This window comes from Pongo pygmaeus, chromosome 8, assembly GCF_028885625.2.
Source record: "Pongo pygmaeus isolate AG05252 chromosome 8, NHGRI_mPonPyg2-v2.0_pri, whole genome shotgun sequence".
Taxonomy (NCBI): Eukaryota; Metazoa; Chordata; class Mammalia; order Primates; family Hominidae; genus Pongo; species Pongo pygmaeus.
In genome coordinates, this window is record NC_072381.2 from 103096422 (window position 1) to 103384779 (window position 288358).

General features: G+C 47.8%; 2 protein-coding genes and 1 long non-coding RNA gene across 4 annotated transcripts; 1 reads left to right on the forward strand and 2 right to left on the reverse strand.

Moving 5' to 3' along the window:
- Positions 1 to 42285: 42285 nt before the first annotated feature.
- LOC129006298 (uncharacterized) lies at positions 42286 to 61951 on the reverse strand. The gene is made up of 3 exons (XR_008491966.2): positions 61773 to 61951; positions 43472 to 43602; positions 42286 to 42518 (listed from the first exon to the last, which is right to left on the reverse strand). It is a non-coding gene; the product is annotated as an uncharacterized LOC129006298 (long non-coding RNA).
- Positions 61952 to 76895: 14944 nt separating this feature from the next.
- Positions 76896 to 241677, reverse strand: CRTAC1 (cartilage acidic protein 1). Of its 2 annotated transcripts, none has more exons than XM_054435846.1 (15): positions 241505 to 241677; positions 221935 to 222134; positions 148173 to 148369; positions 135146 to 135282; positions 129388 to 129544; positions 119872 to 120006; positions 116534 to 116679; positions 113366 to 113502; positions 109135 to 109217; positions 108109 to 108209; positions 107469 to 107637; positions 96505 to 96650; positions 95084 to 95126; positions 92555 to 92698; positions 76896 to 77867 (listed from the first exon to the last, which is right to left on the reverse strand). In XM_054435846.1, the coding sequence occupies exons 1-15, from the start codon at positions 241526 to 241528 to the stop codon at positions 77701 to 77703; spliced, it is 1986 nt and encodes a 661-aa protein (XP_054291821.1). In that variant the 5' UTR covers positions 241529 to 241677; the 3' UTR covers positions 76896 to 77700. The 2 variants fall into 2 exon arrangements, with proteins under 2 accessions (XP_054291821.1, XP_054291822.1); XM_054435847.1 differs by lacking the exon at positions 76896 to 77867 and adding an exon at positions 91424 to 92096.
- Positions 77859 to 82710, forward strand: LOC129006297 (uncharacterized). The gene has a single exon (XM_054435849.2). It carries the CDS (start codon positions 81360 to 81362, stop codon positions 82131 to 82133), a length of 774 nt encoding a protein of 257 aa, XP_054291824.1. The 5' UTR covers positions 77859 to 81359; the 3' UTR covers positions 82134 to 82710.
- Positions 241678 to 288358: the final 46681 nt, after the last annotated feature.

Genomic DNA, 288358 nt, shown 5'->3' on the forward strand with positions numbered 1-288358 from the left:
CTGCTTCTCCCATGTGTAATCTTGGTTGAGTCCCTCAACCTCTGGCACCTCAGTTTCTCTATCTGTACAATGGGCATGATAATAGTGTTTAACTTGTCATTTTTGGGAAGTTTTGCTAGAAAGATAAATGTAAAGTGCTTAGCTCGATTCCTGGCAGATGGCAAGTGCCCAGTAAATGTTGAGTTCTTACTTCTTTCCCGGCCAGGTCCGTAGGGCCTGGACCCTTGTTACAGCAGATTCTCTGTGACCACAGCTGTGGAGGAGATGGGGCAGCTCAGCCTCAAAGCAACTGCTGGCCCAAGGATGCTGATTATAAAGTGTGTTAGTTATAGCTTTGTACTTAAAATGATCAACATTTATTATCTCACAATGCAACAAATGATTACAATAAATAATTCAGTGGCTCAGGAATTCAGGAGCATCTGAGCTGGGTGGTTCTGACTCAGGGTCTCTCTCACGAGATTGCCATCAAGATATTGTCTAGGGGCCAGGCACAGTGGCTTACACCTGTCATCCCAGCACTTTGGGAGGCTGAGCTGGGAGGGTCGCCTGAACCCAGGAGTTTGAGACCAGCCTGGGTAGACAGGGAAACTCTGTCTTTATAAAAAATTAACAAAAAAAATTAGCTGGGCATTGTGGCATGTGTGGGATCCCAGCTACTCAGGAGGCTGAGGCAAGAGGATCACTTGAGCCCGGGAGTTCGAGGCTGCAGTGAGCCATGATTACACCACTGCACTTCAGCCTGGGTGACAGAGTGAGACTGTCTCCCCTGCCTCTGCCAAAAAAAAAAAAAAAGATATTGGCCAAGGCTGCAGCCACCAGGAGGCTTGGGAGGGGCTGGAGGATCTGACCCCAAGTCCGCTTGTGTGGCTGTTGGCCAGAGGCCACGTGGGCAGCTTGAGTGTCCTCATGACATGGGAGCTGGCTTCCCCAGGGCAAGTGACCTAAGGAAGCCAGGTGGGGGGAAGCACAGTGCCTCTCATTACTTGGTCTCTGAAATTGCCTGCCATCAATTCTGCTTACTGTGTTCATTGGAGACAAGTCACTACCTCCAGCTCACACCCAAGGGAAGGGGGGAGTATCAGAATTTGTGGACCTCTTTTAAAGCCACCACAAACATTAACAGCTATTCTATGCCCAGATGCTCTGTGGTGGGAACTGGACACACATTATCTCTAATTCCCACAAAGGCTTTCCAAGTTAGGAATGAAGTTTCTTCTATGGGTGAGAATATAGTGATTCAAAGGGTTGAAGCAATTTGCCCAAGGCCACCAGCCAGGGGATGTCCACAGTGCTGTCTGGTCCCAGAGCCTGGCCTTTCCCACCACACCAGGACACTCCCCACCCCAGATACAACCCAGTTTCAGCCACACCCAATCCAGCCTTGGCTTTGAAACCACATAGGACTGGCTACGGTAAGGAGACCTCCTTGGTTGTAGGATTAAAAGTAATGTATGAGGCACAGGGCATGAGAAAGGTAGGGAATTTCAGAGCCACACTGACCTGGGTTTTGGTTCTGACTTTGCTTCGTGCCTCAGTTTTCTCATCTGTATGGTAGGAGCAATCATGTCCATGGGGCAGGACAGCTGCAAGGATTAGATGAGGTGTGTACGCAGCAGGTGTGCAGCGCTGGCTGTTATTATCATGGGATGGGGCCAGGTAGCCCTGAGGCTGGGCCGAGAGAGGGCTGCCCTCCCTGGGAGTAGTGTGTTCTCATGGTGGAAGCAATGTCCCCCCTTCGTGGTCTGGGGACTCCCATCCAGGTTGTGCTCAGCAAAGACAGGGAATCCAAGTGATGGTGCTGCTTTGCCAGCCCTGTAAGTAGGGCTGAGGCCAGGCCCCCATGCCTGAGGGCCAGACTCGGCCAGGCTACCGACTTCCCCTAACCTCCCCGCCCTGCCTCTTCCTAGGCTCAGGGAGTCCAGGCTGGGAGCTCCCTGGAGCCCTCCCCTCCTGCCTTCCCAGTGTCTCCCATGTCTCCGGCAAGTAGGGATCTGCATGCACTTGTCTGCTTCCGCCAGCAGAGGGAGCAGGTGCTGTGTCTGGGAACCAGGGAGGCTCTGGGTGAGGTGGCTGCCTGGCAGGGGGTCCTCTTGTCCTGGAAGCCCCTCAGCCCAGTGGGTGACTTGGTGATTTGGAGCAGAGCTGGCAAGGGTGGGGGCTGCATCCTAGAGCTCCTCCGAAAAGACCAGTCTCAGCTCTCTAGAGCCCAGGAAATGGGGCCATGTGCAAGGAAGGGAAGGGTTGGGGTTTCCTGGGCCTGAGATCTCAGATCTCGGCCCCTGCCTCCCTTGCAATCCAGGGAGGCAAAGAAGTCATTGCTGCACTCCATAGTCTGTCCAGCTAATTTCATACAGTGCCAACTGTATGCCAGGCACTGTGGTAGCCCTGGGAGTGCATGGCAGATGTGGCCTTTCACAGGGCTGACATTCTAAAGGGAAGCTGGGCAAAGACAAGATGTATGAATGGAGTAATGGCAGACATGCAGTAAAGGAAATAAACAGGAGGCTGGGAGAGGCAGCAGCTGGGGACCCATGTCTACACTGCTCACCTAGATGGCCAGGTGGAATTGAGGTGGAGCAAGTCCGTGAGTCTGTGGGTGGGAACTGCCTCTTCCACCATGCCCCTCTCAGCCATGAGCTCCTATTGTCACCAGAAATCACCACAGGTCATCATAAGGACCTGGGCATGACAGCAGAGAGGACGTTTAGTTCACTAGTCACCTGCAGGATTATCCATGGAACTAACTCACTGGAGCACCTGGAGTCACACAGGCCTGGCTTCTGGCCTGGCTCAGTCACTTATCACCTGTGTGACCTTGGCTAAGACGCTTAAATTCTCTGTTTTGGCATCTGCAAAGCAGTAATAAAGATTCCTACATAGTGCGAGGACTGTGGTGTGTTCATCCTCTTGCAGCGCCACCTCTTGCCAGCTGACGCCTTGCGCTCACATGCATTTGTTTTTTATTGCTGCTGAAACAAATTACAAATGTGTGTTGCTTTAGCATTTAAAGCAATGCACATTTATTAGCGCACAGTTTCTGTGGGTTGGGAGTCCAGGCATGGGTTACCTGGGTCCTCTGCTCAGGGTCTCACAAAGCTGCAGTCAAAGTGTCAGCCAGGTCCAGGCATGGTGGCTCATGCCTGTAATCCCAGCAGTTTGGAAGGCCAAGGTGGGTGGATCACTTGAGGTCAGGAGTTTGACACCAGCCTGGCCAATATGGTGAAACCTCATCTGTACTAAAAATACAAAAGTTAGCCAGGTGTAGTGGCATGCACCTTTAGTCCCAGCTACTCGGGAGACAGGCAGGAGAATTGCTTAAACCCAGGAGGCAGAGGTTGCAGTGAGATGAAATCGTACCACTGCACTCCAACCTGGGTAACAGAGTGAGATTCCATCTCAAACAAAACAAAACCCAACATGTCAGCCAGGGTAGGGTCATTTGAGACTTGGGAGCATCTTCCAAACTTCCTAGGTTTTGGCAGAATTAATTTCCTTGCAGATGTAGAACTGCTTCCTGCCTCCCTTCCTCCCTCCCTTCCTTCCTCCCTTCCTTCTTCCCCTTTTTTCCTCTCTTCCTTCTTCCCTTTCTTCCTCCCATCTTTCCTTCCCTTTCTTTTATTTCATATAAAGATGAGGTCTCGAACTCCTGAGCTCAAGCAATCCTCCTGCCTTGGCCTCCCAAAGTGCTGGGATTACAGGTGTGAGCCACCAGGCCCAGCCCAACCTCTTTAAGATCCTTCCTTCCTCTCTTCCTTTCCTTCCTTCCTTCCTTCCTCTCTCTTTATCTTTTTCTTTTTCTTTATTTCTTCTTCCTCTTCTTCTTCTTCTTCTTTTTTTTTTTAAGAGATGAGGTCTTGCTATGTTGCCCAGGCTGTTCTTGAACTCCTGGGCTCAAGCGATCCTCCCACCTTGGCCTCCCACAATGCTGGGATCACAGGCTTGAGCCACTGCACCAAGGCCTGCATCTTCTTCTTGAAGACTGTGTCTTCAAAGCCAGCTAGAGAGCTCTCTCTGAGGTGTCACCATCTTTAAAAAGGCTCACCTGATTAGGTCAGGCCTACCCAGGATCATCTCACTTTCTGTTAACTTAAAGTCAACTGCTTATAACATTCCGTATCTGCTGGCCCCACCCAGACTAAGGAAGAAGAGATCGTACAGGCCATGCATAGTCAGGGCAGGAATCCTGGAGGCTGTTTTAGAATTATCAGTATGACAAAAATAATTTTCACTAATAACCATGTCATAATCAGTACTAATTATTTTTTTAAACAACTTGTTCTTTCGTTTTGAAACAAATAAACACAAAGAAAATGTCAACTTTAAACATACTGTTCAAATTCAGTAAAATGTTTTGTGTATAAACAAATGTTGTAGTTACCAGACAAAAGCATTCATACTTAGCATCATGGTTATCCATTTTCAACACGAAACAAACCTCCGTACAGTGGTGCCATAGAATGACAGAATTGAAGAAACTCAAATTCTGTTTTTTTCATACTCAATAGACTATAATTTTTTATTTTGAATAAAATAAAATAAAATAAAAATAATAAAAAATGAACTAAATAAATAAAATACCCTTTAAATGCAGGAATGTGTAGTACTGTAGGATTTGGGGACACAAATTGCACTTGAAGCCAGCTGGAATGATTCTTTTTTTTTTTTTTTTTGAGATGGAGTCTCCCTCCGTCACCCAGGCTGGAGTGCAGTGGCGCGATCTCCGCTCAATGCAACCTCCGCCTCCCAGGTTCAAGCGATTCTCCTGCCTCACCCTCCCTGAGTAGCTGGGACTACAGGTGTAGTCTGTAGTCTGTAGACCATGCCTGGCTAATTTTTTTTGTATTTTTAGTAGAGATGGGGTTTCGCCATGTTGGCCAGGCTGGTCTCGAACTCTTTACTTCAGGTGATCTGCTCGCCTCAGCCTCCCATAGTGCTCGGATTACAGGCGTACCACGCCCGGCCCAGCTTGAATGATTCTCAACTGTTAGGAACTTACCCTAGAAATACACAGGTGGGAAACAAGCAAGGTGCCCTTCAATAAGTAAATGGTAAATTGTGGTACATCCATGCAATGGAATGTTATTCAGTGAGCAAAAGAGATAAGATACGCTGTCAAGCTATGAAAAGATACTGACGAACCTGAAATGCATGGTACTAAGGGGAAAAGCCCATCTGAAAAGGCCATATGCTGTGTGGTTCCAACTACAGTGCATGACATTCTGGAAAAGGCAAAACTATGGAGACAGCAAAAAGATCAGTGGTTGCCAGGAGCTGGGGGAGGGAGGGATGAATAGGTGGATGGCAGAGGATTTTTAGGACCGTGGAACTATTCTGTGTAATACTATAATGACGAGTAATATCATTACATGGTCAAAACCCATAGAATATACAAAGCTTTTGCTGGTCATTAGTGAACTCTAATGTAAACTATGGATTTTCATTAACAGCAATGTATCAGTATTGGTTCACCAATTGTGACAAATATACACCGTAGTGTAAGATGTTAATATTAAGGGAAACTACCTGCACTCAATTTTTCTGTAAATCTAAAACTGCTCTAAAAATGAAGTTTACTAATTAAAAATATATCACAAGCATAGCTAAGTCAGCGTGTGTCTAAGGCTGCCCGAATAACCGAGAGCTTTCTAAATAAACTGTCATGTAGAATATGATGCTTATGAAAGAATAAATCACGAAAATGTGCTAATTGGAAGTTAACACATATGAAAGCCCAGCAGTATAACCACATCACTTGTTTAGAACTTAGACCAATGAAGGATTTTTTAGGGAAGGCTATTTTATCACTAATATACCTTAAAGGAATTGCTCGGTGCGAATAGCATGTAGTTGGCCCCTTGGTTTCTTTTACTGATGTTTCCAATTTTCTACCAGCACACTCCCATATTGCCTGCACCTGGGATGGCCCACTCCCAGCGCCCTGCTCTCAGCGCCCCCTGCCAGCAATCCAGATGTTCTTTCCACACTCAGTGGGTCCCTGGATGCTGCATCCCATCTCACAGGACCTTGTTAACGGGCAGAAGAGAACTGTTTCTTTTCGCATGTCTCTTTTTAACTTTTTATTTTTAATAGACTTAATTTTTTTAGAGCAGTTTTCGGTTCACAGCAACATTGAGAGGAAGGTAGAGAGATTCCCCATATACCCGCTGCCCTCCCAACATGCACAGCCTCCCCCACTATCCATACCCCCCACCAGAGTGGTACATGTGTTACAACTGATGAGCTTACATGGGCACACCATCATCTCCCAAAGTCCATGGTTTTCATTATGGTTTGCTCTTGGTGTTGCACATTCTATGGGTTTGGATAAATGTCTAATGATACGTATCCACCATTGTAGTATCATACAGAATAGTTTCATTGTCTTAAAAATCCTCTGTGCTCCACCTATTCACCCCTCTCTCTCCACTAACCCCTGACAACACTGATCTTTTTACTGTCTTCACCATTTTTCCTTTTCCAGAATGTCATATAGTACATAGCCTTTTCAGACTGGCTTCTTTTACTTAGTAATACGCATTTAAGCTTCCTCTATGTCTTTTCTTTTCTTTTTTTTTTTTTTAAATTTATTTAGTAAGGCCATTTTTACTTTTTGCAGAAAGGGTACACTCGCCAGCAGTTTTGCCAGGAGAGTACACTGAACAAAGGAGACAGGGTCATTTATGACCTGATGCGTCTACCCCACTGCTGTGTCCGGTTTCCATTGGCTGGAACAGGACCTCGCATTTTGTGTTTGTTTTGATTGGCTAGTAACTTAGAACTTTTTAAATTTTATTTTATTTTATTTTTTTATTAAGTATTTATTGATCATTCTTGGGTGTTTCTTGGAGAGGGGGATATGGCAGGGTCATAGGATAATAGTGGAGAGAAGGTCAGCCGATAAACACATGAACAAAGGTCTCTGGTTTTCCTAGGCAGAGGTCCCTGCGGCCTTCTGCAGTGTTTGTGTCCCTGGGTACTTGAGATTAGGGAGTGGTGATGACTCTTAAAGAGCATGTTGCCTTCAAGCATCTGTTTAACAAAGCACATTTTGCACCGCCCTTAATCCATTTAACCCTGAGTTGACACAGCACATGTTTCAGAGAGCACGGGGCTGGGGGCAAGGCCATAGAACAACAGCATCCCAAGGCAGAAGAATTTCTCCTAGTACAGAACAAAATGGAGTCTCCTATGCCTACTTCTTTCTACACAGACGCAGTAACAATCTGATCTCTGTTTCTTTTCCCCACATTTCCCCCTTTTCTTTTCAACAAAACCGCCATCGTCCTCATGGCCCCTTCTCGATGGTTGCTGTCTCTTCGGAGCTGTTGGGTACACCTCCCAGATGGGGCGGCCGGGCAGAGGCGCTCCACACCTCCTAGTTGGGCCGCCGGACAGAGGTGCTCCTCACTTCCTCCCAGATGGGGTGGCAGCCAGGTAGAGGCGCTCCTCACCTCCCAGACAGGGCGGCTGGGCAGAGGCGCTCCTCACCTCCCAGACGGGGCGGCCGGGCAGAGGCGCTCCTCACTTCCCAGACGGGGCGGCCAGGTAGAGGTGCTCCTCACTTCCTCCCAGACGGGGCGGCCGGGCAGAGGCGCTCCTCACTTCCCATACGGGGTGGCGGCCGGGCAGAGGCGCTCCTCACTTCCCAGACGGGGCGGCCAGGTAGAGGCGCTCCTCACTTCCCAAACGGGGCGGCCAGGTAGAGGTGCTCCTCACTTCCCAGACGGGGCGGCCGGGCAGAGGCGCTCCTCACTTCCTCCCAGACGGGGTGGCGGCCGGGCAGAGGCGCTCCACACCTCCCAGACGGGACGGCCAGGTAGAGGTGCTCTTCACCTCCCAGACGGGGCGACCGGGCAGAGGCGCTCTTCACTTCCCAGACGGGGCGGCCGGGCAGAGGCGCTCCTCACTTCCCAGACGGGGCGGCCGGGCAGAGGCGCCCCTCACTTCCTAGACGGGGCGGCCGGGCAGAGGGGCTCCTCACATCCCAGACGATGGGCGGCCAGGCAGAGACGCTCCTCACTTCCTAGACGGGATGGCGGCAGGGCAGAGGCTGTAATCTTAGCACTTTGGGAGGCTAAGGCAGGCGGCTGGGAGGTGGAGGTTGTACTGAGCCGAGATCACGCCACTGCACTCCAGCCTGAGCAACATTGAGCATTGAGTGAGGGAGACTCCGTCTGCAATCCCAGCACCTCGGGAGGCGGGGGCGGGCAGATCACTTGGGGCCAGGAGCTGGAGACCAGCCCGGTCAACACGGCGAAACCCCGTCTCCACCAAAAATACAAAAACCAGTCAGGCGTGGCGGCGCGCGCTTGCAATCCCAGGCACTGGGCAGGCTGAGGCAGGAGAATCACAGGAGCCCGAGGCAGGGAGGTTGCAGCGAGCTGAGATCAGGGCAGTACAGTCCAGCTTCGGCAACAGAGGGAGACCAAAGAAAGAAGGAGAGGGAGACCGAAGGGAGAGGGGGAGGGGGAGGGGGAGGGAGCCCTCTATGTCTTTTCATGACTTCGTAGCTTTTGTTTTTTCTTGTTGAATAACAAGATTGCATGGATTGGCCACAGTTTACTTATCCTCTGTGTCTTTTTTTTTAAGAGCAAGAAAGCATTTCCTAGAAGTCTCCCCAGCTGACTTCCTGTCATGTCTCTTCAGACAGAATCAAGTCACATGCTCCTTCCTAAGCCAGTTGCTGGCAAGGGGAAAGACATTACCATGAGTGACCAAGTATCAGTCCCGGGACAAGGAAGAGTCCAGCCTTCTCTGAAGGTCTGACAACCTAATACATGAAAAAATTCTTGCAGGGGCTATTTAGTGAGGATGGAGTCAGGAAATGGCTGTTGGGTGGGTAACCAATAATGTTTGCTTCGGCAACCACATTTTTTTTTTTTTTTTTTTGAGACAGAATCTTCTTCCGTTGCCCAGGCTGGAGTGCAGTGGTGTGACGTAGCTCACTGCAACCTTGAACTCCTGGGCTCAAGTGATCCCCCTACCTCAGCCTCCCAAATAGCTGGGAGTACAGGCACACATCACCACGCCCAGATAATTTATTTATTTACTTTTGTGGAGACAGGGGTCTCATTGTGTTGTCCAGGCTGGTCTTAAACTCCTGGCCTCAAGCGATCCTCCTGCCTTGGCATCCCAAAGTGCTATGCTCAGCCTACATCTTTTTTAAAAATAAAATTTAATTTTTCTGCTTATAAAATGCATTTTAGAAAATCTGAAAACTACATAAAGTAAAATAAAACTCACCAATAATCCCAACTTCTGGTGATTATTATTGTTAGCACTGTGCAGTATCCGTCTCTTTCTCGATTTTTTTCTCTATTTACTTGCAGTGACACATAGAATGAGATATTAAGTCAGGACTCTTTCTCTTCCAGTATTGACTGAGGCATGAAGACAAAGGTGCCACATGCAGAAGGAGCTGTGGGCAGCACACTGTGGTTGAGAACTGGGGAGATGGCAAAATGGGGTCAGGATCTGGAGATTTGGGAGAAATTTGAGAGAATTTCTTTGTAGAAGGCTATGCTGTGAGTCCCAACCCCTTAGTGCCAACCCCTGAGGGAGGGAGGTTGGAAGAGTGGCAGGATTCCAACTGAGGGTCAGGGTGACTGGGCCACAGGAAATCAGAAACTCTGGGGACAAACAGTTAAGGGCACTTGAAACCTTCAGAGGCTCTTAGGATCTCTCTCAGATCTGAATTCTGTTCTCCCAGGCTTCCTCAGACCCCTCCCATAGATACCTCTTCACACCTTTCCCATCTGGTTTCCTATCCTGGTCCTTGCATGTACTCCTCTCTACTGCCCAAGGTAACAGAGTCCCAACCCCCATGCCCCTTCCTGTGTCTTACAAAACTCTGCCATCTCAGGCTTCAGCCAGATGCTAATGAGGTCTTCCTCTGCCCAGGCTTTTGCAGGTTGAAAATTAGGAAAGGGATTTGACAAAGAAGGAAAAGTTTAGGCTTTCTCTACCAGGGCTGTGACCAGTGTTCTACTTACTTAAGGAAAAAAACACCTCACTATCATCAAGGAACCCATAGGATAGAGTAAGGAATGCTCTGCTGTGTGTTTTTTTTTCTCTCCTGAGACTTCTCTTAAAAATGTGCTAAGTCTTCTAACTCTGTCTTCTAGGTCTCTTATAATTGCATCTATATTTTTCATCCTTAATCTCTCTGTGCTGCATTCTGGATAATTTCTTAAGACCTAATTTCTAGTTCACTAATTCTCTTTTCAGCTGTATGTAAACTGCTGTTAACCCCATTCTTTGAGATCCTATTTTTTTTTTTTCAGAGCTAGAATTTCTATTTGGTTCTTTTTCAGATTTGCTATGTCACTTTTTATAGTTACTTATTCCTTGCCAAAATTTTAAAACTTAGGCTTAAAAAAAACCCAGACATGTGTGAGAAGACTTTTATTTCTTTGAATACAGTAAGCATAGTTGGTTTTAGTTTCTGCCTGATAATACCCATATTTTATGTACTTTGGGACCTATTTCTGTTGTCCATTGTTTCTTTTATTCTTAGAAAAATAACTCTACCACCAGCTCAGTGCTACCCAGGCTGTGACCAGGCTGTGATCAATTGTAGCTCTGAAAAAAAAATTAGAATCTCAAAGAATGGGGTTAACAGCAGTTTAGATACAGCTGAAAAGATAATTAGTGAACTAGAAGTTAGGTCTTAAGAAACTATCTGGAATGCAGCAGAGAGATTAAAGATGAAAAATATAGATGCAAATGTAAGAGACATAGAAGATAGAGTGAGAAGACTTATCATACTTTTAAAAGAAGTCTCAGGAGAGAAGAAAAAACATGTGGCAGAGCATTCCTTAAGTGACTCATCCTATGGGTTCTTTGATGATAATGAGGTGTTTTTGCCTTTAAGTAAGTAGAACACTGGTCATAGCCCTGGTAGAGAAAGTCCACAAAGCAGCTTTGTAGCTGAGCTTAAGCAGCTTTAGCTGGGCTTATCTCTCAGGGTGGAGTTTTTGTCATGGAATTTGGTATAATATCTTGAAGCCTAGGATTCAAAATCCAGAGAGTATTATTTGCTTCAGCCAAATGCTTGGGGTTGTTATCATTTTGGGACCACCAAAATTCAATTTCAAGGCTTGATATTTCCTGGTAAGAAACCAGGGTGCAAGTCTGTGTGAAGGCTGGTTTACTTCAGGTTCCCTCCCTGCATGTTGTTGCACCCATCCTGGGTATATAGTCTCAGTTCTGTGCAGGGCATGGGTTTTCTGCATTCCCACCTTTGACAATCCCCGGGTTTTCACTTCTTTCCCTCCATCCCTGGGAGGGATACCCAGAGCACAGCCCTGCACCAGTATCTGTTTCTCCCAGGCAAGCAAATGTCCTTTGGACAAGAGCCACTTTGTGACAGGGCTTATCTCTCTGGATTCTTGTTTACTCCCAGATACTAGCCCAGCAGTTCCTCAGGGGTTTGTAATCTTTGATATTTTCAAGAAGATATTTTTCTAATTTTTTGGATCACCTTCCTTTCATTGTCCTCAGTGAAAACTGGCCTGAATTACCTTGTTACAGCAAGCAAGAGTTTAAATGAAGAATGAGTGATAGTGACCTTACTCTTAGAGAAATAGCAACCCTGGACCTGTTCTCCGAAGGAGGATTCGTTGCCTTCCTGGGATTGTTTTCATTACAAAGTGCCCCCATGTTGACCAAGAGCACGTCTGACTTGGTCACGCAGGATGGGTAGTGCCATCTTCATATAGTTATGTTCTTGGCCCCAATTTTTCTCTTGCCGCAAGCAGGAACAGCAATAGTCAAGGAGTTGAAGATTTGGTTCGGTGCTGGCTTTGCCACTTACTCCTTCCTTATCCTGGAAAAGGGAGTTACTTCCCCTTTTAGGCCTTTTTTTTTTTTTTTAATAGCTTATCTGCAACATGGAATTAAGAACCAGCTCTCCTAAAATAATGCCTGCGAACATCCCTAACATGCTGCTTGACACATTTTGACACTCAGAAAATGTTTGAGTAATATTAATCTGAACCAGTTACATGCTATATCAATTTAGTTGCAAATACTAGAAACTCTTTCAACAGAGAGTTTGTTTCTCACTCTCATGTAACTGACATCTGAAGGTACGTAGTCCAGGGCTGGGGCAGCGACTCCACTTTGTCGGGACTGCTGACACCAGCCACCTTGCTGCTCCTTCATCCTTAGTGCAGGGCCTTATGGCCCAAGATGCTACTCAAGCTGCATCTGCATTTTAGGTGTGGGAGGAGAAGGGCTGGAGAAAGGCACACCTTCCCATTTAAGGAGGCTTCTTGGCAGTCCTGCAGAATAAACCTCCTTAATCTCATGGGCTGGACCTTGCATACCACTCACATGAAGCTGCCAGGGAAGTTGGGAAATGGAAACTCTGAGCTGCGTAGCACTGGGCTGGTTGTGGGGTTTTTTTTCTAAGGAAGACAAGAAAAAGGGAAATTGGAAGGCAACTGGAAGTTTCTGCCACCGTAACTTTGACCGGATCACTTTTCCTCATTGGATTTCAGTTCTTCATCTATAACTGGGGAGAAGGCACTGTTGGCAGTGCCTTCTGTGTTGGGTGGCACAATTCTTCACTGTGCAGAACTGTCCTCTGCCATGTAGGACATTTAGCACTCCCAGGCCATGTCTGTTAAATGTCAGTAGCATACCTAGGCTCCGTTACCACCACAACAGCCCTGGTCTTTGCTACCTGCTTCTAGGGGACAGTGCTGCTCCCTATTGTGAACCCCTGGACAACATGGTTCTAAATTCCCCCTACCAGTGGCATTCTGTGGGAGCCTGTGGTTCTATGACGCTTGGGTCTCAGTAACTTCATCTGTCAAATGGGCAAAGGAAGGAGAGAGGAGGGGAATGCAAATCTGCTTCTTTAGTTCTCCCGGGCTTTAGAGGGAGGGAGAAAGGAGTCATGCAGCTAGAGTCAGGGTCATTGGTCTCCAAGGTCAGTGGTCAGAGAGGGATAAAGGACAGAGGGAAGGGAAGGAAGGGGCCAGGACAGAAGTTTCTAAGGAATGGGAGGGGTGGAGACAGGAACCCAGAACCTTGTCCCAGCAGGGGCCCGCTGTCCCTCCCCAGGCCTTCACTGTGCCCCTAGTGTGAGCCTCATCTCCTGAGAAGCTGGCACGCTGGCCTTCATCTGTCATGATGCCCTTATTAGTGGCTCCCACGTCCATTGGCAGGACCTCATAAGTGGGGCCTGCCTGACCTTTGGAGCAGCAGATGCTACATCTGGCAGGGCTGATCAAAGAACCCCAGGACCAGGAGGCCTTGGGACTGGGCCGGTGCCCAGGGGCTCTGCCTCCTCTCCTGCGGGCTCTCAGTTTCTGGTCCCTGCTGGGGTGTGGGAGGCAATTAGGTGGATCACACTGTACTCACCCCAGTGTGTTCTCATGGAGCCAGAGGGGAGGATGTGTGACTCTGAAGAGCTTTGCTGCCTAGATTCAAAGTTGGTTCTGACACTTATTTAATTGTGTGACTTTGGACAAGTTGCTTAACCTTTCTCTCTTGTTTGTTCCCTCATCTGCAAAATGGAGCTAATAATAGTTCATATAAATAAGTGGTAGTTGTTGCTATTCAGGGTGGAACTCTGCTCTCTTTGTTCCTGGCCCTGGAGATTCTGGTGCATATGATGCGGCTTACAGGATTTAAGCAGTTTGCCCCAGGTTCCACAGTCAGCCAATGTGGGCAAGGCCCTGCCTACCTCAAAGTGCAAGCTCTCCACCAACCCATGATGCAGAGAGGGGTTCCCCGGGAGGGAAGTGGCAGCCTTGGCGTTTGTTGTTCTGCCCAGAGGGGCTGGGATGTGTGGGGAGTGCAGGGGATGGAGGTGATGGAGGATCTGGGCCACACAGCTCCTGTGCAGAAAGCTTCAGAAGGCTTATCAAGGCTGGACCAAAACGGAGGCTGAGGGCTGTGAGTGTCCTTGGAGGAAAATGGGGTGGGACACAGTGGCGAGTGGACCAATAGCAGCCATGCAGCAAGCAGAGTCCATCTGGGCTCCACTCGGAGTGGACACCTGAGTCCCCAGCTGCCTCAGCTGTGCCCACTGTAGGTCTAGGAGCTCAGAGAGAGCCACCTCTCTGCCACCTGCCCCAGTTCAGACATAGATGCAGATGTAGGCTTGCATGCACTGTTCGATTTTTGTCTCCAGCTACTCCTCAGAATGTGTGCCGGGAGCCCGAGGGAGGAGCTGGCCCAACCCAGAGAAATATTCTTGAAAGCTGCCCAGGCCTTAAGGAGGGGCCCATGAACAGGCTCCCCTGAGCTAGCCAGCAGTGCAGAGTCCTGACCTGCCAGTGGAGGTTCCACAGAGTGCCATGGAGGTGCTGGGGAATGGAGGGGGGCAGGGATGGGCCCCAGAGGCACACAGCAAGGAGGCACAGAACCACTGCTGGGGCCCTTTTCACCCTCCTGCGGGGTCCACTGGGTGAGAAGAGGGAGGATGGGGCTGTGGCTGGGGAACAGTGGGGCGTTTGGCAGATGAGCTGGGTCTGAGGTCAGAAGATCCAAGCACTAGCCCTGGTTTTGGCATTTATGATCATTGAGTATAGTATTTAGGCTAATGTCATAATTATGGTGTCATCTTTATAGATGTCAATGAATAATGAACATTAATTAATATGGGGAACAACTATTTATGTACCACTTACCATGTGCCAGGCATTGTGCCAAGGGCATCTATGAACAGTCTCTTGTAATTCTCCCAGAATCTTATGAGGAAGGTGTTGTTTTCAGAGAGGAAACTGCCATGAAGGCCGGTGACTTGTCAAGGTCACTGCAGCAGGCAAAGGGTGGTGTCTGGGACTGCATCCCACTGTGTCTCCCCCACAGGTCACATGCTGCATCATGGACGAGCATGCCACTTGTTGGCTGTGAGCCACGCTACCTTTCCAAACTTCCTTTTGCTCATCAGCAAAATAGTTTTAAATACTTTTATCCTGATTACATCACAGGGAGCAGTTAGAATCAGTTGAATGAGGCATGTGACAAGTATTTGTAGGTTCATTTATTATTTAGTCAACGATGATTTATGGAGTCCCTGTTTTGTGCTGGCCACTCTTCTGGAGCCCAGTGAGACAGCAGTGAACAGAACAGGCAAGGTTCCTGCTTTCAGAGGACCTAAACTCTAGCATAAGGGTAGGGGGCCGGTCATGCAATCAACAATTTATGTATTTGTACGTACAACAATTATGCAATTGTACGTACAAAAAATACGATGTTCTTTCTCATAATGTTCAGTGCTTTAAATAAAAAAAGAGAGGGTGGTGGGACTCAGTCTATGTCAGATGGATTGGGAGTCAGAGGTGATGTGAGGAGGTGACGCTTGGAGTTGAAGGCAACTGACATAAGGGAGCCAGCCACGTAAGGAACCTTACTGGTGAAGGGATGGGAGGAGGGTCTGACCAGTGGCTGGAGCACAGTAAGTGGAGGGAGGGCAGCACGGGAGGACAGAGTCAGGCAGCGGCCAGGCTGCCGGAGTCTTGTGGGCACTGGCAGGGAGTTTGGATATTTTTTTTTTTGACAGTGCAGTGGTGTGATCACATCTCACTGCAGCCTCAACTTTGAAGACTCAAGTGATCCTTCCACTTCAGCCTCCCGTGTAGCTGGAACTACAGGCATGCACCACCATGCCTGTGAGATTTTTTAATTTTTTTTTTTTGTAGAGACGAAGTCTCACTATGTTGTCCAGGCTGGTCTTGAACTCCTGGCTCAAGCAATCCTCCTGCCGCAGCCTCCCAAGGTGCTGGGATTACAGGCGTGAGCCACTGTGCCCAGCCAAGTTTGGATTTTAGTCTCAGGGGAATGGGAGCTGGGTTGTGTAATTTAGAAATACACGTGTTGCAGAAAACTAAACCGACAGCGTCACAAACAAATGAAGTTTATTTTTCTCACTTGAAAAGGAGACTGGAGCTGGATGGCTGTTGGTGCTGGCTCACTGGCTTGGGGAGGTTGGGACTGGGATTGTGTCATTCCTGGGCTTTCCCCTCTGGTTGTGAGTGGCTGCAACAGTTCCAGGTATCACGGCTACATCCCAGGCAGAGTCTGCTGGCTTCTTAATCAGAACTGCTCTTAGCTTCAAGAGAGGCTGGAAAAGGGAGTCAAGTATAGGAATAAACTTTTCTGGCCCCCAGATGAAGGCAGGCAGGAGAGCTAGGGCTGGAGGTTGGGTGTGGGTGAGCCTTGGCCTCAGCTGCACTAGCTCTTGTTGAACTCTCAGGACATAGGATGCACGGGTCTGGGCTGGGGTCTGAGATTCTGTGTTTCAGACATGCTCTCAGGAGATGCTGATGGGGGTGGCCTATCGCCCAGACTTTGAAGAACATGGGTAAACACTACTGGAGAGTTTTAAGTAAGAAAGTGGTAAGCCGAGCATGGTGGCTCATGCCTGTAATCCCAGCACTTTGGGAGGCCGAAGCCAGCGGATCACTTGAGGTTGGGAGTTTGAGACCAGACTGCCATCATGATGAAACCCCATCTCTACTAAAAATACAAAAATTAGCCAGGCATGGTGGCAGATGCCTGTAATTCCAGCTATTCAGGAGGCTGAGGCAGGAGAATCACTTGAACCTGGGAGGTGGAGGTTGCAGTGAGCCGAGATTGCAATTGCACGACTGCACTCCAGCCTGGGTGATAGAACCAGACTCCTTCTAAAAAAAGAAAAAAAAAAAGAAAATAAAAGAAAGTGGTGACTTGAATTGTGTGGCTCTGTGGAGTCCAGTGTCAGGGACTAGAGGTGACACCAGGGGTCCAGTTAAGGGAACAGAAATCACGATCACTTGGGTTAGGGTGGTAGCAGGGCAGATGGTGCTGGTAGTTGGGTTAAAAATATTTTTTTATTTTTAATTTTCAAAATTGTAAAATATACATAACATAAACTTTATCATTTTCACTGCTTTTAAGTATATACATTTCTGTGGCATTTAAATACATTCACAATGTTGAACCCCATCACCACTGTCCATTTCCAGAGCTTTTTCATCACTTCAAACGGAAACTCTGTAACCATTCAGCAATAACTTTCCATTCTGTCTCCTATCAGTCTCTGGCAACCTCTGTTCCACTTTCCTTATCTATGAATTTGACTACTCTAGGTGCCTTATAGAAGCAGAATCACATAATATTTGTCCTTTTGGAACCGGCTTATTTCACTTCACATAACGTCCTCAAGGTTCATCCACAATAATGCTGCTGTGAACGTGGATGTGCAAGGATCTGAGTGAGTCCCGTGGTTGGTAGTGAGAGGTCTTTTGGAGTAGAGCCATCAGAACGCCCTGATCAGTGGAAACACAGGCTGGAGCAGAATGACTCGTGGGTTTCTGGCTTAGTGGCCGTGGTGGCTTATATTAAGTTGGGGAAGAACTTGTAAAGTGCTCTGCAAACACCAGATAGTATTTTATTCAGAATTGTTTTAAGGAGTTATCAGCCACGAAATTATCCTAATAAAGGCACGAAAACCTCCCTTTATTTATTTATTGAGACAGGGTTTCACTCTGTTACTCAGGCTGGAGTGCAGTTGGCGCGATCTCGACTCACTGCAACCTCTGCCTCTGGGGTTCAAGTAATTCTCCCACCTCAGCCTCCTGAGTAGCTGAGACTACAGGTGCATGCTACCACGCTTGGCTAATTTTTGTATTTTTAGTAGAGACAGGGTTTCACCATTTTGGCCAGGCTGGTCTCGAACTCCTGATGTCATGTGATCCACCGGCCTCAGTCTCGAGCTCCTGGCCTCAAGTGATCCGCCAACCTTGGCCTCCCAAAGTGCTGGGATTACAGGCATGAGCCACCGTGCCCAGCAAAAACCTCTCTTTAAAGAGTCATGCATCTGGGGCCTGGGCATGCAGGTTTCCATACCCCTCCCATAACTGCCTGATTGGAATGAGCAGTTGGCACACTATGGCCCACAGACCAAATCCGGCTCACCACCTGGTCTTATATGTCCTAGAGCTAAGAATGGTTTTCACATATCAAAATATAAAATGTGGGGGGAAAAAAAGACGATGTAGCCCTTTACCTAGAACAGTTGCTCAATTTTGCCTCTTGGCCCCACAGAACCTAAAACGTTGACTGTCAGGCTCTTTGTAGAAGTTTGCCGACCTCTGACCTATGTTTATCGGTTTGGCTCAGACAGGAGAAGAAGATAACACACTATCTTCTTCTGGAAATAAAACAAAAAACAAAAAACAAAACCCCTCCTCACCACTGCTGACCTACTTCTGTAGAGTTTTTTTTTTCTTCTGATGAGCACCTGCTGGTTATAGGCGACCGACCACAAGCCAGACCACCCACCCTGAAGGCCTCGCCCGTTAGCAGCCCCAGTCAGCTGAGCCGGTGAAATGGATTCATGCCAGCACAGTGCTGTTTACCAGAGCAAGTGATTTATTTAGCATCTAAATTTTAAAGGGTGCCTGTGCTTCCCAGGAAGCTGTCTGGTTTAGAAAATTGCCCATAACAAATGCATGTAATAAATCCATTATTTTGAACCTAAAGAAAGGTATTCAAGTTTTATAAGAGAAAAGCAGTTTCTCCTCATCCTCGCTAAATACATGTTGTGTAAATAATTACAAACAATGGTTTGAATGGGTGCTAAATTGTCAACTTGCCAAAATGCAATCATGGCTCTTATTATTCCAATTAATCATGCAAAAATCCACTGGCTGGTTTCTCCCTAGTGAGGCCTCTCCCATTCCTGAATAACCTAAGAATCCACGGTGCTTTGTGTCAGAAGACCTTGGAGAGAGCCACCCCTTCGCTCCGGGTTTTTAGCTGTCGGACCCAGTCCTGGGCACTTCTGGGCCTCCTCATCTGCTACTGCAGGGATTCCTTGGCCTGGTAGACTGTGAGGCTTATCCATTTTCACGTTCTTGAAATTCTAGTTATTTTAGTTCATGCTTACTTTGCTCCTGAGGGGCTGAGTCCTAAGAGGTAGTGAGCTTCGATCCCAAGCCATGCCCCTTCCCTGGAACTTCCAGGCCAGGGATGAGGCCTGGATCCATGATGCTATGTCCTGAAATGTGGATGTCACCACATCCGTCTTCGAGGGTGCTGGGCTTGGGCAGGGCATTCTTCCAGGAAACTTTTTGGTCTCCTGGAAATTTGCAAATTTACCCACCTGCTTCTCTGGAATTACTTCTGTGTACCAAGGGAGATTGGGTGTGGTGATCTTTGTCAGGCCATAGGAGGTCCTGGGCAATGAATGTCTACTTGCCTCACCTTTACATAACCAAGAGAGGTTCCCAAGAGTCTCTTCCTCCAGCTGAGAATATTGGTGGTGCATGGCGTGTTGCTGGTTCACCTAGTTGAAGTGGCCAGAAGCCTCTGTCCTGCAAAATTTATGCATTCAACAGTGTTGTTTTTTTTTGAGAGAGTCTCACTCTATTGCCCAGGCTGGAGTTCAGTGGTGTGATCTCAGCTCCCTGCAACCTCCACCTCCCGGGTTCAAGTGATTCTCGTGCCTCAGCCTCCCGAGTAGCTGGGACCACAGGCGCACACCACCACACCCAGCTAATTTTTGTTATTTTTAGTAGAGATGGGGTTTTGCCATGATGGCCAGGCTGGTCTCAAACTCCCGGCCTCAAGTGATCCGCCCACCTCGGCCTCCCAAAGTGCTGGGATTACAGGCGCAAGCCACCGCGCCTGGCCACATTCAACAAGTGTTTAGGCAGCACCTCTTGTGTGCTGGGCACTGTCCTGGGCAGTTGGGATATGCCAGTGACCAGTGTGCAAAACAAAGGTCCCTGCCCTCTGAGGCTACATGGTGGTGTATAAAGCTCTGTTCTTGAATACAGCGCAGTGCTGGGGGACCCAGATTGCTCTGTGTGTGTGTGTGTGTGTGTGTGTGTGTGTGTGTGTGTGTGTGTGTCCAGGACACTGGAAAGACTTCCCATAAGAGGAGGCATTTGATGGGGTTTTGAATGCTCAGCGGGATTCACCAAGGCACACAGAAGCAGAGCTGGGGAAGGACACCCGTGCCTGAAGGTCTGGAAGTGGGCGGGAGCTGGGCAAATTCAGGCTTGCAAGAGCCATGTGGCAGGAGCCAGGGATGCTCCGGGAGTGCGGTTTGCCCATAGAATTCCCAGTTTCTTGCAAATAAATTAGCTCCAGGAGAGGCCACTCAGAGGAAAAGGTGCCTGTAGGGTGGACTGGGGCCCAACTCTGAGGGGCTTTGAATGCTTTGCAAAAGGGTTTGATCTGTGTATTTGTAGCCTCATCCTCAGGGCCCCAGCAGTGGACAACTCTAGGGGGTGGCATCACAAAGATCTCAAGATGAGTGGCACCCCCTATGGTTGGGTCCTGCCCCCTTCCCAACCACAGGTTCCCGATCTCCCCCAGTATGCTCTCCAAGGGCTGGCTCTGTGGGTGCATGTTAGAGAGGAGCATCCTGACTCGCTGTCTCATCCCCACCTGTTCTAGAGATCACATTGAATAACTTTTCTCCTTCTTAGGTGCTGCATGCTGCACCTCCTGATTTAGGACCAGAATTCTTTAGCACCTGTTTTGGGCACCTCCAAAGGTGGGGACGATTCCCCTGGGTCTGTCTTCTTAGTTCAAAGCGGTTCTTTGTGTGCAATGTTCCTAACTGTGGGCTCGGCCCCCACATTTGAGTTTCTGAAACAGCAGCAGGTGGGAGTTGAGGGCAGAGGTCCTCAAGGTTGGTCCTTGGACCATGTGAACCTGCATCATCCTGTTGGAAATGCAGATCTCCAGTTCAGATCTGCCGAGTTTGAATCTCTAGGAAGGGGGCCTGGAGTCGGTTTTTGGAACATGTTTCCCAAGCGTTTCTTAATGTATGTCAAAGTTTGAAGACTACTATATATGACAGCAGCTCCTTAACATTTTGGGAGCTGGGGCTAGGTCTCCTTGATTGGATGCATGCATTTAGCCTTCAGAGATAATGGGATCTGGGCTCAGCTGGCCTCTGCCTGATGGTGTCTAGGTCACCAGAGTCACTACCTACGAGGCCATTGTTCACAGTGGAGAAAAGGTAACCTCTTCCTTCCTTCCTTCCTCTCCTTCCTTCCTTCCTTCTTCCTTCCTTCCTTCTTCCTTCCTTCCTTCCTCCCTTCCTCCCTTCCCTTCCCTTCCCTTCCCCTTTTCCTTCCTTCCTTCCTTCCTTCCTTCCTTCTTTCTTTCTTTCTTTTTTCTTTCTTGACAGAGTCGGGCTCTGTCACCCAGGCTGGAGTGCTATGGCATGATCTTGGCTCATTGCAACTTCTGCCTCCTAGGTTCAAGTGATTCTCCTGCCTCCGCCTCCTGAGTAGCTGAGATTACAGGCACATACCACCACGCCTGGCTAATTTTTATATTTTTTAGTAGAAGTGGGGTTTCACCATGTTGGCCAGGCTGGTCTTGAACTCCTGACCTCAAGCAATCCACCTGCCTCGGCCTCCTAAAGTGCTGGGATTACAGGCATGAGCCACCCACGCCCAGCCGGAATCTTTCTTTGTTTTTGAGACAGGGTCTCACTCTTGTCGCCCAGGCTGGAGTGCAGTGGCACAATCACAGCTGACTGCAGGCTCAACCTCTTGGTTCAGGTGATCCTCTCACCTTAGCCTCCCAGATAGCTGGGACCACAGTCATGCGCCACTGTCCCCGGCTAATTTATATATATATTTTTTGTAGAGATGGGGTTCGCCATGTTGGGCTCAAGTGATCTTCCTGCCTTATCCTCTAAAAGTGTTGGGATTATGGGCATGAGCCCCCATGCTTGGCTGAATCTTTCTTATTTGAAACTAAATCTCCTTCCCCGAGATTTCTACCCTGTGGTTCTGGTTCTGGTTCTGCCCACTGGAGTCAGACCAAGTAAACCCAGTGTGTCTTCCAGATGGCACCCCCGCAGACATCTGCAGGCTGCTGTCATATCAAGATCCCTGGATTTTTTGACCAGTTTTTATCTATTATGATCTCTAGACACTTTACTCTCCTGGGCACTCCCTTGAATGATGACTCTGTGCTATGTGCTTTCTATGTATTCTTATTTAACCCTCCCCACATCCCAATAAGGTTGGCTTTATTATCCCTATTTTATAGATGAGCAAAGGTAGGTCCAAAGAGGTGAAGAGACTTTCCTAAGGTTACATGACTAGTTTGTGCTGGAGCTAGGATTTAAACCTAAGGTCGGCTAGACACCAAAGCCAGAGTGCTATTATGACCCCCATTTTACAGACAGGGAAACTTAGAGAAGTCAAGGACCTACCTAAATCACACCACAGCAAGTGACAGAGCTGGGATATGACTCCAGAGCCTACATTACTTTTTTGGAGACAGGAATCTCACTGTCGCCCAGGTTGGAGTGCAGTGGCATGCTCATAGCTCACTGTAACCTAATCTCAACCTCCTGGACCCAAGGGATCCTCCTGCTTCAGCCTGCCAAGTACCTGGGGCTACAGGTGCATGCCACTATGCCTGGCTAAGTTTTTTTAAAAAAAATTTTGTAGAGACAGGGACTTGTTATATTTCCCAGGCAATATAACAATTCCTTGCCTCAAGTTTTCCTCCTGACTTAACCTCCCAAGTAACTGGGATTACAGGTGTGAGCCACTATGCTTGGCAGAACCTGCATTCTTAATCATGATGACAAATACTACCTTCCCACCTAGTAATCATGCCTGCATCAGGAGCTTCGCTGCTGAACACAAGGGCTGCTAAGCACATAGTTAGCAGCCAAAAGAAATATTGGATAATAGGATTATTGATATTATTCTTAGAGATTGACACTGTTCCCACCTAATATGACATATATATATATATATATATGGACAAATATACCTGTCTTATATCAAAGGGAATTTTTTTTTAACTTGACATACTGTAAGATGACCAAAATTGCTGTTGCTTGGGTGGGTGCAGGAAGATATTTCAAACCATCCTTGGAAGTGACTGGTACCATTCAATACCATCAGTAGTGTTTTTTTTAGCTTTTTAAATTGAAAAATATATATTTTTGTAGAGACAGGGTTTTGCTATGTTGCCCAAGCTGGTCTTGAACTCTTGAGCTCAAGCAATCCTTTCACCTCAGCCTCCCAAAGTGCTGGGATTATGGGGGTGAGCCACCATGCCCGGCCTACCAGAAGTGTTTACTGAGTACCTAGCACAGGCCCAGATGCACAGGGCCCCTGAATCAGATCCTTCCATTCACAGTCAAACCCCCTTCCTTGTAGACTGAATGAGATTTTGTTCTGGTATCAGGTAACTGTGTTTCATGACCCCTTCTCCAGCTCCAAAGGCCATATATTAATAAGCCCATACCATTTGTCTTTTCTCTGATTACACATATTTCCAGTCCTCTTGCTAGTGGTTGCCTTAGGTCTGGGCATGTGATAGGTATTCAGCGGTCTAGCAATTGGCCAATGAGTCATTAGGAGATGTGTGCATCAGGAGAGCACTGGGAAAATTGTAGTGGCTTTTAAGGCAAGGCGTACAAAGGCCTCTTCCTTTCTTTTGGATATTATTGTGTGAGAATGAGATGTTTGTCACTGTCACAGACCTCTATGACCAGGTTGGGTAAAGCCCAGAGAATGCCAGAAAAGGTGACCCAAAGCCTTGATTTTGTTGTGCCACTGAATTAACATAATCTGGATGTCCCCTGCCTCCAGGCTTCTTGTATGAGATTATAAGTGTCCTTATTACATAAGCTACTTTCAGCTGGGCATTCTGATACTTGCAGCCAAAAGCATAACCTAAATGCTTATGGTCCCTAAAGAGCTTACAGGGCTCCTGGGGAGATAAGGAACACACTCAGGTATCATTAGGTCACCATATGGCAGCAGGAGGTAACTCAGCACCAACCACACAGTGACAGGCACGACATTAGGAGAGAAGGGTGAGATCTGAGAAAAGGAAGAGGGGAGGTGAAGCGTGCGTGGGCTTGGGATTCAAAATGACTTAGACCTTGGGCTTTTTGTTGTTGTTGTTGAGATGGAGTCTCGCTCTGTGGCCCAGGCTGGAGTGCAGTGGCATGATCTGGGCTCACTACAACCTCTGTCTCCCAGGCTCAAGAGATTCTTCTGCCTCAGCCTCCTGAGTAGCTGGGACTACAAGTGCATGCCACCACACCTGGCTAATTTTTATATGTTTAATAGAGACGCGGTTTCACCAGGTTGGCCAGGCTGGTCTGAACTCCTGACCTCAAGTGATCTGCCCACCTTGGCCTCCCAAAGTGCTGGGATTACAGGTGTGAGCCACCACACCTGGCCTAGAACTTGGGCTTTGAAACCTGCCTCTACCGCTTACTGGCAGTGAAGCCTTGGGAAATGGACTTAACTCTCTTGGCCCCAGTTTCCTCATCTGTCAAGTGTGGATAATACTAGGGCCTAAATCATGGGGCTTTGTGAGGATTTGAAAAGCCATTGAGCATAGTGCTTGGTCCACGGCAAACTCTCAAATGAAAGCCATTGTGGTGATTACTCCGGAGACACGAACCACTGTGAGGACCCTGGCTGCAGCCTCAATCCTGCCACCTGTCCCGAAACAGCTGAAGCACTTTCCTCCCGCTGCAGGTGCAGGCTCAGGTGGGCATGAAGAAACTCTTTAGCAAAGATCTTCCTCCAGGGTGCTCCTATTTCTTCTTGCTTGTGCTATGCTTTTGTTCTATGTGGTTCTGGACTTCAGGGCTCAGCTCTGACCTGGTACCGAGACTTCAGGCTTCCTATTGATCCTAAATTGGTCCCCAGAATTGTGTCTTTTTTCTAGCCATGAATTTGGGCTCCCTGGTCTTGAAGATCTTCAGCTACCCTTTTTGACCTGCCCCAGTTTGATGCTCTGAGGGTGGAACCTCCTTGCTGATAAGTTGGCTCACAGGTGGCTGTGGATTGGTGCTTCTCCAGCTTCTGCCTGAGAGCACCCCGGGAGACAGAGGCGTGTGAACACCATTCAAGTCAGCTACAAGTGAGAAGGGTGTCTAAAGCCTTGTGTCTGATCTTTAATTCATGTGGATTTTGCAGCACTTCCTGACTTGAACAAGTCATTATAATACAAAAAGTTTAAGATGATTTACCATCAGGAAAGAATACAAAGAGTAGCTGCCCTATTCATTAATGCATGGGATGCAGCTGCAAAGAATCTAGCTATTTTTTTATATTGCGCTGAATAGAAAAGAGATCACATTGCCTCGCAGATTAGCTTTTCTCCTCTGTCCAAGGTTACAGTATGTTAAAAACCCAGATCCATGTAACTCTGTGGCTATAAAGGGCAACAGTTCTTTGTGTGGCAGCTTCAGGTAATCACCAATGAGAGACATCTGGAATACCATCAGAGCAGTGGGCCCATGTAGCATGTTCAGGCTTCTGCTGGCAGGCTGGATAGCCTGGGAAATGATGAGAATACTCTCCCTGACCTGGTGAAGCTGCAGAACTCTGTCTCTTGCCGCCCTCCAGGTCTTCAACCGGCCGGCCCCTGCTTCTTAAACCTGCTTTCATTCATGTGACTTGAATCCTGCAGCCTGTATCTGTCTGCCTCTGCCCTTTGAGTCAGATAGGATGCAGGTGACAGAAGACCCCATGGACAGTGGCTTAAATCACAATGACACTGAATTATCTTAGAAGTCTGATCCAGAGTTGATGAGCAGATAAAAAATGTTGAAAGGATCCACGTTCTTTCCGTCTCTCTGCTTAGTCATCCTCACTGTGTTTGCTTTTCTTCAGTTTGTTACTTTTTTTTTTTTTTTGAGATCGAGTTTCGCTCTTGTTACCCAGGCTGGAGTGCAATGGCGTGATGTCTGCTCACTGCAACCTCCACCTCCCAGGTTCAAGCGATTCTTCTACCTCAGCCTCCTGAGTAGCTGAGACCACAGACGTACACCACCACACCCAGCTAATTTTTATATTTTTGGTAGAGACGGGGTTTTGCCATGTTGGTCAGGCTGGTCTTGAACTTCTGAGCTCAGGTGATCCACCTGCCTCGGCCTCCCAAAGTGCTGGGATTACAGGCATGAGCCACAGTGCCTAGACAAGCTTGTCACTTTTTGATGACAAGATGGCTGCCACAGCTTCAGCCATCGTGCCCTCACTCAACCACATTCAAGGCCAGAAGGAGGAGAAAGGGACACTTTCTTCCATTAAATGTCTATCTCTTTTATCAGGAAGCAAGAAGCCCTCCCTCAGATTTGTCTTTATTTTTCATTGGCTGGAACTGTATCTTGACGGCAAGGGAAAATGGAAAAGTAAGAATCGGAGAAAAGCAAATGAGATTACTTTGTTTGTTTAGCCCAATCATGATTCATCTTCTGAGGCTGAAACAAATATCAGAGTCTGTAGCAGTAAAGAGAAGGCAGTGACTTTAGGGTAGGCACTAACGGTGCCCACTAGTCTTTCTAATTTCCCGTGTCACCCTCAACTTCTCAGGCCCACCCCGGCCTGCCTGAAGAGCCTCAGGAGAATGCCCCCCTTCTTTGTCAGACCCTCTTTGTAGCTATTGAGGCCCTCTTCATACTTTGTTTTGAAATCTGTCATAGGGAAGACATGTCCTCTTTCGTCAAATCTCATAGAATTGAGTTCTGTGCCAGTCTGTAGGTTACAAATGACTGAGATAGAGACAGCTCTCACCCCAGCACATCTCAAAGACTGCTGTCTCTGTGAACAGAGATTGTTCTGAAGAAAAGGCTGACCATTAGTCCCCCACCACAAAATTATTCTCCAAATCAAGTTTGGGTAAAATGACTATCCCTAGTAATTGGCCATTGTAATAGACAATTCCATGCATTTGCATTGCTTTCGAATGCAGGGTGGCCTAGGAGGGGCATGCTTTCTTCTGCAGGTAGAAGGAAGGGCACAGACTTGGGAGCCCAGGTTTGAGTCCTAGCACTGGCAGTGTGACCTGGGGCAAGTCCTTGAACTTCCCTGGGCCTCTATTTATGTCCCTCTGAATAGGAGACATGATTGCTGCTTCAGGGTTGCTATGAGGATGCTCTGCGGCTTTATGGGAGAAGGCTGGAGGACTCTAAATGTGGTGTTACCTCCTGCCTTCAAGGCTTCTACTGTGAGCAGATTTTCAGTTATGTATTTGCACTTGAACTTGGCCACCTGCTGGCTGGCTCACTTTGTTAGAAATCAGGACCGTGGCTTATTCGAGAGCAAGGTTCTTATACCTCATTGGCCTTTGTGCCTCTCTTTAAACTTCCCCAAGGAGCAGGCAAGCAGGTCTCCAGCTTCTTGGGTTTGTAGGTATATGTGGGGAGATTTTCTCTTCCTTTTGTCCATTGCTATTTTCTTTTCTTTTATTATTGAGGTAAAATTTACATACAGTAAAGTCCACAAATTCTTTTTTCTTTTTTTTCAGATGGAGTCTTTCTCTGTCACCTAGGCTGAAGTGCAGTGGTGCGATCTCAGCTCACTGCAACCTCCGCCTCCCAGGTTCAAGCAATTCTCCTGCCTCAGCCTCCCGAGTAGCAGGGATTACAGGCACGCGCCACCATGCCTGGCTAATTTCTGTATTTTTAGTAGAGATGGGGTTTCACCATGTTGGCCAGGCTGGTCTCAAACTCCTGACCTCAAATGATCCACCCACCTCAGCCTCCCAAAGTGCTGGGATTACAGGCATGAGCCACTGTGCCCGGCCAAGTCCACCAATCTTTACATGTGCTGTATAGTTGGTGTATTTTTTCTATATTTGTACATCAATGCAAGCACCACTCTAATCAGGATATGGATGGTTTCCATCACTCCAGAGGGTTCCCCATCCCCCCACCTGCTTCCCCCATCAACCCAGCTTGTGCTCACACCACGCAGCAGCTGCCGCTGAACTTCACATGGGGCGGGTATTATACACCATATGCTTTACATTGTACCCTCAGGACCTTCATGTCTTTTTCTGATCAGTTTTAAGTAGCCTCTCAGCCTTCTTCTGATGGGCTGGGCTCCTCCCTCCTGGCACATCACTGGTGACTGTCTACTGTCATCTCCTGAGATGGCAGAAGCCTCAGACGTGCCTCCCTTGGCAGGGTGTGTCCTGGGATATTCCTGTGGGCGCCGAGACCAGGCCTTTGCTCCCAGGGGCGGCTCTGTGGCTTTGTTGGCTCTTGCATTGCAGGGCTCGAAGGAGCTGGGAATGGGCCGGGGCCGGGGTGCCCTGGGCAAAGGTTTCTGAGAAGTGGCCTGAAGTCAGGCCAAGCTGGGGGGCTTTAGAGAGGGAGTGGAAAAAGCTACAGACCCAAGAGAGGTCTGCACAATGGGGGCTGCTCACAGAACACCCATAATGTTAGAAGTGGCGGTTAAGTATGGGGTGGTGAATTAGGCATTAGCTTGGCCCTCTACTGAGAGTGACGGAGGACAGACCCCATCCCTGCTAACAAGGCTGACCTTAGGTGTGGTATGGTGGGAAGTCGCCCTTCCCTACAAAAAGATCCCTTTCGCCTGCCTGCCAACACCATGTGTTCACTCACTTGTTCATGTCAGGGGTATTTCCTGGGACCCCGGGGATGCAGGCAATGTTCTAATGCCAACCGTGTGAGGATGCCCACAGGCAGGGCCTCTCATCCCGTGGGCCCACTTCCTAGACAGGCTGCTAACGGGTGGCCCACAGGCCAGATTGGGACCTTGGATGTGCTGGCTTTGGCTCCCATAGTTTAAAAACCTGGAAATTGCCTATAAAAACTAGATTCCTGACTTCTCTTGACAAATCAGGAGATCTGGCAACCCCAGCCTGCTACACAGCAGCAGGTAGGAGTGGGCACGGCATGCTTTCTCCAGTTTGCTACAGTACCTACCATCCCTCTGGCCTCATACCTGCTGGCCTAGGTATGTACATTTCTGCTACTATAGAAATGTAGATATCTCGCTAATTTGAATGGATGGGAAGAGTTGGTGAAGGCCTCACAGGGGAGGCAGTGAGGCTTGGTCACCAGTTGGAGGGTGCCTGTCCAAACCTACTCAGGCTCTTCCTCCTGAGGATGATGCTCTTCTCAGCAGATGCTCTCTGGAGAGGATGATAGTGTGGGGGAGGGGGAATGGGCAGGAGAGCAAGATGCTGAGATATTATCCCACCAAGGCCCAGGGTAGTGGTTCTCAAAGTATGGACTACCTGGATTAGGATCACCTGGGGGTGCTGGTTCAAAATGCAGCCCCACTGCAGCAGAGCCTGGAGGGAAGGTCCCCAGGTGATGCCCTGATCACTCAAGTATGAGAAGAGGAGGCCGGGGCTTAGCGAGCCATGGGTCTGACATAAACCGTGTTTTCTAGGGCAAGACTGGGGACCCAACTCCTCCTTCTAGTCCCCTGATGGAGCCTTGTTTCAGACACCCTGCTTCTGGGCACAGCTGGGGCCCCCACCAAGCTGAGGGCATGAGAATCATCTTCTCCAGCCTTCTGGCCCCTGCACCTGGAGGAAAGGTCATGCTTGGCTTTGCCAAGTCTTGTCATTTTCCAGAATCTTTGAACTGCCACCCAGGCAGTGGTCCAGCTCTGGGGAATGGGATGGTGGCTGGCTGTCTGGTAAGGCACACCTTGTCTCCTCTTCCCTTTGATGGGTGTGCTTGCCTCTTAGCCAGGTGGCCTGACAGTTGCTGGGCTCTGGCCAGGGGGCTGGAATCATGGCCCTTTGTAGGTAAAGAGGGGCAGGGGTAGGGAGGCACCCTCGGGGTGGCCAGGGCGTGCGTAAGGAGGCGCTTATGCTCAGGTTCTTGAAGTGGCCCAGCAAGGGAGCATTTCCTTAATAATGAGGTTCCTAGGGAGCAAAATATGGGAGACCCTCATTCTCAGGGTGGTGAAGGGCCCACTCCCCACCCACTCCTGCCAGAACTTGAGAATGCGGGCTCCCTAAATATCCCACTCACCCACACTTGTCTGGTCCTGCATCGTGGTTACTGCACTCAGGGAGCCCGAGGGATGTGCTGGGATTGCAGGCAAAGGAGAGGGTGGGACAGGCAGAGCGTTCAGGACCTCTCACACCAGACCATGGCTTCTCAACCCAGGCTGCACACAGGAAGCCCCCGGGAAGCTTTAACATTTCCTGATGCCAGGACCCCATCCCCAGAGATGTGGATTTAATGAATCTGGGGTGCAGCCGGTGTTGGGGTTTTTAAAACTCCCCGGGAGATTCTAATGTGCAGCAAAGTTTGAAAACCTCTGATCTGGATGGAGCAGGGAGGGTATTGTTTATGGGTTTTCCTTCCATCTGTTTTAGTTGTGAGCAATAGACTGACAAGCAGGACACAGACTTCTAAGGATAACACTGTTTTTTTTTTCCTTTGAGATGGTGTCTCACTCATTCCGATTGTACAGTGGCATAGTCTTGGCTCACTGCAACCTCCATCTCCCAGGTTCAAGTGTTTCTCCTGCCTCAGCCTCTCGAGTAGCTGGGATTACAGGCGCTCACCACCACGCCTGTCTAATTTTTGTATTTTTAGTAGAGACGGGGTTTCACCGTGTTGGCCAGGCTGGTCTCGAACTCCTGAGCTCAGATGATCTGCCCGCCTTGACCTCCCAAAATGCTGGGATTACAGGAGTGAGCCACCGTCCCCGGCCTGGGTAACACTTTTGCTGGTAACACCAATAGCTGTATGCTGTTGTCAACATTCAACAAGGTGAATGGAGTATGAGGAGGACGGAAAGAAGCCTAAGATTCAAGCTCCCAGTCTGTGCCACATGCATCATGTTTGCCACTTAACGGTCAGTCCTGGGAGTTTACAGATGAGGAGCTTGAGTCTTGGCCGGGCTAAGGACTTTGCCTGCGCCTCACAGCTGTGGAATAGTAGAGCCTTAAATGAAATTGATGTGTGACAAGGTGCTGGTAGGAATGAAAGTCCTTCCTGTTGCTTTCAGATTGATTTTCTAAACAAAGTATTTCTGGGGTCAGCTGGTGGAGGAGAGGGCTTGGGAAAGAACTGGGCCCCGACTCCTCTCTGTCTGCAAGATAGAGGGTGGGGAGGAGCTGAAGGCCATTTTAGGCCCCGTCCCCCAACAGATTCTGTCGGAATTTGGCCTCAGCCAGCTGCCCCAAGTGATTTTAAGGAAAAATACCTCTCCCTCTGCTTAAAGCCAAATAGATCCCTGAACCTAAAGTGAGTTGACTAGTGTGATAAAAATGGGGCCTCCTCCTTGCCTCCAAATTCACACACACACACACACACACATACATATGCACACATACACACACTCAGATTTACTGCAGTTCCACCAATTAGGTGATTAGATTTAGCCAGAAAATACTCATGGGGGGGTAAGTGGGGAGACAATTCCATCTGTTACAGCATATTATAGGTTACAGAGTACTTTTGTCAGGGGCCGATCCCACATTCTCAGCAGACCTATGCATCCTGCTAGACAGCAAACACCATGGGGAATTGTGCCACAGAGGCTTCTGAAGATGCAAAGAGAGAGCATCTAAGGTGAGGCTTGGAAGATGCTGAAAGTTGCTCTTTAATGGGTAACTTTATGCAAAAGAATTGTCCCACTGGCTTCCAAAGCAGTAACAATGCTGCGAGCAGCTTTTTGCTGTGGTGACAAAAGTTCCCTTTCTCCTACTGAGAGTGGTTTCTGCATTCTCAGTTGGTTCATGCAGGAGCAGTGGGCCAGGGAAGACAGCACCAGGGCTGGTTGGATTCCTGCCTGTCCACTTATGGGCTCCCTCACCTTGGGTGAGGGGATTAGCCTCTGAGTCCTGGTTTCTTCCTATGCATGTTGGGGACTTCTGCTTCTGGCCAAGACAGGGTAGCAGGGACTGGATTTGCACTCCTGCCTGCAACAATTTTTAAAAAGCAGACAGAACATATGAAATAATGGTTTTCAAGACACTAGACATCAGGCTACAAGATTCAGGGGTCCCAGAGGGCTCCATGGTTGTCTCTGCTTACTGCCTGGAGAGTGTTTTTGGCCACGACCCAGAGAGGGGGAACTCGGGCCAGGTGGGGAGAAATGGAAGTAAATTCTGTGAGGTTCTTCTACTCGATGTGAAGTGGCACAACATCACTTGAAGGTAAATTGTGAAAAGGTCAAGATGTGCACTATAAATACTAAAATAGCAGAGTTACAGCTGCTAAGCCAATAAAGAAGATAAAATGGAATCATCAAGAATAGTCCAAAAGAAGGCAGAAAAGGGGAAAAAAACAGATGGGACAGATAGAAAACAAATAGCAAAACAATAGACTGAGACCCAACTATATCAATAATCACATTAAATGTCAATGGTCTGAACACCATTTAGAGATTGTCAGATAAAAGAGCAAGAGTTAATTCCATGCTGCCTACAAGAAACCCACTGTAAATGTAAGGACACAAATATATTCAAAGTACAAAGATGGTTAGCGTATACCATGCTAACACTAATCAAAAGAAAGCCGGAATGGCTATGTTAATATAAGACAAAGTAGGTTTCAGAACAGACACTACCTGGTAGGTCTATATCTATATATTTATATCAAATCCATGTTTATAATATACAGAACAATGATCCTTGCTTCACTGGGTTTTGGTGAGAACCGAGTGAGGTAATACTTGGCAAAGTGTTCCACAGACTATAAGACATGATACAGGTGTAATTGGGCCTTAATGATTAGAAGCAGGACCATCTGAACACTTATAAAGAGTCAAGGAGCTGGGTTTGAACTGTTGGGTGCTTGAGAAAAAAAAAAAGAAATCCCAGATAGCAGCTCTGAGGAGGGCAGTGTAGGGCTGGCTGGAGGAGCTAGGGCCCAGAGATGTCAGTGCTGTGGTGCCTCGGCCAGTGCTTCTGAGGCCCGGCGAGTTTACCAGCATCCACCGTAGCAAGGGGGCTTCCCTGAGCAGCAGGAGGAGACATGAGACCAGAGCACACCTGAATCCCATAACCCCAGAAGCTTTGGTAATCCTAGCAGATGTTTGGCTAAAAAGAAAAGTAAGATGTTCAGGAATTATTGTGCTGAGTCTTTTCTGAGCATTTTCTCCTTCGTTGGTCTTATTTGGTTGGGACTGATACCATCATCTCCATTTGACAGATGGGGATATGGAAGCTGAGCATGACAGAGCCATTTAGCCATTGGGCCAGGATTTGGACCCATGCAGTCTAGACCAGAGCCCAAGCCCTAACCACTACCTTAACCATGCACGAGGTGAGGGATTGGGAGGCCTTGGGCAGCCAGAGGGTTACATCTAGATTTGGAAGCAGGGAGAGAGAGGTGTAGAGCTAGGGTAAGCTCCTTCACCCTCCAGCCCATGCAGTTCATCCCCGCCCCTCCCTCAGGCTCCCCCTTTCCCATCCCATGCGCCTCACCTGCCCTCCAGGGGCCAGCAGGTGAGGAGTGGACACCAGCTGGCTGGAAGGAGCTGTCGCTGGGCTGCAGGCCTGGGGCTATGCCAGGTTCCCCTGCCTCTCCTCCTTGGAGTCAGGAGGTCCCAGCCCTGCTTCCAAGCCACACTGAACCTTGGTTTTCTCATCTGAAGAATGGGATAGCAGTTCTGACCTCTCGGGGATATCCGAGGGTTCCTCGGGAGTGTGGTTCCTGGTGCAGGATGGCTGCTTCCCCTCTTCTGTCTGCCTCACCCAGCTCCTGCTTCTGCTCTCCTCTCCCCTCTCTTACTTGGGGGTGCTTTTCTCCCTTGGACTCCCCCTGCTTCTCCAAGGCCTTCTGGGAGCCAAGTGGCTCGTGGGCAGGTTGAAGGTTTTTCCTTCACGACCCTCGAAGGCCAGGTGGTCAGGGGTCGGGGGGCATGAAAGTTGAGTGAGACTAAGCTTTTTGTTTTGGTTTTTATTATTTTTAATGTTTCATTGTGTGTTTTTTTTTGTTTTTTTAAGATAAAATTCACATAACTTACAAGGAACCGTGTTAAAGTGTACAATTCAGTCTGGGTGTGGTGGTCCACACCTCTAATCCCAGCACTTTGGGAGGCCAAGGTGGGAGGATCACTTGAGTCTAGGAGTTTGAAACCAGCCTGGGCAGCGTGGGGAAACCCTGTCTCTACAAAAAGTAGAAGAATTAGCTGGGTGTGGTGGTGTGTGCCTGTGGTCCCAGCCACTCGGGAGGCTGAGATGGGAGGATGGCTTGAGCCTGGGAGGCAGAGGTTGCAGTGAGCCGAGATCACCCCACTGCACTCTGGTCTGGGCAACAGAGTGAGACCCTGTCTCAATAAATAAATAAATAAATAAATAAATAAATAAATAAAATTATACAATTCAGTGGCATTTAGTACATTCCCAATGTTGTACAACTACCAGTTTCCAAACCACTAGTTTCAAAATTTTTTGTCACTCCAGAAAAACACCCTATGTACATTAAGTAATCACTCCTCATTCTCTCCCTCCCCCCAGCCCCTGGCAACCACTCATCTGCTTTCTCCCTTTATGGATTTACCTATTGTGTTCATTTCATTTCAAAGGAATCATAGACTCTGTGGCCTTTTATGTCTGACTTCCTTCCCTTAGCGTAATGTTTTCAAGTTTCATCCATGTTATAGCAAGTGTCAGTACTTTATTTCTTTTTAATAGCTGAATAATATTCTATTGCGTGTGTATAACATGATTTGTTTATCCATTCAGCCGTTGATGGACATTGAGTTGTTTCTACCTTTCGGTTACTGTGGATAGTGCCGTGATGAACATTTGTGAACAAGGGGAGTCCCTGTTTTCAGTCCTCTAGAGCATATACAAAGGCGTGGAGTCACTGGGTCATACGGAAATTCTGTTTAACTTTTGCAGAAACTGCCAAACTGCTCTCCACAGTGGCTGTACCTCCTTTTAGTTTTCATATTATATTATTCTAAGTGCAAAGATAGGACAATGCCATAGAAAATTTGGAAATTATGCCTTGAGCAATTTTTTAAAAATGTTTTCATTTTAAAAAATCATAAAGTTTATATAAATCCATGCTTATTGTAACAATTCAAAGACATTTCTAGCAGCAAAAAGTCTATCTGCTCCTCCATCACTTTCCCCCTAGCTGATAAATGTTGACCTTTTAGTAAGTATCTTTCCAGACATTTTCCAGGCATTGATAGAATTTGGGGATTTTTCTTTTTACATGAACTTGTCATACTATCCATATTATTTGCTTTGAAATCTTTCTATACATTTCTTGTGAATTTCAAGTTGGAAAGACTGTCCCAGAGCCAGGCGGGTGGTCCCTGGAGGAGAGGCCCTCAGATCTGTGACCTGTCTTTGCTCTGTTAAAAAAAGTTTGGAAGTCTGGGCCACAGGTATGGACAAAGTTGTCCTTGAGTGGATGGATAAAGAATGTATTATAATTTTCTTTTTGTTATCTGCATATACAAATTCTTTGTAAAATGAGTATGAATTGCTTTTATAATAAGAAAAAAAGTAGGGAAGAATTGAGGGCCTGCAGGCTTGGTGCCCAGCTTGTACCTTAATTTAGCACTAACTTCATTCCTTCTCGTTGCATAATGAGTTGTTTATGTGTTTGCCTCCCTTGAGCGCGGACAGGCTTATTCATCTCCTTGCCCTCCCAACTCCTTCCCTGCTCAGGGCTGAGCCCCATGCCAGGCACACAGCAGGATTGCTGAACAAGCAAGTAGCCCCAGCAGGGTTGTGGTGGAGGCTGCAGAGGAGAGGGTGGGTCCCAAAGACCCCCATATGCCCTCAGCTCAGGCTCACAAAGGAGAGTGCATAGCCGGGGGAGTCCAGGCCCCCAGGACCGAGCTCCCAGTGGTCACACTCTCTGCAGGGGCACTGGGCCCAGCCTCTGTGGGAAGCTGGGTGTAAGCGCAGGTGCAGTTATTCATGGCAGCCCTGGCCAGGGTACCCATGGCAGGCGGTATCCAGCTGAGGAAGTAATTAGAGCACCGCCAGGAGCAGGAAAGGGGGGCGGGAGGCTTGGAGGCTTGGGCTCCCTTTCCAGAGAGATAGAAATAGCTGGGCTCCTGGCGGAGGCGGAGAGCAGTACACACAGGAATGGAGGTGCGAGCAGCCAGCGCTTGGGGCACGGGGTGGGGGCTGTCTTCTTGGTCTTGTCCCGTCATTCCTGTTTGGAGGGGGAAGGGGAAGGGGCATGTGGTCTGTGGCCTGGAGGGGGCCTGTCCGAGGCCCTTCCTCTCCTTCCTGGGGCCTCCCCATCTGTCCCCCAAGCCTGGCCTTCCAGGGCTCATGGGGGGCATCACAACAGCCCCATAGTCCTGGCCTCAGCTTCCTGCCTCTAGCTTTCCATGAGAAGCAGGCTATGAAGGGGTGGGGTGGGGTTCCAGAGCTCAGGATCATTCTAGCATTTCTAGGGGATAGTCCCTGGTGGTGCTGGGCAGCTCCATGCCTGACTCATCTGAAAACACTTTATAAATAACCTGGCAGAGGGACGTGGGCTCTCCACCCCCGTACCCGCCACACTCTGTGAGCAGGTGGCAGCACCAAGGTCCTCAGGGCTTTTGAGATGTCCAGGGCAGGGTTCTGGTCAGAAGCCAGGCCCAGGGGGATGCCGGGAGGGAGTGTGTCCACCTCTGGTGAATGGTGCTGCGGGGGTTCTGGGCGCCACGGAGTCCTCCTCTCAGCTGTGATGCTGTCAGCGCCACAACCTTCGATGGGAGCATCGGGGATTTCTGGCTGGGCAAACTGAGCCACTGTGGACTAGAGTTGCTGGGAAACCTGGGATGAGTCACTTCCCTTCTCTGGGAACCCTCATTGGTAAAATGAAAAGGTTGAACTAGGTGAGTACTAAGGTATATTTTTTATTCTCCTTGGTGGGTACAGGTTAGTGTTCCTAAATTAGATACCACAAATATTTACTGAGCCCTCATGTCCCTGCACTGTGCTAGGCAGCTCTATGCAATTATTTAACAAAGTTTTTTTTTTTAGAGATGGTCTTGCTCTGTTGCCAAGGCTGGAGTGCAGTGGTGCGATCTTGGCTCACTGCAGCCTCAACCTCCCAGGCTCAAGCAATCCTTCCATCTCAGCCCCCTGAGTAGCTGGGACTACAGGCACACACCACTACATCTGTCTAATTTTAAAAGTTTTTGTAGAGATGTGGTCTCCGTGTGTTGCCTAGGCTAGTCTCAAACTCCTGGCCTCAAGAAATTCTCCCTCCTCAGCCTCCCAAAGTGCTGGGATTATAGGTGAGAGCCACTGCACCTGGCCTTTTTTCTTTTCTTTTTTTTTTCTTGAGACAGAGTCTTGCTCTGTTGCCCAGGCTGGAGTGCAGTGGCACGATCTTGGCTCACTGCAACCTCTGCCTCCTGGGTTCAAGTGATTCTCCTGCCTCAGCCTCCCAAGTAGCTGGCATTACAGTCGCACACCACCACATCTGGCTAATTTTTGTATTTTTTTTTTTGTTTTTTTTTAGTAAAAATAGAGCTTTGCCATGTTGGCCATGCTGGTCTCGAATTCCTGACCTCAAGTAATGTGCCCACCTCGGCCTCCCAATGTGCTGGGATTACAGACGTGAGCCACCATGCCTGGCCTCAAATATTTTTTAATAAGGCTCATCTGCTGCTAGTTAGCGTATTGGGTAGGGGCCCATGCCGGTCAGGCCACATTGGGGTCTCAGGCCAGGGCAACAGCTGTATACGTGTCAGTCGTCTGAAGGATTAGCAAGGGAGTGTGGCCACGGCTCAGGCAAAGGGAGAAAACACCTGACACCGAGAGGGAAGGGCACGGTGGGCTCTGATGCTTGTCTGAATTTCCCTCAGCAGCCCCATTCACCAGATGGGCCCTGGGACTCGCTCAAGGTCCCATAGCTGGAAGTGATGGGGGTCCTGGGAGGACCCAGGTGTTCTGATTTCAAGCCCGATTTCTTGGGAGGAATGCTCATTGTTTCTGTATTCTGTATTTGGAAATATCTCAAGTAGACACGATGGCACCAGGAGCCAGAGGCCACTGCGCAGAGAAGGCAGGGTCCTGCATGTTCCTGATCAGGCCTGCTCTGGTCTCAGGCTGGGGAGGACACTGTGTCCTGGTGCTCGGCGGTGTCTGGCGCAGATGGGCGTGTGTGGGTGGGGCAGGAGGAGGAGCAGTTACCCACAAATGGAGCCTGTGTGCTGGACAAGGAGAGTCTCTCCCTTGTCAGGCCTAAGGGGACACCAGGAGCCTCCAGGGCAGGAACAGTATCTGGGAGGCCAGGGGTTGGGGACAGGACTGCAATAGGGTCTGATTTTGTTGCTGAGGAAGAAGAGACATTTGACTGGTCAGCCACAGAAGGCAGACGAGGATTCTGGACACAGATTTCAGCGTGGCACAGCCTGTGTACTCACTGCTGGGGCACTGCCACCTGTGAGGTGATGAGCTCCTGGTCCCCCGATGAGTGGCCTTCTGTGAGGGTGTGGAGGAGGGGACTCCATGAGGGAAGGGCTGGATTAGGCTGGTGGTCCCCAACATGGCAGCACATCAGAATCCCTGGAGGAGTTTGCTTATGGTACAGATCTCTGAGTCGCCCCCTGAGCCCCCACTGGATAGGACTCCCCAGGGGTGAGCTGTACAACCTCCATGTCAGGCCTCCAGAGGCTGGGGCTCCATTTATCCCAGCCTCCCTTACCCACCCCTGAGATACGCTGTTGAGGTTTCAAGCACAGTGCAGCTGCAGATGTAGTAGCAGTCCATAGACAGAGAACAAACAGCAACCTCAGGAGACTGCAGATTCAGAGCTTAGTCAGTGGATTTGGTGGCTGCACACAACCTGGACAATGGCTTCCCTGCAGGCCACTCAAAAGACTGAAGTCATGTGTCATGACTTTGGGGATTAAGATGCTGAAAGGGTTTTGATATCTTTCAAGGGAAACAGAGCTACAGGGCCTTCAACAAGCTGCTCTGCTCCTGCGGTCAGTCCAGTTCAACAGTAGTCTCTGGCTGGGTGCGGTGGCTCATGCCTGTAATCCCAACACTTTGGGAGGCCAAGGCTGGAGGATTGCTTGTGGCCAGGAGTTCAAGACCAGCCTGGCCAACATGGCAAAACCCCTTCTCTACTAAAAATACAAAAATTAGCAGGGCGTGGTGGCGCACACTTGTAATCTCAGCTACATGGGTGGCTGAGGAATGAGAATTGCTTGAACCCAAGAGGCAGAGACTGCAGTGAGCCTAGATTGTGCCACTGCATTCCAGCCTGCATGACAGAGCCAGAGTCCATCTGGAGAAAAAAGAAACAAAATACAAAAAACAAACGTGGCCCCTGATGAGGGGGAGCCTGGTGCAGTAGGAAGAGTGCGGCCAGGGGCAAGTCCAAAGCCTCCTCCTGTCTCGCTATGTGACTTTGAGCTAGTGTCTTACCCCCTCTGGGCCTCTCATTTGTAAAGTGAGGGAGTTGGACCTTCACATCCTCCCTGACCTGGCATGTTACAATACCTTGAGTGACCAGGATCTGGGGTGTTTGCCTAGTGGCTGGCATCAAATGTTGTTCTGACCTGCTCCTTGCTGTGGCATCTCCCCTCCTTAGTTACTTGTTTCCCACTGTCTGCTGGAAGTGTGGCTGTCCTGGCTAATCAGGCAGGAAGGCCTGGTAGCAATGGAGGCAGGGCAGTTGCTGGGCGGGAAGGAGTGAGCACGTGGACCTGCCAGGCAGTGGGGCCGGCCAGGGGCAGGGTTCCAGGGACCAGGGCAGGGGAAACTGCCAGGAAACTATAGGCCCTGCCTCAGAGAGAGGACTGGGGCCAGAAGTGGGGGATTCTGGCTTAGTACACCAGCCCTTGAGGTGCATGAGGCCTCCCGAGAGCACGGTGGACAAGTGTAATGTACAGGATACTCCTGGGGTTAGGGACGGGACAGGAAAGGAGACATTAATGCCACATCTTGAGGGCACATTCAGGGCCAGGCATTGCATTTGTACAATTTCCAGATTTCACAAAACTCATGGGAGTGGATATCACTTGCCTCATTTATAGACAAAGATAGGAAGGCCCATGTTAAGTGATTTGCTCATGGCCACACAGCCAGCGAGAGGCAGAACGGGACGTGAACTCAGGTCTGGCTGATTCTAAAATGCACAGGGCTCCCTCTGCATCGTGCACCTCCTCCTCTGTTACAAGCATCATTCTTCTAAAGCGCAATGGCACCCATCAGCCCAAGGCTCTGCGTGTATCTGTCCAAGGTCAGGGGTATGTGCACAGAAATGGACATACATGAAGGAAGTATGATTCAGAATTAAATTGCAACAAAGAAATTTAAAATCACCTAGGCCAACAGAGTATCAGCAGGATTTGAGCCTGAGACCTGTCAGGTTGCAAAACTGATTGCTGGGGAAACTGAGGTTGATGAGCTCCAGCCCCTGGCCATGCGCTCACATGGTATGTGGGAGGCCAGCTGCAATGCCTCATATTTCTGGGGAGGTGGCCATGAGCTGCTGTGCTGGAGGCAATCAGGGAGGAGTCCCCCAAAGGGGCAAAGTTTGAGTTGTCTCTCAAAAGATGGGTTGAAATTCACATGGCAGTTAGGTATGGGAGAAAAGAGTTCTAGGCAGCTGGAACAGCATATGAAAAAAAACAGAGGCCTGGAATGATGCGTCGAGTTGGGGAAACTGGGAGTAGCTCCCTGGGGTGGGAGGCTGGGTGCAGGTGAGAAGGGAGGTGTGGGAGATGAGGCTGGGCAGAGGAGCCAGAGCAGTGGGCTGGATTATGGAGAGGGTGTATCTGTGTGACCTTCTGACTTTGGCCAAGCCTCAGTTTCCTCAGCTATAAAATGGGAGAAATAAGGCCCTCTGTCTGTACAGGTTGTTGTGAGATGTAAACTAGATAGTAACAGTGAAGTGGGTGGCAGTGAGCCTGGTGCAGGGGCAGTAAATGGCTGTTCCTGCTGTAGTTGGTGATGGTGATGGTGATGGTGATGGTGACGGTGATAATAATAACTGGGCTTCCCAGTTTTCTTTCATCTGTTCTCAACACAGTAGCAAGAGTAGTTCTGTTAAGACATATGGCAGATAATATCCTTCCTTTGCTTACAAGCCTCCAGGGACTCCCCTTTCATGCAAGGGAAAAGCCACAATCCTTGTGACAGTCTTCAGGCCCTGCCTGACTTGATTTACCCCTTAGCATACTCCCTGTGTTCCCATGCTGCTCCCTTCCTGTCACTCTGCTCTAGCTGCTGGCCTCTTTGCCGTGCCTGGAACTTGCTAGAGTACTCCTGCCTCAGGGCCTTTGCACTTGCTGCTCCTGCACCTGGAATGCTCCTCCCCAGGTGTCCACATGGCTTGCCCTGTCTAGCCTCCTTCAGGTCTTCAATTGCATGTCACTTTTTTTTTTTTTCAGACAAGGTCCTGTTCTGTCACCCAGGCTGGAGTGCAATGGTGCAATAATGGCTCACTGCAGCCTCAACCTCCTGGGCTCAAGCGATCCTCCCGTGTTGGCTTCTTGAATAGCTGGGACCACAGGTATGTGCCACCATGCCCAGCTAGTCTTTTAAAATTTTTTGTAGACATAGAGTCTCACCATGTTGCCTAGGCTGGTTTCAAACTCCTGGGCTCAAGCAATCCTCCTGCCTTGTCCCCCCAAAATGTTGGGATTACTGGCGTGAACTACCAATGCCCGGCCACGTCACCTCTTTAGTGAGGTCTCTGGTTGTGCTGCCTAAAATTGCAAACTGCCCCCTGGCCTTTGCCAGCACCTCGCCCCCCTCCCCATCTTTCCTCCCTCCTCCCCATCTTTCCTCTTCCACTTACAGGAAAGTGTTGTATTTCTTCTGAGTGTTGATCGCCTTCTAGTTTATTAGGTATTTGTGTTGTATTGCTTGTCACTCCCATTAGAACATAATGAGAGCAGGGCCTTTTGCCTGTCTTTTGCCCCATGGTAGCTCCAGCGTCTAGCTCAGAATTGGTGCTCAGCAATATGTTATTATTTTTTATATGATCTCTGGAGGATAGATTGGGCCAGCACCCCCTGCTGGTGTGGCTGGGCCATGACCAGGGTCCTTTAAGCTTGCTGTGCTTCTTTGGAAAGGCGTTTCCTGCACCCCTCCTGTCTCTTCCACAGGAGCCCAGGAGCTGCAGGATTCCTGCTGACAGCCTTTCCCACCCGCAGGCATCCTACTGATTTCAAAATGCAGCCCCTCTGCTGGCACTGGGCTCCCTCCCTGCCAGAAGCTCAGTGAGCATCGCGGGAGGATGGCTGGCAGCCTGTGTGCCATCTTATTCCGGAGGAATTTCCCCAGTTCCCAAAGCAGTCCAGTGCCTGGGGGCCCTGGAGCCTGGGTGGCCTGATTTAGATCCTGGGAGCAGGGCCCCCCTTCAGTCTTCCCTAGCCAGCTGAAACTCCTTCTGCCAGAGAGGCCTTCTCTCTAAAGGCTCTCTGGCCTTGTGCATTTCTGCCCCAGGGAGCTGTTCTTTCTAGATCACTGGGCTGCACCCAAGTGTTGGAGTAAGGTACCGCAGTCACTCAGTCACTGCTGCACCAAGCTCCTCTTTATTTAGGCACACCTCCTGGAGCACCTGCAGGTGTCTCTCAGACCCCCTCCCCTCCCAATAGTCCCAGCCTCATCCCCTGTCAAACCTTGTTGGCCCATGTCCCGTTTGCTTATTGCCTGGCCTGTTGGAGTGACTGACAGTCCGATACCTTCTCCATTTATTGTGTCCCTCTGGGACCTTCAGGAGACAACAGTGCTTTCATTCAGAGGAGTGGCAGATGGAATTGCAGGCTGGCAGTGGTGGGATTTTGGAATAGGCTGGCCTCCAGTCTCTGGATTCCCACTAGAGGAGTGGAGACTCCCTGGAAAGAGGACAAGATCAGGTGTCAGATAGACCGGAGTTGGAATCCTGACTTTCCTACTTGGATGTGTCCTCTTGGGCAAGTTCCTTCCCCATCTGTAGAATGGGTGTAGCAGAGGTACCACTCCTCCCAGGATGGCTGGGGGGACTAAGTGAAATGATGGATATAAGGCCCTTGGCTTGGGGCCTGCCACAGAGTAAGGGTCAACAAATGGGAGTGGTTTCCTGCTGCACCAGGATGTGGGTCAGGTCTTCTTGCCGAGTGCTGAGCCATCAATGGTACCCAGCTATCCCAGGGCTATCTGAAGCAATGCAGGAGCCAGCTGGTCCCCTGGAACCTGCCCTAGGCATGGGCAAAGGCTCCTCCTTCTGGGATCCAGCATCTCTCTGGCTGTGGCTCTCCATGCAGAACCTGTTTCTCCCACCGTGCTCTTTCTGTCTGGGCAGTCAGGGCTGATGAAGCTGGCCACCCTGGAGCCATAGGGAAGTCTCTGCCTGTTGTGTTTGGTAGATCCTCTGACACTCGGTGACTTCAATTTCACAGACCTCTCGAGGATCCTGATTTCCTGCTCTGTTTGTAAAATGACTCAAATGACGGACAGAAACCCAGACACACATTAACAGCCGGAATGCAGGAGAATTTGCAAATCTCAGGGTGTCAGGCCTGGGAGAGCCCTGAGGGTCATGAGGCCCACCTGCCTCTGTCAATGATGGAGAGCCCGAGGTCCAGAGAGGGCCTGTTACCTGTCACAGGTCACACAGCTTGTAAAGGACTGAGCTAGGGTTCGAACCTGGATTTCCAGACTCCCCATCCAGTGCTCTCTCCACTGCACCCCACCAGCTTGAACAGTGTGCTGGGGACCCCACAGGGAGCCCCACTTTCATTTCCTGCCTCCATGTCTTGACCCACATCCCCATACCAGATCAGGTAGAAAGTCACAGGGAGCAACTCACAGCGTGGGGATTGGTGAGGATCAGGATGGTCTCTAATTCCAAATGGGCCGGTTACAAGAACTTGCTGACTGCCTCCTCTCCACGCCTCTGTCCATACTTTTTCTGTAGTCTGGACTGCTCTCCTCCCAACTCTGCTGGTCAAAATAGCCTTCTCACACCTCCCAGGTCCTATACCTCCCAGCTCCCATACCTCCCAGATCCCACCCCTCCCTGGTCCCACCCCTCCCAGGTCCCACACCTCCCGGATCCCACACCTCCCATGTCCCACCCCTCCCAGGTCCCACACCTCCCGGATCCCCCACCTCCCAGGTCCCACACCTCCCAGATCCCACACCTCCCAGGTCCCTCTCCTCCTGGATCCCACACCTCCCATGTCCCACCCCTCCCAGGTCCCACACCTCCTGGATCCCACCCCTCCCGGGTCCCACCCCTCCCAGGTCCCACACCTCCCGAGAAGCTTTGTGCAGAAAAGGAAGGACTGTGTACTGTTCCTTTGTGCCCCATATAGCACTTTGTTTATGCTGCTTTTATCACATGGTTTCTTATGTTTTCATTGTCGGCTGAAGGAAATGCCCCTTTCCTGCTTTCATTCTAAGACATTTGAGAGCCAAGTCAGTTTCAGAGGCTGCAAGACAGGGAGCCAGGAATCACCTGTGTCCCGACCAGAGCACTCAGGGGGAGGAGCTTCTCTGCTGCTGAGGCTTGGCTGGCCTGGCTTCCTCCCACCTGGCCAGACTCTCATCTTCCCTCAGTTTGTGGGAAGTGAGTCCATTCATCTCTGAAACACTCTTAACAGACACTTATAAACTAGACACCGGGTCCTTCTATAAACCTGTTCTGGCACAGATGCTTACAAAAAAACACTCATCTCTCCAGTAGGGTCCTGAGGCCATATGGCCTTGTGCCCACAGTGCCAGTAAAAGGCTGGAGTTTGGTTGGTTTCCCCTGCCTAGAAAATAAAGGAAAGGAAGATGTGGCACCTGCCTAACCAGCCTCTCCTGCTGAGGGTTTCCAGTTCTCAGAAATCTCACATTGTTATGAGCTATGATGTCTGAGCTGGGGCCTGCTATCACCTGCACCTCCCAGGCAGCTCCTGCAGGAAGTTGGACCTCAGAGCCAATCAAAGCCTTGGGATTCCAGGGATCTGCCTGTATCCTCCTTCTAGCATGGACCAGAGATCCTAGCAAAATCCAATGAGTGGCTCCATGCAGATTTTGTAGCTGACGCTTAATGCCTTCTTCCTGTATACCCGGCAGTGTGACACGAGCTTATATGTTATCACATTTAATCATCCCGATAGCCTTATAGCACAGGTAGTATTGTCACCATTTCATAGATGCAGAAATTGAGGCCCTGGGATGTTGAGCTGTGTGTCCAAGGTCACACATAGCTAGAAGGCTGCCAGCTGGGACTGGAATCCAGCTCTTGCTGACCAGAAAGGCTGTGCGAATGACCATTGCCCCACCCTGCCATCAGATCACCTCTGCCCCCTAACACCTGATCCCAGCTTTCTAGAATAAGGCCAGTGTACTTGTAGAGTCTCCAGGCTTGGCTTAACATGGGCTTAAATGCCATCAGGGTGGAACTCCACTCCTTCCATTAAGAAACTGCTGTCCAACCTCAGAGCTTTCGCTGGGAGAAAATGGTTCCTGCCACTAGGCCTAAAATTCCCAGGGATTCATCTCATGCCATTTTGCATAATTATACCCTCTCATGTTATCCCCAATACTTCCCCTCCCTCAAAGGCCTTCACACCCCTTGGAGCCTTGCATGCAATTATCCTATTTTGCTTAACTTGGCAAAGCCCAGAGTGTGGGTCTTTTCATCTGTTATAATTATTCCATTTCCCTTGTTCCTGCATTCTTTCAGATATTTCATCTCTGAACACCCTCCAATTGCAGGGTACCCTCTGGAACAGTGGTTGCCAGGAGCCCAGTGCTGCAGTTAGGAAAGATCTCATTAGGAGCAGATGGAGGGAGGGAACATCCCCACTGGGCAGGGGTTGCCCAAGCTGCCAGTAACAATGCCATCTGGAGGGTCTTACCTCCTCCCTTCCTGGGCTTCCAGGGCTGCCCAGATGCTAGTCTGAAGGCAGAAGGAGCTTACCAATTGCTCTCCTGGGCACGGAGGGTGTGGGTAGACCCCTCTCTGAGCAGGGACATGGGTCTGAGTCTGTCTACATGTCTCTCATCTCAGCCTTCTTTCACTACTCTAGTTCAGCTGTTCATTTATTTAACAAACATTTGTCAAAGACCTGCCATATGCCAGACCTAGAGCTGGGCAGTGGGGATGCCATGGTAAATAGAGGCATGCATTCCCTGCCCTCAGGGGACATATGTTCCAGTGCATGGGAAAGACAGTAAGCAAGCAAAGCAGCTGATGCATATGGACAGTTGAGGCACAAGGAGGGCAAATGGCAGAGTCCAGGGAAGGAGAGTAACAAGGGGTCTCGCTGAAGTGGGGTGGTCAAGAGGGTCCTCTGAGCAGGTGGCATTGAAGCTGAGACCTGAAGATGGGAGAGACCCTGCTAGGGAAAGATGTGGGAGGTCGGTTTCTGGAAGAGGTGACAGGATACGCAAAGCCTTGGGCAGGAGAGGTTTGGCTGAGTGGAAGGATGGATGGGAGGGCAGTGGGCACGAGCTGAGGCTGGAGGGCTGGCAGCCCAGACTGGGAAGAGGTTACATGTGATTGCAAGTACCCGCCTCTCCCACTCACTTGCTGTGTGGCATAAGCAAGTCACTAAACTTAGGTCTTCTCTTTGGTAAAATGGAGAAGGAAGGTCAGGCACGGTGGCTCATGCCTATAATCTCAGCAATTTGGGAGGCTGGGGCAGGAGGATCACTTGAGGCCAGGAGTTTAAGACTAGCCTGAGCAACATAGCAAGAACCTGTCTCTATGGAAAATAAAAAAAAAAATTAGCTGGGCGCAGTGATGTGAGCCTGTAGTCCAAGGTACTCAGCAGGCTGAAGTGGGAGGATCAGGGCTTGAGCCTGGGAGTTCCAGGGTGTAGTGAGCTATGATGCGCACTCCAGCCTGGGTGACAGTGTGAGACCCTACCTCTTAAAAATAAATGGAGATGGTAATTCCCCCTCCTAAACATGTCAGGAGGCTTCAATGGGAAGCCAGGCTGTTCCAGGCCCAGGGCAAGCCTGCATGCAGGGAGCAATTCTTTTCTTTTTTTCACCCCTAGTTCCTTAAGGAAAAACATCCTAATGTCTTGGCTGTCTCTCTCCATCCCACTCCTGTCCACCGTCCTTTCCCTCTCAAATGTGAGGTTCTCCCCATTCTAAGTGACACCCAGGCAGAACTGGCCAGACTTTAGCCATAACACGTCCAGTTGTCTCAACTCCATGTTGTCTGAGCTCTGCCGGTCCCAGATGGTGACACAAAAGGCAGGGCTTCTGCCCCCATGGTGGGCTCACAGGTGCACCTTCATCTCACTTGCATTCTCTCTCCTTTTTAATCTTCAAATTGTTTTAATTAGTTATTCAGTGGGTATGAAAGAATATTTCTGGCATCTTTGTAAAGTATAAAGAATGAGAACACAGCGAACACCTGTGTACCCACCGCTCAATTTAAGGAGAGTGTTTCTTTCCCATTTGGATTTCTGTGTCTGCGTCTCCCCAAGTTTGCCTAGAGCTAATCGCTTTCTTGAATTTTGTGTTTATCTTTTTATTTCTTTTCTTTATAGTTTTGCACTTATGTTTATATACCCAAGTAACATATTGTTTTAGTTTCTGCATGCTTTGGAACTTTATGTAAATATAAACGCAACCACACTGTATGTATCTTTCCTTTGCCTTTTTTGTTCAACCTGCTTTTTCTTTTTTTTTTTGGTAACTTTTTTGTTGTTGTAACTTTTTTGTTGTTGTTGTTGTTGAGATGGAGTTTCGCTCTTGTCCCCCAGGTTGGAGTGCAATGGCTCGATCTTGGCTCACTTGAATCTCCCTAGTTCAAGCAGTTCTCCTGCTTCAGCCTCCTGAGTAGCTGGGATTACACGCGCCTGCCACCATGCCCGGCTAATTTTTGTATTTTTAGTAGAGATGGGGTTTCACCAAGTTGGTCAGGCTTGTCTCAAAGTCCTGACCTCAAGTGATCTGCCCACCTCGGCCTCCCAAAGTGCTGGGATTACAGGCATGAGCCACTGCGCCCGGCCGGTTACTGTTACATAGTTATTCTATTATGGGAGTAGATAATGATTTAATTATTCATTTTCTGACCTAAGGCTGTTTGGGGTTGTTTTCAGGTTTTTTTCTTTCACAATGCTGCTGAGAACATTTCGGTTCTTAGCTGGACCCACAGATGCAATGGTGTCGATCTAGGAGTGGAATTGCTGGGTTATGGAGTAAGGCTAAATTGTTCTCCAAAGCGGCTGTACCTGCTGATACTCCCGTCGGCAGTATAGAAGTATTCCTGTTGATCCACAGCCTTCCCAGCCCATGCTTGGTGTCTTTTTAAGTTTTGTTGATTTAGAGGGTGGTATCTCATTGTGGTCCCCCTCAGTGTTCCAGTGCATTCTTCAAAGCAGCCACTTTTTGTCCTTGCCAAGGTTAAGGTTACTCTCTCCTCTTCAGAGTCTGTTTCCAGGCCCACCCTCTACCCTTCTTGATTATGGCAGAAAAGGATGCAGCCTTCCTTCTCTCTCAAGCCTGGGCTCTTTTCTCTCTAATGTAGAAGCCTACTTCTCCCCTTCATCCCCATCATCTCCAGTGTCCCCATATTTATGATTTCCAGATTTCATAAATGAGTAGTGTGGTAGGTAGTGTTGGTCACATATCCAATCTCTGGCTATGTTCAACCTCTTCTTCCTTGCCTTCCTCTTCCTACAGAGTCTGAAAATGCTGGATAGCTTCCTGGCTGCCCTTGCAACTAGACGTGGCCATGGGACCCAGTTCTGGTCAATACGATACAGAAGCATGTTTACTGGGAGGCTTCTGAGAAAGATTTATCTCCCTGAAAAAAGGAAGTAGGTTCTCCCTCCTTCTGCCTGCCATGGATGTTTATATATGAGAACATGATGTTTGGAGCTGCAGCAGCCACCTTGCAACTCTGGGCAGTAAGTCTGAGGACAAGAAGCCAATGTGCTCAGGATGTGGAGAAAGGATGAGAAAGGCCTGGATTCTTAGGGACACTGGGGGCCAGTGAGTTCATTCTGGAACTTCCACCCTATAGACTGCTTGTTATGTTAGTCAGATGTCTTTATTGCTCAAATGATGTTCATAGGATAATCTATTTGCAGCTCCAAAATCCTGACTTTGGCCTTTGTAGCGATTTCTCTGTCTTGCTTTTTCTGTCATCCTGTTCACTGACTCTTTTTGTACTCCAAATCGCACTCTCTAAAGACTCAGTAATGTAATTCCTGCCAATCCAGTTCCTCCTGAACTTTCTATAATACCTGACACTGTTCATCCACCTTCTGGAGGGCTTTTCCCTCCTGGGCTTCTGTGATGCTCCAGGGTCCAGGATCTCCAGCTGCCATCGTCTTTTTCTCCTTACACTGACTTCTTCTCTCCATGAGCTACTTTTGCTGAACACCTGCTACAGACCAGGAGCTGAACATGGTTCTTTCCAGAGGTCATTTTACTCCCTACAAAACTCCTGTGACTTCGGTATTATAATTTCCACTTCACAGATGTGGAGCCTAAGCTCAGAGATGGTAATTAACTCATCTACAGTGATGGAGTTAGTAAGTGACACAGCTGGGATTTGAACTGAGGTATCTTCAACTTCAATTACACCATCTTGCCCAAGGCTAGACAGCCAGTCTCTTCCTTTTTAACCCTCTCCTGAGGTCAAATGACACATTCTTATTGTATTAGGCCATTCTTGCATTGCTATAATAAAATACCTGAGACACGGCCTGGCACAGTGGCTTGTGCCTGTAATCTCAGTACTTTGGAAGGCCGAGGAGGGCAGATTGCCTGAGTCCAGTAGTTCAAGACCAGCCTGGGCAACATGGTGAAACCCTGTCTCTACAAAAAATACAAAAATTAGGCAGGTGTGGTGGCTTGTGTCTGTGGTCCCAGCTATTCAGGAGACTGAGGTGGGAGAATCATTTGTTCCTGGGAGGTTGAGGCTGCAATGAACCATGATAGCACCACTGCACTCTAGCCTGGGTGACAGAATGAGAACCTGTCTTAAAAAAATACCCGAGACTGGGTAATTTATAAAGAAAAGAGGTTTAATTGGCTCACAGTTCCTCAGGCTCTATAGGAAGCATGGTGCTTGCATCTGCTCGGCTTCTGGTGAAGCCTCAGGGAGCTTTCAATCATGGTGGAAGGCAAAAGGGGAACAGGAATGTCACATAGGTGCCATACACTTTTAGACAGACAGATCTTGCAAGAACTCACTCACTATTGTGAGGACAGCACCAAGAGGATGATGCCAAACCATTCATGGAAATCCACCCCCATGGTCGAGTCACCTCCCACCAGGCTGCACCTCCAATACTGGAGATTACAATTCAACATGAGATTTGGATGGGGACAAATATACAAACAATATCACTCATTGCATCAATTCTATAGAGCCCTCCCAAGTTTTTCCCACAGTCTTTTTTTTTTTTTTGAGATGGAGTCTCGCTCCGTGGCCCAGGCTGGAGTGCAGTGGCACGATCTTGGCTCACTGCAAGCTCTGCCTCCCGGGTTCACGCCATTCTCCTGCCTCAGCCTCCCGAGGAGCTGGGACTACAGGCCCCTGCCACCACACCTGGCTAATTTTTTCTATTTTTTAGTAGAGATGGGGTTTCACCCTGTTATCCAGGATGGTCTCGATCTCCTGACCTCGTGATCCACTCACCTTGGCCTCCCAAAGTGCTGGGATTACAGGCATGAGCCACCGCGCCTGGCCCCCACAGTCTTACATGATCCCTTCAGTCCTGAAAAACCACGAATGTTTCTCCTCTCCCCTTACATCTGCCATGTGTAATTCTCACCTGGTCTGCCTTTGTGGTTTCTGACCACAGCATCTTCCAGCCATGGAGATGGATGGGTTGTCCTTCATTCTTTGTCCACCCCTCCCTTCTCCATCTCATATACTCAGTCAGAAGCAGCAGCCCTGGGTGACCCCGCTGAAAATGTTTCTCGCATCCGTACCTTTGTCCTCACTCCTAGGCCATGCCCCATGCCCCACCACCTGGTCCTTCCCCTTCTTATCCACCCCCGAGACTGCTTCCAGATGGATGGTTCCAATACATTGCTTCCTGATGCCCTCACATGCTCCCATTGCATATATGGTCCAGTCCTGGCTTTCATGGCCCTTCATGATTTGGCTCCGGCATTGGTTCTTGACAGAGTAGTTCAAAACCACCAGCATGGGCTGCTGTTTCCAGACATACCTTCCACTTTCTTAACTTCCAGCTGCCCACTCTCCACCCCCACACTGTCTGGCATCTTCCTTCCCTAAGCATAAAACACCTCATCTTTCAATATCCACCTCTAGTCCTATGGGTGAGGGGAAGACTTCTGTTACTAGACTGCTGGGATCTCTCCCTGCTCAGCTTTCCTATAACTCTTGCTGTCTCTATAGGTCCCTGAGGCACCTGTTAGATGCTCACTGTGTCATGGTGTCTAAGCCAGATTTCCCAGACAAGACCATAAAGTTCTTTATGATTGGAACCATGCCTCTCCCTATCTCAACCTTGGGGAACTGAATGGAGATGTTCCATTTCCTGTAAGTCAACTCACCTGCCTGTATAAATATTAACTGAGCATCTACTATGTTCCAGGTTCTATTCTAGGCCCTGGGAATGCAGTTGAGGAGACAAAGTTCCTGCCTTCAGGAGTTTATGGTGTAATAGGGAAGACAAACAAATAAATTGTAGAAAGTATGACTTATTATGGGGAAAGTATAGGGTGCTCGTAATAGGGGTGCACATCACCAAGGCCAAAGTGACAGGAAAGCCTTCATCCCAAGGAAGGAAATTGTAAATCGAGACTAGAAGAGATTTAGTCAGATGAAGAGGCAGGTGAAGAGCAAGGAACGTTCCAGGTAGAGCACATGTGAAAGCTTGGAAGTGAGAGAGCACAGCACATTTGAGAGAGTGGAAAATCAGTCTACTCTGGCTGTGGCTGGCATGGAGTGTGTGTGGAAGAGAAGTGGTGAGAAGGGCTGGGGGTGGTGGTGTGTGGGGGCCAGATGGGCTGGACCCAGGAGAGAGAGGAGTCCTGGGTGTTGTGGTCTTGGTGAGGAGGGATGGCACTTTTTTTTTTTTTTTTTTGAGGTGGAGTCTGGCTTTTTCGCCCAGGCTGGAGTGCGGTGGCACGATCTCGGCTCACTGCAACCTCCCCCTCCTGGGTTCAAGCGATTCTCCTGCCTCAGCCTCCTGAGTAGCTGGGACTACACGTGCACACCACCACACCCGGCTACTTTTTGTATTTTTGATAGACATGGGGTTTCACCATGTTGGCCAGGCTAGTCTGGACCCCTAGCCTCAAGTGATCCATCTGCCTCGGCCTCCCAAAGTGCTGGGATTATAGGCGTGAGCCACCGTGCCTGACCCTAGCACTTTTTGGCCAGGATAGCTTTAGGTCCAGGGGAGTATCAGGAGCCCAGCAGGAGGAATAGATGACGTGGAGGCAGGGAATGGTGAAATGGCTGCTAGAACTCAGAAGACTATGGAAATGTTCCAATTGCCGGAACTTGCCCTGTGACCTGGGTAATGGTCAGGAATTCCAAAACCTCTAAGGAGTTTACCAGGCAAAACATGGTAAGATAGAAACCATGAGCGAGGTGTCTAGAAAGTCCTGTGTTTGGGAGTGGGATGGTTCAAGAAAGGCTTCCTGGCCCTGACGGACTTCAAGATGCGTCTGCAACGTGGGACTGATAGTGCTGGGCATCGGTGTGGTGAGAATGGTGTTCTCTCCTTCCCGCCAGTGCCCAGAACAGTACCTGGAACATAGGAGATGCTCAATCTTAGCCTGTGGCTAAGGGCTTCTGGCTCTGGGGCTTCTGGTGGCCCAGTTACCCCTGGGACCTCTGGTTCTCTTTTCCACAGCAGCAACTGACCTTGGAAGAGTGAGGTTGGCAAAGGCCATTTCCTCATCATTCATGTCCTTCCCAGTCTCTACCAAGCTAAGTAAATAGCTACTTTCTTTCCAAGGTAATTGGACCAATTTGTGCAAACATGGAAAGCCAATAAGTGGGTCTGAACTGAAGTCTTTATCTATTATGGCACCACCCCTATTGTCTAGAAATTTGTATCATCTACAAAATAAAATTTTCATTTATACACCCTCCCATAGAACAAATCAGATATAAAATGATTGATTCTAACAGTATCTCAAAGAAGCTCCCTTTCCAGAGAACTCTGCTTTAATCAATTCAACCAATATTTATTGAACCAGACATTATTCTAGGCATTTGGGATACATCAGTGAACATAGCAAAGATCCTTACCCAAGCTTGCAATTTAGCAGGCAAGACAAACAGAAGACATAATAAGTAAATTATACAGTTTGCTAGAAAAGGTAATGAGTGCTACAGAAAAGGATTAGAAGGGGGACTAAACAGAGAGTTCTCTTTTCCACAAGCCAACCTACCTGAGTGGGAAGGAGGATGGGAAGGACGGGAGGGAAGGAAGAGATAGGACACAACTTCTGTGTTTTACTGCCCGCATAAGCCTTTGTCCCTGGTTGGAATTTTAAACAAATTGCGTGTATTACTTTGATAAAAATTAAGTTTAAATAGTGACATAACTATATTGGGAGGGTAGGGCAGCGGTGTGACCCAAGTTCTCTTCTGTCACTGAAGAAAACAGGACAGTTTCTAAAGTGAATAAATCATAGAAGTACAGATATATAGGTCAGGCGCGGTGGCTCACACCTGTAATCACAGCGCTTTGGGAGGCCGAGGCAGGCGGATCACTTTAGGTCAGGAGTTCGAGACCAGCCTGGCCAACATGGTGAAACTCTGTCTCTAATAAAAATACACAAATTAGCCAGGCTTGGTGGCACACACCTGTAATCCCAGCTACTAGGGAGGCTGAGGCAGGGGAATCACTTGAACCCAGGAGGCGGAGGTTGCAGTGAGCCAAGATCACACCACCACACTCCAGCCTAGGTGACAGAGTGAGACTCTGTCTCAAAAACAAACAAACAAACAAACAAACAAACAGAAACCACGAAAAGAGTGAAAAGTCATTTCTTCTAGAGGAAAGAAGACAGAGTGGGAAGGCTCAGGACAGAGCTAGTGGGGGACTCTTGCCTTTTTAAAATAAGTCTTGTTGTATGTTTGGGTTTTTAAAATCATAGGCATGTGTTACTTTAATGATTAGAAGAAAATCTGCTGAGCCCTTGAGGGGCTCCATGGTGATGGGAGGTGCCTTTGGGACTTCTGCAGGGAGTGGAGGGTGGTAGAGCAAGCAAGTTCTGCCTCATTTCATCCAAATCCACTTTCTTTTATTTGTTTTATGTATCTGACTTTCATGCGAGACTTTGAACAAAGGGTTCTGCAACTAAAATTGGTTTGAACTCTGTGATCCCTTTTGGCTCTCGTAATTAATGATGCTTTATAAGCACCTGTTACCCTTTGTGCTCATGTCTATTTACTTCCTGAAATAATTTCCTTAATTTAGCCAGAAGCCTTGCAATCTGCCCCCAGTTGGCTATGGTTTGAAATGATTGGTGAGTTTGCTGCCAGTTTGCTTGGTGTAAAAGTGAGACCTTGCAGTCAGTCATTCCTGATTGCTACTTCAGAGGGCCTCTGGAGCCACTGTTAGAACAAAGGTCCAGTGGGCATTCTGTCTGGCCTCCAGCACAGTGGCTATTGTAACAACAGGTAAACATTTTGGCCAATAATTCCCCAATGTCATCTCAGTATCTGCAGTCTCTCCTGTGCAGCTGTGAATCTGCTTATAGAATCTACTTATAGAACCTTGCCTCCCACTCCACTTCCTGGAGATGGGGGAGAGAGAGAGAGAGACAGAGACAGAGAGAGAGAGAGAGAGACAGAGAGAGAGAGAGACTGTGAATGAAGTTAGGAAAGGGAGAGAGGGAGGCAACTCCCCTTTAGCTTAGTCACCTCCTAGTGACTCCACTTCCAAACATGTGTCATAGTCGGCCTGCCCTTGTTCTATTTTTAGGGCAGGTCCACTCCATTCATGTTTCTGGGGCCTCTGCAGTTGTTGCTGTGTCTACCTGGCAGCTGCTTTCTTGAATTTGAGGTTCCAGAGGTTCTGTGTTTCCAGGCACCTTTCATGCACCCTTGCCTTTGCACACTGTTTTTCATCTGGTGTCTGGGGATCTGACACTAATCCCTGAAGGCCAATCTCAAATGCCATGTAGTTAATAAAACCTTTCTGGGCCCCCAACTCTGGAGAATCTGTCTCCACCTTAGCACTTATCACAGACCCTGGCCATCACTTGATTACATTTTGGTGTCCTTGGGGGGTTGGAAACATCCCATGGTCATTTCTCTGAGGCATACAGTGGGTGCCTAATAACTACTTGCCGAGTGAAATGAAGCATGTTTGCCAATATCTCTTCTATGCTTTAGGAAATCCCACTGGGCCTGGAAGAAATGTCAGTGTGGGAAGATCTCTCTCAAGGTATCACCGTAAATCTTTTCCTGTTTTCCTCTTGAAAGACAAGATTTGGAAGAGTCAGGTAACATCTAGAGAAAGCCTCTAATATTTGGATGAATTCTATCTGGGGAGGGAGAATTATTGCCACCATTTTACAGATCAGCAATCAGAGGCTCAGAGAGATTGAGACTTGCTAATGATTACGTAGTAAATAGCAGAGCCAGAGGTTGAAACCTATGTCATCTGACTCCAGGGACGCCGTTTCCTACCACACACTTCCTAGTAGTCTCCGCAATGTGCTATGAGATGACATTGTTTAAGACTTTCCAGACCACAATTTCCCCCTCAAGCATTCATGCAACTGTTTTCCATCCAGACCCAAGTGCTGAGAATTTCCTTGTCTCCCCTGCTTTTTCTTCATCTCCCTGAGGTTTGCTAGCTCTTTCCCTGGCTTCTCTGCCGTCTGCAAGAGTTCGTTTTTCTCTCATCTCTTTCCAGATATTATGATTTCCAAATCTTTCAGTTGGTTTCTTTTTCCGGCTGTGGTCCTTTATTGGGAGGCTTTCCAATGCAGCCGCAGATTGGAGGATGATAACGCTGAATGTTAGTGGATCTTCTTTGATGTTATTTTGTGGGTGAACTCATTAATTTATGATAAAAAACATCAAAGAGCTAGGCTCTTGCATAGGACTGGATTGTCCCAAGGCAGCTGGATAATAATGATTAGTCAGATTAAATCTCAAAGAGCTCTCTGTCTCAAATATAGGAGTTAAAGTCCAGATGACTGCATTTGGGAACATCCCATCCTTTAGCATCTCATCACAGCCTTGAGTCAGCACAACATGGAATGCTGCCCACTCTGAATGTGGGTCTCTCTCTGTGGCTTCCACTTTGAGGCCTCTAAGACTTGAGGTCTGTCGAGATTGTTACAACCCTGGAGGCAATGTAGGGGAAATGGGGTGAGGCTGTGAAAGCCTCTTTCCCATCAGAGGAGCTAGATATTAAAAGGGATCATTTGTCCTTGCATGAGTGATCTCAAAGCTCTCTATAGACTCTAGTCCTGTGACATCAATGGGGAGAACTCTCTCTGGGCTACACGGGGAAGTGCCAGCTCCATGCTTGGCACGGAGCAAACTTTCTATAGGTACTGGTTGAAAGATGGACCAAGCTTTCTAGAGGTAATGGTTGAATGATGTGTGAAAAGCCGTTGGCTAGTTGAAGGGGAGCAGGAGTGGAGCTCAGATTTTTCTTTATGTGACAAAACCTCCTAACCAGCTCCCATCTGTGGCCGTTTACTGTGTTTCTTTTGCCTCTGTGGGAAATTGGCTGTGCTCCTCTCCCAAGCCATCCCCTCTCTGTTCGCCCTGCGTCCCATTCTCTGCTGGCCTGTTAAGGGCTTGTTCCTGCAATTAACCCTCTCTTTTCTGAACCATCAGTGTTTCCCTCTCTACTAGATGATTCCTGTCAGCAGACAAACATGCCTTAATGTCTTCCCTCTTGAAAGGAACCTCCCTTGCTTCCATGTCTCCCTCAGAACCCCATGCTAGTCTTTGCTTCCCTTTGCAGCAGAAAGAATTGTCTACACTCTCAGTACCTCTCCTTTCTCTCCTCCATGCTAACTCTCAAACCCACTTTAATCAGGATCTTATCCCTGCACCACTAAAATGGCTCTTGTCGAGGTCGCTGGCGAACCTTCTTGCTGCCAAGTCCAGTGGTCATTCCTCAGTCCTCATCTTATTCCACCTGTGAGCAGCATTCAACATGGCAGGCAAGGCTCTCTTTCCAGCCTTCTTTGCTTGGCTCCAGGACACCATCCTCTCTTGAGTCTCCTCCTACTTCACTGGCCCCTCTTCTCAGTCTTTTGTCTTCCAGCCTGTCAGTGACCAAGTGTCCTGAATCAGTTCTTGGACAGTTTTTCTAGCTATGCCTACTCCCTCGATGATGTCTCTAGTCCCATGGTTTTAAATGCTATCCACATACTGAAGGGTCCTGAAGTTATATCTCCAGCTCCTCCTCCTCCCTTATAATTTACTTATAACATGCACATCAAACTTCAAACCTAAGTGAACAAAACACAACCAAAATGCTGTGTTCCCCATCCCTTCAGGCCTGCTCAGTCCCTAGTCTTCCCCTCTCAGTAGATGGCCACTCCTTTCTTCTGATGGCTCGGATCTCAAGACTTAGACTCATCTTTGACTATCTCTTATTTATTTATTTATTTTGAGACAGAGTCTTTCTCTGTCTAGGCTGGAGTGCAGTGGCACAATCTCGGCTCACTGCAACCTCCACCTCCTGGGTTCAAGTGATTCTCCTCCCTCAGTCTCCTGAGTAGCTGGGTCTACAGGTGTGTGCCACCATGCCTGGCTAATTTTTGTATTTTTAGTAGAGTCAGGGTTTTGCCATGTTGGGTCAGGCTGGTCTTGAACACCTGATCTCAAGTGATCCACCCGCCTTGGCCTCCTAAAGTGCTGAGATTACAGGCATGAGCCACCATGCCCGGCCTGCCTTCTTTATACCACACATCCAATCCATCAGAAAATCCTCTCAGCATTACTTTCAAATTATATCTAGAATCTGGCCACTTCTTCCCATCTCTACTGCTACTACCAAATTCTAAGCCACCACCACATCTTCTAAGCCTGGGCTGCTCTAACAATCTCCTAATTGGTTTCGCAGCTTCTAGCCTTGCCTCCCCTCTGACATCCAGTGGAATCTTTCAAAAACTGTAATTAGATGATGTCACACCCCTATGCTAAACCTTCTTAAGCTTGCCATCTTACTTTATGAGTAGAATCTGAAGTCTTTATCAGGGCCTACAAGACCCTGGAAGACCTGATTCCTGCTACCTCTCTGAGCTCAACTCCCAACTCTCTTCCCCTTGCTCACCTCAGGTCTAGCTACACTGGTCTTCCAGATATTCTTTGTTTTTATTATTATTATTTTTGGGGACAGATTCTCACACTGTCGCCCAGGATGGAGCGCAGTGGTGTAATCTCGGCTCACTGCAACCTCCGCCTACCAGGTTCAAGTGATTTTCCAGCCTCACCCTCCCGAGTAGCTGGGATTACAGGCAGCCACCACCACACCTGGCTAATTTTTGTATTTTTAGTAGAGATGGGCTTTTGCCATTTTGGCCAGTCTGTTCTTGAACTCCTGTCCTCAAGTGATCCACCTGCCTTGGATTCCCAAAGTGCTGGGATACAGGTGTAAGCCACTGCGCCCAGCCTCCTGCTATTCTTTGAACATACCAAGCCCAGTCCTGTGTCAGGGCCCTTGGATTCTGTCCTCTCTGCCTTGTCACTCTTCCTCAAGGTATCTATATGTCTAGTTCTCTCTCTTCCTTCAGGGCTCTACCCAAATTTCACCTTATCAAAAAAAGTATTCCCTGACTATTCTTTCTAAAATAAGCCCTCTCTATCACTATCTCCTTACCATATCTTCTTCCTAGCAGTGGTCACACTTTTTTTCCTAGCAGTGATCAAAACTTGACATATTTTACACATATTTGCTTATGTCATGGATTGTTACCCCCATTACTATATAAGTTCAATAAGGACAGAGGCTTTGCATTTTTAGTCATGACTGTATCCCACGTTCCTAGAAGAGTGCCTGATACAGAGTAGGTGTTCAACAAATGGATGTTGAATGAATGGATTTGTGGAATGGCCTTATCCAGATATCTAATCATCAGGTGAAGAGAATGGTTTCTAGAAGGTTGTCTAATTGATGTGATAAAAATCAAGTGGGAGGAACTGTGAAATGTACATGGAGATCATCAGATTATGTGTTCTTTTATTACCAGTGACCACTGCAGGATTCATAGATATTCTGTTTGGTCCTTTATGCCAAATCCTATGCCAAACTATAAGGTAGAATGAGACACCTGCCTTTAACTTCTTTAGCATGTCACTTACACTCTGGGACTCAGTGTTTTCATCTGCAAAATAGGCAGCTGGAGATGTGGTCATTGCTCTGCTATTCTATGGTCTACCAGATGCTAGAGGGAGGCAATACAGTTAGGAGGATCAACCACACAGGCTCTGGAGCTTGACTGCCCATGTCTGAATCCTGTCTCCATTCCCCACAAACCTTATGACCTTGGGCAACTTACTCAGTTCCCTCATTTATAAAGTGGGAATAATAAAAAAATCACAAGAACACAACTCAAAGAGTAATTGTGAGGATTACGTAAGATCATACATGTAAAATGTGTAGCATATGGGCTGGCACATGGTAAGTGCTCACTAAGTGTTAGCTATTAAAAATGAAAAGTTCTGGGGGAATTTTTGAGGGGTCATCGCTATTAATGCGTTTTAGGGATGACAAACTGTTCTAGAATATTAGATGATATGGGAATTTTAAAAGCATGATAATTGGCTGGGTGCGGTGGCTCATGCCTGTAATCCTGGCATTTTGGGAGGCCAAGGTGGGTGGATCACCTGAGCTCAGGAGTTTGAGACCAGCTGGCCAACATGGCGAAGCCCTGTCTCTACTAAAAATACAAAAATTAGCTGGGTATGGTGGTGCACGCCTGTAGTCCCAGCTACTTGGGAGGCTGAAAATCACTTGAACCCAGGAGGCAGAGGTTGTAGTCAGCTGAGATGGCGCCATTGCATTCCAGCCTAGGTGATAGAGCAAGACCCTATCTCAATAAAATAAAATAAAATAAAATAAAATACAATAAAATAAAGCATGAGAATGGTGTTGTGCCTAGTTGGGATAATGCTTTTCTTCTTGGGAGATGCATGGTGAATTGAAGTACTTACAGATAAAATCTCATTGAAATACTTACAGATAAAACCTCACGATGTCTGTCACCTTATTATTATTATTATTATTATTATTTTTGAGATGGAGTCTCGCTCTGTCACCCAGGCTGGAGTGCAGTGGTGCAATCTTGGCTCACTGCAAGCTCCGCCTCCTGGGTTCACACCATTCTCCTGCCTCAGTCTCCGAAGTAGCTGGGACTACAGGTGCCCACCACCATGCCTGGTTAATTTTTCTGTATTTTTTAGTGGAGACAGGGTTTCACCGTATTAGCCAGGATGGTCTCGATCTCCTGACCTCATGATCCGCCCACCTTGGCCTCCCATAGTGCTGGGATTACAGGCGTGAGCCACTGCGCCTGGCCACGATGTCTGTCACCTTCTAATAATCTAGGCAAATATATCTCTGTTTTCATATCTATCAATAAAGCAAATGTGGCAAAAAGCAATTGTTGGAGCTAGGTAGATGGCATAGTTTATTGTACTATTCTTTCAACATTTCGGTATGTTTAAAAATTTCAAAATAAAAGGTTGGAGAAAAAACAAAAGGTCCTAGAAACAGTTTAGTGAAATCCAACACTAATATTTTACAGAAAGAGAACCATAAGCTCAGAAAACAAGACAGTTTCTCGAGGTTATACAGCTGGAAAAGCCTGGGCCAGAACCCAGGTCTCCTGGCTGCCAGGTTCTCCCTGTGTATGGGCTTCAGACTCTCAGGCAGCAGTGAGCTTCAGACTCTCAGGCAGCAGTGAGCTGCAGAGGAGCACACTCCACCACCCCTCAAAGAGACCAAGGGGTATTATGGGTGTGTAAAAAGGCACTTGTGTTGGTGTTTCCTTTTTTTATGTTTATTTTATTTATTTATTTTTTTTTTGAGACAGAGTTTCGCTCTTGTCGCCTAGGCTGGAGTGCAATGGTGTGATCTCAGCTCACTGTAACCTTTGCCTCCCGGGTTCAAGCAATTCTCCTTCTTCAGCCTCCTGAGTACCTGGGACTACAGGCGGGTGCCACCATGCCTGGCTAATTTTTTTTTGTATTTTTGGTAGAGATGGGGTTTCACCATGTTGGCCAGGCTGGTCTTGAACTCCTGACCTCAGGTGATCCACCTGCCTCGGCCTCCCAAAGTGCTGGGATTACGGGCATGAGCCACTGCACCCGGTCTTATTTTTAATTTTTTAAGAGACAGGCTCTTGCTCTATTGCCCAGGCTGGAGTACAGTGGCACAATCATGGCTAGCTGCAGCCTTGAACTCTTGGATTCAAGTGATTCTCCTGCCTTAACCTTCTGAGTAGCTGGGACTACAGGCACACATGACAACGCCCGGCTAATGTTTTCATTTTTTGTGCAGACAGGGTCTTGCCCAGGCTGGTCTTGAACTCCTGGGCTCAAACAATCTTCCCACCTCAGCCTCCCAAAGTGTTGGGATTACAGGTGTGAGCCACTGCGCCTGGTCTCCTTTTTATTAAACAAATAGATCATATAGTTGGAATTTATGATGTCAAAAGTGCGAAGGTGGCACCAGAGCCAGACCTGCCATCCTTGGAGAGTGAGCACACCGGTTTGGCACCATCTGCTTGTGGTTTTTGAGTGGTGGTGGTAATGGTGGTGCGTGTATGTAAACTCGGGTTGCAGAGGAGAGAGAGAAGAGTAAAGGGTGGGGACCAGGTCCAGGAAGAGCAGCAAGGAGAGACTTGCTTCAATTCTGGAGCTCCCTGAAAGAAGGGACCCCAGGCTATGGCTGTGAACGAAATGTGGGCACGTATTTAAAGAAAGGAAATGATTTCTCTGCGGTCGGCAGGATCTTTGTCTAGCTAGTGGGGTTCCAGGAAGTGCAAAGGAGAGGGGAAAAGAGGGGCCGTCCGTGCAAGCCTGGCTGTGTGTATATGGGGGGAGCACACAGAGAGGAAAAGGGAGAGAAAGAAAAGAAATTATTCTAAAGAGGAAGCTGGGGGCGGGGTGGGGGAGGGGTAGAGCCGGGGCACTGGGGGTGGCTGGAAAGGTAGAGAGGCCTCACCTGGGGGCCTGCGAGCGGCTCGGGAGCGGTCAGCCTTCCCAGGCTGAAGCGTCTTGCCCCGGAAAAATTCCTGCCCCACTCTCCTTCAGGCTGGATGTCCCGGGGGCCACGGCAGCGAGCGCAGAGCTCCGGGGCTCTCACGAGGGGGAGGGCAGGAAGGGGAGGCGGGGCCTCGCGCGGGGCGGTAGCCGAGCCTGTGGCCCGGGCGGGGCTCCTCTCCGGCGGCGCCGGAGTCTGGGGGCCGCGGCTTCCCCCTCCCGGCCAGCGGCGGCTCCTGGCCCCTCCTCCCCCGGCCGCCCCCATCCCCGCCGCCGCCGCCGCCGCCGCCAAAGCTAAACCCGGCCGTTGCCTGCAGGAGCCGCGGCAGCGGGCGATCGGGCCGTGAGGAGCCTCGGGCGCGGCCTCGCCTCCCGGGCCCGGCGCCTGCCTCAGCACCGCGGACAGCGCCGCGCCCCTTGCCTGGACCCAGCCGCCCGCCCGCCCCCGGCCCACCTGCGCCCGGGCCCGCGGAGCCCGCATCAGCACTGCGGACAGCGCCCCGGGCCCCAGCTCGCCGCCACCGCCCACCTGCTCCCGGGGTCAGCACCGCGGACAGCCCCCCTCGCCCGGCCCCGCGACAGCCTCCGAGCGCCCCCGGATCATGGCCACCGAGGTAGGGGTGAGCGCCCCACCCGCAGGCAGTGCCCGATTGCCGAGGGACCAAATGCCCTAGGGGCGGACTGGGCAGGAGGGGGAGGCGGGAGTTGGGGGTGGGATGGGGTGATTCCCCGGGTCAGGTCTGGAGGGAGGAGATAGGGTCTTAGTGAGGGCTCATCTCCCCCTTGCGTGTCAATCTTCCTCTCGCTCCACCTGAGCCCCCAAGCTGTCCGCGACACTTGTTGTCATTAGTGCCAGGGTTGCTTCAGGGCCCCAGGCTGGGATTTCCCCTTCCCTGGACTTCACAAGTCCTGAAACCGCTTTCCTAGAGGGTTGGAGACGCGTGTGTGCGCGTGTGTGAGGGGAGGGAAGGCGGCTGTCCGCTGTTGCTATGCAGTCAGCTTCTGAACCCAAAAGCTTGGCTAAGGGATGACAGACTTACCTCTACATCCGCATTTCCTTTGCGGGAGGGAGGGGACAAAGATCCTCAGGCAGAGAACCCAAACGGTTGGTCTCCACTTTTGCATATCACCCTTCTTGCTTTTTTTTTTACCCCATTCGAGCTTTTTTTTTTTTTTTTTTTGTCCCAGGGTGTCCAAATTTCCCCTCCATCTGGTGGGAGGTTCTGCCTTCTTCAAGGTGCACTGATAGGTGTGTCACCTTCAAGCACTTGAAGGCTGAACCAAGGGGCCTGTTAGCTAAGGGCAGAATCTTGGTATAATGCTCGAGGTCAGGGATCCCCCCCTCTACCCCTAGGGATTGCCCTTCTCCCCCCTCATTTCAGGAGGGAGATTGGGCTCTTTATGTTCCCACTTTATACATGATAAAGGTGAGGTGTGGAAAACGAAAGGACTAATTTGCTACTCCACACAGCATGTCAGCAGCAGAGCTGAAAGTTTTTGCCTTTGAATTTTTGGAGCAAAACTCAGGACATCAGGGTCTCCCCAGTTCTGATGTTGACTTCCTTTGTGGTGTCTCCCCATTTCCAATCCAGCTGGCATACCCTGGGGGAGCGCAGAGGCCTGTGAATTATTCAATGCAGTGCTTCTGGGCATCCTGGTGAGCAGTGTGACATTAATACCAAGTGTGGCTGCTGTTATTCCACTCAAGTTTCCACCACAGAACAAGGTGCTGTTGCTTGGCATTGCTTGGCGTTCTGACAAGGCACAAGGTTAGCTAGGCGGAGAGCTTGCCCCTCAGGACTCGGTGTGAGGGCAAGCCCTGGGCAGACCCTGGGAGCTTGGTTTCTAGAGTAGAGGAACACAGAGTACTCACAAAGCACCAAAGACATGGAGGACAGAAGGAAGAACAAAGGGAGAAACCAAGGAGTTGGTTACCTTCCAGATAGGGCTGCCAGACTGCAGCAGAGGATGCTGTGTTCGACAGAAAAGGGGAACTTCAGCTACATGGGCATGGCTGGGCCAGCAGCGTGGGCAGAGAAGGCAGCTGCCTCTGCGATGTGATCTGACAGGCCCATCTGTCCCAGCATGTCTGCCATGGCCCACAGATTCCAACCAGCAGGCTCCTATCTCTAGGTCAAGACAGCGTTTCCAGGAGGCTGCTGTGAGACATGCATGACTCTTCCCTGGGAGGGGCTCTGCTCATAACGCCTCTGAGAATATTGCGCTTTCCTGTGTACAAAGCACTATGGCATGAGTGATCTCTTTCAAGCCTCAGAGCAGCCCTATGAAGTGGGTAAGGATGGTGTTATTATGCCCAATTAACAGATGAGACAACTAAGGTTCAGAAACTTGCCTGGTCCCTGTGAAGGAGCCAAAGAAGGCATCATTATCCCATTTTACAGATCATGGAACTGAAGTGCTGAGACTTATTCAGGAAAATATGGCTAAAACGTGGCAGGGATGGGATAAGAACTTGAGTCTTCTGCCTCTTTGGCCAGCGCTTTTTTTCCCTGCATCCAATTAGCCTATTGTGTCACCTGATAGAGAGGAGGGCCCTCCAGGTCTTGATGTGAAGCTTTGGTGGAGAGAGGGATGCAAAGGAAGTCATGAGGGGCTGGAGTGTGGAGACTCAGGCCCCCTGCTTGGCCTGGCTGGGTTGGTTTGAGGGCAGAGGGACAGAGGAAAGTCCCGGAGTGATGGGGAGCTGAGGACAAACATTCCTCACTTCACAATTTGGCCTTGAGTGGACTCTGATGGCAGAAATGAGGCAGGAAGCCTTAGCTCTGCCAGGGCACAGGACATGCACGTATTCTGGGCTGTGGGGTGAGTCATTCTCCTGAGGCTGTTTTTACTATTAGAATTGAGTTGAGATTACCAGGATAAACTTGTTGGGAGAGGGAAAACATCGCTTTAAGTTCCCATGATTATTCTCTTAGGATTCTCAATAGGAACTCCTCAGCTCTAGGAGAAGCTGTATTGAGAGAAGGAGAGAGGGAGAGGAAGGGGGTGGGGAGAGGGACAGAGAGGGAGGGGTGAGGGACAGGGAAGAAATTCACGGGTGGAAACTGGGTCTTTTCTGTTCCCTAATTTCTGTTTAGGAGTTAGCATTAGGGGAGAGGTGTCTGTAAGGAACTCAGATGAGGGATGGAGCCTCCTGAGCGATACAGTGACCTCATTTGGAAAGCTGCAATGAGCCCATTTTCTGAGCAGCAAACCTCTACGAATGTGTGTCACTGGGAGCAGGGTCTGCCCTGGGAAATAGTCCAGATGGCCAAGGACAACTGAGAAGTGCCTGGCTGGGAGGGGCTTCTCCAAGTGGTGGGGTTTGGCCTCTAAGAGATTTTTAAATGCATCCAAGTAGCGTTATTCAAGCAGGGTGTTTGGAGGTTTGATCTTTGAGGCATGGAATTAATGACCAGTAGACATTGGGTCAGGCTTGAGCACTGGTACAATCTGAGAAGAAAGGCGGCCTTGTGGCTGGTGTTTTATCCTTAGGCCTGACCTGGCTGTCTGTGATTCATGTTCCTCACTCCTCCTTCACACCCCAGCCAGGAAGCAGAGTGCTGGCATCAGCGAAACCTCCTGATTCTCGATACCTCACATGCATCCTATGGAATGAGATGGTTTTTAATGAGGATGAAGATGGGGCCAGGGGGGCACTCCTGTTGGACTTGGGCAGACTGGACCAGGGGCTCATTTGCACTCTAGAGCTCGTTCCTCTGCACCCCAGCTAGTTGACTGTCAGGTGAACAGGAGCCAAATATGTGACCTGTGGTACCCACTCTCCAGGCAGCCTCCCCCTCCTTCTCACACTGCGGTTTGAAAATTGGTCCCATGGGTCTCACCACTGATTTTCTTCCTTATGAAATGCTTCTTGGCCCTGTCTTCACTCTGCTGCCAGTGAGCCAGGGGTGGCAATGGGAGAGAGGGGCAGGGTTGAGGAAGGTGAGAAGTGGAGAGAGGCTCAGGTCTCTGGGTCAGTTAAGAACCCCCTGGGAGATGCCCAGGGGAAACACAGAAACTGCAGCTTCAGAGAGAGGTGTGCACATATTTTGGTATCCTCTGGTAGGATTTCAGAGCATCATGGATCTCTGCTGAAAACCCCACCAGCTTGCTGAAAGCTTAGTAGCTGGCCAGTGGCCTGGAGCCTGGCTTAGCTCTTGCCCAAGGGGCCCCAGCCATGGGATTCTTCATTTAGAGGTCTTAAACTAGCAGCTGTAGAAATGAGTCTGGTCCATGGGTGTGCCTTACTTAGTCTGTTGAGTGCTTATACATTTTAAAAATGTATTGGAAATATTCAAAAATCAGGATATTTGATGTTAAAAAGATCTAGATTTCTGGCTTCTTTTGAGACACCAGAAGTGCTGGCAACCTGGGTATATATTCCCACGTGGCAATAGTCATCTGCCTCCTTGAGATGGGGCACCAGTTTTCTAATTAGCCCCAGGCCCCACCTGGCCCACTTATTGCTCAGCCCCTGTAAACATTTGCATTCATAATCCCTGATAAAACCTCTAGAATGTCAGAGCTGAAAGGGGCTTGAGCAATGATGTAGTTCCAGTTTCTTCATTTCCAGTTGAAGAAATGGAGGTCCAGAGAAGGGAAGACTTTCCCAGGGCCATGTGGCCCAGGGTCAGGTCTGCTGCTCCCAGGTCAGTGGGCCATCTTTCCACCAGGGCTTCCTGGCACTTCACACTCAAGCCACCATGAATGGAGAAAACCAGGAGGCCCTCCCTTGCCCTAAATCCTGCTCTTTACCAACTTCCGATGAGTCTGTAATATATGTACTCTATGTAGGTCTGGGAGACTAAGGCTCTGCCATATAAAATGTGTCTGATATCATCCTTTAGCAACTCCTCAAGAGTTGCTCCTCCACAAACACTCTCCAGGGAGAGAAGCAGATCTCTGGTCACCCAGAGCCTGGATAGTAGTCTAAGGCTCAGGATATTGTTGGTGCTGAAAAGGGTGTTGACCTATCCCACTCTGGCTACTTGAGAACCTGTGGATCAAAGCCAAGAGGAAATGGGAATTTATTATGTAAGGTAGCACCCCCAAATCTTAATGTATTAATAGCTTAATACAATAGAAGTTTGTATCCTGCTCAGTGAAGTTCCAGGTAAGTGTTCCCGATCCACAGGGATTCCAGGCAGTGATTCCAGGCAGTGATTCAGTGATTCAGGGACCGAGGCTCTTCCCAACTTGTGGTGTTGCTATCTTCAACACAGGGCTCCACCAGCCTCCATGAAAGGGGAAAGAGCAGGGAGGAATGGTATATCTTTATGAGTCAAGCCTACACATGGCATTCGTCACTTCCTCTCACATTCTACTCAGTCATAGGGACACACCTAACTGCAAGGGAGGCTGGGAATTAATACAGCTGTATGCCTAGGAGGAAGAAGAAATGGCTTGGGTCAGTAGCTAGCCAGTTGCTAGAGACACACGCCTTCAGGACAGCACACAAATATGTGTGTACACATGTGTGCATTCAGGCACAGATTTAACACAATCCCTATCAAATTAGCAACATCATTTTTCACAGTATTGGAAAAAACAATGCTAAAAAAAGAAAAAACAATGCTAAAGTTCACATGGAACAAAAAGGGAACCTGAATAGCCAAAGCAATCCTATGAAAAGAACAAATCCAGAGGCATCACATTGCCTGACATCAAATTATACTGAAAGGCTATGGTAACCAAAACAGCAGGTTTTGTATGGGTCAGAGGAGAGGAAGCTGAGTCCATATCAGAATGGTTTCTTCCCTTTATTTCCGTTCTCACCACTGCTTTTCTCACCACCTCTTTAGTTTTTTCCATGGACTATTAGAAAGAGAATCATCCCTCCAACTGGCCCCTCACCCCAGTCTTGTCCACTTCCCACAAAACTGCTAGAATGAGCCTTCTAGGGGTAGGGGAGTCCGTCCTCAGGATTGACTGACTTTTGTAAGTTGGTTTTAGAGGGGCAGAGGAAGGCCATAGACTTGTTCTTTACTCTTCAAAATACAACATTATAAAACCTTAACCAGAGCAGACACGTTAACAATTAACTTATTTATATTACCAAAGCATTCCTTATTTCTCTGAGTTATCGTAGGTTCCTAGTAGATATCAAGGGGATTTCCTCAATGAAAACCTTGATTAGAGGAATCAATTCATATAAGCCTAGAGGAGGGCTTATACATTATTTAATCCAGTCACAATACTTTGAGATCACATATTGTACATACAGCAAGGTCCACCTGGATTTAGGAAAGTCACATATAGTGTTTTTGGATTCCCACCTTTTCAGGACCTTGATCTACCAATTATCTGCTCCTTCTACTTTGTTGATAACCTTTCCTAGTTATTTATTATTTCCCAAGATTTTTGTTTGTTTTTAAATTTTATTTTATTTTAGATTCAGGGAGTACATGCGCATGTTTGTTACATGGGTATATTGCATATTGGTGGTGATTGGGCTTCTAGTGTACCCATCACCCAAGTAGTGAACATTGTACCTGATGGGTAATTTTTTAACCCTCACCCCCTTTCCTCTTTTGGAATCCCCAGTGTCTATTATTTTCATCTTCATATCCATGTGTACCCATTGTTTAGCTTAGACTTATAAGTGAGAAAGTGTGTTTTGTGGTATTTGATTTTCTGTTTCTAAGTTAGTTCACTAAGGATAATGGCCTCCAGCTCCACTCATGTTGCTGCAAAAGATATGACTTTATTATTTTGTATGGCTGTGTAGTATTCCATGGTGTATATATACCACATTTTCTTTATCCAGTCAAGTGTTGATGGTCGACACTCTGAAGTTGGTTCTATGACTTTGCTATTGTGAATAGTGCTGTGATGAACATATGAGTACAGGTGTCTTTTTAACATAATGATTTATTTTCCTTTGGGAGGATGCCCTGTAGTGGGATTGCTGGGTTGAATGGTAGTTCTCTTTTTAGTTATTTAAGAAATCTTCATACTGTTTTCCATAGAGGTTGAACTAATTTACATTTCCACCCACAGAGTATAAGTGTTCCCTGTTCTCTGCATCTATGCCAGCATCTGTTGTTTTTTTAATAATAGCCATTCTGATTGGTGTAGCATGATATCTCACTGTGGTTTTAATTTGCATTTCTCTGATGCTTATTGATGTTGATCATTTTTCATGTGTTTATTGGCAGCATGTATTTCTTCTTTTCAGAAATGTCTGTTCATGTCCTTTGCCCAGTTTTTAATGGGGTTGTTTGTTTTTTTTCTTGTTGAGTTGTTTGAGTTCCTCATAGATTTTGGATATTAGTCTTCTGTCAAAGGCATCATTTGCAAATATTTTCTCCCTTTCTGTAGGTTGTCTGTGTACTTTGTTGATTATTTCTTTTGCTGTGAAGAAACTTTTTAGTTTAATTAAGTCCCATTTGTCTATTTTTGTTTTTGTTCCATTTGCTTTTGGGGACTTCATCATAAATTATTTGCCTAGGCCAATATCCAGAAGAGTTTTTCCTAGGTTTTTGTCTAGAATTTTTACAGTTTCAGGTCTTAAATTTCAGTCTTTAATCCATGTTGAATTAATTTTTGTATATGGTGAGAAACAGGGGTCCAGTTTATTCTTCTGCACATGGTCAGCCAGTTTTCCCAGCACCATTCATTGAATAGGGAGTCCTTTCCCCATCCCATTTACAATAGCCAGACACACACACACACACACACACACACACACACACACACACGTACACACACACACATTTAGCCAAGGAAATGAAAGATCTCTGTGAGGAGAACTACAAAACACTGATGAAAGAAATTGTAGATAACACAAACAAATGGAAAGACATCCCATGCTAAAGGATTGGAAGAATCAACATCATTAAAATGACCATGAGGCCCGAAGCAATCTACAGATTTAACACAATCCCTATCAAATTAGCAACATCACTTTTCACAGAATTAGAAAAAACAATGCTAAAAAAAAGAAAAAACAATGCTAAAGTTTATATGGAACCAAAAGAGAACCTGAATAGCCAAAGCAATCCTATGCAAAGAACAAATCCAGAGGTATTACATTGCCTGACGTTAAATTATACTACGAGGCTACAATAACCAAAACAGCAGGTTTTGTATGGGTTACTGGTACAAAAATAGACACATAGACCAATGGAACAGAACACAGAACCCAGAAATAAAGCAATATACCTATAACCAACTGATCTTTAACACAGTCTCTCCCCAGTGTTTAAGCAAGTTTAAGTATATTTCCTCTTAAATCCTCCCCTTCAGCAGGAATCTTTCCTGCTCCTTGTGATCTGACCCTTGCCTCCTCTACAGTCTCATCTCCCACTGTTTCTTATCTAATCTGCAAAACACCTCCAGTCTTGCTGAAATCTGCCTCTAGTAGACCATGTGCTCTATCTTTGTCACTTTGCGCAAGCTTCTCTTTTTGCCTGGGTTGCCTTTTCCTCCCTCTCCACACTCCCTGCCTGTCCCCTACTACTGGTAACCCCTGGCCTTCCTTTATGACTCAACACAGGCTTCAGGAGGCCTTTTCTGAGTGAGCATTTCTGGGTAAGATGTTACTTCTCTGTGGCATTTGTCACTGTCTAATTCATTATATATTTACTTGTCTTCCTCCCTGGAGCTCACAGACTCTTTTGCTCAGCACCCCCAGAGCTTGGCGCTAGGAGAGACTCAATAAATGAGAGCTGAGTGACTGAATGGATCCAGCTTAATTACATGGGATGAACTGGCTGTTGTTCACTCTGCCTTTGGGGCTTGGTCTCCACGTGGTCTCAGTGTTGGGCATATTTCAACCAGTGGGATGCTTGTCTTGAATGTGGGTGATTGAGGCTGGAGAGATGGAAAAAGTGGGCTTGTTCTGTGGAATTGAGCCCATTCCCCTCAAACACTAGAGTCTGTGTCAATGTGAAGTCCACAGATGTGCACAAGGGACAGATATCTCCCCTCTCCTTCCTGCCAGGGAAGGCTATTTCTTCCATTTCTGGCCTCTGTCCATTTCATCTACACTGTTCTCTGGGGAAGTTTGGACATTCATGGGCCCTTTGTTTCCTGTGGTGAGAAGTGCTGGATGTGAAAAGCATCTGGGGTGCTCTCTGGCCGGGGCCATAAAACTTGGCCTGGACCCCAGTCTCTGAGTTCAGGAGTACATCAGGTATTCCTCTGTCCCACATGCTCCCTGCCTGCAACTCTGTTGTGAGCTCCACTTGGCAGGACTGGAGCACTGGTCTTGTTCAGTGCTGGGTTCCCCAGGCACAGGGTCGCACAAGTGAATGCTTGGTACTTGGTGAATGAATGAAAGTATGAAAGGTTCTTCTGTGTGTGTGTGTGTGTGTGCATGAGAGACAGAGAGAGAGAGAGAGAGAGAGAGAGAGAGAGAGAGAGAGAGACTCAACTTTGGCCCTGCTTTAGGCTTCTTAAAAAATTTTTTAGAGTCAGGGTCTTGCTCTGTCACCCAGGCTGGAGTGCAGTGGTGCAATCACAGCTTACTGCAGCCTTTAACTCCTGGACTCCAGCAATCCTCCCACCTCAGCCTCCCAAAGTGCTGGGATTACAGGCACGAGCCACTGCGCCCAGCCTTGCTTTAGGCTTTTAAAAGATCTTTCTGGGATAGCTCAGGTCAGCTTCTTGGGTAGACCCCACAGCCCTGCCTCCCTTGGCCTCCTGGAGCATCTGTAGTGTGCCCAGCTTGTCTCTGCATGCTGGGAACTTTCCTGGTGTTAGTGCTGGAAGACCCGCATTCTGGGAAACTCCTGCATTTGGAATACGCCGAGATGGATGGTCACTCTCAGCACATGCCGCCCACACGTCTCCTCAGGTCCACAATCTGCAGGAGCTCCGGCGAAGTGCCTCACTGGCCACCAAGGTCTTTATCCAGAGAGACTACAGCGATGGAACCATCTGTCAGTTCCAGACCAAATTCCCCCCAGAGCTGGACAGCCGGGTAAGGATGTCTTTTTCTGCACTTGGAACCCAGGGCTGTGATGGAACTGAGGTTCTTATTGGAATGTATTTTATCCAGGATCCTATGACACATAATATCATAGGACACAAAACCTGTTCGGCCACTTCAAAAGGATGAATTTTAAAAAATTAAAAGGATGATTCTTAATATTGTCTTACTGTCTCCTCATAGAAAGTTAGAGCTGAAGGGATCTCAGGGATTTTCTGGTCTGGCAGCTCTCAAGTTTCAGTTGCCTAAAAATGATATAGAGAGCTTATTAAACAAATGGAAATTCCTGAGTCCTACTGGATGATACAGGTGTTGTCCAGCAGTGCTGATTCAGTTGTTGGACTGTGGCTCAGGAGTCTCCATTTATTAGCAGCTGTTCTCAACCTTGGCTGTACAGTAGAGGTTCCTGGGGAGCTTAAAAAATCCTGATGCTCAGACTGCAGCCCAAACCAACTACATTAGACTCTCTAGGGGTGGGGCTCTGGAATCAGCATAGTTTTAAATCTTAATTTTAAAATGAATTTTAATCATGATTGTTTAAACTTTAGTATTTATTTATTTATTTATAATTTTGTGGGTACCTAGCAGGGGTACATGACATATTTTGATACAGGCATGCCATGTGTAATAATCACATCAGGGTAAATGGGGCATCCATTACTTCAGACATTTATCTTACGTGTTACAAACAAGCCAGTTATACTCTTTTAGTTATTTTAAAATGTACAATTAAATTATTATTGACTATAGTCACCCTGTTGTGCTATCAAATACTAGGTCTTTTTTTTTTTCCCCTTGATGGAAATCCAGGATGGAGTGCAGTAGTGTGATCACAGCTCCCTGCAGCCTCTGTCTCCCAGCTAAGGTGATCTTCCTGCCTCGGCCTCCCAGGTAGCTGGGGTTACAGGTTCATGCCACTATTCCTGGCTAATTTATTATAATTTTAGTAGAGATGGGGTTTTGCCATGTTGCCCAGGCTGGTCTCAAACTCCTGGGCTCAAGTGATCCGCCCTCCTCGGCCTCCCAAAGTGCTGGGATTACAGGTGTGAGCCACCATGCCCAGCCCAAATACTAAGTAAGTCTTAAGCCTTAATTTTTAATGAGGAATTCCCAGGTGAATCAGAATCAAGTAGTTCATAGATTACACTTGGAGTTGCTAGTCTTGTTCAGCTGGTCTTCTTCAGAAACAGTGCTGCTTCTCATCCTTGGCTACACCTTAGAGGCACCTGGGAACTTTGAAAAAGGAACCTTGCAGGCCATCAGCTTGGGTAGGGCAGGGCAGTGGTGATCTTTGCTGCTCTGACCTATCCTCCCCCTTCCCAGACCACTGACTCAGAATCTCCTGGTGGGGGAGACTTGGGCATCATAGAGTTTAAAGGCTGCTCAGATAATTTCAGTGTGCAGCTGGAGCTGAGAACCATTAAGTCCTTGTTACTAAAACTGTGACCTGTGGATCAACAACATCAACATTACCTGGGAGCTTGATAGAAATGCAGAATCTCGGGTCCCTCCCTGGATCTGCTGAATCTGAATCTAGGGTTTAATCTATTCCTTGGGTTATTCAGATATGCATGAAATTTTGAGAAGCTCCACACTAGTCCATCCCTCTCATTTAGCAGAGGAAACTGAGGGCCAGAAAGAAGTGACTTACGGGAGTTAGTAAGTACCAGACAGGCTTAAATGCCCTGCCTCTCTACTTTTTCACAGGACTCTTATTTTCTTGCTGACACAATTGCATCTTTTGTGGGTACAGATCAAACTAGATGCCTTCATGATCACAGTCTTGCAGGGAAAGCTTAGAGACTTAAAGGAAGAGCTGCAGGCTGCTTTTCCCTTCTCCTTGCCTCAGGCAAAGGGGAGAGCCGGATGCACCATCCCACAGTCTGCTGGGTGGCATAAAAGGCAGTCAGCCAAGGGCTCTGCCTACAGCCTCTGCCTCTAGACTCAGCTAGTTGGGTGACTCATGGACCTCAGGCTGCTGTGAGGCATCAGCTGCTGAGTTTTGCTTCTGCTCCAGGGGTGTCCTCAGTTTTCATCCTAGGCTGCCCTAGAGTGGGCCTGGGACTGGGGAAGCCAGAAGGCAGATCCTGAGCTTTCATTCAGCAGCCCAGGCAGATCTGAATGGGTTTGGGAAGTGGGGGCAGGGATGGTCTGTACTGATATGACCCTGAGCCAGCTTTCGGAGAGAATGTGGGTCTCTTTCTCATCTTAGCATGCTTGTCCTTTAGGGTGGGGTGACCCCCAGGGTGGAGCAGCAGGGCTTGTGGCATGGACTAGATGGGCAGGATTTTCATAGGATTTTCTCTGAGTTCTCCCCAGGTCTGTGTAGTGGGAACTCCTAAGCTTCTAACTATTCTTGGACAGAGGTTTTGTCCTAGAGAGGCAGGGAGGTCCCTAAACTGTGTGATGAGCAGTTCTGGTCCTGCTGCATGAATGGGGAAGAAGGTACTGTGAAGAATGTGAAAAATAGGGCTACTATTTTGACACTTTGACACCTGCTGAGTTTGGAATGTAACCTTCCCGGCTGTCTGGTGTTACACAGTGAAGAGCACAGACTGGGGTCAGAGCTGTAACCTTGGACAAGTTCACTTAGCAGTCACTAAGTATTTATTGAGTATGTATTAGTCTCTAGAGATATAGGAGTAAAATCATGGCATTTATTTTCTATTAGATGGTGTAGAAAATAAAAAAGCAAGCAAATACAGTTGACCCTTGCACAACACAGGGTTGGGGTGCCCATCCCCTGCACAGTCAAAAATCTGGATATAACCTTTGACTTTCTAAAAACTTAACTACTAGTAGCCTACTGTTGACTGGGAGCCTTCTGATAATACAAACAGTTTATTAACACACAGTTTGCATGTTATGTATATTATATACTGTATTCTTATAATAAAGTAAGCTAGAGAAAAGAAAATGTTAAGAAAATCGTAAGGAGAAGAAAATATATTTACTACTCATTGAGTGGAAGTGGATCATCATAAAGGTCTTCATCCTCATCATCTTCATTTTGGGTAGGCGGAGGAAGAGGATGAACAGGACACGTTGATCTTGCTGTCTCAGGGGTGGCAGAGGCAGAAGAAAATTCACATATACATGGACTCACACAGTTCAGACCCATGTTGTTCCAGGGTCAACTGTAAATATACCTCGCTCAGGAGGTAACAAATACTAGAAGAATAAGGGGAGGATGTCAGGGGGGTTGGGTGTGCTGGGGAGAGGTGAATGATCCTGGGCACAGGGGGAGGCTGTTGAATAAGGTGAGATCCAAGGGTGTTAAGGGTGTCATGGCAGCCTGCAGGGCAGTGTGGCAGCTAAGGAGACAGACACAAAGGGCCTGAGGAAATTTCAAGAAGCAGGGGTACTGAGTGAGGAGGAGAGGAGGAGACGGGCCAGGGGTGGCAGGGTTGGGCCGTAGAGGGCCTAGCGGGCATTGTAAGGACTTCTTGGATTTAACTTGCAGAGAGATGGGAAGACTGTGGGAGCTCTTGATCACGGCTGTGACATAATCTGACTTTAACAGGAAGTTAGGGCAGGAGCAGGGGCAGGGAGGCCAGTGAAGGGGCCAGAGACGGTGGCAGCTGGAACCACAGAGCAGTTCGTGGTCCGCGTGGTCTTAGGACCACAGAGCAGTCCTCATCTGTAAAATGGGCATGGCAGTAGTACTTTTCTGATAGAATTATTATGAGGGTTAAATGAAAGAGTGCATTTCCTGGCACATAGAAGGTGCTTAATACATATCAGCTATTCCTATTATGGATACGGGCAGGACAGCTTCTCAGGTGTCCAGACACACAGGGCGGTGGTGTTGTGGGTGACCTCTGAGCTAGAAGGAAATGCCCCTTCCTGGAGAGATGCCCCTGAGGTCTCACTGAAGCAGTCTCATGCAGTCCCATCCAAACATGGAGAGCCCCTATGAATCTAGTTCTGAGCTCTCTCACAACCAACAAGATGGGACGTGTCAAAGTCACCAGAATACTTGTTCTGATCTTCTGCAGAAAACATCTAGGATATCATGGGAGTTTCCTGTTTCCAAGGGAGGACAAGCAGCCATTCTTATTCCCATTTTATAGATGAGGAAACTGAAGTCTAGATGGTTAAGCTGCTAGTTCAAGGTCACGCAGCCAGTTAGTTGATGGCCAAGTCTGGATTGGCCCCCCAGTCTCCTGACTCCCAGGCCAGTGCTCTTTCTGCTCTGCCTGCAGCCTCTTTGGTCTTGCCTGTGTGCCAATGTCATCTTCCCCATCTACATGGCCCCACCATTGTCACTCCCAGCCCTACCTATGACTGTGCACACTCCAGGGAGGCTAACCACAGCCTGGCTCTGTCCCTTCTCCAGATCGAGCGGCAGCTCTTTGAAGAGACTGTGAAGACCCTCAACGGCTTTTATGCAGAGGCTGAGAAGATTGGGGGCAGCTCCTATCTTGAGGGCTGCCTGGCCTGCGCCACGGCCTACTTCATCTTCCTCTGCATGGAGACCCACTACGAGAAGGTGGCCCCTCCCGCCCCACCGTGCATCCCTTCCCTCAGGGCTGCCCTGCGGCACGCTCATCCTTGTCTGGCTCCTCTTTTTGCAGGTTCTTAAGAAGATTTCCCGCTACATCCAGGAGCAGAATGAGAAGATCTTTGCACCTCGAGGCCTCCTACTCACAGACCCCGTGGAGCGTGGGATGAGGGTTGTATCCTTCTGGGCATGTGTGAGGGCACAGGACTGCTAACCAGTAGAGATCCTGGTGAGGCTGCCAGGAAACGAGGCCACTTTAGGGGCCTCCACTCAGGTTTTCCCAGGATTCCCCACATCAGTGGTCCTCAGCCCTCCTCCACCACGCTAAGTTATTGGAGGCTTTGTGAATTTCAGGATTTGCACTTGTTGGGCTGCATGTAATCAGTGCTTAGAATATGCCAGCTATCATGTGAAGTGCTTTGAAAATATGAATTCATGTACTTCTCATAACAATCTTACCAGGTGGGTTGCTCTGATTATTCCCAGCAACCTGCTCAGAGTCGTGCAGCTGGTGAATGTGGGAGCCAGGAATTGTGCCCAGGCTCACCCTTAACTACAAAGACCCCTCCAGGAATATGCAAATCACCACATTCATTGACAGGTCCACAGTCTCATGCAGTCCTCATGGAATCTCCCGTGGCAGGTCCCATTGTCCTTCTTTCGCAGATGAGAGACATGAGGTCTAGGATGATGTGACTCCCCCAAGGTCTCAGTCCTGGTGAGAGGCTGGACAGGGGGTGGGGCGTGGTTCTGCTGACTCCACCTCCACTTGGAATAGTGTGATCTGGGTGTGCACAAATCCTTCCCCCCAGGCAGCAGCAACACGAGTAGAATTGCTAAAAAATAAGGTTGACTGGAAAACTGAGGGGAAACAGAGTCAAAAAACCACAAACACCCGGAATCACGTGTTGACAAAGCCCAGTGAGAGGCACTTGTTTTCATTGAGCCTTTACTATGTGCCAGGTTTTGTGCTAAGCGTCTTACATACATTTAATCTAATCTCCACACTAACCCCAAGATTCTATTCTTAATCCCCATTTTGCAGATGCGATAATGGATGGCTAACAAGTTAAGTGACTGCTGTAAGGTCACATAGCTTTGTGAGTGCCTGAGTCAGGATTTGAACTCAGGACACTAAAGTCCTCGTACTTCCTGTGCAGTAACACCACCTCCCTGGGCACATCTGTGTCCTAAGATATGGTCATTAGACCCACTGGAATGTAAGCGCCATCAGGGCAGCGACCCTGTCTGCTGTGATCACAGCTATGTGCCCAGCACAGGGCCCGGCCTTACGAGTCTACCTAATTGTTAGCTAAGTAATGTTCATGGTTGGGCTTGGGGAGGGTCTAGCTCCCAAGCCTCTACATCCCTACTGTCTAGGCAGCAGCACAAGCCCACTTTCCCACTCCCCTGCTGGAATCCATCCACTGGTTCATGTCCGACCCCTGCTCAGCAGCTGGGCTCGCAGCTCTCCTTAACCGCCGACTCCAGATTGAGATCTCCATCTACGAGGACCGGTGCAGCAGTGGCAGCTCCAGCAGTGGCAGCAGCAGCGGCAGTGGCAGCAGCAGCGGTGGGGGTGGTGGGGCGGGGGCCCGGTGACTGGCCGAGAGTCCCTGTAGGGAGGTGTATGGCCGGAGTGAGGGCCTCGCAGACCTGCGGCGGCTGCGCTACCAGAGCACCCGCTTCTGAGTCATTCTTTGGGCTCACCCTGCTGCCCGGGGTGGGAGGGAGGGTGACGGGCCTCATATTTCCTGTGGGCCATCAACCTATGCCCCCTGTCCCTCACCCCCGGCTGGATCAGTCCGTTTCCTGACCTGGGGGTTTTTCCTTCCCAATGGGCCTGGTCTGGGCCACACAGAGACAGATCTTCCTAGGAAGGCCGGGGTGGGGAGAATACAACCTAGACCTAGGCGGCCCCTCTCTTCCACAGCCCCTCTCCCAACCCTGTGAGGGGGGCCCAGGCCTGCCACATAGAGGACTCCTACACTGCATGACCCCTCATCCCAAACCCATATCCACCAGGACTCTCTCCCTTGGGCCCTGCGTCCCGTGGCTGTCTCCCAGTATCTGTTCCTTCTCATGCCCCTGCAGGGCCCCGGCCTGTCTATGATCCTGCCTCCACCAAATTCAAGGTGTGGGGAGACGGGTGCCGTGGTTGGGAGCTGTTCAGCCCACTCCTGACCTCTTCTAGACCTATGGCTTTCGTGTCCTGTAGCCAGAGCTAGAGGCCAGCTCGGCCTTGCCAGAAGCATCCAACTTTGAGACTTTGCAGGCTGCCAGGTGCTGGTTGGGGGGCACACAGCCTGGGGCTCTGGGAGGTAATATGGGGATCTGGAGAAACTCTGTGAAGAGACGTAGCCATGCGGGGCCTGAATCTCCTGAACTAGAGCCAGTTTCCTGAGATTAGAACCTGCGTGTATGCACATGTGAATGTATGTGTGAGTGCACATGTGTGTAAGTGCAGTGTGCATAAATGTGTGAGTCTGCGTGTGTTAGCATGCCTGTGTGTGAGCACATGTGTGTGCACCAGTGCACAAGTGTATGAATGTGGATGCATTTGTAAGCACACCTGTGTGTGTATGAGTACATGTGTGCACACGTGTGCACAAATGTGCATTTCTGTGAGTGTGAGTGCAAGCATGTGTGTATGAGTGTTCATTGTATGAGTGTGTGTGTATGCAGGTGAGTGCATGTGTGTGTGAGTGTGTTTGTGTGTTCCCCTTGGCTGCTAGGCCAACGACTGCTTCTCTGCATCCTGCTGTCTTCGCTACCTGAGGGTCTGTGACTTCTTCCCTGTGTGGGTCCAGCCTGGACCCCTGTAAGTAAATGTCCAAAAGCCCCTTGCCCCTCCCCTAGGGCTACCAGGGAACATACTCTACTGCATATGTTCTAGTGGAAGAGAAACCGGGGTTCTAGGAAAGAAGAGCCAAACTTTGGTGGCCTTTGGTGCCCCCTCTCAGCTCCCCATGACAAGACAACGGGGCTACAGACACTGTGTGTTCAGCCTGCCCAGGGGCTGGGGCTCTTTAAGGCTTTGTAGGTGAGGTTTCCATGGACCTTCAAAGGTGCCAGCAGCCTGCAGGGGAAAGGCAAACTCCCTCCTTGCAAGGAAAGGAGATGTCCAGCCAATGATGCCCGGCTTCTGAGGCCTGGAGGGACAGGCGGGATGGGAGCAGCCCCTGGGGCTGGTGTCCCAAAGATGAAATGAAGGGGGCTGCCTATCTCAGTTGGCGGGAGGTGTTAGAAGTGGATGTGCAAGACCAGCCACTGGAGGTAGCCCTCTGGAATCAAAGAGAGGCCTGCTTTTCTACCAGACATGGGAGCAGCATGTGGGAAACAAGGGCCTACCCAGAGAGCAGAGAGAGTCAGCTTAGTCCTTGCAGCCTCAGGAAGTCCTCGGCCCAAGTGAGTCCTGGTCCAGGGATCCCCCTGGAGAGCTGCAGTTCAGTGGGCTCCACCGCAGCCCCTGGCCACGGCCTATGCCCTCCCTGGGCCCCTGTGGGGCTGGGCATTGTGTCTGACCTGTGCATCTCCCATGGGAGGGCTGGGCATAGGCAGTGCTATGGCCTTTTATTTTTTCTTTTTCCAATAAAAGAACTTGCCCAGCATGAAGCTCTGTGATGCTTTCACTGCCCCATGACGATGGAGGGTCAGTTCTATGCCCCAGGACCACATGAGGGGATACTCGGCTGCCTGAACTGGACCTGATATGGGGAGCAGGATGAACTCTGTCTTCTTGGAGCTTGTAGTCTACTGGGGAGGCAGACACCTCAGCACCTCTAATCTGGAATCTTTGGGGCACTTGTAGCCTTGGAGGGGGGAACAGGTTGGACTGAAAGCCAGGCCAAAAGTAATCAATTAATGATATCAATAAATCCTCATTTCTTGAGCTCTTCCCCTGGGTTGGGTCCTGTTGGGAGTTGGATCACACAGGTCACTCAGTACTGAAGATGAGAAAGTAGCTGGATGATCACTTCTCGGCCTTTTGGCCAAGATCAAGTATGGAGAAAGTAGCTGGATGTTGGAACCTAGCAGAGTTGTGTCTTAAATTTTATAATTTACTGAGCACCTACTGTGTGCCAGATACTTTGCTAAAACCATATGTTACAGCTGGGAGGGGATTTAAAGATCACTTGAATCCTGTCACAGAGGTCCAGAGAGGGTGGGTGACTTGCCCCAGGCCACACAGTTTGTTGATGATAACAGGGCCCAAGCTTGGAACCCAGGTCTCCTGACTCAGTGCCCACTCTGTTACCACAGGGATGGCACCCAGATGGGAAGCTGCCTGAGGCTGCAGGGAGACTGGGGTCACACACTCAGTCCTGTTCCCAGAGAGGGGCTCATCAGACTGTGGGGACAACGGCTCCAGCCTCTTGGGTGGGGGCTGGGTAGTCCCCTCTGGGTGGTTCTCATGTTTGTTCTCACTGCCGCTAAGGGCAGCTTGGTGCTTGCCTGAGCTGTGTGCAGCCTATACTCACTCCCTCTGCTGGAACCTGGGCCGTGTGTGGGTTGCCACAAGTGAGGGTGTTTTCTAATATGAGGGCAGGTTCATTCTGTTTTGGGATAGGAAGTTTGTTCTACCCCGAGGCCAGATTTGAACCCAAACTCAGCTCTTCTAGAGAAGAGGTCCTGGGGAGGGGGTGAGGATTTACTAAATGGGTAAAACCAAATCCGGGTGCTTATCTGACTGAGAGGCATTCAACCCTTCCATTTTCAAACGGTAATCATAATAGTAATAGTAGCTGACGTTTACTTAGCACTTCCTATGTGCCAGGCACTAGGCTAAGACTCTATACATAGTCATTCGATTCTCACAGCAACCCTCCATGGCATGGATTCTTATTTCCCATTTTACATATGGGGAAACTGAGGCTCATGGAAGTTAAGTAACTGGGAAGTTGCAGATCTTGGCTTTGAATCTAAGCAATCTGACTCCAAACTGCAAGGAAGAAGACAGATCCAGCCTCAGAGGCCGCTTAGCCCCTTGAGGGCCTCAGCCGTCCTGGGATTAGGATCAGGCAGATTCCCAGGGAAGGACTTGGAGCTATGCCTGGGTTTTGAGGCCTGGCTGGCACCTCCACTTCCAGGGCATCACGGGAGTGTGCATGGGCTGTGCTCACAGGCATGCGGGACCCAGAGGCAGCCCGGTGAAGGGTAGTGGGGGACCTGACTCACTGTGGGCCTGGGGAGGTGTGGTTTCTCTCTGCCGGCTTACTTACAGGCAGTGGCCTGTCTCTCCGGGGTCTGGCTGTAGCCATGTCCCTGCAACCACCTTGCCAGCCAGGGACAGGCCCCGTCAAGACCCAGGAGCAGCTCCAGCCTCAGCCAGACTGTCCCCCAGGTCCCAAGTGAGGCCCCAGCCAGTCAGGCATGCCTCAGGAAGCTCCTGCTGCACATGCTTCTCTCCCTGCGCCAGCACCCTGCTGTCTGGCTTCCTTCCTTTGGCCACAGGCGGAGTGTGTGTGAAACCACAGGGTTTACAGAAGCTCGAGGTGCCACTGAGTGGCAGGATTATGCACTGCACTCGGGGAATCAAAGGTGGAGGCAGAAAGAACTATGGATGTTGTGACACGTCCCCCATGGCTCCCCAGCTGGCAGCCACTGCCACCCGCAGGGACTTTTCTATGGCTTCCAGAGGTGTGGGGCAAAGGTGGAGTCCAGTGACTTTCTCCCTAGGGCCAGCCCCTGGGCTGTCGAGCCTGGGAAACTCCACATCCCTCTCCACACCTCTAGAAGGACTCACAGTGAGAGGGGCCCAGGCAGGAGGCATCATTACCACCTGGTTTGGGCTTTACTATTCACCCAGGGATAAGGCAAGGCAAACACCACTCCACATCAGATCTGAATTTGAGCTCTGGCTTCATGACATTAACATATGAAGACTCTTGGAGCCTCAGCTTCCCCAGTTGTAAAATAGCGAGACTAATATCTCACAGAGTTGTTTAGACCCGAGGTGTTCAACCTTGGTGGCAATGGATGTCACCTGGGAGCATGAAAAATCACCAGTGCCTGAACCTATCCTCAGAGATTCTGATTTAATTGTTTTGGGGGACAGCTTGGGCATCAGGATTTTAAAGAGTTTCCCTGGTGATTCTAATGTGAAGGTAAGGCTGAGAATCCCTGATTTTGACAGTACCTATAGCCTATAAGCCTTTAATTCACCTCTGAAAATGCCTGAGACCTGAATAAGAAGTTTATGGTTCCACAGAAGCAGCCAGACACAAAAATGAGTATGCACCATGTGATTCCCCTTATACGAAACTGAAAGACAGGCCAAACTAGCCTTTGATTGGGAGTCAGGATCAAGATTACCCTGGGTCGAGGGTAGCGAATGGATGGGGACCTGGGGGGCTTCTGGGAGCTCAGGATGTTCTGTTTCTTGACCAGAGTGCCAGTTACACAGAGGTGCTCACTTCATGAGAATTCACTGAGCTATATACTTAGGAGCTATGTATTTGTCTGTACTGGTGATATATTTCAATAAAATTCACCAAAAAAGCCTGTTGGCTACAAAATAGGAAAAGAAAGGACAGACTTGAAATTAATGTTTTGTTAAATATCTGGAAATGTAACACATATGCCAAACAGACAACTGCAACTCTATGTTACGTGTGTGTGTGTGTGTGTGTGTGTGTGTGTGTGTGAGAGAGAGAGAGAGAGAGAGAGAGAGAAAATGTAATGTCTGCTCTGCTGTGGGTGGGGCCTCTAAAAGGGAAGGTCCCTGATGCCTAAGAAAATCTGAAAACAGCCCAGGTTCACACCAGGAGTTCTTAACCTCGACCCGACTGCATTCATGTGCATGTTATGTGCTGTTATCTGAGGAGAGCATCTACAGCTTTCAGCAGATTCTCAAAGGGGTATGCAACCCCCTAAAAAGGTTAAGAAGAATTGGTTTTGAGAAGTCAGTGAGAAACTGGCCATGAATGTGCTTGGCATGAAAGAGATGCTTGGTAATGTCGGTTTCTTTCCTTCCTTTCAGAGCCCAGCCTTCGGAGGTTTCCGCGTGACCCTTCTCGGGAGACTTCTAGGAGGATTTATTCTCCTGGCAGTGCCGAGGACAGCCTGCACCAAGCTCACAACTCTTCCTCCAAGAGGATGTTCAAAGGGCCTGTCATTTGAGCATCTGCTGGACAGCAGAACTTTGCGTGCAGGATCCTGGAGCTGTGTTGGGTTTTGAATCAGGGACAATGGAGGAAGTGTGAAAGTGTGAAGAGAGTCAGAGGGCTGTGCCAGCTGCCCCCCTTCCCACCCCCAGCAATTCACTTAACTTTCCTGAGTCTCAGCTTTGTCTTTATGAGAATGTGTATATTTATAAATAATCATCTGTTTCTCCAATGTAAGATATTATTGTTATTGCAGAAGTGATACTAGGACCTTATTATACGATGGCCTCATGATACAGATTTATAGCAGGCTTCAGATTCTGGCATAGAATAAACAGGTATTTATCCAAGGGTTCACTGATTCCCTAATAAATGCCAGGAACATTCATGTACATTATTGTTCCATTTAATTCTTGAAACTGGGGTGTTGAAATCTTATTTTACAGATGAGGAGACTGACATTCTAGGTGGTTAGGTAGCTTGACAAGGGCTAGTAAGTGTCAGAGCAAAGACTTGAACATGTCTCTGACTGCAAATCCCACTCTCACTCTGTCACAAGAGTGAGACGTGGCAGAAGAGAGACTGTTCTACCTGGATTGACTCATAAAGATAGAAGACAGATTCCAGACCAGAGAGAAACTCGTGGGCAAATGCATCCCCAGAAAAATTAGCTTTGCAGGGGCATGAAGGTACTAGTTATTTTGGAGTAATTCAAGTTATCGATTTCTGTAATGGAAAAGTGATTGGGAACCAGCTATCACCCGAGAACAGTGCTGAGTGAGGCCCCAAAAAGGGGGCAATGTTACACACAAGCTTACACACAGCTTACAAGACCTCAGAGATGGCGAGGGTCCTTTTCCCTGCTGCCCACAATTAATCAGTACACTTCTCAAGGGCAGGGAGCCTGTCTTACTCACTCCCCACCCCCACCCCACCTCACCCTGTCCTGAGTGCTTGTCCCAGGGCCTGGCCCTGGCCAGATGAATGGAAGATGCTGCCCATCTCAGGCTGGCAGGAAAAGGCAAGCCTATACAGATGTGTCATCTGCAGACCCCTAGGGCAATGCGCCACTGAAAAGCAGCTCAGAACCATGCAGACAGGCAGTGGTCACTGAAGGATACAATTCACCTGCAAGTGGTCACCTTATAACTCAGTTAAAGGGTGGATGCAGTGACCCCAGGCTACCCCCTGAGCTGGGCAGCAGCTCTCAGTGATGTTGCCCTGGCTGTGACATTGTGGCTGTGCTCATGACCTCTACCTATTCTGGGAGAGGACGGGAGGAAGCGTGCGTCCCACCCCAGTTGGCCCTGTCTGACACTCCCCAAACACCATTTTGAGGTGGGGAAAATCCTTCTGGTGCTGAATTCTTTGCCTGAGAGATCTGGGCCTCATGCCCTAGAGAGTGAATTACTGTGAGTGAATCACTGGCTGGATGGCTGGCTGGCTGGATAAGTGGATGGATACAGAGAAGATGGGTGTAGAGAGATGACTGATAGATCAGAGATGAGCGAGAGGCCTGCCTTGCTTGAGATGGATGCTCGCAGACCCTGGAGAGGCAGGTGAATGGATGGGTACCGATCGCCCCTGGGCTCCCCAGTGCAGATCTAAATATAGGGCTGGAGCTCTTCAAAGGGAAGATGCTGTGTTATCCCAGTCCCCAGATGAACTCCGCATTTGTAACTCTGAGTGATGGATGTGTCTTGTTGGGAAGAATCCTTATAGGTCTAATATTGCCCCAGTTAATGGCTTATGGATTGTTGTAAAGTCAGGCATTGCTGGAAGTGAAACCAGGAGGTTAAAGGTCCTGGTACAGATTTTATGACAACATCTGCATTTCATCAGTCAGGCACTGCAGCCAAGTACCTTATAGGCTCGATGAGGCCTCACAACAACTCTACGAGGATTTTATCACTGCTTCCATTTTGTGGATGAAGAAACTGAGGCTCAGAGATGAAATAACTTCTTAAGGCCACTTCCGAATGCCTGGGTGGAGGGTCTGGATTTCAAGTCTATTTGATCCCAGAGTTTCAGTGTGAAGGGAAAATTTTAAGGACAGGTGAAAGGAAGGGAGAGGGGAGGGCCATGGGATTTGTGCACAGCTCTAAGAACGAACATGGCATTTTGGCACATGTGAGACACCTTCTGCAGTGGGAGGAGGCACTGAGACTTTCCAATGACTGGGTGCCCCGAGGGCAGCCCCAGGCTTCCTTCTCCCTCTCTCTCCTCTGTGTCAGCCTTCAAGGGCTCTAAACCTTGAGTCTAGGGATCTGAACTGCAGAGAGGGTGTATGTTTGGCTCACTTTCCTTCCTTTAGCCTAAACTTGTCCTTCTGCCATGGTCTCCATAAGCAGTTGGGGAACAAGGATGTGCTTTTCTCCTATTCCAGGAGCTCTACAGCCAGGTCTGGGGTGGAGGGAGGGAAGTTAGTCCTTAGGTTTGTGGGGAGGGTGCATTAAATGACTCTAGGGGATGAGATCCTTCCTGGCTGCTCTGGGGCTGGCCATGAAGAAGGAGAACCAGCTACCTTTAGGGGAATTATTCTGGCCCCAGACTGCTTTGCTGCTGGCAGGCAGGCAGAGGGCATGAGGTTCTGGGCGGGACGTTCTGGGAATGGGTGATACAGATTCTCCATCTGCCGCACCCTTCTCCTGACCCTGCCTCCCTCCTCTCAGCTGAGCAGGCTCCTCTCTGCACTCAGGACCTCCATTCCGATCTGTATTTAATCCCAGCTGAGTTCTAAGGTCCAAGTGTGGTTCTTCTGTTACTTGATGGGCACGTATCCTGACTCAGTTTCCATGTCAGCAAAGCGGGAAGGATAAGCCCTGCCTGTCTTATTCCTGATCTTATTCATACACTTGGGCTTCTGGAATACCTGGAGCTTTCTGGAGAAGGGTGCTGGGAGCAGCCTGGAGCTGAGCTCTTTTGAGGAGCAGCCGGCAGACCAGGCAGCGAAAAGGACCAGACGGGGGCGCAGATGCCTTGGAAAAGTTGCAGCTCCTTTTTGGGCCTTGGTTTCCATGTCTGAAAAGGAGGGAACAGGACTAGATGACTTCTCAGGTGTTCCTGGATTTAAAGCTCTAGGATTCTGTGATTGTTGAGGGCCAAATTCCCAGGCCAGCTCACTAGCTCCTGGTGACCTCTGCTCTGTATGGCCCAGTCCATGCCATGCCCGCCTAGCTCAATTCACCTTGTTTTATGACTATTCTCTCTGGGAATGGCACCGCGTGAGAATTCAGCTGAACACAGCACAGCCCAGGCTCCAGAAAGGTTGGCTCTGCCCCTTATGGCCATTTGCCATCTTTTACTGGTGAATCTGTCAGTTCCCCAGAGATGGCCCCATCCTCCCCATCTCTCCCACCACAGGTGTCCTGGGTGGCAGCAGGGTGCACTGGGAAGCACAGGAGCTTTGGCACTGAATGGGCCTGGGGCTCCATCCTGAACATGGCTACTTAATAATAGTATCTCTAATTTGTTGGGGGCTTTCTATGTGCCAGACACCATGTCAAGTCTAACATAATAACTCTGTGAGGTATTATCCCCATCTTGCAGATGGGAAAACTGAGGTTCAAAGACACCTTACCTACTTTAAGTCTTTGTTCAATGCCTCTTTCTCAAGGAGCCCCCCTGCCCCCGCCGCTATTTAAAATGGCATTCCGCCTCTATCCTGGCCCTCCCAGATGGCCTTGATGTTACTCTTCTCCAGCCCTCCATAGCACGTATCATGCTCCAACATGCTACAGACTTTCCTTATTCTGGGTATTGTTTAGTGCCTGCCACGTCTTGCTAGGGCGGGGATCTTTGCGAATGTTGTTCACAGATGTATATCCCAAGCCACTAGAACAACACCCAGCACACAGTAGGCGTTCAGTCACTGTACATCACATGAACGACTGGTTAAATAACTTCCCCAGTGTCAGTTACGTAGAGATTGCACAGCATAAGGCTTAAGAACCCAGGCTTTGGAGCTAGTCATGAGGTTGAATTACAGCTCTTGCCACTTTAGCTAGCTATGTGACTTTGCGTAATTTACTGTTTCTGAGCCTCAGTTTCTCTGGTAATAAAATAGACTAATAACATTTATATTCTGGGACGGGTGTGAGGATTCATGGAGACATGGATGTAAAGTTCTTGGCATATGGCAGGCATTGCATAAATGTTAGCTGCTTTCCTGGAGGCTGCTTTTCTTCTCTTTTGCGTCTCATTTTCCCTCTGGTGGCCTGTTTTTTGACCACTTCACTGTCAACAGTAGTTCCTTAGAGGACAAGCCACCGTGGGAGAGGCTGGCGTCATCTGTGGTGTTAACCAGCCCATGTTCTCTTGCCTTCCTTCCAGGATGTGCCTGTTGCTACAGAGACACAACAGCAACTCCTGGCAGGTTCCTGGCCCCTGTGGCTGGGGTTCTGGCCTCAGAGAAGGCTGGCTCTGGGCACAGGGAGGCAGGGAGGGGCTTGATTTGCCTTCTGGGCTGGAAGTCTGGGTGGAGGTTCAGCCTGGAATCTGTTGGAAGAACTTGGCTGGCTCCCTGCAGAAATGAAGCGCTCATCCTCCTGTCTCCACGGGGCCCTTGGAGTCTGGAGCGGAGTTCCTGCTTGGGCCGAGGTCCAGTGGCACTGGTCTGGGTGTGATGCCCAGACCCTGGGAGGGGGCCATAGCAGCCAGAGTGACACATAATCAAACTCCTGGCCCTCAGAATGGCACCTTCCCAGAGTAGGGTTGGCAACCGTGTAGATGCTTGAAGAGGCCTGGTGGATGTTTTACCATTCTGCCTCAGTGAATGTTGGCTGAGTCCGCCTGGGGAGGGGACTCTCAACATGAGCAAGCACTGCCACCTCTTCTTGCAGACTTGAACGTGACCGTGGGGAGGACTATTTCAGATCACTGGGGCTCCGTTTTTCCCCTCCAAATCCTGCTCTTGATCCTGGGCAGCATGAGCGACTGTGGCTTTTGCTTAAACCAATTCACCATCCCAGATGAAGAAGGGAGTGGTAGTTGAGAGTGCCAGCTGACAGCCAGACTCCTGGGATCCAGTCCTGCCTTCATCTGTCCAGGCTGTATGACCCTGCACAAACCATTTAGCTTATCTGTAAACCTGGGATAATTACAGTACCTTCCTCTTGAGATTATTATGAGGATCAAACGAGTTGATTGTTGTGAAGAGTTTAGATTCAACCCAGACACGCCAAGCCCACTAAATGTAAGCTATTATTGTCATTTTAAGGGGTACATGCCTGTGAAGAGGGAGTATTCTTGAGCAGAATAAAAATGGTATTATTCTTATTATTTCTTTTTTCTTGAAAAATGGGGAGTTGTGGCAGCACTGGCCCACCTTCCTGCTGGAGTGAGTTGTGGCTGCCTGGTGCAGGCAGGTGGGGCACCAGCTCCTCCATTTGCATAATCCCTTCTGGGTCCATTTCATTACTTGACTGCCCCTAAAGGCATTTGCTATTTTTGTTACAAATTAAAGTGTAGCATAAGCCAACAAAGATGTCAGGAGCCTGGGTGGGGCTAAGGGACAGAGAAAAGACAGACTTATCTGTGCGCAGGAGGGGACGGAACGGTTTGGGCTCCCATGGGTCTCAGAGAAAGGGATTAGAAGAAAGAGGGGAATGGGAATGCTGAGCCTGGGTAGCTTGGGGGTGGCTTTGCACCCACAAATCTGTGGCTGGTATAGCACAGACCAGTAGATGCATTGAATTTGAGGCGCCTGCTCAAAAAGCCTGTACTGCTAGCTCAATGAGGAGGCTCTGTTTTTTTTTTTGGTGGGGTGGTAGGTAATGTTGAGTGAGTTCACTATCCACCCGTCCTCTGTATCTTTCAGCCTTGTATCTCTTGTAACACAAGCATCTTGGGGGCAGGGGACTTGTCCACCTCGTTAGAGGGTCCCTATCACATTCCTCATGGGAGGAACCTAGTGCTTGTCATACAGGATATTCTCAATAAATGCTTGCTGAATGAATATGTAAATGAATGAATGCAGAGAGCTTGCTTTCTGATATAGCAACCTGAGAATTCAGCTGAACTTTTTAGAAAGCCCCTTGGTGTCCCACTCCCATCCCATGCACTTGGCTCCTCTATCTGGCTGGAGGGAAGGCAGCGTAGGGGTGGCAACCACGTTACCTTCACTTACCATTATATACCTAGAGCCTAGCTCAGTACCTGGCACATAATAGGTGCTCAACAAATATTACTTTCACTTACCATTGTATGCCTAGAGCCTAGCTCAGTACCTGCACGTAGTAGGGGATCAACAAATATTACTTTCACTTACCATTGTATGCCTAGAGCCTAGCTCAGTACCAGGCACATAGTAGGGGCTCAACAAATATTGCTTTCACTTACCATTGTATGCCTAGAACCTAGCTCAGTACCGGGCACATAGTAGGGGATCAATAAATATTACTTTCACTTACCATTGTATGCCTAGAGCCTAGCTCAGTACCTGCACGTGGTAGTAGGGGATCAACAAATATTACTTTTACTTACCATTGTTACCTTCACTTACCATTGTATGCCTAGAGCCTAACCAAATATTTGGCACATTGTAGGTGCTCAGTCAGTATTTGTTGAACTCATGAATGAATCAAATGGAAGCCTTATCCTGGAGTCTGAGTGCTGCAGTCGTTCTCCTATCAGCTGTGGGAACTTACAACTCCTCTTTGCAAATCACTGGACCCCACTCACCCAACAGGGTCACATGACACAGATATACCCTGTTATATAAAACTCATTGTGAAGGCATTCATGATTATCACTTACAAGGCATCATCTGAAGTCTGCTGTCACCCTGAACCTCCTGATGTCCTTGGCAGGCTGTCTCTGTAGTTGTCTTGTCCCTTATTTCTTGTGCTGTTGTGTATGGACAGTCAATGGGCACGGTTATCTTGTCATTTACCACCGCATTTGGAACCATTCCTCCGTGGGTTTTGGGTTTTACTTATCTCACTATCTTAGATCCACTTTGTTCATTTTTTAAAAGGCAGCAGCTTCCAGAAGGACTAGGGAATAGTCTGAACAGTGACAGAGCTGCCTGTTACCCCTTTGACAAGATGGTGTGGTGGGAAAGGGCTCCAGCCCTGGCCTGGGGAGAAGTGGGCTCCATGACCTTGGGCACAGTGACCTTGAACACTTCAGCTCTCTGAGCCTCATCTCTGGAGCCCTTTCAGATCTTTAATTCTATGTCAATACACAGGAATGGGCTTTCTAGAAGTGGAATGATTTTTAAGTTGGTGTCTGTTTTTCAGGGAAATTGTAGCTGTTTTCATTTAAAAACTTTTCATTTACGCTTCTGTTCTGAGTGTAAAAACAGCACTAGCTACAAGGAATTCATATTTTGTGATTTATTAGGAGTATTACTATGATATCAGAAAATGGCAGGGTTTTTTTTTTTGTTTGTTTTGTTAAATGTGTTTTTAAAAGGGTTGCTGCATTCTGAAGTGTAATTTTATTATATCCTGGGATGACTTTTTTTCCCCATGAAGAATAGATCTACGTTTTATAACAAGCCTTCACTACTGAGGCTGGTCGTGAGCATATTCTATGGCATTACATCATTCCCAAAGGGTGTTCTGGCTACAAGAGCATTCTATTTTCCAAGCAGATTGCAGAGACCAAGGAGCAAGGTTCTTTCTAGAAATCAGAGTAACCTGAGATGAGCCAGGCCCATGTCCAGCCAGACATTGAGGAGTCTTAGAAAGGAAAGGCCCTTAGAGATATACCAGCCCAACTCTCTTGTCATCTACATTAGGGAAACTGAGGCCCAGCATGGAGAAATGACTTCTTGCAGGTAAAAGGCCTAGAGTACACACTCCATTTCTGCCCCTCACTCATCACACATCCTTCACTTGGCCCAAACCCTGGTCCCCCAAATGTGAACATTGTTGTACACAACCAAACCACTGCTGGTGCCTGAGGGTGATACCTGCTTTGTGTTATGATCTGCTTTCAAAGCATCTCTTGGTGGAAGGGCTGCTCCTAATTCAGCATTCCAATCAGTTCTACTTTCCCCAGACCCTTTTTATCATCAGATTGGCACTAACATCTAGTAGAGAGTTTATTGGCATAATTTCTTCAGAAAAGAGGCTGGAAGGCTTAGCAAGTTCAAATGGTAACATTTTTATCAAGTGTCCCAAAGGACCACCCTTTTCCCTCCCATCACCACCACCAACACCAATAAGGCTTTCTCTAGCACAGGAAGTCAGGGGCAAAAAGCAGAAACAGCACAGGCCAAACCAGCAGGCACATGGTACATTATCGGATCAACCAGCAAGCAACCACCTGGGAGCCATCTTTGTTAAGGGCAAAATAATGAGCTCACGAGACACTGGAGGATACAAGACTATCTTGATTCTTCTGAAGGAGTGAGGGAGACTGGATGGGGTACTGGGGAGACTTTCTTTTCTGTTTTCTCAGAAAACATGCAAAGAAAGGCTTTACAAACAACTAAGGTTGTGTCAGTATCGCCCAACCTTCCCTTTCCAAAAATGGCCACCCCTGTTGTCCATTCAGAGGGAGCACACAGCAGAATCTACTGGGCGTGGAGAGAGAGACAGGCAGCAGGAGAGAGATTTAGTTTTCCACAAAGGCTGTTAGTTTTGTTTTGTTTTTTCTTTATTGATGGGATTTAAAGTGCATATAACTGAAGGCAAAGTCCAAGGCCTAGAGAAAGATATGAGGCCCGAGAGAGAGGCTCAGAGATTCTAAAGGCGGCGGAAGAATACCCACCTAAAAAGGCCACTTGAGCTGCAAAAACGATGGGGCAGGGAGATAGAAAATGGGAAAAAGAGAAAGGGGTTGGGGACAGGGTGGGGACGGGGTGGGGGTAGAGGAAGGAGTTTGGGAAGAAGAAATTACCAGTTTAGAAATTCGGCCAAAGATGAGTAGTAGGAGTTAGTTTATATCCCAGCTATGAAAATACGGGCTGACCTCAAGGTAGGAACAGTTGTTTTAGGAAAGGTAAGAAGAATGATAGCCTCAGGCCAGGAAACAGCATCCCCTGGCCCTTCAGGTGATGGTAGAAGTGATGGGGCTTCTCCAAGCCTCTGTCATTGTCTTCCCTGGAGACCCAATGTGGGTCAAAGGAGACTCTATCCAGCCAGGAGAAGGAAGGGGCTGGGGACCTTGATCTGGGGCCTACCCAGAGCTCCCCAATGGAAAGCAACATCCCTTTGCTACTGGACTATGGCTGGGGCCCCACTCACCCACACAGGCTGTGCCATCCTCGTTGGGCTCATAGCCCCGACTGCACTTCTTGTTGGTCCGGCACCTGTAGCTTCCATAGGTGTTGACACATACAGGCTTGTCTCGAGGGCACACGAATGGGAACTGGATGCATTCATTGGTGTCTGCAAGGCGAGGGGAACCACTCACCATGAAGGTGTGGGGCAGCAAGTCCCAGCCCAGGCTCTGCCTGCCCATACACTGTCTGGCTTTGGGAATGTGCCTTCCTTGCGGAGCCTCAGTTTCCCTGCTTCAGTTCCCTTGGCTGGCTCCTCCTGTACTTGGTCTCTACATGCTGGTGGGGGCACTCAGGCTTGGTCCTGGGTCCTCTCCTCTGTCTACCACAATCGTTCTAGGTGAACTCTTCATGCATGGATGATTCCAAAAGTTCTATCTCCAGTCACAATCTCTCCCCGTGGCTCCAGACTCACGAATACAATAACCCATGACCTACTTGACAGCTCCACTTGGATGTCTAAGATGCACCTCGTGCTTAATATGTCCAAAATAGAACTCTAGATTCTGCCCTGCCCTTAAACCTCTCTGGCCCTCTGTTCTGTCTTCTCTAGCTCAATCAATACCCCCATCATCTATCAGCTGCTCAAGGGGAAATCAGAGCGACCTCTGATTCCTCCGTCTTTCTTGCCCCTGTGCAATTTCACAGCAGAGCCTGTCCAGTCTGCCCCACAGTCCACCAGTCCACCTCTCTCTGTCACCTCTTTCTCATTCCTCTGCCACCACCCAATTTTCTGCCATCATGACCTCTTGCCTGGATTTCTGCAGCTGCCTCCTCACAGAATACCTGGCTTCCCCTCTTCCCTCCAATCCACTCTGCAATTCAGCAGCTGGAGGGAGCCTTTAAAAATGTGAATCACATCATATCACTCCCCAGTTTAGCTTCTAAGGCTCCTAAGAGCAAAATTCAGACTCCCTACAGGGGCCTCACGGACTCTCCATCATCTCCAGGCCATACTGGCATCCCTCCTGCTCCTTCGACACACAAAGCCTTTGTCCTGTCTCCCACTTTTCACTCCTGGCCTTCCCTCAGCTCTTTCTGGGCCTAGATCCTTCTCATCCTTCAGGTCTCAGCTCAAAGTCTTCCCCCCGAGGCCCTCCCTGACCACTCTGTCTGGAACAGTCTCCAGGGAGCACCTTGCTCAGAGGGTTCTGAAATCATCTTGTCCAACTGTGTGGTCATGCAATCAGGGTCTGTCTCCCTCCACTAGAATGGATGCCCCTCTTGTGGAGGCGGGGGGGTGGCACTTGGCCTACATCCCCAGCTCCCAGCATGACACTTGCTGTGTACAAGGCATATAACTGCCTGTGGGGTGATGAAAAGGAAGAGGAGGCTGATCTCAAAGGGTCCTTCCAGCAGGCAGAGAAGACTCTGGAATTTCTATGCACCTGCACTAGGTGTCTGGAGTGGGGCCGGGTGGGGACGTGGAGAGTGTAGGGGAGTCATTTCCTCCTCCAGCCACCCTTGGCACCACTGCTCCTCCACCTCCCGACCTGTGTTCCTTTGTCCAGACAGTGCCCCCCACCAGAACCCTGTCTCCCCTCTCTGTGACTGCTGAACTGCTCCTCATCCCTCAGGGCCCAGCTTGGACCTCACTTTGTCTAGGGCACCTTCTAGGACCCTCCCTAGGCTGGTTTAGGGCCCCTGATTTGTAGTCTCCAAGCCCCTGCCCTCCCCCATCTGGGCCCTGATCACACTGTGTGGACGTCAGCTGTTTACTTGTGTGGCTCTCCACTGGTTTTCAGCTCCTGAGAGTGGTATCTGTCTTGTTTACTCCTGTATCTCAGTAGCAAAGGGCTAATGAGCAGCTGCAGAATAGACTTGGGAAGAATGCTGGATGAGGGTTCAAGGAAGGAGGGAATCCTTGGCCTGACCTCTCATTGCTGGCCACTGGGATGGAAAGTGTTGGGGGTGAGGGTCTCCTGGACACTGAACTTCTAGGCTGCCCCTTCCCATTCCAGGCCCTTGGGGACTTTCAGAAGGTTTTTGGACCCTCAAGGAGCTGCCATCCTGGTAGTGCTGCAGCTACCTGCCTGCCCCAGTACTGCACCAGGCTGCAGTCTCCCTTCCACACTGTGGCCACACTCCATACACTATTTTGCCCCAATGCCCTTGGCAATGCACACCCTTGCCTGCCAGCCCCCTTGCTTGCTGCTCCACATGGACTGGCTGGCCATGGCATGTGGCTATTCCCCCTGTGCCAGGGTGGTGGTGTGTCTCTTTCCCATCTGCACTTTCTCAGTACTCATGGCAGGGAAACACTGCCAGTTTCCAGAACCACAGTGATTCAGCCTGAGGGTCACTAATATCATTCCCACCCTGGTGAGTCATGTGGTGGTTGTCTTGGCATCTGGAGTCCCAGGACAAATAACACCCTCCCCTGTCCTCCTTTCCGCCCCTTGCTTGCATGCTGGACCTTGCCATGAGTCAGGCGGGCATTCCCCAGGGAGATTCCGGCCTCTGCCCCATGCCCTGGTGACTGAAGGCAACTCACCCATGCAATGGCCATTTTCCTGCTGGGAGAATCCTTGGCCACACTGCAAGGTGGGCAGAAGCAGAGACATGAGTGAGTTGAGAAGGTCCTATCCCAGGTTCCCTCCTAGTCACAGCCACAGAGCAGCTGTCACCCTAACCACAGTGTGAGGCATGCTCTGAGCTCTGGGCCTGGGGGGAGCCCCCTCCCTTGTAAGACCCTTCCTTTGCGCTGAGAACAGAAGCCTGGCGGGAAGGCCATGAATGGCTACGGTTCAGACTCTGGCTTATTTCCCTGTGCAGGGGATCCACGTGAGCTGGGATGCCTAACAGAACCTGTCCTTCCTGTAGCATCGCCCTGAGACTGAGGCTGGGTCTGTCAGGGCAAAGTGTAATGAGGGCTGGGAGATGCTTTTTGAGGTGTCTGCTCACTGCCCACATTCACTTCTCCAAGAACCTCCCCCTCACACGGGTGGGTGCCTGCAGCCATGCTTGTGTCCCACCTCTCTGGCCAGGGCTGATGGGTGGACATCCTAGCAGGAGGGAAGACTCAAGGCTTTGCAGCAAGAATTTGAACAAATCGACTCAGAGACTTAAGAGTTGGAAGCTGGCCCTGCCAGGCTGTGGAGGCTCTACCATGCCCATATGGGGGTCTCAGAGACAGCAGCCTGGGGTGGGGCAGGGGACTAAAAACTAACACACATGACACAAAATGTCAATCGACTATACTGATGAATGAGGTGGGTGGATGGAGATTGTTGGGGAAGAGGGGCCCCTCTCCTCCCAAAGCCAGTGCACTGACAAAGGTCCTTGAGCTCCTGGGGCTGAGGCCATCAAGCTGCCAGTTTCTACTCATCCTGAGCTTCCCTGAGTTTCATGAGTGATCCTTCTTATAAGCCCCCTTCATTTGTGTGAGTTTCAGTGGGTTCCTGTTAATCGCCACCAAGTGAACCCCATCAGAGTTGGAATGACACTGCCGAGATGGATCCAGAGCTTCTCCTCAAAGAGCCTCCAGAAACCCTGCTGCAGGCTCTGAGCCCCACCCTAGGGCAACAGGAGGTCTTGTCAGAGACTCGGAAAGAACCAGGAGGGCAGCAGGAGACCTGGGGTCATTTTTTAACTTTGCTCACAACTGGCTGTACAGCCTTGGTGGGCCTTGGTGGATTTCCTCTCTTAACCTCGGTTTTTTTCCTCTGTAAAATGGGTGCAAAAATGCTTGCCCTGCCAATACACCAGGGATTCTTTGAGAAGCAGAAGAGATGTGGGTGTGATAGTGTTGTGCAAACTACAAATGGAGGGATCAGTATGAAGCCTTCGCTTTGCCAAGAAGATTTCCATTACTCTAGAGGCTGAGTTTGCAGATTCCTGGGAACCCAGCTTCAGCCCATGGGGTTGTGGGTGTGCCCGCTTTTCTGGCTATGAGGCCCAGATGCCTTTGCCCACCTCCAGTGGGGCTGGGTCCTGAAGTGTGTCCTCATCCCGGGGATAGAGGATCTCCAGCACTGAGTTCATCTCCCCGCTGGCCACGTTCCGGCTCACCATCTTGCCATCTGGCCACGTCACCTCCACACTGCTGGCTTCATCCTTCCCTGAGGGATGGAAGGAGAGAGCATCAGCAGCAGAGGAGAGCAGCAGGCTCTCAGCAGAAGCATCAGCATCAACTAATTCATCCATTGAATAAAAGCATGAATTGAGCACTGTTCTAAGTGCTAGGGAAATGGTGAACAAGACAGATTTGAGGTCCCTCCTCTCTGGGGCAATGCTGTCCAATAGACCTGTCTGTCAGCAAGGACAGAAATGTTCTGCATCTGTGCTGTCCAGTACAGTAGCCACTGGTCACATGTGGCTGTTGAGCACTTGAAGTGGGACTCATGTGACTGAAGAGATGAATTTTCAATTTTACTTAACTCTAATTAATTTAAATTTAATGGCCACACATGGCTAGTGGCTGCCATGTTGGATAGTGCAGCTCTCGAACTCACGTTCTAGCAGACAGGCCAAGCATCAGGAGGCTGTACTGGAGGACACAGTAAGGCCTGTGATAAACAGATTGTCTTTGGAGTCTGGGGTTCAAATCATGGCTCTACCCCTTACCTGGTATGTTGGAAAGAGCATGGTGGGAAGTGGATGGGAGACCTGGGGACAAATCCCAGCTTTGCAGCTAACTGGCTTTGTTATCCCAGGAATGTTTCTTGTATTTCTATTTATTGAGCTCTGCTAAGGGCCAGGCTCTCTCTTGTCACTGGGGATGCCCCTGTTCTCATGGAGTTCCCACTCCAACTGGGGAGACAAGCAAACAGATGAACAAATACATCATGCCAGATATTGACAAAAGTAGGGCAAGTAGGTAAGGAGGAACTGGGGGTTGCCAGGGCCTTGTCTAGTCATGTGGTCAGGGACAGCCTCTTAGGGAGGCGCATTTGCACTGAGCTCTGCATAATAACTTGGAAAAAGAGCTGGGCATGGTGGCTCATGCCTGGAATCCAATCCCAGCTACTCAGGAGGATGAGGCAGAAGGATTGCTTGAGCCCAGGACTTCAAGGCCAGCCTGGGCAACATAGTGAGACCCTGTTTCTGAAAAAAACAAAAACAAACAGAAAACAACTTAGAAAAGATGGAGTGATAAAGAGCTGGCAGGTGGAGGACAGGGGAGAAAGACCATTCTACAAATCTAAGATGCTTACAGAAGATGATGGGAAGCTCAGAGATACTCACAGTGAATCCATTTGCACACAACCCTAAAGCAACGTGCCACATCATTGGTGGAAAGCAGGCTGAAAAGATTTGTCAGATGTTTAGGCACTGTCAAAGCAGGCCCCAGCTCTCCGCGTAAGGAAACAGGCACGTCACTGTGGCAAGGTCAGGCTAATGGTGATGGATCGGGGTGGGGAGGAGGCAGGGGCTGGGCCTCACCTTCTGGGAAAGGCTGCTCTCAGGTCAGCCCCTGGGAAGGAGAGCTGTGCCCAGCACAGACAGGGGGAGAGCACAGCCCACTCTCACCCATCAGGGCTGAGCAGATGTGGGGACACGGGGTCCTGCAGGGGGCTTTGAAATCAATACACTCCCCCAAACACCATTCCCAAGCTAAATAATATATCACCCACATATATGCACTATTATTTTTCCTAATATATGTAGATACTGTTAGAAAACAAATTAAACTTAAAATTGCTGTTGAATGTATATTCGCGTTTGGTCATTACTGTCCACCAGTGAATTTTACAATGATAGCTACTATGGGGTGGACGGTAGTTGGCAAAATGTCTTGATGTATAAAAGGGGTTCTCATATTTTAGAAAAGGAGGTTTGGAGGCCACATGCAGACTTGGAGGAGAATCTCTGTGTAGACCTCCTGTAGTGAGCACTGTGGGGCATGGAGGAAGGGAGCCGGGTGCTGGGGGGAGGACCCATGATGAGGGAGGTTCCAGAGGGAGTTACACCTTGCGAGCCACACCCCCCAGCTTCTAGATCCTTCCCATGTTTGGTCTCCTTTTGCTCTCTCACCCTGGCCTCCAGGGGAGTATCACGGGAACATCCCAGCCTTGCTGCTGCCATGCTGTGAGCCTATGAGGGCCAGGACCAGAGCTACACTCTGAAGAGTCCATGGAGAGGCAGCCCCTGCCTTCATGGGCACAGCAGGCAGCAGCAACGGAGAGGCTCGGAGACAGAGGCTCATCCTCACACACTGAGTTCCTCTCCCACACAGCTCAGTTTCTCTTCCCACAGGGAAATCCTCTTTCCAGGCCCAACCTTACTGTTCTGGGTTTTGCTTTATCAAGCAAGAAATTATTTCTCATCACTCCCTCAATCTACAAGAATTCCTTCTGCAGAAGGGGGGTGAAAATAGGACTGGGCAGTGCCAACTACAGATTTTTTTTCTTTTTTTTTTTTTTGAGATAGTATCTCAATCTGTCACCCAGGCTGGAGTGTGGTGGTGGGATCTCAGCTCACTGCAACCTCCCCCTCCCAGGTTGAAGCGATTCTCCTGCCTCAGCCTCCTGAGTAGTTGGGATTACAGGCATGTACCACCGCGCCTGGCTAATTTTTGTATTTTTAGTAGAGACGGGGTTTCGCCATGCTGGCCAGGCTGATCTCAAACTCCTGACCTCAAGTGATCCACCCACCTCAGCTTCTTAAAGTGTTGGGATTACAGGCGTGACCCACCACACCCGGCCAGATTTTTTTTTTTTTTTTTTCTAATTTGAAGTAGAATCTTGAGGCGCAAGAGATTTGGCATTTTCAGGGTGTACAGTTCCCAAATTAAGTGGCACATATAAAAGGTAAATATTTGCCATGAAAAGGAGACAAAGAACAGCAAATGTTTCTTACCTAAGCCTGCAGAACAGCTACATGAATGTGTTTTCCAGACTGACTGAAGGGCCACAAAGGACCCAAAAGAGTCGCGGAATATTCATAGACAATCACAGATTTGCGTGTGGTACTTGCGGCACTTAGTTTTTTTTTTTTTTTTTCCTGTTTTTATTTTGAGATGGAGTTTTGCTCTTATTGCCCAGGCTGGAGTGCAGTGGTGGGATCTCAGTCCACCGCAACCTCCACTTCCCAGGTTCAAGCAATTCTTCTGCCTCAAGCCTTCCTGAGTAGCTGGGATTATAGACCCCTGCCACCACACCCGGCTAATTTTGTATTTTTAGTAGAGATGGGGTTTCTCCATGTTGGTCAGGCTGGTCTTGAACTCCCGACCTCAGGTGATCCACCCTGCCTCGGCCTCCCAAAGTGCTGGGATTACAGGCGTGAGCCACCACGCCCAGCGGGACTTAGTTTTGAGTCCTGCTTCCGCAGCTTCCTCCAGACCCAGACGTGGCACAGGGGGCCTGGGGCTATGAGATAAGCAGGCCTCAGAAAGCACAACCAGCAGGACTCCCTCCTCTGCCACTGTTTTTTGCTAACTTGGGCATCCTCTCTGGGCCTCAGCTTCTTCATCTGTAAGATGGGGGTGCTGGCCCACAGCCTTACCACTCCCAGGAAGCATAGCCTTTCTACCCTGGAGCAGGAGTCCTGGCCCACTGTTAACCATTCACCTCAGCATCCCTGGCACCATCGGCTCTTGGACATGGGGTCTCCCTACAGTTTCCAAAGGGCTTTCAGGTGTTGGCAATAACAGTGAACACTGACAGTGTGCCCCAAGCTGTACCAAGTACTTTATGATGCTAACGCATTGAAAGTTCACATCTCCATGAGGAAGGTGCCAGTGATATCACTTCTGCCTTAGAGATGAGAAGGTGGAGCCATGACAGATGCAGTGAATCGCCCAGTTGCCCAGCAGAGGTCCGACAGATCCCAGAGCCAGAATCTACTGTGCCCCTGTTACACTGCCCACCCTATCCCACACCCAGCAGCCCCCATATACCAAGCTTTGTGCAGGGATTTGGGATTCAACAGAGAATGAGACAGACCCAGGCCCCATTCTCATGATTCCCATGGGAGCAATGAATACAAGTGATTATATTATAAGCTGGGAAAGTGCCACAACAGCACTGCTACCATGTGGTGAGAGAGATGGGTCATTTCATTTGGGTATTGCAGGAGGAGTAAGAGTTTGTGAGGCGGAGAAGGGAAGGAAGGAGCATTCCAGGGAGAGGATATAGTGTGGGTAAAAGTACAGAGGCGTGAAAGGGTAAGTTGTAGCTGAAGATCGGGAAGAAGTTCAGAGTGGGAAAGAGTGTTGGAATGTGTATCAGGTGGGAATGTGTATCAGAGGAGACTGGAGAGGGGCTTCAGAGGCTTCACACTTACGAGGTGGGTATTTATCCCCATTCTCCAGATACCGACATTGACGCTTGACAAGGTGAAGTGACTTGCAGGTGTCTGAGCTAGGACTGGAAACCAGTCTCCTGTCCTTAGGCGCAGCTCATCCCTTTGCCCAGGAAATCTGCATAACATCTTAAGTCTTCCCGGGGCTGCATGGGCCGAGGAGGACTGGCTCCCAGACACCGCACACCAGCAGCCTCGAAGCCAGCCAGTCCTGCCAGGCCTGTGTATAGGCGAGGGCTGAGCAGAAGAGCGCCCCCCATTAACCAGCAGAGACATGAGGTCAGGAGCAGCAGTGAGTCACCTCTGGCAGCTTTTAAAGGACAGAGGCCAAGGAGGCAGAGAGAACTGCACTTTTCAGAAGAATTACAAACAAAACAGATGGTGGGAATACAGTTGGTAGAATATTTTTGCACTTTAATAAAGCAATTTTTATGTGGGCCACTGAATTTCCCTTCCCTAAATGAGCATCAGCCGGCGCGGAGAGGCAGCTCTGAGTCACCTGCAAGCAATTAGCTGAAAGGACGGTGGCATGTGTGGGTGGGGCTGGGGCACTGGCAATGCCAGAGGCGGCAGGGGGAGGGGAAGGGGGGGAAGGAGAAGGGGGAAGGGAGAATGGTTGGGGTGGCTGCCTGAGCCAGTGACTTCCAGTGGAGCTGGCGGAGGCAAATAGATGATTGGTGTTGTTTTTATTTTCTGGGTTTGGGAGTGAGCTGCCTCGGCCCGCTGCCAGCTGGGAAGTGAAGGGTGGGCATGTGGGGCTTGGGGGTGGGTTCTGAGCAACCAGGTTGGCGGTGGGGGAGCCCTCGACAAGGGCTATAAGCAGAAATGCTTATTTTCAGCTGGAGGTCCGTCTGCACCAAGGAGCAGCAGGGACAGGCCAGGGTGGAGAGGGGCTGTGGAACTTGGTGGGGGGGGGGTCCACTGAGCAAGGCAGGGTCCACTGAGAAGGAACCCCACAGCAAGATGTTGCTATGAGAGCTCTGCACAACACAGTAGGCCCTCTGGGAACCCCCCATGCTGACCCTCATTACCCGTGGACAGAGGTGGGGAGTACAGATGAGGGCCTGTGTCCTCTGGGTGTGCTCCCGTGGGAGCAGACACGATGTACATGGGGCAAGGCTGAGGCTGTCTGAGAGAGGCCCATGTGTGCACACTCACATACATGTCCGTGTACTCACACATGCGCACCACACCTTGCTGCAAAGTCATGGGGAGGCAGCGCGTGACTCATGGAGGCAGGAAGGGGGCAAGGGCCCTGGGGGCAGGCAAGCTGAAGCCTTGTGAGTGCTGGCAGGGGAGCTTCCCGCCGGCCCCTCCCCTCCTCAGTCATGTGGGAACTCAAGGCAGGCCTTTCTCAGATTCATGTTGTAGACATCCCCGCTTCTCACCCCAACTGCTCAGAATTGGAAACAATCTAACTGTCCTTCCAGAGGGGGCTGGGTAAATAGATGATGAGTGTGAGTGCTGCCTCACAGTGAAATACTCCACAGCACTGAAAGGAAACAAGAGATATGCACAGACTTGGCATGCTGTCCAGGATGTGTACACACACACACACACAGACACACTCTCACACGTGTATGTAAGACAGGTTCTCACTCTGTTACCCAAGCTGGAGTACAGTGTTGTGATCATAGCTCACTACAGCCTCAAACTCCTGGCCTTGAGTGATCTTCCTGCCTCATCCTCCTGAGTAGCTGCGACTATAGGCTTGCACCACCACACCGGACTAATTTTTATAGAGAGGGGATCTCGCCATGTTGCCTAGGCTGGTCTTGAACTCCTGGCCTCAAGCAATCCTCTCTCCTTGGCCTCCCAAAGCATTGGGATTACAGATATGAGCCACTGCACCCAGCCTTGGACACAGGTTAAGAGGGGGAAAAAAGCAAGTTACAGAAACAATTGGAAAATATCATTCTTTTGATTTTAAAAATTGCCAAGAAATATGTGTCTGTAAGTGTGTTCCTGTGTATATGACACGTAAGAAAAGCATATCACAAGCATGACCTGTCCAACCTGGACCACTGTGTTGGAAAACTGCTCCTTGCCCCTTCCCCTCTGCACTCCCAATCCATTCCTCTGTTCTGCATTTTCTTTTTTCTTTTTTTTTTGAGACGGAGTTTCGCTCTTGTTGCCTAGGCTGGAGTGCAATGGCACAATCTTGGCTCACCGTAACCTCTGCCTCCTGGGTTCAAGTGATTCTCCTGCCTCAGCCTCCCGAGTAGCTGGGATTACGGGCATGCACCACGACACCCAGCTAATTTTGTATTTTTAGTAGAGACAGGGTTTCTCCATGTTGGTCAGGCTGGTCTCGAACTCCTGACCTCAGGTGATCTGCCCGCCTTGGCCTCCCAAAGTGCTGGGATGACAGGTGTGACCCACTGCACCCGGCTGCATTTTCTTTTTTCGTAGCCCATTATATCTTCTAACATTTTATATATTTACCTATTTACTATGTGTATTATGTATATAAGTTCCTTCTACTGGAACGTAGGATGGCTTGTGGCAAGGATCTTCAGTTTTGTGTTTGGCACACAGTACGTGCTCAGTAAATACATAGTCACTAAATGAATCAAATGATAATTGAGGGAAGGTGAAGGAAGAAACATTTACTTTTTCCTTAATATTCCAAACAGTGGTGAAATGATGAGTAACTTTTCTTCTTTTAAAAATAATTTTCTTATTTTCCTATAATCAATATGCATTGTTTTTACAATCAGAAAAAAAAAATTTTCCAAAACATTCCCATTCTTTGTTCTGGACCTTCCCACTTCTGGGCCTTTGGCCAAGCCAGCCCAATCTCTGGAATGGTCTCCTTAGGCCCTCGTCCACCCCTTCTAAGCTCCTACTGTCCTTCTAGACCTAATTCCAGTCCCACTTCCTCTGGGAAGCTGCCCAGAACAAAACTGATTTCTCTCGCCTGCGTCCTCTCATGGCCACGGGGCCAGTATGGTGGTGTGTCCAGACCTGCCTCACATGAGAGTCCCGTGTCCATCTGCCTTCTGCCCACTGCCAGCCTGGAGGGCAGGGGGCATTTCTTATCTGCCTCTTTCCCCATGTCTCTGCCTCTCTTGGTCTTCCACAGGCCCATCTCTGTCTTTCTGTCTTCCCCTGTTCTCTCTCCCCCAAGTCCTTCCCTCCATCTGGTCTTCTCCACTGGCGCCCTCGCTCCTGCTCCATTGCTGGCTCCCCCATCAGTCAGGAAGGGCTGAGCTGAGCTCCACTCATAAGAGATCCAGAGGGGCCTTGGAGCTGCAGGGATGGAACTGCCCCGCCTCTCGCTGTGTCCCCGGTGGCTGGGTTGGCCACCTGCTGAGGCGCCTCATGACCCAAGGGGCCTGCCCCTAAAGCAGCCTGCCTTTTAGTGCCGCTGGGAATGGACCCTGTCAACAGAGAGAGGAGTCTGCCGGGAGGCCCCTTAGAGCAGTTTGAGCCAGAGTTCAGACCAAGAACAAATTCCAGGGCCTTGCAAAATAGCAAGGACTGGCACCAGGTGGAGCTCCCAATGAAGTGCAGTGTACATAACCCTGAGTGTGGGGAGTAGGTGCACAGAAGGGGCTCTTGAGCCCCCTTCTCCCCACCACATGACCTGGCTAAGGCTTTCCAGTTAAAAAAGCAATCTATTCTCCTGGCAGGGCAGATTCTGGCCAGAGAAGGGACCAAGTGAGGCCCCTAATACACCTCTTAAAATAGCAGAGGCAGCCCCTGAGATGTGGGGAAGGAGAATCTCAGCCCCCATTCTGCCCTTGCCATTGATTTGGGTGAGCCTCAATGTCCTTATTGGCACAATGGAGTGGGGGAGTTGATATCCAACCAGAACCCTGGATAAGCAACCACCTGCGATACCATGGTGGTCACCTTGTTGCTTGGCTGGCTGCACAAGGCAGCTACCAGAGGTGTTAAGTCACAGTCAGGAACTCAGACCATGGTGTCAGGGAGGTGGGATCCAAATCCAGCTCTCCTTACTCTGTGGATGTATGGTTTGGGGCAAGCTACTTGACCTCAGCCTCAGTTTTCTGACCTGTAAAATGTGGGTTATGATACCTGATTCTTCAAGTTGTGAAAATCAAATGAAGTGACTTAGGCAAACCACTCAGCCCAGTGCCTGGCACATACTAATTGCTTGATAAGTGTCGGTTACTGCTACTTCGCAAGACAGGACTATGTATTTAAAAGGTGTCTTGTGCCTTTAGGGCCAGCTTAGCACATAGCTGCCTTAGGAGTGATAAACACTCCAACCTCAGGCTGACTTATCCCGGGTGAAATAGCCCAAGAAAACGATCATATAACCAGGCCCTGGGTTCCCTAAATATTTATTGCTTCTTTTTCAGACTACACATAAATATTATGTGTTCCCTATAAAAACTGGAGCACACACACACAACAAAACATATGGAAGAAAATAAAAACCACACGCTCAAGGAAGCCTGGGTTTGAATCCCATTGCTGCCATTTAAGTATCATGTGACCTTGGCAGGTTTCTTAATTGTTCTGATCTTCAGTTTTCCCATGTGTAACATGGGGATAATATTGCTCATCTCACAAGGTAGTCATGAGGATTAAATGAAGTAATAAGAGTGAAGTGCTTGGCACTGTGTCTGGAATAAGTGAGAGTTACTATATTAATCCAGCCAGTCTGACAGAATCACTGTTCTCACTTTTTGCATTTCCTTTCAGTTTTTTTCTGCACATATGATGTGTGTATAATATTAATATTTGTATTTACTAATTTGAGACCATAGTGCCTATTCCTTTTATATTAAAATGGTATCATCTCATGAGGTGTGAACACCCGGGAAAGGTGTCTGATTTTGAACCTAGGAATGTTTGACTCCAGCGCTTTCTGAACTATTGTGTTTCAGTGAAGACACTCTGGGCTCCTCTACTCCTGCTGGTGTTTCTCAATGTTTTTTCCATAGTTGTAATCCCCTTACCCTGCCAGAAGACTCTTTAGACTTTTTCCCCAATTCCCCCCATACATTTATTTTAAAATTTTGTATTTTAAAATAATTATAGATTCACAGGAAATTGCAAAGATAATACAGAGAGCTCCTCTGCGCCCTTCACCCAGTTTCATCCAGTGGTTGCAGGTTGCCTATCCAGGGATCCACCATGGCATGAGGCGCCACAAAGACCCCCTCGGGCTGCCCTTGATGATAGTCACACCCACTCCTCTCCCTTCCACCATCTCTAAGCCCTGCCAACCAACAATCTGTTTTCCGTCTTTATAATTTCGTCATTTCGAGAATGTTATGTAAACAAAAATCTACCATACGTGACTTTTGGAGATGAGCTTTTTCTCCCCTTTTCTCACTCACCATAGTGCCCTAGTGATCTACCCAGTTTTTGCATGTATCAATAGTTTATTCTTCTCATAGCTGAGTAATATTCCATGGAAGGGCTGTATCACAGTCGCTTGAACTATTAACACCTAGGTTGTTTCTAGTTCTGGGCTATTAAGTATAAAGATACTATGAACAAATGTAAAGATGTTTGTGTGGATATAAGTTTTCATTAGTGTGAGATAAGTGGCTTGGGATATGATAGCTGGGTCATAGAGTAGCAGCTGTTTGCTTAGGTTTGTTTTGTTTTCTTAAAACAAACTGCCAAACCATTTTCCAGTGTAGCCCTATCATTTTACATTTCCACCAGTGATGTATGAGAGATCCAGTTTCTCTGATCTCTAGAAGCTACCTGGATCCTTGTCAGCACTTGGTATTGTCGCTATTTTTAATTTTTGTTCTAATAAGTGTGTAGTGGTAGTTCCATTAATGCCACAGATATACCATATATCTGTTTATGTGCTATATGCATGTTGATGCTTTTTTAATTTTTTGAGACAGAGTCTCACTCACTCCAGGCTAGGCTGGAGTGCAGTGGTGCAATCACGGCTCACTGCAGCCTCTACCTCCCTGGGCTCGGGTGATCCTCCCACCTCAGTCTCCCAGGTAGCTGGGACTACAGGCATGCGCCACCTTGGCTATTTTTTTTGTGCTTTTGGTAGAGATGAGGTTTCACCATGTTGCCCAGGCTAGTCTTGAACTCTTGAGCTCAAGGGATCCACCTGCCTCAGCCTCCCAAAGTATTAGGATTATAGGCATGAGCCACTGTGCCCAGCCCCTGACGCTTTTACATATATATACATAAATAAAAGATAGGATTTTGTCATCCCCCTGCCCCTGCCAAGAACCCACTCTCTCCCCTTTGGGGTGACTTCACTCCCGTTGAGAATGCATGGTTTCCCAAGCCTTCTGTCCAAGACTGAACCAGCTCCCAAGAGGCCAGGGAAACAGCTGGTTTGGACACGTTTGGTGCAGCCCAGCATTTGAACAAGCCTACAGCCTTGAACAAATGGAGGATTAAACACTCTGACCCCAAGGTGAACTAATTCCACAGAGACACTGGGATGGGGACTCCTGCAAGTGAGATGCATGAAAATCTAACCAGCACTCCCCACTCGCCTCCTCTTGAACTCAGGCTCATCTCAGAGCAGGGTTTGTCCCCAGTAGCTGGTGTCCACCATGGCTGTCACAGTAGAGCGGTGCCCAAGGATGCTCGGGCTGTGAGTCCCTGAATCAGTCAGCATCCTGCTGTCCTGATAACAGCTCACTGTCCCCCACCGGTCCCCAACTCACCCAGGCCAAAGTGTGCCACGGGCTCCATCTCACACAGGTAGCCTGAGCCCCCGTCGATGATCCTCAAGTGGGCCCCGCTCTTCTTGGTGTAGAGCACGACCTTAGCCCCCCTGGCAAAGGCCCCAAACCGGGTGCGTGGCACCACTCGCAGCCAGTTGTTGTTGAAGCCCTGCAGAGAGGGTGAGAGGCAGACACCCGGTGGGCATCAGCGTGGTGAGTGGGAAGAGCAGGGAGCCAGGGAGGATGGGAGGGGGAGAGGGAGAAGAAGGAGGAAGAGAAGAAAGCGGGCAGAGGAAAAAGATAGAAAGAGGAAGCCAAGCAAGAAAAATGAATGAGGCAAAGACAGATTGGCTGAATGAAGGAGAGGCACTGCAGACAGAGGAGACAAAAGCCGAGGGACTCAGGGCACAGTGTTTGGCAGAGAAATGATAGTGGAAGGCAGAGAGGCAAGGGCTTCTCCCAAGGCAGCCCTTCCTGAGCTTCCCGGTGCTGCTGGAATTTACTTCCCTCCTCCAGGGCCCGGGACTTCCATTACCCGCCATGCTGGCCAAGCCAGCACCCCGGCGCCTTGCCCTCACCAACTCAAGGTACCTGAGAGCACACAGGGCTGGGATCTGTGGCTCCTGAGGTCTTAGCGCACCTGATTGCCCCGGAAGACGGACAGCGGCTGAGCCATGGACTCTCCATGGGACAAGATGAGGTCCAGCATCCCGTCTCCATCGAAGTCGGTCACCACACCCCCTACAAACAATGCAGATTTCACCTCTGGCCGTAATCCAGGAGACCCACAAAGGAGAGACGCTCCCAACCAAGTGCAGTATCCACAGCCCTGGGTGCGGGAGCCAGAGAAAGCACAGCACCGGGGCAGGAAGGCCGGGGCTTGGCACCCATCTCCTATCCTTCCTAACAGCAGCCTCATGATAGGACTCACGGGACAGACATTTCCTTCCTTCCCCTGGTCTTTGCATGGAGAGGGTGTGTGCAAATTACTCAGACCACATGGTCTTCTTTATGGTCTTTCTATTATGGTTTGAATAATACACACCTGTTATATTTGCACAGGTTTTTTTTTTTTGTCAATTTATCAAGTGTTTGCATATACCTAGGCTCCTTTTGGTTGTCATTACAACCCAAAGAGGTGAAGAGGGCAGATATAATTATCCCCATTTTATGAATGTGGAGAACAAGACCCAGAGGATAAAGTCGCTTTTCCAAGACCACAAAGTGAGGCAATGGCAGAGCTGGGTTCTTGGACTCCTGGCCCAGTGCTCTGCCTGACAACAAGCTGAGTGCCAAGAGGGGAGGGGTCAGATGGCAAGATCCTCTGCCTGAGAGCAGAAGGGGCTCTCTCCTCTCCTTTCCATCCCCACTGGCAAGGCATGGCCAGAGAAGCTCCTGCCCACAGACCCATAGATTCCCATTCCCCCACTCCCTATCAGCCTGGGACTGGGGGAGTGGACCATCCTCTCCTCTGTTTCCTGCCTGGCTGTCCCCAGGGTTCTCCCATCTCCACTCTCACCCCTGCCCTTGAGTCTCAGCCCTCAGTGTGGCAGGGACAGGAGCGGCTCTGCCGTGGGACTGGCTGCCCCCCGCCTCCTGCCCTCACCCCAGTGTATGAACAGTGCTAAGGGAGCATTGCAGGCCAGATCCCCCAGGTGCCCCTCACCTGTGCCCCGGCCCTCAGGTTCCAAGGCGTCACCGGGATTGAGCTCCTCGATGAGGGGATCTCCGTGCTCCCTACGGATGACGCTACAAGAGAGGAGACAGGCTTGCTCTGGTGGGGTCTCAGAGGCCGCCGGACCTGAAGGCCCACCTGCTCCATTCTGTCCCCTGAGCATCCCCGGGTCCCAATGTGCATGGGCTGCCACCTGGCTGCCCACGGAGACACTCTCTGCTCCCAGGCCCTGCCTACACTCCTCCTGTTCCCTGCCTGGGTTTTAATTTATGTTGGTAAATATTGATTTTTCCTTCTCTAACGGATGAATTATAGGCAGCCTGGGGAAGGGCAGTTGATGGATGAAGAAGGGGCAGGGACACAACTACCTTCAACCGACCTTCCTTGTCCTTCAAGTGGCCCCTGGGTTTCCTAGTTCTGGATGCTACCCAGGGTTTAACCCCACTCAATGCTACCTCCTCCATGCCCTCCTGGACCATCCTGCTGGAAGCAATCCCTTCTTTCTTCATGGGCTTTATCACTTTCTGCCTGTGTTACAGCTCTGTATAAATGCATCTGATCTCCCTTGGTAGAATGTGAGCTCTCTGCAGGCTGGGACCTTGCATTATTCATCTTTGCTTCTCTTGCAGGATCTAACACAGTGCTTGGCTCTCAGAAAGCTCCAAGCACATGTCTGCAGGATACAAAGGTGAATTCCAGAGGCAAAGAGAGGAAAGGGGTCCCTTTGGGTTGCAGTGGTTCTGTTTGGAACTCTGAATTTTGATCTTATTTATTTCAGAAACGTCTGCTAGAAAAGTCCTGCTCTTTCTCTACACTCAGCTGATGATGGCAGTGAGCTTTCCTCTAGAATTTTTCTCACTTGGTGTATTCTCACAGCCTTGGGTGCTCTGCCCTAGATGTGTGGGGCAATGATGGGAAGGTAGGGCGTAAGGAAGAATTGGCATCGCACTTCCTACCACATTGCAGGTTGCGTGTGAGAAACACCAGAGGGCTGTGATTCAGCCATAGCTTCAGGAGGGGGTCGGAGTCCCCTGAGCTGGAGCCTTTGGTGGCTGGGTGGCAGAGAGAGCTGGCAGATGCCCCATGTGGTGGGCTTGTGTGTTGGTGTGCATGGGCATGATACCCACAGTCCCTTTGACCATATGTGTCCTGCAGACTCTGCCATAGCTGTGCAGAGACACTTCTTGGTTCAGGTGACAATGCAGTTAAGGAGTCCTAAGGATAACACCCAGCAATCAATTCCGCTGCATTTCTGTGTTCATTGAACACGTTCTTAGGCAGCAACTATTGTGTGCTGGGTCCTGCGTGAGGTATGGTGCACAGCAGAAAGGATGGAGCTCAGAGTCCGTGCTAACAGGAACCACCGTTCAGAGGGCTGAAGGTACAGGGAGAGTGGGACATGGGGAGTCCAGAGTTGGGGAAGCTCACCCAGATTCGGGCAATCAGGGAAGGCTCCCTAGAGGAAGGGTCAGCTAAGCTGAGACCACCATGGTGAGTGAGCACATGTCGCTCAGATGAAGAGGGATAATTGGGGGCTAGAGGGAGTGGGCAGCCTGAGGGTGAGGCCTGGCATAGCCCAGAACCGAAGGAAGCTTGTTGTGCCTGCTGCTTAGATGTAAACAGGGAAGTAGAAAGTGACGAGGCTGGAGACGCAGCCGAGCCGGGCTATGTGGATTGTGTCAAAGAGTTTGGACTTCATCCAAAGGCAATGGGGAGCTTCTAGAAGGTCTTCGGTGGGAAAGGGGTGTGGCCAGACTTGCATTTTTAATGGCTCTCTCTGCAGGACTAGAGACAAGCAGAGCAGCTGGGGGAGGTGCAGGAATCTCCGTGGGAGACCAGGAGTGGTGTCATGATGGAGAGTGAAGAGCAGATCGGAGACACGGCTAGATGCGAAAGTGGGTGACCCTGCACACCGCAGTTGGCCTAGGAGTGTCCCTGTTTATGCCTTTTTGCCTCTGTGATTCTTTTTCTTTTCTCCTTCTTCTTTTTTTTGCTGTGATTATTAAGAGGGCTCCCTTTCACTCTCATTAAGTGACTGGGTGATGAGTTCCCTGGATGCTGCAGGTATCATTAAAGGATGTGCAGACTCAAGCACACTGAGGCTTTGTGTTCCCACAGAGTGCCTGGCACGTTCCCGGAGGGCACCAGGGCCAAGGAGCCCACAGTGCCTGTTCAGTGACGGGTGAAAAGCCCCGGTGGTGTGGGACTGTTGGGGGTTAAACTTCCAGAGCTGCCAGCTGAGTGCCAGTCCCAGCTGCAGCCCCTCTCGCTGTCCTCTCTGCTGTGTGCTCAGGACCCAGCCATCTGCCACAGGGACTTGGGGCACAGCCACGTACCTGGGAAGTGGCTTCTGCTGCTGCTGTGTGGAGGCAAACACACGAACCCATTGGGCAGCCACGTGGTGACTTGCTCTGTCCACTGACAGCTCTGGGCCAGCCTGCCTTGTCCTTCCACCCAGCCCTCTCTCTCCGCTGCAGGGGACGCTGGGAGATGTGAAGCAGGCTGGATGGGCAGGATGGGCTGGATGGGCAGGATGGGCAGGCAGACAGAGACTAGGTTCTCGGGCCACAGAGACACGAGCACTAGATTCCTCAGTGCTCAGGCCTTGTCCTCCTGGCGAGTGACACTTTATTAGCCAGAGAAGGAAAGCAGTGTCTCTGTTAACTAGCAATTGATCTTCCACAATTAATCTGGAAGTTGTGAATAAGCTTTTTGCAAGGCACCTAATTAGTAAATCTAGCGCCTTTGGGGGGTGATTACATCTAGTCAGGATTGATGCTTTGTTAATAATTGTATTTTAAAACACGCTTAGTCACACTCATGCCTTTTAGTGTAAATAGTTGGGCCCTCCCGGGAGATGGGGTAGGGGTCTTGGGGGGCCGAGCAGGTGATCTGGCCCATGTCCTGGATCCAAGGCCCTGGCCCACCCTTCTTTCCCCACCTGGTCCTGAGCCCCATTGGAATGTTTTAAGCCAGGAACAGGGACATCTCAGGCCACATGCCTGTCCAGGACTCTACCTATCCAGGACTCATGGGGGGACCCTGAGCTCGGTTCCCCAGCAGTGGTTCTCAGACTTCAGTGTGATGACAATCACCTGGTGCCTACTGTACTTGTTAAAATACAGATTCCTGGGCCTCACCCCCTGAGATTCTAAGTCAGGAGCTGTGGGGTAGGTCCCGGGATTCTGTACTTTAAGCACTCTGGGTGATTCTGATGCCAATGGTCTCTGGACATACCCTTGGAGAAATATTGCCACAGCAAATCCAGCCCTTCCTCCCTAGACACACTTCTCAGAGGCCTGCACATTCCCTCCATTTCTGAAACCCTTTTCCTTGTCTACCAGGAACACTTGTCATCCAGAATTTCCCAAAGGATGGTTTGCAGAACACCAATCTCAACAGAAAAATCTGTGGAAGAAGTGCCCTGTGATCTGGCCTATTTGGAATACTCCATCCATCTTTTGGAAAATTAAAATATTTATGGTCAAGTTAAAGGCGCTGAGAAGTCCTGCAGTAAATAAACCTGTATTTACTTGGACCCTGTAGCCCCTTTTCGTGGTAGTGATTGGACCCCGTAGCCCCTTTTCGTGGTAGTGATTGGACCCCGTAGCCTCTTTTCCTGGTAGTGATTGGACCCCGTAGCCCCTTTTCGTGGTAGTGATTGGACCATTGGACCCCGTAGCCCCTTTTCGTGGTAGTGATTGGACCTTGTAGCTCCTTTTCGTGGTAGTGATTGGACCCCGTAGCCCTTTTCCTGGTAGTGATTGGACCCCGTTGCCCCTTTTCGTGGTAGTGATTGGACCCTGTAGCCCCTTTTCGTGGTAGTGATTGGACCCTGTAGCCCCTTTTCCTGGTAGTGATTGGACCCCGTAGCCCCCTTTCCTGGTAGTGATTGGACCCCGTAGCCCCTTTTCGTGGTAGTGCGTCTTTGTATCTTGTGGCGCTTGGGTTCTGGGCACACTTTGGGCCACATTTCCCTTCCCTTTCCCTGCAATACCAGAGGTCGGCTCTTTGGCCAGGCTTTGCCCTGCATTCCCACAGCCTCTTGCCCAGTCCTCGTCCTTCCTTCCTTTCTGTTTCTTCATCAGGGGACCTGCGTTGACCTTGGCCTGACCCCCTGGCCCTGGGAACCCTCCCCTTCTGATTCTTAAACCTTCTCCCTGACCGTTCCTCCCACCAGCTGTCAAGGGTGAAGAGCCGCGAGCCAGGATGGAGCATCTACCGGAAGAGGCGGTTGGCTGAGGAGCTGCGGTAGGCGATGTTGTTGAAGAAGATCTCCAGCTCCTGGTCATTGTCAAAGTCAGCGGTGATGACCGTGCGGACAGGGGAGGGCATGGAGAACTTGGGCGAGGCGATGTCCTGGAGGAAACAAGGCTGGGGGTCACTGACAGGAGAGTGGGCTCAGGCGGGAGGCCAGCTCTCCTCTATGGAGTGTGGGGGCAATTAAAAATAAGAGACAGCCCAACCCAACAGCTCCTCTCCTGCCTCCCCCAAAGGACCTGGGGGCTGCCTTTAGGACCACACAGACCTCAGGCTGCTTGTACGAGAAGAAAGAGGGAAGAATAACAGTCGTGATAGACACCAGTGAAGTGCTTAGCCAATCCCTAGTCTGGATCACCCCCGTCCATCCCTTCTGTCCATCCCTTGAGGCAGTAGAGACATTAGCATTCCCATTTGACGGGTGAGGTAACTGAGTCCTGGAGAAGGAGGGGAACTGCGATGTCACAGCTACTGAGTGGGGAGGCCAGGGCTTCTGATTCCGGACTCTGTGCCCTTTCTCCTAGTCACCCTTCCTCCTCTGTGCTGAGTCAGAAGCTGGGTGGGCACTGGAAATCTCTGTGCATCTAAATCCAGGCTCCACCACTGACTAGCTGTGTGATCTTAGGCAGGTTACTAACCCCCTCGGATCTCACCTTCCCCATCAGTTATGTGGCAATAGTAATAGCTGCCTGGGTTGTGAGGATTGCATGTAAAATGCCTGGCACAGAATGGGCATGAGACAGATCGCTGGCAGCCTGTCCTGCCTTACCCGCCACCTGCCTCAGGGAAGGTGAAAGAGGCTACCTGTAGCTGTGGATTTGGCTGCCTCTACTACCTTACGTTGTTTCTTGGGATACTTTTTATTTTTATTTTTTGAGACATTTGCTTTGAGGGGGTTGCGGTATCAGCTACACCTGTCCAGGACTAATGGGGAGACCCCAGGCCCAGGATAGCCCAGCTGGGACTCCAAAGTGCTGGGAGGACCTTGGGGGACCAGGCAAAGGGTCCCAGGTGTGTTTTTGCCTCTGAAATAGAAGGAGAGCTGGGAAGGGCAATCTTCTATTTCTGAGTGTAATATCCTCATCGTAGGTGGGTTTTTCCCCTAAAGACCTTGGGGGCCTGTCTGAGTCCCAGGGCCCACATGGAGAGGGCTGAGAAAGGTACAGGTGGTGTCTCTGGGAGTATCCTCTACCCGACTTGGGCCTGCTCTCAGCCTCCTGCTGCAGACCCTCTTTGGCAGCCACAGGGATGAGCAGGCTGGGTCAGTGGTCGAGCTGCCTGCTCGGGGGAGGCCAGGGAAGGAGGCTGTCTCCATCGGAGCAGTAATGAGGTTGAATAAGCCTGGCCAGCTGGTCAGGGTGGGTTGAGCTGGGCCTTAAGAGCCAGGGAGCAAAAAGACCTCAGGATCTCCAGCCGTTATGATTCTATTGATCCTATAAAAATGGAAGCCTCCCATAGCCCCCTTGGGGTTGCCCTATTCGATGCCTGAGCTTCCGAGATAATGTATGTTAAGCTTAGCACAGTTCGTGACACATGGAAGGCACTTGATAAATAGGGCATTTATGTATTATTATTATTATTATTGCTCCTGAGTGCTCTGGGGAGGGGCCATTGGAGGAGTTAACAGGGTTCCTCACCCTCAGTGCGTTGGTGTTTGGGATCGGATAATTCTTTGTTGTGGGGCTGCTCTGTGCACTGCAGGGTGTTCAGCCCTATCCCTGGGCTCTGCATACTGGATGCCAGGAGCACTCCCTTCCCAAGCTGTGACAAACCCAAATGTCCCCAGACATTGTTGAATGTCCCAGAGGGAGGGCAGCAAGATCATCCCTGTTGAGAAGCTGGGTGAGAACAAGAGTGGAATAAAGATGGAAATCGTCCAAGATCCCAGGACGAGCTGCCCTGGGTTCAGGGCATGCCTCCTCCCAGCCCAGAGAGCCTGAGTCTCAAGCCTTAGCAGGGAGGGAGTGGCTGGGCCTGGGTGTCCCAAGGTGGCTGCTTACAGGGAAGGGACTTGGTAGGGGTGGCCTCTTCTTGGTTACACAGATATGAGGTCCCTGGGGACTTCCCTGGGATCATCAAGCCTCAGGAAAACCCTGGAACTTTCCCATTTCCTCAGGAGTTTTTGGCAGACCTAGGTATCTGCAGAACAGTCCTGGCTCCCTGAGATCAGCTTCAATCAGACCATGCTCTCTGTTGCCCTCCCTGAGAAAGTCCCAAACCCATGCCCCTCATGCTGGTGGCACCTCCATCACTGTCACTAACAGCCCTTTTGAAGAATTCTTGGCATCGGTCTATCAACAGCTCAGGGAGGGGGCACAGGGAGGGCTCTGAGGCCACCTTGCCTGCCATCTGCTGTTTGTCTTTAGGGGCAGCTGTTGGGAACTCCGTGGCTTCAATCTTCCATTCTCTCCACCACTTTGCCCTTGGTCTGAACGTCAGTCTGAAAAGGTCTGAAAAGCTGAGGCCTGGCTTTTGTGGAGTGTGCAGGGGATGCCATCCTGTATCCCCTGCACACTCCACAAACACTCACTGTGCTCTAGCTGCTGGATCCTTTCCAGGAGCCACCAGAAAAAGTGGCCTGGATCCAGAGAGTGCAGCCCACCTCCCAGGACTCCGGCCCACCTCGGAGGCTGCTCTCCCACCTCTGCTGACCTGGTTCTTCCTACTCTTGGCTCCAGAGCTCCTACAGCAGCCCAGCTGTAGTCCCTTGTCCCCTGGTGTAACCTTCCTTGTCACCCCACCCCCACTCTGGGCCCTGAGAGCCTTGAGCCCTGCTCAGCCTGGTGGGAGGAGCGAGGCAGCTCCATGGCATGCCAGGGCACCCCTGCAGTGGTGCTGTAGGGAGGAGTGAGGGAGAGCCCCCTTCTTTTTATTTTATTTTATTTATTTATTTTTTTATTTGAGACGGAGTCTCGCTCTGTCACCCAGGCTGGAGTGCAGTAGCACGATCTCAGCTCACTGTAACCTCCGCCTCTTGGGCTCAAGATTCCTGTGCCTCAGCTACCGGAGTAGCTGGGATTATAGGCACGCACCACCACACCCGGCTAATTTTGGGTATTTTTAGTAGAGACAGGGTTTTGCCATGTTGGCCAGGCTGGTCTTGAACTCCTGGGGTGAGGCCCCTTCTTACCCGGAAGCGGACTTTCCCATGGGCGCTCATCTGCAGATAGAGGCGGTGGGGGCCATTCCAGTTGCCATAGACGATGTCCACTTTGCCATCACGGTTGAAGTCAGCCAGGGCGACACCTCGCCCATGCTGGTGGGGGTCGTCCACACCTGGGGAGGAGAGGCAGGAACTCTCAGGGCGGCATCCCCTGCACACTCCACAAACACTCACCCTGCTCTAGCTCTGTGACAAGCAACTAGGGAGGGTGACTCTCATCTTGTTCCCGGGTGGAGATACGGGAGACATAGCTGCAGCCTCAGAAGCTCTCTATAGGGGCAGGAAGTGGGACAGTCATGTGGTTGAAAAGAAGACCCGAGACTTGTGTTCAAGCTGTGTTTGCCCAGCATGCATATTATTTTTACCCTGTTTGGGGGGTGGCATGGGTTGGTGGAGGGAGACTGGGGGAAATTCTGGAGGACCAAAGGCTCTTCCTGGCCACCCCTAACACTGCCACTGGAAGACATTAAGTTGATCATGCCACTCTTTTGCTTAAGCTGATCATGCCCTCCAGTCCTCTTGGGGAAAGTTCTAATTCCTGCCTGGGGAGCACAGGGCTCTGCCTGACCATGGTCCTGTCCACCTTATCTGGTCTTGATCTGGTTCCACTCTCCCCATCTTTCCAGCTCCTGGGCCTTTGCTCAAGCTGGTCTCTACCTGGGATGCTCTTCCTCTAGCTCTAGGTTACCCAGCTCCTGGTTATTCTGCTCTCAGCCACAGTGTCACTTCCTCTGGGAAGCCCTCCCTGACCACTCATCTGAGACAGCTCATCTTGCCCACCCTGTCAATCTCCCTGACAGCCTCTTAGTCTTCTCCATGTTGATCACAATGTGCAGTTACATTCCTTTGTGGTTGACTTGTTAGGGTCCGGTTTTCCCACTATCCCTGATGTTCCATGAGGTCAAGACTCTCTTCTTGGTTCACCTGGGTACACGCAGCATCTATCTCAGGGCCTGTGGTTGCCTGGTAGTTTTCAGTAAATACTTGCTGAATGAGTGCACAGACATAAATAACATGACAGAAGGCAAACCGGGGACGTGGGTGGCGGCAGAGGAAATACTACAGCCACGACAGAGAAGCCCACAGTATGCCTGGTGAGATCTGGAAAGTGAAGCCTCTGTGCCCAAGCCACCTGCTTATACTATCTAATGAGTGGGTGCTGGGGGAGGAGACAGGGTGGCTTTGCCCACAGCGATGGCCTGACCTCCTAGCTGCCCACTGGCCAGTGCATAGCTTGAGAGACAGAGGTGAATGAGACTCTAAGCACCCATCCATGTCGACTCTTTCAGAGGACAAATAGCTGTGGGTCATCAGGCTCTCTGGGATGGCAGGCCACAGGACAATGTAATAGGCAGTGGGGATCAGAGACCCCAGGACACAGGGAGCTCTTGCCAGAAGGCAACGTGGTGCCCCCTGAGAACCCTGGAGGCTGAGTGTCCTCCTGGGGAAGAGAAGGAGCTGTGGGAGGTGTGGGAAGAAGAGGCAGTGAGACTTGAGAAAGAGGGTTTGCAGAGGACTAGGGGCAGCCTCCAATCCCTAGGATTAATACTCCATTAATTCTCTGACAAACTCCTCGGCCCAAATGTCGGTGGCCTTCTGCGTTGGCCCATTTCTCTCCTATCTATGAGGCACCTTGACAAGGAGCTGGTTCCCTTTCACAGGAATAATCGGTGCCAGGCTGCATTTCACAGCAGCATCTGTTTGGGTGATGAATGCCCTCTTGACATGTCTTGTTAAACCCCTGCAATCATTCTGACTTTCAATTACGGGCCTAGCGCCTTGCCTCTCTCCTTCCGCCTGATACCTTCTCCTACTCCAACTTGTTCGCTCACCTCTGCTTCCATCTCTTTAACACCTTATCAAATCCTCTAGGTTTTCTCCACTATTCCCTCCCCTTTGCTTTATGATTTTTCAGCAATGAGAAAATTTGCTGCCAAAGGATAGCACTAGGAGGGGTGAGCCAGGGGGAGGACAGGCCAGGGCAGTCCAACTTCTGCCTTGCCAGAGAAGGATAAGAGGTTAGGCAAGGTTGGGGGCTGAATGGCAAAAAGCTTGGGGTGGGTGTGCATTCTGGGCCAGTAAGTCCCCACAGTGGAGCTCCAGGGCAGAAAGCTGGGGTGGTAGGTACTCGTAAGTCCAAGAATCCAAGAGAACAGATTGGCACATGTGCAGGGATTCGATGTGAACTGCTGGCAACAGCCAGAGCTTGCAGGACCCTTGATCTATGTGTCTAGATCCCACTCACCACTGCTGCAGGCCAGAGCTCTTCCCCATGCCTCCAAGAAGGAGGTGAAATCAAACCTCCCATTCATTGGCAAGGTCGGGGAAAATGGTCAGGGGCACGTGGGATGTAATCATACATCCAAAAACTTGCAGGAAGTGTCCACTCTGTCATTCAGCAGAATTTACCGGTGGGCACTGGATGCCAAGCCTTGTGTCAAGAATGAATAGAACTGGGACCTGGTCCTTGTAAAGCTCATAGACAAACCATGATGGCAATGTGGAGCCTGAGTAAGAAGTGCATGCCAGGGGCAGCAGGAGGAGGAAGGACCAGTCTCTGCTAGGTGGCACAGGGAGTCAGGAAAATCTCTGCAGAGGTGATATTTGAGGTGAATGATGAAGGCTAAACAGACGTTCTGCAGGTGGAGAAGCGGGAGGCCAGTCCAGGCAGAGGCCATGACAGGTGCAAAGGCCCTGAGGTGGGTTGGGGATGAGTGCAGAGGAAGGAGGAGGAGCACAGCTGGGGGCCTGGGGCACTATTTTGTGTGGCTTTTATCCTGCTTCTTATTACAGCCGGATATTTTTGTTTACATCTGTTTCTAGAATGTCATTGCCTTTTCTGTGTGTGGGGTGGTCTTAGCCTGATTCAAGTGGGCATCCCTGGTTCCCAGTGCCAACCTGACACTTAGCAAGGGCTCCATGAATGCTCACTGTATTGAACTGAATGTTGAAGATAAATGTGGGAGGGGGCCAAGGTGGGGAGAGGCAGCTTGGAGGATAGGTTGATGCTGAGAGACACAAGCAGGACTTGGAGGGTCGCGGGCAATCTCAGGTACTGGAAGATAACAATTGGCAGGAGTTTCAAACCCCTTTCCCCAGCAGCAAACACTCCCTGTGGCTGGAGCCATGGGAGCTAAGGAATAGGAAGTGACAAGCAGTGTTTCTCTGTGTGGTGCAGACGATGACTTGCCCTGCTCTCCCCGCAGCCAGAAGAGACCATCCTGGAGGGGGCAGGGCAGTCTGGAGTCCTCTGTGGGCCTGGGGTGAGGGGTCAGGGTGCACAGGGCATGGCTGCCTCCACTCACCAGCACTGGCCGCAGCGTCCACAAAGGTGCCATCGCCCCGGTTGTGGAAAAGGAAGTTAGGCCCATTCTCGTTGTCGCAGAAGATATCCGAGGCACTGCTGCTGAGGATGGGGCCCACGCTGACGCCTCGGCCCCCTAGAAAAGACATCGACCCACAGTGAGTGGCGGAAGCAAAGCCCCAGGCCCACCTGGAGGACAGGGCTGCCTCTGAGGCCTGGGGGGAACTGTAGCAGAGTATCCTCAGAGAAGCCTGGGGGGATTTCTGCTTCCCGTGCTTTCCTGAGCCTAAATCTGGACTCATAGTCTCCACGAACCTTCGTGGAAGGTAACAACACTGATGAAGAGGGAAGGAAGGAGCTCAGCTGGGCATTGGACCCCACACAGAGGCCAGCATCTGCCTTCCCCTTCTAAGAGAAGTGGCTGAACAATCATCTTAAATCTAAACCCACAATAATCCTAAACCCAACTGTAAGCATGCCATTTTGGTCAAGTCACAGATCCCCCAACAGCCTCCTGACTCTCACTTTGAGTCATACATGTGCTGGTCAAGACCACTGGGTATGTCCCAGCTTTGAGAATCAATAGGAATAGGTCCCAGCTATAGGTATGCGGATGCTTACTTTGCTTTGTTTGACGTTAAACAATTACGTCCATCAATAGTGAATGGGTTGAATGGATTACGGAGCATCCATATGACAAACTATTCTGCAGTAAAAAGACTGCATGGATCCATATGGATTGACTTGGAGGAGTGCCTGTGATATATGGTTGAAAGAATCAGCAATTCACCAAGTAATGGTATTGTGTGATCTTGCTTTTATTTTTTAAAATAGGAAAATACATGCTAGTTCTGAATACACATGTTTGTGCAGAGTTATTCAGTTTGGAGAGAAGTGGGAAAGGCCACACCCCAAGCTGTGAACACTGGCTACCTTCCTTGATGGGGTAGGATTTGGGGAGGGAAAGAGAAATGATAGTTGGCCTTTTTTCTTTGAATGTCTTTGTAGTGTTTGACTTGTTGCAACAAGAACTGCTTCTGTAGTTTGAAAGGAAGAAATCCAATAAAGTATATATGTTTTTTAAAACGGACAGAAATCAAGCCAGCTCCACATTGGGCTTTGAAGTTTCTAAGATCAAATCTGAGCTATCCACGTCAAGAAGTCTAACCTTAATACATCCTGAACAAACCACCCCCACCCAGTGGGTTTCAAATGAAGGCTCTCTGCTTACCAGGCCCCACCTCCAGCTCCCAGGAACACAAATCTGCCCCGAGAAAGCCTTCCCTCAGCCACGCCCCCAAATGCTGGAAATACTGTGAGAAAATGGCCCGACCAGGATCAAGACATGGATTCTAGCCCCAGCCTGGCTTCTAACAAGCTCTGTGACCCTGGGCAATTTACGCTACCCTTGAGCCTCAGTTTCCTCATTTGTAAAATGGGGGAGAGTCCGACCTGCCTTTTCTGCTTTGGGGTTTTGAGAGGACCAAAGGAGGAAAGATGCACCTGTCAGAATGACCATTATCAAAAATATGAAAGATTACACGGGTTGGCAAGGGTGTAGAGAAAAGGGTAACCTTGTATACTGTTGGTGGGAATGTAAATGAGTACAGACATTATAAAAAACAGTATAAGGCTCCTTAAAAATTAAAAATAGAACTGCCATATGATCCAGCAATCCCACTACTGGGTATATATATCCAAAGGAAATGAAATCAGTGTGTTGAAGAGATATCTGCACTCTGAGGTTCACTGCAGCATTATTCACAATAGCTGAGATATGGAATGAAGATACGAAGTGTCCATCAATGGATGAATGCATAAAGAAAACGTGATATATATACATAATAGAGTATTACTCAGCCTTAAAGAAGAAAATCCTGTCATTTGTGACAACGTGGATGAACCTGGAGGACATTATGCTAAGTGAAATAAGCCAGGCACAGAGAAGCAAATACCACATGATCTCACTTATACGTGGAATCTAAAAAAGTTGAACACATAGAAGCAGAGAGTAGAATAGTGTTTACTAGGGGCTAGGAGTAGGGGTGTTGGGGAAATGTTGGTCAAAGGATACAACACTTCAGTGTAATGGGAGGAATAAGTTCAAGAGATCCATTGTACAACATGGTGACTTTAGTTAATAAGAATGCACTACATACTTGAACTTGCTAAGAGAGTATATTTTAAGTGTTGTCACCCCCAAAAAAGTATGTGAGATAATGCATATGTTGATTAGCTCGACTTAGCCATTCCACAATGTCTACATTATTTCAAAACATCATGTTTTACGATGAGCTGTATGAAAGGGCTCTGTGGATGCTGCAGACTTGCTGCTCAGAGCCAGGTCTGAGAAGCAGTTGCAGGAGTGTCACCTGGGAGCTTGCTAGAATTGCAGAATCTCAGGCCCCTAATGAAATCAGAACCTGCATTCTAACAAGACCCCTGGGTGGTTTATGTGCGCATAGAAGTTTGAAAAGTACTGCTTTAAAGGGTTGTTTACTATAATAAGAAGAGTTATTAGAGCACTCCAGAAGAACTTGATTTTTAAAAAAATAAACGAAAGCTCAAGTAGACCTGTGTAAAGAAAGGCCAGGCCTGCCTCTGGATGGGGCAGAGGTTTCCCCAAAGTGACCAAGCTTATTTGAGACAGGGGTTCTCTTGGTCTCTAGGTGCCTCCCATCCTCTGAGAGATGCCCCCAGGGGAAATCATGGGGCCTTTTCCGCCTATGCAAATGGAGCCTGCCCACCAGAGCTGGCATTTGGGGCCAGGGAGATGGGGTGGGGCAATGGCACTGCCACTCTTATTGCGCTCATAGTTAACACATTCTGGGCTGGATGCCTCCCAGATTCCTCCCAGATAATCTCATTAGCTGCCAAAGAGAGCCCAAGCCACATGAAAATGAAGCCGCTGACTTCACATTGCTCCTCTGGAATGTCCTCCAAGACACAGCATCCACTCTTCATGATGGGAGCTATGGAGTGGCATGGGTGGCTTCCAGAGGCCTGTCCTAAAGCCAGCAGGAAAGGATGTGGGGTCACAACCTGGGCACCACCTCTGCCCATTAAAAGAGATGCCACTAAGTGGTTGCTGGCAGCTGTCCCTGCCCTGGTCTTACCAGCTTCTGTGAGAATCCCTCAGCCCTGCCCGGGCCCCTGGAAATTCCAGGTGGGACTCAGGGACTTGCCTCCACGCAGCTCCATCCTTCTTCCTCCGCTTCCACATCCTCCAATTTCCTCTCTGCCTCTGGCTCCCAAGCTGTGACACATTCCCTTCATTTTCTACAAAGCAGGTTATTTCCCTTTTGGACAAATTTCTAAATCTTTCTAATTAACTAATTGGGTTGGGTTGAAGCCTTGTACCATTTGTAACCTGTAATTACTAGAAAATTGCCATGGTAACCACACTACTAATTAGCCACAATTTATTGCCATGGCAACCGGACCATAACAGAGATGTTACCCACACCTCCTTCTCGGCAAGTTGGCTGCATAGTTGGGGAGCAGGTGAGTCGACAGTCAGGAAGCTGGCCTCCTGGGTGCCAGCCCCAGCAGCTTTATGATGGAGGCCTAACTGGGGGCTGAAGTGGGGCAGCCAGGTACCTGCACCCCTCACTGATGCCACAGGGAAATGACTCCCAGGTCGACAAGCAAATCTTCTTCAAACCAATAGAATCCACCCATCATTATGTAGGCTGCCATGCCTACGCCCTGCCAGGCCAATGTCAAAGGCCAATTATTCAGCAAATGTCTTCTACCAGGGCTTTCCCCTCCTCTCCTCTCTCCTTTGTCACACCCTCCCTCTCCTCCATCTCTTAACCAAGATGGTGTGTACTAAACCATCTTTGGTTTAGTACACACCAAATTCGGCCACCCAGGGGGCAGTTAGGAACATCTTTATTTAGCTTTGGAGAATGATGTTCTAACAGGGAATTAACTCCACCTTGCATAATTATTTCTTTTATAATTTGAAGCCAGCGCATTCTCTCGGGGCTGGAGAGGCAGTGCTGGTGGTGGGAGACACCACAGCACCGGGGGTCAGAAAGTCTAAGTTTGAGCTGTGTGACCTTGGGCTCATCACTGAACCTTCCTGGGCTTCTGTTTTCTCAGCTAGAACATAAGAGTGATAATAATAATGGCTCCTTCTCGGGGCTGTCATAAATATTAAGCGAGCTGGTTTTTGGAAGGTGCCTTGGAAAATGTCAGGTGCCACATAGTCATTAGCTGGGACTATTTACCACCTGCTGGGTGAATAATATCCCTTTATTTTTCCCAGCACTTTCAGGCTTCAAAGACCTCCTTGTTCTGCTGTTGGGGTGTGACTGCTCCTCCCTGCCCATCCCTGCTGAAGGCTTCTGCTCACCCTGCCCACCAGGCTGGGTAGGGGGTGGGGTTAAAGGGGGAAATGCCCCTTCGAGGTCCCCATCTCTCCTAGCCACATTCTGGCACTCTGATCATCTGTTCATTGGGCCCAACCCCCATAGGGAAGCCTTGGTTGTCCTCAAGAACCATCCCTCTACCTCTGAGCCCTGGCACGCTGGCAATGCAGACCCAAGTACAAGTCAGGTGCAGGCAATCCATCTCTCAGACTGCATCTGGGCCAGCCCTCAGGGACTGGGGTGTGAGACAGGGAAAGGTGGTGGGGAGGGAGGGTGTGCATGCAGCTGAACTTCTCCAAGCTGTGGGTCTGAGGACCCAGGGATGAGGCAGCACAAGGATTCGCGGTGCTAAGGTAAAGCCTCTTGGTTCCTGCCTGGCCTCTGTGCCTCCCCTCCTGCAGGATCACGGGAAGCATGCTCTCCAGGCCTCAGTTTCCTTCCTGTAAACTGGGTGGGAATTGAGAAGATCTCCAAGACTGCTACTAGCTTACTTTGCAATGAATGCATCCTCCAGGGTGGACACAAGATAAGCATGTTGGGGGCCGATCCCTGTGCCCATCTAGCCCTGCACCCTCTGCATCAGCGGAGACTCTGAGGTGAGCCCCCTCAGCCAGGGAACTTGGCCATCTGCTCAGACCTTAATAGAAACAGGATTCTGGTGAATGCCATGATTCGCAGGCTGTCAAGACATCCAAGATATTGTAAATGAGTAGGGCAGAAATGCTGGAAACATGATGCAGGAATGGGCACAGAGAGAGAGAGAGAGAGCGACAGAGAGAGAGTGTGTGTACACATGCTGGAGAATGGGGTGTGAGGATCAAGTGCAGAATGGTAACAGGGTCTGTCATCCTAAATTTCCTGAAAAATTATAAGGCAAGATAACTGTAGGTGCTGGTGTTGCCACTCCCAAGCCTTCTGGGAGCCTTCAGAGGCTGGGCAGGACTTGACTGTTCTGTGTGGCAGGTATTAGACAAGGATACACCCACTCTCATCCTTCCTGCCCTGTCTCTGCAGAATGTTAAGGCAAGGGGTGGGGCAGCAGGACAGGCCCCATCATTTGTTTCCTCTCGACAGAGGAGGGATTTGCACTGGCAAAGCCTGGGGGTGTAGCCTGGGGGTATAAGCCGGAGTGGCTACCCACAAGCTTGACATTTCTTTAAAATCTCTTGTGTTAGTTGAGAAAAATGCACACAAAAATTACATTTCAATTCTATAACATATCTGTGTTTGTTTTAAAAGAAACATAATGTTCCCCCCGATACTCATCAAATGCATCTGACACCCCAGGGAAAAGGTCTCTGCGTGTCCTGGGCTTTGGGTACCCCTGGCAGGCCCGTGCTGCACTTCCTGGGGGTCCCGGGCCCTGGCTGGGGAGCCTGTCACTCCAGCCCTGCCCGGCTGTCAGATCTGGCTTCACTCCCGATGAAAGGACAGCACCCGCCTGGGAAGCTAGGAGGCCCCTTGGCCCCCACTCTGCGGCCCCTGGTTGAGCTCACTGGTGAGGATCTGCCAGAAGGCCTCAGCTGGGCTTTAGGCATCTCCGTCTCCTTCAATAATGACTTCCTATAAATCAGGTCTGCCCTCTGCTTTGTTCCACACTGCTCCCAGCCAACAGCAAAACTCCCCACCCGACATCATAAATCCACCTTCATTTTCTTTCCAAATTTCTTTTAAGGCTTCTTTAATCACCACCTTGCAGCTTGGACAGATGCTGCCTCAAAGGGTGAGGTCAAAATGCAGAGTTCCCGGGGAGGAGGCGAGGCCTGGGGGAGGCAGGGCAGGCAGGAAGGAGAACAGAGATGGACTCCACGGGGAATGGGGATGAAGATGCCGCTGGCTATGCCCAGGACTGGAGGTTTGGGGGGACACACAGAGAATGCTTCCCAGGCAGGGGCTGGGCCTGCTTCTCTTATGCATCCCCCGTACCTTGCACAGTGCTCCCTGTACCCAGGAGGTGCCCAGCAGAGGGCCCTGGCATCGCTCTGGCAGAGCCTCAGAGTGGGAGGTGTTGGTATTTGCTATACTAGGTGGGCACTGCCCGTGTACCAGGCCATGTGCCAGCCATGTCCCATGTGCACCTCCTTTCATTCTCACAACACCCCCATTTTGAAGGTGAGAAAACTGAGGCTGGGAGAATAGTTTGCCCACTACTGCCTAGGCTGTAATGCACAGGGTAGGCTGGACCTGCACCTGTGGCCTGGCTCCAGACCCTGTCCCCTTACCTGTTAGCTCAGTGCCCTCAGAGAAGCTGAGGGGCATGCCCAAGGTCACTGGGGTCTGGACCGCAAAGGCAGTGCAGGACTCTTGCCTCCCACCTTCCCCTCCTCTGGTTCCATCTGGTTCCATGCCAGGGCCTTGGCCATGTCCAGAACCCAGTTCCCAGGATTCCCAGGCAGGGCAGCTCCCGGCACTGTCCCAGCTTCAAGCGGCCTCAAGAAGCTGGGGAAGTTGGGGACCAGGGGATGGGAGAGTGGTCTTCCTACTGCCCCAGTCTCTCTCCCAATCTCTGGCTCGGCCACGCTCCCGGGGCCCTTGAGTCCCCCGAGAGCCGGCATGGTGGCCGCTAGATGGCACTGTGACCCAGCGGAGCAGCAGCAGCCGCGTGAATGGATAATGTCTAGAGAGGAGGCCTCCCCTCCCCCTTCCGCAGTGCTGAGGGCCAGTGCCTGGGTAGCACCTTTGCCCGGCCTACCCTGGGGTGGCTGGACCTCCCCCGCTGTCCTGAACACTCAGCCAGGCAGCTGCTTCAGCCACAACCACCTGGCTGGGGCTGCCTCAAGTCCAGGTGCCAGCCCGGGGCTGTCATCCCAGTGGGTGTGGGCCTCCCCTCACAGCCCCTCCTGTCTTGTAGGCTGGCAGGATTCTCAAGCTGGAGGTCATCGGAAAGGTCAGCGGGCTGTGGCAGTTTAAGCAGCAGGAGGAGATGGGGCTCTAAGTGCTAGCTCTCTACGAACCTCCTGTGTGACCTTGGGCAAGTCCCTTCTCATCCCTGGATCTCCGTCTGTTCTTTGTAAAATGGGAGGTTCTCCCAGGTCGTACAGCCCTCCAGCAGGCAGGTGCTGTGTGGCTTGGCTCCAGGGACCTCCCAGCTCCCTGAGTGCACATCTGGACATGGCCTGCCCCTTCCGCTTGCTTTCCTCCCAGCTTCTCCGGCCCCCTGGCACCAGAGTGGTGTTGAGCGCTGGCCATGCGCCCAGAGCCTCAGCTATCAGGCCGGGCTCAGTATGGCGGCCCTTACGTTTGGGGTCTATTCCTGGGGCTCGGGGGTGGGGGGTACTCTTCTGAGCTAGTTTTCCAGCCAGATGTCCATGTGTCATTAGCTGAGTGACAAGGGGGGCTGCAGGGTAGTGTTGGGGGGCTTGGCGGTCAGGGAAAGGGTGGGCTGTAGAAGGCGGGCAGACAGAATAGTAACATGGTGGGCCAAATAGGTTCTTGTCAGCCAAATGGCTTTTGGAAGTCTGCAGAGCTGTTCGAACATGTCCTCTGGGCACGCCAGCTGCCCCAGCCTCCCTCCGTTCCTCCACCAAAGCTGCTGCTTCTTCCTTGAACCGCCCGTCCTTCCAGCCCAGCCGGCACGGTTGGCTGGTGCTTCCATCCCCACCGTGCTCCTCATTTGCCTCCTCTGGGTCTCCTCCTTCCCCCTCCTCGGTTCTGTGCCAGCCCAGCCAGCGTGAACAATGCCCCCTTCATGCTCAAACCCAGCCGCAACCTCCAAGTTCTTTTATTCTGTGTCTAGCCTGCTCTCCCAGTCCTTGCCTCCCTTCCACCTCGTCATTTTCAAGTGCTTCATCCCCCCAGTGCACCCCCCTTCCCTTGCAAGATCAAGGCACTTAATTGCCAAGCCAGCCCAGTGCACAGAACTGGGAACTATTCAGAAAAATTGACTGTACAAATCTAGGCTGAAGCGCCTGCATGTTTATTTCTTTTCCGGGGGAAACATGGTTTATTACTGACATAGCCTTTCCATGGTACCTTCACGCGCAGAGCTCTCAGGCACTTAGACGGGGCTTGAGCTGTGCTAACCATTTTATTGTCTAGTCATTTGTTCCCACAAACTTTGCAAGACAGGTCAACATTAATCTCCCCCTTTCACCAGGGTGAAAGGTGGCTAGAGAAAGGCATCATAAACTCAGGAGAGGCAGTGACAACCCTTTCTGGGCAGGACTTTGAGATGATGCCACCACCCAGGTGTCTGGAGGTAGGGGGGTGCCCCAAAGGACCCCTCAACCATCCTTCCAGCCCCAGGATTCAGACTGAGGGAGGTTGCCACTTTGGAAGCCTCTGCTGCACACGTTGGGATGGATATGTCGGGAAGGCTGACCAACAAGAGGATCTGTCTGTCCCAAGTGCAGGTCGGGTATGAATGTGGCTTAAGTTCACATGACAAGTTGTTGTGTACAGCTCTGGCTTCCTGATTTTTGGCACCCAAAACAGGAATTGGATTGCTCTGCCATCAGCAGTCTATTGGCAGATTATCAGAGTTTAGTCAGCAGCCGTGCTGGAATTAGAAAAACCGCCTTCCCTAGAAAGATCTCCCTGTCAGAGAGTCTGACAATAGGTCCCCCATCCAGAAAGATGAAGGGGGAGCATGACTTCAAAAAAAAGTGCTGGAGAGGTTTTGGAACAAGAACACAATTCTTTGAGCTCAGTTATCTGAGACGGGACCCAGTTGAAGCCTAGGGATTTAGCACTCAATTCCTGGTTGCTTATGTGTAAGTAAATAATTTCATCTGCGATTTGGCAATAAAGAATGCTTTAAATCTCGGCTTTTGTGATTTGTCAGTTTTCTCCTACAGAACCTGCTCACCCATCATTGAGGTTACCAGAGGCAGTGGGGCAAGAGGTTCCAGGGAGAGAATGATGTTGTGGTGTTCTCACATGCCACTTTCCAGCAAGTCAGATGTCCCCTCTTGGGTACCCCAAAACTCATACCTGACAGATATCTCACCAATGCTTGGAGAGGCATTGTGGGAGAAGCCTTCTGTGGGTGGCAGGATGGAATAGAGCCTTTATCTCCCCTCCCCAGGGACATAAGGCCACCCTTTCCTTGTGGTCTCTGATGAATTAGACTCAGCCTTGCAGGGCCCTGGCCCCCAGCCCCAGCCCCTCCAGCACACCGCCTCCCACGTCACTCTGCATACCTGTATATTTGCTGACCCCAGCCTCAGCAGCCACATCTCTGAGCGCCAGAATGCCCTGGGAGAGGTCACTGGCCTCAGGGTCCATTTCAATGAGGGCATCAGGGCCCACATTACCGTAGGCGTAATTGGCAATGTAGATAGAGTAGCGTCCAGAGCCCTGAGGAAGGGAAGGAAGCGGTGAGCAGGCCCACCTTGGCTCATCCCAGAAACCGCCCCCTCCCCACCCCAAGGTAGGACCATAGCTCTTTCACAGGGTTGGGTTCTTCTCCCCAGGTCTGTTGCAAATGGCCTTGCAGGCTGTGCATGGCGCACTTCCAGAGGGGCTTTTCACAAAGGCTACCATGTGAATGACGCTCCCAGGAGTTGTACAACAAAGCAGCCTGCTTTTCCTTCCATCCTGTTCCAGAAGAACACATCCCTCCCTCTCCCCCACAACCACCTTTTTATAGACAATTTTCTAATGTGCCTCCCTCCAGCTGAGCTCTCTCCAGCTGCCAGCCAGGGTAGCTGCTCAATAAATATTTGCTGATTGATTGATCTACCAGTTCCCATTATTCTCAGTCTCTCTCTCCCATTCAAGCTCACTCCAGCCAAGATGACAAGCAAATTCCTGAACCATCTCCCTCCCCCTGTTCCCACCCCGCACTTCTTCATTCCTTTGTTTTGGTAGCACAAGAGGCACAAATTTGCAGGGGTCCTACTTCCCTCTCCCATTCCCTCATTTCCCTTGTATTACCAGGAAGAAAGATAATATCACTTCTGTCTTTATAACACTGTCTCAAAGATTTGCTTTTCCCTTTGCATCCAGGAGCAGCCCTGGACACCAGCTCCATGCAAGAGTCATTCTCTTCTCTAGTCCAAAACACTGCTGATGAAAGACTCTTCTCTTCTGCCTGTTATTATAATGGTGCTATTTCTTCAATGGATGACTTCTTCCCAAGAGATCCACACACTTTCTAAATCAGTTTTCTGGCTTTTCTCTCATCCTTTTCATCACTTCTTTCCAATTAATTAGACAGTAAATATTTCTTAAGCTCTATGTGCCAAGTGCTGTGTTATAAATGTACTGAAGACAAAGTCCCTGACCATAGGTTGCCTATAGTCTAGTTTGAAAGACAAGTCATAAACCTAAAAGGACCTAAGAGAAACTGTTGAGCTCACAGCAACAAGACTAGTGGTCGTCTTTCCTTGCTTCAATTTCTCATCCGTTGGCACCATGAGCACAATTCTTGTTCCACTGAACTGGTCAGCGACTTTGTATCTTTGTGGGTTTTTTGGTGTTTTTTGTTTGTTTTTTTGGGTCTCACTCTGTTGCCCTGTCTGCTGTACAGTGGTGTGATCTCGGCTCACTGCAGTCTCCACCTCCCAGGTTCAAGCGATTGTCCTGCTTCAGCCTCCCAAGTAGCTGGGATTACAGGCGTGCACCACCACTCCCGGCTAATTTTTGTATTTTTTAGTAGAGACGGGGTTTCACCATATTGGTCAGGCTGGTCTCGAACTCCGGACCTCAAGTGATCCACCCCCCTCAGCCTCCCAAAGTGCTGGAATTACAGGTGTGAGCCACTGTGCTTGGCCAATCTTCGAAGGGATCATTTTCTTTGAGGAAGCTGATTAAGAGCCACATGAGTCTGTCTGACTGGTGGGTGAGGCCAAGGAGGGAGCTTAGAGTTTCCTGTTAGAGTCTCCTGGGTGACACAGATGTATCAACAATGATACAAGCATATGGCAGAGAACACATACAGGATTTCCTGGGCGCATAGAAGAGGAGCTCCTAACTCAGAGGAAGGGCACCTAACTATGGGAAGTTCCGAAAAGCTTTTCTTAAAGGAGTCTCAGTCAGGTGAATTGGAGGGAAAAGAACCTTCCAAGTAGAGATGAGAAAGAGGAGGATGTATGTAGAGAAACTACAGCAGTTAGTTCAATGTTGCTGGAATATAAAATGCAAGGCAGAGAGTGTCAAGGGATGAAGCTGGAGAAGGTGGTAAATTTGTTCCCTACAGATTGCTCTGTTCCTTCTCTTTTGGTTATCTGAGTCTTTATGCTGCTACCTGGAAATCTGTGCTTTACGAATCTTGCTACTCAAAGTGGTCCCTACACCAGTGGCATTGGTGACCTCTGGGACCATGTTTGAAATATAGACCCTTAGCAACCACCCCCCAAGACCTGCTGAATCAGAATCTGCATTGTAGCACGACTGCCATGTGATTCCTGTGCAAAATTGGAGTTTGAGATGCACTGCTTTACAGCCTTTTATTTATTTATTTATTTATTTATTTATTTATTTATTTATTTAGACAGGGTCTCCCTGTGTCACTCAGGCTCACTGCAGCTTCGACTGGGCTCAAGTGATCCTCCCACTCCAGCCTCCCAAGTAGCTGGGACTACAGGTGTGCACCACCACACCCAGCTAATTTTTTTTGTTTGTTTGTATGTTTGTAGAGACAGAGTCTCCCTATGTTGCTGAGGCTGGTCTTGAACTCCTGGTGTCTCAATCTATCCTCCCGATTTGGATGCCCAAAGTGCTGGTTAAGGGTTTGAGCCACCACACCTGGCCTAACATGGCTTCTTGATTAGGGGAGAACTTTGAGACGTTCTCAGCCATCCTAGGCTGTGCAGAATGACTGGATGAAAAGTGAATGAAGGGGCCAAAGAGGAAAGTGAGCCATCACAAACCGTTCCCAACCCTACCAGCTGGCAGCAATCTCATCAACAAATGAGCAATAAGTTCAATGGACTGAAATTCACTCTGCTAGAAATTAGGATATTTACAAAATTCAGTTATACCTAGTTCCTTACTTTGATTTATCGGGGGTACAAACTGACAAACACAGATGTGTTATGGTTGTAGAAGACTGCAGAAATTCACATGTGAACTTGACCACAGTCATTCTGGGAGGGTGAGATGATTCCAAGGGAAGGAAGATGTTTCTGCAGCTTTGGGGCCAATGCAGTGGTTCCCACACTTTAACCTACATCAGAATCACCTGGGGGGCTCGTTAAAACACAAATTTTTTTTTTTTTAAACATCTGGCCCCATCCCCTGAGTTTCTGACCAACAGATCTGGGGTGAGCCATGAGAATCTGCATTTCTAACGAGTTCCCAGATGATGCTGACACTGCTGGTCTGAGAACCACACTTTGAGAACCACTGGTCCAGGGCCATTAGCCCGGGTCCTAGTCTAGGGCCTGCCCCTAACTGCTCCTTGTCCTCGGGCAAATCCCTGGCTGCCTCCAGGCTGCATGTCCTCAGATATTAAATGGAGATCCTATTCCCCCTGCTTCCTGGCAGGGTTGTTGAGAAGATGAAATGAGACAATGTATGTGAAAAGTCTTTGAAAAGATAAAAATGCTATATAAACATGAGGCATAATCATTATTGATCAGAGGACGTTCTTGTAAGAGATCAGCTTTGAGCTGGATCCAGAAAGGTGGGTGAATGATGAGGCAACTGGAGAGAAAGGACAAGCGGATGTTCCGGGTTTGGAGCAGAGAATGAGTGAGGGGTGGAAGGGGAGAGTGAGAGAACAGCACATGGCAGAGTGGGGGCGGGGCTGAGGCATTTATGGAGCAAAAGGTCTCATACTTCAGCATGCATCAGAGTCACCTGCAGGGCTAACTGAACCCCAGATTGCTGGTCCCATTCCTGGAGTTTCTGATTCAGTCTGTCTAGAGGGTGGAGTGGGGCAGGGCCTGAGAATGTGTATTTCTAGCAAGGCTGCTGCTGCTGGCCCAGAGGCTACACTGAGAACCACTGACCAGGTAGCTAGATTAAAAGGCCCCGCCCCAGGTAGGGGCTATGGGGCTAAGGAAGGATGACTAGGGTGAGTGCTGTAATAAAGTTAGAAACTTGTGTCTGCTATCATTTCACCCGGGGCGGGGAGGCGGAGGGTAAAAAGGCATCTTCATTTTCAGGCAGGCAAGGTTCAATTCCTGGCTTTGCCTGTTGCTTCATGTGTGATCAAGGTCAAGTTGCCTAATTTCTCAAAACCTGAGTTTCTATATCTGTCAAATCGGATAGCGACGGCATCTACCTCACTGGTGTCTTATGAGGACTCAGTAGGACGAGGCAGGTAAAACATGCAGCATAAGGCGTGGCATGTCCCTAGTGTAAGAGGTGTTGGCTGTTACTGTTGTCCTTGCTCTTGTGTTTTCCTGAACCATGGCTGCATTCCTCTCTCTCAACTTCCAGGCTGCCCTTGGCCTCTCTCCATTCCTCCCCTAGCAGTCCTCAGGCCCCAGGGATGGCCAAGGTGGTGGCTGGACTCAGAAAGCAACGCTCCTCTGCTGGCAGACTGACCGTAGGGCTTCTTTCTAGTTCTCTGAGGCCTGGGAGACTGAAGTCAGGGGCTGAGCAGGGTGTGAGCAAGCTTCTGGACGCTTGCCTCCTGTGCTGCAGTGCCAGTCCATCTTTTTTTTTTTTTCGTTTCACATAGTGCCTTTGTCCTGTGGTTAAATGCGTGGGTGTGCAGATGACCTTGTTAGGACAGAGTGCATCTCTTTGTGATTAACCTGCATGCCTCTCCCCCCAGTTCTCTGAGAAGTTGCCCATGTTAGCTGAGTGTCAAAAGCCTTGGTCCTGAACGGGTGAGATGGGAAACCGGGAGGAGGCTGGGAAGAGACCCCTAACCGTGACCAGGTCTGGCACCCCCCAGCTCCACCCCACACTCTGGGGCTGTTCACAGAGCTGCCTCCCCATCTACTCCCACCAGGCAGGAGTCCAGGTGGCACAGATTCAGGTCAGGCTAAATGTGGCTTCACAGCCCAGCTTGGCTTCTCTTCCCAGCACTGGCTTGTTAAGAAATAAATATTTATACCTGGCACCTGCCTTCTCCCAAGGCCTGGAGGCCCCTGCTGTAAAGATTCACACTGAATCCCCAATCCCCTCAGTGCCATCTCAATCCCAAAGCCTCTTGCCCCTGCCCCCAGAATGGGGGCCATAGACACTCCTGTGGCAGCCGGGCAGCAGCTGGGTCCCTGATTTAGCGATGACTGTTTACAAAGCCAAGGAGGTGGGCGGCAGGGGAGCAGGTGACAGGAGGAATAAATCACCTTTGCAGCAAGCTGCTGGCTCTGGCGAGGCCTGCTGGGACCTAAGCCCGGGTGGGCGGCTGTCCCCTCACCGGGCAGATGGCTGCAGTGGCTCATGCCCCTCCCCACTCCGTCTTTCCTCCCCATCCAGTTTGGGTGGGGCACCTCTGTGTAGGGTGCACTTGCAGGGCACGAAAAAGTTGGAGGAGCTATTGATGAACTAAAGTACTTGTATATTGAGGCAACCCTCCCCTCACCCATCTAGGAACCCCTCCACTGTGCATTCATTTATTCCGTAAATATTTATGAAGGGCCCCACGGCTCAGTGCCTGGCACACAGGAGGCACTTAATAAATGTTAGTTGAGTGAATGAATACAGGCAGGATTTAGAGCTAGAAGAGGTGGGTTCACGTCCTAGCCACAACACTCATCTGCTTTGGGCTCTCATGCAAGTCACTGCTCCAAGCTAGGCTTTCATCCCCACAAGTGTCCCGAGGACACAATGATCCCTTGGCTGGCTTCCTCACTGGTTTCTGGGAGGGCTGCATGGGAGACAGGACGTGAAAGGCACATAGGAATGCATTCTGCAAGTCTTAGTTGTTGGTATTTAACACCCAATCTATCCAAGACACCGCGGGAGCCGACATTCTGTCAGGGGACGTCTACACAGTGGCTCCTCTCCTGGCTCTCACATGGCTTCTCCCCAGGACCCACGCGCCCCTGCACTCACCTTTCTGTCCACACAGGCCACAGAGCGTCCGGCAAAGAGGCTGGCCACACCACGGGCCACGTTGACCTCATCGCTCAGGATGTCTTCCCACCGGTTATTGCGGAACTTGAACAACTTGTCGGTGTACGTGGCCACCCCTGGAGAGAGGAGGAAAGGGAGGGCTGGTGGACAGTGGATCAGGGTCTCAGTTCTGATCTCTGGGTATGTCTCACGGCACCTTTCACAAGGTGGTTGAGACCAGAGGAGGATGGGTCATCTGCGGCAAGGAAGACCTCAAGCAGGTGAGACTCCTCTGTGTTTGGGGAGCACTCACATGTTTCCAGTTGAGGGAAGAGACTCTGAGCCTCATGAAGACGGCTGGCCCAGGCCTCAGGAACTAGGGAGGAAGTGCCACTGCTGCAGTGTGTCCAAGATGACCCTCAGCAGCTGGATTTTATGCCCTGCCCTGTGCTCCTGCAACAGCATCAAGGAGCTCCTGGGACTGCAATACGGCAACATCCAAACTCAACCCAGGATGGCTCTCCAGGTGCTGTCCCTACATTCTCTACTGGATCGCAGGACCTACCTGATTTGGGTCTCAGAAGAAATGGTTCTGGTTCATGGGTAGGTCCCAGTTCGCCCTGAGGAAGGGGCTGGAAGTCGAGCTTTGACGGGGTGAGAGAGAAATGAGGGGTTGTTCTGCCTGGGGTGTGATGAGTTTGGGCAGTCCTGGGAGGCCCCTGGTCCCAGGACTGGGGAGCCCCAGAAGGCAGTGGTTTTCACCTCTTTTGGATTACTGGCCCCTTTGAGAACTGGAGGGAGGTGAAGGACCTTCAGCTCAGGGAGTTGCAGGTCTGCACCACACAGCATGCCATACGTCATTTCAGGTCTGTGGCCTTCTGGAGCTTGTTCGTGACTAAGAAGCCTTGTTCTGGAGAAGTGGGAATAACTACTGGTTGCTGAGGCCTCAAGCCCATTCAAGTGACCACTTGAAAGGCAGAGCTGTCTCCTCTGCCATCACCCTTAGTTAATTTCTTGTTAATGCAAGACCCTGAGTGTTCGTAGTTTAGGGGGGTCCTCGTTCTACCCCCCTGGGCTGGACAGGAAACACAGGGAGAGGAGCAGCTGAAGGAATCGGGGAAGGTGAGCTTGAGGAAGAGTGGACTTGGGGACAGAACCCTGAACTTGACTGTCTGGGCCAGGGAAGAGGCAGCAGGCTTAGACTGAGGAGAGACAACATGGCACAGGGGCACATGGGCCAAGAGCTCGGGGTGATGGAAATGATCTGGAGCCCCAGTGTTGGTTCTGCTTGGATTCTACTTCTAGGCTCCAGACTCGAGGCATGCTGCCCAGCATCTCTGAGCCTCGGTTTTCCTACTTGTGAGTGGGGATGACAGTAGTTACAGTCAAGTTTACCATGAGGAATAAATGAGATGATGCACATTAAAGGTTTGGGATGGTCCCCCTCAGCAAAGTGGTAGCTATTTTTCGACAGAAACGATTTTTCTAATGTTATAGATGAACTACTTTCCAAGATTCTTTAGACATCAGCCCTGCACTGCAGGGGTTTGGTGAAAACCAGTGATTCTGTGAGTGGGTGTGTGTGAGGGTGGGAAGTGTGTGAGTGTGAGCATGAGCGAGAGTGAGCATTGTGAGAGTGAATGTGTGTGTGTGGATGTGTGAATGAGTGAGAGTATGCAGGAGTTAGAGCCAGCATGAGTGAGAGTAAGAGTGTGTGAGTGGGCTGGGCACAGTGGCTCATGCCAGTAATCCCCGTACGGTAGGAGGCCGAGGTGGGTGGATCACTTGAGCCCAGGAGTTCTAGACCAGCCAGGCAACATAGCAAGACCCCATCTCTACAAACCCTCCCCGTCAAAAATTAGCCAGGTGTGGTGGCACGTGCCTGTAGTCCCAACTACTCAGGAGGCTGAAGCAGGAGGATCACCTGAGCCCAGGAGGTCGAGGCTGCAGTGAGCTGTGATTGCGCCACTGCACTCCAGCCTGGGTGACAGAACAATATCCTGTCTCAAAAAAAAAAGAAAAAGAAAAAAAAAAGGGTATGAGTATGTGAAAGCAAGTGCGTGAGAAAAAGTGTGAGCATGAGAATGAGTGTGTAGGTGTGAGAGTGAGACAATGGCTGAGAATGAGTATGTGTCAGCATGAGAGTGGGTGTGTGAGTGAGGGTGTGTGGTGAGTACACGCGAGTAAGAGTGTGTCAGAGAATAAGAGTGGACAAGAACAAGTGAGTGTGAGACAGTGGGCATGAGTGAGAGTGAGTGAGTGTGGGGATGAGTCAGAGTGAGCGTGAGAGTGGGGATGAGTGAGAGTGAGTGTGAGAGCGGGGATGAGTGGGAGTGAGTGTGGGCATGAGTGACAGTGAGCGTGAAAGTGGGGATGAGAGTGTGAGAGTGGGGATGAGAGTGTGAGAGTGGGGATGAGAGTGCGAGAGCGGGGATGAGTGAGAGTGAGTGTGAGAGTGGGGATGAGTGAGAGTGAGTGTGGGCATGAGTGACAGTGAGCGTGAGAGTGGGGATGAGAGTGTGAGAGCGGGGATGAGAGTGTGAGAGCGGGGATGAGAGTGTGAGAGCCGGGATGAGTGAGAGTGAGTGTGGGCATGAGTGAGAGTGAGTGTGAGTGTAGAGTGTGCGAGAACAGTCAAGTGTGTGTGTGGAAGTGAGCGGATGAGCGTGAGTACTTGTGGGAGTGTGCATAGGTAAGGAGAGTGTGTAAGCGACCCCTTGACCCCTCAGGTGGCTCCACCCAGAAGGGGACAAAAGGGTTGATCTCTGAGGGGGCCCACGCTGGGACCCCCTGAGACCGCAGGACCCACAGGAGCAGGAGCATCATCTGTGAGGTCTGGAGTTGGCCTCAAGGGTCCTCACCCGACAGCAGGGAACCGGCACCATCTCTCCCCGCCTGCCCTCCAGAGAAGCCTGACCCAGGGAGGAGGAAAAGTCCCTTCTGCTGAGTGGAGGCAGACCCAGGAGGCCTGCAGGGGTTGTAGGTGGAGGCTTCAGCACAGGCCTGTTTCTGTGGAGCCCAGAAGGGACCTGCACAGAGCTGCTGTGGCCTGAATGCACATGGGGGAAACTGAGTTGTGGGTCACCCTGACAAAAGCACAGGGCCCCGACCCAGTCGGCCGGAGTCGCATCCCACATCTGAGGCTTGTTAGCTGCGAGGCCCCAGGTCTTGGTTTCCTCATCTAAAAGTCGTGGATAACAGCTCTGCCTCCCTCTCAGCGTCATTGTGGGAATTACATGAGAAACGCACATGGAGAGAGTTTGGCGGCAGCTCTGAGACCCCAGGTCCACAGCCTCTCCTCAGAATTCCTGGGAGTCAAATGTGTTCAGGAATTTGCATATTTTTCCTTCAGATTTTGGAAAGGTAACACAGTGCACACACCGTTTATTACATAACACCCCCAGCAGGGATGGAGGCAGCACTCTGTAATTAAACACATTAATATTTCTGCAGTGAATTATATGAATATTCACCCTAAGTGGGATAAATAAAGCCTATAAATAGCTCAGATTAGCCCAGGACAGGTTTTGCTATCAATTGAATTTCCCATAAAACTTAAAAAATGCGCTTGAAGTGTTCAGAGGGTTCTGGATTTCGGGGCTCTCGAGAAGGGACTTGGACTTAGGCCGCCATCATCATGGCTGTCCTGGAGGCAGTGGCAGGCTTGCTATTGCTTCCTGATGCCTGGGAGCCTCTGAGGATGGCCCCTGCAGGCTTCTGGGTCTCCAGCCTTCACCATCAGCAAGCAGCCCTTGCCCATCTCTGCCCAACCAGGGCCCCTTTAGATGCTGTACCTCCAGCTAGCTTCATCCCTAAGATGCCTGGGTCACAGTTCACTGAAGCCTGGGCCGGCATGGAGTCGGGGAGAAAATGGGTGTGGCAGCTGGGGTTCTGCAGAGCTCTGATGGACACCTCTGGATTCAGTGAGAGAAATTTCTCAAGCTGCCGAGTTCCCGCCTTAGCTATCTAGAGGAGAAACTCGGTCTAAGGTGACTCTGTCCCTCTCTGTTTGCCTTCTCACCTCCAGTTCCTCCTGTCCACCTCGAGCAACATTTCCCAAAGTGTGCTTTGTGGGACTCAGATCTCTATGAGGTGCCTGGAGAAAGGACTCTGTGATCATGTGAGCTTGGGAAAGACGGCACACTCACCCACCTCTTGGAGACTCCCCCTGGACATTGATCTATTAGAACTTCAAAAAGTCCTGCAATGAATTACCTGTTTAATTTTATTTAACCCAGCCTTTCCCAAATGTTCCTTGGCCATGGAACCCTTTTTTGTAGAGCACCTGTAAGCGCTCTGTGTAACTGGTGCTGTCCTTAGCAAGGTGCCGTCCTAAGGTGCTGATGTCTGGTCAGGCTCAGAGCTTTTCAGCCGGAGGTGTTAGGGCGCCTGTGCTGTTGGCCTCTCCCCCTCTTCACCCTCCTGGCTCCCGAGCTCACCAGGGATGCCCAGAAGAATCAACTAATTAAGGTAAAATGTGCAACAGCCATGCAGAGCCTTGTAGATCAGAAATGGGAACGGCAAAATCAATGGCAGCCCTTCTGCAGGCAGAGGCCTGGAGGCCTGGGCGACGGGAGAGACGGGAGCCCGTGATTTAGGAAGAGCAAACGCTCTGGCAGCTGCAACCTGGGTAATTAGGTGTGTCAGGAAGACAGATAAACAGCGAGCTGTGCGGGTCGATGGCACAGGCAATAAACACCTAGCACTGGCCCCTGGCGCATGTCAGCATGCAGTCCTGCCTTCTGGCTCCTTGTAGCTGCACAAGAGCTGCACTCTGCCCTGGGGTCCCTCATGAGAGGGTGGGGGCAGCTGCTCGGGAAGAGGTGAGGCTGTTAGGAGCAGGAGAGAGGTATTCTCTTGAGTCCCCTGGGGAAAGACACTGAGAAGGTAGAGGCCTGCGAGAAACAGGAGGGCATTTGGGGCAGGGCAGGGGGCCCTGGAGTCACAGCCCCCGTGAGAGGCAAGTCTGGTGATCCCCATTTCCATCCTGATTCTGGCATCTTGGCATTAAAGGAGGCTTGAAGGTCTCAGAGTCCAGTAGAACCGCCATTTGCTGCCAGGAGGCCAGAGGGAAGGGTCTGCGGGTGAGGCTCAGGTGCCCACCATGCCCTGCAGGGGGCCGGGTGCTACACCAGATACGGTGGGAGGCCGGGGGAAGTACGCCTTGGTTCCTGACTAGGGGCTTTTAGAGTCCATCCACAATACCAGGGACCGGTAAAGGAGATACCAGGAGACAGCCATGAAATGAATGATACTGCCACGTCTATAGCACTTGCCAGGTACCAGGCAATACATGTGTATTCACTCATTAACCCTCATCACAACCCCTTGAGGTGGGTACTATTTTCGTGACCCCTTTACACATGAAGTGCCTGGGGCATGAGAGAGAAGGGGACTTGCCTAAGATCCCACAGCTGGCAGAGCCCAGCAGGGCAGAACCAGACAGTATGTCTGGGAGATGCCTTGAAATCAGGATGGAAGAGTCGCTGTGATCAGGGAGGGCTTTATGAGGGAGGAGGCACCTGAACTGGGACTGGAAGGGTCAGAGTAACAACAGCACTGCACTCTACAGTTTAGGCAGGATGGTGAGAAAAAGGCACAGAGGGGACATTAAGTTTGCCCAGGGAGGGGGGTTTGTGCAGGTGGAGGAGGCGAAGCATGGCAGGGCGGGGGAGACCCAGTAATTCCAGGACTGAGGGCAAAGGGGCCATTTGTGGCTTCTGATCTGGGGAAAGTCAGGGGAAGACAGTGTTTCCGGAAGATTAAGTTGGCAGTGGAGTGAAGGGTGAATGTGCTAGCAAAGGAGAAAATGCAGTGAGTGGCCATTTTTGTAGGAGCTCAGGCTTGATTGGGATGGGGAGGAAGCCCCAGTGCAGGAGGGGTTGGCTGAGTGTGGCCGGCAGAGTGAGGGAGCTGTCCAAAATGTGGAAACAGTGACCCAAGCAGGGACACTGAGCTCGCTGGGGGTGAGCAGGAGCCTGGCTTCAGACAGTTTGCATTTAAAGTGACCACGGGGTGGCCAAGAGGTCACTGGCCATGAAGCATGACTGCTTACAGAATAGTGAGTCTGGAGCTAGGGAGAAGGGAAAGACCAGGCCATAAACAGGGTCCCTTGAGTCCCAGGGAGAAGCCACATTTGGGACAGAGATGGAGGCATCAGAAGACTAGAAAAGGGAAACGAGAGGGCACCTAGAGCCACTGGGAGCATGAGGTTGTGTCATAAAGGACTCTTCCTAAGGATCACTGGATTGGAATGCCTCCTCCCCAGGAGGCTTTCCCCACCTGGGAGATGGCCTGACTCATGGTCTGGTATTGGTGGTAGAGAGAAGGGTGGGCAGGTTTGTGTGGCAAGGCAGAGGCCTCAGCCTCCAACCTCATTCATCAGGCAAACAGCAGGGCTGGGGAAGTAGCCAGCAACCCTCCCTCTAGGTGGATCTTGGGCAACTCATGAACTTGTGTTTTTCTGATCTGTAAAATGGAATGAGAACGGCCACCTATTCATCAGGTTGTTGTGAGGGTTAAATTAGATAACGTATGTAAAGTGCTGAGAACAATACCTGGCGCATGATAAGTTAAATGAATAATAACAACACCATCACCGTCACCACCATTATCCAGGAAATCACAGCACATGACCACAGCAGATCCTCAACTCAGGAGGCAACTGTGATGTTAAGTATAAAAGGCTTTATAAGACTTAGTCAATGGAAAACCAGCAAGACAGTGATGGCTCCAGGGGAAGAAAGAACTCATTCAGGCAAAGGACATTTTAAAAGAGGAGCCCAGGCTGTGCTGGGTCCCTGATGTAAATGCTGACCCCAGCCTTCCTTCCCCCATCCCAAGGTGAAGAGGGAAACTCGATCAGCTCCTGCCAGGCACTTTGCCCACATCAGCTCCTTCAGTGCTCTCCGTAGCAGTGCCAGGAAGATAGAGTCTTCATTTCACAGAAAGAAACAGGGGCTCAGAGGCTTAGGTCATTTGCCTAAGGTTGCACAGCTGTTGTGAGGTGGTCTGTCTGTTGCAGAGCCCCCTCTCATGTTATTAAAGAGCTGGGGTTGCTCGTAGGAGGCAGTCCCAGTTCCCAAGGAAGCTTGTTCCTTGTTAGGACCATGGGAATGGCCTCTGGGGCCCCATATTCCGTATTATGCTGCTTTGGCCCATGCTGGGAGAGCTGCAAATCAGGACTTTGCATCCAAGTGAAATCTGGCTGGGGGATCAGGAGACCCCAGAATCCATTTTAGGACCTAGAGAATTCTAGGAAAAGAGGGTGGAGCCATAGGGCCATACATCTCAGACTTTGCTGGGTTCAGGAAGCTCCTGGGGATTAAATACAGATTCTGGTTTCGGAGGTCTGGGGTGAGGCCTAACAGTCTGCATTTTTAAGAGCACCCAGCTGATTCCCATGCTTCTGGCCCATGCATCACACTTGGAGTAGTGAGGTGCAGATATCTGGGTACAGTTGGAACTGGACTAGGTGGAGGAGCTGCCCGACCAGGGGTGCTTCTCTCAAGAGCAGTCAGCTCCTCTGCTGTGAAGGCAGAAGAGGCTGGAAGTACCACCCATCCAAATACCCTTCTCTCTAGCATGGTGACTGATGCTCCCTCTCCTCTCTAAGAAGTTACAAGAGCCTCTGCTGAAGACCTCTTTAAGTATGACACAGAGCCCAAAAAAGAAAAGAGTGATAAATCCAAGTCCATAAAAAGGAAAATTTTCCACATTACAACATCCACCAAGAGCAAAGACAAAAAAAAAAAAAAAAAAAAGACAAACAAGGGAAACATATTTTCAACTTGTCCTATAGACAAAGGGCTAATTCCCTAATTTATAAAGAGCTGTTACAACTCAATAAGGAAAAGACCAATAATCAATACAAAAATAGGCAGAGGCTATGAGCAGACAAGAGATTCAAATATACAAAAATATTCTCAGTCTCCTTCATTTTAACAAAAGTGAAAATTAAAACTATACTTAGATATCATTTTTTCCCCATCAGATTAGCAAATACTGTAAAAATAGATGAAATATTGTGTTGGGAGTGTCGGAAAGTGCTTGCTTGCATATTTGGTCGACAGGAATGTCCTGAGCAGTGGCCCTAGGAAGGACAATTTGGCAATAGCTATGAAAACTACACATGTATATTCATTTGAGGCAGTAATTCTATTTCTATGAACTCACAAATATGCCTGCAGTTGTGGGAAATGGCGTGTCGTACAAGCTTATTCATTTGGTAGCACGCTTTGTAAGGGCAAAAGGCAAAAGACTGCAAGTAATCTTTCATCAATAGAGGACCAATTAAATTAAGGGCATAGTGGAGTACTACACAACCATAAAAAGAATGAGAAAGCTCTCTGTGTACTGCCATGAAATCAAATCCAAAATGCATTGTTAAATGAAAAGAGCAAAGAGTGGAACCATGAGTTGGGCATGCTGTTTGTGTAGAAAGGAGAGAGACACATAAATTATTAGAGCAGTGCCCTGCACATAGCAGATCTTCAATCATTTTGTGGAACTGAGTGCATGAAAATAACGGTCGTGGTGGGGCTCACAGTTCACACTGACCTATCCACTACCCATGCTGCCTTTCGTTACCCCAGACCAGCTCATGTGGGCGGGAGTGCTCAGGGCTATTCAGTGAAGCAGCTGGGGTGAGCTAGTGTGTGACCCCTCCCAGGGGATGGGCTCTGACCAGGAGCTGCAGAACATCCTAGGTTCCTGGATGTGGAGGGAGGTGTTGGCACTTGTCTCTTGTCCCCCTGCGTCCTGCACACTCTCCTACCTGGTTTCACTGAGTAGTGTTGCCTGAGATGCTACTCAGTGGCTTGTATTTTTCTAGGTTGGTGAAGCCATAAGCCAGTTTCCTGGCCCAGGCCCTCCTGGGATGGTGGTCAGTCTTCCTCCTCCTTTCCCTTAACCACTTACCAATTCTCAGCCCTTGACCCAGACCCACTGGGCCCCCCATCTGCACAGTGTTACAGTGCGGTCCTTTTCTCTTTGCTCCCATGGTCTGTGTTTCCCACAGGCCAGGAGGAAGTCCTGTGGACCTCTGCCCACGACCCTTTGAGAGCCTCTGGCTTTCTTCAGAGCCACAGGACTAGAACGGCTATTGTGTGGAGTGCTTATTAAGTCCTGGGCACTGTAATGAGTGCTTTCATTCATTATCTCAGGTGTTCATTCAAAAATACGTATTTAATGCTTACTAAGTGACAGGCACTCCTTTGGATCTGGAGTATAGCAGTGACAAAGGCACCCCCACGGAACTAAGACCCTAGTAGGAGAGATGGACAACAAACAAAAATCGCCTATTTTCAGATAGTGGTCAGTACTGTGAAGGAAAATAAAGCCAGTTAAGGGCACAGGGGGTAATGGGGATACAATTTTAGATATGGGGCTCAGGAAAGATCTCACTGGAGAAGGGGCCTGAATGAAGGAGTGAGCCTGGAGAACATCAGTGGGAAAAGCATTTCAGGCAGAGGGAACAGCAAGTACGAAGGCCTCAGGTGGGAAGGCAGTAAGTAAGAGGAAGAATGGAGGAAAGAAGGTCAGAAAGGCAACCCGGGTCACATAGGAGGGGTGCTGTAAGTGATGGGAAGAGCTTTGGATATAGTCTATGGCACCACTAGTGGGAGTTGAGCTTAAGAAGTTGGCATGATTTTAGATGAAGGAGTTGAGGCTGAGAGAGGTCAAGTAACTTGTCCAAGGTCACACAGCAAATAAGGGGCAGACAACAGGTTTGTACAAAATGACTCCCACAGGATGTTGTTGGGATGCAGGGTGCTTGCCCTCTTCCAGGAACTACAATGCTAGCATCCCAAAGGCTGGCCAAGGGAGGAGAGTGGGACCATGCTTCCACATGTCACTCTAACACACTGGTGCATGCCATGGGCACAGCCAAATGCCATGGGCATGCCTGGGCTGGTTGGGGGCCCCTGGAGAGTGGGCAGGGTGGCAATGGCCAGGCCATGCCAGCTGGGCCCAAGGAAGTGCTGACATGGCACAATGTCCCTGCTCCACACCCCGCCCACTGTTGATTAATCAGTGGGATCACTCAACTGAAAAATTAACTAAAACCCACAGACATCCCTCAAACCCACAGAAGGTCGCCAGCACTAAGGCTGCTGGGCACTGTTGCCTCACCCCCACCCTGGGGGCTGGCTCCGGCCTCTCCCAATGCACACTTATGCCCTCGATCTCAGGAGCCCAGGGCCTTTCTGGCGCCTTCACTGTGTCTGCCTTTCTTGACTTCCCTCAATTGGCAAACCTCCTCTCAGGCCCAACAGCTCATGCCCGCCTGTTCTTCCTGGGATTTATTTATCAAATTTTAACTTAGCTCTTAGGATGTGCAATGTCTGGCTGGGGCCAAAGGGGGCCACAACATGAACGATACAAGGCTTTGCCTTCAAGGAGCTTAGAGTCCAGGCAGGGGATTGGGAGAGGGGACTCAGATACCCAGAGAAACGCAAGGCCGTGTTGAGGATAGAGTGTGAATTTCACGAGGGCAGGATTTTTGTGTTTTATTCACTGAAGCATCCTCAGTCCCTAGAATATTAGGTGCTCAGTAAGTATTTGTCCAATGGATGAATGCATTAATAAATGAGTAGGGTTGTTGTGGGGCTGAGCATGAAACTAGCATGATTCTGAGGTAGTGGCTTTCCACCTTGGTGTATGCGGGAATCGCCTGGAGGTCTTTAACATCTGGTGACTGGGTCCCCCTCCTAGAGGTTCTGATGGGATTGACTGGAGTGCAGCTTAGCTGGGAGTGTTGAAAGCTCCCCAGGTGACCCTAATGTGCAGCCTGGCCAGGGAACCAGGGCTCTGGGATTCACAACGCAACACTCTAAGAGCGTGGGAGGGGCTGCTGCTTCAGAGACACCTGGTGGCTGCCACTGCAGGTGCTCTGTGCTTGGTGAATAGGGGATGGTCTGTCCCCTTCCTCTGGCATCTGCCTGCTGAGCCCACACTTCCACAGTTCTCCTCGCTCCAGCTTCCAGGAGACTTCCTGGGGACTCAACCCTTCTAAAGGCATCCCTTGACGCTGCTCCCTTTCTGACTTGTCCCACGTTAAAGAGTTGATCAGCCCATCAATTAATTGTGTCCTAATCCAATCTTGGCTTGGCTGGAGAGAGGGCAGTAAATCCAGCTGCATAATCATGCCCTGATATTTGTGTAGGGATAATTACCATCTCTCAGGCCTCACTTGGTGGCAAGATGAGATGAAAACCCATAAAACACCACTCAGGGCTGTGGCTCATTGTTTCTTGGCTACACAAGTCTGGCTGCCAGCCAGACAGCACTGCTTGCCCCTGCCCCTGGCATAAGCCCCAACCTCTTCCCCTCCTGTTTATGCAACTGCAGGACTCAACATCAGGGGCAGTCTAGGGGCTGGATCCTGGCTTGGGCTCAACAACCAGTAATGGTAATGTCGTGGCTCAGGGGAAAGCTAGTGTATATGTGTCAGGGTGGGGAGTGGAGCACAAGGAAGGTGGTCCTCATAGCCAGGCAGTCACCGGCCTCCAGGAAGTTGGGAGGTCCAGGATGATGACTGCTCAAGTCTGAACCATAGGGCTTCATCCAAAGCTGACCCGAAAGAGGGCTGCCTTCTGGAGGAGCCCACTGCACATTCAACCTAGCCCCACAGGGACACAGGCCCCTACATCTCTCACAGTGTCCCTCACCTAGGGACACTGTGACCCTAGGTGAGGGACACTGTGACCTGGGACTTCTGCAGAGATGTCACAGCCCCACAGTCCTGGGCTGAGATCCTGAGAGCTGAGCCTGAGAAAATGCAAGCATCGCGGTGAAGGGATTGGGGGGGGCGCGGCGGGCGCGGCTGGCGGGGCTGGCAGGGTGGGGAAACCACCTTGATCTGCTGCCATAAGAGCACAGCCCTCAAATCATGAGACACTGAGCAACCACTGCAAGCTAGGCTCTCCAAGAGGCAGTGAGGACACAGGGTTGAGAAAAGCTGTAGAGCATCTTGATTAAGAGGATGGATCTGGAGTCAGACACCTGGGTTTGAATCCTGGGACTTACAAGCTGCATGGCCTTGGGCAAGTCAGGTAACCGCTTTGTGCCTCAGTTTCCTCAATTGTACAGTGGCATTTACCAGTACCTACTAATCGAGGTGTGTGAGGCCTAAATGAGATAATTAATGTAAATGCTTAGATCAGGGTCTGACACACAATAGGTGCTACTTAAGTATTAACTGTTATTATTGTCACTGTCATTTAGCCTTCTGGGCATCAATTTCCATCATCCATTCCTTAGCGTGCAGGACCTTGTTACTCAAAGTGTGGTCCCTGACCCAGAGGCATCATCATCATAGCCCGGGAGTGGGTCAGAAGTGCAGGGTCTTGGCCCCACCCAGACCTGCCAAGTCAGTCTGCATTTGCACAAGACCTCTAGGGGATTCGGATGCACACTTCAGTTCGGGAAGCTCCTGCAAGAAAAGGCTCCACGAACTCAAGGTCTGTCTTCCTCACGGTTGTGTCCTCAGCACCTCTAGGTTGGCATAGTGTAGGTGCTTAGCAAGAATTTGGGGAGTGAACAAGTGAGCTCAGCTGAGAGTAGTGTGGGGCTCTTGAAGGATTTCAGAACATTTTAGAAAGGTCCTCTACAGCTAGCATGGAGGCTGATTCTAGGGGCATCTTCTGATCATGGCATAACCCAGGTGAGAGTGATGCATGCTTGAGCCAGGGCAGGGCAGTGGGGCTGGAGAGGAGGGGAGGGGTCAGGAGGGCTCACATTAGGAGGCAGTGGTAGGGACACACAGTCTGAGGGAGAGCTTCGGTCTCTGCTCACCCTGTCCATCTCCAGGCTCGGGGTTCAGGAGATGAGACCTACAGGCTCACACGCAAGAGAAGAAGAAGTCATTCTGGGACCCAGGGAGGTCCTGCGGCAGCAGGGGGCAGTGCCTAGGGGGACGATGACAGTTGCCTGAGGAAGGGCCAGGGTTCCCACGGCCCTCCCCAAGTTGGTGCTGGGAGGGAGAAGATAGGAAGCAGGAAGAGGCCTGAGCCCCAGCCCTTACCCGAGAAGGCGTTATTGGTGTTGAGGAAGTAGATCTCCTCCCGGCCATCTCCATCGATGTCGCAGGCTGTGACCCCGATGGCGTTCCCCTGCCGGTCCCGCAGTGCGTAGTAGGGTGAGCTGCGCTCATCGACCGCGATGTTCACCAGCCGCTTCTGGGCCCGGTCATACTTCAGAACCAGGTTGGGGCCATTGTACCTGGAAGAGGAATGGGGAGGGGATGCTGGGGAGGAGCTGCTGGGCCCACCCAGTCCCATCCAACCAGAGCAATGGGCTGGGAGTCCTCCTGGACACGCCATGGGGCAAGTCAGACCCAGAGTGTTCCCGGGGAACCCGGCCAGCCTTGCCTCACGGACCCCTGAGTGTTGGATGAGTGTCCCTGAATCAGATTTGGGCCCGGGCACAGTGAGAGTCAGCAGGGGCCAGGTGGGACACCATATAAACAGCAGGGTGGCAGAGGGGAGTGGGAGCCATGGACAACCCCTTCCCACAGGCTTCACTGGAGAAAACAAAGAACTTCCTGATGCTCATCTTGCCCATTTCAATGCAAAAGGCACTTTCACATTTATGATCTCATTAATTTAAATTTAACAATCAAGAGAGGTAGGCATGTATTAGTAACCCATTTTATGGATGAGGCAACTGATGAGGTTTATCAGGGAAACTGAAGCTCAGAGAGGCTGAATGCCCTTTCAAAGGTAACACAGCCCAGGAAGTGTCAGGTGCTGGGAGTTGAACCAAGGCTCTTTCTACTATCCCGAGTCCTGAGTCCCTGTGTGAATGAGCCCTGGAGGAGCAGGAGGCTTTGTTGTTGAGGTTTGAACAATTCTCCCGACAAAGTCCCTGCATTTAAACAAAAGGATGAAATTCGCATCTCAGATGGGAGAACATGAACACGTCTAAAGTTATTAGACAGACCTGCTGGATCTTTTTCTAAGAAATCAAGACAAAAGGTTAAAAGGCATCACTACTTATCTCTCCTCTGTCTCACTCTCCTGCACCTGCAACTCCCTCCTCGCTGCACTGAAGCCCCAGGCACTTTCTTGCCTCAGGGACTTTGCACTTGCTGTTCTCTGCCCAGGATGCTGTTCCTCCAGACAGCCACACCGCTGGCTCCCTCCTTCATCTCCTTTAAACCTTTGCTCCCCTGTTCCTTCTCGTGAGGCCTTGCCTGCCCATGCTCCCCAAATTAGCACCCCCGCCACTGCACCACCACCCTGTTCTCTGTCTCTCACTAATGCTCTCTTCCCACAGCTCTGACCAACAGCTGACAATTCCATATTCTCATTTACCTCTTCCTTCTCTGTCTGGTCCCACTAGAATGTCAGCCTCATGAAGGCAGAACTTCTTGTCTGTTTTGTTCCCCAGTTCCTAGAACCATGCCTAGCATACAATAGGTGCTGAATAAATATTTGTTGGCTGATTGAATGAATGAAAGTTCAGAGCTCCTGTCTGAATCATAAAAGCTCGGGTGTCCCATGGTCTATTTCTTCGCATCACCCTCCCATATGGAGAAAACAAGGGTCCTGCAGGAAGTCGGTGTGCCCAAGGTCACACCCCAGGCAGCACAGAAATGAATGTCTGAGGCCTCTTCCTGCCCACTGGGAGCACCAGGTTGCCGGGTTCTCCCAAAGAATGGAACAGACCCCATCCAAGGGGTCCCCTACCTCTTCCTATGTTTTAGCCTGAATGTGCACATCCTGAGGGAAATGCAAATACTGCCTCCGGAGGGTCCCCAGCTGGGAACATCCAGGGAGGGCAGGAAGAGCTCTCCAAGGTCTTTGAGAGAAATCACGTCTTTCTTTCCTAAAACAAATCCAGTCTGGCCCGCTGCATCATCTCAAGATGCAGAAGCCAGTGAGGTTTGGGGGATGCTAGGCAGCTGGCTGGGCACCTTCTGGCACCCATAGGATGTGAAAGGAGAGACGGAGCTCCCTGGGGGCTGAGTCAGTGCCCGGTGATGGAAGGTCACACCTTAGATACCTTGATGAAGAGTGTCTGAGGGCTGCATGTCCAGGGAGTGGCATGACCTATGGAGACATGTCTAGGCAGGGGAGACAGGCACTTGGGTTCCAGCACTGTCAGCAGCTGGCACCAGTGCTCGGGGACAGGAAGTGCCAATGAGGGCTGAACATGAGTCTTGCAAGCCTTGGGGTCTTCTGTTTTTCCATCACTACTGCACCTTGTAAGATGGCTGTATTTGTGGAGTGCTTGGCCTTGTTAAAAGCACCCCCACATGCACAGTCTCACTTGAGCCCCACGCCATCTCAGAAGGAAGGTAGGCAAAGCATTTTTCCAGAAAAGGAAACTGAAGCGAGGTCCAAGGTTACACAACTTGTTAGTGGCAGCGCTGGGCCTCTGTGTCTTTAGGGTCCAAACCCCATGTTCTTTCCGTGCTGCCTATGATGCCAGCACTCTTAGGCCTGTTCATTTCTCCCCCTGGCTGCCTCCCACAAAGTAGTGCCCCTGAGAAATGCCTGAGAACTTCACGGAGATGCAGGTGGCGAAGATTATGATAGTCTTACATTTCAATAGCACTTTACACTTTACAAAGCACTTTCTCATCCTTGGGCTCATTTGCCAGAGATGCGGTTGGTGGCCTTGGGCTGGTCAGTTCTCTCTAGGCTCTGCATTTCTCTTCTGTGAAATGCAAGAGTTGGACAAAATCTGAGAGTCATGAAATGTGTGGCAAAAGGCAGCCCTGGGGGCCTTCTGCTCCATTCAACTAGAGCATCTCTATGTTTTATGCATCACGTTCCGCAGTATGTTGTTGGAACAAGGAATTCCAGAGCCAGAGTTTAAAAGCCCTTGGACTCTGTGGGTCTGTGAGTCTCACTAACCTTATGAGACGATCAGAGCAGGTGCTCCCTGCCCCAGGCTGTGGCTGAGAAGCCACCATGTAAGCCCAGCTCTGACACGCTTCCTCTGCACTCCTGCCCGTTGGGTCTCCTAGAATGTCTTCACCACCCCCTGAAGCCAGCTCCCAGTGAGAGGTGAGGGATCATGGCCTCCTCACATATTGGAGTCCAGTCCTTCTGCCCTGAATCTGGAGTAGCTGGGGTACACACAAGGTCCCTGCACCATGGCAGTAACCTCGGAAAGGCAGTTGGCCCTGGCTCTCTTCTTTAAAGAGTTTTAAGGTGCCAGTTCCAGGGGTAAGGTTGCTAGGCTGGGTCAAATTCTTCGATCTGTTACTGAGTGAGCGCACACCACAAAGGCTTCCCTAAACCGACATGGTAGCTTGGGATGCATCCTGACACTCTGGCCCTCATCTCCCCCAGTCCCCACTGCCTCCCAGGACTACAGATACAAAGCCAGACCAACAGCTCCTAGGTTGGGTTCTTGGCACCCCATGGTGCAAGGCCAGGGCAGTGCCTGGAGTTGCCACTTCCTCCTTTCACCCAGGCTGCTCTCTGCTGAGTTTGCTGGACCAACACTCAGAGCCTCTCACAATCCCCCAAGAAAACCAGGAGAACCAGTCTTCTTCCCTCCCCGTTTCTTCTTGAGGCTGACGTTTCTGTTTGCTTCCTTACCATCCCCTGAGTGTGCTCTGCCCTTTCCAGCTCCTGTGGTTTTGCTCAGCTGCAGCGGTCCCCTCCCACGGGGAATGCTCTCTCCACCTTCTCAGCCTCCCACAACGCCTGCCCCGACTGCCCCTGCTGGATGTGACCTTCTCTTCTCTGGAAACCCACAGCATTTTGCACCTCGCTTATTCCTGTGAGGCCAGAATTGTTTGTGTTCCAACATCACTTTCCTCATTAAAACATGTGCTTCTTGAGCTTAGGAAGCATGTGGAGTGGATGCATCTCTGCATTTGCTGTGCCTGGAGCAATGCTCGGCACAGAGCAGGTGTTCAACAAATGTCTGTTTGATGCAAGAATGAGTGAATCAGTGGATAAATGAACGAATAAATAAAAATAATCATGGGTAGCATTACCAGAACTGCCACTGCGTGCCTAGAATTATGCTAAGTGCTTTGTACCCATTGTCTCATTCTGTCCTCACAATGATCCTAGGACATGGGTCTTATTAACACCCCATTTCACAGGTGTGGAGACTGAGGTTCAGAGGTTAGATGACTTGCCCACTGTCACTCTGCTGGCAGTCTCCACGCTGACAAGCCTGGGAAGCTGGGTGTGAGCTACATGGGCTTACACGCTTTCTCTCTCTGACACCTGTCAGACTTCTGAGCACTTCTAGAAATTCTGGAGGCTTCAAAGCCCAGTTAAATGGAGCCAAGAAGTGGGGCAAGGTCCCATGTTTTGAAGCAGCTGTGGCTTCCTAAAGGATGGGCCAGCAGGCAGAGGTGACGGGCTCAGTGGCAACTGTAAAATCTGCTTGAGAGACGCCATCAAGGGCATGACCAACCTGTGCTGTGAGAGCCATCCCATTTTGGTGCCAGTTCATTGGGACAGCACCACTGTGGGGAGGGCAGGGGCCTGGGGTTTGCTGAGAGCAGCCTGGGGGTGGAGTCCTGGCCCTGCCACCTCATGGTCTGACCCCAAGCTTGTCCCTCGGTTCCTCTAAGCTTTGGCTTCTGCATCTGGAACAGGGGGCTGCTGCATACCTCACAGGATGGCTGTGAGGACGAGGTGCCAGAGTGTGTGTGACAACACTTGGTAAACTGTGAAGAGTTACACAATCAGAAGTTCTTATCATTATTTAGAAAAACAACAAACCCAGGGCACAATCTCTCACTCTGTGGTGATCGTGTTGATATTTCCAAACACACTCCAGCATTTCTTGTCCCCAAACATGCTGCCCTCGGTAGCTCATCCTCTGCAGGTATATTTCCTTATTCCCATGTAAAACCAAACTTCTCTCTCCACTTTCCCGCTGCCTATTTGCCCCACCCCCATCCACCTTCCTACCCCAATTCTGCCACAGCTTTTCCTGCTACCGTCATCGGTGGCTTTTATGAGGCCATATCTCAGGGTACCCTTTTCTGTCCTCATCCCCCTCGGCCTCTCAGCTGTATTTGGCACAGTTGCTGCTCTCTCTCTTCCTTTTCCCCACAGCTGTCCTCTGAAAGCACTCTCCGCTCTAGGCCAAGGAGGCCACCTTCCTCTGGTTTCCTGTGCTCTCTCTGGCTTCCTCTCCTTTCCCCACCGTAATTCCTTCTTCCTCTGCCTTCCCTTTTAATGTTGGAGTCCCCAGTCCTGGGCATTCTCTTCTTTCTCTCCCCTTTCACTAGGGGATAATGTTCATTACCCTGATTGACGATTCCAAATTTATACCTCCAACCCAAATCCCCAGTCCCAGGTCAGATGCCTTTCTCTGACTGGCTAACTGACATCACCCCTTGGACGTCCACTGCCACCTCCAATAGAACATGTTCAAAGTGGAGCTACTGACCACTCCACCCCTCCCTCCCACAAAGGAGCACCCAAGTACTAAGGCCAGGAACCTGCGTCAGCCTTGGCTCTCCCTCCCCTTTGTCTTCGCCTCTTATTAATCGGGCCATCCTGTTGTTTCTACCTCCAAAAATGTTTCACAAATCTTTACTCTTCTTTCCTCCTCCACTGCCACCATCTCTGGGCAGACACCCTTCTCTGTTGCCTCACTTGACCGTCCCCTAATTTAATTCCCCCACACTGTAGCCAGAGTCATCTTTTTTACTGCAGAAATCAGATCATAGCTAAAACCCTTTGGTGGCTTCCCATTGCTTGGGAACGAAACCCAGACCTGTGATCACTCCTGGCCTTGGAGCCCGCATGGTCTGCTCCCCTACCTCACTGGCCTCCTTCTGCCACAGGGTCTCCTTTCAGCTCCTTGAATTCTGGCAGGTGCTTCCCAACCCAGCACTCTCTTGCAGAATTGCTCCCACCACCCAGAACACTCTCCAACCATTCCCCGCCTGTTTGGTCCTACAGTGAGCTCCTTCTCATCCCTTGGCATCCTCTTCAGAGGCTCCTCAGAGAGATCTCCCTCATTGGTATTCTCATCACTGCCTTTAGCACCTATTCCTGTTTCTTCACTTATTTTTTGCCTGTCTCTTCCAGTAAACTATAAGCTTCCTGAGGTCAGAGACTGTGTCTGGTTTGTTCACTCCTGTCTCCCCATCATCCAGCCCATAGTGAGCTCTCAATAAACCGCTGCAGAGTGAATGGAAGAGACGAAGCCCGTGGAAGGTACAAAGAGCTGAACAAAAGGTTGACTGGGCCACCAATCCCTTGTTTGTTCTTGCACTCTACACTTTCATCAATTCCCAAAATATTAATATATGTACAAACATAGTCATGAAAAAGAGCTTTCAGCACCAAGAATTGGTGTCCTGGGTGAGGAGGAGAGAAAACAACAAATGCTATAGTTATGGAGGATCGACTTCTTTTCTGCTTAGAATCTCTGACCTACGTGAAAAAAATCGCTTAGGGAGTCACATAAGGGGAAGCCAGATAGAAGGATATGAGCACCTATTATATACCAGAAACTGTGCTAAGTAATTTACATATGACATTTCATTTTATATAAATAGAAACATTTTTTAGATTTGAAAGATACAGAAAATATGCTATTTGAAAATTAAGAACAGAGAAATTGTTTTCATTAAAATTTTTTTTTCCATTAAGAAGTGAAAAAAAAAAATGGCTGGGTATGGTAGCTCATGCCTGTAATCCCAGCACTTCAGGAGGCCGAGGTGGGAGGATCCCTTGAGCCCAGGTGGTTGAGACCAGCCTGGGCAACATAGTGACACCTGTCTCTACAAAAAAATAAAATAAAAAATTTAGCCGGGTGTGGTGGTGCATTCCTGTAGTTCCAGTTACTCAGGAGGCTGAGGTGGGAAGACTGCTTGAGCACAGGAGGTCGAGACTGTGGTGAGCTGTGATCATGCCACTGCACTCCAGCCTGGGCAACAGAGCAAGACCCTGTCTTCAAAAAAAAAAAAAAATAGTGAAAAGAATATATCTATTCAGTAGTATAGTCAAGATAGAGAGTCAGGGCAGAAAGAAGAGACAGATGTATGAATACACAAAGAGCGCAAGACCGAGACCAGAGATACATGGAATATACAAAAATGGAAATGAGGAAATATACAAAAAGGGAAGATGAAGCCGATAAGCAGAGAGAAAATGATATCAGAGCATACCTAAAACCTTTTAAGTAAACATAGATACAGAGGTAAAGACACCTACCCATACAAAGGGAGCCACATGAAAAAGGGCATCTGCAGATCTACAAAGACAAACGGAGAGATCCCTAGAAAGTCTCGAAGTCATGGACACATCAACAGGACTCTGAGATATGATCACAGAGAAATAATTCCATCTTGTGGCCACTTGGGGCATTTCCTCTAAACATTTTTAAAAATGTGTTGCATTTTCACAACTATGGGCACAAAGGAGTATTTTATTGTTGGTCACTTTGATACTCTCATTTTATAGATACACAAAGTTTCTGAGAAAAGTGACTTCTAAAGTCAAACACCTGGTCATTAGATAAAATAAATGGAAAGACAAACTTATCCCTTAGTCTAAAGCAGGGATCAGCAAACTATGGCCTGTGGGCCAAATCTGGCCTGCTCCCATTTTTGTAAATATGGTTTTATTGGAACGCAGACATACTTATTCACTTATGTATTATCTATGGCTGCTTTTGCTAAATATTGAAGTTGATTAATTGCAATAGAGACTGTATGGCCAAAAGCTGAAAATATTTTCCATTTGGCGCTTTACTGAAAAAGATTGCCAATCCCTGGTCTCCAGGATTGTCAGCCTTATATTATGAGTATATTACAAGTTTTAAATGATAATTATCATAACAACAAAAAATTAGAGTAAGGTTTAGTAAAAATGAATTTGGGTTCAGTACTCGGGAATACATAGTTTCCTGAAGGAAGTATTTCAGGGAGAGTGAAGGTTAAATGTATGAAAGATTTTAGGTCTTAGGATGGCGACTGTAAGGCAAGATAACCTTTGGGGGCAAAAGAAACTGAGAAGAGCTGCTTAAGGGCCAGGCGCAGTGCCTCACACCTGTACTTCCAGCACTTTGGGAAGCCGAGGTGGGTGGATCACCTGAGGTCAGGAATTCAAGACCAGCCTGGCCAACATGGTGAAACCCCATTTCTACTAAAAAAATTACAAAAATTAGCTGGGCGAGGTGGTGCACACCCTGTAATCCCAGCTACTTGGGAGGCTGAGGCAGAAGAATTGCATGAACCGGGGAGGCAGATGTTGCAGTAAGCCAAGATCGCCCCATGGCTCTCCAGCCTGGGCAACAAGAGTGAAACTCCATCTCAAAAAAAAAAAAAAATGATAAAAGAGTTGCTTAAGATGACAATAGTGTTCTCTAAACAGGGATTTAATCCAAGGCTAAGAAATGAGCAAAAGTATTTGTGCTCTAAGTGAGGGGGTATAAAGGACGTGGTGGATGGTCTCTAAAAATGGCCACCATCATTTCCTTTCTTCTCTGTATGCCTGTGTTACTCCACTCATGAAGATGTGGAGTCTATTTCTCCTCCCCTTGAATTTGGGCTGGCTTTGTGATTTGCCTTGATTGCAGAAGATGGTGGAAGTGATGTTGGAGCAGTTCTGAGCCTAACCTGTAAGGGGCCTAGCAGCTTCCACTTAGTCTCTGGAGGAAGCCAGTTACCATATACAAAATTTGGCTACCTTAAGACCACCATGCTCTGAAATCAAAGCTAGCCCTATGGAAAGGCCATGTGAAAGAGCACCAAGGCATCTGATATGTGAGCAAGAACTTCTCAAACCCTCCAGCCTAGCTCACTGACAGCTGAATGCAGCTAAGTGAGTGACACCAGCTGATGTCACATGGAGCAGAAGAACCATCCAGATGAGCCCTTTCCAAATTCCTGATTGGCAGAATAGTGAAAAATAATAAATTGTTTTTAAGCCCCTAAGTTTTTGGAAAAGAAAGTAGATAATGATGACCTATCATCTCAGACCTAAGGAGAGGAAAAATTTATCTCTGGCAAGTAGGAAAAAGGATTATTCATAAATCAGTGGAATTCTCTAGGATGGCTATTTGAATTCACAGTAGACAGGTCTCCCCAAGGGAGGCCTGGACTAGTTGTGTTGGTACTTGGATCTCAGGATATGGGAAGGTCTGTGCAGAGCCCGAGGGTGGAAGGGTAATAAGAATACAGGGATCCCAGAAACTCCTGTTTTTCTACTCCTCCTTCTCTTTCTTCTTTCCTTTCTAACCATATCTAAATGTTTCCCATTTTGAATGCACACTCTTGAGAATACATCATTTCTTTGGAAATGTGTATAATGCTCTTTTTTTTGTTCCTTTTTACACATTTTATTCTTTGAAAGCCATTTAAGTTAAATAGGACCAGAAAACATATGGGAAGACATTCAAACAGGAGATTCACAGAATGTATCCTGGAATAGGATATATCCAGAGGCCATATATTAGTTTACAGGAATGGAGACTTTGGTAATGGGAAGGTTCTGGGCATGATGAAAAGTCTGGGGCAGGGTTCCGCTAGGGAATAAATTGGGTAAGGCTGGAAAATAACGATAACAAAATCAGATTTGATCCTTATTTAGGAGCTGGCCAGAGTAGAGAAGACTCCACAAATAGAGTGCTCTACTGAAGAAGGTAACTTTAAGAAAGAAGAGAAAAACCTTTTGCCCTAAGGGGCAGATGGTTTTTCAAGAAAGGGATGGTTGGCACCAAAAGGTCAGAATAATCTGCAGTGATGAGTGTCTGTGTTCTGTAAAAACGCCACACAGACTGATTGATTTCGGCCTTGTTCTTAAAAAGATCTGTGCTCAGCATGTGCTTGATGCCCTTGGAATTTCTTATATTTTCATGAGCATAGAGGCACCCAGAAGGCAGGGACTATCCTATGCAGATCTATTCCCCATCACGCCTAGCCCAGTGCCAGGAAAGAGCAAGTGCTCAGTCATGTTTGCTGATGATGAAGAAGGCCATAACTCCATTCCTCAATGCATGTTTCTAGGAAAAGAGGAAGACAGGGAGTCAGGAATTCCCATAAACTGTCAAAGAAGGGATTCAGGTGACAGATGGAGGCTGTGTTAATCAGGATTCTTTGGTTGCAAGTGAACTAGTTGAGAAATGTATTGGCTTAAATGTCCAAATTGCAGGAACAGCAAAAGTGCAGTTATGCTTCCGGATGACGGGAACCAGGATGTGGTCAGCACTTCCTTTTCCTTCTTTCTCATTGTTTTCTCTGCCTATGGGCCTCATTTTCTCACACGATCCTCCTTCCCAAGACTTCAAGTATGGCAGCACTCCCAGACTCACATCTCAGCTTCAGGACCAGAGGGGAAAGTGCATTCTGTCCTCAGTTTGCATGTAAAAAATCCCAGAAAAGAGCTCTGATTGGCTCAGGGTGGGTCACCTGTCCATCTCCAGAGGCAAGAGCTGGGGGCCTGTGGTTGGCAGCTTTCAACTAGTAGCAAGGCCAGTGAAAGTGGCATCTTGGGATCCACCTATATGCAGGAAGAGAAGTGCCAGGAAGGATAAGGATGTGGTTCTAGATGACAGTGACTCATCTGGGTCTGCATATTCTGGAGACAAACCTACCAGGGCCTCCTGATGGAAGACAACAAATGCTTCCCTGGGACCACCAAGTCACCGTGTCCTCTAGACACATCTCAAGGCCCCCTATTCTCCTCCAGAAGCCCCAGAAAGAAGTAAACACAGAAAGTGGAACAATGTTTGAGTCACTAGCTTCTCTAAATGGTCTGGTTCGAGGACACTAAGAGTTGGCAGCCATGAGATCAGCAAGTGGATCCCAGAGTCTGTCCAGAGCTCACCCACTTGCTGTGAATTCAGGCAAATCACTAACTGCTTGGTCACAAAACACTTTAAATATCTATTCAAACTTTCTTTCCTTCATGCTATAACTACCCAGAAGCTTCTAGCTAAAAAGCTGTTGATCTTTATCTCTCTTTCAGTTGAGGAGGTAGGCCAATTTAGGGACAGAATAGTGGGGGCAAGGAGCCAATGAATGCTTCCCTCTTCTTTAAGAGTAAAAAGAGAAGTCAGTCATTGACTTCATTCCACCCTTCTGGGATCCTATTTCTAGGCAGGCACACCGCGAGGTACTGTGATGGATGCACATGGCATATGATGTAATTCTCTGCTCAGAGTCTCCAGCCTAGTATAGCAAATAAGGAGTGGTCCCAATCCCAAGCTTTCAGAGGGCAGAGGGCCCAAAATTTTTGGGGTAAAAGTTTTAATAAAGGTTTGTTTGATCTGGAACTTGAAGGATGTATATGATTTTAGTAAGAGACATATGCGTCAGGTATTTATGAAAGAAATGGTGTGAGCAAGGAACAGAAAAATATGTTTAGGGAATAGGGGGTAGACTAGCTGGACAACACAGAAGTGTGTGTTGGACAGAAGTGAAAAATAGTGAAAAGCAAATTGGAAAAGTACACGTTCCGTGAAAGGGCTGTATATGCAAAGCATTCCCCAAATGTTAAAGGAGCTGAGAAATAAAAGAATGAGGTAGGCAGATGCAGTTTGTCGGTAAAGGGTGTTTAATTGGGGGAACTTAAAGACAGAAGCATGGTCTTGGTGTACTGGGCAACTAAGATTGTGGAAGATGTGGCATGAAACTAAGGATTTATATTTTCTGGGCCAGGTATGGTGGCTCATGCCTGTAATCTAACACTTTGGGAAGCCAAGTCGGGAGGATCACTTGAGACTAGGAGTTTGAAATCAGTCTGGGCAACATAGTGAGACCTCATCTCTAAAAATAAATAGATAACATAATAATTAAGAAATAGATGAAGATTGTATTTGCTAGGAAATAGGGGGCTACTGAAGGATTCTGTGCAGGGTGTACTGTTATGTGAAAACAATGTTTTGGAGAGCATTGTCTGATATGCATGAAGGATTGGCCAAGCAAGAGAATTGAAATGATAGTGCAGAATAATGGCAATTAGATTCCATGGCATTCCCTGAATTATTGCAAAAAAAAAAACTCTTCTGAGCTAATGTGATTAGGTTTCTGTTCCTTATAACAAGTAAATGACTCTTAAGATAAAGTAGAGTCAAAAAAGCACAGAAATCAGGAAGGCAAGGTTAAAATAAGAGGGGTAGCCAACAGTGTCAGATGCTTTCAAGGGCCAAAAAGGCCAAGGACTGGAAAAAGCAAGTGTATTTAGCAATTTGGAAGCCACTGATAACCTTCAAGAAAGCTGTTTCCTTAGAGAGGAGAGGAGAGGAGAGGAGAGGAGAGCTAGACTGAGGAGGGTGCATGGGAGTGGATGGGGCCACAGTGTGGATGGGTCATTGAGGACAAAAAGTGCTCAGAAAGTCCTAAGATATGTGCTGGGGGACACGTGGTTAAGCAAGGGTTTCACCAAACTCGGGGGCCTGTGCATGTCTGTGAGCAAGAGGAAAAGACCTAGGAGAGACAGTGGATGCTGCGGGCATCTAGGCAGGGTGTGCAGTAGGTCAGCAGAACAGAGTGTCATGTACCAGCTGATGGGTTGGGCCTAGAATTAAGAGGAAAGGAAGCCAGGATGGGCAAGAAGATAGAATGAGGTGGAAGAGAGCAACTAGACAGTAATACCCTGTATTAGTCCATTCTCATGCTGCTATAAAGAACTGCCCAAGACTGGGTAATTTACGAAGGAAAGAGGTTGAATTGACTCACAGTTCCACACATGGCTGAGGAGGCCTCAGAAAACTTACAATCATGGAGGAAGGGGAAGCAAACACTTCCTTCTTCACATGGCGTCAGGAGACACAAGTGCAGAGCAAGGAGAGGGGGAAAGCCTCTTTTAAAACTATCAGATCTTGTGAGAACTCACTCGCTATCATAAAGACAGCATGGGGGTAACTACCGCCCCATGATTCAATTCCCTCCCACAGCACATGGAGATTATGGGAACTGCAATTCAAGATAAGATTTGGGTGGGGACACAGCCAAACCATATCACACCCAGAAAGCTGGGGTGAGGTTCACTGAGAGGACAGTGTGGAAGTCACAGTGCAGGAGCCTCCTGGATTAGCAAGAGATGTTGAAGGAGAAGCTAGATTAGCAAGTGAGAGACTTACACATGACCACTTGCCATGGTAAACAGGGCCTGCAGGATCAGCCACCTCAGAGGGGCAAGTCAGGCCAACTCAAGGAATGTGAGCTGCTGTGAGCAGGTGCTGGGACCCTCGTCCCACAGAGAAGAGAGACCCTGCAGCAGGAGGGGAGCAATCTGTGCAGAGAGTCCTGGGCAGGGCCAGGGAGCCAAATTGGACAAAAGGGCATAGGCAGAGGTGGAACACAGGCAGGGCTGTCTCAGGGAACCAAGCTGGGGTGGGACAGGGGAGGGCAGCCATGCAGAATGTGGGGCAGGCATTTAGGGTCTTAAGATCCGGGACAAGGGCTGCCTTCCCCCAACCCTACGGAGTGGCTTGGTAAAGGTGGCAGAAGCATCTGCTCTCCAGAGTGAGGTGAGTTCTGTGGGGGTAGCACAGAGTGGCGGAGAGAGCCCTGGACTTGAAGTCAGACATAAAGGCTGAGAGGCAGCATAGCTCCATGGCGAGGCACTCAGCCGGGCAGTCAGACTGCCTGAGGGCAGATTCCTGCTCTGCAACTCTCCAGCTGTGTGGGTGCTCCCGGTCAAGCCACCTAACCTGTCCAAGCCTCAGTTTCCTCATGTGTAAAGTGAGGATGCTGAGATCAGCTTCCAGGCCATAAGGCTGTGCAGAGGATTAGGATAATATCTGTAAAGTAGTGAATACAGGGCTTGGCACAGAGCAAATGCTCAGTAAACACTGGTTAATATGTCTGTCATTTTCTCCTTATATACTCAGTGTCTGACACATAATGGGAGCTCGAAAAATATTTTTGAAAGAATGAATTATTATTATTATCTGTGTAGCCTTGAGCACAGAAGACTGTGAGCTCCATGGAGTTCTGGACTATATTTTATTCTTCTAGCCCTTAACACAATGTTTGATAAAGGAACCTGCATATATTCACTAAGATTCAGTTTCCTCATCTATAAAGTGGGGCTAACAATATTTGTCCTACCCCAAGGTCAAACGAGATAATATATGTAAACCATGACACAGCTGTTGGTTTGCATGTACGTGCGCGCGCGCACACACACACACACACACACACACACACACACAGAGTATGGCTATTATCTGTAGCAGAGGCAGCTGCCTGGGCCCCAGGGAGCCCTAGGTCTTCTACCCAGTTTGACAGGAGCTGAATGATAGACCCATTGAGCTGCAGAAATGCCCCGTTAAAGGCGAAGATAGGAATTTGTTGAGGACCCAGTCAGCTGGCAGCTGTGTGGTTTTCTCCAGCAAGGAGGAAGTCCGGGGCTGGACACAGGAGTAGAGATGTGCAGGAGGCTGCTGTAAGCCAGCGTGGTCTGAGGTCTGGGTTGGACAGGCAAGGAGACACAGGTTACTAGACACAGGTCACAGTCTCTGTCAGGGCAGAGAACAGACAGGACTTGCCTGGTGAACGGTAGGGCTGTCATATAAAGACAGACCAGGTGAGCTCTTGCTGGTCTCCGCTCATGGGGGAATGGATGGGAAAACAGAAAGGCCATTTTCAGATCAGAAAAGGCCTATTCTGCTAGCCCAGGGCTCTGTCCAACCAGACAAAGGGGTAGGCCTGGAATTAAGAGGAAAGGAAGTCAAGATGGGCAAGAAGATAGGACAAGGTGGAAGACAGTGACTAGAGAGTGACACCCAGAGACCTTGGCCTTCCCATAGGTACATAAGTGGTGAGGTTATCAGCTGAGAGGAGGGTGTGAAGTCATGGCTTGAGGAAGGAGAAGGTGGAACAGCAACTGAGAAGCTAGCTGGGGGGCCAGCTGATTCTGCCTGGTTGACTGTCCCTTCTTCATGATGGTGAAATTCCCCCACAATGACTATCTGCTTGGAATTTTTAATATAAGTCACTGAGTGCCCTGTATCTGTCAAGACAAATGGGCCACATGGTGTTTGACCCTTTGCTCACCTGCATCTCCACCTCCTCTGTCCATACCTTGTGCATGTACTGTTCTGCCTGCTGGATCTACTTCCTACTGTGGATATCCCATCCCAGTGACAAAATCAAGACAACAAAATCCTTCTAGTTGTCTCTTTCCTGCTGCAGCTAGTGGGGGTAGGACTGGCTATGTCTTGAGAAATAATGGTTGGAGGAAGCAGCAAAAGCCTTCTAGTTGCTATGGAGTGTTAACTGATGAGTTAAACTCTTCATTTTGATTTGAAGAAAATAATTCTAGAAGAGATTCTTGCTTAAAAATATATATATATAAAGCTGCCATCTACTAAAAGTGGTCATTCAGAGGGGTCTTTGTTGCAGGCTGCCTTGAATTTCCTCAGCCAAGCATTGACACTGATCAGAATCTGGATGTTGGAGCAAATGTGCCTTAAAGTTTAGGGATAGAAAATGTTGTGTGTTAAGTATTAATGAGAAAGTACCAAATTGTACCTAGGCATTTATTTCTTTGAAGTGCTTGCTGTATAAAAATTACCTACCTGACTGCCAGTTAAGATAAACAGTTATTTTAATTACAAATGAAAGGTACATGACTATAATCTAAGATATTAGGTAAGCAGACATTTTATGGTTTGAATCATTCACCTAGAACAAAGCCCCTGCTAGAGCTGGTACCTCCCACCTGCAGGAAAAGAATAGCAAGTAGATTCTTGCTACTCAAACTGTGGAGTGGGGACTGGTGGTGCCAGCATTTTGGGGGAGCACGTCAAAAAGTGTGAAATTTGGGCCCCATCCCAGATCTCTGAATCAGCATCTGCATTTTAAAAAGGTGCCCAGGGGATTCACATGCACATTAATGTTTCAGAAGGGCTGGTCTGGATCAGCCTGACTCAGAGTAGCCTGTAGACCACCTACAACGAAAACATCCAGAGACCTCATTAAAAATGCAAATTCTACGCTTGGCTTGGTGGCCCACACCTGTAATTCCAGAACTTTGGGAGGCTGAGGCGGGCGGATCACAAGGTCAGGAGATCGAGACCAGCCTGGCTAACATGGTGAAACCCCATCTGTACCAAAAATACAAAAAATTAGCCGGGTGTGGTGGCGGGCACCTGTAGTCCCAGCTACTTGGGAGGCAGGAGAATGGTGTGAACCTGGGAGGCGGAGCTTGCAGTGAGCCAAAATTGCGCCACTGCACTCCAGCCTGGGCGACAGAGTGAGACTCTGTTTCAAAAAAAATAAAAAATAAAAATAAATAAATAAAAAAAATTAGTGAGGCATGTTGGTGGGCACCTGTAATCCCAGCTACTTGGGAGGCTGAGGCAGAAGAATCGCTTAAACCTGGGAGGTGGAGGTTGTAGTGAGCCAAGATCATGCCATTGCACTCCAACCTGGGAGAAAAGAGTGAAATTCCATCTCAAAAAAAAAAGAATGCAAATTCTAGAGCACTACCCAGACCTACTGATTAGAATTGCTAGACCTGGAGTCCAGGAATCAGCATTCCAAACAAACCCCCAGGTGGTTTTTATGTTCACCAAAATGTGAGACCCATCCCTGGTCCTTCCAATTTCATCAGGATCCATTAAGGACCAGTTTACACATGGTGCTTTGAGTCTAGTACAAAAAAGACTTGCACAAATCTTGTCTGTGCCATTTAGGAGTTTATAATATCACTACAGTTGAACATGTAGAGAACAAGCTATGGTGTGAATACCTAGAAGGACTATATTATTGATTAATTCACAATTCACAATGCATTTGATTCTCCCTTCCACATCTGTGAATATACATCCTCCCTGAGGATGGAGAATAACCAGCATGCTGCCTCCATCCTTCCCAGTTCTGGAGCTGAGTAGACTCCCACTCCTAGGAACCATTCATTCTCTTGAGCTTATGCCTCTGCCACTCTAGCTAGCATCTTGCTCAGGGCAGACAGGAAGCCAGTGATTTTATTTCATTAGCTTTTTCCTATAAGCCCTCCCCCTTCTTCCTTGCACCCACCACGCCTTCCAAAGACCAGTTGGCCCATTCCTCTGCAGCTCTGCCCAAGTTCAGTTCCCAAGACACAGGTCAGAAAGGGGTCAGATCAAGCCTAGGCATCTGCAGGCGCTCAGTCCTTTGGGATGGCACTACCTTTCTTCTTTTCCTTTTGATATGTGCATTTGGTTTCTTCAGAAAGAGAGTGACATGCACCATAACACTCTCTTTTAGAGATAAGAGAAACCAGCCAGCATCTTTTGAAATTCAATGTACGACAAGCAGAGACGCAACAAGGTGTGATAGCAACCCCGCTGGAGGTCTCTGTTGATTCGTAGCCTCGATAAATGGCCAGGAGGCCAGCAGACCCTCAGTGGAGGTCCCTTAGAGGAACACTGTCTGTGTTGGTTTAACCCAGCCCTGACCTTGGGACTCAAAACACAGAACTAAAGAGGGACAAAGCTTTCCTTCCATTCTCATAGCCTCGTCATCTGCGTCTGTAGTTGCACAGCGCATCGATGGCTTAATCCTCTCAGTAATCCAGTGGGGTCATCATTTATCTCCCCCACCTTTCAATGAGAAACTAAAGCCCGAGGTCAATCATGTGCCCAAGTCACACCACTGGAAAATGTAGGGCTGGGCTTTGAACTTGTTTCCTTATTCCAAATTCTAGTTTCTTTTTACCCAACCATAATGTGTTATTTTCTCTCCTATTCATGAGCAAACATATTATTTCAACTAGACCAGGGATTCCTTTTGGCAAAGCTTGCTCTAAATTATACCAGTGAGTGCAGAACTAGCATGTGATACTCCTCAGCAGGTGTGATGGCCAAAAAGAAGAGATACTGCTTCTTTACTTTACGGCTCTGGCAAATTCTCGGGAGGTGTAGCTGAAAAATCAATGCCAGGTGGCTGTCGAGAAGTCTCTACAGCCAGGCTGCCGTGGCATCACCCTGGGAGAAACATCTTTGCAGCTGAGGAGCGTGGCAAGTCCCTGCGGAACCCCAGACCCCACAAGCCTCCTGGTCTCTCTGTGGCAGCACATTCCTACTAACTCGGTTCAGCTCCACTTTCCTGGAGAAGGCTAATATTGAAGTAAAATGAGAGAAGAGGATATGCAGCAAGAACAGCATCTAGGAGGCATGATTGCTTATCTTGAGAGGACCCCCCAGGCCTGGATGTAGATGGTGATAAAGTGGGACAGCGACAGCACAAATAAGACTCCTGTCCGCACCCTCATTAGACTCCACAGATAAATGCAGACCTGTTGTCAGAAATGCCAATCTGAGCATTACAAATCATTGACTCAACGTTGTGATTGCTAGAGCTGGGATTCAGGAGGAAAGCGGAAGCCTGAGCAGTGACCCAGATTCTGCCCTTTGAAGGGTCTTGAAATAGCTGAGAGGATTCCTGCCAGATCCTGCTTACCTACGTGCAGGAATGAGGAGGACACCATGAATGCATTCTTCCAAGGACTCTGGCACATGCCCTAGGCCTTCATCTTTGTGTGAAATAATTCCCATATATAGCGCATGAGCTGGGGCCATGTTGGGGCAATGACCCCAGTATTAGTCTTCTAGGGCTGCCGTAACAAAGTGCTGCAAATGCTGGCTCAACACAGAAACCTATCCTGTCACAGTTCTGGAGGCTAGAAGTCTGAAATCAAGGTATCAACGTCACACTCCCTTCAGAGTCTCAGAGAGAAGACGTTCCCTGTCTTTTCTACTTTCTGGGGGCTGCAGGCATTGCTTGGCTTATGGCTGCATCACTTCAAGATAAACTCTTCTCAAGATCTTGACCTTTATCATGTCTTTTGCCATACAAGGTACTGTTCACAGGTTCCAAGGATTAGGACATGGACATAGCTCTTTGGGGGACCACCATTCAACCACTACATCCTCTCTGAATTGACACTTATTTTCTCATAAAACCTAACAGTTAGGATAATAATAATAATAGCAACTAGGGAGTGTACTAGATGCTTCATTATGCAACTCACTGAATCTTCCCAACAACTCTGCAAGGACAATGTTTGTATTTTCTTTTACAAAGAGAACACAAAAGCTCTGAAGTCCACCCTCCTTCAGATTCACCAGAGGTTTTGGGTCTGTATCCTGTGGAGTCCAAGGGTTTCTCAGAGAGTCCTCAAGAACCCTGAGTGGAAGAGGGGGAGAAAGAGATGGGCTCTGGGCCCCTAAACCCCTTCAGTCAAGTCGTTCCACTTGGATCTGATTTCTGTGTTAGGATACTGCATAAGATTTTCTTTTTGTTTCAAAGGGTTACACTGAGAAAATAAAGTCTTAAAACCACCCCTCTACACTGCACTGCTTAGCAATGCTTGAGCAGGAGCCCAGGTTAAGAAGCCTTGTCTCTAGAGTCAGACACACCTGGACCCAAACCTCTTCTCTATTCTTTCCTTGTTCTGTGTCCTTGGGCAAGTTTACCTAACCTCTCTGAGTGTCTCGTTCCCATCTTCATTGTGCATTCTTGTGCATGCCTCTACTGACCAGTTCCCTTATATTCAATCTGGGATGTCATGAAAATAAAAATGTTTATCCAGAACAGGCAGCTCCGGCTGTGTTTCTCTCGCTAGACCTTCCAGAGGAGATAGCTGGTAGCCCCAGGGTGATGACATGTTCTTCTTGGCTCATATAGGAGGACACTGTTATCTACACTGTGCCCAGGGGGTCCACATCATATGCATGGGTGCACGGTGAGGAATTCAAGGTGCAATCATTGCCTCAGACAGGAGTCCCAAAGAGGCCATGATGACTAAACTTGCAAAGGTTGAGCCCCACAGGGAGCTGTGGGGCTTTCTTGATATCTTTGATAATCACACAGATTTATTTATTGACATTTGTGGGCCTCTGAATGACCTTGTAGTAAGCAATTGATGCTTCAGTGGCCAAGCACAACTCACCATAAAGGCCACGTAAGAGGCAAAGGGAATCACACCTGCTTCTGTTAAAGGCCTACGATTACAGTTGCTTCCAGATTGGATGAAACATGTGACTTCCAGGAGGCAAGCTGACTGACACCAAGTTCTTCCACATATTCCAAAACAGCTGCTTAAAGCACAGGTTCTGATAGAATTTTAGAACGCGTCCTAATGTCAGCGTAGCACGTATTGACTGCTTACTGCCTGCCAGGCACAAGGCTAAGCACTTTATATGCATGTTCTCATGTTCTCCCAAATGAACCTGTTATCCCTTTTTACAGATGAGGCGTAAGAGCTCAAGTGACTTCCCAAAGGTCAGTGAGTTATAAAGTGACAGTGCATGGGTTCAGACTGGGATTTGCATGAGCCCCTGGTGGCTGTGCTCTCAATCCGGCACACAATTATACTCTAGGGTCAGTGTTCCTGAGGAAGAATTTGCACTGCCTGCTGTTGGGCATCTTTATTTTGGAAAGGATCTTATCCTTCTCATTAAAAATAAACAGCATATGCAGTAACAGTGATGATTAAGCAAAGCAAAACAAAACAGAAAACCCACCACTAGCACCCACAAAATATAAACAAATGAAAAAAAAGTATCTTTGGGCTGATCCTCTTCTAAATCACTGAAATCTACAACTGTAGGTTCTCAAAAGGAACAAACACTAACATAGACCCAGACAGTTTCCCTCAAGGCACAGCACTTTGCTGGGGTCACAAAAATGATCTCAGAGGTGTCAGGGGCAGGGAGAACTCTCTGGAAAGTGCACACTGAGAAGCAGGGCACTTTTTTTTTTTTTTTTTTTTTTTTTGAGACAGAGTCTTTCTCTGAAAGACTGTACTCTAGCCAGGCTGGAGTACAGTGATGTGATCTCGGCACACTGCAACCTCAGCCTCCTGGGCTCAAGTGATCCTCCCACCTCAGCCTCCCAGGTGTTTGGGACTTCAGTCACATGCCACCACACCTGGCTAATACTTGTATTTTTTTTTTTTTTGGTAGAGATAGGGTCTCACTGTATTCCCCAGGCTGGCCTTGAGCTCCTGGGCTCAGTGATCCTTCCACCTTGGCTTCTTAAAGTGCTGGGATTATAGGTGTGAACCACTGTGCCCAGCCAGGGCACTTATGTTAAGAGAAGGGGACCTCTCTTTGGGGAGGAGAGGGCGATGCTTTAAAAAGACACTGGGACAAGGATGTGTCTGGCATTGGCAGTCTCTCTGGAGGGGGTAATGGTAGACTTCCTAGAATGAAGAGGGACAGGTAACAGAATTGAGGTGCGAAAGTGGGCGATGGAGAAATGGAATGAGTGATGATAAAAGCAGTGTGCTTTTATTGTGGCCCAGAGGAGGTGGGCTGGGGACAGCACCAACATCAGCAACATCAGTGACAGGAGCAGCCCCAGCTGATGTTTATTGAGGGCTTACTATAAGCCACGTGCACTGTAGCTGAATGGTCTCATTCAATCCTCATGCTCTGTAAGGCAAGGCAGGGACCATTATGATCTCCATTTTACTGATGAGAAAACCAAGGCTCAGCAAGGTTAAGGAATTTGCCTGAGGCTGCACAGCTGGAAAGTAGCAGAGCCCAATTCCAACCCAGGACCATGGGATCCTAGAGCTCACATTCTTAACACAGTTTTCTTCTTGCCTTTCAGCTGACTGTTCCCTGCCTTCAGTCTTCTGAAAGTGGATACATTTTTGATGCAGTGTATCAAAAATGCAGGGACTGTCCTCTGGCATTGTCTGTGTATCATACTGGAATGCAATGGACCCTCCATCCCCAGGAGGCTGGGAATGAAGTGCATGAAATACAAAAGACACACCGAATGGGGAGTTGAGGGAGGAGATGGTGGGTGAGGGGCTTGGAAACAGGAAATGGCAGTAACAATCTTTAACACATATCATAACCTATGTGACGTGGCTTTGAATTTGGCGGAGAACCTCCTCCACCCAATACCCCCAGGGCTGCACAGGGGAAAGTCTCTTCCTTCTTTCTTTTAAAGCCTCCTCTAGCCTCTGCCAGGGTCTTGTAAGCAGGATACCCCACATCTCGTTTGCTGGCTCTAGGTCTCTTCTTTGGCATCTCAAACCTGATGCCTTCTCTACTGAGGTTAATAGGAGTTTGGTACAACATCGTTTCCCAACAGAGTCACACAGGGTAAAAGGGTAGTTCCACAGTAACCTCCTGGCTCTCTCAGCCCCAGGGCTCCTTAGGTGAAGGAAGCAGTTTAAAAACAGCACTGGGCATTGTGTACATTCTCAGGCTGGGGGAGAGGGTGGGTGCATCACATGCCAATTGGCAAAAGAAAGGGACAATGTCATCTCTCTCAAAGATACCTCAGTGCATTTCATGAAGAAGCAGTGGGGAATGTTAGAAATTAGTCATCCTTTGAAGAAGTGGCCATCTCTCACTGCCCTGACCCATACCCTAAGCCATACTTGTAGAGCTAGTGAATCTCCTTGGTTTTTTGTTTTTTAACCAACAGACTTTATTTTTTAAGCAGGAAGGACAGAAATTTCCCACATTACCCCCCATCATTGACATCCCCTACCAGAGTGGTTAATTTGTTACAATGATGACCCCACACTGACACATCATCGAGTCCATAGAGAATATTAGGGTTCACTATTGGTTTTCTACTTTTTACGGGTTTTGGAGCACACCCTTTCTTACTTGATAGGAAAAGGAAGGGGTAACTGGCTGGTGGCCAACCAGCAAGGTTATAATGGCCACAGCCAACATTAGTCCTTAATCCCTGATCAGCTCACACAAGACTTCTTTGCCAGAAAATACAAGCACCTGCTCTCCCAGGGGCCAGAGAGAATCCACCAGGATGAAACTAGTGGGGATAAATTTCATGGGTCCTAAAAAATAAGGTCCACTCTCTACCCCTTCCCTGCCGCTTTAAAGCCATCTTCTCGGTGGTTTATTCTCATCCCAGAAGACAATGAGACAGACAAGACATGGGCACTCTGGAAATCTGAGCGCTACCCGTTCAGGTGTCAGGCCTGCAGGAGCAGCGACTGTGAAAGAGCTGCCAGCCATTGTGAGACTCTGTGGGACAAGCCAGCCTTTGGAGTTAGACCTGGGTTCAAGTAACAGGTCTGTGAGTTACCAGTAATAAGTAAATGGTACGATGAGTATTACATACTCATGTGGATCGGGGTCCCCATGACTACCCCTAGACTAAATGATTCATTGGGAGGACACACAAATCTGCATAGAATCATACTCCTGGCCGAGATTATTAAATTAAAAAATAGCAAGAAAAATAAGCAAAGGGAAACGGCATGTGGGGTGAAGTCTGAGGGTCACCAGGCACAAGCTTCCAAGAGTCTGCTGCAGGGTAAACACACCTGATAGCAACAACTTAAGCACAACTTAGAATGACCGTGTGGCACATGCACCTGAATGTGTGTCCTGAGCTAGGGAATCTGGGAGTGCCCAACTGGAAAATTCATTCCTTGTCTATAAGGAATATCTGAGCCCCTGGCTCATTCCATGGAACATGGGCTGTACAGGGGCTTGAGGCCCTGAGTTTTGGGTTGGATGAAGGTGGCCAGGTGGAGGCTGTTAAGGGGAGGGTGTTAAGTAAAAATGCTATATAAACTGCATGCTGTTTGCAAGATATGTGGTTTTACTGCCTGGCCCCCAGCCACTCGGCCATGTGGTTATACTGTCCAGCTCACCACCACTGGACCATAGGTAAGGCGGATATGTTGTCCAACCCCCTGTCACTAGACTCTCTCCTCTGTATGTAAGCCCCTAATAAAGCCCCATGTCTCATTTGCTGGCTCTAGATCTCTTCTTCAGCTTCTTGAACTGGGTGCCTTCCCTATTGAGGTTAATAGGGGTTTGGCACAACATCCTTCCCCAATAGTCACACAGATAGCATTTAATTCCCCCAGTAATGAGTTGTGACAACATGTGTGAAATGTTGTCTACCAGGAAGGCTCATTAGAGACTCAGTGCCCAGAGTTTTTACTAGGGGCTGGCCCCATAGGCACACTCTGCCTAGCATGTACTAAAATTACTGTCTCCCAGAAGGAAAACAGGTGTTCAGAATGAACCACATTGTATGGATAAACAGTTTAGATACAGTGAGCCCCTGGCATCAGTTCTGGGGATGGTAGGAATGCTCCCGAAGTTGCCAGACATCAGCCAAAGGGCAACCTTGCAAGCAGGTCTTTCTGGGGATAGCAGTCTCAGCCCCGGGGACAGCAGTCCCAGCCCTGCTGTAACTCTTTTCTGTACAGCCTCCTTCATTGTTTGGCACATAGTATTAATTGTCAATAAATTGTAGCACTTCTTGTCAGCAGCATCACATATTTGTATCTTTTCTCTACAGCAAGGAGAGACCATCATATAAACACCAGCCTCCTCCAAGTCAAACTGGAAACCCCCTTGGAAAAATGAAGGACACATGCGTCCATACATACATATGCATGTGTGTATATATAGCACATGTTTCCATGATGGCCTGTCAGTACACACACGTGTGTATCTATGATAAATTAACTGCTTACATAATAAATCTTTTCCTCTCCAAATGTTGAATCATTATTCTCCCATCTCTGGTCTTGGTTTGCCTTTTACAATTCTGATTAGCATGCCCTCCAAGTCTTTAGCTGAGTGATTAATAAAAACGGGTTCAACAAGGCAGGACCCTGGACAGAGCCTTTCTTCCAGCTCTAGAATCTACCTTTGGGGCTTGATTCTGGCTAAGAGAATGATCATCTGGCTTATGGGTCAATATATTTGATGTAAAATGTGTAGAAAGAGTGTTAACTGCTTCGCTAAAACAAAAATAAACTATGTCTACAACATCCTGCCAATCTACCAGCCAAATGCCTCCTTGCAAGGAAACAAGGGTAGCGTGTACAGATTATTCTTAGGCAGCCAGTGTTAGCTCCTGATCCCCACACTATGTCCTAAAAATGTATAAGCCATTTGTTTGAACTCACTGTTCTTTAATTTTCAGATCCACTCTTTTTTTCTTCATGTTTGAAATACAGTTTGCCTCTTCTCTTCCCTGGCTGCCCCATTTTCCAGGACCATCATGTCATTATGTGCAACTGGTCTTGTAATTTTATTTTATTTTATTTTAGCAACACTAGCCTGAGAATGGTCTTGTAATGGCCATGTGTGAGCCTCACCTGCCTTAAGCTGGAGTTCCCTTAACAGGTTATTGGTTCTACCTGCTTGAAGACCCCACCCCCAACCCTATGGAGAAGATGAAAGTCAACAGAAGTTGTAACTTCTATCTTCTTTCTCTCTTAACAACATGATATTCTATCCCCAAACAACCTATCCTTTTTCTCATCTTTTGTTACTTCCAAGAAGTATAACAACACTGCACCCCAGGACATCATTACTTAGGGGGGAAACAGTCATGAAAAACTCACTGAAATTACAGAGGTTTCATTATCCTATTCTGTCTACTTTTGTATATGTTTAAAACTTTTTAATATAATTTTTTTCAAAAACCAACCAAAATATATGAGCTATATTAGAAAACACAAATTACGAGTCTGGATCTTGGGTCAGAGTGAAAGCAGGGGAGAGACTCAGCATGTGAACAGGGAGGAGACCGAGCAAGACACAGGATCTTGGAGAAATTAACCTCTGTAGGGCCTTATGACCCTAAGCCCCAAGGCTCAAATACACTCTTTTCTAGTTCTTCCTCCTCTTAGGGTGGTGATGGCTAAGGAAGAGAATTCTGGACTCAATTTAAACACAGACTTCCAAGGTTCTATGCATTGACTGGATGCAGTGGCTCATGCCTATAAAACCCCAGTAGTCTGGGAGGCCACAGTAGGAGGATTGCTTGCAGCTAGGAGTTCAAGACCAATGCTCCATGCATTGATCTCACTCCTTCCTCTAGGATAAGCACCTACTTCAGGCTAGCGTCTAATTTTAACAGTAACTGGTGAGTTTCCATGCGTACTTGATGCTTGTATCTCCTTTATGTCTGCTCTCTTCTTTAGAGGTGTCTTTTTTAGAACACAGATCCCAGAAGACAGTTTCCGTGTCTTTAACTTTCTTCAGAAAGCCGTGGAACATCCCTGTGCTCAGGAGCCCAGCAAATCCCTGTTCTCAGATGTGCAGCCTCTAAGCTTGCGGTTTTCCTTCTTCATCCAGTGCCTGTCTGTGCATAGGTCTCAGGTCACGAGGGTTGGGGCTGTCTGCCAGTTTCTAAGTCAACACTCCAGGCAGAAAAAAGGGAGGGAGAAGGTGAGCAGATCTGAAGCAGCCTTCCTGAATAAGACTTTAAGGGATGAGATCACAGCCAACTACCTCGAAGTTTCTGATCCACAGAAAACAGGACACTGCGTCAGTAAGAAACACCCAGAACCATTTTTCAAAACCAGCAGCTGTAAAGGAATTAATGCAGATCACTGTTTAGTGCACACACAGCCTTATTCCTCCCTTGAAGAGCTTCACAGTCATTATTAAAGAACACGTTTCAGAACATAATATTATTAGGCTATTGATTGTTGTTTGTTTCGATGTTTAATTCAGTAACAACTCGAGTTGTGGAGGGCTTTAAATGAAACAGATGCTCTGAAGACCGGCAGAAACATTCCAATTTTCCACTGGGTTTCACAAGGAGCTTTGGCAATGCCGTGGGGGATCAGGGCTACTGGTGCCATGAGGTTCTTATAGGTGGGGAATTCAGGGGCCGCTGCTGAGCAAGGCTCTGCGGTCTTTCGGTACAGAAAATAGAAAAGGCGGAGAGTTCCACATGAATCCAAACAACATCCGCTCTCTCTGTCACCACGCATTAAATGATCCAGGACTGAAATTCAATACACACCCCGGGCACTCTTGCAGAACGGTACCCGCGCATCTCGGTGGCATCGACATCCCAGGAGGAAAAGAATAGCAAAAAAACCCCAAAAAAACCCCCAAAAAACAAACAAACAAAAAACCCCAAAAAACCCAAAAAAACCTTCTTCTCTGAACACCCATAGAGATAAAAGAGACTGCACTGCGAAACCCAGTCCTAGCTGGGATGATGAGACTAAAGGTTCCAAAAGTACAGCCAGGCGACACAACAGCAGCTCCTCCTCTCCCCCATAGACGGTTGGCTAGCAGGACCCCAAAGGTGTGTCTGAAATCTAGGCACAAGCAAAGCCTGAGGCCAGACTTAGAAGCAGCCTGGCCCCAGTGTCCTTGGGTCCTTTGTCATCATTTCCTGTCCAGTGCACCCCTAAAACCTTGCTTAGAACCGGCGTCCCAACCCTCCCTACTTGGTGCTTGTGTCATCTTTGTTTTGATGCCCTCTTCTTTTTCCTGGACTGGTAGTTCACAAAGTGTGGTCTCTGACCAGGAGCACTGGCATCCCCTGGGGGCTTGTTAAAAATTCACATTTCTTGGGCCCCACCCCAGACTTCTAGAGTCAGAAACTCTGAGGATGAGGCCCAGCCATCCATGTTTTTAACAAGTTCTCCAGGTGATTCTGATGCACTCTCAATTTTGAGAACCACTGGCTTGGACTATTGCAACAGTCTGTGATGGTCTCTTGCCTCCAGAGCCAACCTTCTCAAACAGAAACCTCACCAGCTTCAGGGCCTGGCACAGCCCAGCACATTGTAGGTGTACAATAAATGTTTATTGACTGACTAAATGAAATATGACCTCTGCTTTTAAAACCCTGATGGTTACTCACAGCCTATAAAAAAATAGAAATTCCTCAGGAAGGTAGAATAATGTTTATTTGATTGTTATTGCTTGTTAGCACTATTTTTATTTGTAGCCATCATTTTATTAGCAGCATCTACATTGCTGCAGGTGCTTTGGTAAACACCATGTATTGATATTTATTTACTTTTTAAACATTTCAGCCCTGAGAGGTAGATGTAGGTAGTTGCCTTTTACAGAAGAAGAAATTGAGGCTTGGAGAGGTTGTGTAACTTGTGTAAGGACACATAGGTAGCAAGCAATGAGCTGGAGTTCAAACCCAGGTTTGTCTGTCTCCAGGACTCATGCCTTAAATGTATGTCCTTTCAAAATCAGACCTTGATGTGCTTTCTACACTCGCCCCACCCACCACGCTGTCTCAGGGCTCCACAGTTTGGCTTGTGCTGTCCCCTCTTTCCAGCACATCCTTTCCTCCTTCTCCTACCTGGAGATCAGACAACCACCTGAAACCGCTCTGATCCTCATCCAAGACAGAATGAGCTACTTGCTAATTATACCAATGAGCCAGTGCATTATGCTGGGTGGCTTGTCGGGGCCTAAAAACCTAAGATGAGTATTTCCTGAAGCGTGGTCCTCAGATCACCTACATCAGAATTACATGGTGGGGGGAAGCATGTGAGAAATGACAACCTAAGCACCCCCTCCTCCATGGTTATTCTGCACAGTAATGTTTGAGGACCACCGCCCTGCAGTGTGAGTTTTTCTTATTCATGCGGGTTCCCTGCAGCAATGCAGAGGGGTTGCCGCTTGACAGGCCATCAGAGAATGTATGAATGAGCCCTTTTCTCTTAAAAAGATTGAGGTGGGGTGGGGCATCCCATAAAACACTCACAGGAGAAAAACCACAGCAGAAACAGCCTTTCCAGATGTGGCACCAGCTGTTGGCACGTAAGAAACAAGCTTGAGTGTGAACAGAAGACACATGTTCTGAGCCGCAAAAACTTGACTTATTGACTTTGGCAAGGCTTGCCGACCACACAGTGCTGATAATGTTATTAATGCTGAATGTATTCGCCTGACCTTATCAGGCCATATAAAGGGCACAGGTGTCTAATTAAGTTCAGACGTCAGACCTCTAACTTCTTTCTCGATAGCTACTGAGCCTATCATTTACCTTGATGTTCCTAAAATGATCAGTCTTTAAAACCAAAGGAAGTTGGTCATTAGCATATGTAAGGCGCTTGTCATGATTTGTGGTAAGACTAATCTGGTGTCCCGAGAAGGAGGGCATTTCATTCTACTCATTTCATTCTACTTGGCATGACACCAGCCCAGCTGGTAGGAGACCCAGGCTTATCACTCCATCACACTTGCCACTGGGCTGTGCTCTCTGTCTCCTTCTATTCAACATGCACACAGATGAATTGGAAGGTGATGCTGATGGGCTGGCTGATCAAATGAGCACGTGACATAAAACTGGGAGAGGAAGCCAAAGTGCTGGGTGTCAGAGCTGAGATCCAAAAGAGACCTGTAGTCAGGAGTGATTGACCACTGGCTGGTGGAAGGTCCTCTTCTTGGACTGTCTCTACCCTCAGAACAAATATTAAAATAATAGCAGATAATAGCAAACATTTGTATAGAACTCACTGTGTGCCAACTCAGCCCGAGTACCTTTAAACACATTAATTCACTTAATCTCCAGCATCCTATGAAGTAGGTTCTATTAGTATCCTTATTTTAAAGATGAGGAAACTGAGGCAAAAGCAGTTAACTAACTTGTCCAGGGGACTGTAAACATCATTGGATTGAACCTTCTTTTTCAGTTCCACCCACGAAATCTCCCCTTTCTTTTGTAGCTGCCCGGTGTACTTGAATACTCCCAATGTTGGAACACTTACCTCTGCCAGAGGCAACCCTTTGCTTTTTCTTTCTTTCTTTCTTCTCTTTTGGTAAGCTCCTATTTTGTGGAAAGTTATTCTCTATACTGATTGTAATGGAGTTGCTTTTTCTTTTTTTCTTTTTTTTTTTTTGAACTGGATAGCTGAGTTGGAGATACTCATGTGACGTGGCTGCCCCCTAAAGTAAAGTCATTTTAGCCTCTATGGGCTATATTAATAGAGACATGTGTAATGAACTGAAGGAGGTGACAGGCCTGCTTTTCCCTGGGCTGTGCAGCCATGCTCAGAGTGTCATGTTCAATTCTGGACTCCTCAGTGAACTGGGGCAGGCAGTTGTCGAACTGAGCTGTGCCTGAAGAACGGTGGTCCAGTCAGTGAGAGAAGCTGAAAGCAGGATTCAGAGGTTCTGATGGAGGTGGAGATACCTGACTTGGAAATGAGATGACAGATGGGGCAGGGGAGAGGTGATTGTGATGGCTGCCACTTGGGATCAGCCTGAAGGGACACAAGACTGACCTGTTCTAGTGTCAACTCATTTCTGAGTTGACTCAGACCAAGGATAGAGCCAAGGCCACTACATAGGTAGAGAAAGCTGATTTTCTTTCTTTTTTGAGACAGTCTCACTCCATCACCCAGGCTTGAGTGCAGTGGCATGATCTCAGCTCACTGCAACCTCCACCTCCTGGGTTCAAGCAATTCTCATGCCTCAGCCTCCTGAGCAGCCGCTACAGGCATGTGCCACTATACGTGGCTAATTACAGGCATGTGCCACTCCACTACACCAGCTAATTTTTGTATTTTTGGTACAGACTGGGTTTCGCCATGTTGGCCAGGCTGGTCTTAAACTCCTAGCCTCAAGTGGTCCGCCCCGCTCAGCCTCCCACAGTGCTGGGATTAGAGGCATGAGCCACTGTGTCCAGTCTGATTTTCTTTTTTAAGTGCACATTTTAGTTTAGGATAGTCTTAAGTTTACAGAAAAATTGCAAGGGTAGTATAGCGAGTTCCCACACATGCCCTGCCCAGTTTCCCCTATCATTAACATCCTACGTTAGTATGTTACATGGGTCACAATTACTGAACCAGTATCAATATATGATTATTTACTAATGTCCACACTTCATTCAGACTTCTTTAGTTTTCCCCTAATGTCCCTTTTAGGTTCCAGGATCCCACCTAGGATACCACATTACATTTAATTGTCATATCTCTTTAGCTCCTCTTTGCCATGACAGTTTCTCACTTTCCTTGGTCTTGATGACCTGGACAGCTTTGAGGGGTACTGGTCAGGTATTTTTGCAGAATGTCCCTCAGTGGGATTTGTCTGATGTTTTTCTCAGGGTTAGACTGGGGTTTTTGGGAGGAAGACCACAGAGGCACTGTGCCATTTTCATCACATCATAACCAGGGCACACACTCTCAACATGACTTGTCCCTGCTGATGTTGACCTTGATCACCTGGCTGAGGCTGTGTTTGCTGTGTTTCTCCATTGTAAAGTTACACCCCCCCACATCCTACACGCTTCAGAAGGAAGTCACCATGCGGCACCTACGCAGGAGTAGGGAGTTATGCTTCAGCTCCTCCAGGGTGGTGTATTGACATCAATTATTTGGAATTCTTCTATCCGGGAGATTTGTCCATTCTCCCTCATTTACTTATTTATACAATCATTTATTTATATCAGTATAGCTTCATTTATATTTATTTATACTTTAGGTTATAATCCAATACAACTTTATTTATGTTGTTGCTAAAATTGCTGCAGCTTTAGCCATTGGGAGCTCTTTCAGTTAGCTCCTCTGTCTCTTTGATACATCCCATCATGGCGGCTTTTCAAGCACCTCATTACTGTCTGCACTACCAGATGCTCCAGGCTCACCTTGTATATTTCTTGTCCCATTCCTAGAATCAGCTATTTCTCCAAGGAACCCTGTTTCCTTTTGCTGGAGAATGGTATTAGAAACCAAGATCTGGGGGCTAGGTGTGCTTGTTGATACTGGAGTGTGAGTTGCTTCTAGGGCCTCTCAGATGACAGATCAAGGAAATATATGTGTGTATACTAACCCATGTATAGACATTTATCTATAAATATTTCTATATGTAACCATCTGTATCTATATTATGTTCACACTGTCTCCAACTCTAATCCAATACCACATGAATCATCCCATCTTAGGGGAGACTGATTTTTAAACAACATCAAAAAAAAAAAAACATTCTGCAAAGTTGGAGCTGGTTGCTTCTGGAAGTAGTGAGTGCTCCCTCACTAAGTGTATTTAAGCAGATTGGGAAGAAATAAGGAAAGGAGGGGTCTGATGGGTAGAATTGGAAAAACTCCACTTAACTATACTCAAGGTCCCTTTCAGCCCAGTGATTGTTGAAACAGAAGTGCCATATAAGGAAAGGTATGTCCAAGGTACACATGGCTTCCCGGGGGCATTCTTTGTCTTCTCTCTTTCAGAAGTCTGCAATCTGGACAAGGAGAAAGAGCTGGCATTTAGACAAATAAAGGATACACCATTCAACAGGTAGGAAATTCATGGGATTTGCAATCCAAAGAAGAGAAAACAGGCTTAAAATATAAATGAAGCTCAAAAAGATTTTAAATTCACAGATGACAGAGCCAGAATGGATTGTGAAAGGGGAACAATGCTGGCTTGTGGGAAGGACAGTTGCCAGGGTGTTGACATCTGAGGAAGTAATTCTGCTGCTCCCTTAAGGTCCTGGGTGTGCACAGAGAAGCAATTCTTTTTTTTTTTTTTTGAGGCAGAGTCTCGCTCTGTCGCTTAGGCTGGAGTGCAGTGGTGCTATCTTGGCTCACTGCAACCTCCGCCTCCCAGGTTCAAGCGATTCTTCTGCCTCAGCCACCCAAGTAGCTGGGCTATTTCAGGCACGTGCCACCATGCCTGGCTAATTTTTTTGTATTTTTAGTAGAGATGGGGTTTCACCGTGTTAGCCAGGATGGTCTCAATCTCCTGACCTTGTGATCTGCCCGCCTCCCAAAGTGCTGGGATTACAGGTGTGAGCCACCACACCCAGCTTGCAATTCTTTATATTTTACTGCAGCAGCCCAGGATCTAGTTGGGGGTAAATGGGGCAGGCCAGAGTCTGAGAAGGAAATAAGGAATTGACTGTCCTGAACACACAGCAAGGCTGAATTCCCCAGGAAGGCAGTGCCGCCCCAGCTTTAGGACATGTTAGAAATAGGATGGCCACCCTACTGCAGGAGAAATGATCTTTCTCAACCAGCAGCTCTTCCTTCTTCCTGAAGCCTTGTCTGAAAAGACCATGAATCACCTCTTGCGGAAGGAATAGAGATGATGGGACAAAGAGAGAATTCCTACACCAGCGGGTGCTCACTAAAAATGCAGACCGTGGGTCCTATCCCCAAAGATTTTGAGCCAGTACATCTGGAGATGAGCTCAGAGATTTATTTTTAAAACCATATCTCTAGGTGATGCTGATACTGGAATTTCTCAGTCACATTTGGAGCTCTGCTGGTGGTCTTAATACCAGAGTTTGCCCAGGACAGTCTCAGTTGGTTTGCTTTCCTTTCCCCTCCATGTCAAAAGTGCCCTCATTTGGGTGACAAACTAAATGGTCTCTCCCTTCTTAACACTGATATGTCTCCAAGCTGCAGCAGAAGTCACATGTTGATAGGCACCTTTTTTGACCAGCAATGCCTGTACCATCCCAGCTTCAATCTGAGAGTGTATTCACCCTTGAAAGTGAGGCTTCTCAATTGGGGAAGGAGGAGGTTCTAGAACTCCTGGAGTCAGGGGACTTGGGAGCCAGGGAAGAGTAGATTGGCAAAGCTCTCAGGTGTTTTGATGCTCCATCCCCTCTCAGCCCCTTGACAATCACTACCGTAAAGAAGGAGCCAGCCTGTGGGGACCGGGCAGCCACTCCAGCCCGAGCCTTCCTTTGGGCCGCTTGCCCTTCCTTTCTCTTTCTCCTCCTCTCTTTCTCCCAAGTCTGCATTTTCCCCCGTCAATATCAAAGGACTGCCAATGTGCTTCGCCTGTTGATGATGACTCTTGAGATTAAAGAGTTAGCTGATCTTTGGTCAAATGTAACCATGGAAATCTGAGACATTAACCATTGCCTGCTGGGGACCTCAGATAGGAAGCTCTCATAATCCCTCCATGCTCAGGAGTGATGAGATAGACCATGGACGACCCCACAGAGCCATTGATCAGAAACACAGATCTCATCATGCCTTATCTCCCCACCCAGACCCACTCCCAGCTTGGTAACCCTCAAAATGCCAAAACCATAGCAAAGGGTGAAAATCGTTGCTGACGCTGGAGGCAGCAGGCTTAGTCATTGGGTATCTCGTCTCCCATCCATTTTCACTCCTTGGTGACCTCACACAGTATCAGGGCTTTAAATACCATCTACCCGCTGACAACTCTCAAATTTATATCTCCACCCCAGACCTCTTCCCTGAACTCCAGACTCATACATCCAACTGCCTACTCCACATTGCTCTTGAATGTTTAATAGACATTTCAAATTTAACTTGGCAAAAACTGAGCTCCCAGTAGCTCTTCTAGACCTACTCCTGCTGTCTTTCCTTTCCCAACTTCTAGCTTCCAGGTGCTCAGGCCAAAAGCTCCAAGTCTAACTGGATTCCTCTCCCATCCCATACCCAATTCCTATTGGCAAATCTTATCAGCTCTACCTTACAATATATTAATACACAGAACATGGTTATTTCTCACACTTCTGCTAATCTCTGGTTTAAGCCCATCATTTTTAATTTGGATTACTGCAAGAACTTCCTGACAGCTCTCAGCTTCCCCCTTTCCTTCCTTCAGTCTATTCTCAACACGAAAATCAGAGCATCCTTTTAAAGTGCAAGTCGCATCATGTCACCCCTTGGCTCAAAATCCTTCTCCTAACGGCTTTCTTCTCACTCAAAGAAAGAAGCCAGACTGAGCAACCCGTCCTCAGGGCCAGCATGGTCTGCTGCTCTGGCTACACTCGGTTCTTATTTGTCACTCCTCTCTGCTTCCTCACTCTGCTCCAGCAGAGAAGGCTACCGTGTTCCTGCCTCAGGCCAGCTCTCCCCAGCTAACCACAGGGCTCCCTCCCTCGGGTTGCCTCAAACTCCTCAGAGAAGCTTTCCCTGACACTCACTCCTGACACTTCTACCTCCCTTTCCCACTTTAACTTTTCCCCTTAGCACTTTGCCATCTAACATATTTATATCTTTAGTAACATCTTTCTCCCTCTCTAGGAGGTAAACTCCATGAGGGCAGGGATTTTTGTCTGATGGTTCGCAGCAGTCTCTCAGATGCCTAGACAGTGCCTGACACAGACGGGCGGTGCTACAAGAATGTCAGTGATTGTTTAAACGAATCATTCATCTATAACAAGTGCCTATAGAGTAATAAGTAAAACACATCTTTAATAAGAAAATGATCAGAGTACATAAAAAGACAATTTACAAAGAGGAAACACACCCCAGCTACTGAAGGGTTTCTTTTAAAGTTTACCTTCATTAGGAATGATCAAAGAAGTGTGTGTTAAAACAATGACATGCTACATCGCTAGTATCAAAGTAACAAAGATAAACCAAATAATAATATCCAATGCTGACGAGCACACTTATACTCTGATAGAGGTAGTAAAAATTTGTAAAATGGTTTTGGAAAGCAATTTCACGATATATATTAAGAGTCTAACATATTTTTCATACCTTTTGATTGATGACTAGGAATCTGTTCTAGAGAGCTCAAGATTCAGATAAAAGCTTATGCGCCCCAATGGATGAATGCATAAACAAAATGTGGTATATCCACACAATGGAATATTATTCAGCCTTAAATAGGAAGGAAATTCTGACATATGCTACAAGGAATGAGCCTTGAGGACATTATGCTAAATGAAATAAGTCAGCCACAGAAAGGCAAACATTGTATGATTCCACTTATAAGAAGTAGGTAGAGTAGTCAAATTCATAGAGACAGGAAGTTGAATGGTGGCTGCCAGGGTCCGACGGGAGGAGAGAATGGGGAGTGAGTGTTTAATAGGTTCAAAGTTTCAGTTTGGAAAGATGAAAAGAGATCTGTGGACAGATGGTGATGATGGTTGCACAACAACGTGGATGCACATAATGCCACTGAACTATACTCTTAAAGATGGTTAAGAAAGGGAATTTTATGTTATGCATAGTTTACCACAATTTTGTTTTTTTAAAGCTACAAGATTGAACACAGAGCTGCAGCTAAGTTCACCAATGGTTTATTTATATACCTTGGAGAGGTGGGAAGTGTGATGCATGTTTTTCAAAGATAAGTCTTATAACACCATATCAATGTTTGGCTTGAGATGTACATTTATCTGTTTTGAGAGCCCCCAGCTACACTAAAGTTTCAGTAACCAGAGTGGCTAGTAACCCTGCCCTAAGAGGAAATGCAGGGCAGCTGGACATGGTGTGTCCAGCGTGCCTTTCACGGGATACTTCTTTTACCTGGAAGACAGCGAAATGCCTAGTTGTCTAACCTGAGACCAGGGTCCCTCGCCCGGGAAACTTGTTTCTACTGGCAGACATCCTTGTGGCTCTCGTCCGACCTGACCATCACACTTACACTGGGAGCCTAACCATATGCCCAGAGAAAACCCGGCCTGGGGCAGCCCCTGGTTCTTCAGATGGAAGGTACAATACACCACCAGAACAGGAAACAAGTTCAAAGACCTTTTATTTCCAGACCCTGAGCAAAGGGAGTACCATGAGTCAGGAGGGCAGTCCTCTGTTTCCAGGTCACAGGAGGCAGGAATAAAGAAAGAGTCAGACAGAGAGAGAGAGTGCACTCTAGCAGTGTATGTTATAAGGGAACAGGGTGTGTGGGTCACTTCAAGTTCACAGGCAAATACCTGAATGGTCCATTACAAGCAGCCACAGGAAAGCAGGGAGCCCGGTCTGCCAGATGGGAGAGACACCTCTAAGTTCTCATGCCCTCTGGGTGTGGTGTAGGACTGGAAACTGGGCTTTGCTTCTGATATGAGAAAGTTAAACCTGTACTTGAAATGGATGCCAAGGCAACATAAAGTCATCAGAATCTACTACATTATCTCTGAATAAAATGTTAAAAACAAAAAAATAAAAAAGTTTATGCAAAGTGTTTTTCACTGAGATACTATACATAGTAGTAAAAAAGAAAACAGTGTAGTACCTATTGATAGGGAAATGGTTGCATAAATTATAGAATATCCACATAATGAAATATTATGCAGCCGTAAAAATTGTTTTTGTAAATGCTTTTGTAACCTGGAGAATTATTGTGGCATAATCCTGAGTCAAGAAGCAGGATACAAAATTTGAAATACGATGAGAACTCAAGTTCAAAAAACAACGTAGCCTTATTTCATCAATTCCAAGACATTGATGGAATTCCAAGGATTTTTTTTCACATTTTAACCTCTCTGAAATGGAATGTCTCACTCCCTCTGATAAGAAGCACTGTGTCAAGTGTAATTGTGCATTTGTAGAGGCACAGAAAGTAGTGATGTGCTCCCAAACGATGGTGTCTTAGATGTAATGAAACAGTGTCTAGAAAGAAGACTAAAGGAAGGAATATGCCATAATGCCAACTAATTGTGTGTGTGTATTTCTTTCTAATTTTCCATATTTTTAAGACATTTCTATAATCAGCTTGTATTACTTTTAGAATCAGAAAAAAAAGTAAGTTAAAAATATCTCATCCTGGCTGTTCATTGCCTGACAAGACAAAGCACAAACTCCCCAGCCCCTGTGCCCTCTGAGGCCGGCTTCACTGTTCAGCCTTGTCTCCCTCCCACCCTAATTCACACACCAACACATTACTCTTGGGCCTCCATGCCATCATCTCTGTGGAAATGTTCTTTCTCCTGCCTGAAATGCCCCCCACCCCGGCCCCCTTTTCTGCCTAGTGATTTCCTACTTATGTTTCAACAGCCCATCTCAAAACTGGACTCCTCTGTGGGGACTTCCTGTTTACTTCCTATCCCAAAAGGAGCAGAGCAGCCTCTGCATTTCCAAAACACTTGTTGCCTGACCTCGAAAATAGAACTTCCTCCCCTTCCCCACTGAAACTTTTCTCCTAGAGCCCCACCACCACCAACCTGCTGATTTCTAATTCTAGGGAACGCTTCCCAGCCCTTATGTTCTCTGAGCTTTCTGAGGCGTCTGATGGGCACCACTTCCTCCTTCCTGAACCCCTTTTGGCCTGCTGCTGCAGTGACAACTTTTCTAGAATATTCTCCTCCACCTAACTCCTTCCTTACCATTGTCACTGACCTTTTTTTTAGACAGTCACTGAAATGCTTTTTTTCTTTGGTCCCATGGTTCTTACTTCGAAGTCAGGGGTGTGTGGATAGGCCCTAGGGGTTCACGAACCTCCCAAAACTGCAGAATTCTGTGATTATAATAGTGTGCACACAGCCTGGGGAGACAGCCATCGCATTCTTTGTCTCATAAAAGATCCCATACCAAAAAAAAAAAAAGAAAGGTTAAAAATGAAAATGACTGCCCTACACATTCTCCGGTGACCTCATCTACTTTTGATTTTAAGATAAAATACCACTTATATTTTTATCTCCCCTCAAAGAACTTCTAAAGGATGGGCGCTGCATGCTGTGTTGTGTGCGGGAGATATTTTTGCATGGGGAGGAGGCGTTTTCTCTTAAGTCACAACTCAGCCTGTTCTGCCTACACACATTAGGAGGAAGAGAAGACGGCTGGGAGACGCCCAGGAAGCGCCTGTCGGTGTGTAGTAGGGAGGACTGGGTACAGCGAAGCTGCCATGAAACCAGCAGGCTCCCCCCTGCTGCGTAACAGGCGGACTCACTTTGTTGTACATTTTGTCTCATCTCAACACCGAAGTCTGAGGTTCACGTGCACTCAGGCACCTCCGGTTACCGCTCAAGCAGCAAGGTCACCTGCTTACAACTTAGGAAAAAATCAGAGACAACACGGCGTAGAGCGTCTGAATAGAATTGCGTATCCAGGACTGGCAAGTCAGCCTCTTTCGACACTTCCCAATATCCTCAAAAATAAAGAAAAAATATTAATCTAGAGAAGGAGAAGTCGCTTTGGCGGAAATTGTTTTCTCCTCCGACTCTCCAGGGCTGTTTAACTCCTTGAAGATATCAAACGGATTTCATCTCTGCTCCCCGGGTCCCCTCCGCGCCCCAGTCCCGCTTCCCCTCTGCCCCTCCGCTCGGGGTCACCCCTGCCTCTGCCGGGAGCCCGGAGAAGCTGGACTCGGGGAGCCAGGACAGGCTCGGATCCTAAGGCCAGCATTTATGCTCCCTGTTCAGAGATAGGAAAAAAGACCCCTTTCTTCTTCTTGATATATTTAGTAACGACCTTAAAGAGTCTGCGAGGCTGAATGAATTGGTGCATCTCGCTGCATTGGAAGCAGCTGCCGCGGCGCAGACAGGAGGAGGGAGAGACGGAGGGGAAGGGGAGGCGGGCGGAGGGAGACGCTGGGGAGAAGGAGAGGGCGGTGGGGGAGAAGGGAGCGGGCGGTGGGGGAGAAGGGAGCGGGCGGTGGGGGAGAAGGAGACCGGAGAACGTGGAGCCCGCGGGAGGAGGCCGGGGCGCGGGCAGGGACTGGCGCGGGATCGATTCCCGGGTGGCGGTGGAGGGCCGGCCCGGGAGGAGCGGCGGAGGGGCCGGAGCCTACCGTTAAATCTGGCTAAGCGGCCACATTTAAGGGCCCTGCGAAGGAATCCAATTTGCGCACGAGGATCGTCTACAAATTTATATGTCGGCATTTAACACAAAATGGTCTTGGCCCAATCCCAGGGCACAGAGGGACCCGGGGCCCGGCTGACTGATGCGGCTGTCCTCAGCCCCCTCACGGAGCACGGGTGCGGGAGGCGCCAGCGCCGGTTCCTGACCCGCCTCCCGGCTGGAAGCTTCAAAAGACTTCAGACCTCCGGGGCCCTGTGCACAGAGATGCTGGCTGCATGGGGCGTGGAGGGAAGGGATGGGGAGCCCGCAGACCTCGCTTTCTTCCTCCTCTTCAGGGGAGAAGTAGCTGGAAGACTCAACATCTCTTGGCATCCAAGAGCAGAAAGAGGATTACTCTGTCGGCACTTTGGCCCAGTCGGAATGGAGTCACCTTTTCCTAAAGGACGTGGGGCACCATTTTTGTTACAACTGGCAGCCAGTCTTCTGCATATTTCTAGATGGACTCTCCCTGTGAATGACAAAAAGGCGCCCCTTCCTCCAGGCCTGCACAGCCTCACACGGGTGTAGGGCTGGGGGAGACGAGAGAAGACTGGGCTTCCAGTCCCCCACTCCTACACAGAGGCCCTGTCTAAATGCTCCTCCGCCCTCTGTGCCAAGAGCCTCTCCACCTGCCAGGGAAGCTAGGCACACTCGGTGAGCGTGCTCCTGGGCCCCCAATGAGGAGCTAGCTCCCGGCTGCCCCTTGAGGTCATGAAGCCTTGGAGGAAAGAGGAACCATCTACCCAGTGTGTGGTCCCTTCCCCGAACCACATCTTACATCTTAGGGCCCCTATAGAGACCACTGACGTGGATCCCCAAAACCCAGAGGAAGAGAGACAGCTTAGCTGCCTCTGAGGACCAGAAAGACACTCCAGGGACAGGGAGCTGCGTGCCTGGAGAGCCTGTTCCTGGCCATCTAGAGCTCAGAAAGGCAGGCTGCCGCAGCGTACTCTCATCCAGACCTTCACTGATTATAGATGGCTCCAAAGCCCATAGCGAGGAATAAACAAACATCTTCAGTAGGTCCTCCATGCTCATTCCACTTCTAACAAAGCTTAACAGAGTTGATCAGTGATTTTAAAGTGAGGATAATAAGAAAGAAAACCAAATACCTTGCATGTAGAAGCAAAAGTGTTTCATAGTTAACAGCATGAGCACTGGCTCCAGGCTGCCTGGGTTCAAATCCCAGCTCCCCATAGGGTAGTATTTGGCCTGAGGCAGGTTTCCTGATCTTGCTAGGCTTCACCTGTCTCACGTATAAAGTGGAAATCATATGCATCAAACCTCATGGGGTTAAAGTGGGAATCACATGCATCGAACCTCATGGGGTTAAAGTGGGAATTACAGGCATCGAATCTCATGGGGTTAAAGAGATGATCAGATGAGCTAACACATACAAAGCACTTGGAATAGTGTCGGATACATGGAAAGACCTTACTACATCGCAGCAGTTTTTAGTTTTACTAAAAATGCTCATCCCTCAGTTGAAATTCTATCTATTCATGGGCAAACCAGATCCATTGCCATTGCTTCCACAAAATTGTTCCAGACTTCTTCAGTTAGAATTTATCCTCTCCCCCCCACTCTGATCCAGCCTCTAATCCAGAATTTATCACGTTCTATTTTTTGTACTAGTTATCTGTGGATGTGTCTACAGGTTCAACTGTAATAGGTTACAATCTTCTTGATTACAGGACTGCACTTTATATATCTTTGTTTCTCCTTGAGTGATTGGCAAAGTTCCTTTATACAGCTCAATAAGTGTTTGTTGAATTGAATAAAATGTAGACAAATATAGGCTAGCTCAGTCATTTTTGTTCATTTTGGCCCAGGGATCATCTCATCCAAAGGTGTGAAGTATGTGTTCCCTCAGAGCCTCTGAGTCTTTGCTGGACTTTCAAGATGTCACAGGAAAAGTGGAAATATTTGCTAAGCATTTCTATGCAGTTGGTATTCATGTGCAATTTACTGCCAAATTAGTATTGGGCTTGCCTGAAATTTATGGGTAAGTTCTGAACAGCTGGACCAGGTGGGCCCCTGACAGATAAGAGGGCCCAGGGTAATTGATAAAGGGGCCTCCACTCAGGCATCTTTTGTGACAGGTTCTATAAGTCCTTTGGCAAGCTGCTCATCATGACAGGAGCTGAATTGTGATGTCTGGAATACTGTGGCCGGGGAGGAGAGCGGCAGCTCCAGGAACACTGTCTGGCACATGAGCAAGAAAGGAGCAAGGCTCAGGAGCTACACTTGCATCTCAGCGGGTTCTTTTTAGGACCACCTCTGCTCACCCAATGGGGCAGGGCACTGTAAAAGGTCCCCCAAATCAAGTCTTGTTAGTTTTTCCCCTCTCTGGTAACAGTGGCTACTGCAATGATGTTCCTGCTATTAAAAAGAAAGCCAGCTGTTTACAGTCTATGCTGATTTTTTTTTTTTTTTCCTGGGATGATCATAATAGCAACTCACCAGGGTACCAACTCAAATTTGAGACTGGGAGAACCCTGGGGAGGGACGTCGGCTCTGAGACCCAGAGAGGAACAAGATCTGGTTAGCAAGGAATTATACGCCATTCTTGGAAACATAACTGAGAAACGTTGGCTTTATGGAGTTGGTTTTTGCTATCAAAACTGAAACCTGAAATAACTCAACAAGTTCCCTGTTGGAATTGATGAGTACCTCACGAGTGTAAATCAGAGTGGCAGGGAACCAATATGCTGTGATCATCAGTATGTACGGACTGAGCTGTGCCTAAGACAAAGCAGGGATTCACACCAGCCTGGACTCCAGCCTGCTGCTGTTCCTGACGGGGAGGGGAGGCCTCTACCACCTCTTCCTGAGGTTTTATATCAGTATCTGAAAGAACTTCAGCCTCTGATCCTGGACTGCTGGGTGGAGTGCCAGAAGGTCAACTCCAACACAGTCCACCTGATCAAATCACAGAAATAATCACCAGCCCCTCACCCCCTAATTCTGACCAAATGCCCTAGTTAGCACCCATGACGACCTAAGACTTTGCTACGCAAAGTGTGGCCCATGGGCCAGCAGGAGTGACATCACCTAGGAGGTTGTACCAATTCAGTATCTCAGGCTCCACTCCTAGACCTAGCCAATGAGAATCTGCATTTTTAACAAGGTCTCCGGTGACTTGTGTACACAGGAGTGCTTCAGAAGCACTGCTTTGAGCTCCATTTTTTTACCAGCTCTGTCACCTTGGTAGCATTTCTTTACCCCCTCTCCACCTCAGTTTTTTCATACAAAAAATGGGAATAAATCCCTGTTTCCTCTTACATCTTACATAGTACATCGTTACTCCAATGAGACAACAGATGTAAAGAAACTTCTAGTGCTAGGAAACGCAAGTGGCTGCTGTGCACATATCAACCCTTGCTTGCTTTCTGTTCTTCCCATGCACCAAGCTCGCTCCTGCCCTAGGAATTTCTGCACAACCTGCTGGCTCCCCATGACACTGGAGTTGATGGCTTCCTCAAGGTTTGCAACATTCTTGACATAGGGACTCTTCTCCCAGGTCCTTGAGGGCTACCTCCTTTTGTCATTCAAGTCTCAGCTCTAATGTCCTCCCTTCAGAAGGGCCTTTCTGCTCCTCCGAGTCCAAAGCTACACTCTCTGTCACTCACTCTGACTTGCTGTCTTCCTATTGCTTACCCCCTCTGAAATGATCTTGCTTATTTGTTGTCTGTTTGGTGGTTCCTTACAAGAGTTCTGTGGAGGCAAGAATCTGGGCTGACTCATCTACCGTTCTTCTTCCAGCCACTAGAACACAGCCTGGCATTTAGCAGGCATCATATGCATCTTGCCCAGTGATTTGATGAATTCACACTGCTGTCTGGAAGTGTGTGTGTGATGACCCGTGACTGAGCGAGGAGATGGGGGCAGGGCTGGTCCTCGAATCTGTGTGGATGTGTCTCAGTGGTGTCCCCTGCAAATGTTATGATCAGAGGGTCTAAGACCCAACTGAAAGCTCCCTCAGAGAAGTTCTTGCTCCAGAGCACCATTTTGCACTGGCCAGGAAGCAGGGCGGGGCTCATACTTATGCTTATGTTGCTTGTGAGTTCCACGATAGTCAAACTGCTAAAGCATGGTCCTTGAAGGGTAGTCTCCTGACCAGCAGTGTTAGCCCCACTCTGGACATGCTCAGTTAGGCCCTGTGTGGATAGGGTCCTGCAACCTGTTCCAACAAACCCTCCGTGTGATTCCGATATACCCCACCCTAACCACCGTGGGGAAGGAACAAGAGAATCCTCGTCTTTGCCCAAGCTGTGGTCTATGCAGCACCTTAAGGGCGTCAGGCTTTGGTGTCCCATCAGGAGCTGGAGAGTGAATGGAAGCAAGGACTGATGTCACATGCTGCTGGTCATTTTGCTTTTCTTCTTTCGGCCCTTACATGAGTCCCCCTGATTGCTGGGCTGGAAGTGGGAGAAGTTGGTGGGCACTGAGTGATTCTTCTTTTACCAGTGTTTTTTTAGAGTAAGTCAGGCTGATTTAATTTTAATCAGCTGAGGCAGCAGAGCAGCGGTTCTCAGCCCTGGCTGCACTTTAGAATCACCTGGAGCGCTTTAAGATACTACTGAACCTTGGGTCCCACCTCAGTCCGATTAAATCCAAATGTCTGTGGGGTGGAGCTTGTCACCAGTATTTGTTTTTGAAGGGTCCCCAGATGGTTCTAACCCTCAGCAGGGGCTGAGAAGCACTGCAGTATTGTCAAACACCATCTCTCCCAAGCTTGCCTGATGATAAAAATCACGAGGGGCACTTGGTAAAACTACCAATTCCCGGGTTCTTCTCCAGATCGCCCAGTCAGAGAAGCTCCAAGGGCCTGGGGGCTGTCTCTTCAACAAACGCCCGGGGCCACTCTTTTAACCAAGCTTGGGACATACTGGTCCAATGGCCTGTGTAAGCTCTGGGACTGAATTCTAGCTCTGCAGTTTAAAGCAACCCCAGGAAAGTTTCTTAAATCTTTGTTTGCTCATTCATAAAATGGAGAAAACAATAGTATCAATTCCAAAGGATTGCTAAGGATAAATTAGAAGATTCATGTAAAGTGCTCAGGGCAATGCCAGGCACACAGTAGGTGCTCAATGACTGTTACTTGGCACACCTACCCTCATATAAGGTGGGTTCTGAGAAGCTGTTTTTAACAATGCACTTGCTTTTATTTTAGTTTTGGGCAAATTTTGGACTTGCCCTTGTACATGGGCAAAGTTTGGACATGGTCCATTTAAATCAGGGAGATGCCTACAATTTGCTTCTAAGCCTCCAAAACCTCTAATACTATATTCTACACTCCAAGAGTCCCATATCTGCCAACTGTAGGGTGGTTTTTAATCCACCATCAGTAGTGGCTGTGAGGAAGTCCTGGGATCCACTTCCACAAAACATTACACTTGGGTGCTTGGGACTAATGAGGGGATAGTGTCACAGGAGCAAACCAGGCTGAAGTTGAAGACATTCGATCATGTAGTCCAACCTCCTCATGCCACAGCTCAGAGGTAGATGAAGAAGGCTTTTAATTTCCAGCACACTGACATGAACTCAGACATGGAGGCACCTATGCACCAGAGCAGAGGCCCAGAGAAGTCTGGCACAAATAAGAGATGGAAAAATGACCCCACAGAGGTGTCTAGTATTCCCCCAATATTTAAAAACATAGATTTAAGTGCCACACACATGCACAGAGTTGTCACTGGCTCCCTTGTTATTCCTGGATGGAGAGCGGCTGAATAAGAATGAATCTGTTGCTGAGCTCTGGAAAGTGCATTTCAGAAACCTTCTCAGTTAAGACAATTATTGAGGAACATGTTTCCAACTCCACCCTGCAATATCAGACAGAAGAATCTGCAGAATCCCTGTGATTCTTGACAAGGTGCAGGAAATCATCAAACAGCTGAAAAAATAAGGCACCTGGAGCCAGTGGAATTTCTGCTACAATTTCCCAATTAGGTGAAGAGAAACACATAATTGTTCCCCTTGTTCTCATCCTGAAGATCTGAAATGCTGAAAAAAATTCTTGTGTGACCCTATGGATCCTATAATTATGATCATTAAAAGTCTTTCCTGATTATAAAAAAAAGTGTGCACATTTTACAAAAATTAGAAACAAACAGAAAGACGTAAGGAAGAAAATAAAATTAAACTCTAAACCAACCACCTAGGATAGCGTTTTAATACTTCAGTGTATTTCCTTCTCATCCCTTTCCTGTGAATATTTAAATGTTTTGCAAAGTTGGGATTCTGCTGTATCAAGTTTTATATTATGCTTCTTTCCCTTAGTTATGATATCATAAATATTTCTCCATGTCCTTAAATATTATTTGAAAAGAATTCTTAGTGACCACATAATATCTCATCAAGTTGGTGTTCCATAATTTACTTAACCATTTTGTTATTAACAGATATTAAAGTTGCTTCTGGTGTTTTTGCTGTTATAAACATGCACAACAAATAGCCTTGCACATAATTTTCTGACCTTATATTTCTGATTATTTTGCTAGGACAAAGTTATAGAAGTAGAATTATAGAGTCAAAAGGGCTGTGCATTTTTTAGGCTCTTTGTACCTTTTGCAAATTTCTTCCCAAATTTTTGAACTCCCACTAATAGTTTATGAAAATGTCCATCTCATCACATCTTTGCCAATATTGAGTAGTATAATCTACCTAACTTTTGCCAGTTTTGTTAATAAAAACCAGAGTGTGATTTTATGCCACATCTTGAAAATTCTTCGTTGAAGTCATGTATTGTTTTCATGTCTATTGGCCATCTGCATCTCTTCTTTTGTGAATTACTGGTTATGATTATTTTAAGAATTCATATACAAAGTGAAACTGCACCTACCACATTACAGGAAATCCCTGCACGTGAGCTGTCCCTTCAAGCATCTCACTGTGGCTTTAAGTCATGTACACTTAGCCTCATAAATGGCTACTTTCACCTCTTGCCAATGGCAAGAAAAATTCAGAAACCATAATCCTATTCTTTCATACCTTATCTGATTTCATAAAAGCTTCTGACTCACTCAAATGATAGCTACTATTAGAAGATGCTCATCAATACAAATGTCCACCAAAAGCTGTCAAGATAGAGTTATTTTCTCTATGATGCAGTCTAGGCAGGAATCTTTGATAATACGAACACTTTCTGACCCTTCAAGGTCAACACAAAGTCAGGCAAGGTTGGGTTTCAGTTTAACACTCCTTGACATTTCTTTTTCTGTGGAAAGTTATGTTCCTAACCATCTTCCAGCATGAAGTTAAATCAGTCGGTGGACAGTAAATCTCTGCTGACTCTGAGGGAGAAGTAAAACCCACTCTGATCTAATCAAATCTAATCATCAAGCTCAAAAATGCTGCTGCTGCTGCTTTAATTTCAGTAACAGATCTTCACACAACTGTCAACATCATTACCAAAACACATCAGAAAATTGGATGAAAGCGCAACACGTAGACAATCATAATCCCCATCATCAATCTCTAGCGGTCCCCAGTTGACAATTCAGATTAGGGGGTGAGCCTCTAGGGGACACACTTCGCAAATCAGCTTCACAAAAGAGTAATATTAACCCCAGAAGCACCACAATTGTGTGAATTCAGGTACTGGCCAACTGAAAAATAGGAATTGAAGGAGCATCACAACACTTGAACAAAGTTTGTGGTCTAGCCTGTTATGGAGGACCTGACACAGACCACTAAGATTTGAAGAAAGTGGGAAAGTTGTTGCCTATGGAAAGATTTTCAAAAACACAGAGTAAATTAACAAACAGATTTTTAATTTTTTTAAACAAACAACTTTTGACGAGCAAAAGCCAACAGCATTTAGCGATGGTCAGTTGCTAGCAATTCTGCTGGGTAAACCATGTGAACCTTCAATTCTAGACTCTCAAGATGACTCTGATAAGCTAACGTGGCGACTGAGTGTGCTCAGGAGAATGGAAAAACAATATTTTAGAGAATAAGCACCAAACAAATATGAAACATGCCAAAGGGCAATGGTGATGCCCACTACAGGGAGGAAGTCCACCTTTGGAGAAAGCCCACCAGTAGACTCTCCTCAGTTACCAGGGAAGCCACAGAGAGAGTTATGGAATGCCCTGGAATGCCCTTAGAAGTCATCCCACTCACCCATAAATACTTAGTGACACCTACACTGTGCCAAGCACTGTGCTTACATTCAAGAAGACAGGTTTAGAGAGGTTAAATAATCTGTCCAAGGTCAGACAGATAGTTAAAGCCAAGACATCTACTGAAAAAGTAGCATTTCAATTTTTTATGACAAGAGATAGAAAAAGAATGTTTGACAGAAATGAGTTACAGAACAAATAAATAATCCAAGACTGTCTTAGAGCCTGCCAAAAGTAGAGATTCTCCTCTCCCTCCCCTCATTGGGCTGTGCTCTTTTGATCACAAAGAGATAGAAATTTCAAGACACCAAGAGACAGAAATCAATTCTGAGAGCTTCATTCTTCCTTTGTTTCTCTATCAAAAGACACATCAAGAACTACCACATTTCTTCTTCCTCGTGCCTGAAAGTGGAATTCTTCTACTGTTGAAATGATCCAGGACCCTAGGCCTGGCAATGGCATAGTGGTAGAAGACAGAAGATTCATCTATTCCTCTGGCCTATGTGTGTGGGTGTGGCCGGGTGACCATATCAAGATGCGGGTGAAGTAGGGTGTGTTCCACCCACTCTCATGTTTCCATCTGGGGCCTGTAGTGTCATCCAAAAATATGTATGAATATAACACACAGCATACACACATTTTTTTTTTTATTTTGGAAAACCTAATGGCAAATATTTTTCTAATCTAAAAGAAAGTTAAGAAGCAAGGAAACAGGTTGCCTATACAAGGGGCTTTAACCAAGGGTTTGCCGATGGATGTTACATTCTCTCTTATTTTAGATTTGCAGCCCATCCTTGGGCAGAGGACACACATCTTGCTTAAGAGCAAGAGACAACAGCCACTGCTTGTTAAACCTCATCTGCTTCCCATGTGAAGGCGAAAATCCCTACCTGGCTATGTCTGAGGGGTGAGGCAGGGTCTCAGACTGCATGTAGAGAATTTTCCAAAGGCTCTTAAAACACTCTAGCTCTCAGGCTTGGAAACGTGTCTCCAGCATGGAGTGTGACTTCTAGATAATGAGATGGGCTATTTAATAAATATATTGGGATCCGTCCATCCAAATGAGTGTCCCTTCCCCTTCTGAGCAGTCATCAGAGATGCCAGATATTTATCCCAAGGTTGCTGCCATTGTTCCAGACACTTTGGTGCCTCTCTTGAGAATTTTCTTCAAATCCATGCCACATTATTTGGAATAAGCACAATGGTGGCAGAGCCCCATCCTGCGGAGCTGAATTTTATTTTTGGAAACAGTCAAGAGGCTTTTTGGCATTTGTAGCCAAGCTCGGTGAATAACCAGCTGATTGAGCTGGTAATGTTGTTTTGGGTCCAAACTGGAGCATGGTTACAGGGTCTGGTGTTCTTGCACGGCATGGAAACAAGGCTCCCAAGGTCATCTCAAATGCAAAACTCCTGCACTCTTTGAGGGTTGGCAGCACCACCGAACCAGGTACATGACCTTCCACACCCCTCTGTAAAGACAACTTGTTTGGGCACGTGATGCTCAGTGGGATTCTTTGATTGTAAGCAACAGAAGCTGAGTCTGCCTGACTTATGTGAAAAGGAAATTGACTGGCAGGCTATGGGGGAGCTCACTAGTTCAAGGGGAAGGCCGAAGGACCAGGTTAGGAACAGACAGCTCAAGAAGGAGCCAGAACCTTCTGACAGCCTAGCTCGGGTGCTGCAGTGAAAATAACTAAATTTCAAACAGTTCTTCAATCCTTGCATTGCTCTGCCCAAAAATGAAAGACTCAGAGGAGACTGTAATTGGATGCATGTCAGACTTGTTCCCAACTCGTGGCTCTACCCCTTGGCCAGAACTTCCAGGGATCGTTTCGGCTTGTGTAGAGTAAAGGGCAGTATTCCTTGATTACCATTTCTCTGAAACTGCCCACAAAAGGGGAGAAGCAATTACCTACTAGGAAAGAAAAGAAGACAGAATAGATGCTAGGCACCAAAAGATGATGACAAATTTGAACCATAGCTAAGCCCTGTTATTCTTCTTCCTACTACTGTATAATATTATGTATGAGAAGTTTTGCTCTATTTGTCAACATTTTTCTCACGTTGTAAATTACATTGGCCTCATTAGCCATCACCAGTTCCATGAGCTGATGGAATCTTTCTTCTTTATCTCATAGCTCCTAAAAAATACACCAGTCTATGGGCTGCTCCATCTTCTCCAGACGGAACTAGACCCTGCTTCTTTCCCTCAGAGCACTCTTGAAGCCAGAAGCCAGCTTTGTTCTTCTTCTTGTCCTAATGAAGAGAGCAGGTGCTCTTCCTGCTTGCAGTATGCCTGCTACAGCCACCTCTGGCAGTCACGTGGAGGCCAACTGTGCATTTGTCACTGTGGATGAGCTGGGGCATGCATGAGAACAGCCTTTGGTCATCCCAGAGGTGCACTTGCCTCTGCAAAGTGCCAAGGCCCCCTGTGTAGTCCAATTGTGCTTGCTCCCAAGAAAACCAGCCACAGCCTATGCAGAGAAGAATCACCCTTCAACCCCTGCACACAGAGGGAAAACCATGTGCATGCATCTGGACCATTATTAACATGTAAGCCAGGTCCTGAGGCAGTAGCTGGCCCACCCATCGCAGCCTGTCCTGCACTGAAATAAGAGCTCACTTTGTGAACTGCCAAGAGCTCTGCGGATCCCATTTGACCTCAGTGTCCCTGGCCAGCAAGGGACAGAAGGCCATAACCTCCCTATTGAGGATCTTTGAGAAGTTATTCCAAGCCAGAGCACCAATGGGGGCCACAATAGCTGCAACAGCCTCTAAAATGCTGTTTACGGAGGTTCTGAGAGCGATTAAAGCTGCAATGTGTGGGAAAAGGGCTGGGCTCTGGGAAGGAGGAAGGGTAAAGGGAAGATGAGGCTGTGTCTCAGATGGCCCAGGACTGGGAGGGAGGCTGCTTGGGGATGAAATGCACCAAGGGAAGGGACTGGGCTCCCAAGCAGACTGCCACCACACGGGGGAGAGGAGAGCTCTAACATTTGAAGCCAAGACCCTTGCAAGCACCCTCAGGGGGTCCTCTAAGCCTCAATTCCCTAGCCTGTGAAACCAGGGGAGACCTTCCTTTAGTGGTTTGATCTATCAGAGACAACACATGCGAACCATCCAGGCTGGGGCCCATGGGCACTCAATGAAGGGCAGCCCTTCCTTCGTGAGATGCCAATGTTATCTAGAGCAGTACTTTCCAACGTTAAGGTGTCACGGCACAGTGAACTTTCAAAAACAACCTTGAGAGCACTCATGCAGGATTGCCAGTGTTTTATTTTGCCAACTGAGGACAATACAAAAAACAAAGCAAAACCCCCATCATCTATGATACAACCATAAAAATACTTTTCAACACCAGAAAAACAAGAATTACAAAATCTTACAATTGAAGAATCAGTCCTTTAAATAATTTTAGCGTTATGAAAATATTATTAGTACATCATTCTTATTTAGTTAATTTTGCTACAAGGTGACAACAGTTTCATTCAGACTCTGGCCCTGCCCTGCTTTGGGAACCAGGGGCAGGAAGGAAAAGTCTTGGCCTTGGTGCTAAACAGGCCACAATCACCTCCCGTCTCTGCCCCTTACTAACTGGGTGACCTTCAGTGAGAGATCTGCCCTCCTGTTCTCACTTTTCTCTTTTATAAATCAGAAACAGTAGCATCTCCTTCGTAAATAAGATTATATGTAAAGGGCAAAGCACAGAGTTTGGTACATTGCAGGTGCTCATTAAATACTAACGCCAGAGTGTCCTGAGGTTTGAGAGAGGGCTGGGTCACTTCCAGATTCTGAGACTCTCAGCATATCAAGAAACGAAGAAATGCCAAAACAGCGTTGCCAAAATCATTCACATCATTTAAAAATATCACAAGGAAAAATATTTGAAACACATGCATACACAAATACAATGGTTGTATATACAGCCTTATGAATCTTGCATTTGAGAGAGTAAGGTTGGAGCCAGTAGCCCCTTGGTCCCCAGAGACATGCCCTGGTTGGCTCCTTTATAAGCCATGGCTCTCATGGATGACACACTCTGAGACACTGACTTTACTCATCTGTTTTCCTTTGTTCTTTTCCCGACTGGGGTTCATGTGGAATATTTCTCTAGGCCTCCCTTCCTTTAATTCATAATTCTGAGCATGCAAATTTTCTTGGAAATCTAGCTGGTGTCTTCTTTGCATCACTGGATCTCAATAGGTTTCAAAAGGACTAAAATTGAGGGTTAGAAGGAAAGATAAATGGGTGCTGAAGTGGATGATTTAACCAGGGGATTCCAGGGCAACCAAGGAAGGGAAAGGGGTCTGTGCTGGAGAAGGCATGCCAACAGCAGGCTGCAAGATTTTCCCTGTGAGCGGCATTCATGTGCACGAGCGTGCATTATCTACATGCACTTACTTTCCTACAGAAATTCAAATGTCCTGTTTCTTTGTTTATTGCTGTCTCTCCCATTAGAATGTCAGCTCCATGACAGCAGGGACCATGTACCTCTTGGCCATCCCTGTGTCTCTAGTGCTGAATACACATAGGTGCTCAATAAATGTTTCCTGAACGAGTGACTATGTCATGATTATGTGTCTGCTCAGCACTCTTCCATCTTGGATCTAGGAACAGACCCCCTTTGCATTTGAAGATCAATCCTACCCACTTTCCCAACCACACAATTTCCCTGAAACACAGGGATGGGCATGTGGTCACCCAGAATTCTTTTCTTGTAATTGGAACTTTCTCTCTGGTGGTTAGGCTGGGAAGATATATGCCAGGATTGCCAGCAGTTTTGGTGCCAGACTTATGGAGAAAGTTGCTCTGAAATAATTAAGTGGACAGGCCAAGGCACAGACAAGGGGATGAGAAGCAGGGACACAGAGAGCGATCCTGGCCATGTTTGGTCTCTGGCTCCTGTCTGTCCTGACAGCCCCTGCTGTCCCTTTGCTGCTTTCTCAAGGCTCAGTTAATCTGGTCTTATCTTTGAGCTCTGTGCGTGCCCCAGTATGCCTCCTCTAGATCCTCTCTTTTTTGAAGTGGGGAGGGGTGGGTAGCAAACAGTTTCTTCTACTGCAATCAAAAGAGTTCTGACTAATCCAGTTCATTAAAGATGAAGATTAACCAAAAAGTAGCACTCAGATATTTGCAGATGGGTAAGACTCTGAACGATCTCATGGGTAGACACAAGGTGGGACAGTAAGAAATTATGATGGTGGCCAGGTGTGGTGGCTCATGCCTGTAATCCCAGCACTTTGGGAGGCCAAGGCAGGCGGATCACTTGAGGTCAGGATGTTGAGACCATCCTGGCCAACATGGTGACTCCGTCTCTATTAAAAATATAAAAATTAGTCAGGTGTGGCAGCATGTGCCTGTAATCCCAACTACTCAGGAGGCTGAGGCAGGAGAATCGCTTGAATCCGGGAGGCGGAGGTTGTGGTGAGCCGAGATCACACCATTGCACTCCAGCCTGGGCAACAGAGCGAGACTCTATCTCTAAAAAAAGCAAAAAAAGAAATTATGATGGCGGTGCTGGCTAATATCTGAGTACTTTCCACATGTCAGACATAGGACCAAGCATTTTGTGTGTATTATTTTAACTACTGTGATGGTCAGTTTCATGTGTCAATTTGAGTAGGCCACAGGTGCCCAGATTAAACATTGTTTCTGGTGCTTCTGTGAAGGTATTTCCAGAGGAGATCAGCATTTGAATCTGTGGACTCAGTAAAGTAGATTGCTCTCTGCCATGTGAAGGAGCATCACGCAATCTGTTGAGGGCATGAGTAGAAAAACATGCAGTGGAAGGAGGAATTTGCCCCTCATCCCCTGCCTCACTGCAGAGCTGGGGCATCTCATCTCATCTTCTCCTGCCCTGGAACTGGGATTTACATCATTGGCTCCCCTGGTTCTCAGGCCTTCAGACTCAGACTGAATCACACTGCAGGTTTTTCTGAGCCTTTTGCTTGCAGACAGCAGATCATGGGACTTCTCAGCCTCCATAATCACATGCCCATTCCTCATAATAAATAAATAAATCTCTCTCTCTCTCTCTCCCCACCCAATGCACACACAGAGTCATATGTAATAACAACTGAGATACGTTCTGAGAGATGTGTTCTTAGGTGATTTTGTCTTTGTGCAAACATCATAGTGTGTACTTACACAAACCTAGTCTTACTTACACAAACTGCCTACTACACAAACTGCCTACTACACACCTAGGCTAGATGGTATAGCCTATTGATCCTAGGCTACAAATCTGCACAGCATGTTACTGTACTGAATACTGTAGGCAATTGTCACAAAATGGTATTTGTGTATCTAAATATAGAAAAGGTACAATAAAGATACAATTTTATTATCTTATGGGACCACCATTGTACATGTGGTTCACCTTTGGCCAAAATGTTGTTACACGTTGCATGCCATAACTCCTATTAGTTCTTTGCTCTTATTGGAGAACTTTAATACCGCCACTACCATAGTGCTATGAAGTAGGCTATTAGCTATTATTGTCTCTACTTTATAGATGAGAAAACCAAAACTCAGAGAGGCTGGGTAACTCGTTCTAAGGTCCCATAGCTAGGAAGAGAAGGAGTTAGAGTTTAACCACAGATTTGCGTAACCACAGATTGCGTGACTCCATCATTTTTCTCCTACATCTTGTGTACAGTTCTTCTCTCTGTTCTTCTTTTCTCACTCCTCTGTTTTCTCATTCTTTCTCCATGTCTTGTCTGAAATCTCTCATTCTCTCTTCTTTCAGTGACCCTTCTCCGGCTCCTTTTAATCCCATTTTTATGACAGTACATAAGCATATATTTTAAGACTATGGTTTGAACTCTTTCAGGTGTGACGATACCTTTTAATGTTAAAGAATCTCCATATAATGGTAGCTGTACTAGCATCTATTGATAAAATGCCCATGCACAGATGGATTCTCAGATGCCGTGTAATAACTCTGTGACCTCTAGGTTGGCATTCCCTAATTTAAAATATATGGGAGAATCCAGATAACCATCCCTTTTACTCCTACCTGCTTGGCTTGTTACAATATAGAAAAGGCTTATAAATGCTACTATAGAGCTCATTTTTGCTCACCCTGTGCCTTAAGGCTACCAATTTCTTCTGAAATGTGGTCTTTTTGTCCTTCCTTTAATATGTTTAATTATTTAAGAAGGAATGAACTGTGATACTTACATTTTATATATCACCTCTTGATTATCCAGGGGCTGATTAATTCATGGATTGCTCAAGTCGAGTCCTTCTCCTTTCCAACCCCATTTTGTTTTATCATTCCATTCTCTATTAGTGTCTTTTAGCAAGCATGGACAGTGGGGGTGAGAAATGATTCTGGTTACAAATTATGAATTCTGATAAAAGATTTGGTTGGAGGAAGTTGAAGTTATTTCCCAAAGTAAGAATTTCTTTAATCCATCAGGCACATTGACTCTCTTTCTGAGCTCTGTGAAGGCAGGAGTTGCTCTCATTCACTACTAACCTCCAGGGCTCAGCAAGGTGCCTTGCACATAGTAGCTTAATAAAAGAATGAGTAGAATGAATGAATAAGAGCTGATGAATACAATAGGGAAAATAAACTTTCTCCTAGGTGAGACATTGATTCATAGGAAGCTAAGTAAAATACAAGATAACTTATTTTACGTTGCATGTCTGTAGACAACACCGTATTTGACAATGTTTAAAGACTGCTTTAAAAATTAACAACAAAAGATATATAGTTCTAATTAAAAAACAAAAAATATGGCTGGGCATGATGGCTTATGCCTGTAATCCCAGCACTTTGGGATACTGAGGTGGGAAGATCGCTTGAGGCCAGGAGTTTGAGACCAGCCTTGGCAACATACGAGAACCCATCTCTATCGGAAAAAAAAAAATTATCTCGGTGTTGTGGCATGCACTCCCAGCTCAGGAGGCTGAGGTGGAGGATTGCTTGAGCCCAGGAGTTTGAGACCAGCAGCCTGGATAACATAGTGATACCCTGTCTCTAGAAATAATTAAAAAACAAAAATTAGCCAGGTGTGGTGGCACATACCTGTAGTGTCAGCTACTTGGGAGGCTGAGGAGAAAGAATCACTTAAGCCCAGGAGTTGGAGGCTGAAGCAAGCTATGAATGCACCACTGCACTTCAGCCTGGGTGACAGAGGGGAACCCTGTCTTTTAAAAATAATAAATGAATAAGATAAAAACAAAAAAAGTTACACAGTGTCATTTTATCCCCCTGATAAAAAGAGGGAGAGACACATTTCTAAGACAAGGGTTGGTCCAGGCAAACTCCTCCTGTTATATTAGCATTAAAGAAACATATGCATACTCAACACACTAACTGTTGAGCACCTAGTATGAGTCAGGTGCTGTGCTAAGCAATTTACATGCCTTATCTCATTTGTCTTCACCACAATGGTAGAAAGTACTATTATTTGACAGGCATCAGCAAGTTACCAACGTTCTCTGAAAATTTCTTTAGCTCTCTAGCTTTTTGAACCAAGAATGAACTTGTCTTCTTTTTACTTCCTGGTTTTTAAATTAAAGATTTATTTTCCTATGAAATGTTAGGTGTGTTTGAAAGATTGATTTAGATTTTAGATATACCCTTGGAAACTTTGAGATATCTGTTATTTCACTATCTCTTGCTTTTTGACATTAATACATTGTCTAGAAAGGAAACTTTTATAATGAAACTTACCATACTTTTCAAAGTCTTCCTAAGCAAAATGTTTTGCATGTGGGGATGCAGACAGGGAAGAAGGCCAGGCAGCATCTCTGAGCCTGTTCCATGGCTCTGGTGCTGTCCAGGAATCAGGTGCTGAAATGGCTTAACCAAGGCCTTCTCAGGCCAGCCGGATGGAGCAATAGCTGATGGAAGTTGGGGGAGTGCTGCCTTGGCTATAGCCTGGTGCAGCTGCTTCCCAGAATAGGGAAGCAACTTTAAAAGATCCTGGTGGAACTAGAATTACAGCCCATCTTATTTGGAGGTGGTTGAGGGAAATAGCTAGCTATCTCCCTCCTACTCCTTCCATACTTTGCTTTAGCTTGGAAGGAAGGATATGGACAACAGGTTACTGATGGAAAAATATATGTTCAAAAAATAAGCCTAATTATGGAAAACCGTATGGAAGTTCCTCAAAAACTTAAAAATAGAACTACCATATGATCAAGCAATCCCACTACTGGGTATATATCCAAAGGAAATGAAATCAGTATGTTGAAGAGGTATCTGCACTTCCATGTTCATTGCAACATTATTCACAACAGCTCAGATATGGAATCAACCTAAGTGTCAATCAATGGGTGAACGGATAAAGAAAATGTGATAACACATAACAAAGTATTATTTGGCCTTAAAGAAGAAGAAAATCCTGTCATATGTGACAACATGAGTGAACGTGGAAGACATTATGCTAAGTGAAATAAACCAGGCACAGAAAGACAAATACCACATAATCTCACCTACATATAGAATCTAAAAAAGTTGAATTTATAGAAGTAGAGAGTGGAATGATGGTTATCAGGGGCTAGGAGTGAGGAAGGGAGATATTGGTCAAAGGATACAAAAATTTCAGTTAGATGGGAAGAATGAGTTCAACAGATCTATTGTATAACATGGTGATTATAGTTAATAACAATGTATTATATTCTCCAAAATCACTAAGAGAGTAGATTTTAAATGTTCTTATCACAAAAATGTGAGGTAATACATATCCTAATTAGCTCGATTTAGCCATTTCACAGTGTATACATATTTTATAACATGATTTGTAAGATAAATATATACAACTTTTATTTGCCAATTAAAACAAAAACCAGACATTAGTACAACTGGTTAGTGGTGTATTTTGAGAATTTCACTGCCTCTCCTGTCTTGGTGTTAGACAGGAACTGAGAAGAACCAGGACTGGAGGCTCAATGATACCGTCAGTCCCTTGGGACTACTCAGCCAACAAAAAATTATTGCGGTTTAATGAAAGGGAAATTAACATAAGGACCTTGGCTTTAATAGTAAAAGATCAAACCCATAGAGCAGTTTTTTCATCATAGAAAAGTTCCACAGAGGGTGAAAGCCTTATGACTACAACCTTATATGAAATGCAGTGTTTATAAGAGGCTAGAATATTCATTGGGGACATGAATCTGATGGGTGTGCTGAACATGGAATGAGTGTCTTCGCTGTAGCACATATGACATTCTGCTCTGTTATTTCCATATATGCCTTATCTCTCTTATGATTAAGATAGCTTGAAGGAGGGGATCATATTCTTGTATCTTCCAAAGTGCTGAGCACACAAATATGCACAAGGTAGGGTAGGCTTGTAGAATTTGCTTATTGAATTGATTGATGTTGCTCTCAAGGTGAAGGTCCTTAAATCAATCACTTCTGAGTATAGCTAATATTTATTATTTTCATTAATCCTCTTATCTAAAATCCTCTATCCACCCATAAGACCCTTGTCTATTTCATTTGAACACTATGTGATAGGCACTATAGGTGCACGGATGAAAAAGATAAAGTTCCTGCCTTTAGAAGTCTGCAATCTAATGTGAGAGGAGAAATTTTAAAAAGAATTATTGATCAAAATGTGTATGTAGAATGTTTACTCTTTTTTTTTTGAGACAGAGTTTTGCTCTTGTCCCCCAGCCTGGAGTGCAATGGTGCCATCTTGGCTCACCGCAACCTCCACCTCCTGGGTTCAAGCGATTTTCCTGCCTCAGCCTCCCAAGTAGCTGAGATTACAGGCATACACCACCATGCCTGGCAAATTTTTGTATTTTTAGTAGACATGGGGTTTCACCGTGCTGGCCAGGCTGGTCTTGAACTCCTAACCTCAAGTGATCTGCACACCTAGGCCTCCCAAATTGCTAGGATTACAGGCGTGAGCCACGACGCCTGGCCTAGAATGTTTATTATTTAATTAAATAACATTGGGATATATTTTTGGTTTGAGTTTTATTTTAAATCTGATTCAGATAGCAAAAACTCCTTCACAAACCTAGGTTAACATGGATCACAGATTGCCAACTGTTTTTATATATTCTTAAGAATCTTCCCAAAGCCTCTCCTTTGGGGCTAGGCATGATGTATGCTCTGGTTTGAAACACAGCACCAGATAGGGTACTAGCTCTGGTCTACAAATGGGCTTCTCTTGTCTGACTTATAAGCCATAAGTTTTGGCATTAGATAAGGAAAGCAGCTGTAGAGAAAAGGAGGGAGAGGACATATTAAAGGCATATGCCAGGGTGTTCCCAGAACTGAAGGAGAGCTTCAGGGGACACATAGATCTGTGGACCTCAGGGACAGGCCTCCAGGATTCTCTCCTCATCTTCTCTCTGGATGTCATCGGCATTCTCTCAGGTTCCTCCATGAAATGGGGGACAGAACAGATGGTAGTTGTGATATACCTTTTCAACTCATGATTCAACAGCAAAGGGAGAACTTTCCTTCAAGATAGAAAATTTCAGATCAAGATACTGATTAGATACTGGACTAATCCCTAGTGGCCAAAGGGCTACTTTGATTGGCAGCCCCACAGGATCCTGTGATTGGAACAGTTCTCCAGAGGAGGAGTATTCTTCCCAGAAGGAATGAAGGTCCTGTGGAGGCCCAAGGAGCAGATCCAGCCACCTTATCCTGTGTGAGGAGCTCTGGAATGCGTTGCTGCTTTCCAGGATAGCTCCCAGGCGGGGAGAAACCCCTTCCACTGCCCACTCATGGACAGCATACAGAATGACTGCAACAGCTGGGCACATCAAAGGACACTGTGCAGTTGTCCATGACCTCATATGGCTATAGGCCTTTTATAAACAACATGGGAAGATGGCTGCTGAGGGAGAAGGAATCTTTTCTGATGTGCACAGTTCATGTTTCTTTGCTTGGCATAGCCAAACACCAGTAGATGGTATCATCTGTGCTGTGAACAGATTCTGATTTTGAACTCCATGCTCTTCTAGAGAGGCACAGTCCAAGGACCACAGTCTGGCCTGGCTTTTCTTGCTGCATGGGGCTTCCTGCACATACATGCTTCTCTCCCCCAGCACACACACACACACACACACACACACACACACCCCTCCTCATCTGTCTTATACCCAAGACTTCCATGCTATAGAACTCTTTCTATTTTGCAAGAAGTGAGTTCAAGCATCTCTGAAAAGCTAAGAGGAAGGACCTCTTAAATCCTACTTCCTTTAGTTACACATACCCTCCAATGTCTTCTTGGTGATAGAAGGAACACAAGCTTTGGATTTCCTAAGTCTATTTTTCTGTTTCCAATGGTATGCAGACCTCTGAAGGACCCTACCACTACAGAACAAGTAGATCCCCAATGAACTATATTTTTAGTGTATTACTGGGTTCACAAACTTAAGGAAAATCTCCAAGAACCATCCCACCCCACAGAAAAGGGAGCTGAAATTAGACCTGGCAGCAATGAACGGTAAATACATGGAAATGAGGGACTCTGAGTATCATAAAGAGTATTACTAATCCTTTAACTGGTGGCAAGATAGGGTTACAGAACCCTACATTAAGCCGGGGACCCTTGGAGAGAGCTAGGGTATTCTCAGGTCAGTAGGACCCCTTGGCCCTAGAGGTGGATACAAATCCTCTCTGGTAAAAAGTGTTTTCAGGCCAGGCACGGTGGCTCACATCTGTAATCCCAGGATTTTGGGGGGCTGAGGTGGGCGGATCACAAGGTCAGGAGATCAAGACCATCCTGGCTAACATGGTGAAACCCCGTCTCTACTAAAAATACAAAAAATTAGCCAGGTGTGTTGGCACGCCCCTGTAGTCCCAGCTACTTAGGATGCTGAGGCAGGAGAATCGCTTGAACCTGGGAGGTGGAGGTTGTAGTGAGCCGAGATAGTGCCACTGCACTCCAGCCTGGGCAACAGAGGGAGACTCTGTCTCAAAAAAAAAAAAAAGTGTTTTCAATTTAGGCCCACAGAACTCCTACATTTTAAGATCAAGCAAATATAATAAGGAAGCAAGCCACCAGAAATTAGTGGTAATGAAAACAACTAAGAACGCATTTAACACCCAAGGACTGCAGATATTAGAGCTGTCAAATACAGATTATAACTATGTATGAAATGTTTAAAGAAGGAAATAATGAACTCACAAAAGTGAATAAGCAGTAAGACATTATCAGAAATTATCAGGGAGATTTGAAAAGAACCATATAAAACTCTTAAAAATAAAAAAGGGTTTTTGAAATGAAAACTCAGCAGTTTAGATGCAATTGAAGAAATAGTTCGTGAACTGGAAGATATAACTGGAAAATTATCCAGAATGCAGCAGCACAGAGAGACAGAAGATGAAATAATGTGAGAACAGTTAAGAAACTTGGAGACTAGAATGAGAAAACCTCACATGTCTGAGTGGAGTCCCAAAAGGAGAGAGCAGAGAGAATGGAGGAAAGACTTGCTTTTTTTTTGAGACAGGGTCTTGCTCTGCCACAGTAGGCTGGAGTGCAGTGGTGTGATCTTGGCTCAATGCCACCTTGATTTCCCAGGTTCAAGAGATCTTCCCACATCAGCCTCCTGAGAAGCTGGGACTACAGGTGCACACCACTACACCAGCTAATTTATCTTGTATTTTTAGTAGAGATGAGGTTTCTCCATGTTGCTCAGGCTGGTTTCAAACTCCTGGGCTGAACTGATCTGCTTGTCTCAATCTCCCAAAATGCTGGGATTACAGGCAGGAGCCACTGTTCCTGGCCAAGGAAAGACTTAAAAAGATGATGGCTGAGAAATATTCAGAATGATGACAGACATGAATCCTCCAATTTGGGAAGCACAGACCAGGTTTTTTTTTTTAAAAAAGAGATCCATATACACGATAGTAAAACTGCCAAACTGAACGATGAAAGAGAGAGACAAGAGATAGATCACCTACAAAGGAATGGCATTAGTAATAATGGGCATCTGAAAAGAAACAATGGCAACCATTACACCATGGAATAATAGCCATCAACTTGAAATTGTGAATACAGAAAAAGGTTCTTTCAAGAATGAAGATACAGTAGAGATATTTTTAGATTAAACAAAAACTGAGTCTATCAGGACAGGGAATTCAGCAAAGTAACATCTTTGGAATTAAAGTGATCCCAGAAGGTCTTTCTGAGATGCAAGAAGGAAAAATGAGCAAATAAAATGGTAAAAAAAAAATGTAAAAACATTGTCTTTATACAATAACAACAAAACTATTATTATTAATTTTTATTATCATAACTGGCAGGGCTAACAAAGGGCAAAAACTAAAATACTATGCAAATGCCGAGAGTCGGGGTTCAGAGTTAACATGTCCTGAAGTCCTTGTATTGTTATAGAAGGGGGTTAAGATAATCTCAGAGTTTGTTAAGTTAAAATGTATATAAAGTTTCAAAGTAAACCTCTAAAAAAACAAAAGTAGAGGTATAAATCCCAAATCAATAGGGGTAAAAAAAATGGGATTTAGAGAATAAGAACCTCCTGATGATGGCAGAGACAGGCCATCTGAAGTGGCCACTGCCATCACGCTGGCTGCAGCAGGGAGGTGCAGCTGCAGACCCAGGCCTCCCACTCCACGAAGAAGGCAGGAGCCCCGCCCTCCCAGGCACAGCTGCAGCTGCCCAAACCTGAGGCTGCTGACCCATGCCTCCCACTCAGGGAAGAAGGCAGGAGCCCCACCATCCTGGGCACAGCTGCAGCTATCAAAACCCCAGCTGCAGACCTAGGCATCCTTGCGCTCTTGGGGGCCTGGGAAAGCCCCCTTGCCCTCACAGGCTCAGAAGTGCCTGCCCCTGAGACCTGGCTTCTCCCTGCTGTTGGCGCCTGCTTCAATCTCAGAGCAAAGTTAGGGCAAGCCCGGGCACTGTTGTGGCCCAGCCAGGTGTGTACAGGCTCAGGGCAGTGCTGACATGCCAGCCCCCTGCTGCCTCTTCCTCCTCTGGACTTTGGGTGCCAATGAGCACAGAAGGGAAGCCAAAGGGGTGTTGAAGGCAGCTCAGTGCTGGCCTGCAAATGCCCCTTGGCACCTACAACCTGGGTGCCATGAATGGCAGCAGGAGGCAGACAGGTTTCTGAGAAGAAGGGAGCAGGTCCACAGTTAGGCCCTACCTTTAGGCCAGGGAGGGCCTAATGGCTGGGTTTGGGCTGCCGGTACCGTGGACAGGAGTGGGAACTTATGATGCCTTTTCTGGGCCTGCCCATGGCTGTCCATGGACCAATTGGCATGCACTTCCTCCTCTCTGAGGCCCATAAAAGCCCTGGGCTCAGCCAGAGTTGAGCATATATCAGGACGACCAGCTGCAAAGAGGAGCTATCCACTCCAGGGCCCCCTCACTGCTGAGAGCTGCAGAGATGACTGACGCTCTGCCTGCAAAGAGAAACCACCCACTCTAGGGCCTCCTCCCTGCTGAGAGCTGCACAGATGATGGAATGACCAGCTGCAGAGAGGAGCTACCCTCTCTGCTAGGAGCTGAACACTCGACAGGACATGCTGGCTGCAGAAAGGAGCTGCCCTATGGGAGACTGAGCTGTTCTATCACTCAGTAAAGCTCCTCTTAGTCTGGCTCACCATTCACTTGTCTGACTACCTCATTCTTCCTGGTTGCAGGACAAGAACTTGGGACCTGCAGAATGGCAAGGCTGAAAGAGCTGTAATACAAAGAAGGCTGAAACATGCTCCTTGCTCTCTATGTTGTGGGAAGACAGAAGGAGAGAAGAGCTGTGACCCCTCAGGGAGCCCAGACCTAGGATCTCCTCGAGCCAGGGCTGTGACTCCCTCTTTGAGACCCTGCAGTTCCCAGCATCTCTAAGCTTCTAGGTGCCACCACGTTCCCCAGTGCCAGACAGGGAAGCTACCTGCACCCAATCCAGCCACAGCCTTGCAGAGAGCAGGCACCCATGCCAGCACCTGGAGCTGCCCGCTCTGCAGTAGCAGCCAGCATGTCTGACTGCACAGTGGCGGGGCCCTGCACTGGCTCACACACCCCTTGCTACTCCACATCTGACTCGCAATCTCCCTTGGAGGCGTGGGATCCAGCCTGGTGGTATGAGCTGAGTGCAGCCTGCCAGGGCAAGTGGGCGAAGTGAGCCCATCAGGCCCAAGCAAAACTTGGGCAAAGGCGCCACCAGCCACAGGTGTCTGGCTAGAAGAGCGACACCCCAGAGATCCTGAAATGCTGCCACCTTCAATAAAAAAGACTTTCAACCAGTCAAATTTTTAAAAAGCAAGAAAGGAAGAGAAAATCATTGAAAACATGGAAATTGAGAAAACAAAATAACAGAAACAAGTTTAAATATATTGATGTTCCCATTATATGGAAGTGGACTAAACTAATTGGCAAAAGGACACAGACATGGTCAAATACTTGGAGAAACTTAAGCTATATGTAGGCTGCATACAAGAAACACACATAAAACATAAGCACTTTGAAAAGTTCAAAGTTAAAGTATGGTAAAGATAAACCTGGCAAATACTAACCAAAAGAAAGCTGGAATAGATATCATGTTATCAGACCAAATGTGTATTTAGGGATGGATGAGGTCACTTCATGACAATGGGTCCGTTCACCAGGAAAATACAATTGGTAAAGCTGCACCTAATAAATTAACCTCTACGTGTATAAAACAAAAATTGACAGAATTACTGACAGAAATGAACCACCATAGTAGGATATTACAAAGCAAGCCCCTCAGTTATTAATAGGCCAAGCAGAAAAATATATAATAAAGATTATCATTTGAATAACACAATTAACAAGCTTAATTTAATGGGCATAAAGAGAATATTATTCTACCTTTTACCATCTCTGTGAACACAAGCAGGTCACTGGACCTGTTTCCTCATCTGCAAAGCAGGGACGACACTATTTACAGTGTTTTTGTCAAATCTAAAGTGTCATTGGCAATAAGACTTACCATGATATTACGTATCTTTAGGCAAGGAAGAACTCTGCCAGTTAAATGCAGGCTGCCAATTCTAAGTCCCATCTCAATTTTAGAGATATTAAAATGTAAAAAAAAATGTGACTTAGGATCAATTAAATGCTGCATCTCATATGAACTGCATGATGGTTAAAATGAGATGTCAGTAAAATACCAGACCCATGCTTTTCCTGCTCTCTATGCCTCCATAACTGCAGGCTGCAAGCAGGTGAAGGTAAACTAGGGGAGAGCATGGTACAAATCTGAAGTGAGAATGTTCGTTTTTAGCTTCCACACATCCTTTTGTGTTCTAGACACCCGCACCTCAAAAATAACCTCAAAAGTTTCCTTAGAGGGAAAATTAAGTCAGAATCACAACAAAGTGATAAGACCACCTGCTCACCAGGTCAGTAGGACTGGAGAAGAGAAGGGATGTGTGAAGAAAAACACAGGATGGGGAGGCTGGCGTCAGATCCGCCCCCTGTAGCAGCAGTGATGCTGAGAGTGGGAGTTGCATATATTCCAAAGAGCAGGGCAAGAATGAGGAAGGCCCATGGTGCAAGGCCGGGGAGGGTCAGCCTCAGCTCTCTCCTGCCCTAGGCCTGGGCCTCTGCAGCCTGCAGTGGGGCCTGTGGGAATAAGAAGGTTCTTCAGCCAGCCCACCACTTAAAAAAAATGGGGAGAAGAGAGACTTCAAGGAAAGTGATTGGAGACAGGGCATACGTCTACTTTCTAAATGGATGAAAAATTCAGACTACTAAATGTAGCTCTGCCGTTTTCAGCAGAGGCATTTTTAGTGTTTTAATTATATCACTATTTTTGAATGGCTTTAAATATAAATACTCTTCACTACTTTGTGAAAATCAGGTTTTTTTGTTAAAATCCTTTTTTAAAAATAAATTTAAAAACAAAGGAACAAAAACAAATAAGCCTAAAACTATCTTTGACCTGGAGAGGCCTCTGTCCCCTTGGTAAACAGATCTATAGGCTGCCTGTCTTTCCAAGGCCATCGAAATGCCACCTCCAGACCTCTGTGATTCCCAGCTGGAAGTGCTCGCGACCCCTCCGACCTCCAGGAATGCTTGCATCTCTCTAGTGGTACTGGTCACTTATCACCTCACCCAATTTGGGTGTGTTTGTCCCACCAAAGACAGTAAGATCTTTAAAAGCTCTGAATTCCCTCTCTCCACCTCCAGCCACTCATAGCACTAGGTGTCAAACAGTGAGTTGCAGAGTGAATTAATCTGGGTGGTCACCGAGGAACAAAGTATGCTTTTAGGAATTCTTTACAAAACTCACATGGTTTTTTTTTTTTTGAGACAGAGTCTCTCTCTGTCACCCAGGCTGGAGTGCAGAGGTGCAATCTCCGCTCACTGCAAGCTCTGCCTCCCGGGTTCACGCCATTCTCCTGCCTCAGCCTCCAGAGTAGCTGGGACTACAGGCGCCCGCCACCACGCCTGGCTAATTTTTTTTTTGTATTTTTAGTAGAGATGGGGTTTCACCATGTTAGCCAGGATGGTCTCGATCTCCTGACCTCGTGATCCGCCTGCCTCGGCCTCCCAAAGTGCTGGGATTACAGGCGTGAGCCACCGCGCCCGGCCCAAAACTCACATGTTTCTGTGACAGGGATTGACATTGATTAAAAAAGAATACATTTGTTGGTAGCATATTTTGTTTATTGTTGTGAAATCATACAATAATACAGTTAAAATTCTCTGAAGTAATGGCCATCACCTCTCTGAAAAATGACACCAAGCATTCAACATTTTATCTCGTGTTTTAGTTTTCTACGGCTGCTTTGAAAAATCGCATTGAACTTAATGGCTTACAACAACACACACTGATTATCTTACCGTTCTGTATATTAGAAGCCCAGCATTGGTCCTGCTGGGCTAAAATCAAGGTTGGCGGGGCTGCGTTTTCTTCTGGAGGCTCGAGGGATAAATCTGTTTCCTTGCCTTTTCCAACTTCTGGAGGCCGCCCACATTCCTCGGCTCTTGGCCTCTCCCTCCATCTTCAAAGCCAGAATAGTGGGTTGAATCCTTTTCACACAGAATCACTCTGACTTCCCCTTCTGCCTCCTTTTTTCCCACTTTTAAAGACCTTTTGATTACATTGGGCCTACTCAGATAATCCAGAATATTCTCCCCATTCCAAGGTCTTTAACTTAATCACTTCTGCAAAGCCCACTTTGCCAGGTAAGATAACATATTGGTGGGTTCTGGGGATTAGGATGTGGCATTTTGGGGAGGCCATTATTCTGTCTACCACACCAACTGGCACACTTGTTCTGTGTGTGTGTGTGTGTCTGTCTGTCTGTCTGTCTGGGATAATTACATAGGGGCCTCAGACCTTTGAACTGATCAGGAGAGTATGTAATTTGGGGTGAGGGGGTGGAAGTGGAATTCTGCCCATTGCTCCTGGCTGCCCAGGACTGGGGAGAAGGAGGTATGGATGCGGCAATGGGACAGCTCTGGCAAACCTGCCAGGCACTGCTGAGTAACCTTTTTTAGAAAAGTTTTAAAAATGGGCTAAAAAAGCCCTGGCTCCTGATCCAATTAATACGTATTAGCATTTAATTAGTATTTAATTTAATTGATATTTATTAGTATTCAAAATCAGGAGCAGTCCATCCAAAACCACAGCTGAAGAGCTGGCACACTGCAACCATTCTTCCATGATACCAACAACAATGAAATCTCAGGGTTAAGGGTGACCCATTAAATAAATATGTTTTTGCAGAAGAGGCTTTAGAGGAGGCCCTTTCAGCAGTTTGAATCAGAAAGTGCTGAAGTTCCTCAATCCAGTTTTAATAGCAGCAGCTTCCTTAGCAGATGTAGAAGAGGCCCTCTTTTCCTTCTTGGGATTGTTAAATCTACATTGACAAAGCTCAGACCCTGGAACATACATGGCTGTACACACAGTAGGTGCTTGAATAGCTGTTGAGCTGAATAATCCAAAACCTTTTATTTCTAGGCTATGAGTAAATACAAAATGATTAGATTGGAAGCAATTTGGTGCTATCTAATAAGATTTAAAATGAACATATCCCTGACCCTGCAGTTCCACTTCTTGGTATCCATCCTAAAGAAATATTTGCATATGTGTGTAACGATGTACATGCAGTGTGGTGGAGTTTGCAATGGTCACAGATTAGAAACAGCTTAAACGTCACTTGAGGACTGGCAAAATGAATACAGTACATCCATACTAAGCAACTTAAAAAAAAGCTACATCTATATGTTTGAACATATTATGCAGTGAAAAAAAGCAAGTTTTGGAACAATATGTATCAGTGTGATTTCTCCAGAAATTATATATTTTATAATCTATATACACAATAGAAATGTACATAACATAGACTCTTTCTCCCTATGTTTCTGTCTCTCTCACACACTCTTTCTCCATATACATGACATAGAGATTTCTGGAAGCATAAACAGCAAACCGAAAAGAGTTGTTATTCTGGGAAGGGGCTGGGATGGTCTTGAAGGAGTGTGGGTTGGTAAAAATGGATTTTTACCTTGACCTAGGTTGTGTGATTTTTTTTTTTTGCAACAAAATGTGCTTAAGTGTAATGAAAAGTTTTATATATATATATATATATATATATATATATTTTTTTTTTTTTTTTTGAGATGGAGTTTTGCTCTTGTCATCCAGGCTGAGGTGCAATGGCATGATCTCGGCTCACTGCAATCTCTGCCTCCCAAGTTCAAGAAATTCTCCTGCCTCAGGCTCCCAAGTAGATGGGATTATAGGCACATGCCACCACGCCTGGCTAATTTTTTTGTATTTTTAGTAGAGAAGGGGTTTCACCATGTTGGCCAGGCTGGTCTCGAACTCCTGACCTCAGGTGATCCGCCTGCCTCAGCTTCCCAAAGTGCTGGGATTACAGGCATAAGCCACCATGCCTGGCCAAAAGTAAAATATATTTTAAGTTAAAAAAAAGGAACAGAATGAAATAATTTAACATTTTAAGATAATATCAAAACTGATTATCAAATCTATTAAAATGTTACACAACACAACAATTAAGACTGAAAGTTCAAAAATATTTATTTGGATTTTGTTAAAAGCATATGTGAATGTGTGCATATATGTATATATTTCAATATGTATCTAATTATATTTATATACATACTACATCTACCTATTATTTGCCATATCTATCATCTATAAATACTATATATCTATCTATATACTACATGTATCTATATATACTTAAAATAAAATGCATAAATGCTGCTTTGGCTAAATCATGGATAAGTGTGTCTTTTTAAAAATCATTGTTCTTATTATTTATAATGGCAAATTTATCTCCTATATGATCATGATTAATTTGGTAATTGAATACAATTTGCCTTTTAAATAATTCAATTAACTTTAGTAAATTAAAAAAGTTTACTGACATAGTTGCAAAATTAAGAAAAACCTAAAACACTGCTTTACATTATGTAGCATCCCTTTAAATGAAACCCTTCCAAGTGTGAAGAATGTGTTACGGTTTTATCAAATGAATAATCTTTGGGTAGAAAAATGGATCCAAATCATGATTTAAACTTTACAACCACTACAATCTTTCCATTTGAGCAAACTCCTTTTGGAAACTGAGATGGTAAGGGTGTTACCTCAGACCCCTGGGGATATCCCAGGAAACCAAAGCTGCTCTAAAGGAATTGTACAAGATTGACACCAACAGGAATTCCGTTCCAGACTCTGTGAGACTGTAGATTGGGTGTTTAGTTCCACTGAGAAAAGGAGAAGCCACTGGGCTTTCTATTTACTGAAAAACCAGTCCTGAAGATCCTCAATGGTCTGTGCGTGCACGGAAGTTGCCAGAGGTGATCAAATCTTCCCCTCACCCCGCAGGGAGCAGACAGCAATCATGCACCTGCCGGTTAACAGATAAGTCCTCCATATGCGGAGGCACTCGCCCAGATGTGCAGAGGATCTGAGCCGGCCCAGTCCCTCCCCCATCCCCGCAGAACAAAGGGCGGTCATTTCCTGCTCCTCCCAGAGTCAGAGACATGCACACGCCTTCCATCACAATTAACTCAAGAATCTGAAACACAACACAAACCGACCCGCAACATGCTCAAAATCAATGCTGTCAATATCCAGAACGAGGACACCGAAAAAGCAACACAAAACAAACCTATTCAAAGAGTAAATACTCAAAGCAACAGGGCTCCAGTCAGACATACTACAAGGTCAACACATTCAAGACAAGTTCAAGTACGGAGCGCTTTATAAACTGAAGAGCTGGCTGTTCTCCCAGGGGTGGCAAAAGTAAATGCCTTCAGGGGACAGGTAATGGAAAGGTCTATAAGGTAATAGAGGGTGGACCTGTCATGAACTGGACCATAGGTGCCCCTGATAAAGACTTCAAATGCAATTTTTCAAAATTTCAACTCCTGCTACATGATTCTTAAACAGAGAGTTGACAATCATACAGATAATAAAACAGAATTAAATATAGGTTTAGGGTGGATGAAATCTAAGAGTCAAAATCAGAAATGTCAAAAAGTCCACATAGGATGAAAGGCAGGGCAGTGATCCTAGCTTTCACTGTTTGAAAAGATAGTGATCATCTGGTTTATACCTTCAAAGGCAATAGCAAAACAAAAGCTAAAAGAAATGGCTTATTAAGCTCTAATATGGGGGATTCAGATTAGTCAAATCGGTTCTTGACATAAGTAACTATCGAGCTGGATTACAGTAGGATTGCCACGTTCGCTCGGATGGCTCAAAGTAAATGGAGCCTCTGAATACTATAGGTGTGGCCTTATTGTAAGGCAAGGGGTGGACCAAATGACCTCCCAAGGTCCTGATTTAAATATGTCTGTATAGTCCACTTTTGGTTATCCAGCCCAAAAAAGGAGACAGTGACAAATCATCCAAAGCTGAAGATAATAAAAAGTTATATTTGCCTTTGGAATGTATTTTGGTACTCAGATTAGAATGTCTTTCTGATGCTCTGAGAATTCGCAATGCTTCACAACAGCCACAAAGAAAGCCCGACCTGGAGCTGGGAGACTGCCCAATTTTGCCATCCTGTCTTCTGTGTAACTCTTATTCTTTGCTGGGGGTGAGCAATAAATATCATCTTTCAGAATAACATCCAGCAGCCTAAGCTTTCTCAGACAGAGGCTGCTTGGCTCAACCCTGCCCTAAAAGAAGAGACAGGGGTCTCTCTAAATGGCTGATTTCACATCAAGACCCAGGATGGTCTAGTTCTTGTTTCCAGAGGATGACTCCAAAGTCCTATAGAACCCATATAAACAGGAAGCTACACAAGGTTGAGACTTCTAAACCTTGTAGTCAGTGCAAATGATGGTCTAGCTTCACTACCACAGAGGACACAAAGGCACATTTCTTGAAAGAGAAAGAGAAAAAGACTTCACTGAAGAGGAAGATGAAATGAATGCCCAGCACTTGGAAAGAAAGAAGCTGAAGGCTCAGGAGGTGCAGGAGCAATCCCCTGCACATCAAAGGACTGGCGGGATAAAGACCTGCACACAGAGCCCACATTTACGCACAGGGCTCAGGGAACTGACCTCAGCGACTGGGCCCGTGGGGGCACATATCATTCCCTTTGACCTGGAAAGGATAGGGAAACTGAAAATTCTGCTACCAAACAGCTCTGCTTCTTCCCAAATAGACCCAGGCCAGCACCAGCCCTGGGGCCAAGACCTTCTCTGCTAGTTCTGTTCTTCGCAGCTGAAAGATGAATCATGAGGAGAGCAATGCAACCTGTGCCTACTATTTCAGCATGCCTTTGAGAGAGATGCTGTGGAAAGGAGCAAAACGATAGCAAAAATAATGGAGTATGCTGTAAGAGGCTCTTTGCATCCTCCTTTAGGGGGTGTGCTTGGCCCTTCGCACCCTTTCTTTCCTTCCATCTGGAACCATAGGAAAAGAGTACAACAGAGCGGGGGGGTGGGGGGGGGGCACCTAACAGGTCTCCTGCAACAGCCAGGGCAGAAAGAGGGAGAGCCAGACCATGAGAAGCAGAGTTGGCTGCTCATTGTAGGGGCAGGGGCTGGGGGAGGAGTGCAAGGTACTGAAATCAGAGACAGCTTTGCAGTGGAGACAGGCAGAGGCTTTCCATGCTCTGAGAGGCTTTCCATGCTCTGCGATCTGGCTAGCTCCTTCCAGATGTCCAGGTCCCAGAAGGAGAAGAAAATAGGGTGAAGACACTTTCTGTTCATATCTCAGGTCTTACTTTTTTTCATATTAACTTGAGGGAATACAAGAGTATACCATCTTCCAAGATGAAAGGAGGGCGTAATAGTAGCAACTTGGGGGGCGAGGAGGAGGAGAGAAGGACAGTTGCCTTGCCATTCTCTGTCCTCTGTCAGTCCCCAGGGTCTATCAGGGGAGGCCAGGGTCACCAAGTAGGAGGCAGGGAACCATCCAAACAGAACATCTCAGAGATGCATCAAAGTCCTTTAACCAGAGATTCTGGCAGGGTGGCACATGGCTCTGGGAGTCAGGTTGGGCATGGATTTAGTGAGGAGGGTGTCTCCCTGGTTCAGAGAGCAACTGGACAGTCACAGAACTCGACACAGGCAAGGCTGATTAACTGCAACCCTGCTCAGGTCATCCCAGGTAAAAAGCGTCATTATAATGATTCCGTTTCTCCTTTTCTGTCATATTCAGCTCTTTAGTTTTTTCCTTCTAAAAGCCCAGAACTGTACTGTCCAATTCAAATGTGGCTATTTTTAATTAAAATAAAAGAAAATTTAAAAATTCAGTTCCTTGGTCACACTAGCCATTTCACATACTCAGTAGCTACATGTGGCTGGTGGATTCCATACTGGACAGCACCAACACAGAACATTTACATCATCACAGAAAGTGCTTCCGGACAGCACGCGAATCTACATCTAGAAGGCCTAGAATTGAGTAACTCTACTCTTTGCAGGGTAGAAGAAATGAATAGACAAAATAAAAACTGTACTTTACAAAGAATCTTTTCTATACATCATCACCACTAACCGTCATGACTACCCTGTGAGGCAGGCCGGTAGATTTCAATATGCCCATTTTATTTAGATGAGGAAGCTGGGTCTGTCTAAAGTAAATTGCATAGGGTTTATAGATACTAGGTTGGCTACAGTTAGAATTAAAACCAGGTCTTCCAATTCCAAGGTCAAAGCTTTCTACTGTTACATGCAACTGCTGCAAATAATGTTACCCGCCAGTTACTTTAGCGCTACCAAAAAAGCTCAGGCCTCCCAGAATGAGGTCGACAGGCCCCTGTAGTGTTTTTATTGATTGACTGATTTTTGAAGTGATAACGAAACTTTGTACAGTGTAGTTTGGCCGCTGTAGAGTTAGGAAGCCTAGGGGTTCAGATCCTGACTCATCTACTTACTATTTACTTAGCAGAGAGCAAGCTGCTTACTGTCTCTGAACCCCACCTTCCTTTTCTCTCAATGTGGATGACAATACATTTACTTCATAGGGCTGTTGGGGATGAAATAAAATGAGGGATGTGAAATAAGATGATGCATAGTGCCTGGCATATATTAGTGCTCAGTGCACAATCTTGTTTTTTTTAGATGGAGTCTCGCTCTGTCGCCCAGGCTGGAGTGCAGTGGTGCCATCTCGGCTTACTGCAACCTCCGCCTCCTGGGTTCAAGCAATTCTTGTGCCTCAGCCACCTGAGTAGCTGGGATTACAGGCACGCGCCACCATGCCCAGCTAATTTTTGAATTTTTAGTAGAGACGGGGTTTCACCATGTTGGCCAGGCTGGTCTTGAACTCCTGACCTCAAGTGATTCACCCATCTCGGCCTCCTAAAGTGCTGGGATTACAGGCGTGAGCCACTGCACCTGGCCCTCAATGCACAATAATTATCAATGGTGACTGGCAGAAATTTACAATGCACTGTCACATGCAATAGCCTATGAAGGCTTCAAGACAATAAGCCATTACAGTTATTTCCCTTTTTTACAGATGATATCTCTGAATCTCAGTGAGTAAGAGACTCAAGGCCATACAATTAGAACATTTACACCTTAGGGCATGAACTCAGGCTATTTGGATGCGTAGTCTTATCCTTTTTTTGCAACCCAGTGTTGGTTTTCAGGAGAGAAGGGAGCTGTGGGTAACAAAGCATGTTCAGCGGAGGTTTAGCTAACCCTCTTAATTTCCACCTTCCCCCCTCTTTGAAACGGTTAATTAATGTTTTCTTAGTCTTATGTAAGTGCTGTGCAAAGGCAGCTTTGAGCATCCCCTTCTACCATAATTGTCACCCTTAAGCCCTTCCTGTATAGAGATCCTAGAGCCCCACTGGTAAAGAAGTAATATCTGCATAATCAAGTTGGCTTAAATATGAAGAGAAGAGAGTGCCTTAAAGCAGAGCATTCCAGTTTTCTCCCTGAAAAGCCTGTGGATCAAATACCCTTCTTCCAAACTTCCTTCCATCTTGACTCACTGCAGTAGCAAAAGGCAAGGCCACAGCACCCCAGAACCCCAGCTGAGCCCAGCCAAGCTGCAGCTGAGCTGCAGACAACCACAGACCTATGAGTGAGAACGTATGCTGTTGCAAGTCACTGGGGTTTGGAGTTGTTACACAGCCTTATTACAGCAAAAGCTGATTAATATCTGTCACACTGAGGGTGGGAGGCACTTACCCCGCCACGACGATCTCAAAGTCCCCATCATGGTCCACATCAGTAACTGCCACACCATAGTTGAGCTGGGTGGGATTACTGTCATAGTCAGGGGGCAGAACTGAGTTGGTGACTGCAGTGAACATGGGTTCAGCCCGCTGGGACCCCTCAGTGATGGGCAGAAACCACAGCAGCAGCAGGAACAGTAACATCTTGGACATCTGAAACCAAAAGTGACAAATGTTACTGAAAGAACCTGTAACCAAAGCAATCCCGGAATATTAAAGTCCTGGGTAGGCCCAGAGTGCCTTTCTCCCATATTCATGGAGAGCTTGGCAGTGCCTAGGCTGCTGGTTTTCCACAAGCCCTGGCTTGCCCTCCCCTGCCCTGCCCACCATCCTTGAAACTGCAACCTGCCTCCATCATGGCTGATCGCCCTTAGCCTGCTCTGCTTTTTCTTTTTCTACGGCATCTATCATTGTATGATGTACGGTATAATTTACTTATTATTACACTTATTATTTATTGTGTGCCTCCCTCTGCTAGAGTGTAAGCTCCACTTGGGCAAGGATCTCTGTTTTATTCACTGATATGCAGCAAGCCAAAGGTAGTTCACATAATAGGCACTTCTTTCCTTCATTTATTTCATATTTGTGGAAGGAAGGAAAGGAGGGAGGAAAGGAAGGAGATGTGGAGGGAAAGGTATAAATACAAAGGCATTTCCCATACTCTGGGAGAAAGACTGGGAAAATGAAGAACATAACAGCTCTCAAACAATGCAGAGTTTGGGTGAGACTCTTATGAGTATCCAGATCTAGAACAATAATAGATGCAATGAAAGACTGTTCTCCTGTGGTACATACTCCAGAGGTAGCCAGGGGGAATATGTGACTTGGCAGGTTCCTCATGCCAACATCCCTCCCTAGGGCAGCTGGCCATCACCTCCAGACCAAGAAGCAGTCAGTTAGGGGAGGCGTTCCAGCAGGATCTGGCGGATAGCACACCATTCACTTGGAGAAATTAAACCATTGTGTGCGTGTTTTATTATAAATTAATTATGTATGATGCATTGTATAATTCATTATTATATCTCTAACATAACTCAGGGTGTTGCCAAGTAGCCTGGGGCCTTGGGAGCCTGTGGCACACACCCAGGAGACAGATGAAAATGGCCAAGGAGGTGGAGGGACTCCACCCCCTTGAGTGAAAGCAAGGGAGACGCTTGGAATGCTGCAGATGGCACCACCCTGGGACTCTACCTGCAGGCCTAGAATCAGCACTCATGAAATGTTTTAAAGGCTCTGCTGGAAGGAGGCCCACAAAGCCTGCATGGGTCCAGTCCCAGCAGGCAAAGCGGTACTTTCCTGCCTTCAGAAGGTAGCAGACCTCTTGTAGATGGAACTTTTCCTGCTGGCTTGTCAGTGCATCTGGCAGCCAAGAGCAAGGCTGAGTGAGGCTGATGTCTTAATGAAGGGAAGAGCAAGGAAGATCTGAAGACTGTCTCCCCATATGGAGACAGATGCTCCTGCCAGCAAATGAGCTTGCTGTTCAAGGACCCAGAGACCAAAATGAAGGGCCTGGGCACTGCCTTCAGAGCCAGACGTGATTCAGGAGCCTCCTGAATGCCTTGCTGGAGAGGCTGGGGAGTGACACAGGGGCAAGGCTCCAATTGCAGGGTAGAAACTGGGAAGGAGGTTCTTGTAGTGTATTCACAGGGCACATGTGGGGTGTGGCACTACCAAACTGAGGTCATTCCAAATTACAGAGATGTCTGAACGAGACAGCATCTTCTACTGGGTTTTCTAATCACTAAAGACAAATGCATCATGAATCACTACAAGAGCTCTGCAACTTGGCAGGAACTTTGATTGGATAAAGGAAACTCATAATTGGATTAATGAGCAGCTGGGTGGGGATGGGGGAGGAAATGAGAAACTAAAGAGTATTTAATAACCAGTGTCGACATGCCGAAATGTAGCATGGATCTGAAGGTCATTGGACTTTTCAAGGGATGACCTCTATTGTAGTGAATGGCAAAGGAGTTTCAATTTGAGGGCCAAATCCAGTTGACTGGCAGTGGCTGGAAAGAGTGCTGTGATCAGCTTACAACATCAGCAATGGGCGTGGAAGAGGAAAGTGGTATCTGACATGTCTTTTCGAAGCTAGTTATTTCCTCCCAGGCACCACACCTGCAATTTGGGTCACGGCCACCAGGGAGGCTGGTCCCATTTGGGTAATATGAGCCTAAAAGTTCTAATCATTAGAACCTTTCTAGTGAAGGCCCTAAGAGTCAAGAATCATGATCTAGCCTCTTTAGTTTTACCTTTTCTTTTAATTAAAGGAGACATACGAAAGAAGTAGCTGCTCTGTGTTATCCGTTTCCAGATAAATAACTTAAAGCAAGATGAGAAAGAAATAATGCACCCATTGGCTGACCTCTATTTTGCTTGGGTGACCTTAAAACAAGTCACAACCTCTTTGGGTCTCAGCTTTCTTCTCCAAAATAAAGGTTTGGAGTTCTCTAAAGGTCCTTTCTGGCTCTAAAATTCTATGATGAATTAAAGGATTTTTTTTTTAGATGCAGACCTTCAGCAGTTTTTTCCCTCCTAAGCTGCTTCTATAAACTTCAGGCCAACCCATGTGTTTTTTCTTTCTAAGGATATTAAACATATTTTGAACAAGACAAGCTTTTCAGCAGGGTTCTACAGTAGTTGCCTCACAAGGGCCAAGGCCAGAGAGGAGCAAGCCATCATTAGTGTGGATCCTGAACTCACCCAGCATGAGTAGACCAGTGGTTGGCCTCCCCCTGAGACCAGGGAGACAGTGGGGCAGGGAGAATAAGTCCTTTACATTTCATTCCTCTGCCATGCCAAAGGCACCCAATGCACCCACCAGGCTGCTCAGTACCAGTTGAAAAGTCGGGGATAAGCAGTGGGCTGTCTTGATGGTGTATTTTTTGGGCAATGGTTATGGTGAGGAAGCTTAGAAGAAGGTCTGTAAATATAATATTTACCCTCTTTTTGGGGGGTTCAGATAAAGGAAATCATTTAAATGCTCTTCTCCACGCTGGCTATTCAGAGCGGTCGGCAGACCAGTCCATCGGCATCATTTAGGAGCTTGTTGGAAATGCAGAATCTTGGATCCCACTCCAGACTTAATAAATCAGAATCTGCATTTTAACAAGATTTCAGATTATTCCAATGCATGTTAAAATTTGAGAAACACTGCTCAATCTTGGCTGTGCATTGGAATCATCTGGGGAGCTTTAAAAAAATTCTCATGCCTGACAATAGTTTCTTGGATAAGACAGCAAAAGCACAGGCAACAAAAGAAAAAATAGCTAAAACAGACTGCATGAAAATTAAAAACTTTTGTACATCCAAGGACACTATCAAAATAGTGAAAAGGGGACTCACAGAATGGGAGAAAATATTTGCAAATCATATATCTAACAAGGTATTAATATCCAGAATATATAAAGAACTCCTACAACTCAACAACAAAAAAACTAAACAACCTGACTCAAAACAAAGGACTTGAATAGACATTTCTCCAAAGATATACAAATGCTCAATAAGTACATGAAACATCACTAATCATTAGGGATATGCAAATCAAAACCACAATGAGATACCATTTCACACCCATTAGGATGGCTATAATAAAAAACAAAAACAGAAAAAAAATGTTGGTGAGGATGTAGAGAAATTGGAATCCTTGTGCACTGCTGGTGGAAATGTAAAATAATGCAGCTGCTGTGGAAAACAGTACGGCAATTCCTCAAAAAATTCCAATTAGAATTGTCATATGATCTAGCAATTCCACTTGGGCATATACACAAAAGAATTGAGAAAAGAGACATGAACAGATATTTGTATACACATGTTCATAGAAGTATTATTCACAATAGCCAAAAGGCAGAAGCATCCCAAGTGTCCATCAACTGTTGAATGGATAAACAAAATGTGATATATGCATACAATGCAATATTATTCAGCTTTAAAAATGAAGGAATTGCTTTTATATAGGAAGAAAGAAAAAATAAAAAATAAATAAAAGGAAAGAAATTCGGACACATAGTACAAGGTGGGTAAATCTTGAAGACATTATGCTAAGTGAAATACGCCAGTCGCAAAGGGACAAATACTGTATGTTCCACTTCTACGAGGTGTCCAGAGTAGTCAGATTCATAGAGGTAGAAAGCAGAATGGTGGTTGCCAGGGGGTGGGTATAGGGGGAAATGGGAGTTAGTGTTTAGTGGATTATGGAGTTTCCATTTGGGAAGATGAAGAAGTTCTGAAGGTAGATGGTGATGATGGTTGTACAACAATGTTAATGTACATAACATCACTAAAATATATACTTAAATATGGTTAAAATTGTAAATTTTATGTTCTGTGTATTTCATTACAATAAAAAAATACTAATGCTTGGGTCTCACCTCAAGATATTCTGACTTAACCGGCACAGTATGTGTAGCAAGGGCACCAAATTTTTGTTGCTGTTAATATATAATCATGGGATATCAGATTTTTAAAAGCTCCCACGTGATTCTAATATGTTGCAAAATTTGATGAGCAGTGTTCTATATCAGTGCTTCTCAAACTTTAATGTGTATATGAATCACCTGGTGGTCTTGTTAAAATGCAGATTCTGATTCAATAACTCTGCAGTGGAGCCCAAGATTCTATATTTCTAACAAGCTCCCAGGTGGTGGTGGTGATATTGGTCCATAAACTACACATCGAATACCAGGTTCCATACTGTAGCTCCCAGAGTCCTGAAACCAGGCTATATACTACAGTGAAGGTATGAGATTGGTTTAAGAACATTCTCCTCTGCCTCTGGATCTAAGGAGCTGAAATCAATCCTAGGTTATGCAATCTCCAGAGCTGCCCAGGCTCAGTTTATCTTTATGCACTCAAAGTGCTGGCTGTCTTCAGCTCAAGATCAAAGTACCACAATTGACAAGGAGTGACTAAGAGGGATTCTGACTCTAATTTTTATGAAGAGGTGAGAAGGGGAAAGGTTGATGCTGCAGAGAGGGTCAGGTCAAGGAGACGAAGGACAGCTCCCATCAAAGGGCAGAGTCTAGGAAGAAGGGGTTCTGGGCAGGAATTTGCAGGCCAAGATAGAAACATATGCCACTGTGTTCCCAGAAACCATCATAGTGCCTGGTACCTAGCAGGTGCTCTGTTAATATGTGTTAAGTAAGCGCAGGAATGAGTATGTCCAATTGATAACATGAATCAACAGAAACTGCTTGCAGTTTGTCATAGCTGTTTAAAAACTGTTCTTCCTCTAAAGAAATGCTCCTCAAAAGGCAATGTGCTTACCAGTCACCTGAGGGTCATGTTGAAAATACAGATTCAGATTCGGTAGGTGTGGGGTGGTCCCTGAGAGCCTGCATTCCCAGGAAGTTGTCAGGTGATATGAGACTCTAGGCTGGTGGCTCTGAACCCTAGCTGCCCAACAGAACCACCTCGGGTGGTGGTGCTTAGAAATATGCCACCACCCAGGTCCCTTACCCAGTTTCTGGTTGAACTGGTCTGAGGTGGGAGTTTGAGTGCTGTGTATTTTTAGAAGCTGCCCAGATCATGTTAATGGACAGTCCGGGCTGAGAACCACTGCCCCAGCCTTGTGGTCCCCAGATGGAAAGCTGCAATCTGATTTGAAGTGAGAAATGTTTCTGCTACCAAAATTCATCATCGGCTGGTTGAAGTCTATAAAGAAAATCTATTTATCTAGGGAGTGTCAGAGGAGGAGGGGGGATATAAAGTTCTGGGGGAAAAGCAGAGCAGGATGACACTGCCTGAAACAGAAGAGCAGCTGGCACCCGGAGTGACCTCGCATTTTGTGTGGCTGACTCAGGGAGCCTCTTGTCACACCACTGTGAACATCTGAATCCTTGGGGAGAACGGTAGAAAGGTTAAAAATAGAATGAAAAAGTAGGTTGAACTGAACTGTTTTGTTTTCTTGCATGCTTGTGTATCAAGCACCTACTATGTGTTAGAGCACTGGGAGTAGCACTCCCCGGCAGGAGTAGCACTAGAGAAGTACATAGTACACAGTACTCCATGCAGAGATGCAGAAGTTCCTAGGAGTGCATAGATGAATAAAACCCAGCCTTTGCCTTCAACGAGCTCTCCCAACAATCAGCGGAGCAGCCATGTGATCTCAGGTGTAACACCCCGTGTAAAGGCAATGGGAGGCTATCCAGGTAAAGCAGCCCAGACGAGGCGAGGCTAAATATCAAAGGCAGAGAGGCACAGGGCCAGAGCGCAGGGTGCCTCGGTAAGGGATGTGGGCTTTTCCTGCAGGGGAGATGTACGGAGGGGAAAAAGAAGGGACTTCATAAGGGCCAGAGATGGGAAAACTTGTGTTTCAACCTGTGAGAAGAATTGTTTTTTAATAATAATTTCTTTTCTGTTTTTTGAGACAGGGTCTCACTCTGTCAACTAGGCTGGAGTGCAGTAGCATGATCATAGCTCACTGCAGTCTCAAACTCCTGGGCGCAAGCAATTGTCTCACCTCAGCCTCTCAAGTAGCCTAGGACTCCAGTTGGGTGCTAACACTCCTGGCAATTTTTTTTTTTTTTTTTTTTTTTTTGGTGGAGATGGGGTCTTGCTATGTTGCGCAGGCTGATCTTGAACTTCCTGGGCTCAAGCAATTCTCCCACAGTGGCCTTCCAAAGTGCTGAGATTACAGGTGTGAGCCATCGTATCTGGCAATAATTTCTTTAAAATGCTCTATAAGCAAACTTTTTGAACAATTCCCAGCAAAGTGAAGAGATAGAGAGATAAAGAGAGGCCGGGCATCGTGGCTCATGCCTGGAGTCCCAGCACTTTGGGAGGCCAAGGCAGGCGGATTGCTTGAGGTCAGGAGTTCAAGAGCAGCCTGGCCAACATGGTGAAACCCCGTCTCTACTAAAAATACAACAAAATTAGCTGGGTGTGGTAAGGGGCACCGCCTGTAATCCCAGCTACTCAGGAGGCTGAGGCAGGAATTGCTTGAACCCAGGAGGTGGAGGTTGCAGCAGTGAGCCAAGATCGTGCCACTGCATTCCAGTCTGGGTGACAGAGCAAGATACCCGCAAAAAAAAAAAAAAAGAAAGAAAAGAAAAGAGAGACCAACATTTGGAGTTAGCAACCTGGCTTTGGATCTCAACCCTACCACAGCCTAGCTCACGACCTCGGGCCTATTCCTTGATCTTGTTGGTCTTTGGGGTCCTCATCTGTACCATGGAGATCATATGACCTGCCAAGGTTTCAAAGGTTAAGTGAGTGACAGGGAAAGCCTCTCCAGGGCCAGGCAGGCGGCAGCCAACTTGCACATTCCCCTTCTTTGACGTAGAGAGCTGAACGGTGAGATAGTCTTTAGACATTAGTTGTGGGTTCCATGTAGCCAAACTCAGTTTTCTGTGGCCTCAGGACTTTCCTGAATTGGGCCTGGAAACTGGTAACCAAGCAACCTGGATTCTCTGACGTGGGGTCAGGCAGCTGTGGGGAGAGGCTTCCAGGGCAGTTTTCGGGGCAAACAGTTCTTTTGCAATTATGGAAAGAGCCAAGGTCACACCCGAAGCTCTCATGAAAACAAGAAGCCTAAATATTTCCGACGTTGGCAACAAGCAGAGAATACACAGCCTTTCAGACACTTGCAGGAGGGCTGAGACATGAAGGAGAGAGGCAGCCACGGGAACACTCTGCCCCGCACAGGCTGGGCCACCAGCTCCACAAAGACACCCACAAAAGAGCTCCTGGAACTCTGGAGAAGGGCTAACAGGAGCTGCCCTGGGTCTTCACTTGCAATAAGACTTCTTGCAGACCCTCGATAACCCTGGCATTGTGCTAGGTGCCGGGGTCACAGCAAGAAAGCTGCTCACCATTTGCGGTACAGGGTGAGGGGTGCTGCGGAGGAGGGAGCACAGAGATGTAAGTTAGCTAGTTGGGGGAGCTGGGGAGTGCTTCCTAGAGGGAGGGGTAGTAGCTGGACTCTGAGGATGCCATGAAGTTAGCTGGGCAAGGAGAGGCAGGAGGAGGAGCCGGAAGGAAAGCAAAACAGACAGAGAGCTGACTCTGCAAAGGTCAGGAGGACCCAGCCTTCACCCAACCTGTCCTTCCCTATCTACAGACCCTGCCGCCTGGCTCATAAGCTGGGAGGCAGCACCCATTTCCCCACACTGCATGTTTCCAGCCAAAGGCCCATCCATCAGACTAGAGCAGTGGTTCTCCACCATGGCGATTTTGCTGCCCTCTGGCCCTGGGGACATTTGGCAACATCTGGGGACACTTTTGGTTGTCACAACCAGGGAAGAGGTGCTTCTAGAATCTAGTGGGTAGAGGCACAGGATGCTGCTGAACATCTACAATGCACAGGACAGCCCCCACAATTATTCAGCCCAAAATGTCAACAGTGATGAGATGGAGAAACCTTAGCTAGAGTGACATTTTGGGCCTCCCTCTTTACTCTGCTCCCTTCTCCCAAGGGAGGGAGTTTGAAAGAACTGGTCAGTTTGAAAGAACTGGGATCAAAGAGCCCTTTCTGGACCTGCCTCCCTGCAGGGGCCACTCTGCCATATGTGGAGCTTGGCCAGGCAAGCTCTGCCCTGCCCCCACCCACAGGGAAGCCTGCAGTGGGCAGGGATAAGGTGTCAGCAAGCCCCAGGGACCCCACACGGGAGCCTGGCCTGCCAGGCAGCTGCCTCTGGAATAAGGGTGGCATTTCCCTCTCCACCTGCCTGAGCCCCACCTCTCTTGTCCTTTCTCTTAGTTGGCCCTGAATCTGAGTCGGGGAGTGGGATGCTATTCGCTGGGCCCATTCAAACCCCAACACTGTCACTCAGGCTGGAAATCTGGCAGCATCTCTGCTGCCTCTTCATTCTTCACACCCACTGGATCCCCGAGTCAATTCTGCTTCACAAATCTCTCTCAATGCTGCTCAGTCTTTCCACCCTTCCTGTGGGGGATCTGCCCCTTTCTCACTCACCTGAACAACAGCAATACCTGCTAACTGCTTCTGTCTCTCCTCTCCCCTCCTCCCACTTCCACACGCTGTCAGAGCTCCCTTCCTAAATCTCAGAGTGGGTCGTGTGGATCTTCCTATGGACTCTGGACACCAGACACACAGAGAGGAACATAATTGCTATTTTGCATAGCAAGTACTAAACGAGGAATGGATAGTAACAATAATAATACATATCTACCACTGACCATGTGCCAGGCATTACTCTAACCCTTCACATAAGTAACCCACTTAATACACATAGTAAGCCTGTGAGAGAAGAACTACGACTGTCCCCATTTTACAGATAAGAAAACTAAGGCACAGAGCGGGTAAGTAACTAGCTCAAGGTCACACAGCTAGTACCTGGTGGATCCAGGATGTGTGTCTAAGCAAATGAGCTCCAGAATTCTTCAACACCATACTAAATAGTTTCTCTCATGACATCAAATTTGTCTTAACCAAGTGAGATGGGAGCACAGTGAAAGGAGCAACCACCTCTGCCTGGGGAAGCTAGGGAAGGCCTAAGAGGCAACGCCAAACAGGCCAGAGGAACAAGGTGGAGAGAGTGTTCCAGGCTGAGGGGAGCAGGTGCATGGGAGATGTGCAGGTTTGCGTAGCGCAGTGAGGCTCTGCAGTGCAGACTCGGGGCAGGGGCAGGACACCTGGTGGGAAGGAGTGCAGCAAAGGAGGCTGGAAAAGACCTTGGAAGCCTTGTGAGTGACACAGGCCCAGTGGGCCAGGGAATGCCACGGCTGGAGTGGTGTGTTAGAAGGAATACTGTGTCAGTACAGTGTGGAGAAGGTCATGAGAAAGCTGGGCTGGAAGCAAAGAAGCCAGTTAGGAGGCAAATACTGTGGCCCAAGTGAGCGAGAACACTGGAGGCCACCATTCACTCATTCACTCATTCACTCATTCACTCATTCATTCATTCATTCATTCAGTATTTCTTGTGCACCTACTCTATGTCAGGTACTGCTCTGGGCACTAGGAAAACAGCTGAGAACAAGATGAAGTTTTGGTAATGTATGGCATTAGCATACATTCTAATGTTTCTGTTTCTCCACTCTGTCCCCCACCCTTGTCCTCTGTATTGCCAGCCTAAGAGACAAACTCCAGACCTCTACAACTCCCTACCCACCAGAAGGTGCCATGTTTCATGCATTTTCCCCAGCACCAAGAAAATGTAAGAATTCCTCTTCCTCCCCTCTACCTGGAGACAGCTCTAGACACTGCCTGCAGCAGCACTCATAGACAGGAGACTTGGGCTTGCTCCAGAAAAAGGCAGACAAAACCTCAGGGGATCCAGGTGAGGAAGTGCCACAGAGGCCAGTGGGCTAATGAAATGGTGTTTCTGAAAGTGAGAGGACAAATGGAATCTCCTAGCCTTATGCAGAAGTCACAGCAGGTTCTTAATAGGTACTATTAACTGCTCAGACTTCCCGTTCTGTAAAATGGGAAATAATGTTTATCGGGTTGCCGTGAGAATGAAATGAGATGAATGTATGTTAAGTGCTGAGCGTAATGCTTGGCATAGAGAAAGTCCACACGTAGTAGTAACAGTAACAATAATCACACTATTACTACCAATAATAAATGTTTGTGGGATGCATGAATGCATCTCAGGTGACGGAGTCCAGGCCTGCTCGGTGCTCCCCTTCCAGGAGTAGTTGCCCAGTGTTGAATGGAATGCTCTGGGCTATGAGACTTTGAGGAATAGGTTTGCTTCTGTAATTAATTTGTCTAGGGGACCCTGAGGGAGTTCTTTGACTCCTTAAATACTGCTTCCTAAGCACAGAACTCCTTAGCATGCTATGCTATACACATTAATTCTTCAAACATTGAGAAGATGCCTATGGGCCAGGTTAGAAATGATGAAAAAGTCATAGTCCCTGACCTCAAGGAGCTTACAATCTACCAGAGGTGAGACACAATTCAGTGGGATAAGCTCAGAGTAGAAACAGGTACAAAGTAGGCCGGGTATGGTGGCTCACACCTGTAATCCCAGCACTTTGGGAGGCCGAGGTGGGCAGATCACCTGATGTCGGGAGTTTGAGACCAGCCTGACCAACATGGAGAAACCTCAACTCTACTAAAAATACAAAATTAGCCGGGCGTGGTGGTGCACGCCTGTAATCCCAGCTACTTGGGAAGCTGAGGCAGGGGTATTGCTTGAACCTAGGAGGCAGAAGTTGGGGTGAGCTGAGATCACGCCATTGTACTCCAGCCTGGGCAACAAGAGCAAAACTCCTTCTCAAAAATAAAAAAAAAAAAAAAAAAAAAAGAAACAAAGAAAGAAAAAATAAAAGGAAAAAAAGAAACAGGTACAAACCCTAGACACAGGCCATAGGAGGGAGGGATTAACTAGGGAGGTGGTGGGAAGGGCAGGCAGAAAAGGCTCTCTGAAGACAGTGAATTGGATTCTAGATGGTGGAGACCTATGGATCAACAATATGGATGTGAGACAGCTTGGTACATGCTGTGAATGCATTTGCTGCTGCTGGAATGCAATGTCTGGGATATGGGGTGGAGGGAGAGAGAAGAGGGGAGGGTGGGGACAAGGGTGGAGATGCAATCTTATGTGGGGCAGCAGCTGGGGCCTGGAGAGCTTGCTATGCCATGGTAAGGAGCCTGGAGTCACACCATGTGGGAAGTTTTGAAGTCGGGCAGAGACAGCATCAGACTTGCATTTTTGAAAGGGCGTTTTTAGACTTCAGGCAGCAGTGTGCAGGATGGATAGACCGTGTTTCTGAAGAATGAGTGAGAGTATCACAGAGAGGATTTGAACATCCTGGGGCCAGGGGTGGGGTTGGGCACTGGATGACCTCCAAAGTTCTTTTCCAGGCCTAATAGTTTATGTGTCAAGTTTTTTCTCTAAATAATTTAAAATGCATTCGTGGACCCTGCTATTTAAAAGGATCCTCCCAGATATATTTTTATGATTCACTTCCTAGTTTGTCTCCAGTGGAAGTCCAAATTTCCATGTAGTTTATCAGCTTCAAGCAAAGTAAACCTGCACTGAGCTTCCCTGCAGCAGCCAGGTGGGAAGGGGGCGGGAAGGAGAGGGAAAACAGCAAAGGGAGGTAAAGAGGAAGAGAAACTCAGCCTTGCTCCAGGCTCAGAGCCAGCCACCATCTCATGGAGTGGGCCTTGCCTGGAGTCCTCAAGCGCTGCTTGATCAGGGGACCTTCGGAGGTTTACATAGTCCTTGTGCCGGCTCTGGGAAGGAGCTAGATGGAAGGCGGGTTTGGAGATCCAATCGAATACCAAGGGTCACCTCTGTCCCAGAAAGGCCACCAACATTCACTTACTCATTTGTGCACCCACTGAGCACCTACTGAGCCCCTCCACGTGCCAAGTGCCATGCTAGGCACTGAATTTGTGGCTGAGAACAAATGACGGTGTCTCCCTCATACTGTTTACAAGGCAGCATTTGTCCTTGAGGACTCTTATTTCCCCACCTGAAAACAGCCTCTTTGGATATACACAGCTTCTCAGATGAGAGGTGCATGATGATGATTTCTAAGAAAGAGCCTGTTCTTAGAGACCAGAGTGAAAGGGAATGTGCAACCCCTTAAAGGAAGAGACTGCCAGTGACGGAAAGAGCCTGCCACCCAGCTCCTCTGATTACAGGGACTGACCTCCAGAGGCTAAGGGACCTGCCTCAGGACACGTAGAAGATTCATGGCAAGAATCTACCTAGTGACACTCCCATGTGGGAAGGGAGGGATGTCACCTCAGTCCTCTCAGGGGAGCCTCAAGTGACTTCCTACTTCCGATCCTGAGCACAAGGAGGACAAGACCAGGGTCAGACCTCATGTGAAAAACACCAACCAAGGCTGTTCCCACCAATCCTACAAGAGCTCCTCTGCCCTTCTGGGGGGAACTTCCAGCTCCCAGGCCTGTTCCCCTTCCTAAGAGCTGTGTTAAAATTTGCACAACATGATGCTTCCTTTAAGACAGGTCTACATCAATAGAGGGCTGGAATGCCAAAGCAGGAATCTCCACCGAGGTGGCTGCTCTCTAGGTAGGTGAAGGCTGATGTAAGGAAAGAAAGCAGTCCCTGCAGTCCCTCCTCAGGTCACCAGGACACTCCCAGGGCTCAGCAGTGATTCCCATGACCTTGTCACTGTACTTGTCGGGTTCAAACAAAGATAAGAGTAACTGGAAACAACAGAGAGGGTCATTTTATACTCTCTGCACTCTCAATTCTTCTGTAGCTAATTAAAGTAATATGTCAAAATGTCCCTTGGAAGAGCTCTTTAAGAATATGTCTGTTAAATAAACAAGGTTTCACTAATTAATGACACGCCTTCCCATCCCTCGTTGAAGTTCCTTGTAGAACTTCTGGGCCAGGGGGGTTGAGCAGGAAAGGATGGAGGAGAAGTCGCCATCACCATTTTTTGGAGGAAGGGGGCACATATCCAGCCTCTTGTCATCTGTGGAGCTATCAGTTTCTCCTCCGGATGTTGATCAGATTTCCTGGGCTGGAACCAACTTACAGGGCCAGGGTACTGGAATTTTTCCAAGAAGTAAACGCTTTGCTTCTTATGAAGTCAACATGATTTCTTTCAAGGAAAATTTTTATTTTTTTAGTGTCTAGGGTTTTTGAAGGGCAAATCTTTGGACCTTTCTCTAAAGAGAATGATTATAATATACTTTTTTTTTTTTTTTGCGCTAAGACCACCTCTCCACCACCACACACACACACACACACACACTCACACACAGACACACACACTCACACTCACACACACACTCACACTCACACACTCACACACAGACACACACTCACACTCACACACAGACACACACACTCACACTCACTCACACACACTCACACACAGACACACACACTCACACTCACTCACACACACACACAGACACACACACTCACTCACACACACACTCACACACAGACACACACACACTCACACACAGACACACACACTCACACTCTCACACACACACACTCTCACACTCACAGAGAGGCACGGGGAGTGGGAGAATGATTTGTCCAATATTACACAATGAGTCAGTGGCATAGCCAGAAATACAACTTTCCAAACTCCCAATTCTTAATAATAGAAATATTAATATAGTCTCTATAATTTTCTATTTATTTTTGTTTTCACAGCTCACATTTAATTTTCACAACAACTCTGGGGGAATCTGGGTAAAACGGTCTCAGGAAAGAGCAGATCTGAATTGCAGACCAGCTCTACCACTTGCTTGCAGTGTGATCCTGGCTGCTTCCCTCTCCTCTCTGGATCTCAGTGCTCTCAGCTGTGAAATGGGAGAATTGGATGAGAGTACTTCTAAAATCCCTCCCACCTCTAACGTGTTGTGATTCATGTGCGGCAATGCTCCAATCCCGGGTTTCTCAATCTTGGTGTTAATGATATTTTGGGCCAGATAATTCCTTGCTGTGAGGCGTGTTCTGTGCACTGTAGGATGTTCAGCAGCATCCCTGGCCTCTACCTAGTGGATACTAGCAGCACCCCATTCCCCAGTTGTAACAAGAAAAAATGTCTACAGACATTGCCAAATATCTGGGAGGGGGAACAAAATAACCCCTCTAGTCACCATTCAAGGATTTCGATAAAGTCAAAATCATGAGTGGTTCAGGGGAAAAAAGGTCTTCCTCTCCCTTCCTTTCCCCCAACCCTTTCACACCTTTCTGCACACTTTTCAAAGACAACCTCTCAGTCCTTTGCTGCTTCTTATTTCTTAAATGCCCTAAGTGGTCCGGGGTGTGTTTGGTGTGATAATGAACCAATTGATTTCATACTTTCTCCTAAGGAAAGTTCACAGGTTTATGTCCCCTAAGCAACCAGCCAGGCTCTCTAGAAATCCCTAGCAGAGCCCAGGCTGGCCTGGAAGCCTGTATCTGCAGCCTGCAGGAGGCTCGGTGAGCACGAATTTGTCAGCACTCTTAAATCACTAGGCTCCGAGGAAGGCTTCTCCTAGCAGAAAGATCCTTCCTTAGGAATCAATAGCTCAGGGCCCTCCATCACATTCAGAATTATCCTGGGACCCGTAAAATTTCTTTTCCCCAAGCATGGCAGAACCCCAAAGTTAAAACCCTGAGGTGGGGCGGGGAAAGAGGCAAGGAGGGAGCCCTGCCAAGAAGGCCTTGCCCATCAGCCCAGATGTTGCTGTGAGCAGAGGCTGATGTGCAAACCTGGGCACTCAGGCTCACTCACTGGGAAAAAGAAGACTCCGGGGTTCCCAGTGATTCAGCAATAATATCCCCTTCCAACTGAATACCTCTTTACCTCTAACCAAGGGCAGAGGAATACTAAAGACTGTCTCCCTCCAGCTTCGCTCCCCTACCGTCATCACATGGTTGTCAGCCTCATCATTTAGCAGAGAAGGAAACTGAGGCTTGCAGAGGTTAAGTGGTTTGTTTAAGGTCTCTAAGCCAGCAAGCGGAGACCAGATTCTAAGCCTGTGTCCTTACCATTACAACGAGAGGGGGAAGGGTCAGCCATCTGGTGGGGCTCATAAAAGCCCCACTGGACAATTTCCTGTTTCTCATAGTCTAATGCCACTTCTCAAGCTCTCTACCCACTCCTGCATTCAAACAAAAGTCCAGAGAGCTTGTACTATAACCACAATTTATGTAAGTATATTCTTCTGGTCTTATCCAGAACCAGACCAAGTCTTGAGAATGAAGGCTTATTTCACCAGGTAAAGCTAGGAGCTGGTGAGATCTCAAGCACAGCCTCTTAAGACTCCAGTTTAAAGAGAGGGGCTTTTGCTCTCTGGTGGTCCACGTGATCCTGCCACCTCCCTCCTCCCGCTGAAGATGAAGCTCCAACTTCATCTTCCGTGAGCATGAGGGAGAGGAGGGGACTCAAGCATCTTCCCTGGCAACAAGCATCCCTTTCGTGAGCCTTAGGGAGAGAAGAGGATTCCGCCTCTCAGAATTCTGGCTTGGCAGCAGTGGGTTTCTTATGAGGGTAGGCTGCCGAGTCTGCTGAGGCTCCAAGGAGAACCAAGAGGAAGTCCATCCAGTGAGCAAAGAAGCCAGGTGGGGAGACAAGAACAAAAGGGGGCCGGGCGCGGTGGCTCACGCCGGTAATCCCAGCACTTTGGGAGGCCGAGGCGGGCGGATCACGAGGTCAGGAAATCGAGACCACGGTGAAACCCCGTCTCTACTAAAAATACAAAAAGTTAGCCGGGCGTAGTGGCAGGCGCCTGTAGTCCCAGCTACTCGAGAGGCTGAGGCATGAGAATGGTGTGAACCCGGGAGGCAGAGCTTGCAGTGAGCCGAGATTGCGCCACTGCACTCCAGCCTGGGCGACAGAGCAAGACTCCGTCTCAAAAAAAAAAAAAAAAAGAACAAAGGGGGCAGCCCACAGGCCACTCAGCAAACCTGTTTCCCAGAGCCCAGCTCAGATGTCAACAGCCAGGTTCTCGGAACAGAAGAAAGGGCAATGGAAATGGTAGTATCTTGCAGGTCACCTAAGAAGTCCAAACATAAGGATTTTGCAAAAATAGAATGTCCTAGCACTTTGACCTTGAGCTAGGAGCAGCAAGGGTGGGGGAAATAGGTAAATACTCTTTGGAAACTCTCCAATCCATCTAGAATCTGAATCCGGGAGGTCTCACCAGCAGTGATGTGACTGCAAACAGAGAGACCCCACGCCAGCATTCCTTGGCGCTCCAGACCTGGGTTTCAAGACCACAGTGAGGGACTCGGCACTTCTGACTCCTAAATGCACAGACAGAAACCTGGACTTGCATGGCTTTTGCTTAAAACACCGCTTAGAATAATGAGATGAGATTGTAGAGGGAGGGAAAGAATAATTAGGAATTTCTATGACCTGTGTATGTCCATGACGAGAACTGTATTTTCTCCTCACCTCCTCACTCTGAAAAACAGATTCAAAGAGAATCTCCCCAACTGTATGGGATGTATTAATTTACCAAAGCCTGGTCAGTCAATAACTATGAGTGCCTCCTGTATAGAGAAAGTATGTCCATCTTTATAGTGAAGAGGAAGCAGGCCGCTGGAGTGAAAACAGCTCCGAATCGAGCACTGGGAGTCCTAGGGCCTAGTTCCATGTCTTCCACCAGATAGCCATGTGACCTTGGCTTTATCCAGCTTCAGTTTTCTCATCTGTGAATTAAATGTGCATGTGAGTGTTGGGATGGGATGGGGTTGGATGAGATGCTCTCCAAGGCTCCTTGCTTCTGGCTCTAATGTTCTGGAACTCCATGAACCCTTAAAGAGTTCAACGAACACGGCGGCACCAAACACAAAGGAGTGATCCCCGAGAGAGGGTGGGGCTGTGTACCAGCTCTGTCTCCTTGGAATGTTGTGCTTGCACCTGCCCCATAGCACCCGAGGTCACAGGACCACCTGAAGTCCAGGAAGCATGTGGTAGAATGATTCCAATTACGATGGTGGTGGTTGAAGGCTGTAGCCTGAGCTGCCTTAAAGCGTTAAGTTGCTACAGCCAGTGAAGGGCAAGAAGTGAGAAAGTCAGTGGTCCTGAGCTAGGTACCTTTGGCGCCCCCTACTGGACACCAAGGAGTCTGCTCCACCTTTAGGCTTCCACCGCCTCAGCACAGAAGCAAGGGAGCACTTGAGCATGAGAGGCTGTCACAAGCTGTTTAATAGGACTGCCTTCCTGGTTGGTGGTATTCTTTTTATGAGTCTATTGCACTCCCTAGAATTACACAGGCCATTGGTCCACACATTAACAGGGGCACCCCTGCGCAGCCATAGGACGTCTTAACCAAACATCAAGGTGCCAAGGAATAAACACCAGGGTTCAGAACACCAGGTGCAGCCCAGATGGAGAAGGGAAGAAAGAGCAACAAGCAGGTATTTCGCTGCACAAATCCCCAGTGGAGAGAAGGTCTTGGGAAATGCAGCAGAATAATGTTGACTGCAGCAGACAACGATGGAGCTGAGGGTTGGGATATGGATTGATAGCCCCCATAAAATATCTCCAGGCTGAAGCAGGTACCCTAGGAGTTTGAACATCCACCTACATTCAAGGATGAGATAAGGTGGAGGAGGATTCAGCCTCAAATGAGCAGCCACAGAGCAGGTTCCCCAGACTCCCTACACACCGTTTCGACCTTCTCCAGAGTCCATTAGTACCCACCGGAAATGGGAATGTTCTAATTGTGGTCCTCTGTGCCATCATCAAGACCCTCAACTGCCTTCATTACCTCTTAAATTGACTTTAGGACCTACTGCCAGAAGGATGTTCTTAACCAAGTCAGAGAGAGAGAGAGAACATTTTCTCAAGAACCATGCTGGAACAGCCACCATGTTCCCACTTTTCCAGCCTCCACCTCTCCCCCATGGCTGAGGGTGAGGTACTCTGTGACTCTCAGTGAGCTCTAATTCAGTCTTGGACATCTCCAGCCCCAAGTCGTCTGGGTTCCAAATCTCCGTCAATCGCTTATCTCTTCCCACATGAGTTCTCCCCTGACTCAAGAAAACACTACAGAACTGTCCCCTGTCCTGGGACCCTCTTCCCTTCTTTTCCACCTGGCTTCACGTGGGAAGTCCTGCACCCATCCCAGAAGACACCTCAAGTGCGACTCAAGAATGTGTCCTGTCAGGAGAACGGAAGCATCTCCTGGGGTGTGCAGAAGCCACACTGGGTGCACCCACCACCAGCAGCAGCAGCAGCAGCAGCAGCGGCAGCAGCAGCAGCAGCAATATTCATTAGTCATTCCCGGAGGAAGCCCCCACAGCTCTCAACCCTAGGAGAATTTCCCCGCCACTCTGGGAGGCTTCCATCCAGGCTGGGATGACTTTGGATTCTTGAGTTGCTTTCTGCAGAAGCGGGACTAACCAGAGCTCCCAACTACTGTACTGCAAAGAAGCGCGCTGCATTGCTGGGCATGCCCCCAAGCCCGGCCTGGCTGCCCCATCAAAGCCTCCAACTGCCCCCACGGGGTCGAGGAGGACTCAGGGTTCCCCTGGAATGCCTGAAGCCGGCTTGCCTGAGGCAGCCAGAAGGGAAGACCACACCTCGTCCAGCATAAGGCGTCTAGCAGCTACGCCGCGCGCGGGGCTGGCTCCCGGAGCTCTCTGCCACCCAGCGCTGTGCCCGGGAACTCGGCTTCCCAGGGGAGGAAGAGCCAGCCCCCGGGACTCTTCCCCAGCTTGGAAGCGTAGGCACTCGGCCGAGGCCAGTGGCTTCCCCGGCCCGGGTCTCAGCCTGGCTGACTGGGAGACTCTCCCGATAGCCCGGCACATCCCTCCTCACCCGCTCCGCCCCCTCCAGGCCCCAGAGGCCCCCTCCCCTGACAGCTGACCTCCAGCGCGCCCCCAACACCTTCTCTGCCAGCTGCGGGCTGTCGCCCCCACACCTCGGCTCCCACCTCTCCGCCACCTCCAACCCGGCCCCTGCCTCGCCCCCAGCCCGCGGGGGAGGCTCCGCGCGCCAATAGAGTCCAGCGCCTCCCAGCAAGTTAAGAGCGAAGCCGCCGCCTTCTCGATCCCCGTCTTCCCGGGCGGCGTCCCCGCCACCCTCGCGGGCGGATCCGGGGGGCGCGCAGAGCTGGAGAAACTTTCTCCTCCTTAGGGTGGGGGGGCACCGGTGCAGATACTCACGCCGGGGTCAGCGCTCGGAGCCATCCTCCCGCTCTCGGCCCCGCCGCCTAGGGGCGTGGGAAGCGGGCGCTAGCTGCCGCCTCTGCCGCCGGCGCCGCCGCCTGCTAGCTCCCAGCCCCGGTCCCGGGCTGGCCTCGAGCCTCCCGCCCCGACGCCGCGCGCTCGCTTTATACAACTCCACTCGAGCGCGCCCGGTCTTATGTAAAGGCTGGCGGAGGCCTGCAGCCAATGGCGCGGCAGCTGGAGCCGGGGGCCCGGGGTGGGGGGCGCCGGCGCGGCCAATCGCGGCCCGGGGAGCCCGGAGAGCCGGGCGGGGGGAGGGAGCGCCTCCCGGCGCTGATTTAGGAGCCGGGATTGCGGTGGCAGCAGCCGGCAGCCAGGCTGGCCCGGCGCGGCGCGGCGGGCACTGGGGTGGGCGGCGGCGAGGGCGGGCGCCTCCCGCGCCCCGCCACTGCGTCGCGTAACCTTCAGGCGGCAGCGAGGCCTGGCGAGGAGGGGAGAGGCTCCCTAGCCTGGCTGGGCGCTAGGGGCCCCAGGCCGGAGGGAAGCGGGGGTCCCTCGGGAGGCAGCGCAGGGAAGGAACGCGAAGGGGGAGGGGAGGGCGGCGAGCCCCAGGACCCCGCGGCCACCCCTGCGCGCAGGACCGAGGGTGGTGGCGGGAGCGGCGGCACTGCCTTCCCATTTCACTCCAGGATAGCGATCTGGCGTCGCCGGGCCGGGCCAAAGCGGCCGCGCGAGCCGCGCTGATGGCGAGATTTCGACTACGGAGCTAGCGCCGAGCCGATCTTTATCCAGCCTGGGGACGTGTCCGAGCACCTCCTGGGGACTGCTCAGTATGGAGAGCAGGGCTCCGCGACGGCCCCCGTAGGCGGGGAGCGGGCAAGCGCAGCTCCGAGATCAGGCGCGCAGAGGCCCAGGCGGCTGCGGGCAGCGCCGCTTCTACCCCACCCCCTGTCCCCACCAGCAGTGCCCCCACCCCGTCCCACCTAGTCCCTACCCCAGCAGTGGCCGAGTCGGGCCTGGCCCTCCCGCCCCTGCCGCCTGCGTCCTACTAGCCTCCCTCACCGCTTTGATCACAGGTACTGCCCGCCTCTCCTCGCCCCCAACCCGCTGCCTTGGTGGTGGTGGTGGTGGGGGGGGGGATGGCTTCTGCCTCTCTGGACCAGGGGAATGGGGGTGCTAAGCGCCAGAAAAACACACTTGATCAGCAATGCTCAAAATACCCCTGTCCAGGCAGGAAGCTGGCCTTGGTGGGTCACACTCTGAAGGCAAATCCTTTATTTTACGCCTAAAATAGAGCCTGGCACATAGTAGGCGCTCAGTGTTTATTGAATGAATTCTGAGTTTCTGTGAGTGAGGTCTTTGGGTTTCTGAAAGCAGGGTAAAGGGGCTACAGAAGAGAAAGACTTGGGAATCCACCATCGGAGAGGGAAGGAGCTAGGACTGTTTTCCCATCCGTTGACGCTTTTGTGACCATCACCCACTAGTCTGGCTTCTGGGCCCTTGACTCTTAGAATGATTTGAATGTGTTCTTTTATAGAGGGCCACACATCCAGCCCCTGGCCCCTATTACCCAGAGATTTTGAGCAGAACTACCAGGACCTACTCTGGGCTCTGTTTTCAGGTCTCTGTGATCTTCCTTTGAAAAGAAATAGCTAGGCACAGACAAACTTTCTGGCTTTTTGAGCCCCCATCAAGCCTTTAAGGGTTGTGGGCCCCTTTGAAAATCTGGCAAAAATTACTGAATCATTTTTCTAGAAAAATATACAAACACACACATTTACACACACACACACACACACACCTTGAGTATACTTTCAGGATCATTAGGAACCCTGAGTCTCTTGGGGCTCTGTCCAATGTCAACCTGTTTCCTCAGGGGTCTAGGACAGTAGTTTATAATCACCCTCCTTTTGGGAATCACAGACCCTTTAGAACCTTTCAAGAATCTCATAAATGTTATGGATCTGTTGTTTATAAAAATGCTCACTCACATACACACATGTTGACATGCAACTTTAGGAGGGTTCATGGATCATTAAAACTTAATCTAGGGTCCTGATTAAGAATCTTCCTCTATCAGCAAGTAGACTCTGCCCCAAGGCCATATCTGATCCCCAGCTCTCTGCATAAGGAGTCCAGTTGGCTCTGCACCCTGCTGGAACATGCCACCACCTTGTTCTGAGGGCATCCGAGTCATCTGGCCAAGGCTCTGACACCTGAGAGACTGTCTCCACACTTTCTCTGCATCTTGGTCCCCGCCACCCTCTTAATGTGGAAATCAGTTGCAGGTTGTCATATTCTGTCTGATCTATGAGCATTCCTTGGCCAGAAACTCCAACTCAGGGAGACAGCAAGTGACTGGTAATTAACCAGTTTCACTCAATCCCAAACATCGGAGCACACCTTTCTTGGTTTTTGTTCTCACCTCTCTCTCCTCCGGCGAAGCTGTGCACAGCAGCCCCAGCTGTAGCACCTCACCTCACCCAGACCCGACAGATTTAGTAACCAGCACAGTAATTATCAGCATTAGCCAACCAGATGTGAATAGGTGCTCTGTGCAAAATAACTCTGTAATAATCTCACACTTTCCTGCAGCTAGCCAGGTAAGGTTACAATAGACCAAAGGTGCTAGGGAAGGACAGAAAAATGCAGGAAATGATGGAGATGTTCCAGCCAGGAAGTGCTCCAGGGAATGCAATCTGGCTTCAGCACTTGAACTTGTGAGGGGTGAGCCCAGTGGGCCAGGCAGTCCTGGTTGGAAAATTTCTCATTTCTCTGATGTCCTCGATGTCCATTTGCTCAGTTCATGTCAGTATCTGCTCAGAGCTCCAGCCCTGCCCCACCCCCAATCCCATGATAGACCTCTTGTCCTCCCACATTGCCCAGACACACCCAGCTTTCTTGAGGCACATGCACACGGTTATAGACTGAATTGTGCCTCTCCAGACCAAATTCACATAGTGAAGCCCTAACCCCTAATGTGACTGCATTTGGAGATAAGGCCTTTAAAGGGGCAATTAAGGCAAAATGAGATCATAAGGGTGGACCCTAATTCAATAGGACTAGTGTCCTTGTAAGAAGAGAGAGAGACACCAGAGATCTCCCATTTCTCTCTGTGCATCCTCAGGAGAAAGCCTGCGTGAGTAACAGGAGGAGGCCATCTGCAAGCCAGCAGCAGGGCCTCTGAAGAAACCAGACCTGCCAGCACCTTGATCTGGGACTTCCAGGCTCCAGAACTGTGAGAACATTAACTTCTGTGGTTAAGCTCCACGTCTGTGGTATTGGCTATGGCAGTCTGAGTCGACTAATACACACATTTTCAGCACACCCTTACACCATGCATCTTGTTCAGGCTCCAGTCCTTTGACCCCAGTGAAGTTGTTTTTTCTTCAGAGTGTTCCCTCACAAACTTCTTCATTCTTACCTGGGAAACACGCTTAAAGTGTTTTCTCATCTGTTCATACCCAAACCAAGTCTTCCCTCCTGCGCCACCTTCCAAAACTGCCCTGGCCAGCAGTTTTCAGCTCTCCTGAAGGTCTACACCATCTTATCACCTGTGATGCACATTAGCTTTTTTTCTCTAATTGTTTCACTCAGTGATACTTGGCCTCCCCATCAGAATATGAGCCCCTTGAAGTCCAGAGTTTGTACCTTACAGTTGACTACCTCATAGAACCCAGCATGAAACTGGGCACAGAGTGAACACACAGTAGATATTTGCTGAGTTATTCCAATTAAACCTATTTACTTAAAAATGCTATTAAAGCTATACAGTACTTCATTTCCTAAAAACTCAAGACGTATTGTATGTGTTAGTCATCATCAACATCACTGGAGCAGGAGTTCTCAGGAGCTAGTTGTCTTCTAAAGTCTAGGATCAGAGAGGTTGGACTTTACGCAAGTTGCTAACAGTCACGCAACAAGTTAAGGACAGGACAAAAACTGTAGGAAACACTGGAGACAACCTCCAGACCCCATGTCCTTTCATTGACAAATGACTTTGTTAATTCTCTCTCTACATTAGAAGATTACTTGGCTATCTTCTTGCTCTCTGGGTGAGAAGTCAAGACACCAGATCTTAGAGGTGCTTCTGTCCCAAGAGTTCTGTCACAGGAGAACAGAGAGGCTAGTACAGTTCCTCACACCCTTATCTGAAGCCCTTGAGGCCAGAGGCATTTTAGAATTCAGAAAGGCACCATACACAAACATTCTCAGTGAAGCCTTGAGCAGCATATTGAAATCAGACACATTAATATTTCTGCAGCGAAATATATGTAGTTTACACTAAGCAGGTGTGAGGATAAAGTAACTTCACATCAGTTTAGGTCAGATTTTGCTACCAGATGAGTCTTGGCATCAAACTTGCAAAACAAAAATCCTTTTGACTTTCAGAGATTTGGGGATTTGGAATTGTAGATAAGGGATTGTGTACTTTAGGCTTGGTTGTCCCAAAAGAAATGAATCTTTTTGTAAGGGGGTGGAAAAACAGCAATAGTTGAAAATGGGAAACCACAAACTGTAAAAGAAATGAGGAGCTAAAGGGAGTGTGAGGAAATAGCCCCTTCTCAAACCAAGTTGTATGGAGGGGTCATCCCTTTTTTGCAAGGAGTACATATTTATCACATGGCCAATGAGTTTCAGATGCAGTTGTGGCTTGTAAGAGGCAGATGTACATGATGGACTTTCAAGGGGAGGTAGGTTAGGGGTAAAGTTGGACAGGAACTCTTTTAGAGAAGACACAAACCCTGGGGGATGTTTCAGTCAGGGCCAGAGCCAGAACCATCACAGATGCAGAAAGGAGTCTTCCAGATGGCCAGAGTTTGTTCAGAAGACCTTGAGCTGTGAATGCATGCTGCAGGGAAACTCTGCAGGCAGAGAGCAGCCCCAGGAAAGGGATGCTGGAGGAAGGAGGACATGATGGAATCCTGGGGAAGTCTGGTTAGAAAGTTTAGAGGCTGTGGGGCAGGGGGAAGCCTGGGGGTAATGATGCAAGCAGGTGTCTGCTTATCATGTTAACCTGTGCCAAAATGGCTTGGGTTCCAGGAACTCACCTGCCTATGTGTCCATTGAGCTACGGGGTTTTCCCACACTGTCGTGGGGGTGGCTCTGCAATCTGAGGGGCTGGTTAAGAATGTGATATAGGGAGGGAGATGGGAAAAGGGAAGCCATGGTGGGCCCCTGACCATGCAGCTCTCTACCCCTGCTTGAGATGCTCAGCCAGCAGTCTTCATGATAAACGGGCTCCCTGGAGTCCAAGTCAACAGCAGGGAAGCTTCATCTTGGATGGTCATCGTTGTTGCTGACCTTGGTCCTGCTCTACCTTTCTTCTCAGGTCCTAGGACTCCACCGTTATCTTTTTCTTCTGACAGAGCTCCTGCTGGTACCCCCAGCTCCAGTCACTGGGTCTCCATCCATTCTCACCTCCTGCTGCCCTACCCCATGACCCAGGACCTCAGGGCCTAGGATTCTGGGGTCCGGATGCTTTCGCTTCTTCCCTGTGGCTGAGTCTTTAACACCTGCTGCCCCACATTCCAGGCATCAACTGCCCTCTTGAACCTCTGCCAACTGCCTCATGCCAGCTTCCTTTAACATGCCCCTAACCTGGCCTCACTTCTGCCACCAGCGCCCAGGACCTCCCCAGACCCTGGCCCTGCCTTGGTGGACAGGTCCTGTTTCGGGTTCCAGCCCTTCCTGGTCTGGCATATCCAGCTGCCAACCCAGCCAGGTTTCTGACAGACATGAGCTCATGGTCATGGTTTAAAAAAGAAAAGAAAAGAAAAACCCTGTCAGCAGTTGGATGGTGGTAGCATACACTTACTAGCAGCAAATGCCAGGGAGCTCCTGAGCTAGGGATACCCTTGTCAGTTTCCATCCTAAGGGAAGAGAGAGAAATGGGTGAAAAGTGAACAGAAGAGGAAGGGGAACAGGAAGGAATAAATAAAAGGAGGGGAAGAATCAAGAGAAGAGAGAAAGGGAAGGGAGGATGTTGGGAGAGGGAGCAAAGTAGGGTGGGAAGAGTGTCTGTAGCTATAGCCTGTTTTCAGTGTCTAAACTGAGCATGGAGAGCTTGTCATTCGTAGAGTCAGACATTGACACAAAAGAAGATGGAAAAGGTAATTGAGCCTGTGTGTGTGTGCATGTGTGAGGAGGGGTGGAGGAGGGGGGTGGGGAGAGAGAGAGAGAGAGAAAGGGGACATAAGAGAAAGAGAAGAGTAAAGAAGAGAGAAAGGGGACATAAGAGAAAGAGAAGGGTAAAGAAGAGAGAGAGGGGATATAAGAGAAAGAGAAGAGTAAGGAAACGGGCCATCCAGGAAGTAGATAGAAGTGGAGGGCTAACAAGGTGGGCAAAAACTGATGGCATCTGGAAAAAGGAATCCATGTTTGAAATTTGTAAGGGCAATCATTTCTGATCACTCTTCTGATGTCATTAACCAGGGTTTGTGGAAAACCCTCTGCCCCAACCACTTATCTCTGCATCTCTTGCTTGGTTCTCCTCTGATTTGTTATAAAGCTGTATCCTCATCTTGGCACCAAATTCCATTATAGATAGGATGGATATCTCACGGGTTCAGCTTGAGGGTATGGAGGTATGTTTTGACCTACCATATGCAAGGGTAAAATGAGGATAATAAAACCTCATGATGGGGATTTCATAAGGAATATGTGAGATAATGTACACAAAGCCCTTAGCCAAACGCCTGGCACATAGTGAGCATTCCATAAATGATAGCTATCATCCTTCTTCCCTTCTTTTTCCCAGTCTCTGTGCCCAACTGTCACCTCCTTCTGCCTGTCATTCCTCTGAAATGCCACTGATTTTCATCCTTTTCTCTTCCTCCAAGCCCTTTAGCACATCACATGTGCATTTCTCCTATTGCAGACATGTAGAGCCCTGCCTTCATATTCTTCCCACCCCAATCTATGATAATCCTTTAATTGTGTAGCACTTTATAGAATAAAAAAAATCCTCATTAACACATGGCAAAACCCCGTCTCTACTACAAATACAAAAATTAGCTGGGCATGGTGGCAGGTGCTGTAATCCCAGCTACTTGGGAGGCTGAGGCAGGGGAATTGCTTGAACCCAGGAGGTGGAGATTGCAGTGAGCTGAGATCACATTGTTGCACTCCAGCTGGATCAACAGAGAGAGACTCCATCTAAAAACAAACAAACAAACAAACAAAAAAAGACAGAGCTGGGATGCAAATGTAAGTCTCTTGGGCCAAAATCAGTGCATTCTCCACTGTCCACAGAGTTGAGTCAGTAAGTGATTCTTTTATGATGCTATTATTGAAGGTAGAGACCTGGTTTTACATTCCCCATAAACCTCTGCAGGGTCTGGCCCACAAGAGGCCCTTAGTCAGTGTCAGTCATTTACTTCCAGGCACCCAAAAGAGCTCAGGGCCACCCTTGGCTCAGCCCTGCCTCCATGGTAAAGGGTCCTCGCTGCTTCAGTGTTGCTCTGTTCACACCCGAGAGGCAGGATCCCAGCCTAGACCCAGGCCCGTACACACCATAGACGAGGGCTGAGCAGAAGTGAAGCCAATATTCCATCCTTTGGTGAGGCAGGGAGAATATCATGAGGAATTAGGCTTGTTTAACTATAGCTCAAACTAGCAGAGAATAAAAGCAACTCCATGCTCATTGCAACAGAAAGGAATTGAGATTTCATGAAAAGAAGGCCTTTTTCTGTGTGAGAGTTGTGAGATATTAGAACGAGATTCCTGCAGAGGTTGTAGAAACTGCTCCCCTGGAGGTCTTTAAGAGCTGGAGCGCTATTCGCTTTCCAGCGGGATGTGGGGCTGAAGGCTGTGTGTGCAGGCGAGGGCACAGGCAGCTGGAAGATACAGCAGGCCTGACCTGACACCTCCACCGCGGGAGGCAGGTGGGAACTCAAAGGCAAGGCGGGGCGGGGCTGGGAGGAGAAAGCAGGCCCCAGGGAGGCAAGAGGTCAGAGGGGCAGACAGCACGAAAAGTCGCAACAGGCTGTCCAGTTCCCAGTTCCTGGTGGAGAGCCCCGCAGGCTGTTTGTTCTCGGACATGTGCAACTGCTGCCTGCTGGCGGGGCTGTGGGCGTGGCAGCGTGGAAGGAAGGGGTGGGAAGGGGTGCATTCTGGACCCTCGTATTGATTGGACCAAATGGACAAAAGCCAATTATTTTTCTCTGAGTAAAGCAAGGTACGGAGGCTGGCCATCAAAATATTAAACAGACATCGCTTCTTGGTCTTTTGGCTAAGATCAAGTGTAAAATATTAAACACAAATAACTAAATCTGAAGAGAAGTCTTACACAATGCTTGTTAAACAAGAATGCTGGAAGTATTCTGGGAACACAAAATACCCCAGAGAGAAGTGCCAATCTTCCTGCTTCCTGGAAGATCCACTTTTACTAGAAGACCCACTTTGCCGGGGTGGGGAGAAAGAGGAAGAGTGGTAGGTAATTTAACTGGTAAGAAATAAAAATATCTGGCCAGGCGTGGTGGATCACACCTGTAATCCCAGCACTGTGGGAGGTCAAGGTGGGTGGATCACCTGAGGTCAGGAGTTCAAGACTAGCCTGGCCAACATGGTGAAACCCCGTCTCTACTAAAAATACAAAAAAGTAGCCAGGCACGGCAGCGCATGCCTGTAGTCCCAGCTATTTGGGAGGCTGAGGCAGGAGAATTGCTTGAACCCAGGAAGCGGAGGTTACAATGAGCCAAGATCATGCCACTGTACTCCAGCCTGGGTGACAGAGTAAGATTCCGACTCAAAAAAAAAAAAAAAAAAAAAAAGGAAAGAAATAAAAATATCTAATTATCATTTGAATAAATCTGCATATATCGTGGAGCTGAATGCAAAACTGTGTGAGTATATTTTAAACAAAGCGTGAGCCTTGAAAAGACCTTCCAGTCTTCCTGTTGGGTGAGATTCTCAGCCTTCCCCAACCTTGTGGGGATACGTGTAACCTTTTCTTTTGCGTTTAGAGTACTTTAGTAAAAAGTTTTAACAGTGCTGCTTTAGTATTTACAAAGCATTGTTTCACACAACATCTTATTGAGATATTCAACAAGCATTTAAGCACTTTCTGTGTGCCAGGCACTGTGCCCTTTTTGACAAAGAAGTGGGTATTTGTATTTCCCCTATGGTGGAGAAGAGGAAATAGAAAGATAGGGTGACTCCCATCACCTCCCAAAGTTCTCATGGGGCAAAGCAGAGCTAGGTATGCGGTGTCTTTCTTGGCATGCTGTGCCTTTCTGTCATGCCTGCTGCCCTTCCCATGTCTCTGCAATTCCTCCTACACCCATTCCTGCCATTAAGCAATTACCCAGCACTCACCGCCACATGCCATCCTCCTGAGAGATTTCCAGGCAGGAGGGGCAGGTCACAGGAAAATGGCAGACCCAGGAAAGCCAGCTGGTGCCTGTGCCTTTTCTCCTGCCTGTGATTAGGACACGGTCTGCACACATTTATAGGTAAGGGCATTAGCATAGAGTAACTAACATCCTCAAGTCACAGGCAGAGCATCCAATCCTGTGGCTGAACTGGTGGAGTCACAGCTCAGTGCAGAGCCCTAGGTTATCTGGGATGTGATCAGTGCACTGGATAGCCCAGGATGGATTGCTCACTAACAGGCATTTGTCCAGGGCTTGTTAGGTGTGGGCTCTGTGTTAGGTTGGTGGGAAAACAAAGATAAATACAATCTCTGCCTTCAAGGAGCTTACCATACAGCAGGAAATTGGTGCCCACGTTGTGCTAAAAGAGATAAGGAATAGGGCCGGGCAAGGTGGCTCATGACTGTAATCCCAGCACGGTATTGCTGTGAGGCCCAGATGAGGCACTGCATGTGGAATGGCTGGAGAATACCTGTCTAGAGTATGCTTGAGTGACAGTCCCAGCTTTGCCACTTACTTGCTTTGAGAGGAAGACGTAGGAGGATTGCTTGAGCCCAGCAGTTTGAGACTAGCCTGGGCAACATAGGAAGACTCCCATCTCTACACACACACACACACACACACACACACACACAATTATCCAGGGTGGTGGTGCATGCCTGTGGTCCCAGCTACTTGGGAGGTTGAGGTGGGAGGATTGCTTGAGCCCAGGAGGTCCAGGCTGTAGTGAGCCATGATCATACCGCTGCACTCCAGCCTGGGCAACAGAGTGAGACCCTGTCTCAAAAAGAGAGGGGGTGGAAAGGGAGAGAGAGAGGGAGAGAGTGAGAGAGACAGAAGGAATAGAAATGGGCTGGAGAGACATGGCTACCAGGTGATGCCCCTTCTTCCCACACCCTGTGAGCTTCCTTGCCAAGGCACTGTGGGGGCAGGAGACACTTCCTTGGTTACTGTGCACCTTCACTCCCCATCTGCAAGTGGAACTCCCCCCTCTCTGCTTATTCGTAGTTGTCTCATCTTCATCCTTAGTCAAACATTCACCTTCTTTCTCTGCAGCTTCCCAGCAGCCACCTCAACCAAAGCCAGCGCAGCCTGTGGTCACAGCCAATCCGTCTAATGGCACTTTACGGATGATGGCAGCACACACTGAGACTGTACGTTCAGGTGCTCAGAGCTGTTCAAGTGCTTAACTGTTTTCATCATCCTAACAAGCCTGTGATTCTGTTCTTATGCCCATTTTATAGGTGAAAAAGCTGGGGGTAAGTAAACAGCAAGTAAGTGGCAAAGCTGGGACTGTCACTCAAGCACACTCTAGAAAGGTATTTCTTCAGCCATTCTGCATGCAGTGGCTCCTCAGGGCCTCACAGCAATACCGTGGTGTAGGTTGATGGGGAAATCTAGACCACAAGGCTCAAATGCATTATTACCAAGCTCAATTCATCTACAGGCAAAGTGGACACAGGAACCCAGGTCTGCCTCTTAGCTGGTGTTCTTTTCATTACATTTTGTTGCTGAAACCAGAAAATATTCCCTGTATGTTTCTAGTGGCCCTATACCCACCTAGTCTTTGGAGGATTTGTTTTTGCACTTTCCTACTGGGTGAAAACAAGCTCAAAACAGTCTTGACCACGCTTAAGCCAGAAAAGCTTGAAAGACCGCCACCTGGTGGCTTTCTTGGTGGTGGCGACTGAAATTGACCCCGGCCTGCGATCAGTGGCCTTGGAGGTCAGTGGTGAGTCTGGAAGAGTAGACGTTGGAGCTTATGGCCACTGACTATATGCCAGGTGCTCTGCTAAGTACTTTAAAGGGCTCCCTCTCATTTATTCTTTGCATTAACCAAGTGAGATTGGTCCTATTCTCTTTGGCTCCATTTCAAAGATGAGGAAGCTGAGGCTCAGAGGCAAAGTAACCAGTTCAAGGTCACACTGTTAATAACTATTTTTTTTATTTTATTTTTTTTGAGATGGAATCTCTCTCTGTCGCCCAGGCTGGAATGCAGTGGCGAGATCTTGGCTCACTGCAACCTCTGCCTTCCAGGTTTAAGTGATTTTCGTGCCTCAGCCTCCCAAGTAGCTGGGATTACAGGCACGCACCACCACATCTGGCTAATTTTTGGTTTTTAGTAGAGACAAGGTTTCACCACACTGGCCAGGCTGGCCTTAAACTCTTGACCTCAAGTGATCTGCCTGTCTTGGCCTCCCAAAGTGCTGGGATTACAGGTGTGAGCCACTGTGCCCGGCCTATAACTCTTCAAGCTGGGCTTCAAATCCAGATTTCTCTGACTCTAGGTCCTGCTTCTACTTAACTACTCCTTATCTTACCTCCCCAGCCTTACCCCATCAGGCCATGGCCCATCCCCCAGTCCTGCTCACTGAGCAGCAGCCACTCCGACCATCCCTCTCTTCTTTGGGCTCTCACACAAGGAGAATGTTCCAGGCAGAAGGCATAGCAAGTGCTCTTCTTTGCACTTTCTGTGCCCTCTGTCTGGAATGTTCTCCCAGATTTGTCTGTGGCTGGTTACTCGTCCTACAGATCTCAGCTCATATGGGTCACATCCTCAAAGATGCCATTCCAACCATCCATCTAAGTTGTCCCTGCCCAAGCCCAGTTCCTCACTATCCCATTACCTATCTGCATGTCCTTCTGAGGGCTTAGCATTCTCTGAAAGTATCTTGTTTGTTTGCTTGTCTGTTGCCTGTATTCCCCACCGGGAATGTCAGCTCCATGCTGAGTCTCAGTGCCTACCCTAGTGCTTGCCTAGTAGTTGCTCCATAAATGTGTACTGGATGAATGATCAGAAGGAAGGCAACAGGAGAGAAAAGGTCCTATGACTGGTATTTTATCCATCTACTAACAACTCAGGGGTCTTCTCATTCCTCCCATTGTTGGTATCATCCTTGCCTCCTTCTTCTTTCAACCCCACCTCTTTGTATCCAGGACCAGAGGTGAAGTGAGGCCAGAGCTAGGAATATAGATGTTACAAATATAAGATGGCTTGCATTTCTGGTCTTTGGTATTTGATATAGTTGAAGAGTCTGGGTTTTTTTGGTAGTGGTTGTTGTTAATTCTTGTAATTAGCTTGTATCTTATAGATATTTCTCTTGGCTATTTAAAAAGAGATTTAATTGGTCATTCAGGCCTGGAACCTATTCTATTTTCCAAGTTTATTACTTCCTCCACCACATTCAGAACCTGGCAAGGTAGATTAGCATCTCAGGATTATAAACTGCCTGTTCTCACTCACCCACACTTGGATATGCTCCAGAAAACAGACACTGGCTCATGAATTTGAATTTAGAATCCTGCACTTGTAAGGAGAAGCTCAGACCCAGGCACAATATTTAAGATCTGCTGAAAACAGGAGCAGAGTACAAATGCTTACAGAGATGAGTTCTTAGCCAAAGACACGAGCGGCCTCAGAAAGGAAAAACCACGGTAGCTAATGGTCATTAAAGCTTAGTTGATGTAATTTCAGAGAATGAGGACAGCCACAATCCCAGTTAAATAACACCAGGAGAATTTAGCTCTGAGCTGACAGTGCCATGACTGTGATGTGGTGGCAGAGTGGTGCCAGGGTGACCACCGGGTGAGGAACTGGGCAACCTGGCCTCTCATCTGGGCCACCACTGTCCCACTGTATGTCCCTACTTAATCTGGAAAGATAAAACTGAGCTGGATGATCTTTCACATTCCCTGCAGTTCTGATGCTCTAGCCCTTTATGTGGGAGTAGAAGCAGGAGGAAGGTCTGGAGGAAAGGAGGCTAAAGTTTATCGAGTTCCTTCTCTCAGTCAGGCACTGAACTGAGCACAGTGGCATCACATCTTCATAGCAGCCCTGCTAGCATAGTCTCTATTTTGCCTATGAGGAAAAAAAAAATAGGAGGCTAAGTGACATTTCTAAAGTCACATAGCTGGACCATGACACTCAAGCCAGCACACTTTCTACTTTGCCACAAGGCATCTGGCCACTTAAAAACCATCTCTACCTGCTGCTCCGGAGTATCTGATTCCTAGAAGTAGCACTCACCTTCTATGGAGCATGACTTTGATCCACACAGTGACTGGGAAAGAGAGATGTCAGCTGGGTTGTCAGATTTCCTGGTTTATTTCAACACTATCTTCTGGCTCCCAATTAGGCAGCTCAGGGTTGAAAGCTGCCCTTGATGTAACTAATGAGCAGTAGAACTTGCGTTATAGGCTGACCCCACAGGACACTGAATGATTCTGTAATTATACCATCCAGTATTCATTGAGGGCCATGCATGTGCTGTACACTAACAACAACAATAGCAATAGCAGCAGCAGCAGCAACAGCAAAAACAGTAGCAACAACAGTAGCGACAACAGCAACAGTAGCGGCAACAACAGCAGCAAAACAGCAGCAACAGCAACAACAGTAGCGACAACAGCAACAACAGTAGTGTCAACAACAGCAGCAAAATAGCAACAGCAGCAGCAACAACAACAACAGCAGCAGCAACAACAACAACAGCAGCAGCAGCAGCAACAACGACAACAGCAGCAGCAACAGCAGCAACAACAGCAGCAACAGCAGCAACAACAGCAGCAACAGCAGCAACAACAGCAGTGACAACAGCAATAGCAGCAACAACAGCAGCAACAGCAGCAACAACAATAGCAACAACAGTAGTGGCAATAACAGCAGCAAAACAGCAACAGCAGCAGCAGCAGCAACAGCAACAATCGATCTTTCTGAGGGCTCATTATGCACTGGGCACAGTAAGATAATTACAAGCATATCACCTGTGAGGAGTGTAAGATGACTCTCCCTATTTTCTGCTTGAGGATATTGGGTCTCAATCTCGGACAGATGAAACAAGTATCCCAATGGCTGAACTGCCAGGATCAACATGCTTCTGCTTCTATACGGCAGAGAAGGTGTTAACTCGCTAGGTAAAATAAGGGGCTGTATTTTCTTAATTAAAAATCGGGGCACATGGTCTGATACACTGGCTGGTAATCAGCAGGATCTCTAAAAACCCCAGGGGCAGTTGCAATCAGTATGGGTCTCAGCATAGCTACCTGCCTCTTTGTGCCTCCTCTTCTGCTCCATATCCATCACATCACTTTCTGGTCACCCAAAGCCCTCCCACAAAGGCTCATCACTCTGGCCTCCCTCCCAGAGTATCTCGTGCTCCAAAACTGTGACCTCTAATCTACAACCAAATTTACCATTCTCAGATTAAACAATCCCCAACCTATTCTGGTGGAGGAAACCCTAACAGCTGATTGGTGTAATTCATACTAAGGTGTGAGTGACTGACAAGATGTCTATCACTAACAAGTGTCTGTCATTTCAAAGAGAAGCTAGTTTCTCCACCAGACAGCTGTCTCTAATAGGATCCTAGCTGACTGGCAGTCCAGGCTTCATGGGGGCAGTCTCATGGGGAAAGGTGGAGAGAGAGAGAGAGAGAGAGAGAGAGAGAGAGAGAGAGAGACCAACCTCTCCAGCGGGCTGATTTTCAAAGGGAGGTGCGTTATCCCCACTTTCTAGTCTCTGATCAGAATGCAGTGGCACAGGGAGAGTGCTTGGAAAACCCTACAGCCCCTCTCTTATTGGCATTGTCTCACCTTTCGAGACCCTCTCTTCAGTGAGAAACCATTTTAATAAGGCTGTAATTTCGTTACAGAATTTTGTAATTAAATATCCTTAAAAGAAATGAGGCTGCAGGTCCCTATCTCCCAATTTATCATAGACTTAATTCCCCAAGTTACACAGCGTTTAATCAAGAATGTATCCCTATTATAACTTCATGCAGTTTCCTGGCCTTAGAGATAGGAAGTGCTCTGAATTTATCATGAGGGTGCTCTCTATTCCTGGGATGTTATTGTTTACCAAATAAGTGGTGGCTTCTTAGTCAGAAATAGCAGATCTGTCCTCACCCCTGCCCTCACCCTAGTCCTCTGGGCCTGTCTCACCCTCCGAGGTAAATCCATTCATCAGCTCTTCAGAGGGTGTCACAGTTCAGAGCCGGCAGCTTCATTTAAGGAGCAAATGTGCTCCCCCTGCTGGCTGAGGGCAGCCAATACATCGGTGTGCTGCAAAATCACAAACCTGGTTTTTGGGCTCCCTCCAAACCACAGGTGTGAACACCTACCATGTGCTGGGTGCAGTGCTAATGGATATCAAGATGAGAAGGGTCAGGCAGCTGTCCTCAAAGAGCATAGAGTCTGCTAGGAGAGACAAAAATATCAGTAAATATTTTACATAATCCATAAAATCATGTGTTTACCTCTATTTACTTAATTGTGGGATTGCAGAGAGAAGAGAAACTACTTCTGTCCACAGAGATAAGGGAGGCTCCATAGTGAATATAGCACTTTACCTGCATCCTGAAAAAGCAGTCAGATTTCAGAAAGCGATGATGGTGGGGATCAGACAACTTAGAGCGTTAGGGGTAAAGAGAACTGAAGAATCACGTACTTTAAATGCCTCCTTTTATGAGTGAGGAAAGGGAGCTTAGAGAGGCCAAACACCCTACGTGCAAGCGATGGAATAGAGAGTGGAATCCATCTCTTTTCATTCCAACTCTGGGCTCACCAGGAATTCCAGGCTGAGGGTGGATGAAAGGCAGTAGGTGGGGAAGTGCCGGATATGTCGGGGAAATGGTGAAAGGGGTCAGAGTCGCCACAAGAAATTCAATCGCTTTTACTGAGGAAGTGAAATGGTCTGGTTAATTTAATTTCCTAATTAGATGGAAGTTCTGCAGAAAGGCTGCTTTGTTAGAAATGTTTTTAAATTTTAAAAAACTTCCTAAAATATTTTCTTTTGCTTTCCTGCCTTAGCAAGCAAAATGAAGGCCATGGTTAGCCCATTGATAAGTCTGGATCTTGCAGTATCTTGCAATTATTTTAGCTGCAGAGAACATGCAAATTTACAGATAGAGACCCTTGAAGGGGTTTTAAAAATCTTTAACGGCAACATATTTGCCTGCTATTTGTCTATCATCAACCACAGTATATAGATTTATTTATCAGTGTGGGATAGTTAAATCAAGAAACTGATTAAATGAGGGCCCTGGCTCACGTTGCTTTGGGTAATTGAGGTTTTGCCGGGTTATTAGGGTGGCCCCTGCTAAGCCCCCACATATCTTTGCCCTCACTCTTTGCAGGGCTGCACCAGGCATTGGCGCTTCAGCAAGGAGCCCTGTAGAATTCCCGGGCTTGTTTTGAAAAGAAGCAGGCAGAACATTTCACTGATGATACTGGCTGGCTCATGCACAAGTTCTTCCCACTGGGACCCCTGCCTACGGAAAAGTATGAATAGTGGCCTTATCTAAATGAGAGCCTCTCTTTGACTTCAGCCTGGATGTGGTAGCCGGCTGCCCCAGATTCCCACTTTCTGATATTCACACATTATACAGGCCCCTCCTACATTACACCAGGGTTGGTTTGTATAGCTAATAAAATAGGTGATAGCATGTCACTTCCTGTGTTAAGTTATAAAAAGTTGTTGCAGCTTTCATCCTGGCAGCTTTCTCTCTCAGATCACTTGCTCTCGGGGGAGGTAGCTGCCATGTCATGAGCATCACTATGGAGAGGCCCACGTGGCAAGGAGCTGAGGCCAACAGCCAACAGTCATGTGAGTGAGCCTGGAGGCCTAGGCTCCAGTCCCAGTTTAGCCTGATAACTGCAGCCCTGGCTGACATCTTGACTTCAACTTCATGAGAGAGACTGAGCCAGAACTACCCAGCTAAGCCACTCTCAGATTCACAACCCTCAGAAATTGAATGAGATAATAAATATGTGTTGTTTTAAGCTGCTGAATTTAGGCTAATTTGTTATGCAACAATAGATAACTAATACACTAGCTAGAGATCTCCCTGGCATGGGGAACTCTTGGGGACTGCTCTTTCTCAGCACTCTATCTAAGCGGCCAGAGGTGTCTTGACATCCTGGAATCTTAAATCTAGAAGAGGTCCTGGAGTTTAGCTAGTCCAGTTCCCTCAGTTTATGGTGGAAAAAGAGAGGCCAGAGGAGAAGAGGCTTTGTGTGTAGCCAAGATGAAAATAAAAGTCGGATCTCCTGATTTGGGGTTCTGCCTTTCCTCCTCTATTTCCACTCCCACACTTAGTTGGCTTCCCAATTCATCATTTTTATTATTTGAGACATGGTCTCACTCTGTCACCCAGGCTGGAGTGCAGTGGCATGATCACAACTCACTGCAGCCTTGACCTGCCTGGGCTCAGGTGATCCTCCCATCTCAGCCTCCTGAGTAGCTGGGACTACAGGCATGCACCACCATGCCCAGCTATTTTTTTTTTTTTTGTACTTTTTGTAGAGAGGGAGCTTCCCCATGTTGCCCAGTCTGGTCTCAAACTCCCAGGCTCAAGTGTTCTGCCCACCTCGGCCTCTCAAAGTGGTAGGATTATAGGCATAAGGCCCTCACCCTAATTATTATTTTATTCATCAAATATTTATAGAGTTCCTACTATGCACTAGGTCCTGTGTTAGGCCCTGGGTCATTGTAGAGGCTCTTGGCACATGTGGGACTATGGTCAAAAGTTATCATTCAGATGAAATATGTTTATTACAATGGATATATGCTGAATAAATGAATAAGTCAGGAGACACCACGTGCTAGCTCTGACTCTTAACACTGATGCCTTGGGTCTCCTTTGCCATTCTCTGTAAATGAAGCTTCCAGGCTGATATGTAATGCAAAGACTTAGATTAAGACATAGAGTCTTCAAATTTTAGAACTAGAAAAGACTTTGGCAGGCAAGTGATGTGAAATTTTAGAGGGAAAGTGATCCCTTTGAAAATCAAATGAGATACGGACTCCTTTATCTAAATACACAAAACACTATGCATACAAATGCTGGGGATTCCTAGAACATTTGAAGCCTATTTGTGGGCTTCCTAGCAATCCACAGGCCAAGAACCTCACATCTGGGCTAACCTCCCATTATTTGGGATGAGAAATCTGAGACTCAGAGAAGGGAAGAGAAGCCCTACATCTCACAGCAAGTCAGTAGCAAAGTCCATGCCTGAGATCTGGTTCTGTGCTCTCCCGCCACAGACCCCTGACTTACAGGAAGCACATGGAATATGAGGAAACCAGTGCTGGCTCCCGGGGACACAGAACTTCAGGATGTCACATGCTAATATTTATTTTCTGTTAATATCTCTCAGGGACAGATAGAGTGGTTCAGACAACCAACTCTGTCTCCAGTGCGAGGCTATATGGCACCTCTGGATGCTTCCTAAAATTGGGCAGTTGGAAAGCTCCAGAGATGGACTGGCAGAGCTGGTGAGTCAAGGGTGGAGGGAAGCAGGAAGCAGAGGAGAGTCTGGTGGTCTGGGTACTCAACAGCGAGGCCTCAACGACAGTCAGCTTCGCTCTGTCCACTGGCTGGTCCCTGCAGTTCAGGGGGCTCTTCTGCCATGGGGCAGTGGTGCACGGTAAGACAGAGCCTGGTCTCTGGCTATCATGGAAAGAACTAACTTAGCATAGTGCCTGAGAGCAGGGGCACTGGTGCCTCCCTGCTAGGGTTTAGAGTCGTGTTGTTCTACTTCCTGGCTGTGCCACCTTGGGAAGATAGCTAACCTCTCTTCCTGATCTCTAAAGTGGGGCCTGTGATACCTTTATCCCATAGGCTTGTGAGAATTACATGAGTTCGTTCTTGCAAAATGCTTAGAACAGAGCCTGACATATAATAAATGCCATACAAATGTATGATAATTCAGGGCATAAAATCCATACTTCTTCAGGCATCAGTTTTCCTCTGCTGGATTCTTCAGAACAGGCCACTACACTTCAAAAAAAGTTACATTTAAAAAAAATCAACTTTATCAAATTATAAATTATATGCAATCATATGTAACAATATGTAATAATATAAATGTAATTGTACATTCAGACAAATTAGTTTTGGTAAATGTATGCATTTGTGTAACCACCACCGCAATCAGAATATAGAATGTTTTTATCACTCCCAAAACTTCTTTTCTGTCCCTCGTCCCAGTCAATCCTCCTTTATCTCCAGCTCCAAGTGATCATGACATTTGCCACCAAAGGTTACAGTGGCACATCTCTATCAATGTGCATTTGCTGGGTGCCAAATATATGGATGTCTCCCAATATATGTACGCATTTGTTATATAATATATATTATATATGCCCTGCTATCAGTCTGTATCATACCCACTAGGAAAGCTTACTTCATGGTTTTTTTTAAGATAAAAATAAACACAAGAAAATTATTAAGCAAATGGTTAAGATGAGAACCATTGGTGGATTGGTGTAAAGGGAATACGAGAGTTCTTTTGTACAGTTCTTGAAAGTTTTCTGTAAGGTTAACATTGTACCAAAATGAAAACTTACAGCAAATTGACTTAAGCAGCAGCCGGTAGAGCTACTGTTGGGCACTTTGCACACTGTCCTTTCTCAGAATCCCCTGCAAAGTTTCTGAACCCTGCCGAAGTCCAGGCCTCGCCCCAGCTCACAAGAATCAGAAGCTCCAGGGGTGGAGCTTTGGGCATCCACTTGGCTCACAGTAAGGGAGCCAGGGTTCCTCGGGGCCATGGGCCTTGGCAGGAGAGGACTCCCTTCAGCTGGCTGAGTCTGCACTGGCCTTCAGAGTAAAATCCGCCAGGCTTGACTTTGGCTAGAGAAGAACTGGCTCAAGTCGTGGGGCAGATGTGTTTGTGAAAATACTTTGTATCTGTAAAGCACTGTATATGTCTAAGGGCAAAAGCATCCCACTTTGGGAATGAGGTAACTTAAAAGTGAATAAACGCATACACAGAATAGATGTAGAATATAAAGCGTTGGCTAATTATTAGATCACCTCCACTGCTGCAATTACTACTACTACTAGCTGGCCATCCCGGTTTGCCTGGAACTGTCCTGATTTTAGCACTGAAAGCCTTGCATCTCAGGAAAACCCTCCATTCCAGATAAACTGGGATGGCTGGTCACCCCAGAGCCTGTTAATACCCTTTCAATTACCATGATCACTTTGACTACCACTGTATTAGTTAGCTCAGGCTGCCATTAAAAATACCATCGACTGGAGGGCCTAAACATTAGAAATTTATTTTCCCACAGTTCTGGAGGCTGGGAAGCTCCAGATCAAGGTTCTGGCTGATTCAGTTCCTGGTGGGGGCTTTCTTCCTGGTTGTAGATGGTGACCTCTGGCTGTGCCCTCACATGGCCTTTCCTCTTGCTCACAAAGGATAAAAGGACCCCTGGTGTCCCCTCCTCTAATAAGGTGGATCAGGGCCTCAGACTTATGACTTCATTTAACTATAGCTCCTTCTGTAAAGGGCTTCTCTCCAGTCACATTGGGGGTTAGGGCTTCAACATGTGAATTTTGGGGGAGACACAAACATTCAGTCCACAACAACCACCACCCACTCTGCCCACCACCATTACAACCATAACTGTGTAGCCAGTCTCTAGGGCTCTCTGCTTGGCTGCACCTGCCCCCTCTTGGGATAGCTCCCACCTTCACGGGCATTCCCTGCCTTTGCTCTCTTACTCTCTTCCTTGAGCTCTTAGCATGTTGCTGCTCCCTAGGAATGTTCTATGTCTTGCAACATGTCTTCTCCAGGCTGCTTGCCTGGCCAAAGGAAATCCAGGTACCCGGCATGACCAAGGAAAAGCCAGGCTTTCAAAGGAGCTGGATCTGCCTGTCCAGAAAAGGAATCCCCTAGAACCCTCTCTTACTCACAGCCTGTCCCCCTGAAATTACTCCCCCATCTACCCCTTCTCCTGGATTTGCCACAACAATGTCCATCTCAGCAGTGGGCAGCTCACTGGCTGCACGGGGGCGGGGGGCTCCTGAAGGTTAACGAGGCTCAGGCTGCTGGTCCTCATGGAGGTCACTGTCACCCCCAGTCATGCCCCAGAGCCCTGTGCTGGCCTCTTCCTGTCGCCGGGACATCATTAGAAATGTTAATTATTAATTATCACTAAAAGCCCTTTTTGCTGCATTGCTGTTCTCAATTGCTCTCACTATCTCTCTTTCTCCCTTTTTCTTTCTGTAACTGGATCCTGGTTCCTGGGTCTTCTGTTTTTCTTTGGGTCCTTTTCTCTGCTTGCCTATCACCTGCAGGCTTGGGAGCTGGGCTGTCCTGGGGCAAGGAGCAGCCAGGGATAGGCATTTGGACACATCCTTTTGCAGAGTCGTTCTGGCCAGAGCACCCACTTCTTTCAAAGCACTGAGGACTCAAGGGCATAGAAACTGTACGGAATCTGGGTGAGAACTGGGTTCTAACGTTCTGAATTATTTTTGGTGGAAACCCAAATAACCCTCATTCTTTCCACTCTCTCTATCTTCAGCTCAGGTGCTAAGACCCATTTTTATTGGCAGACCAGGAGAGCCACCCAAAGAGATGTCATTTGAAGGCATCCTGGAAGGGTCCCCCTACCAAAAATGTTCTCTTCGTCCTGTTATGGTGTCATACTTCTACCTTAGGGAGGTGGCTTGTGGAGGGGAGAGCACTGGAAGAGTCAGGTAGTGACTCAACGCCCAGAGTTGTCACTATTTGCTGTGAGACCTTAGGTCACTTCTTTTCATCTCAGACTACATAGTTCAGTGAAAGAACATGGCTTGGGGGTCGGGAGACCTGGGTTTGAATCCCTGCTCTGCCACACCTACTGTGCAGACTTGGACAAGTTAGATAACCTCTCTGAGCCTCATCACTTAAAACATGGCAGTAATCTTTCCTTCTTTGGGATATTGGGGAGTTTAATGAGATCATATCTCTAGCTCTAAGCTTGATACATTGTAGGTACTTAATAAATGTTCATATCTCATCCATAAAAAAGAGATGAAAACTCCTGCCCTTTGTATATAACAGAGCTGAGGGGTTGAATTTCTGAACAATTGCTATGTGCCAGCCACTATTTTAAATACTTTATACATATTAACTCATTTAACTCCCATAACAACTTTACGATGGAGACACTATTATTATCATTACTATTTATGAAGGAGGAGAATCAGATAAAGAAAAGTTAAATAACATGACTGAGGCCATGGGCTAGTAAGTAGGAAAGGTAGGACATTTTTAGGGTCGTTTAGGGTCCAGAACTGTGTTGTCCAATAATGTAGCTCCTTCCCAGATATGGTTATTGAGACCTTGAAATGTGGCTGAATTGGGATATGCTTTAAGTGTACATTATAAACCCAGTTTCAAAGACTTATTTCAAAAAGAAAGAGAGAATGTAAAACAGCTCAGTAATAACTTTTATATTGACTACATGTTAAATAGGTAATATTTTGGATATGTAGTGAGTTAGATAAAATATATTATTAAAACTAACTTCACCTGTTTCTTTGTCTGATTTTTAGCATGGCTACTAGAAAATTTAAAATGACAGGTGGCTTGCATTATCTTTTCTTTGGGCCACATGGCCCAGAGCCCACGCTCATACCACCTACTATCCTGCGGCCAGCAGTGAGGATGTGCAGATACTGAAGTGCTAGGTTATATGAGAGTAAAGTCACTGCCAGCTCCTAAATGGGGGTTCTTGGGGTTTTGTCAATATCAGGGGTTCTCTTCCTAAAGTGTAGACACCTCTGAGAGAATGATATTCCAAGCCTTCTCTAGGGCAGTCTGGGAACAGCTTCACAAAGACTTAGTCTTTGACCTTGAGTCTTTACTTACCTTCCTGCTGCCCAAACTTGGAAGAGGCAGTGAAAGGAGAGAGATCTTGTCCAAGACACAGTTTTGCTTCTCAGTTCTGACCCTGGGCAGGATGAGGGCTCACATCTAGTAGAACCGACATCCCGACCAGCTGCTCAGAGACCCCCACAGTGGGAGAGGGAGGCAAGCTCTCAGCCTGGGACTGGCTTTCCTCAGGATAGCCACAATCTGCTCTGCCCGAGGGTTCTCTGGTAGATTCCTGTGTGAATACCTCCAATGACAGGCAGCTCAATGCCCCTGTCTGCCCCACTGCTAGACAGTTCTACTTTTTAGAAAACTTCTTTTTTTTTGAGTCGCCCTTTACAGAAAGCTTAGATTCTAAAAATAACTCTAAGTTCTATTTTCTGGAACTGTGCTTTTCAAAATTCTAGAAAAAATGGCAAGGAGCTTAGTACCCCCTAAGACCTGCTGAATTAAAATTTCCTGGAGTGAAAGCCTAGGAATTTGCATCTTTCCCTCTCTCAGTCTGTTTCTCTCTCTCTCTCTCTTTCTCTCTCTCTCTCTCTCTCTCTCGCGCACACACACACACACACACACACACACACAAAAGCAGGGGCTCTCAGTCTTGGTGTCACAGTGCCCAATATTGTGATCAGTTGTGACATGTGCTGCCAGTATTTTTTCCTAAAAATAAAATGGCTAAATTTTAAAATTATTTACCTCTTAAATTAACTTGCACAGACTCAGGATTATTCCTCTAGTAGTACTGCTTTTACTCACTTGCCTTCTGGGACACCTTCTTGATTAGAAGAGAAGGGTGTGGTGTTACTGCCATGATGAGCATTGTGCATACCCACACCTTATCTCTGCCCAGGGATGTCAGCAATCAAGGAGGGACGAATGGGTCAGCAATTTACTAATATTGAGGCTGACTCTGTAACCAGCAATGTGCTAAGAACTTTATGCATATTATTTCATGTAACTCTCCCACTAATCCTTGGAGGGGGAACCAATATTGGCTTCATTTTCCAAGGAAGGAAATTGAGAAGAGAGGTTAGGTAACTTGCTTAACCCAGCTGGGAAACAAACAAACGAAACAGAATAAGACCTTGATAGGTAGGTAGATCTGTCTATCTTGTTAGACCTTAATTGTTCCATGACAATTAGAGATGGCTGGGAGATTTGTATAATCCTTGTCCAGGGACCTTGATAAGGGAATGCTGCCATCTCCCCCTAAGAGGACCCCAGGGACATAAAACAGGACCAAGGTGAGGCAAAGGAACACATTATAATTCTGGGGACACTGGCCCCAACCCCCAGTGCAGGGTGCTGGGGAGCTGTCCTGGACCCCTTGGGGAACTCTTACATCAATCAGGACAGCCTAGAATCAAGGCCAGCTAAAAGGGCTGCTCTGCTGACGTCCATGCCAAAGTGTCTAGCCAATTATTGGCTTTTAACATTTCAACGTGAGGAAAGGCCATACTTGCCAGCAAGAAGTGGATGAAAGCACCAAAGACCAAGAGAATGCTGTATGTGTGCAGTGTGGATTTACTTATCCCCACCCCAGTTAGGCTCTGCCCTTCCTAGAATGCCAGATGGGGTGGCAGGCAGAGAAGCTGTGACATTTTCTCAGCCACCAGACCCCTGCTGGAGACCACCAAGTCTCCACAATGAATGTGACTTTGTTGTGACAATGACACATTACTGTAAGTTCTTTACTTTCCTGCAAGTATACAGTGGCAGGGGGTGTCTACAATCAGGGGTCTGTCTTGGGAATGTGTTGAGTATGTGAACATTATCTGTCACATGGATTCCAGTGAATAAACATGGTTGGGAATGGCTGGTCTAGAGGAATCCTCAGAGGAAATCTACTCTAGTTCCCACACAACAACCCTTCACATGTTTGCAGAAGCACTCATATTCCCCTGAATTGCGTCCTCCTGGACCCAAGTTTCCTAGCCCCCTCACACTTACTACAGGCATGGCTTTCAGCTCCTGCACCATCTGGCTGTCATTCTCAGGACATGCTCCAATTTCTCAATATCCTTCTTATCATATAATGCCCAGGTTTGAACATGGTGTTCCAGACAGGACTAACCAGTTCTGAGCTGGAACACCAAGGCCATGTTGTAGTCTAGACCAGAGACATTTGCTTCCCTTAATTGCGGGCCAAGATTGTGTTCATTTTATGTATCATGTATCAACCACATAAAACAGTTGGACCAAGCTGAGCTAGTGGCCAACTTACAGAATAACAAACAAATAGGTCATTTTCACATGGACTGCTGCCAAACCAGGCCTACCCCATCCGGTACTTGTGCAATTAATTTTTAACCTAAATGTAAGACTTTGCATTTCTCTTTGTTTCATTCCATCATGTTGGTTTCAGCCCTATGTTCCTTCCTGTTGAGGTCATTTCTTATTTCCATTCTGTCATCTGTAGTGGTAACTATACTTCTCAGCTTTGTGTCAGCTGCAGACTTGATTAGAACCCCTTGTATGTCGTCTTCTGAGTCACAGGTAACAGTGCCAATGAGGTCAGCACCAAGGACAGAGCCCGATGGCTTGCCCCTACAGACCTCCTTTGGGTTGACACAGAAAAAACTAATCAACATGCTTTGATTGTGGTGCTCATCCAGCTATGACTCCACTTCCTGTCCTCTGACCCAATTCTCATTTCCCCATCATGTCCTCAAGGGCACCAGGTAAAGCATTTGTCAAATGCCATGCTGAAATCAAGATACATTGGGTCCATATCACTGCTTTGATCTTCTGCCTGAATGAATTGCTGCTGACATGCACTGGGCAAGATGCTTACATGGCTGGGGGGGATGGAGAAAAAATAAATGTGTAAATGACTGAGAAGATAGGGATTCACTATGAAAATAGAGAGAAACTTATTTAAAGTTGAAGGATTGGTACATAAACCTCTTCTAGAAAGTATCATTTTACTTCCCCAAATATGCATATTGTTTTCTTATAATAGCCTATCATGTGTTGTGATTATTGTATACATTTTTATGTCCCCCATGAACCTTTAAATCTTTTCTCTTTTTTCTTAAGCCAGCTCTATATCTCTCTTATTTTCAAATGTTTTTAAAAATACCATCCTTAAGTCAAGGACTGCATCTTAATAATTGAATAAGAATATATAAAAAGTACCCAGTCCAGAGCTTGGATAAATGTAGGAGTCTAAAAAGTATTAGTCTCCTTTGTGTGCTCACAGCATGGCTCAAGGCCTTATACTCAGCACGTGCTCAGTAAATAGGTGAATGGATGCACACGTGCTTGAAGGACCACAGTGGATGTGGATGTCTCATATCTCCTTGGCATTCAGACTGAAATAATAAACGCATGGGAATGATTACATGAGGAGACCTGGTACACGGATTTATAGTTGAACTGAGTCCAATCAGTTCATGTCTGATTCATGTCAACAAAACCAACTTCACAAGAGGTCAATTGTCAAACCAGAATACAACATATTAATTTGCTCTGAGAACTATTGTCTGACCCCAACTCAAGGAGAGATAGTGCACGTCTGGCTAGAGGATGTAGACCAATTGAATAGGTGTTGGGAGAGGGACAGGGGATCCCAGAGAGGGCAAGAGCAGGATCAGAAATGAGCCCAAAGAGCATTTGATAGAGAGGCCAGGGCTCCAAATGAAATAAAGTTCTGTTGGCCTTAGGTCCAAGAGGTGGGCATGGGATTGAAGTGGGAGACAATCCAAGAGAGCAGGTGCCAAGTAAGTGCTAGAAAAATCAAGGAGCGAAAGTGGGCATGCTCTGAGATGGACCAGGATTTTTATTGCAAATGTGGCTGATATGCCAAGATCTTGCTGTTATTGGGGCCAGCTGCATGCGGCCTGGGGTGGTTTGGCCAGGTTGGAAGACCTGGATCTGGATAGGCTGTTATGACAGTTAGATGCATCTAAATATACATTTCCGCCTGCTCCGTGTTGGAGAAATGCTGACATTATCCAAATTCTCCTTTTAAACAGAATCCTTTCCTTTGTTAACCAATCAGCCTGTTATTACAAAAATACTTTTTTTTTTATATTCCAAGCCAGGATGGGCTTTGCACTAAGGCAGTCCTGGGTTCAAATCCCAGGACTGACACTTGTGACTGTGTGATCTTGGGGAAATTACTTAGCTTTTCCAAGCCTTAGTTTCCCCACCTGCAGACTGGAAGTAATCATGTCTACCTCATAGTACTGCCGGGAAATTAGATTTAACATATCTAAAATGCTTGGCAGGTAGTTGTCATAAACTGTAGCCATCATTATTAACTGTGTGACTTTGGACAAAAGTCACTTAACTCCTCTGAGCCTCATTTCATCATGAACAGAATGGCTATAAGAATTGTGAGGATATGGGATGGAAAACATTTTGCGAAGTATGAAGTACTCAATAAACATAAAAAATTATTATTACTTACAGGTTGCTTAGACAGTGTAGGAAAGTCTCACTATTTTATATACCCACCAAGCCCAAAGATGTGCCCCAAGTCAGAGATCCAGGGACAGCCTTCACGGAGCTCTGTGATGCTTTCAAAACTGTTTGCAAAGTGTTGTGAATATTCACACACAACATGTTCTCCGGGTGAGAGAACTGATAGGTTTAATTATATTTTCAAAGGGGTCCATCTTCCCTAAAAGGTCAGGAAACATGGCCCTGGGATAATGAAAATATAGGAAAGCTATAGTTTCCCAATATTGTTGTTAAATCTGGGTATGGGAAGTCCCTCAGAATGAATAGTCAATACTGTGACCATCTGGGACAATTCCATATCTGGGTTCATTTCCCTTGGGTCTTTCTCTAGCACGGAGGAATTCAAGGTCCTACCTTGTCAGTCTGCTTGTTTCTGAAGCGCTGCACATGAGCCTGGACTAGCTATTCATTCACTCCTAATAGTTCCGCCCATTTGCAAAGGCCTTTCATGCCATTCCTGAGTAATTCCAAACAAGCCTGTGAGTTCATTTAGAATTATGACCCTTACTTTGTCAACAGTGAAAAGGGTTCAGCAATGCTTGGGACAGTGGCCGCAGAGTTTATGTGCAGAGCAGAATAAGCACATGGGCAGTCAGGACAAGAACTGGAGGATCTGAGTTAGAGACCAAGTTCTTTTCCCCCTACCCAACCCCCAGCCATATGATTAATAGAACAGGCTAATTTGAGGACTCTTGCTTGCCACTGCAGAGTATTGGTGAAGAGGCTGAGGGCAGTTAGGGGTCCCTTGTCAGATGATAGTATCTGATCCTGGTCACCTCACTTCTTCACTCACCCCTGAGGATAATGAAGTGAAGAATGGTCCGGCAGCAGACGATGCCATTATCTCTTCCCCATCTTCATTTCTCCATGAAGCAGTCACAAGAGGATTACTCCCTATGCTTAAGGAGCCTTGGGGAGGAGGCTTAGACCAGCTTCACTCTAGGCATTGGGACAAGCTCCCTCTCTTGCTCTCTCATCCTTCATTTGATGTGGGGTGGCCTTGCATCCCATAGGAACTTCATGTTCTTACACCTGAGTTTGGATGTTAAGAAGAATAGATGGTTTCCTTTTGTACAAAGAAGGAGTATTCTTGCACAGTCTAGCATACTGGGATATAAGTTCAAACCCCAGCTAGTCATGGCAGTGATAGCTAACATTTATGTAGTAATGTAGCATGGTGCCAAGTGTTTTGCCAGCATTAAATGCATCTAATTCTCCCAAACAACCTATCAAATAAATACTATTAAAACCCCTTCCTAAGAGAGAAGAGAATTGAGGCATGAGAAGAGGAAGCAAACGACTTGCCCAAGGTCACACAGTGAGTACTGGTGGTGTCAGGATTCAAACCCAGTTGGTTCAGTAAATCCACATGCTTAACCACTGCACCACATTGCCTCTCTAAGAGGAAATCACTGTTTCCTTGGCCCTGCCACATTTCTGCACATATCTATGCCAGGGTCTTTCTAGGAAGGGAGGTTCCTGGGCCAAGGCAGAATTTATGTATTGCTAGTTTGAATGGTAAATGTGGCCTGTTTCCTCATTTGTAAAGCGGAAACTATTCATACACTACTTTCTTACAGAATTATTGTGTAGATCAAATGAGCCTTTGGGTGTGAAGGCCTTGTAAACACTGAGTATTGCCCAATACGAGGCATCACCATTATTATTACTGGTCGAGCATCTCTAAGAGTCTCAGCTGCTTGGGGTGATGTACAGCCTATGACTCTGCTAGAGCTGGTGATTAGAGACCTCTTCACCTGCTTTTCCAAGGCCCAGATCCCCTTCATTCCTAGTTTTCCCTCAGAGGAGTCAAGAGAAGGGGCTGGGCATGGTAACTCACACCTGTAATCCCAGCACTTTGGGAGGCCGAAGTGGGCGGATCATGAGGTCAGGAGTTCGAGACCAGCCTGGCCAACGTGGTGAAACCCGTCTCTACTAAAAATACAAAAATTAGCTAGCATGGTGGTGTATGCCTGTAATACCAGCTAATTGGGAGGCTGAGGCAGGAGAATCACTTGAACCTGGGAGGCGGAGTTTGCAGTGAGCCAAGATCGTACCACTGCACTCCAGCCTGGGTGACAGAGCAAGACTCAGTCTGGAAAAAATAAAAAGAACAGTCAAGAGAAGGCATTTTGTCTTCCAGCCCAGAACATGACCCAAATCCCAGGAGGAAAAGATGTGCCAAGACACTGAGCTGTTATGCCAACACATTTGCGCTGGTGCCCTGGACAGCTCCCAAAGCTGGCAATCAATCATCACCGGCCTCTACCAGCCACTTGCTGCTGTTTCCCCACCTCTGTTTTCACTTTCCCTCTACCCCATCCTTCCACACAGTCGAAGTGTCTGTCATAAATGGATGCTGCACTGCACTTCTGAGAAGTCCAAACTCCAGGTCCTGGGACACAGGGCACAAGAAAAAGGAGTGAAGAAGAAAGAAAATGGTTTAGCCCTCCGATGTCGTGTTTCTAAGATTGTCCCTTTCTGCCCACCTCCCACTCTTTGGAGTGGCGGGTTCAACTGAGCAACTGCTTATTTGGCCAACAGCTCTAATGGCAGCACAAAAGAAAGCTCCGGCACTTGAGGAGGCCCAGCTTCCACCAGGCATTTCACTCACTGAGGTGTGAGGCTTCTAGAGGGAGAAGGGGCTCCTAGTTGGTTGGGTTTTAAAAGATGGAGAGGGGAAGTAGTTTCAGTGAAGAGGGGGTGTGGAGAAGAGGAAACTCATGGTGGGGCAGTAGTTCTAGGAGTTGGGTGAGCAGGGATTGGGAAAGGCCATGTTAGGATTGCTGGGCTCACTGTTTGCTGGCTGGGGGTCCAAGCTGCAGAGAGATGTGGGGTATCCAGGCAGCAGAAAGAGGACTGATGGGAGCCTGCTTGGATTGAAAGACAGATCTGGAAGTGGGTATTCTGTGTTTCCCATTTTACAGATGGGAAAACTGAGGCTTGGCCAAGCCAAGTAAAATGGCTTGGCCAGGGTCACGTGGGTAGTGGCAGAGCTAAAACTAGAACTTGGTTTCAAGTCAGGCCTGGAATAACTAGGAATTTGGATGCTTATTGATTTTGCGGCCTTGGACAGCTTCCTTAACCCTCAAAGCCTCAATTTTCCTCGTAAGTATAGTGGAGATGATAATATTTACCCTGTAGTGCTGTTTTGAGGACTGAATGAGCACTGGGTGATGCTCCATCTGTGTCCTTTCCACTGCGCTCATCAGTCTTCCAGGCTGGGCAGTCTTACCATGCAAGGGATCCAGAAACTCAAAATATTCATAATCTGGGTTGTTTTGAGGGCAGATTTTGTCAAGCATTTGGGTAGCAGAGCATATGCAGTGAACAGAGAACACAGATGGGTCAGAGAAGCAGGAAAGGAATATGGACCTTTCCCCATTGCTGGTGCACTTTGCTCTCCCATTTTAGTGTCTCCTTCTCACTGTCTTGATGACTTTCCTTCCTGCATCTCCTCCCCACTCTTACTTAGCCATAAATAAAAGTACATTCACCATTACTTTCTGTTTTTAATGAATAATACACTATAGCCTCTGATCTGAATTTTAAAATTACCCACCCCCTTCGTCAATTTATTCAATACTCATTCATTCAACAAGTATTTATTGAGCATCTGCTATGTGCCAGTCATTGTGCCAGGAGTTGGGGATATAGCAGTGAACAGAGCAGTCTAAATTCCCTGCCCATGTGGAACTTATCCTCTAGTGGGATAATTACCCGCCTCCACCCACATCCCTCACTGAATATATTTAGTTTCTATTTTTATTGCTTTCTTCCTTGGCTGGTGTGTGTGTGTGTGTGTGCGCCAGCGTGTGCGTGCGCGCATGTGTGTCAGTGGTCCTCCATATAGAATAATCCCTACCATGGCTCAAATCTATTGTCTTGTGTAGTGAGACTTGATTAACACTCAAAAGAAAGCAGAATAAGTGGCAAAGCTGATGACTCTCCTCCCCAGGTCCCAGACCCACCATGCTGTTTTCCAGGACTTGATCATTTCAGTTTGGATAAAGAGCGGTGGCAATCAGCTGTCTACATGGCCCTCTCCTCTGTTGTTCTGTGGAGTCACTGGGGGCAGGGCCGTGTGTGCTCTGTGGGGAATAGTGCTGGGTATGCAATAGGGGCTCAAAGAGATTTGCCGAATAAATATGCGTAAATGGATAAACTGATCATCAGAGCCTGTTGGTACTGTTTGGGTGAGGGCAGGACCAGGCAGTCTAGTGGTGTGCTTTGATTTGGGAGGTCTGGCCGTGGCAGGGCTTATCCTAGAGCAGATCTAATCCTGAGCTCTCACATGAGGGGACGAAGCATGGCCCCTTGCTTCTTGCTGGGTCTCTTCCTCCCAGAAACCTAGTTGTTAGCCTCCTCTGCAGCTGCTGGGATTTACACAGTCCTTGGGAGTGTCTGTGAGTGAGAGAAGGTCCTGCTGAACAAAAAACACAAAAGATAAGTGTTGGCAAGTGTGTGGAGAAAAGGGAGCCCTTATACATTGGTGGAAATGTAAATTAGAAATGCTTTCTTAAGAGCAAGGACAGACCAGAGAAAGGAAAGCTGGCTGTTGCTTGCACAGTGAGCGCCTATAATCTGCTCAGGGAGGTGAACCCGGGGCCTTATCCCTCTGAGCAAGAGATTAAAGATCTGAACTTGTGATTGCTGCTTGGCTGGGGATCTCTGCCATACACCAACAGGGAGCCCCAAGAGCACAGCTGCTGCTGGAGGAAGTCAGCATGGGGACCGCCAGTGGCAGGCTGTTGAAAACAAATGGGGCAAAGAAACGATTCCGATGCTATCGATTGGAGCTGATGCTTGCAGAACTACCGGAAATGACTTACTTGACTTCAAAACCAATAGGGAAACTGAAGTCAATGAGCCTAGGACAGACCTTGCTAAGCCCTGCAAAGGGTTTCCGTGTCCCCTGCCCTTCTCCCCTCCCTCCCAGAAATACCAATTACACATTAGCCCAGCCATCTCAACACCACTGAAACCCTGGTCTGGAGGATGGGATAGATACTCCCAGCCACCCCGCTCCTCCCTCCCCACTCCTTACCTTGGATGGCCTCCAGCTTTAATGGCTTCCTCAGCCTCCCACCAGGCTGGCTGCTGCCACTACCACCATCTGATCTCAATTCCCCCTTGCAGCCGTCATCAAGGCCTCCACTGTGTGTCAGGATGTGGATGAACGCCTTCACCTCCTTGGGTTAGTGGAGACACACTGGAGCTTTTGTTGTTGTCACTTACTTAAAAGGAACTCCACTAGTAAATAACAAAAACAAATCAGGAAAACAAAGTACAAAAGCTTAGAAATGGATGCATTTGCAAAGCAGGGATTCTTCCATCTGAGATAACTCAAGATTAGCTCAGTGAGCAGGGCCTACTAGAAACCCAGGATCTTATACATAAGACTTCTGAAATGATTATTCAGCAATAAAAAGGAGGAAAATTTTTTTAAAAAGTAGCCCAGGCTCTAAATTTTTTTTCTCTCTCTTTTTCTTTTTTCTTTCATTTTTTTCTTTCTTTTCTTTTTCTTTTTTTCTTTCTTTCTTTTCTTTTCTTTATTTATTTCTTTCTTTTCTTCCTTCCTCCTTTCTTGCCTCCCTTTCTTTTTTCTTTCTTTCTTTCCTTCCTTCCTTCTTTCCTCCCTCCCTCTTTCTTTCTTTCCTTCCTTCCTTCTTTCCTCCCTCCCTCTTTATTTCATTCGTTCGTTCGTTCCTTCCTTCCTTCCTTCTTTCTCTCTCTCTCTCCTTCCTTCCTTCCTTCCTTCATTCTCTCTCTCTCTTTCTTTCGCCTCCACTCTGTGTTAGCCTGGGTCTCCCAAGAAGTAGATGCCAAGATGGGATTAAAGAAGCATGGATTTTACTAGGGGGAGATACCTATGAGAGAGAAAATGGGGAGGGAACTATAAAAGGCTGGAAGAAGCAGTGCAAGTCCAACCTCAAGTGAAGAAGAGGAAGAAGACAGGTCCAGTAGGGGTATGCTTGGCCGCCCTGCAGTTTGAGGAAGGCTCAGCAAGGCCATTGTAGAATCCTCAAGCCAAAGTTGGCTGTCAGAGGAGTCCGATGTCTCCAAGGAAGGGACCTGCTTTTGTATTCCTGTTGTGCTTAGTCTTTGGCGAGGAGCAGAGCTGAGGAAGTATGGCTTCAGTGCAAACTAGGTGATGGATTTCAGAGTCCAGCACTGAGAGTCTTGATCAGTTCTGCTGCCTGCAGTTGGAGGTCTGCCAGGCACATTCTTATGGCCACCATAACCCTGTCTGCATTGGGATGTCTGAAACCAAGCCATAGACAGATTCTACTGTTTTTCAATGGACTCTGACTCTTTCTGTGGTCTTCTAGATAGCCATATGACTTACTTCCACTAGCCCCTTTTCCATGAGGTCTCCCCTGGCTACTCCATGTAAAATTACAACTTTCTGGCTGTCAGTGGTGGCTCACTCCTATAATCCCAGCACTTTGGGAGGTCAGGGTAAGCAGATCACTTGGGGCCGGGAGTTCGAGACCAGCCTGGCCAACATAGTGAAATTCTGTCTTTACTAAAAATACAAAAAAATTAGCTGGGTGTGGTCATGCATGCCTGTAATCCCAGCTACTCAGGAGGCTGAGGCATGAGAATCACTTGAACCCGGGAGGCGGAGGTTGTAGTGAGCCGAGATTGCATCACTGCACTCCAGCGTGGGCGATAGAACAAGACTCCATCTCAAAAAAAGAAAAAGAAAAAAAACTATAGCTTTCTGTCCAACGAAATATACATGCCTCCTTCCCTGTGTATATTTGCCCCGGCTCTTATCACTATCTAACCTATCATATGTTTTTATTTATTGTATTTATTGTCTCTCTTTCCTACTAAGGTAGCATTCCATGAGGGCAGGGATTTTTGTCTATCCTGGTCAGTGTTGTATTCCCAAAGCCAAACAGTGCCTGGCACCTGATAGCTATTTGTTGAATGAATAAAGAGTGGCTCTTGTTCAGGGTAATCTTTGGGCTCAGTGTCTCCAGCAGCTGTGTGGACCTCAGGAAAAGGGCTCCCTTTTTTAGAGCTTGAGAAATTCACATCCCTTTCCAGGAGCTATAGAAGTAGGTGCTATGGTGCAAGGATTAATAGCATAGGATTTGGCATTAGACAGACTCAAGTACTGGTTCCAGCTCCATCACTTACAAGTTGTGTGACCTTAAGCAAAGCACTTAACCTCTCTGTACCGGGGCTCCCTCATCGGTGAAATGAGGACAAAAATCTACCACTCAGAATGGTTTTAAGGTTGAGAGGCTTCCGATGACCCCAAGTAAGCCTTGATGAAGACTTTTCCTTATTTAAGAGTCAGCACTTACTAATTGTTTATCAACAAACAATTTTTTCAATTGAGGGAGAACTTCAGCTCTGCCTACTTCCCCAGGTCCTCTGGGCCTTCTCCTGTGATTCTTCACTACCAGTCATTCCCCCTGCCCAAAGAGCAGTAAGGTTTTGGAATTCCTTAACTCTAGGTCTCCATCATAACTGATAACTATCATTTCCATGTGGGATAATTGCTTTGCATACACTGTTACACAACTTAAATAATTAGAGCTGTATGATGATGGGGACTGTGTATCTGGTCCCCTGCTATGCCCCAGGGTCTGATGCTAAGTGAGTACTCAGTCAACATTATGAAGTCATCACAGCCAACTGGAAGGTTGATATCATTCCTGTTTTACAGATGTGGAGACTGAGACTTGCCCACAGTCACAGATTAAATAAGTGGTAGAGCCAAGACTTAAACCCAGATCTGTCTGATCCCCAAACCTGAGAGTTTTCTATTCTATGAAGCTGCCTGAGGAAGGTGGTTCTTTCACATTATCCTCATGCAAAAGGAGATCCCAGGTGCAGGCACAGACTCATGGTGGTCTCAGGACTCATCTGGTACCCTGGTTATAGAAAGTATCAGGGTATTCAGATTCAGTGGTGGCGGGGAGAGTATGGCTTCACAAACATTGTGCCTTTAACCCATTGACTTTTATTGCCAGCATGTTCTTTTCCAGATTGGGTGAATCATCCTTGGTTGGCAGGTAGACGACTTCTCTTAATTTTTTTTAGCTGCCCCTGAATTCTTGACAATGTTGAGTCATTCCTTGGCAGGACACTGCCAATGTTGTGGTAATTGGGACAATTGGTGTAAGCCAAATGGCTTAGTTATCTAACCTATAGGTTTTCTTCAAACACAGCACAGAGTTTAACTCTGTTCTAGGGAGTGTTTGAAAGAGCGGTGGCAGTTCTTTAATCCTTGCAGAATGCTTTCAAAATCTCAAGGGTGGGTGGAGGTAGGTGGAAGACAGAGGGGGTATATTTGTAAACTGCAAAGGATGTCTTTTAACAATCCAAGCTGGGCTATTTGTGCTTGAAATAAGACTCAGGCATGCACACAAATACACAAACACCCTGTGATGAAAAACCTCAGTCTTTATTGTACAAACAGCTGTGTTTGCCTTTAAATGATGCAATTAAAATAATGTTAAGGATAAGTAGAGTGTGGCCTTAGCTAGGGTCCTATTTGAGAATCAGAGGAAGAGCTGCTGATGGGGCATGGTTTTTGAGAGGCATCTCAAAGACTGTTCTTTCTCAAAAAACACCCACCCTCATTCTGCTTTGGGGGCTGTGACTTTTCACCATTGGCCACTAGTAGAAGGTATAACATTGGGCCTTTTATCAAAGATCTAGGGTATATATAGGTGATGAGTAAGTGGTAGCATATTAATGCACTCGTGCACAGTGACACTCAGTCATTTTAGGTGTGAAGTTAGCCAGCTGATGCCCTGGGAAAGCTTGGAGAATACAGGTGATAAGCTATGGTTTGGCTGTGGAGTGAAGTCTTGTTGCTTTTGTTCACCCAGCATATTTTTTCCTTTTTTTTGAGACAGAGTTTCGCTCTTGTTGCCCAGGCTGGAGTGCAAAGCACAATCTCACCTCATTGCAACCTCTGCCTCCCGGGTTCAAGCAATTCTCCTGCCTCAGCCTCCCGAGTAGCTGGAATTACGGCACCCACCACCACGCCAGGCTAATTTTTTGTATTTTTAGTAGAGAAGAGGTTTCATCATATTGGCCAGGGTGGTCTTGAACTCATGACCTTAGGTGATCCAGCCGCCTCAGCTTCCCAAAGTGCTGGGATTACAGGCGTGAACCACTGTGCCCGGCAGCATATTTTTTTCTAGACATAGGATCCTGATTTTAATTTGGGGAATCCCTCCTCTAAGCTTAGTCCATGGAATTTCAGTGGGCATGTGACCTAGGCTTAGCCAGTCAGAGCTCTGCATTCTCTTGGGCACTGTAATTGGATCAAGAATAGGCATGTGACTTGATTCAAGCCAATAGGAGGCCTTATCTAGAATTGTGCTGGTGCTATTGGGACAGAGCTGTATTCCTGCAGGTTGCTAAGCTGGTGGAATGCAAGGCTGGAACACCTGGGTGGGAGTGAAGGACGTAATGGAGCAAGAGTCTGCCTGAGAGTAAAGCCAAGGCAGAGGAAAGGAGACTGGAAAGAGAAGAGGGACACAGTCCTCAGGACATTAGAAGCCCTGGATATTGTCATGCCTAAAAACAATTTACTTTCAACTTTTAAGTTATATGATATAATGAACTAATAACTTCATCTCTCCTAACACCCTCTCTTTTCTTTTTTACCTAAGCTTGTCACCTGAAACTGAATCTTGATTCGATATATTTTACTTGTTTACTCCTTTTTCTCTCCCACCAGACTGTAAGCTTCCTAAAAGCAGGAATTTTTGTCTTATTCATCTTTATATCCTTAGTATCTAGCATAGTAGAACTTCAGTACTGAACTGTAGCAGCCAAAGAGAAAAGATGCCAAGAGTGTTCACTTTAAGCAAGGTGGTCTTGAACAACAAGATGGCCTATTCTGCTTCCCTAGTACAGAGGCAAACTGAAGAGCTATGCATCTTTTCTGAGCCGTTGTGCAAAGGGCTTGGGGGGGAAAGATCAGGATGGACTATATGGAAGAGAGTGGTGCTTGATCCAGGGAAAGAGATCCACAATGATTATCAACAAAGAGTGGGTGAGTGCTGATATTAGTACCCAGAGATCAGATGCAGAACTAAATGAGAGTTGGAAAACCAGAAAAAGCAAGAATGCATGCCCAGAGGTCAAAACGAGCAAATGGGAGGTGACTGGATGGATTTTGGAGACAGAAGTCAATATCTTCACCTTAGCATTTGATAGAGGTCAGGCCCATTCAAAGGGAGATGTCTTAGTTCATTTTATGTTGCTATGACAGAATATCACAGACTAGACAATTTAAAAAGAACAGAAATTTACTTAGTTCATAGTTTTGGATGCTGGGAAGTCGAAGAGCATGGCGCTGGCATCTGGTGAGAGCCTTCTTGCTGTGTCAACCCATGGCAGAAGGCAAGAGGGCATGAGAGAGTAGAGAGAAGTGCTTTTGTAATAAACCCACACTCACAATAACTCATCCACCCATGAAATGATGAGAGGCAGAGTCCTTATGACCTAATCATTTTTTATTAGGTTCCATCTCCCAATAGAGGGGATTACGTTTCTGATACATGAACTTTAGGGCACACATCAAACCATAACAGGGGGAAAGACAAGATGAGGAGAGATGAAAATTTGGGGTGCCTTCCCAGGAGGCTGGACTCAGAATGTGTAACAGAGACAACATTCCCCATTTTCATCATTTTTCTAAAACCTTTAAATTTGGTGACAGAAGTTGTTGGTACCCTTCTTCCAACTCTGCCTTTTATGGGAGTGAATTAACTTGAGTAGGAGAGATGGGTAGTGGGCTTTAGAAGCATCTCAGTATATCCTGGATTATTCCATAATTACGCATGACCTCATGGAGCAGCCCCTGCCCGGGTACCCTGTCTTCCAAAGTAAATCCAAGTGTTTGAGTCATTGTGTCATTCCCATATACTGACTAGAAGAGACCAAGTTACATTTCAAACAAGCTCAGGACACCTAGTATTCAAAAACTTATGAGCCAGGAGCCACTTCTTCTTCCATCATTAAACTTATTGAATCTGTTCTCAAGTTTCTACATCTGGATATCTGGATGCCATGCTCCTGTATAAAGGAAGGAGAAGGATGTCTCCATGGCTCAAATAAGTTGAACATTTAATAAGCCTGAGCCTTAAGTATTGCTGGGGGTGATGGAACAGGAATCAGCAATCAATAGTTGCTCTTTTTAGAGTGACTAACTGCATCCCACAGGAAATCTTGTTTAGTCTCCTTCCTTCTCCGTCTTATGACTTCCCCAAATCCTCACTCTGGCACCAATCAGGAGATGCATAGGAAAAGGTGAGTCAGCATAGCTTTTGCTCCCTACATGGCAGAGTCAGAGAGTTTAATTGATAAGCCAGGAGATTTGGATTGTAATCCTAGCTCTTTAAGACCTTCATTCTTTGGCCTTGGGAAAGAATCGCTCCTCTCTGAACTTCAGTGGCTTGTTGATTCTGTAACTCTGGGAATTGATGATAAAGCAATTCCCTCCCGTGTGTGTGTGTGTGTGTGTGTGTGCGTGTGTGTGTGTGTGTGTGTGTCCAGGGCTTGGAAGGCTGAGCACTTGGCCTCAGTGTCTGGGTCTTGCCTTGTGAGGTGTCTACAATCCCTTTGGGCTGACCCCTGCTTTCTATACATGTCCTCACAGCCACACCTCCCAAAAGATGCCTGGATTTTTTAGTTGGGAAATCTAAAGTTGGCAAACTTTAGAGGAGACCAAAATGTTGTGCCACCAGAGACCAACAGGGGTTTCAATAAATGAAACTTTAGCATTGAAAAGATTCAAGTCCAATTCCCTCAGAAAAGTTACTGAAAATAAAGATTATTTACTTAAACACCCAAAGATAGCATTTACGAAAAAGGCACTTTGCAGGGAAATCAATCTTAATGTTGCCTTTCATGATTCCAAATCACTATGTGCTGTTAAGAAGTGTCCCTTAACATTTCTTTGGGTCTCTGTTCACCAGGACCCTCCCCAGATAGACCTGTTTTTGCTTTGGGGCTTTCTCTTCTTTTTTCTAATAAAGTTATGAGAAAACTGGAGGATTGGCAGTGGGACAGCCACCCTGTGATGAGCACTGATATCAAGAAGGATTCTTTTCATTTGGTTCCCAACTGCAAGTCATTACAAGGAAAGGAACGTTAGTGATAGAAAGGCACAAGCTTCAGCTCAAATCCTTAACTTTGGGATTTTGTCATAAAACTCTTATGCTGAGAATGGTCTTTTAGAGTCCTTTGCTCACTACTCATGCACAAGTGTCTGAGTTTCCCAAGGGAAAAATAAGCAAAACCTTCATGCTGCCTTTGGATTAATTTTTTTGTAGCTTAGAAGTTGGTACAATATCAAGTGATTAAGTGAACGATGACATTCTTTTCTCACCTTAGATCAGTTTTGTTTTTCTCATGACAATCTGAAAATAGATATCTATATTATCTCCATTTTATAGATGAGGAAACATAGGCTTAGAGAAGTAAAAGAATTCATTCGAGTTCACATAGACAGTCAGTAGCAGAGTCAGGATTTAGACCCACATATTTCTGATTTCAAAACTTATGTTCTTTATCCCAGAACTGGCATTTGGCATGTATTGCTATACATCCTGTGTAACTTGCTACTTTGAATTTAGCTCTTTGTATTTTCTGCAGATCTTGGCATGTACAAAAAGCTCAATAAATGCCTCTTAATTAGTTGATTAGTGGTGAGGGTTTTTTCTTAATTTGATTCCTATGATTTTATTATTTATTTCCAACTAGTAGCATTTTAGCCTTCTTGAGTATAAGTCATTAAAGACCTGGGATGGCCTTTGTTGACAAGTATCATTTTAAGTTCTGGATTCCAAATGAGGAATTAATAGATAGATGTCAGAGAAGGAGCTGAACCGGAGCTCCTGAGTCTTGATCTAATTAGGGAGCTTGAAGATGATTTTGTTTATAGACTATGAATCATTCATTTCATTTCCCAGGACATTCAGCTAAGCTTCCTCATTACTACTACAACCATCATCATCAGCATCACCACAAGTATATAGCTACGGAGATCTTTATGCTTGCAAGATACATTTCTAGATTCTGGAATAGATATAAAGCAATATAATATAGTTCCTATCTTTAAAGAGTTTTCAATCCAATTGGGAAACCAGGGAAGGCTTCAATGTGGAAGTTTAGCCTGAGCTTTCAAAGTAAAGTTGTTTGGAAGAGAAGAGGAGTATTGTTAGAACTTATAATATTCCAGACGGAGGGAACAATATAAGCAAAGGCAGAGCGATGTGGAACTACATGTTTTCAGAAAATCCGTATTTAAAGATGTGTAAGCACTAGAATGGAGGGTATTTAAAAGTTGCAACCCATCTGTAATATATCTTATGTGGTGTGAGGTAGGGATATGACTTTATACTTTCTCCCCTCAGCACCATTTAATGAATTGTCAATTGTTTCCCAACTAATTAAAAATAAGACCTTTTTCATATATCAAATTCCCTTAAAGACTTGGGTCTGTTTCCGAATTCTGTTTCTGTTTCATTGACCTCTTTGTATCTGAGCCAGTACCACATTATTTAAATTCATAGAGCTTTGTAATATGTCTTGACATCTGGTAGGACAAGACCCTCTCTTTGTTCTTTTTCAAAATAGTTATGGCTATTCTTGCACATTGACTCCTCCGTATGAATTTTAGAGGTTGCTAATCAAATTCCCTGAAAAATCACAGGGGGCATGAAAGGAATGCCATGAGGCATAGAGGAGTGTAATGGACCATGAGGCTGGCAAAGTAGTTTGAAGGTCAAATGATGGAGACTTCGATTGTCTAGCCAAGACTTGCAGAGCCCACAGCACTTCTGGGCATTTTTAAAGGAGCTGAGATAACTTTTGGCATCCAGGCTCCTCCCTTAAGAAACTTGTCTGTAATGCCTTGCACGTAGACTGCTACAGAGTGGCCAGAACACCCATGTTCCCAGAGCTCTGCATGGCGGGCTGAAGAGAGATCTCAGCTTGTCAGAGGAGCAAAGAAACTCTTGTCCATCTTGCCTATTCAGAACTCAGAAGTGACCTGATTCTGGTCAGGTGCAGTGGCTCACGCCTGTAATCCTAGCACTTTGGGAGGCCGAGGCGGGTAGATCACCTGAGGTCAGGAGTTTGAGACCAGTCTGGCCAACACAGTGAAACCCCATCTCTACTAAAAATACAAAAATTGGCCAGGCGTGATGGCACGCACCCGTAGTCCCAGCTACTCAGGAGGCTGAGACAGGAGACTTGCTTGAACCCCTGGGGGCGGAGGTTGCAGTGAGCTGAGATGGTGTCACTGCACTCCAGCCTGGGCAACAGAGTGAGACTCCATCTCAACAACAACAACAAAAAGTAACCTGATTCTGAAGTCCTAAGGCAGTACCTTTCTCTCTGCCTTGGTCTTTTGACTGCCTCTGCTTTCCCTGGCCACCATCTGTCACAGTTACAGATGATTGGACAAAGATAAGGAGAGAGAATCAGCTGTCCATTGTGTCTTCCTTGAGGACTAATGTCAGCCTTGGATCAGAAATCACAGGGAGCAACCCTGGCCTTTGGGTTTTTGGGGGAGCATGTGAGCCCCTTGAACAAGTCTCCAGGGAGAGGCTGCCCTCTCATCCATCCCATTGCATTAGCTACAAGACAGAGGCATAAGAGCTGGAAAATGCCTCTCCTCTGCCTGCCTTTCTGGTTTCTCTCTTCTTTATTTTTTGTGTATGTCTTCATTCAACATATATTAGATGAACACTTGCTATGTGTCAGGTGCCAAGTAAACAATGTGAGCAAAACAGGCTTAGCTTCTGTCGTCATGGGGTTTACGGTCTGGAGGAGGAGACAGCCAGCAATAAGCTAACTAACAAACATACACATACTTCCCTTCTTCTCCAAGCACAGCTCTCCTTCAGGAAGGCTTTGCCAAAAATGGACAGAGGAACGTGGGCTGATGTATTTATTAAAAGGAGAGGGTTCTAGGCATACAAGCCTGGAGGTGCTTGAGTGAAGAATAATGGGCGGTTTCTATGTGTAAGAGGCAGTTTTGAAAATATGACTTGGATTCCCATTTGTTTGACCCCGCCAAGTAATTCCTGTCTCCCTTTCTGAGGGTCAGATAAAAGTCTCATGTCTGAATAACATCCCTCACTGGATGGCATGAACTATAGGAGGATGGAGGTGTTATTCTGTTCTAAGCAAGGAGGAGGAGAATGGTGAATATATTCTATATCCAAAGGTGATGGGGAAGAGGACAGAATATTCTGGCAGGAGAATCCTGACTTCTCAGAGGCGATCTATAAAATGTCCTCCCCAGAGGGGTTCCTGGAGCTGGTGACTACCATGTGATGTATATGATTGAAATTCTGAGTCAGTTCTACAGCCAGTCAAATCTGAGAGACCAGGAGAGCAAGGAATATATGAAAAGGAGAAAGGGGTGGTGGCATGGCCTTGAACCCAGCCACAGGCCATCTCAGGAGAAGATGGAGGAGAAGGAGCATGTAGATCCATGGAAGAGGTATAGGGGGCTCTTGATGAAAGAGAAAATCAGAAAGGACTTTTATCCACTCTCCGAACTCCAAGGACAGAAATTTTTTAATACTGAATATAGGCACATGGAATTTGTTAAAAAACAAATAATAGGAGTGTGGGGGATAGGGAGAAATTTGTTAAAGGATACACAATTACAGCTAGATAGGAGAAATACGTTCTAATGTCCCATACCACTATAGAATGACTATAGTTAGCAATAATATAAAGTTTTGAATAGTTAGAAGGAGGATTTCGAACGTTCCCAATACAAAGAAATGATAAGTGTTTGAGATGATGGATATGCTAATTACCCTGATCTGATCGCGACACATTATATATGATGAAATCTCACTACATACTCCATGAATAAATACGATTATTATTTGTTGATATAAAAACAAAAAATAAAAATAAGATAAAGTGAAAATTAACAAACTAGAGGTATGGCTTTGAGAAAGGCACAAAGTATCAGTTTCTGCATCTATAAACAAATATATTGTGAGGAAGGTGGAATGAGGTGCTGAGTGTGGTGTTTAATTATTTATAATGGTTTTTCCACCTTTAATATCATGTGTTTCTGTTTCCATGAGGTGCTCACTATGTACCTAGAAATGTGCTAGGATCTTTAATTTTAGTTTTACTTTTGGAAATCTATAGACTCTTTGAGGACAATCGATATATTCTTAGCATAAAGTTGCATAAAGTTTTGTTGATGAAACAATAAATGAGTGAGGAATAAATAAAACATATGAAAAGAGTCTACTTCTAGGTTAGAGCAATCAGAAAATACTCTTGAAATTTTTTTTTAAGTCTGCTAGACAATCCATATTTAAGTTGAAATTCTGGCCGTACTCTCCAGTTCCAGAGAGTATTGTGGACAGCTCCGTGGTGCTGAAGGTAGAGCTATAATAAGGTGAATGCAATGTAGTTTCCAATTCAGTGTCCATCAATTCACTCATCCCACAAACATTCTCTGAGGGCCCATTACATGCAGGCAGCATCTAGATATAATAGGGAAGAAGCAGTCTTTGAGTATTTTAAAGTTGAAGATAATCTTAGAGGGAATGACCAGAAACTACTACAACACAGGTTTCCAAGAAAAACAGGACAGGAAACACAAAAGAAAGACTATTTAAGTTTAAAAACTTGTATTTAGAAAGATTAGGAAACATCATAATAGATACAATTTATTGAGTTCCTACTATAAACCAGGCTATGTACATACATTATTTCTAAATAGCTCCATAAGACAGGGACACACAGAGAGTATGAGTTCAGAATCACATGGCTTGTAAGTAGTGGAACAAGATAGAGACCATGCCTGTGTTCCTTCAAAGCCTAGATTCTTCCTATAACATTATGATTCCCCATTAGGGGACTATGGGAGAAAGAAACATACTAGTCTGTACAGTTTGCTTGTGGAGCTTGTAGAGAGAAAGGTCAGTTCCTTTGCTCCTTTTCCTCCTCTGAGTGTCTTCTTGCCATCTTGGCCTTGGGACAGCACTAGCTTGGGGTAAGAGGGAGTGAAGAGACTCCAGAACTATGTGAAATGTGTGAGGTGCATTAGTCAGAGATCTTTCAGTAGGGCAATAGTTTCCTCAATTCAAATAAGCCTAATAAATGAAAGGCTATTAGTTCATAAGATTTAAAAGTCTGGGTATAGATCTAGCTTCAGAGATGCTGAATTTGTGTATGCGTGTGTGGGGAGGGGGTGTTATATGCTGTCCTCATGACTCTGTCCCTTTCTCCAGTCCTTGTTCTCCAATTTGCTTTTCTGAAGATCTGTTCCCATCATGTGAGACAAGGTGGCTGCCATGAGACCCAGAATCCCACCATCCCTGATTTGCAACACAAGCAGAAAGGTACCATCTCCCTTCCAATTTCCATGCATCAGTCACAGTGGAGATTCTGAGTGGCTCTGCCTAGGTCCTGTGCATGTACTCTGATTGATCAGCCTGAGTGGTATGGCCTCACCTGTGGAGACAAAGGAGCATACAGGGAACAAGAATGAGAGCTCTGACCACACCCCCAAAGTGAGAGAGGAGCTCCCTAAAGAACCAGAAGAAAGACAGTGGGGAATCCAGCTGGACAAACAAAAGTGGTAAATACCCTGGCCCCCTGTGTAGAAATGCAGAGCCCCAACCAGTTAGGTCAGGGGCTCCCTGGATGGCTTTTATCTTCAGAGAGGGAAGTGGGGAGGCTGTGAGAAGCAGCTCATGGGAAAGTTGAGCAGCCCTGCTCAGTGAAGTTTTGGGGACAGAAGCAGTTCTGGTCCCTGGTTTTACCTGCAGAGCTCACCTTTATAAGCATATCCACTAAAGCAATAACCTCTCTATTCTCTGCAGTTCAGCACATGCTGCCTGACCATCTTCTCCTCAGAGCTTCATAACAACTCTGGCAGGTAACAGGCAAGTGTTACTTCTCTATTTTACAGGTAAAGAAACTGAGGCTCTGAGATGCTAAGTGACCTGCCCAAGGTCATGGAGTTGGTCAAGTTGCAGAGCTGTGACTATCAGTCCACTCTCCAGCACACTGAATTAATTAAAGTCCTATTAAAAAAAACTCCAATGTGAACAAGATTGGAAAAGTGAGGAAGGAGAAGTCTCATTGGCCAGACAAAAAGCTGCAGAGGGAACAGATCTGCCAGTTGGAAAGGCAAAAACAGGAAGCTTGGCCAAGTTGCCCAAGAAGAGAACAAAGAAATAGCCAGAATTTATAGGCATGAGAAGAGAAAAATCAAAGAAAGAAATAGATGTAACCTGCAAAACACATAAAATGAAATGGAAAAACATTCTTTAAAATACACTGGGAACAAGAGAAAGATAAGGGGGAATGTTTCTTCCTAATAGATGATGAGGGAAAGCTGATAATGGATGACAACAGAAATGCATAGGTTTTTAATGCTCTATTCCCCGGGTAGCTGGAACAAACTGCATACAGACTAGCAGGCAAGGAAAACAACTAGAGTGCGACGGGTGAAGGCACGGTATCTATAAGGAACAAAAGGTCTGGGGTCACATTTAGGGTCTGGAGGGACCCTAGATATCATCTGGCCCCATGCTCACTTTACAGACAATGAGAGTGAATATCCGTGATGGGGGGTGAGCCGATCAAAGTCACTATTAGTATTGGCAGAGCTGGGACTAGACCCTAGGCCTCTGGCTCTCAGTGCAGTGTGTCTTTCTGGCACCCATGGAAGATGGGGAGAAGGGGAGAAACAGTGATGGATAAACTGAGATGTAAAATCTAGTGTGAGTACACAAATAACCTTGGCTGAAGCCAGGGTAAAAGGCAGGACTTAGGGAGGGTTAGAGATTCAAGGTAAGGAGAAATCTGCCTTGACATCAGGGTTTGAGTCTTGCTGTGGCTTTGGCCTCCATTACTCTACCAGTCTGATTTTCCAGGGTCTTAGGGTCTCAGACTCCCTCAGATCCCAGAGTCTTTGGATCACATTGAGTATGGTCTGGTACTCGAATTCTTCGTGTCTTGCATTGCATCTTACATTAGTTTTCTATTGCCACAATAATGCTGTCTAACAAACTGCCCCAATGCTCAGAGGCTTAAACCAATACTCATTTATTTAGCTTGCTGTGGGTCAGTTATTGAGACTGAACTCAGCCGGGAGGGTTTCCTATAATGGCTGGACTATTTCACATTCATGGGGAGGTTGGCTTGCTGTTGGCTGATCTAGGAAACCCTTACTGGATGGCTTGGATGACTGGAATAAATGAGATGACTCAGTCCTTTACCAAGGGTCCAGCAGGCTAGGCCAGGCATATTCTCATGGCATGGCAGCGGGGCACGACAAACAAGCTCAATTGTGCAAGGAATGGAAACATACCAGCTTTTC

Excerpts from the sequence above, each read along its gene's own strand:
- CRTAC1 (XM_054435846.1), bottom strand. The coding sequence starts at position 241,528 with ATGGCTCCGAGCGCTGACCCCGGC. Across the intron at positions 120,007-129,387 it reads TGGGGTCAGCAAATATACAG|GGGGCCGAGGCGTCAGCGTG; the intron begins GTATGCAGAGTG and ends TGTCTTTTCTAG. Across the intron at positions 96,651-107,468 it reads CGTGGCACACTTTGGCCTGG|GGAAGGATGAAGCCAGCAGT; the intron begins GTGAGTTGGGGA and ends TCCATCCCTCAG.
- LOC129006297 (XM_054435849.2), top strand. The coding sequence starts at position 81,360 with ATGGGCTGTGCTCACAGGCATGCGGGACCCAGAGGCAGCCCGGTGAAG.